We start from the raw sequence: 288,358 nt of genomic DNA on the forward strand, positions 1-288,358 counted from the left end.
AGTATTAAACTGGGTTATTTGGAACATATGCAATAATTCCCATTTTCTTACAATATTTTGTTTAATTATTTATTTCTGTTATTCTTCATACTGTATTACAGGTGTAAGACATTATATTTATAAATGAACATTTGTTCAGTTAACTCATACAAACATTTTATGAAATCAGTCACTATCACTGACTGCAAGGGCCGCATTATCGTAACACTTTTCCCACACATTTCTCATGTGCTTTACACACATAACTTTCAAACATCGAGCACAGTGCAATTTAACTTTTATATCTTTACTCCGAGGACAAACTGTGCAGTGCCTGAGCTTAAGTCTTCTTTGTTCAGAAGGTGGTGCATTGTTGCTGTCTTCAATTCTTGCCATTTTTGCGGCTTTCTGTTTAACTTGTTTAGGCAGGGAGTGAGTGGTTGCTCTCTTGCACACTATGGGATTTACTGATGACCTTCTGACATCACGTAAAAACATTCTTCGGAAAATACTCTCATTGTTGTTATTTGCATATATGATGAAGGCGTTAATGCAAGCAATGTCGATCATTCGGAAAAATAGGGCAAGTGGCCAGCGTCTAGTTTTTCCTTGAGGTTGAATAAGTAGTGCACATTTCATCTATTGCGTCCACACCTGTTTTGGTCTTATTGTACATTGTTATAATTTCTGGTTTATTTTCCTCCACAGTATTAGTGTCAATGGCACAATCATGATACAAAGATGCAAGAAGAATAATGTTTTTGCCCTTCTTTGGCACATATGAAACTATGGTGATATCCTTTCTGAATCCAAAAAGGCTGTTTCCAAGTTCATGACCTCTCGTGCAAACAAAGTCTGGAGGGAGCTCCCTCTTATTCTTTTTAAGAGTTCTTCTACTTTAAGTTTCTTTTTCAGGAGCTCTTCAGACAGTGGTATGGAACAAAACCAGTTATCTAGTGTCACATTGCGTCCTGTACCTTCGATAGGCCGTACAAGTCTATTTACTATCACCTTAGGCGAGTTTGACAGTGCAAAGGGACCCTCTGGCTGTTTCCCAACATAGATTTCCATCCCCAAAGTATACCATGTTCTTGCGTCACATAAGGTGAAAATTTTCAAACCATATTCCACAGGCTTGCTTGGTATATACTGTTAGAAACTGCATTTGTCTCTAAATGTGACCAGTTGTTCATCCACTGTTGTATATTCAGACACCGTATAATTATTGACACAGTTTGACATGAATAATTCAAATACGTCTCTGAATGCAGCTAGGTGATCAAGTTCTCTATGATGTGGTCTGATTCGAATATCCTGAATCTCAAACAATGCAATTAGAAACGAAAGTGCTGTAAACTCATTGTTGCATGAAATATTGAAATTCCAAAACCATTTGTGTCCCATAAGTCTGCCAGGTTTTGGTGTCCTGTCCTGTAATGGCCAGCCAATAACAGAAGAAATTTTGATTTCTTCCTCATTTGTTGGTTTGGCATTACAGTCTCTTGTGAAATTTGATGCAATGTGTTGTATGTAAATATTTGTGCATGATGTAATCATTCTATGTCACTTATAAATATCGAAAAACAGTCCACAGCAGTTTTCACAGATTTTGCGATAGCTTTCACGCCAGGGAGATTAATGAGGTCTACACTTTTAATTCTTATGTTACAACTACGACAACTTTTCATCCATTTTGCAACCTTATCCTTTCCAATAAAAAAATCATGCTTGCTTTCATTATCTGCTGCACTTATTCGCTGTTCCAGTTCCATGTTGTCTTCATCCTCCATTTCTGTGTCACTGTGATGAGAGAGAACTTCGCAACTGTCTGTTTACGCCTCTTCCTCTTCTCCTCCTTCAAAAGTTTTATCTAAGACCTCTTCCAGAAGCTTGCACACTCTTTCTTGTTCTATTTCATAACAACCCATAGCTTTTTTAACTGCAGAGAGTGACAAAATACAAGCAGCTGCTACGGAACACAACTGTGCGCTTTCTTGCAGCACTGCAACATAAAGAGGCCTGCGGGGTACCAACACCACCCCAAGGCACATTGTTGCGTGTTTTCTTGGAACTTGCCCTTCCATTGTGGATTCTATTGGTACTGAAAGCTTTCATATTATGTCCTAGAAAGGTACCAAAGAACATGACGTTATACTCATATCCATTATGTAATAATCCATCGATAAGGATGACTGGGGTGTTCTGAACACCCTGCGCGGCTGCTTAAGGGTTAAGTTGAAGTAATATGACTGTATAAAGTAATGAGTTGTGCAAGCAATGCAGTTATTACATACAGTAAGGTAATAAAACATGTAAATAGTGTAATGTCTGTTTCTATTGTTAGAGGAAAATCTATACCAATTATGAGGTTGGTAGCCCAGTAGCCAGGTGACTAGCACGAGTTTTTGGTGTTCTCATTAAGATAAGACATTTTAGATTATAACAACATTTAATTTAGTACTGATTACATGGTAAATAGGTGTATTAGTGTGCTTTTTAAGCATACCTTTTTAGGTTTCATTTTTCTTTACTTAATGTAGCAGAAAATGTGAAAAGATGATACAGTCGGGTTATAGTCATATTTTCTGTTTACGTCTTGCTGCAGAAAATCTATAGAATTTCATTTAATTGTTATTTGCTATCTCCAGCTATTCAACTGTAGCATACCTCTTCATTATTTAACTCACATTTCCAGAGAGTAGCATAAAGTTTAAGTTGTTGTTACAGAAACTTTGCGCTGTTGTTTCTGTTTACATACAGTTGCGTATAGGCTAAATTTGTGGAATCATCTTTTCGTGTTTAACTGTAATTTAACTGACTTATTTTTAATAAACTATTACGTTTATCATAAGTGAAAAGTGCTTGACTTGCCATAGAATTGTTAGATCGGTGCTTTGGTGTGATGGGTGCTGTAGTTTTTTCCATGTGGGCGACTGTAGTGGCGTGGGAGCAGGGGAAGTAAATGAGACTCGTCAGTGGTTTCATAGGATATGTAATACAGATAGGAAAATACTATACCAGGAGGGGAAAATTGCCGCCCTTCAGGCTGAGTTAGACAAGACCACGGGAGATCTTGACACGTTAAGGAGGGAGAAGGGCGAAAAGAGGCGGGAAGTGGCAACAGGAAGAACAGGCCTAGAACTTTGTCTGACAGCTTCGTGGTGAATGTGGAAAATAGATTTGACCTGTCGCTTCAGTTAGAAGCTGGTGAGCCTTAAGCAGTCGTAGGTGTAGACAGGGCACAACAAACTTTCAGCATCAAATTGAAAATTAGGAATATAGGGAAATCAGTAAAGAGTAAGAAAGTGTTGTTGTTAGGTAGTTCCCATGGAAGAGGTGTTGTCCAAGTTTTGCAGGATGAACTAGGATCAGAATACCAGGTCACCAATTTTTTTAAATATAGTGCTGCTCTGGAGCAGGTGACAGAGGATTTAGGATCACTTTGCAAAGATTTCACTAAGGAAGACACTGTGGTTATAGCGGGTGGGCCAGGTAATAGTATTGACAGAGTTCCTGGGTACTGTACAGAGTGTGACCTGGCAAAATTGCATCAGCATCAAAGCATACTAATGTTGAGTTTGTATCTGTTCTTGGGCACCATGACTGACCTAATTTGAACTCCTCTGTCAGGAGAGTTAATTTTGAGCTGGAACAGCTGCTTATGTCAGGTGCAGGGTCACACATCTCTGTTGTTCCTGTCGGTTCTCTCGATATGTGGGATTATACTAGGCATGGCCTTCACCTCAACAAGAAAGGGAAGGATAAACTGATTGGGTAAATAGCAGGACAGTTAAAGGGGGGAGGCACTGTCATGAGTGATAAAATACCAGTGGTTTAGGGTTCAGAGAAGACCCTTTTTTAGGGTAGGGAGGACAGAAAGAAATCAAGTTTTAAGAGGGGTTAGGATTGAGACAAACCTTCAGTTTGAGAAAGAAACCAAAAAAAAAAAAAAACATAATTCTAGCTTGTTACATCAGCATAAACAGCTGTTGGTTAAGAATTTTCAACAATCAGCAGAAATCTCAACTCTACCAAATTTGAACTCTGCCAATGTGAAATGTCAGCTATTTTTATTGCATCAAAATATTCAAGGACTGAGAAATAACATTAATGAAGTAATTATCTGCATAGATGAATTAGAATCCTCAAACCCAGCTGACATAATCTGCCTCTCTGAAAATCATGTGACCACTGGTATAGTACTTTTAAGTGTTACAGGGTTTAGGTTAGCATCTCACTTTTGTAGAGCAGAAATGGAGAAAGGAGGAGTTGTCACAGTAATCAGGAACTGTCATAAATTTAAGAACATAGACATTCATAAATTTTTCTTAGAACGGCATATGGAAGCATGTGCAACAGAAGCAGAATTTCACAAACAAATCCTTCATAATATTAAATGTATATCGAGCACCTGCAGGTAAACTTTAATCCATTCATAAACCACACCAAATCTGTACTGGCCCAGTTAACAACCAAAAACAAAGAAATAGTGGTTGCTGGTGACTTCAGTGTAGATTTTCTTGAAGACTCTCCCAATAAGAACTTACGTGAGATAGTAAGACTATCATTCAACTTAATTCCCACTGTAAAGTTCCCAACTAGGGTAGCCAATTGCTCAGAAACAGCCATTGATAATATCTTTATAGAAAAGTCCAATGAACAAAATTATATTACAAAACCAATAGTCAATGGCCTCTCAGAGCATGACATGCAGTTCCTTCTGTTAAATGTTAATACTGAACAGGATATAAAATCTGTTAAATCTGAACTCAAGAGGGTAATCAATAAGGAAAAAATTGATTATTTTAGGACACTCCTCAGAGACATTCACTGGAGTGATGTTTGCAGTGCTCATGACATGAATGAAAAATATAACACTTTTGCTAATAAAGTGCTTACCTTATTTGAACACACTGTTCCCCCAAAACTAGCCAAGGTTAGAGCAAAGTCTACAAAGAAGTCATGGATGACTCAAGGAATAGAGGTATCTTGTAAAACAAAAAGAAAACTGTGTCTGTCAATCCAAAACAGTTCTGATGATGATGATGCTATAGCACATTACAAGAGATACTGCAAAATATTAAAGACTGTAATACGGACATCAAAGCAAATATATTACAAGGAAAAGATAGTCATATCAGATAACAAAATAAAGACAACATGGGATATAGTGAAGTGGGAGACTTGTAGAATCAGGTATGAAGCGGGACAAATAGCATTAAGAGTAAATAATACATTGGTGACAGATGTTTCAGAACTTTTTAACAAACATTTTATAACTGTTACTGAAAAGAGGGGGTTGCCAGGTTCTGTAGATGCTGCCATGGGATACCTTAGACCAGACATTTCAAGTAACTTCCATAATATGAATTTGACCCTCACTACCCCAACAGAAGTAATGTTCATTTTGGCCCACCCCATTACCCATGCAGTCTAACGCACTGCTTTCAGGGGGGGGGGGGGGGGGGGGGGGAAGGCATGCCAGTCCCTGGCACAAACCTGCCTGATGAATTAGTGTCAAAGTCCGGTATGCCAGCCAGTCTGTGGATGGTTTTTAAGGCAGTTTTCCATCTGCCTCAGTGAATGCAGGCTGGTTCCTCTTATTCTGCCTCAGTTACACTATGTCAGTGATTACTGTGCATAAACTCTCCCCACGTATGCGTACACCATATTTAGTCTACCACAAAAACATAAAACATTGGGGCTACACTCTGGTGTGAAGCGTTACTAGGGAAGAGGGTCCACTGGGGGACGAACCGCACAATAACTCTGGGTTCAGTGTGGGGCGGTAGTGGGGCGAGTGGACTGCTGTAGCCTGTTGTTGGGTTGTAAACCACTGAGGGCTATGGCAGGGATAAAGCCTCTCCATTGTTTCTAGGTTCCCAGTTCCACACAACACAATATGATACAATGTCCATCATAAAATCTTTAAAATCAAAAACATCTGGTGGGTATGATGAAATATCAACACAGTTAATTAAAGAATGTGATTCTGAGTTAAGTAAGATATTAAGCTACCTGTGTAACCAGTCATTCATCAGTGGAATCTTATCACAAATAACATACTGTCAAAGTCGCAGTTCAGATTTCTAAAGGGTTCTGATATTCAGAAGGCTATCTACACTTACAGTGAAAATGTACTTAATTCATTAGACAAAAAATTGCAAGTAAGTGGTATATTTTGTGATCTCTCAGAGGCATTTGACTGTGTAAATCACAATATCCTTTTAAGTAAATTACAATATTATGGTATAACAGCAAACGCTGCAAAATGGTTCAAATCTAATATCTCTGGCAGGAAACAAAGGGTGTTATTAAGAAAGAGATGTTTATTGAGCTATTAGGCATCAGCCAACTGGGAACTAATTACATGTGGGGTCCCACAAGGTTCCATCTTAGGGTCCTTACTTTTTCTTGTGTATATCAATGACCTCAATGTCTTCTGGGGTATTCTGTATTTGCTAGTATTGTACATCCACTTGTGATGTGATCTACTGTTTCTATTTGTTGTTTGCAAAGTCTGCATTTATCTGTTGTGGTATTGGGATCTTTAATAATATGCTTCCTGTAATATCTGGTGTTTATTGTATGATCCTGTATTGCAATCATGAATCCTTCCGTCTCACTGTATATATTGCCTTTTCTTAGCCATGTGTTGGATGCGTCTTGATCGATGTGTGGCTGTGTTAGATGATACGGGTGCTTGCCATGTAGTGTTTTCTTTTTCCAATTTACTTTCTTCATATCTGTTGATGTTACGTGATCTAAAGGGTTGTAAAGGTGGTTATGAAATTGCAGTGGTGTAGCCGATGTATTTATATGAGTGATTGCTTTGTGTATTTTGCTAGTTTCTGCTCGTTCTAGAAAGAATTTTCTAAAATTGCCTACCTGTCCATAATGTAGGTTTTTTATGTCGATGAATCCCCTTCCTCCTTCCTTTCTGCTTAATGTGAATCTTTCTGTTGCTGAATGTATGTGATGTATTCTATATTTGTGGCATTGTGAACGTGTAAGTGTATTGAGTGCTTCTAGGTCTGTGTTACTCCATTTCACTACTCCAAATGAGTAGGTCAATACTGGTATAGCATAAGTATTTATAGCTTTTGTCTTGTTTCTTGCTGTCAATTCTGTTTTCAATATTTTTGTTAGCCTTTGTCTATATTTTTCTGTTAGTTCTTCTTTAATATTTGTATTATCTATTCCTATTTTTTGTCTGTATGCTAGATATTTATAGGCATCTGTTTTTTCCATCGCTTCTATGGAGTCACTGTGGTTATTCAATATGTAATCTTCTTGTTTAGTGTGTTTTCCCTTGACTATGCTATTTTTCTTACATTTGTCTGTTCCAAAAGCCATATTTATATCACTGCTGAATACTTCTGTTATCTTTAGTAATTGGTTGAGTTGTTGATTTGTTGCTGCCAGTAGTTTTAGATCATCCATGTATAGCAAATGTGTGATTTTCTGTGGGTATGTTCCAGTAATATTATATCCATAATTTGTATTATTTAGTATGTTGGATAGTGGGTTCAGAGCAAGACAGAACCAGAAAGGACTTAATGAGTCTCCTTGGTATATTCCACGCTTAATCTGTATTGGCTGTGATGTGATGTTATCTAAATTTGTTTGAATATTAAGTGAGGTTTTCCAGTTTTTCATTACTATGTTTAGAAACTGTATCAACTTAGGATCTACTTTGTATATTTCCAATATCTGTAGTAACCATGAGTGGGGTACACTATCAAAGGCTTTTTGGTAATCAATGTATGCGTAGTGTAGCGACCTTTGTTTAGTTTTAGCTTGATATGTCACCTCTGTATCTATTATTAGTTGCTCTTTACATCCTCGTGCTCCTTTGCAGCAGCCTTTTTGTTCTTCATTTATAATTTTGTTCTGTGTTGTATGTGTCATTAATTTCTGTGTAATGACTGAAGTTAATATTTTGTATATTGTTGGTAGGCATGTTATGGGTCGATATTTTGCTGGGTTTGCTGTGTCTGCTTGATCTTTAGGTTTCAGATACTTTATTCCACGTGCAAGTGTATCAGGGAATGTGTATGGGTCTGCAATGTAACTGTTAAATAATTTAGTTAGATGTGAATGTGTTGAGGTGAACTTTTTTAGCCAGTAATTTGCTATTTTATCATTTCCGGGGGCTTTACAATTGTGTGTAGAATTAATTGCTCGGGTGACTTCATGTTGCAAAATTATCACTTCAGGCATTTGTGGTATCATCTTGTATGTGTCTGTTTCTGCTTGTATCCACCGTGCATGTCTGTTATGTTGTACTGGGTTTGACCATATGTTGCTCCAGAAGTGTTCCATGTCTGTTATGTTTGGCGGATTGTCTATTTTAATGTGTGTGTTATCTATTGTTTGGTAAAATCTCTTTTGGTTTGTGTTGAATGTTTGGTTTTGTTTCCTTCTATTTTCACTTTTTTTGTATCTTCTAAGTCGTTTGGCCAATGCTTGTAATTTCTGCTTCTTTTCATCTAATTGCTCTATTGCTTCTTGTTGTGAGATTTTACCTAACATTTTTCGTTTTTTGTCTGATATTTCATTTCTTATAAATTGTGTTAGCTGTCCGATGTCTTTTCTCAGTTTTTCTATTCTGATCTGTAGCCTGTGTTGCCATGCTGGTTTTGTGGGTTTCTTCTGTGTGTTGGTTTGTTCTGATCTCTGCCTAGTGTGTATATTTAGTGTAGTGAGTGCTCCTATATAAACCAGTAGTTGTAATTCTTCCATAGTTGTGTTTTCATTTATTTTGTTGTGTATGATTGTGTTGATAGATGTTATTGTTGTTTCGAATTCTGGGTTATTTGGTGGTCTATGCAAGAATGGTCTAATGTCTGTATTTGTGTCTTTGTATTCTAAATTCTGAAATTTTTCTTCTATATCTAACATGTGTGTTACTTCGAGTTCTATTTGTGCTTGTTCTGGTGGCTGTCTTAAGATTTCGTTTTCCTCCGATTGTTTAATTGATGCGTGTTGTTCTTTGTTTGTTTGCTCTGGGATGTTTGAGTCCATTACCGTATTTTCTTCTTCTTCTGATTGCACTATATTTTGTTCCAGTATTTGTTGTACTTGTTGTTTGATGTTTTCTAATTCTGACTGGGGTATCCTGTTAATTTTGATTATTACATGGATCTGATCAGCTATTTGTTGTTCTGTTAAAAATTTTAATTCCGGGTATCTGGTAATAAATGTTGTGTATACTTGTGATCTGTATCCAGTTGTGTTGGTTCGTAGGTTTGTTGCTTGGTAATAGCAGAACATGAGGTGTTGCTTAACTTCATCTGACCATCTCATCCTCTGTCTTTGTTTTCCTTCTAGGGTGTTTGCAGGAAGCATATCCTGCAAAACACCTCTATTTGGATTTAAATCATTTTCCAGTTGGCTAGCAGTGTTGTTAGCATTGTGGGTGGGCATAGGGTTCAAACAACGTCTCTGACCATGACGACGCTTGTCCGAGGCTTCTTTAGTTCTGTCCTGAATCAACAAATCACACTAAAAGGGGGGTTAGCCCTATTGGTGGTTTGTTCTTTTTGTCGCCTTTTACGACTGGCAGAACATACTGGAGTCCTACTCTTTTCCCGGGCCTCCACGGGGTTTATTATTATTATTATTATTATTATTATTATGGAGTATTTAGTGGAGTAATAAGGTGATATTATGAGGATAATAGGTGAAGTTATTATGTTGATACAATGAGGAGATATTTGATGTATTTAATGAAGTGTTGATGTACTACTTATTAAACGAGGAGAATGATGTTAGGTAGGGACTGGTTTGAAGTATCAGATGCAAGAAAATACTCAGTTAAATTTATGCAGAAAGGTTGATTCTATGTTAAGTGTGACATCTTTTGTAATTAGGCGACATGTCAGTAATCTGTGCACTGGAAAGTGATTAACTGTCTTAATGGTAATTAATGTGAAGAATGTGACACTTTAAAATAGGAAGTAAGCTGGAGAATATTTTTAGTGAATTAACAACTATACCTATACACCACTACATACTTTTACACCGTTGAAAGATAATGAGAAGTCAGAAATGTTTCTTTCTGAACTTATGAAATCTTTTTACTTATGCTGAATCATACAAGATAAGCCAGGAAAACACATCTGAACACTTGTGGGTAGATGTATTCAATACTCAAAAGGCTTTATAAATTGAACTACTTATTGTATCAGACTATTTACTTGAGACATATAACTGTTCTGTTACTGTTTCTGAAAATCTGATGAATGATGGGCGTTATATAGTTACTTTTCTGAAAACATGATGAGGTATATATTAAGTTTTTGAAACATTTTACCCCAGATGGGAGATTTATAATGAATTTGTTTTGTGCTTGATGTGCACCAAGTGTTAAAACCCAACAGTGACTTACTGACAAATGTAATGATCAACATTTATCTGCACAGAAATTCTAGTTTTTACGTTTTTTTTAACTGTTTCACCACAACCATATCCCACACAATGACTTTTAAATATCTAAGTGCTGTTACATATTTTCTTTGCTGTTTTGTTATTTATGCAAGCAACTATGAGTATGGGAGTGATTCTTGAATGATACTAACAGGTACAAAGGCTACTTTGCCATTGAATACTATACCCACACCCCATAAAAAATTGCATAACACTATCATTTTTGTAAATACCTTGAAGATACTGTCTGATAACTAGTAATATATGTATACTATTCTTTGTCTTTGAACTACTTGTAAACAGAAAGCACCATGCAATTTTATGTAAATGTCTATGATACAAAACTCTGAAACAAGCAAATCCTATAATCACTGAAATGCGTAAAAGATATCGGGCGAGTTATTGACATCTGTGGGCACTTGCTTCCCAAAATTTGATACATAATATCATCTGTGTACAGTATATAATTTTGTGTATTACCTTTGTGGACATTGTCCAATTCAATCCAGTTTTAAGTGAGAATTCAACCAGAAATGGTATGTAAATTTCAGACAACACCATGATCTGGAGAGGACATTTTCATTTTTGTGCTTTAAGTGTTAGTTACATGACATGTTCTATGGACATTTACCATAGTGTTAATAAATATGTTTTTTCATTGATGTTGTATATTATCCTTACCCACGAGTTGAACCAAATTGGTAGTGAACTGGGCTGTGTGTTTAAACACACTACATGGTACCCTCAACTGGACTTGAACTTAAATTGTCATAAAGAACTTTTAGTTGAGTGATAGATTTTACCATATGGTATCCTAAATTGAAGCTGTGCCATGGTAGCACACTGGACTTATATTTGAACTACTATACACATAATCTAGTATCCTGGAACTGAGTAGTGCTTATGTAGCACACAGAACTTTAACAAATGCCTTGACGTTTTAGTAGTGTCTATGCTGCACACAGTATTTCATGAACTACCGACAATGTGAAATAGTACTGTAGCCATGGTAGTGCCAAAAAGGTACAGAGGACTTGCTTCTAAGATATGGTATTGCATTTTTCTGTAGCAAAATTGGTACAGTAATCTACAATAGTGTAAATGGTATAGTATTTTACAGTTATGATGAAAGTAACAGAAAAGACTGTTTTCAAAATAGTATTAACTTTTCAAAAAATTTAGCAACTTTATGAAGTCAATTGACTAAGAAAACAAATCATTTATCTTAGTATTTTCTGCATCCAGGTTAAAATTTACAGATTGCTGAGTGTTAGTTTCAGGCTTGTTACCCCTAATGCATTAATATTTACTTTACAGTTTTTGTCTTAGTGTAAGTATTTTTCTTTAATATTACTAATCAGTAGTCATACAAAATTTATCAGCATTATTACATCTGAGCTTTTTTTTTTTTTTTTTTTTTTTTTTTTTGCGGGAAGTAACACATTCAAATTTATTTATTTATTTTTCAAGAGGAGTTAGTAGTTGCTTTTGCCTAAGGGTTTGCCAAGCATTCTTTTCACTTAAACTTCAAATCAGTTAAGAAGTCATTTTGATGTTTTTCTGGTTTCTTTTTGAAATGCAGATTCTGAAAGCCTTGTTTATCTTGGAATTTTCTCATGAAATATTTCACATATGTGATTAGGGAACATTGGAGTATGAAGCTGATACACTGAAAAATGTTGTTGGAAATATCCTTGGAGCTGTGTCCACACCTAAAAAATCAAGATCATCAGCAGTATGAAGAACCATCTGTCACCGCCCTCCAAATTCAGTGCACACCAGACACCTCCTTTTACCAGCCTTCAACTATTCAGGCCACAGAAACCTATGATGATATTTCATAAACACATGTGTTACTGCATGTTATACTTTTCAAATTTGTTAACATTGTGCATGCCTGCGAGACTTTCCCTCGCAGTGGAATGTGAGCGAAACTCTCAGGGGGCTGTGTAACGTGCAATAAGCCATTTGGACCTTGTATATTCACAAATTTATGATCTTATCCTTTTTTTATCTTATTTGAAATGTTTTAAAATCTGACAGTATAATATGTTGTGCTAACACAATTAACCACTGTGATTAAAAAAAAATCAAATTTCATAAAAATTACTGTACTACAAAAAGATAAATCTTTGTTTATGTGAATATATATTTTCATAATTGTTCTATTGTGGTGGTGATGATGACGACAATAAAAATTACTGTCAATCTAACACTGGTGGCTCACGCAAAATTTTACCGATGTGCTACAATACTACAAATATAAACAGATTTTGTTTCACTGTATCGTCATGACAGGATTGACTTAATATTGTTGTGATATTAGCTTTACATAATGAACTAAGCTCATGTATGATATTTGTATCTACATCTACATAGATACTCGGCAGTTGACCACATGGTGCATGGCAGAGTGTAGCCTTTACCAGTGGTAGTCATTCCCTTTCCTGCTACACTCAAAATATAGCAAGGGAGAAATGACTGTCCAACTTTGTGTGGACCCTAATTTCTTGTGTCTTATCTTCTTGGTACTTATATGGAAAGTATATTGGTGGCAGTAGAATCATTCTGTAGTCAGAGTCAGATACCATTTCTCTAAATTTTCTCAATAGTTTTCCTCAAAAACATCGTCTTCCCATTAGAGTCACTGAAGAATCTCCATAATACTTGTGTGTTGTTCAAACCAACTTGTAACAAATCTAGCAATACACCTCTGAACTGCTTCAATGTCTTCCTTTAATATGATCTATTGCAGGTCCAAAATACACAAGCAATATTCCAGAATAGATCACTAGTATCCTATATGACATCTGCTTTACAGGTAACCACAAAACTGGTTATCATTCACCTTCACTACCACAATCCTCACATTCACATTCTATTTCATATAGCTTTGCAACATTACATTCACATGTTTAAATGGTTTGACTATGCCAAGTGGCACACTACTAATGCTGTATCAGAATAATATTCTTTCCCTACTCATCCACATTAACTTAAATTTTTGTACATGAAGAGCTAGCTGCCATTCACGACAACAACTAGGAATATTCAAATAAAATTGTAGTTGAAATATGGACAAAAAGCAGCCATATAATGGAAAGACGATAATGAAAATTTGTGCTGGGCTGGGACTTGAACCCAGATTTCCTGCTTATTGCAAGAGGTCATCTTGCCACTACGCTATCCAAGCATGCCTCATGGGCATACTCCCCATTATGATTACAAAAGTTGCCTCCTGCTGCTGCTCATTTGATACAGAATTGTTATGATAACACAGCTATAAAACATTCTCACAAAAATAGGAGTATGCCATGCTGAAACTTTTGCTTCCACTGATAGAAATACGTTGCACAGAAGCTTGTTAAAAAGTGTATAATCAACAGTTTGAAATATTTCTCAATAATAGTTGCAAAGAGGATCCAAGTTTGTACCATTTATCCATCTTATTTGCTAAGTGAATAACAATTTCTGATAATTAGACAAAGTTAATTAGCAACAGTTAGAAAAACTACCCTTTTAAGAAAGTGTCATTTGCGGCCTGTCTAAGTTTTCTGATTTATCATGGTATAGTTCTCTAACTGGATTCTTTCATGTCATGGTATAGTCCTCTAAATACATGTTTACATTAACTATATCCCTCCTAACAAATCTTTCTTACTACTATATTGAAAGTCATCACTGAATTGAATCTTTACAATAGGAAATGTTCCCATACGTCACAGCTATTAACTACAGGCAGTGTAGATAACTGTTATGAGCCTGTAACAAGAGGACTGAGTGGAGAGCAAAAAGTTTCACTTCTTAATCAATACTGGTTCTATGATACTGATATAGGATAATTGCAGATTAGAAACTGAGATTTGTTTTATGTGGGTGACATGAGCTGTGTACAATTTAATAAAGTATTGAGGAAGATTAGCTCAACATCCTTCTGGTAATGACAAATCAACCATGTCCTCCTCAACAGTAATATCTCATCATTCACCACAACTGATTTAGGAAAAATAAAAAGCATGTGTTTGAAACCTAGGAAAAATAGGCAACTTTATCTCCACAAAAAATTAAGACCTGCCATGCAAGTGCATGAGGTCGGGCTTGCTGATCACAGCTTACTGTAATTGTGATAGTGCTGTAGGTTAACATCAACAGTGATCTGATAAACAATTAACCATTATGATAAAATTCTCTTGACCTCACAATAACATTAAATGGTGTAAAATCATCAAGCCCTTGGGCCAAGTACTCCTCTGCCATTGTCAAGTGGTGACTATCTTTTGGTTGCTGCCATCATACTTATACAGCAGTGCTTCCTTCTTTGTTGTCACTGGTGTTTGCTCCACTGCCATATAGTGTAATACTTTCATTGCACACCCACAGCACCCACCTCAATTTTCTGATGGTAGGGTCCGAAGGCTTGCTTAACTATAGGCCATCAACTTCATTGAGAGTGTTGTTACAAATTTTTATCTCTATTGCTTTTTTAATTTTGATATCCTAGAAACAACACATCTGTGTAATAACTGATGTCTTTTTGAATGAAATGTGATGTCTGTTTTCCAGAGCATGCTCTGCTACCACTGATCCCTCAGGGTAACAAAAGTGAAAGTATCTTGTGTTCTACTCAGCACTGTTCATTAGTATGCACAGTCTGTCCAACATAAAAATATCCACACCCACACAGTATTTTATGTACTACTGGCATTCAAACACCTATACCATCTTTCAAAGAACTGATGAGTTGTGAAACTTTTGTTGGAGCCCTGATGACCGAATCTATTTCATGCCTCTTTAGGAAATGGCTGATCTTTCCCATTATTGAGCCATAGAATGGAAAAAACACAACCTTATATTTCTTCTCTGGGCCCTTCTGCTTCTATGTTTCCGGGAAGATGGCTTTTGAAATCTGGCAATTGTTGTAGCCGTTTTCCTTGAATACTTTCTGTAAGTGAGTCAGTTCCTTTGGCAACATTCCAGTGTGTGAGAGAGCTTTCTATTGATGCACCAAGGTCCTCAGAACAAAACATTTCTGTGACAGATCGTGATAGCTGTTAGCTTGCAGATCCTGATGTGTGTGGGTGGATTTCCAGTAAACACTGTGACTGAGAGACACATTGCCTTACAGCAGATGAGGACATCAAGGAACAGCAAGGCACTATAGGTCTCCCCTCAATTGTGAACTTTATATTGTCATGGATATTGTTGATGTGATCCAAGAATTACCCCAGTTTTTTCACATCAATGAGGCCAGATGATGAATGTGTCATTGATGTAATGAAAGCAAACAGACTTTGCAGGAGGCATGTCCAGCATGATGTTCTCCATAAACAAGTTGGGTATAACTAGAGCTAATGGACTTTCCAATGTGAGGCCATCCATCTGATTTTGTATGATGGAGAATATAGAATGTTTTAATCAGACAAATACTTTTCACTGGATGTGACTCCTGCAAGGCCTAGTTGCTTTTATCATTACATTGACAATACATTCAACATGTGGTCTCATGAATGTAAAAAGCTTGGGGAATTCTTGGACCACATCAACAATATCCATGACAACATCAAATTCACAATGGAGGTAGAGACTGGTAGCGCCTTGCACTTCCTTGATGTCCTCATCTGCCATAAAGCAATTTGTGTGTCAGCCAGAGTGTTTACTGGAAACCCACCCACACATACTGCAGATACCTGCACATTAACAGCTATCACTATCTGTCACAAAAATATTCTGAGGATCTTAGTGCATTGTGTGGAAGGTGTCTCAGATGCTGAAAACCTGCTGAAGGAACTGAGCCACATACAGAAAGTATTCAAGGAAAACAGATACACTAGTTACCAGATTTCACAAACCACCTTCCTGAAAACACAGGAGCAGAAGGACCCTGAATAAAACTCAATGAAGCTTATGTTTTTTTTCCGTTCTGTGGCTCATTAATCAGAAATATTAGCCACTTCTTAAAGGGGAATGAAACAGATTCAGTCTACAGGCCTCCAACAAAAATTTGACAACTCACGAGACCTGTAAAAGTGATGTAGGCCTCAGAATGCCAGGAGTATATAAAATACTGTATGAGCATTGACAGTTTTCTGTCAGACAGAACACGAGAGATGCTTTCCCCTGTCATGTCATAAGAAATCAGTGATAGTAGAGCATGCTCTATAATATTCACATTATACTGCATTCAAAGAGACATCATTTATTACATAGACTAGTTGCTTCTGGGATAGCATAATTAAAGAAGTGATAGATAAAAGTTTGTGAAAACACCCTCAGCAAAGATGGTAGCCTAGCAAGGATTGTAACACAGCCATCAGAAAGCTGAAGCAGGTGCAGCAGGGGCGCAATGCAAACATTACCCTATATGGTGCTGGAGTGAGCACCAGTGACATCATGTAAGGCAGTGCAGCAGTAAAGGATGTTAGCGGCAACCAAAAGACAGCCACTTTTCGACAGTTGCCAAGGAGTACTTGACTGAAAGCTTGTGAGTTTTAAACCACTTGCTGCAGCTGGAAGTTCAAGAGAGTTTTAGTCGTACATATCACTGCAAAACCATGCATTAATATAAATCCTCCATAATATTTTAAATGACTCCACATCATACTTAATCAACATGGAATGAGGTTCAGAAATATTATATTTATGTATGGCCAACTTCACTGATTTGTACATCACTAAAACTAACTGTCTTATAGCTAAGATCTTCCCAATTTCATATTCAAAAAAGATAAAAGGAGCACTAACAATTAGCCCATGTTAGCACTTTGCCGTCCTCACATCTCGTACAAATTTATACACTTGGTGCCGGCAGCACTAATTCAGATTACTTGGCTTGTCACTGGCCACTTGTCACCTTTCCATAGATGACAAGCTTCTAAAACATTGACTTTTGTGAGCTTTAATTTTCCAGAAATCCTCTATTTTGCCATGTCATTCCACAAACTCAAATTTTCTTTTCAAGTAACTTCTTTGCAAGTTCTACACTGTTATAATAATCAGCCATGCAGAAGTGGTGCCACTTTCCCTCAGAAGGTGTCAATAGTTCCATCACTGTTTTTGCTAAAGGCTGTCCAGCACCGGAATATATCTCGAATGAAGAAATGTATCCTGTACTCAAATCACACAGCATCCGAATGAGTATGCTGTATTTCTTAATTTTTGATGGATTATAAACTTTAAAATTTAACCGTCCACCCAATGGTGTCATTCCTTCATCAGTTGAGATGTTCTGACTTGGATTAAACATTTCTTCAAACTTTTTGGAAAAATAATCTATTACGAATTGCACTTTGACTAGCCGGTCGGCATTATCTGGTTTACTGTTGCTGTTGGAAAAATGTAAAAATGATAATATTTGTCTGAATCGGTTGCAGGACATCGTTTTGCAAAATATCAGTGTGCCTATCAATAGATTTGTTGACCAATAATCATCAATCCTTGCTGTATTTATAATTCTCATAAGTACAGCAGCCCAAACCAATTTCTATGCTTGGGTCCCATAACATTGACAAATTTGGCATTTTTTAAATCCAGTTTCCTTCTCTTGCAATTTTGACTATAGTACTCATTGGTTTCATTGCTAATATATTCAAATAGATCGTTCCCGATATCTAATTCTATGATATCCTCGATGCTCTGTGTATATTTGGGAAATATGTTTGGACCCGAGGATCCTTAAAATTATTATTGGTCCTTGGTAAATCAAAGTCTGACCCCTGTGCACTGTCTTCTTCATCTGATTCAGCCGAATCAGTTGGAAACTGTAGCCTTCACTGAATTCTTCTTGGACGTATTTTACTATCTTCCTACGATTCTGCTTCACTTTAATTTTTTTGATATCCTAAGTCTTCTTCCTAATCAGCCAAGTCATTCAAAATGTCAGACAAGACACCTGCACCTTCATTGTAAATAATCCTATTGTCTCTTTCATCTGCCATGATGAAAGGGTGCAAGTACTTATAAAAACAAAAAACTTATTGATGTGTGTAACTTATTGTTACCTAAACAAAACACCAACAGAATGCAAAAGATACTGAAGTGCTGGCGCTGGTCACTGCATCATACTATGCTCATGACACCACTGTGGTGTCACCGACCACTGAGCGATACTATGCAGACGACACCACTGTGGCGTCGCCAGCCGTTGACCGCTATTTTGTGCATGACACCACTGTTGTATCACCAGACAACGTAGTGTTAATATTTCTGAATTATGAGAAGGAATTTGTTCTGTCCTGTGTTGTAAATAACTAGCCAGGAAGGTGTACTATAAGCAAAGATGTGTATGGGGAAGAGCACCTTGCAGCCTACGCATCAAAACAGTTAAATGAAGCTGCAAAATTACTTGAGAGGAAATGTTGAGTTTGATGTGTGGTATCATGTACTTCAGGCACTATATTTATGCCAGGAAATTCAAAGTCTTAAATGATCACACAGTGTCAAAATGGCTATTAAGCTTGAAGGAGGCTCCAAGCAGGTGGACTTGGTGGGAATTGAAATTAAACGAATTTGACTGGAGGAGATTTATAAGCCAGGCAGAAAGCACATAAAATGCAGACGGATTAAGCAGAAAGTTTGGTGTCATATGGACACTTTGCTGTAACCATACAGAATGATAGAAGCTGCTAACTGCTGATGCTAACTTCAAGCTGTGGTGTCACCGCCAGACACCACACTTGCTAGGTGGTAGCCTTTAAATCGGCCGTGGTCCGGTAGTATACGTCAGACCCGCGTGTCGCCACTATCAGTGATTGCAGACCGAGTGCCGCCACACGGCAGGTCTAGAGAGACTTCCTAGCACTCACCCCAGTTGTACAGCCGACTTTGCTAGCGATGGTTCACTGACAAATTACGCTCTCATTTGCCGAGACGATAGTTAGCATAGCCTTCAGCTACGTCATTTGCTACGACCTAGCAAGGCGCCACTATCATTTGCTATTTAACTTGTGATGCATGTACCGTCAGACCGATGTTTACCAATTATGGATTAAAGTTAAGTATTCTAGAAGCTACGTACTTTTTTTACTAGACTCAACTCCTTTAACTTTTCCAGACCTCACGCCAGCCTGCGTGAGCTTAAATGCGTGCCTTTCGGCTACCTCACAGTTGACTTGGCTGTCTTGCCAAGTCACAACACAAGCTATTCAAAACATAGCCACAATCTGCCATGCACAATGGAATGCTAGGTAGGGCACTGAAGCTTGAGCCATTCATCATGATGTCTGCTGCATTATGGGAAGAAGTATTGAAAGAAGTTCACAACCACAGGACCACAACCACTGGACACAGAGGTCAAAGAACAATAGATTGTAAGGTTGCTCAACAATATTGGTGAAGAGTGTGAAGACAGGATGTTGATAAGTATGTGAGAAATTGTGTGCTAGGTGCATAGTGTGCTTCATCAGCAAGTACCACTAGTAAAGGGACACCCTCCTCTAACATTATCTTCATTCAACAGAAGTTATCGATAGCAAAAAAAACTTCCTACTTTATAAACAGGTTAATATTATCTCATTGGTTTAACTAAAAGAATTCCATATGACTTTGTGAATGATGAATTATACTTCACTCTAAAATGTATAAAAAGACATTATTTTATTACAATTGATATGTATTAACTGTGTATTTACAGTTAAAATTACTTTTCTTTTGGAAATATTTGAAATCACGAAATAAAATCATGAAATATCTGGCTCACTTAAAATTCCTATTATTAATTGCACAATGTGATAATATTTATTAAATTTATTTCTGGTCTCATTTATAAAATAATTATATAGCTTTGTGAAAACTCTTCTTTTGTCAAGAAAGTTTGTAAACCCTGTTTTGTAAACTCTTTGGACTGTTGTTAGTACCACAGAATGAAGTAATAGTGGGCACAGCTCTGATGGAATTGGACATGTTTTTAATTTTGGCAATAAAAATGAAATTTTTGGTTTTATGGAAGTGTAAATTGTAAAGACAGTGTGATATAGAGAAATGTGATACAATAAAAAAAGTACAAAAACAGAAATTACACAACAGACTTACTTAACAGTTATCATGTCATCTGCAAACCTACAAAGTCAAAAAATTTAAGCCTCAAGAATCAACCCCTAGATGTGACAAACTGGAGCCAGTGATGAGAAAAGAAGGTAAGTAAAAAAGTTTATTTGTCAATCTTACTCCTCTCAAAGCTTATGAAACAAATCAATTATTTAGAAGAGTGAAAATCAACTGTTGATGTGAGGGAGGGTAATTTTACAATTGGTGGCATGATCAATTGACTGATAATGAAGTTTTGTCTGTTAGAGAAGGGACAGTGATTTGTGCCTTTTGCAGTTTATATTGAATTTCCCATCACTCAGAGAAAGAAGACCGAGAGCTGCACAGTCAAGTTATAACAACAGTGATGAGATACTTCCAATAATGATGGACTGGATCAATTGAAAGAGGACTTTACAACTACAATGAGGGACATCAAAAAGGAAAGCTAAGTACAAAGTATTTGTGAAATTAATTTGTTTGTGTACTTGTGTGATTGTTAACAAAATGAAGAGAGATGAGGGCAGGTGTGACGTAGAAGTGAAAGCTGTGGGACCCAGTCAGGACATGTATGAGCCAAGTGAAAATGTAGTCAGCAAAGAAACAATAAAACCTGATTTTTTGCAGTTAATTTTGGCAAAGCTAGAGGAAATGAAGACAGATAATAACAGTAAATTTAGTGCATTAATGAGCAGTCAACTGAAATAAGCACGGACAATGATAGAAAATTTACTTCACTACAAGGACAATTAAATGACCTAAAAGCTGAAAACAATAGTAAAATGGATAAGGTACAATACCAAACAGACCAACTTAGTAATCAGGTTTCAGAGCTAAAAAATGGGTTGTGCAAGAGATTAAGAAGTGTGAACAAAAAAGTTGATGTCTTAGAAAATAAATTTATTGTTTTGGAAAATGAGTTAGTTGCCGAGTCTGCAAGACAGATGAAGAATGCTAATGACTTCAGAGTTGAACTGAAGGTCATAGCAGAAAAAATGGAACAGAACTTTAGTAGTTTAAATCAAAGAATTTTAAATGTTGAAAACAGTATGCAAACTAATGCAAATGTTTTAGATCAAAAAATTTCAGCAGTTCAGGAAAACTGTATTTACAAAAATCTGCATTCAAACATTAGTGTTGCATGGTGCAACATTCCAATCAAAATTTTTTCTGTAAGACAATTCACATACAGTAGATCTTCTGCAGCACTGTAAAGAGAGTTGTGTGTCAGGCATGAGTGACAGTCAAAAAATTAAATTTGTTAAAATATGTCTTGAAGGCGAAGCTCTGTCTTGGATAAATCTAAATTTAAGTTAGTGAGAAACATCTCAAAGTTTCAAAAAAAGTTTTTTAAATAAATTATAGTCAGAAGCTGAACAGGGGAGAATTAAAAGTGAACTTTTGAATGGTCCTCATTATAGGAATTGGGCAGTACCCTGAAAGAGTTTTGTAAGAATCAACTTCAAAAATTTATGCACCTTGATAAATCATTTGATGAAATGGCAATGACTGATGCACTCGAAAGGAGATTACCAAAAAGTTTGCAGTGGGATTTAGTGCACAGAACTGATGATTGCCTTGAACAATTTTTACGGTATGTTGACAGGCTGGATAGGGCAGTAGAAAGAAGCATGTACCATAATAATCGAAATGAGAGAGATTACAATAGTAATAACTACAGAAACAGAGATAATGGTAGCTTCTATCAGGGTCAAAATGTTAATAAAGACAGAAATTTTTAACATCAGCAGGATAGGAATAATGGGGATAACCAAGGGCAATTTAATAGAAGAAACAATTGTAGATGTAACTACTCGGGAAACAGCAATCCGCCTCAATGAAGGTCCATAGTTTTGGGGCATGGAAACACAAAAATCATGGGACCTTCAATTTACACTTTTAATTAGACAATAATAACAGTGTTAATAAAGTGGCACAGATATCTGAAGTTGAACAGAAGGAATATCAGATTTCTCACTTATGTTTTGATAAAAAGTTTTGAGATACTATATTTAATTATAGTGTTGTCAGTACTAATTACAAACCAGAACGTGACACTAATGGGAGTTTTGATGCAGTATGTACTAAGGATTTCTTCTTTGGACAGAAAACAGTGTTACAGTGTTATTGATGTATACCAGTCAGGTGATGGCTCCACTGTATCTGAACTAGATAGTATTTTCATATAGATGCGAATGAGAGCTGTGAAATGACTGAAGTTGGTATGTCTGAGACTGGTAGCTCATTTAGAATGAATGTATGATCATCAATCATAATCATCAATCATAATCATCATCAGGGATTATGATTATGATGATTATCATGTAGTTGTGGAGTTTAAGAATAATGAAGTTTCAGAGTTATTTGTGAATAAAGGTAAGGTGATGAATGTGATGGTGTAAGTGAGAGTCTTGGAATACCAGTCCAGTCAAAGCAGTTTTCCATTAATATCACACAGAGTAATGAGTTATCTGTAAACCAAGAGAAAAAGGTCAAAACATTTTTAAGTTTGTTTTGGACGAGACTGATGGTAACATAGATAAATGTGCATTCTGGAATAAGTTAGCTGTGGTTAGTCAAAATTTATATCCAAATTGATGGAATGAAGTCAAAGAAGATCTGAGCAGGAAGTGTAATTTTGACAGTAATATATTTTTTGTGTTCCTTCTGTAATAAGTGAGGTCAGTTGCACTATGGAATCCATTCCTTGTCTTTAATCTATTCCTGACAAAATGAGTAACCAAAGTGATTCTATGATATCAGTAAAGTTGATTAAACCCTGTAAAAACAGTGTGGATGTAGCATTTGACAAAATTGCAAGTGATATTTTACATGAAGTGTCTATTATCAGAGATGATGATTCAGATTTTGGATGTCCATACATTAACATTAAGATTGATCAGTGGGAAGGGAACTGTTTGTTTGAGACAGGTACCAATTTGTGGTATATCTGAACAGTTTAGAGACAAGATCCAGTATAATAAGAATTTTGTGGAAATGTCCATTGCACGTGTTAAGATAGGAGGAACTAGTGGTAAGTAAAGCAAGTATGTAAAATGTTAAGTACTGTTAACTTTTAGTATAGAGGACAAGACCTATGACTATGGATGCTTAATGATCTAGAAGAAAATACACACTACGTTTGCAGATTCATAAGACTACATAATTGTGGTGTGTTTATCAAGAATGTAGTATGTAAGATAATGTCATTCCTAGAGTTTTGTCTTATCTATAGGCTGTTCAAATTTATGATGTACTATATAATGATGTTTTGTAATAGATTTGTGCTTTAGAATATGATACATATATGCTATGAGACTACATGAGTAGATCCTTTTGCAATTTTGAAATGGGATAATATACATAATTTGTACTGTAAAAAATAGGAATAGTATGTTAGTATATCTGTGTGTATCACCTTGTTAGTTTATTCTTTCCATTGCAGTTAACTCTGTTTATCAAAGTTTCATGTGTGAACCGTTTTTAAATTTCATCTCACATAAGTAACTGCTTTTGGAAACTTAATAGGGAGAGCATACTCCGTGTGATGTAAAGAAGGTATTGAACAGCATATTTAGTACATAAAACAATGTTTCAGAATTTGGTTGAATGCTAGACTGAAAGTTTGAGAACTCTAGGGAGGAAACTGAATGCTGTGGGTAGATTCACTCCCACACTGCTGTATGGCTGGACCTGGCTGGACCAGTCAACTTACAAGAAATTGTAGGTGCTGGGTAATGTACTCAAGCACCTGCCAACTACATCAGTGTTGTGACTGAGATTTGTAAATTGTTAACCAAGACTACCAAAGACAGTGTTATTTCACATAAATGTAAGTTTTTTTTTTTAAGTAGGGGATTAAATTCCCAATACATTATGTAACTTTGAATCAGTATGTACTTTTTTTATCAGTTGTGAATGAGTCTTCTAGGCCTTTATGTATGTAGGTTAGTTTGTATGTCTTCCACACTATTTGCTAGCATAGTCAATATAACAAGATGTATACATGTCTACTTCCATACACTGTTTTTGTCCTCAAGCTACTTTATTAGGTCATCATTTAAAGCTATTTATGACTCTCCCTCTCCCTCCTTTTATGAATCAACATATTCTCAAATACTCTGGTTTATGTTGCTGATTGATTTTGTACTATATTCCTACTCATAATTGAGTATATTCCTCTGGTCTGTACCCATCGTCGTATTTTTAGAATCGGCTCACTCATCGTACACTTAGGCTCTGAATTTTTTCTCGTCTCTTTTTAAGGCTTTGAAGGTATGATTTTATGGATGTATACTTACAATTTGTAATTATAGTCTCTGTACTTATTTCCATAGTGTAGTGTTGTAATGTTATAGTTTTGACTTTGTATTATTTGTCTTGTAACAGTATGCTCCACAGATCATACATCAGTATTCAACTTTTGGCATCATTTTGTACACAGATTGTCAAACTTTAAAGTCTGTCACAAAATATTGTAAACAAACAGTTTCAAAATTTTGTGAAGGGGATACTGTAAAGGGACATCATCCTCTAACATCACCTTTATTCAACAGAAGTTATAGATACCAAAAATACTTTCTACCTTTTGAACAGGTTAATATTGTCTCAGCTATTTAACTAAAAGAATTTCATATGCTTTTGTATATGATGTATTACATTTCAGACTAAAATGCACAAGGAAAAATTATTTTATTACTTTATCACAATCTATATGTATCGACTCTCTATGTACAGTTACAATTACTTTTCTTTTAGAAATATTTTAAATTACAAAATATCTGGCATACTTAAAATTCCTATTGTTAATTGCACAATCTGACAATATTTATTTCTGGTCTCATCTATAAAATGATATAGCTTGGTGGAGATCCCTCTTTTGTCAAGAAAGTTTGTAAACTCTTTTTGTTTTGTAAAATCTCTAGAATATTTTTAGTACTGCAGAATGAAGTAGTAGTGGGTATGGATCTGATGGAATTGAATGAGATTTTAATTTTGGCAATAACAATGCAATTCTTGGTTTTATGGAAGTGGAAAATGTAAAGACAGTGTGATATGAAAAATGTGATACAATAAAAAAAGTACAAAAATAGAGATTACACAGCAGACTTACTTAATAGTTAGCATGTAATTTGAAACCTACAGAGTCAAAAAAATTTAAGCTTCAAGAATCAACCCCTAGATGTGACAAACTAGAGCCAACAATAAGGAAAGAAGATATGTAAAAAAGTTTATTCGTAAATCTTACTTCTCTCAAAGCTTATGAAACCGGTCAATTATTTATAAGAGTGAAAATCAACTGGTGATGCAAGGGAGGGTAAGATTACACAATTCAATGATTACCAGGGTCACCCAGGCCATTTTAGATGGTTGGAATGAACAGTTTTGGGTCCATTGAGCCAAAAATGAAGGGCAACCACTCTTTTTGACTATCATAGACCACTTTTTGTGTTACCTTGCAAAGTTTACAAATCAGCTAGCAATTACAGTAGCACAAGCAATTGTGAATAACTGGTTACTGAAGTTTGGCATCCCCAACATGATAATCACTGAACAGGGCACCATCATTATGCCAGAGATAATGAAACAGCCATTACATCCATCACACATCTGGAAACAAAGAACCAGTCCTTGCACCTGCAGTCTAAAGAGAGGACTGAACACATTCACCAAACCATAAATAAGGTGCTGAGCTACTACTTCAACCGTCACCATAATGACTAGGATGTTTACTTACCCTGTGTAATGGCTGTGTATAATTGAAAGCCGCACATTAGTGTTGGGTTGTAACCATATAAGGTGATGCATGGAAGAAAGATGCCATAACTTTTTGAGGTATTAAACCTAAGATAGGGAAAAAATGGGAAATATATGGAATTATTACAAAGCATTAAAAGATATAAGAAAGCAAATGCAAAAGCAAGCAATAAGGAATTCGATTGGCAAGAGAAATTGGGACAGTATAAAGTTAAACTGCCAGAGTACAGAGCCAAGTGAAGGGTAATGTTAACTGGTCCCTATAACCAAAGAGTAAACTGAATAAATTTATTACGCAAAATTATGGGCCATATCAAGCTGTGGAAATGACATCACTAGTAAACATTCCATTGCAGTTTCTGACACACAAACCATTGCTCAGGTGGAGCACAGTTAATCTTTTAAAGGTGCTTCAGATAGTACTACAATTGCCAGCACCACTACCTGGAAAGAAGATAGATGGCAAGAGTAAAGGGAAGTAAAGAATCAAACTTGCATGCAGGCTGCACACAAGATACTATATGCTCTTAGGTCACGCACATAAGTGGTTTGTATGTATATTTTATGAATATTTTTTGTATGATTTATTGTATGGGAGATATGGAGTACATGATAAACTTCGTGGTGGATTCTGTTGTGTTTGTATAGTTCTCTTATTTTTCTGTTAGTGTTTTCACTTTGATCTGTTTTCTAGTAATAGACTTGGTATGAAGTGCAATACAGGAGTGGAACACATGTATATCAGCAAAACAGAATGAGTTATATCATGGCTGGTGTATAACAATGGACCATGGGCAGTGTTCTCATGAGGGAGACGTAGGGTGATGCAGATTCCATTTCCGCAGGTGGTGTTGCCACCAAAAATGGGCATGAGTGCAGTCTTTGCAAGGAATTTTGGTTACTTGTAATATTATTTTACTTGTGCATGAATTTTTCTTGGGATAGGGTGCTCATTTCTTGTGGTTTCATGTCAAGAAGAGTAAACTTGGATTATGGGAACCATTCCAAACTGTTGTATTTTTTGTGCATTTTTATTGTTATTTGTACTGTTTATGTAGTGAGTTATGGGTTGTGTATTCAGTTTGAGGGTGTATCCAAAATTATGTTTGTTTGTTCTAAATAGTGGAAAGCTCTGGAGAAGTACACACAACTAAGGACACATGAGGTGATGCTGATCTCCAAACAAAGGGGATTCTATGTGTTAATGTTAGTGGATGAGATTTGTCAATGGCAGAGAGGATGGGTTACAATATGCCTAACTCAGATGCTCCAGTCTGACACAAAGGTGTGTGAGAGTTATTTTTAGGTTGGTCGGTTGGTTAGTTGGTTGGTTGGTTGGTTGGTTGGGGTTGAAGGGACTAAACAGCAAGGTCATCAGTCCCTTGTTTCAAATGTGGTCCATTCAGACAGTCTGACATCTCAGAAAAGTCAGAACAATGAAAGAAAAAGGCTAAAAAAATATAAAAGTGCAGTCGTGCCGTCAATGGTAGAAACAAAATGAGGGAAGTCAGCAAGAGAGCAACTCCAAGGCTATGCTAGAAGCAGGAAATATCCCACCTCTGAATGCTTTTAAATAGCAGGTGGTCTTGCCTCTACAGCATCAACCACTAGAATGTAGACGTGTGTGCTGGAAAAGGAGACTAACTAATTCTAAAAAGTGATAAAAACAGAGTAAAAGGGAAAGAAAAGAGGATATTGGCCCTGCCCCAACACCAGAGTGAGGTTAAAAACCTTAAAACTGAGAAAAGAAGGCGGCATTCCACCAAAATGCTGAGACCAAGGGATGGCAGGAAAAACTCTGGTCAATAGGCAGAAGGCCACTCATTAAGTCCGTACATAACAAAACATGGTTGCGTTGGGACTGTTTAATAAAGGTAAGGGCCTGGGAAACTGCCATCAATTCTGCAGTAAACACCCCACATGTAAGTGGGAGGAGATGATTTTCCATGTCAACAGAGGATGTGAAGGCATATCCCACATGATCAGCAGATTTAGAGCCATCAGTGTAAAAAACAACAGCATCCTGAAACTCCCATAAAATTTGGCGGAAAAAACAACGGAACACCATCGCAGGAGTGGAATCTTTCGGACCTCGAAGGAGCAGGTGGGTGATGTCCACGGTCTGAGAACAAGATAGAATAGGAAGGATGAGTGAGAGAGGAATGGACAGCGATTGCATAAGAAACCAAAAGCTGTGACCGCCGAACAGAAAGGGAGATGGGAGGGGGATCCCAACTTCCACCAGGAGTTTATCAACAGGGCTAGTAGGGATGGCACCGGTGGCCAAACTGATACCACAATGGTGGACCGGATCCAGGAGGTACAGTGTGGAAGGAGCAGCCGAACCATAAACTTGACAACCATACTCAAAGCGAGACAGCACTAAAGCCTGATAAAGGCGGAGAAGGATGGAGCAGTCCGCACCCCAAGAGCTGTGGTCAAGGAAGCGAAGGACATTGAGTTCACGGAAACATCCTACCTTCAGGAGTCTGATATGGGGCAGCCAAGTGAGCTTGCTGTCGAAAAGAAGACCCAGGAAATGAAACTGTGGGACCACAGGCAATTGTTGTGCATCATGATAGAGCTCCAGATCGGGGTAGATCGTAGTACGGCGACAGAAGTAAACCACCCATAGTTTTAAAGGAGAGAATTGAAACCCATGCGAGGGAGTCCATTCAGAGGCATGCCGTATAGCTCCCTGGAGCTGCCGCTGTGCAGAGGCCATCGAAGAGGAACTAACCCAAATGCAGAAATCATCCACATACAGAGCAGGGGGTGACCAAAGAACTGACAGAGGCCACAAGGCCATCAATAGCAATGAGGAAAAGTACTACACTCAATACGGAACCCTGTGGGATGCCATTATCCTGGGTCTGTGGAGAACAAAAAACAGTACCAACCCAATCCCTGAACGACTGATGGAACAGAAACTGGCAGATAAAAATCGAGAGTGGGCCTGGAAGACCCCATTGATGACGTGTAAGTAAAATGTGATCGCGCCAAGCCGTGTCATAGGCCTTGCAAAAGTTGAAAAATACTGCAACCAAATGGGGTGCTGGGAAAAAGCCTGCGAAACTGTGGATTCCAAGTGAAGTAAATGATCAATCAGAGACGGCCCCTCTTGGAAACCACACTGGTAAGTGGACAATAGACCCCAAGATTCGAGGATCCAAGTGAGCCGACGGGCTGCCATCCATTCAAGTAACTTGCAAACAACATTTGTCAGGCTAATTGGCCAGTAGCTTTCGACAAAGGGGGGTTCTTACCAGTCTTAAGGACAGGAACCATGATGCTATCCCTCCACTGAGAAGGGAAGTCACCCTGGAGAGAAATACGGTTAAACACCCAGAGAAGATGTTGCCGTTGAGGAGCACTGAGATGTTGAAGCAGTTGGTTATGAATGGAGTCTGGGCCAGAGGCCGTATAATGAGAAGAATAAAGAGTGGAAAGAAGTTCCCATTCAGTAAAAGGTTTGTTGTAAGATTCTGATTGACAAGGGGTAAAACATAATGTGGAAGCTTCGGCCTGCTGTTTCTGATGAAGGAAAGCAGCCAGATAGGAGGCTGCTGCTGATGCTGTTGCAAAATTGGTCACAAGATGTTCCACTAGAATCAACAGGTCTGTGCAAAGGCCATCCAAGAGGTGAAGGCCTGGGAGGGTGGACAGCAACCTTGGAGAGAGCGAAGTGTAACCCATACCCATGACATAGGGACAGTAGAACCGAGGGAAGGAACAAAGCTTTCCCAACACATCCATTTGCTCTGTTTGATTAAGTAAAGGGGCTTTAGCATGAAGGCATTTAAAGGTAATAAGATTGGCAACAGATGGGTGCCTCTTAAGGTGTTGCAAAGCTTGACTGTGATCACGGATGGCAATGGCAATTGCCATACTCCACCACAGGACTTGCTTGACAGTGATCACGAATGTCAATGGCAATGGCCGTACTCCACCATGGGACTTTGCCGGCAGCATGATGGTCCACTTGAGTGCAGTACAGCAAGGCTAGCAGCGTGAACAACTGCGTCAGACACGTCACATAGGACGTCATCAATACAACCTGACAAACATGGAGAAAAAACAAACAGTGCAGTATATAGAGGCCAATCGGCACATTGGAAAGACCAACGAGGTAACCTGTCCATCGGGGAGCAGGAAGGGAGCAAGACAATCAACAGGAAATGGTCACTATCACAAACGTTGTCATGTGGCGGCCAGTGTGAGGGAGGGAGGGAGGGAGGGAGGGAGGGAAGGAAGGAAGGAAGGAAGGAAGGAAGGAAGGAAGAAAGAAAGAAAGAAAGAAACAAAGAAAAAGAAAGAAAGAAAGATAGATAGATAGATAGATAGATAGATAGATAGATAGATAGAAGGATAGATAGAAGGATATATAGATAGATAGATAGATTGTCTGCAAGAAACTGGTCTATGAGAAGACCCTATCTAGATGGAAATGCACTGCCCCACAAGGGATGATGAGCAACCCTGAGAAAGAGGAAGGGAGGAGGAAGTTGCTGAAGAAGGGCAGTTAAGGCAGCAGGTGTAAGAGTCCTGTCAGGAGGGAGCTAAAAATTTCAAACCGTGACCTCAGAGTCCAGGTGAACCCTAACAGCAACCGCTTCCAATGTAGTTTGAAGAGGAATCCACAACGTGCGTACGGACCAACGTACAAACACCACCAGAGGCCCGCAGGGGGCCGACCCGATTTCAACAGAAAACATGGAACCCACAGATGGTCAGTGAGTGATCATCAGTAAATTGAGATTCCTGCAGAAGCACAAAAGCTGTAGAGTAAGACGAAACAAGGGATTTCAATTCTGGAAGGTGATGGTGGTATCCATTACAACTCCACTAGATAACCGCAGAATGATGATTCAAATGGGGGTTGAACAGGCTAAAGCCAGTCATGCCACCGAGTCACCACTTGTCACCGACAAGGAGGGGCAACACCCACGAACAACAGATCAGAATCAGGATGCAAAGTTGGGGATGGGACCTCTGGTGACACCAGAGGCTCCTTGTCCCAGAACTTATGTCTCTTCTTCTTTTCTGTTTTAGATCATGGAGGGCTGTGTGGCATAAAGGAGCCAGCTGCAGCAAGATCGGGAACAGAAAGAGATCAGGTGACCAGGGGGGTCACAGACCATGGTTCTCGTGGTCATCTCGTGGCAGCAGACCTTTGACCTGGAAGGTGCCGGTAAGGGGGATCCCAGGAGGGGCGCCCTTGACCGGCAGACGCCGAAGAAATGGGACACGTATCGGCTGGTGAGGGGGAGCAGCGCCCAGAGGAGAAGGTGTGGGAGCCGCAGGGGAGGGGGGAGGAGAGGTGTTCGGGACTGGGGTAAGGGAGGCAGAGGAAGGGCTGAAGATTTAACTAAAGCATAGCTAGACGTCATGGACACAGGGTGAAGACGTGCATACTTCTTACGAGCCTCGGTGTAGGTTAAATGGTCAAGGGACTTCTACTCTTGTATTTTCTTATGAACTGGGCAATCTGGTGAACATGGAGAATGATTGGCATGACAATTAACACACACAGGAGGGTGAACACAGGAACTCCTCTCAGGGAGTGGACGTCCACAGTCACCACAGAGAGGGGCCTGCGAACAGCGGGAAGACGTGTGCCCAAAACGCAAGCACCTAAAACATCTCATAGGTGGTGGGATGTATGGCTTCACATCACATTGATAAACAATGATCTTTACTTTCTCAGGGAACTTATTCCCTTCGAAGGCCAGGATAAAGACACCAGTATCAACGCAATTGTCCTTCGGACCCTTCTGAACACGCCAAACAAAGTGAACACCCTGCCAGCTGAGATTGTCCCGAAGTTTCTCATCAGTTTGAAGGATGAGGTCCCTGTGAAAAATCACACCTTGAACCATGTTTAGAGACTGTTGGGGGGGTAATGGACACAGGAATTGTGCCAAGATGGGTACAGGCACAAAGGGCCACAGAGTGAGCAGCTGAAGCAGTTTTGATTAACAATGAACATGACTGCATCTTTCTCAGAGAGTCCACTTCGTCAAACTTGTCTTCAATGTGTTCCACAAAAAATAAAGGTTTGGTATTGGTGACAGTATCCCCATCAGTCCTGGTGCAAACTAGTTAGTGGGGGAAAGGTTTCGCTCCTAGCTGATGAGCCTGACCCTCCTCCCAGGGGGTAGCCATGGATTGGAAGGCCGAAGGAACAGGAGAAGCAGCACTAAAAGAATCATTTCCACGCGGAGAGATGGCCGCAGAAGAATGGCCAGAGTTCTGGACCTGTATGCATTTCATTTGCATAGCGTCCGCCCTGATACCACCCACTCCAATCAGGGGCTCTCCCCATGGGTGCCACCCAGCCACAACAAGGGCTGTCTGGCACGGTGCCCATTGCCAGGAGTTCTGATGCTCCAGGACAACAAGCAACCACTCCTAGGCTTACACGAGGAGGTCACAGCTCAGGTATCAGAAGTGTGATCCCTGTGTGTTCAGGGGGCTCAACCAAAAGGGTACATAGCGACCCCACCACACGGGCTGCCTACCGTGCAGGCTATGCATCCTAGCATCAGACAACGATATGAAAGAAAAGGTGGAATGAACTAGGAGGGCACATGTCGGAGACACTAGGTAAGGCACTCTTCCCCAAATTGCTCACACTATGGAACAGAAGTTTAGTAATGGAGGTCAAACCCCAGAAGGGAACCAGGGAACGCCAAAAGGATGAAGTGATTATCCAACAAAACCAAACTGCAAAGCCAACAGAACCAGGAGGATAACAGGGCCAACTTAAAAAAGGACACCAAGAGAGGGAGAGGAGAGGGGGAAGGGGAAGGAGCAAGAAGAGGAAAGGAGGGAAAGGGCAAGGAAATGCAGCCCTGGAAAGAAGGAAGGCTGCAATAGCTCGGGGCCCCATGCTCGCCATGCACGTACTCATGGAAGGACCGTGAGGCCCATGGCGGAGGTTAATTTTAGGGATAAAAGATGCCTTAGGATGCCAAAGGGATATCATGGCACTGTATCCTTACTTTCAAAGGGCTGGAATGTATTATATCTAATCCATATTTACAACCAAAATAGTTGTTATAAACTGCTATGAGCAGGGATGACAGAAAGGGAGGATGAGGCTAAAATTATGAGGTAGTGTGCTACTGGTAAGTGGTACAACTTGTGGCATAGCAGGAACTGTCTTACAGCTAATATCAATGAAACCACTATAATGAATATGATACAGCCATTGTTGTATTAGCTGAAAAAAACTGCTGAAACTACTACCAATCCAGACTTAAACTTACATAAGCAACGCTTAAAACCTGACTTCCTTTCACTGGTTAAGCCTACAGCTACACAGAAATCATGCATTACTGCAGAGCAGGTGCTCCAGCATGTGTGGCAATACCATGATCAGTTATTCATAAAAAACATGACACAATGTCCTGGTGTCTGGTATCACCATGGTTGTGACTACTGTGTGTTATTTGTATCTACTTTAAGTGGAAAACCACCTGATTGCTTTAGCTTTTATTATGACTACCAGTAAACTGTGTTAATATTCGGAAACAGTACTTAAGTTAGTAAACAGCAAATGAACAAAGTGGTTCACACTGAACCTGAGAAGAGAGAAGTGGAGAATATTGGACATATATGAAACATCTATTAAGATTTTCTTTATAAATGTTAACATATCACAACTGGAGAGACTGAATCTCAAAGTGGAAGGTAGTGCTCTACCATGGCTTTGCCTGGTGTAGCAAACAACTGCTGTGTTCATTTAGCAGAATGACGTCATGAGGAGGGAAGCGTACATCAGCTCAATAATTAGCTGATATGGCACTCAAGAACATGTATTCAGTACAATGAAAATGGAGAAGATGCCAGCCATCATCTACAGAAGTCCAGAAGTCGAAGTTATGATGCCTCCCTACTCCAGTAGAGCTTATGGAGGAGCTAGCAAGATAGGAAAACCATGGAAAATGAAGTCAGTTTCCCAATGATTAAGTCTGACAATAGCAACCTGTTGTGACTTACAGGTCAGAACTGCTGCCGTTTGAGAAACACTATCCAGCCCAGCTCATCTACATACATACACCCCACCCCTCCCCCCCCACACACACACAAAACCTAATTTAGTCCATCAGTCTCAGTAGCATTAATCTGCACACAGAAGGCCCAGTTACGCAGTTTATGCTGGCCACTAGCTATGAAAAGAAATTTGCTTGCAATCAAAGATGAAGCAACCAGCCATTGCTGTCAGACTTTGCTGTCAAGAGCTGCAGGCCTCTGCTTGAGCTGAGCCTGTATGCAGTTTACTGGTTGACTACCATCTGCCAACAGCCACCTCCCTGGTGGGCCATGGTTTTGAGGCTGGTGAACTAGCTACCCTTACATCACTGCCCTCTGTGGACACATGTAATTGCTGTTCACTGTCCAGAACAGGCACATGCCATTGTCATCAGTCATCCCAGTGGCTGCAGTTTAACCCCACCTACTCCATTGTATTCTCTGGCGACTCAAAAAAGCAAGTGAGAATGTAGGTGGCTTCCTACTCCCTGTCACCCGTAGCCATTACTGCCTTGCATTAGCACTCTGCTGCTGTGCTGATTTGCTGATTACAGCATGATGGGTTACCATCGTACTGTGTGCCACCCTGGGCCACCCTCCTTGCAGACAACTGCTGATGCCAGCACACTTTAGCAGCTATTGTCACCTACATTATGGATGCAAATGACACTTCCCTGATGCCATCACTGTAATTGTTATGAATAAAAGACTTTCTCAATCAGGAACATTTATCTGATGGGTCACCATACAACAACTGCTACCACCAACACTGCAGACATCCTAGAACAGGGAAACTGCACTACAGTCTGAAATATCAGCAGCCCAATTCACTTGCCAGCTCAGGGGTTATGCTCTACTGCTCATCATGGGTACAGCACTGACCTGTGCAAGTGACGTCACAAATGTAAACAATGTGTGCCAATGCCATCATAGCCAATCTACTTACTGCTTCCCTTTTATATCCTTTGACAGATAACTACTGTCTGGTTTCTGTGAAAGTTGTAGACAGCCTGCAGTTCCATGTGTTTTATCCACACTACCTTCACAAATGTAGTTTTGTCTTCCAAGGTAAGCCCTAAGCCACAGACTCAGTATCGCCTCATGTGTTCTTATATTCTTCCAGGAAGATGTATAAATATGATAGTACAGGACCTTTGGCTGACAGTCTCATCTTGCATAAATATGTTGTTATTGTTATTGATGATACTTTTAATTATTAATGATTAAGAAACAATTATTTATATTCAATTATTACTGGTATTAATGAATGATTAGTAATTGTTAAGATCAAAAAAATGGCTCTGAGCACTATGGGACTTAACATCTATGGTCATCAGTCCCCTAGAACTTAGAACTACTTAAACCTAACTAACCTAAGGACAGCACACAACACCCAGCCATCACGAGGAAGAGAAAATCCCAGACCCCGCCAGGAATCGAACCCGGGAACCCGGGCTTGGGAAGCGAGAACGCTACCGCACGACCACGAGATGCGGGCTGTGTTAAGATCAATAATAATAATAATGATAATAATAATAATAACAGAACTAAAGAAGCCTCAGACAAGCGCCGTCATGGTCAGGGACGACGCTTGAACCCTATGCCCGCCCACAATGGTAACGACACTGCTAGCCAACTGGAAAATGATTTAAATCCAAATAGAGGTGTTTTGCAGGATATGCTTCCTGCAACCACCCTAGAAGGAAAACAAAGACAGAGGATGAGATTGTCAGATGAAATTAATCAACACCTCATGTTCTGTTATCACCAAGCAACAAACCTAGGAACCAACACAACTGGATACATATCACAAGTATACACAACATTTATTACCAGATACCCAGAATTAAAATTTTTAACAGAACAACGACTAGCTGATCAGATCCGTGTAATAATAAAAAATAACAGGATACCCCAGTCAGAATTAGAAAACATCAAACAACAAGTACAACAAATACTGGAACAAAATAATGTGCAATCAGAAGAAGAAGAAAATACAGTAATGGACTCAAACATCCCAGAGCAAACAAACAAAGAACAACACGCACCAATTAAACAATCAGAGGAAAGCGAAATCTTAAGACAGCCACCAGAACAAGCACAAATAGAACACGAAGTGACACAGATGTTAGATATAGAAAAAAATTTCAGCTAACATATATAGAATACAAAGACACAAATACAGACATTAGACCATTCTTGCATAGACCACCAAATAACCCACAAGTCGAAACAACAATAAAAACTATCAACACAATCATACACAACAAAATAAATGAAAACACAACTATGGAAGAGTTACAACTACTGGTTTATATAGGAGCACTCACTGCACTAAATATACACACTAGGCAGAAATCAGAACAAACCAACACACAGAAGAAACCCACAAAACCAGCATGGCAACACAGGCTACAGATCAAAATAGAAAAACTGAGAAAAGACATCGGACAGCTAACACAATTTATAAGAAATGAGGTCTCGGAAAAAAAACAAGAAAGGTTAGGTAAAATCTCACAACAAGAAGCGACAGAGCAATTAGACGAAAAGAAGCAGAAATTACAAGCATTAGCCAAACGACTCAGAAGATACAAACAAAGTGAAAATAGAAGGAAACAAAACCAAACATTCAACACAAACCAAAAGAAATTTTACCAGACAATAGATAACACACACATTAAAATAAACAATCCACCAAACATAACAGACATGGAACACCTCTGGAGCAACATATGGTCAAACCCGGTACAACATAACAGGCATGCACGGTGGATACAAGCAGAAACAGACACATACAAGATGATACCACAAATGCCTGAAATGGTAATTTTGCAACATGAAGTCACCCGAGCAATTAATTCTATGCACAATTGGAAAGCCCCTGGAAAAGATAAAATAGCAAATTTCTGGCTAAAGAAGTTCACCTCAACACATTCACATCTAACTAAATTATTTAACAGTTACATTGCAGACCCATACACATTCCCTGATACACTTACACATGGAATAACCTATCTGAAACCTAAAGATCAAGCAGACACAGCAAACCCAGCTAAATATCGCCCCATAACATGCCTACCAACAATATACAAAATATTAACTTCAGTCATTACACAGAAATTAATGACACATGAAACACAGAACAAAATTATAAATGAGGAACAAAAAGGCTGCTGCAAAGGAGCACGAGGATGTAAAGAGCAACTGATAATAGATGCAGAGGTGACATATCAAGCTAAAACTAAACAAAGGTCGCTACACTACGCATACATTGATTACCAAAAAGCTTTTGATGGTGTACCCCACTCATGGTTACTACAAATATTGGAAATATACAAAGTAGATCCTAAATTGATACAGTTCCTAAACATAGTAATGAAAAATTGGAAAATCACACTTAATATCCAAGCAAATTCAAATAATATCACGTCACAGACAAAACAGATTAAGTGTGGAATATACCAAGGAGATTCATTAAGTCCTTTCTGTTTCTGCCTTGCTCTGAACCCACTATCCAACATGCTAAATAATACAAATTACGGATATAATATTACTGGTACATACCAACACAAAATCACACATTTGCTATACATGGATGATCTAAAACTACTGGCAGCAACAAATCAACAACTCAACCAATTACTAAAGATAACAGAAGTATTCAGCAATGATATAAATATGGCTTTGGGAACAGACAAATGTAAGAATAATAGCATAGTCAAGGGAAAACACACAAAGTATGCAGTCATGTGAAACCAGGAGCACCAATGTGGGAAATTATTAGGGACATTTTACGTGACCAACAAGACAACAAAAATCATCATGTTGTATTAATTGGAGGAGCAAATGACGTGTATTGTAACGAGTTAGCTAACGCTATTATCAGTCTCAAAAGTGGCTTCAGTTCGATAGAAAACCAAAAAGTAACTTATTGGTATACCACATAGGCATGACCTGATATCTGCTTAATGTGTGAAAGCCGAAATTAAGGAAGCAAATAAACAGATACAAACAATGTGTCAAGTGTACCCAAACATAAGATTTCTACCAGTCGATTTCCTGGATAGATGCAGCTTTACAAAACATGGCATGCACATGAATAGAAGAGGCAAGTCATCTCTGTGCAAAGCAATTTACAAAACATTAGAAACATATGAAAAACTGAGTATCTATGAGTCAGTACCAATTATTGCAATGAACTACCGATACATTACTGAAAGCAACCATGCAGGAAGTGAATATGTCCTGGAGACAACAACTAAAGCAGCTGAGGAACCACAAATTGTTACAGCATCATGATCAAATTCAGTAACAACGGCAGCACCATCAAAACCAGCAACATCTGAACCAGCTCGAGCAACAAGACCAATAACAGCAGCAGCACAAGCAACAGAATCAGAAATGGTGTCAACAACAACTGTAGCAGTTCCACTGCAGCCACTGGTAGAAAAGAGGAAGGAAACCACAGTGAGTATTGTATCACCACCTCCATCCTATGCCAAAGTGTTATCAAGTGCCTCCACTCAGCCTGCCCACATAAACTATGTAACATGTGAGACAAACAAGAACCTTGAGAAACAGACAACAAAAATATCACTTTGATTAGCGGATAAGAAGACAGAAACCTAAGTAAGTATTTTATCATCTCCATCCCATAGTGAAGTGTTATCTAGTGCATCAAATCAGCCATCCCACACAAATGTGCTATCAAGTAGGCCTATATCAAATCCCCCATGCCAGATAAATTATGCAGGAAGTGAAATAAACAAGTCTGCCACCCAAGCATCAAACAGAACCAAAAAAATACCACTGAGAAGTAATGATTTTTTATGGCCTGCCACAAGGAAGTCCAGCCACTACCAAAACATAACACCATCACCACACCAAACATGAGGACCAGTGAAAGGCAAACCACCATGTGTGCATCCCATTGGGCCCAAGACATCATGCATCTTCCCTCTTGCTGTGAAAAATCAATATTATTCATTCACATAAATATTAGATCCCTGAAATATAAAGCTGATGAACTTGGTGTTGTATTGAATGGAAACAATAGAATAGTATCATGTATTAATGAACACTGGTTAAGAGAAGAAGAGATAAAACTGTATGTACCACCTCGTTTTAATTTAATTTCAAGTTACTGCAGACCCAATGAAGGTTATGGGGGTTCCTCAATATATATAAGTGACAACCTAGGGTTAAGATATACTGTGGTTGATGTTAAGGACATATGTGTTAAAGGCATTCTTGAAGCGGCTGTCATGCTACTACCAACATTAAAACTCACAGTTATTTCAATATACCATTCTCCTGATAATGATGCCGATCAATTTGTAGAGTGTTTAGATAAACCTATTCACCATACAGAAAAATATACCAAACACAAGACAGTAATTTTAGGAGATTTAAATTTTGATGTAAGGAAAAAAAAGAAAAAACACACAAAAATACTAATTTGCTTAACATGCTAAGATCCCATAATCTCCTCTGTGCAAATTATAGTCCCACAAGGAAACTTTCTTGTCTCAACAGTTTTATCACAAATATACATAAAGATGATTTTGAATTTGGACTCCTTAATGTTGACTATCTGACAGATCACAATGGTATATGGGCAAAACTAACAATTAATGAAACAATGGGGGATTGTGAACCAACCCAGTTTGTCAGGTTATTAAATGATAAAGGCATAAATAGCTTCACAGATAAGCTGAAGGTACTAAACTGGAATAATATAATATATGCTTCCAACAATGTTGAGGAGGCTTGTAGCAGGTTTGTTAGTACTTTATCTGAAATTTTCAATACCTCCTGTCCAATGGTTACCAAACAAAACAAAACTATGGCAAGAAAGCATGGCAGAACTACTCCACATAGGTGGTTCACACCATATTTACAGAAGCTGAGATTAATGGTCTTGATATGCTATGATAAGGTAAAAAATGGTAGTGTTAACAATGAAACGTATGTTAGCCTCAAGAGACACTATAGATCACAAATCAGAGTAGCAAAATGTAGAGCAAATGATATCTTCATTAAAAACTCCAATAATAAGTGTAAGGCTGCGTGGAGGGTCATTAAAGCAGAATTAGGTACAGGTAGTCATAGTGTAAAAGTTACAACTGGTGTTAATGTCACCCCAGATGAATTTAGCCCCTTTTTTATCAATGCAGCAAACCCTAATCCCTCATCTCCTCGTAAGAAGAGTTCAAAATCAAATTCACAATCTACTTATATAAACCAGTTTTTGCAAAACTTTGCTGATACTGTGCCAACCTGTAATTGGGGACATGTGGAAATATGTGATGTAATTAATTCAGTGGCAAAGTTAAGTGACTCCAGATCAGAAGATATTTATGGCCTCTCAAATTTTGTGATTAAAAAAAATAATCGGTTTGATATCATTCCCCCTCTTCACACTCATAAACTGGATATTTGTCTGTGGTATTTCTCCAGAATGTCTAAAGAAGACAGTAGTAATTCCATTACACAAAAAGGGTGATAAAAACTGCACTAATAATTATCGTCCAATTTCTCTGATACCTATTCGTTCAAAATTAATCGAATATTGTATACAAAAGCAAATTAACATGCGTTTGTCAAAAAACCGTGTACTGACTAAGTCTCAATGTGGTTTTAGGGCCCAGTTATCAACAATTAAAGCTGTTGAAAATGTTGTTTCTATTGTGCAATCTTCTTTTGAATCTAAATTATCTGCTGAAGCCACACTGGTGGACTTAAGCAAAGCATTTGATTCTAAAAACCAAACAATACTGCTGGAGAAACTATGGTGTTATGGCATTAGGGATTTGGAACTCTCCCTCATTAAATCATATCTCAGTAACAGAAAGCAAACTGTAAGCTATAACGGTCAAAAGTTACAGTTACTGAACGTCACTAGAGGTGTACCCCAAGGATCAGTGCTTGGGCCATTACTGTTTATAATATTTATAAATGACCTGACCAGCAATATGCCATGCAAATCTGTGCTTTACGCGGATGATACAACTTTCATCAATTCAGGGAAGGACATAAATAAACTGAAGGAGCAAAGTAAAGATTTTCTCAGATTATCCAATATGTGGTTCGAAGCCAATGAGTTAGCTATTAACTATGAAAAGACTGTAAATATATCCTTCAGCCTATCCAATGCTGATACTGAGTACACTTCTACCATACTTCTTGGCATATACTTAGATACGAAATTAACCTGGCAGAGTCACATAGACAACATATCTCGAAAGCTTTCGCGAGTTATCTATCTACTGAAAAAATTATGCACATGTGTTTCTGAAAGCCTGCTGATTAATTCCTATTATGCATTCTTTCATTGCCATATTAGCTATGGTATTCTTCTATGGGGTAATTCTCCATGGTCCAGGAAAATTTTTATTTGGCAGAAGAAAGCCATCAGGAGCATCTCTGGGATTACCAAAAATAACATATCATGTAGGTCGTACTTCAAAGAATTACAGATAATGACAGTCCCTTCTCTTTTTATATACAGCTGCCTTTTGTACATAAAAGAAAACTTTAACAGTTAAAACCTTAGGCAGTCCGTTGATAATCATAACACTCGTCAAACATTTAAGATACACATACCAACAACTCGACTCAAGAAAACACAAGACAGTTATGAATACATGGGAATAAGGCTTTTCAACACATTACCTGTGCAGGCACGTTGTGTCTCTCTTAATATGTTCCAAAGTAAGACTAAAAAATGGCTGATAGACAAAGCTTTTTACAGTGTTTAAGAATTTGAAAACTCTTCAAAAATAGACCTGACCTATGAAACAACTTGCAACTCTGTTTGTACCTCTAAGCTTTTTTTGTCTCTGTAGTTCCACATTTAACTGTTAAACATGTGGAGAAATCCTTATGTATGAAATGTATTCTTTTATTATGCACATTCTTTAAAATGAACACTTTAGTTATGTGGGCTATCTTTATGTATCAAATGTATTCCTTTATTATGTATGTTGTTTTAAAATGTATACTTTAGCTTTGTGTGATACCTCACAATACTTATATTTCTTAATATGTAAATTGTACATTACTCATGACAATATCGATTGCATGTAAATGCTTAAAGATGGATAAATAAATAAATAAATAAATGCACCACAAAATGTACTGGAGAATGATTAATACAAATTATACTGGAACAGAACCATTATAACAGATAAAACACCACCACGTAACAAACCTGGCATCATACTCACCAATAAAAAGAAGAAATTGACACAACTAATCGAAATATCCACACCCAATACAACAAATATACAGAAAAAAACAGGAGAACAATTGTAAATACATCCAACTGGCTGAGGAAGTCAAGGACATGTGGCACCAGGATAAAGCTGACATTATACCAATTGTACTATCAACTACAGGAGTCATACCACACAATATCCACCAGTACATCAACGCAATACAGCTACATCCAAACATATATATACAACTACAGATGTTGGCTCTGAGCACTATGGGACTTAACATCTATGGTCATCAGTCCCCTAGAACTTAGAACTACTTAAACCTAACTAACCTAAGGACATCACACAACACCCAGTCATCACGAGGCAGAGAAAATCCCTGACCCCGCCGGGAATCGAACCTGGGAACCCGGGAGTGGGAAGCGAGAACGCTGCCGCACGACCACTAGCTGCGGACTACAACTACAGAAATCTGTGATTATTGATACATGTTCAATTACCCGAAAGTTCCTAAATGCAATGTAATATATACCGTACAGTTAAAAGGAAGTCAAGCTTGATCAAGGTCTGAGTCACTTTCCATTTTTAGCCAGACATAACGTCTGAGAAAGGGAAGATAATAATAATGCAGACCAGCCAGTAAAACTGGAGAATTGGAAAAGGTGAAGATCTTTTAAAAAGGATAGGTGGTAGGCAAAAATGCCAGTTATAATACAGCAATATGTCTAATAGGAAAACTACAAAGATCCAGACAGATTTTCAGAAAAAGTATGTGCACAGTTCAAAGAGAAATGATTGTAGTATTAATATGTGTAGACAACCATTTAATGATTATTAAGTTTATGAGGAGCCAAATTCACCATTTCTTGTGTCCATATTTTAACATTCTAGAAAATTATTTCCTTGTAAAACATATACATGTGTTAATAAATCTGACATTTGTGCTTGGAATAGAGAAGACTAAACCTCATTATATATGATTATGAAGATTCAGTCACAAAAACATACAGCTCTTCCTCACTGAAGCTAAGCCACTTATGGGACAACATGCAAAATATACTGGCAGTACCTCAGTTACGTAACATTTCTGCTGGAAGTGTAAACTGGTGTGTCCAATACAAAATAAATGACAAATGCACCATTGTTCAGTTTTGATTGTAGCAGTATACACACTGGGCACAGTGCAGAAAATTGTCCAACAACATCATGTGCGAGCAAATGTATCTTCCAGTATCATCCAGTTTTTATCATGTACTGAAGTCACTGCCCTGAAGTAACTCTGCTAAATGCATGTAATAGGGTGGAAGGAGAGCTCTGAGCATAAACACCAGCCACTGCATATCTGAAGCATGAAAGATTCCTCTTTGACTGGTGAGTCACATTACACATTGCTACACAACAGTGGCAAGGTAGAAGCACATAAAAACCACAATAAATGATGGATCACTCTTAGCAACAAGATTCAGTTCAGGCTAGTGGTAGTACTTACACATTTAAACACGAAAATGTGAACTAATCATGTGTTATGGCACTACATTTCCAAATCAATGTCTGCAACCTGCACCCAGATGTACCACCAGGTACCTTACCAAATTATGGTGCCTGTACTGGACACACACTGAGCTGACATGAAGGAAACCTCTGCTCCAGCACTGAAGTGTGTACATTTGCCACATACCAGGCCCTGCCAGCTGCTGCTGGGGCTGGAACACTGTTCACACAGCATGGTGTGAGATCCAGGCTATTGCAGTGACTACCTGGATTACATCCTGCTAGGGCATGGCACTCTGCTGCTTCTGTGGTCTAAGTGGCCAAAAGTGACATACTGTCATAACAGAGCCAGATCGAGCAGCTCCAAATATCGCATGCCTCATCCAACTGTTGTCAACTGCACCATACACTGAAAAGTACTCCATGGTGATCGTCAACCCAAAGTGGGTCATCTCAATTACAACTTGGTGCTACCTCCTCTACCTATGCATCTATGACCCACATTTAACCTCAATGCTGTCAGCAGCCAAACTGTTGCCTGCCAGCTAGAGGCCTACTATTGGCTGTCATCTACTGACTCTGGGGCACCTTCTGGTGTCCTTGGTTCATTGCCCATCCTTGCATATTTTCTGCACCATGTCCAATACGAGCTCCTGGCCTGCTGCATTGGCACCTGATAGCATAGCCAGCCTACACCAGAGTTTGCTGTCGTTGTGTGTCTGATGTTGGCAGGTATGACGCAACTCCACACCAGACAATGTGCTGACTTCAGTACTTCTGTGGCCACTTGCCCAGCCTGACATCTTTGCACTAGTGGAATCTCCCACTGCCATGTGTCAAGCAAAGGAAATACCACAGCCCAGGGTCAACACGCGTCACTGGGACACCGACTACTTGACTTGCGTGACTTTGGCTACATAAATAATTACGTTACCTTCACTGTCTTTACAATTCTATGACAGCTGAGAAACTGGTTCTTCTAACCTACTTTTCAGTCTATCATTCTCGTCCATTGTGAGATTAATAGCACTAAGACCATCCTGACCCCATTATACATGCTTTGTTTCTTTAATTTACAAAGGGCTGAAATGGTGCTGCTCATACATCTTTTCTTCTACAATGTATGTGAGTTACACAAAAAACTGCAGGCAGAGTTTGAAAATTCATTGAGAAAGTATCACATCCCCACCCAAAAATTTGGTCAGTGGTTTGATCAACAAGCCATGGAAATTCAGTTACCTACCTGGTCCTCAAGATCATCTGAACACAATTTTATTTAGTGTGGCCACCTGGAATTCAGTTGAGAGAAACTGGCCCATCTTGGGTCATACTTAGGCTGAAAGATACAGTTGTTGATAGACCCAAGGGTTGTGTGACACTGTTACTTTTGGAGATCATGTGAACTATTGCTGCTACGACTATTGCAAGGCTGGTGCAGTATGTTTCTAGGGACAGTTTTATATGTCACTTATTCATTAAGGTAGAGAAATCACCTTCACCTAACCCCTTTCTACATAAATACTGTCAATATCTTCTCTTGCAAGAACATGGTCCCTGCAACATTACAGTACTTTCAAAATGCCTCTCATTTAGCTCCAAATCCAGTTTAAGAATGATGGAATAGCAAAGGCCCTGCTTTCCTTTACTTGTTCCCTTCAGTCAACTCATTTGTTTGTCATCTGCACAACTGAGCTCAGCCAGCAAAAAATCACACAGCAGCTTGTCTCAAACACTTCCAAGCTACTACTAATTGTGGTCCTCAATCCATCCTAAGCAGCCATTCCTGATAACTTTCCAGGAACTCCTCACATCCAACTTAACATTACCTTCCTGCCTCAGGTCTCTTTCCAGTAAGGTGAACTGCACACTTACAAAACAACCTCAGCCTTAAAATGAACTTCAGCCCCCTTCAGAAAAGGGCTCCAGAAGCATGGTCATGGATCAAAGTAACCACGAGGCAGAGGGAACTCTCCTCATGTTTTCAACACCAATGCTTACATACTTTACCACAGGATGATATCCCTATACAACCTTCAGCCTACACAACCGCCAGCAGCTCTTTCCAAAGCTCTTACCTTAATCCACGTGCTCACACATTGTCAACCACTTGAACCCTTATCTTCACTTTCATCCCAAATTTCACAAAGCTAATACCACTAATCCCCTTACAGTTCACCTCACTGTGGCTCGATATAACACACTCGTAGAAAGATCCTCCAGCCTTTGTTGAGTATCATCTCCAATCAATTGTCCACAGTCTGCCTTCTTACATCAATGATTAAATCACTTCCTCCTGTGCTTTGCACTGTGGATGCTATTTCCTGACACATCATCCCCTATGCTCATAGCTTTATTGCCATGAACACTTTTCCCAGTAACCTGCCAATATGAATCCACCACTTAAATCCTAATCCTTTCAGTCAATGACATTCTGCCCTATAATTCTCTCTTTTGAAGCCTAAATCTACAAAAGCTCCATGGAATTGTGATGAGTATCAGTTTTGCATTAAATGCTTAACCTGTTTGTGGGCAACCTAAACAAATAATCCATACCTGTTTGACCCCTAACAGCCCTTGTTTGGTTTAAATTAATTGACATCATCTTCATGATCTTGGGGCTTTTTTTTTTCAAGTTACTTCATCATCATCATCATCATCATCTCCAAAAGCTGCTTCATCTGACCATCAATGAGCTACCTTCCCAGATGTTGATTTCTCTGTTTGAGATGGCTCAATAAAACCACCTGTTGATGTCAAACACAAAAACCACAAACTGTAACCCTATTTCAGTAGCAATATGTTCCCACTCCACAAAAAGTTTCTTTCCACTAACCTTAAAACATTTGGATGTTGTTTCTGAAATCTGAAACAAGAGTTGACAATGGAGTTGACCACACAGATGATGCATTTTAATATCGATTTACTATATAAGCTGTATGTATGTTTTGTGAGAAAGTTTGTACTGTCCTAATGTATCATTCAAATTGTAGGTTACAAAATTCATCTATGTGTTGTTAGCTAGTGTTAATGTACAGAACTGGTCAGGCAAGGAAGTTTGAAGAAACATAAAAAAATTAATGCAAGCAACTTATGTCAATACACATAAAAAAAACCATCATATAGATCAAAGCAGCACAGCACCCATGATTCAAAATGGTTCTTTTATTGCATTTCAAGTCATCATCTAATAATCATCTAATACTCTTCTTCATCTTCTTCTTTTCCTTCAGCATTTGTCCCATGTGCCTGCGGGGTCCTCTATATGGGTCCGTTGTCTCCATTTTGCTCTATCAAGGGCTGCATCTGGGTGGATGTTCACACATTTAAGGTCTTTGTGAATTGTATCAGCCCATTATTGCTTAGGTCATCCTTAGGGTCTGCTGCTGACAACTTCAAGCGTGTAACCCACCTTGGCAATAGAGTCATCACCAGCCCGTAAAACATGCCCAAACCATCGAAGATGACACACACACATCTTGTTCTTACAAGAAACAGACACAGAAAAAATAATCCCCTAATCAATATTATTTTTGATATCAAATTCTAATATACTATCAAATAGATTATTTAAATAGTAGTACACAGAATTGAAAGTTTAATCATCACTTCAAGTCATACTCTAAAACCAACACGTGTAAATGCTGTATCACCACATGGACTATCTTTTTCTTTCTCCACCTCTTCCATTTGTTTCTGCAACTTGATTGTTTCTTTTTCCAGTTCTTTTACCTTCTGGTGGAGCCTGAGAACACCTTCAGTCTGAAAACAAAGATAGCACTGAAAAGCATGACTAAAGCACATGAATCAATAATAAAGCTTCCTTACTGGTAGAGTTTTACTTCCATATCCTGTATTTTTGAGGTGAAAAGCCTGGTTTTCATTAATATTAGCAAACACAATTTGAATGTCTTCTTACGTAGCAAAGTATCTACCAATGAGTCAAATTTCTTTTCATCTTAAAGTACATACCATGGCCTTTATACTGGTGTCCCAAGATGAAGTTTCCAGAAGAATGTGAAAATGGAATTGATCAGACTAATTATAACTCACCTCTCTGGAGACCTGAAGAAAGATGTTTCTGGCCACAGATTTGCTTTGGATGAAGAAGTGCATGTCTGGCTAAAATCATGGTTTGGTAGGCAACCACAAACATGTTTCCATGATGGTATTGACTGTGTATCACATAGTGGGTTAAGTTTATCAACAGTTATGGTGATTACTTTCAAAATAATGAACAGTTTACTTACTTTTTCCATCTGAAGCTTCAAAATGGCTGACAGTTCTTGCAGTAACTCACAGAATGGTATTCTGTGTGCACTCTACTGGGACAACATTCAGGAATATGACAGGAATGATCATTTGGGGGAAAAATAATAATCTAGTGAACTTGGGCTCTGAAATGCATACCTTAAGATCTGTGAGCACTTATTCAATAGAAGAGATACATTTCCCAGTAGCAAAGATGTACATTTCCTCTTAGAGCTTAAGGAATGCATTTTAGAGCCCATGCTTACTAGACTTTTTTCCTTGGAATGGTCCTTCTCATCATATCCATGAATATTGACAAATCCTCTTGGGACACCAGTATAAAGGCCAAAAGGCCATGGTATGTACTTTAACACTGAAAAAAATTGAGTCATAGGTAGATCCTTTGCTACAGAAGAAGATATTCAAATTATAACCATGTTTATGGTTCATTTTACAAGTGCTGGAATAACCAAAGTGATCATACATTCATCATCAGGTGGATATATTTAAATTAACAGAGCATAATATTGATACTGTTCCATCTACTTCAGCAAGCTGTGGAACCTGAATAACAATTTTTTTCTTTTGCTGGAATTCCCTTCCTCCTTTTAACATTCACATGAGACAAGCCTGAAGTTTTAATTATTATTTTGAATTTGAAAAATATGTGAAGACAAAACTGTTTAATCTGTGTAAGTTATCTGATTCCGCATTACCCCAAAATGCATTTCACCTACAAGTAAATCCCATAGTATACAGACATTGCAAACACAAGATAAACACAGTGGGGATAATAAAGGAATAAAAACTTACATCTTCCCCATGGTCAGATACACCACTTATAGTTTTATCTTGTGCACTAACAGTGATTGGACTATAAAAAGAACACTGATGAGTACTTTTAGAATGCCCATGCCATTGCAGGTGACCCATTTCATTCTTCAAGCTTTCATTTTGTTTTTCCAATAGGTTGTGCTCTTCCAGGAGTTTCTGATATCCATCTCTATCTTTGCTCAGCATCAGCCTTTTTAGCTCAACACAGGCCTGTAGATTCTCTACTAAAATTAAAGAAAATTATTGTGTAACATGACTAAAATATACACCATTTAGGGTAGCATGTTGAGTGGAAACAATTAACTACAGTATATCCTTAAAAGGGTGTCTTCATTTTAGCATACATAATTTACTAGTCTCAATAAATGTTGATAGCATCAAAAGAAGCATTATTGGAAATACAAATCTGAGTGACTACAAAGTAAGTGTATACATTTTTTTAGAGCCATGGAATAATAATACAAACATGAATCATTCTGATAAATTTAAGCTCAACTATAATCAGATAGTAAATGATTAACCGAAAACAAGCATAAGTCACCAACTGAAAAAGCTGTTGCTCTTCTGCATAGTTTTACACTCCTGATACATAGTACAAGGTGCTGCTTTTGTATTCAAAGGAATTTTTAACACGGAATACTGACAGTTAAAAATTACGCACAAAGTCTTATCAATTTAGAATATTACAGGCTCAATAATGAAAAATAATGGGCCAGAGTGAAGTCCTCAAATGAGTTTAAATGCAATGTCATTTTTCCAAGAATGTTGTTTCAAGATTCAACAATGTGTGAGAATAGAAGAGATGAAAGTATTTATTAGTGTCACTTTCCACACAGTAGCTGCTTGATGTCAGCTAGGTAGTTCAATCACAAGCTTTCCTGTGGAGTTTTTAAAATGTGAGTGGCAGAATAAATTGTTATAAGAATGATTATATTTGGCATCTGCAGGCATTTCTTCTCCCATGAATATGGTCCTGAAATATTACAATGAATTAACAATTACAATTAAGAACTAACAATTGCATGAAATAAATACACCCTGATATCAAAGTTGGTCCAAACATACAGAGGCATTCACTACCAAAGAGAACTTTATACACATACAGCTGAGGAAAAGATACCAATGTGTTTAGCATACTCTAAAGATATGAGCATATATCATGCTATGCTCTCCTAAATAACATCTCAGTGAAAGTGCCTTACAAATGCCCCTGTTTGGCCTGTTACCAACTATTATGTGTGCATCTACATTCTGTGATTCTGTGGATGACTGATAAGCAATGGTGTCACATTGTGGTGTTGTAGACAAGTATGGAACAAATGGGAGGGAGAGGTATGGTTGATGGTCTCCTAAACCTAGCATAAGGTGGGAGACACCTCAACCACAGCCACCCACCCCCACCACAAAAGTAGTTGAAAACATTATGTTATTGTTGTTGTTATTGTTGTTGTTGTTGTTGTTGTGGTCTTCAGTCCAAAGACTGGTTTGATGCAGTTCTCTGTGCTACTCTATCCTGTGCAAGCCTCTTCATCTCTGTGTAACTACTGTAACCTACATCCTTCTGAATTTGCTTACTGCATCCATCTCCACATGGTTGAAGGCGCAGGCGGCCGAATTTTACGACGAAGGAATTTCCAAGCTAGTCCATCGCTATGATAAGTGCCTTAATTTAAATGGCAACTATGTAGAAAAGTAGTATTTAAGTGCGGCTTTCATCTGTATATAATTAAAAGAATTTCCAATATTTATTTATTTTTTATTCCAAAACGTAATGTACTTTGTGGATAGCCCTCGTATAAGGTCATTGGTCTCATTGGATTAAGGAAGGATGGAGAAGGAAGTGAACCATACCAGCATTTGCCTGAACTGATTTAGGAACATCACAGGATGGCCAGACAGGGTATTGAACTATCGTCATCCTGAAAGTGGGGCCAGTGTGCTAACCACTGCGAGACTTCTCTCGGTCAAAAATGTGTGATCAGTTGGATGATTAGGGAATTGTCTGATGGTAACAGCATAAGTGAGCAACAGTTGGTACTGTCAGAGATAAAGAGGGAAGATTCTTGCTTCAGCAAGAAGTTTGTCTAGGGGACTAGTCAGGAAGGTGCCAGTGGCCAGTCTTACCCCATGATGACTGACTGGATCTAACAGTTTCAAAATGTAAAAGGGTGCCAAAACACAAACCTGGCAACCATAGTCCAACTGTGGCAATAGCAGGGCCTGATAAATACAGAGAAGAGTAGTGTAATCAGCACCTGGAGAGGTGTGGGCAAGAAAGCAAAGACTGTTAGTCTTTAGTTGACAAATATCGTGCAGCCAAGTCAGTGTTGAGGCTAACTGACATATCTGTCAATGGACAAAGGGGTTTTTGCTTAGCTTAAGAACTAGTATGATGATAATACCTAACCACTGTGATGAGAAATATGGTTAAAGATCCTCAGTACATGGAGCAACTGAATAATATTCATTTGATGTTGGATCATCTCATAATGAATTTAATCAAGGCCTGGGACCATACTGTGAGATGAGGAAAGTGCCTGAAGTAGCTCCAATGCAGTGAAATGTTCATAGTGCTCCTTACATTCATTTTTACTGCATTTAATTAGATAGTGAACCTCAGAATTTAGTTGCCTGAAAGGGAGGATGGTTAATTTCCTGGAAAGAGGCAATACAGTAAACTCTCAAAGGTATTGCCAAACTGAATAGGCATTGCAGTTTCTTTGGTCCACCATGGCACATACAATGGTGGAGGCAACCTTCAGAAAGAGGAATAGCAGTTCCAGCAGCATGGGAGATTGTGTCAAAGACATCTCCCACAACCTTGTTGAAGCAATCTGACAGACAGGCAACAAAGATGATAGCAAAAGCATACAACTGTCATTGGTTCTCTGAAGTGCCAAACATGGTTATTGGTCCATAGGGCTGTGACAAGTGATAGGACACTGAAAAATGGTCACTGTACAAAGCTCACTGGGTACAGGCCATTCTAGCAAAGCCATGAGCTTAGGGGAAAGAGATCATAAGGTCAGCAGCTGAATAGGTGCTATGGGAAGCAACAAAGTGGCTAGGAGTATTGTCATTGAGGGGAGACAGACCAAGATTGGAAAGAAGTTACCTAATCAGAAGGCCTACCAGAAGAAATGGAACTTCCCCAGGGCATGATGGTGTGCACTGTAATTGTAAAGTAACAGGAAAGGGCGGGACTGATTGATTAACTGAGAGAGTATGGGACCAAACGGCGAAGTCATCAGTCCCGCGATCCCCCCTTTGGAATCGCGGTACTGATGACTTCACCATTTGGTCCCATACTCTCTCAGTTAATCAATCAGTCCCGCCCTTTCCTCTTACTTTACAATTACAGTGCACATTAGAAAGAGAGTCCGGTAGAAATGAAAAGATTCAATCAGAGGAGTAAAATTATAAAAGAATGAACATTAAACACACACAGTATAAGCATAAAAGGTGAGACCAAACCTAAAAACTGGAAAAAGGGAAAGAGGGGGAGGGGGGGGGGGGGGGTGGAGGCAGTCATGGGATCACAAACCGTGAAGACTGCAAAAGGAGTCCCAAGCACAACCAACCTGCCCCTGCTCCAAGACAAAAGGAGAACCTCATATCTGGAAATAAAAACCACTTTCATAAAATAATGTGAGGACCAGGTCAATCATCTGTGAATCATCCGCTAACATTAAATTTAAGGAAGCAAGGAGACTATACTTAGCATGAAGGGTCGAAAGAAGGGACATGCCACCAATATGCGAGATTTCGCCAGTCTGGCATCACAACCACATTGTGGGGGGGTGGGTCGTTATGTAGGAGGAAACAATGGGTGAGCCGGGAATGGCCAGTAAGTAAACAACATAAAACAGTGGACTCCTGAGAGGGGGCAGAAAGAAGTGCCCCAAACTGCAGTAGACTCCTTGATTGTGTGGAGTTTATTACTATGAGCAGTAGCGCTCCAGATGGCATTCCACTGTTGGGCAAAGAGAGATTTGACATATATCCACACATACGCAGTTGGAATCGTGAAAGGAAAAGGGGGTAAGTATCTGCTTCTCTAGCCAAACAGTCAGCCACTTCATTCCCTGGGATTCCCCCATGACTTGGGATCCAGACAAAGATGACTTAACAGGCAGCATGCTCTAGGGCAGAGAGAAAGTCATGGATGGCGGAGACCAAGGGGTGATGAGAGTAGCATCGATCAATAGCCTGAAGGCTTCTCATGGAGTCTGAACAAATTAAAATACTATGGAGGGAGGCCTGAGAAACAAAAAAGGAGGGCCCTGTAAATGGCTAGAAGCTCTGCTGTAAATACACTACATGATCCTGGCAACAAATAGTGCTCAAAGCTGGTAAGAGACGTGAAAGCATATCCCACCTTATCAGTAGTCTTAGAACCATCAGAGTAAAAGATGGTGGCACCCTGGAACTCTGCAAGGATGGCACATACAAGATGCCAGTAAACCATAGGATCAATATAGATCTTAGGACCCTGGAAGAGAGTGCAGATGGAGATCCTGACAGAGGGTAGTGAGATGCATGCCAACTGGCAATCCCACCCTTGGGCAGGTGTTATGAGGGAGACATTCCTCATTGGTGAAGACTGCAGTGTATAGAGGATGGTCAAGGAAGTGGTGAATGGCAACTGCGTAAGAAACAAGGAGTTGGCTCTGTTGGATGTGTATGGGGGGAGGGGAAATCCACGCTTATGTGAGGAGACTATCAACAGGACTAGTGCACAGGGCACCAATAGCCAGATGCACCCCACAATGATGGACAGGGTCAAGGAGTTTCAAAGTGGAAGGAGCTGCTGAACCATAAACCTGACTACCATAATAGATAATAGAGTCTGGACAAAACCAGAGCATGGTGGAGAAGAAGGAGGAGGAGGAGGAGGAGGAGGAGGAGGAGGAGAAGAAGAAGAAGAAGGAGGAGGAGAGTGGAATGGTCTGCACCCCAAGATGTGTGGGCCAGAAGGTGGAGAGCAGTAAGCTTCCGTATGCATGTAGTTTTTAGGTAGTGAATGTGGGGCAGCCATGTCAGCTTGTTATCAAAAATAAGGCCCAAGAAACGGGACTGTGTTACAAAATCAAGGAGCTGGTTGCCTAAGTAAAGTTCTGGATCAGGGTGTACTGTGGGTTGACAACAAAAATGCATAACCTGCGTTCTGGAGGAGGAAAACTGGAAGCCGTGGGTGGTGGCCCACACAGAGGCCCATCGGATGGTGCCTTGGATCTGGCACTCAGCAGACATCATCGAGTGGGAGCTGTACCAGGTGCAAAAATTGTCAACGCACAACGCCAGGGTAACTAGAGGCCCAACAGAGGTCACAAGCCCATTAATGGCAGTGAGGAAGAGAGTAACATTTAGCACAGAACCCTGTGGTGAAGTGCCAACTTGAACTCGGAAGAACCAGTAAGATAAAAACTCGCGGATAAAAATCTGAAGAGGACCATGGAAGCCCCAGTCATGGAGGGTAACTAAAATGTAATGGCACCAAGCCATATCATACACCTTATGTAGGTAAAATAACAGTGGGACAAGGTGCCAGCAGTGAGTAAAAGCCTGTCAGATGGATGATTCCAATCACAGTGAATCGTCATGTGAGAGAGTGGGGTGGGGCTGGGGTAAGGACGAGGGGGGAAGGGGGGGCATGGTAAGAGGAGGAGGAGGAGGAGGAGGAGGAGGAGGAAAGGAAGTAACAGAGGCAAAAGTTGAAGATAGTCACCCCGGATGCAGTCTCTCATACTTTTGGCGAGCCTCAATGTAAGACAGGCGATCCAGGGGCTTATATTCTTGTATCTTCTTTTCTCTCTTGTAAGCTGAGCAGTCTCGTGAGTGAGGGGAGTGGTAGTCAGCACAATTACCACACACATGCAGTGGAACAAGGGCTTCCCTCATGGACGGTGTGGTCACAGTCACCACACAAGTGGTCCGCCGTACAGCGGAAAGACATATGCCCAAAACACAACCCCCAAAAGCACCACATAGGTGGAGGGATGTACAGCTTCATGTCACATCTGTAACACATAACCTTGACCTTCTCTGGGAGGGTATCCAACTTGAAAGCCAGGATGAAGGCGCCAGTATTGGTGCAGTTGTCTTTCAACCCTTCTGCACACGTCGGACAAAATGAACACCACGCCACTCCAGATTAGCCTGGAGTTCCTCATCAGTTTGCAGGGCAAGATCCCTATAAAAAAATGACTCCCTGGGTCATATTCAGAGATTGGTGAGGAGTGATAGACACTGGGACATTGCCAAGACAATCACAGGCACAAAGAGCTGCAGATTGGGTGGCAGAAGTAGTTTTGATCAACACAGAATCCAATCACATCTTACTAATCGACTCCACTTCACCAAACTTGTCCTCTATATTTTCCACAAAAAACAATGGCTTTGTGGTGGTGAATTTGTCCCTAATATCTGTCCCAGTACAGATGAGGTAACGGGGAAAAGGTTTCAGCTCCATGGAAGCCTGGCCCTCCTCCCATGGTGTAGCCAGGGAGGGGAAAGTTGCCAGGTCATGTGAGACAGCATTTAAGAATCCTTCACTATTTGAAGAGATGTCTGTGTGAGAACAGCCAGATTTTTGAAGCTTGCACCAAGCATCCGCCCTGATATCACCCACTGCAACCAGGGGCTCTCCCCATGGGCGTCACCCAGTCACAGCAAGGGCCATCTGGCACAGTGGCCGTTGCCAAGAGTTCCAATGCTCCAAGAAGACAAGCAACTACTCCTTGGCATACACAGGGAGGGAATAACTGAGGTTTCAGCAGTGTGATCCCTGTGTTGTCAGGGGGCTCAGCCATATGGGTACATAACAGCCCCACCACAAGGACTGGCTACACGTGCTGGTGACCTAGCAGTGTGGAAGGGGGCTAGACTGGGAAAGGGAGAGGGGAACTGAGAAGGGAGAGGAATCCACACCATAAATGCTAGGGAGGGAGTTCTTCCCCATATGGCTCACAATAAAAACAGGAAATTTTGAAGTGGAGGTAAAACCTCAAGTGGGGACTAAAACGTCAAAAGGGTGAAAGAACGGGCAAAAGGAACAAAATTGCAACCAATACAGGAAACCAGGAGAATAGCCAGGTCAACATAAAGCAGAACACCAAGAGAGGGGAAGGAGGTGGCAACAGGGAAGGAGCAGGGATAGGGAGGGAGGGGGCAGGGAGAAGGAAAAGCAGCGAGGGAATGAAAAATGAGCTGCAATATCTCGGGGCCTCATGTGCACCACACACGAACTCACGAAAGAACCATGAGCCCCCTGGAGAGGAAAGATGGGAGGGGGAGGGGAGTTGTTGGATTAAGTTGGTCATCTCAAGGTAAATAATAGCCTGCCTTGGAGGTGGTGGTGATTGCTGAGGTCATTCTCACATGCACTGCAATTGCTTCCACTGTAGTACAAACAGAAATTCACACATTGATTTCATGATAACAATGCAGCATTGGGAAATAGTCATCAGTGAAGCATGTTTGTTATAGAGCAACACGAATTGTAGAAGATGAGTAAATGAGATAATGTAGTTCTGGCAGGTGACAGTAATATCCATTACAGTTTGATTAGATCATCATGTGCTGGGTGTCCTGATTAGGCTAGAAGGGCCAGAAAGATCAGTTATGCCCCAGAATCACTACCTGTCATCAGTGGGGATGGAATCATATTGATTAACATTTGTTCCATATCCAAATGAGTGGAGAGATCTGATGCCTCTGGAGTCACTGGAATGGCCTTCTCCTGGTATTTCCCTTCTGCTTCACAACCTTTGGTCACTGACATTCTTGTGAGGACTTATCAAAAATGGTTCAAATGGCTCTGAGCACTATGGGACTTAACTTCTGTGGTCATCAGTCCCATAGAACTTAGAACTACTTAAACCTAACTAACCTAAGGACATCCCACACACCCATGCCCGAGGCAGGATTCGAACCTGCGACCATAGCTGTCGCGCGGTTCCAGACTGTAGTGCCTAGAACCGCTCGGCCACACCGGCCGACGAGGACTTATCCACAGCAGTTGTGGATAAGGATGAAGGGCAGACAACTCTGGCACCCCCAGGATGTGGCAACTCCAGGCAATAGTTGGTGTCAAACCTCTGACCTTGGGGTTTCTGGGGAAAGGGGTCCCAAGAGGGAGACCTGCTAGAGGAGGGAGCTGCTTCTCTGGATGGGAGCAGGATGTGGTTCCCAAAGATGGGGCCATGGAAACCATGAGAGAAGGGCAGAGGCAGGATCTAACTATTCATTTTTTCTAAGCATCAATATATGACATATATGACAGGTGCTCAATTTTTTATATTTTTGTACTTTTTTTTTTCTTTTTTAAATCTGGGCAAGTCAGTAAATGCGGAGGATAGTTTTTTTTTTTTTTTTTTTTTTTTTTTTTTTTTTTTTTTTTTTTTTTTTTTTTTTGCAAGTGAGACACAAAGAATAAACCACCATTTGACTGTAAATTACTATATTTTTCTTCTGTACTACCTATATTTCACATTTTACATAGTTATTGAGTACAATGCTAAAAGCTCTTACACCATTAAGACATCATATCTAGTTATATCTGGTTTTTCACCATATATAATGTATTAATTGTCGAAGAACTTTTAGCATTGTACTTGATAATGGCATAAAATCTCAAATATAGATAGTACAGAAGAAAAATACAGTAATACACAGTCAAATGGCGGTTTATTCTTTCAAAAAATACTGCATGACTGTGACTCAGCACAAGCAAAAACCTTTTACAAAGGTGGTTGTTTATAAGGCTCTTCATGGAATGGCCATCTACAGTTGCCACATTTTATGGCATGTGGCAGGATGACATATGACCAAAGCATACGCATTGGAAGGACCTCGTGGGTGATAGGACATAATGTTTCATTTCACACCTGTACACCATGATTAACTTCCTCTGGGAGGAGATTTGCTTCAAATACTAAGATGAAAGCAGCTGTATCTGTTCGGTTATTCTTTGGACCTTTTTGTACATGCAAAAAAAATGGAAACCGTGCCAATTGAGATTAACCTATAGCTTCATGACTATCTACAGTGTAAGGTTTCCTTGGACCGGATTAGAGATTTACATGGGGCAATAGAGAGTAGTCAGGAGTACTGATTGCCATGCAGTGGACCTGGGTTAAATTCCCAGTACTTCTGGGATTTTTCCTTGGTGGGAACACTGGAACAGGGTTCACTCAGCCTCATGATGCCAACTGAGGAGCTACTTGACCTAGAAGTAGTGGTTCCAGGTTATGAAAACTGACAGTTGGGTCAGCCATGTGCTGATATGACACCCTCCATTGCACATCCAATAGTCCCATTGACTGAGGATGACACAGCAGTAAGTCAGTACTGACGAGCCTGCCAGGCCTCAAGGACAGAGTTCAGCTTAGTGAACAGTCATTGGTAAGCTACCCAGTCGTCCACATGTTTAAAGAGCTTGAGATTGTGCAGCAGAGGTGGCCTTAAAAGTGATCCATTGTGCATTTCTCACAGGGAGTCAACTACAAGTTTATCTTCAATTTGTTCTACACAAAAATAATGGTGTTTTCACTGTAGAAGTATTCCCATTTACTCTAGTACATACCAGGTACCGAATAAATTTTTTTGCTCCCAGCTGTCTGGCCCATTAGGTAGACAATGTGGGGAATTGTTTTTGTGTTTTATTCATCTCATGATGTACATTTGCAATCCATTTGGTTTGCATATAGGAGACATGTCAAAAATCTATAAAACAGTTACAATGATTTTTACATTAATAAATAATAGCACTATAATAAATAATAACACTATAAGGATATTTCTTAGAACGTGTAACACATTGTCCAGCTCAAAAATTTCCAGTTTGTCATGCATGAATTCATCCCCTGAGTACTAACACTTCCATGTCAGTACCTCATATAGCTTTCTTTTAAGTGAGTCTAAATTCATCTGCATTAACTTGTTCCCTTTTAATTTATTACAAATTTTCATTCCCATGTATTGAGGTCCCTGGACATACAGTCTGATGTGGTGGGTGGGGAGCATAAAATTTTCTGTTCCTAGTATCACGTGAATGGACAAAATGGTTTCTCTCAAATAATTCATGTCTGGTGTACAGAAATATAATAATCTCATAAATGTATAAGGATGGCAGAGTTAATATTTTAAGTTTTCTAAATACTGGTCAGCATGGTTCTTTGTGATTTGCACTGCACATATCTTGTATGATTTTTTCTGTCCTTTTAGTATCTGCACTATCTGTCGAGTTACACCAAAAAACAATACTATATCTAATAATGGATTCAAAGTAGCTTGTATATGCTACTTTTTGTGTGTCCACGTCAGTTGCAGTTGATAATATTTGCATTGCAAATGCAAAGCTGCTCAGTTTGTTTGCCAGGTATTCAATGTGTGCCAGCCAGCTCAAATATTTATCTACATTTAAACCCAAGAATTTGACTGAGTCAACTTTTTCTATAGGTTTGTTGTTGTGTACAATCTTAGTCTGCTCATAGTTGGACTGTTTGGTTTTGAACTGCATCATGCAAGTCTTAGATACGTTTAGATTCCACCCATTTAGCTGAAACCAAGTTTCTAAGGCACTGAGGGTACTGATCACAGATTTGGGAATTTTTTTCTGAATCCTGATGTTCAACTAAGACAGAAGTATCAACTGCAAACAAAACTGATGGGGGGCTGATATTTAATGGTGAGTGATTAACATAAAAGAGAAATAGGACTGAGCATAATATGGAGCCTTGTGGAACAACCTGAAATTTTTTTTTTCTTATCCTTGCTTTTTTTTCCAGTCAGAAAAATAAAATATGCCATTTGAAGAAATGATAACTCTTTACTTTCAGTTGGATGAGTAGGATTTAGGATTTAAGCCATTGTAGGGCACTGCCACTAATGCCATATTTTTCAAGTTTGTAAACAAGCAATGTATTGTTTACAGAATCAAACACCTTTGTGAGGTCGCAGAAAATTCTTGCCATCTTATTTCTCTTGTCTAATGATGTACTTATTTTCTCAATGAAACTGTTTACTCCGCCTATAGCGTTTTCCCCCTGCTGAAAACCAAACTGATTGTTTAGAATAACAGAATATTTTGCAATGAAGTTTTGGATTTGTGCAACAGAAAGTTTTTCAAATAAAATATTTTAGATAGGACTGGGAGAATTGAGATAGGATGATAATTTCCCATGATCTCTCTTGATCCCTTCTTGAAGAGTGGTTTGACTTCAGCATATTTTAGTTCCTCTGGGAAACAGCCCTCTTCAAAACATTGATTCATTATTTGAGCTAGTGGGTTTGCAATTTTATTGTGTACCACTTTAATAACTTTGGTGGGTATTCCATCCCAACCTGCAGATTTTTTGTTTCTCAATGTTAGAATAGCATTTTCTACATCCTCCACAGAAACTTTTAAGAATTTTGTAAAGTTTTCAGAGTTTTCACCTAGGACAAAGGGATTTACTTTGTTGTGGCAATCTATTACATCTACATCAGACTTTGCTACATTTATAAAGAATTTATTACAGTACTCTGCTATTTGAGTTGCATTTACAATAGTATTTCCTTCAATGTCAGTTTTTGAAATTGCTTGGTTACAGGCTTTAACACCTAACTCAGATTTAATGACTGATCACACAGCCTTTGTCTTACTTTTATGGTTTAAAATTAGCCTGTTATCTGCCAGTTGTTTTGCTGCCCCAACAACTCTTTTAAATATGGTTTTATAGAGTCTAACATATTTAATGAGATCTTCTCCGTGCAGTTGCCTTTTCTTTACACTGAAAATTTTTATGCCCTGGGTAATCCACTTTATTTTTTTTATTTTATTGCTGCACAGTCTAGGTGGAAATGTTTCATTAGATACACCAAGATGACTATTTAGGAATTTCTCAAGGTTTTCATCACTTGAGTTACAATGATCAAAAGGCCTTGTTTTCTCTTTTAGCTTCTCACTAAATGTTAGCAAGTTTTCTTTGCTAAAGTTCCTGCTCGTATGGGTTCTCACACATGAAAAGTTCCTGTGTCTGTCTTTGGCAGCTCAATGAACAATGCACAACGATCTGAAATACCTGGATCTGGACAAAATTTATACACATCTTCATATACATAATTAGTTAGAACATTGTCAATACATGTTGCTGATTTCCCATTGTCTCTGGTAGATTCAAGGAAATTTAACTTGAAACTGTATTTTTTTTACTAAGTCATTGAATCGAAGTGTGGCTACCATCACACATGATATCAATATTAAAATCAGCAGCTATTACAATTTTTTTCTTTTTTTCCTCTACAAAAGTCTTCTAGCATAATTTGAAGCTTAGATAAGAATAGTTCTGTTGTTGATGCCCCTGGAATTCTGTATATTGAGATTATTACGACATTTGTCAGTGAGTCCACTAATTCTACGAAACAGCTCTCAAACACACATTCTTCATTTAAATAATTAAAACAGTTTCTCATCTCATAAAGTTTATATCACTATGTAGAAGTATACATGAGCCTCCACGTGACTTGTTTCTTCTGCAAAAGTTACTTGCTTATCTGAAGTTTCCTATATTGTTTAGAATTTTGATTGTGTCCTCTGTAAACCTGTGCTCATTTAAACAAGCAACTCTTAGATTTGCACATTCTGACAGAATGATTTCCAATTCATCTATTTTGGAGCTTTTGTTGTTAGAAGCATCAGTGTTTAAACCATTTATATTCCAGTGGATACCATACCTACTTTCACTATTATTTATAGGCTTTAGCACATTTCTCACCAGCAGAACTGGAACTGTCTGCACTGAAATTCCTAGACTTCTCTGATGAGACAACCAGATCAGAACAGCCATTATGAAAATTTAATTTTCTATGTCTGATGTGCAAAATGTCTGCCTGATGCCATCTACTCCAGTCTAGGGCTCTCCCTATGGACAAAACTCATCCACAGCAGAGACCAACTGGCACAATGACTACTGCTGGGAGTTCTGATGCCCCATGAAGTTGGGAATCTACTCCTTGGCATGCATCGAAAGTTAGTATCGGAAGTGTGATCCCTGTGTTGTCAGAGGGCTCCACTGAAATGGTATGTAATTACCCCACCATGTCAGATTGGCTACCACATTGGCTTTTAAGCACATGTATGAGTCTAAGCAGTTATTGTCCACAGATTATCTTTAACACTGTATGTAGTGGATGCTACTGACAGTGTTGTTCTCCAGTTATTCCACATTACAGAAAAAAATTAAAAATGAAGATAAAACCTAGAAGGGAACTAAAATTGGTGTAATATAATTAAATGAAGATTTCAAGGAAATAAAGCAGAACCTAGGCAACAGCCAGGTCAACATCAAAGGTTGCCTCCATGAGGAAGTAAGATGAGTATAGTTGGAGATGGGAGACTGCAGCACGAGAAAGCAAGGAGATACTACAATAGATTGGGGGGCCGTGCTCACCATGCATGTACTAATGAAAGAGTTATGAGCCTCCTGGGGGTTGGGGTGGGTGGGGAGTTGGGGGAAGGGGACAGCAAGTGGCATGGACAGAGTGGCAGCATAAAAAGTAAAAGAGAGGAAGGAAACAAAGGGGTGCAAATGAAGGAGATAAACCATAGAAAAGAGGTATTAAGTGCTGATGATCCCAAGTAAGTAATCTCATCTGCAAGCTGTATGTCAATATTACAGATCTACAAAATTTAACTGATCAAATAACTTTCAAATTTAAATAAATAAATCAAAGTAGAAACAAAGTAAAATAAAGTTGGTGAAACTTTGGTATTTATGAATGACATATGTTTAATGTGCTACTAGTTTACCTGCTGCTCCAAACTGATTAGATTTTATTCTCTCATTTAATTTGTCAAGCTCAGCTTTTAATCTAAGATTTTCTTTATTAATTCTTTCTACTTCTTCTGCTTTTTCTTTTTCAAAATGTTCCTTTTCATTAATTATAGTCATTTTTTCTTTCCTTTCATTTTCAAGCAAGCTTTTCAGAGTTTTTAAGTCTTCAACCTTTCTCTGCAACAAGGCAACCATCACTTTTTTCGCTGTCTCCACAACTCTCAAGGCATCAAACTTTCGTTTCACTTTGAGTAATTCTATCTGTGCCATCCTTAAAGCATTGTTCTCTCTAACCTGCAAACAAATTGTAAACAAGCAATTTTCAATAACAAATTGGTATCATCTGCATTACTGGCCAGCAATATGACCTCACATTCAGGAACATGCATAATATCATGAATGTGAAAAGAAATCCTACCTTCAGATGCCATTTTAACTGAGTTATAAATAAATTAAATTCAAGCTATAATACAGAAACAGTCATAACATATTGCAAAACCAGGTAAAGAACCACAACAAAGAGCAGCTAGTTGTTGATACAGGATTTCACTGAGAGAAGCTCTGTGACAATGCTGTATCCTGCTACCAGTGCATGTGACATATATAATAGAGGGAAACATTCCACGTGGGAAAATGTTATATAAAAAACAGAGATGCTGTGATTTACCAAATGAGAAAGCGCTGGTAGATAGACACAATAAAAAACACACGAACACTCACACAAATTTCAAGCTTTCGCAACCCAAGGTTGCTTCATCAGGAAAGACGGAAGGAGAGGGAAAAACGAAAGGATGTAGGTTCTAAGGGAGAGGGTAAGGAGTCATTCCAATCCCAGGAATAAAAAAACTTACCTTAGGGGGAAAAAAAGGACAGGTATACACTCACCTTAAAACCCACATCCTTTCGTCTTTCCCACTCCTTCCGTCTTTCCTGATGAAGCAACCTTGGGTTGCAAAAGCTTGAAATTTGTGTGTGTGTGTTTTTTATTGTGTCTATCTACCACCGACTGGTGACTGCCCCTGGGAGGCGTTATGCATGGAGCAGAGCTGACGCTCTCTGTTTATCCAGTTGTACATTTTACACTCATTGTTCTGTGTCTCGTATTGTGTGGATTCGTGAGAGGCCTATTTCTCATACTGTTCAGAGGTTTATGAATAAAACATTTATTTGTGTTACTTTGATAAGTTTCGTGTATTATTAGGTAAAGTCAGGCATCGAATCATTCCCTAAACTACATGCCTACAAATGACATCTATCAGAAATCAAAATAAAAGCTTTTTCAAAAGAACTAGAAAAACAAAGATGAGATGAAGTCTATAAGGAAACCAATGTGGATATGAAATTCTCTAAATTCTCCACATTGTTTAAATTTAACTTTGAAAAGGAATTTCCAAAAGTATGCATGTCTGTATCAACATCTCACAAAAACAGATGGATAACAGCAAGTATTAAGAAGGAAGTGCTCCCAAACACTTAAACACCTCGGTTCCATGGAAAAGATTCGCAATGATCCAGAATTCTTAAATTTCTATCATAGATACAAAAAGATCTATAAGAATAGGCTGATTGCTGCAGAAAAGTCATTTAATGATAAAATAATATATAACGCAGAGAATAAAAGCAAAGCAGTCTGGGATGTTATAAAAATAGGAATACAGAATAACATACTGCTAAGGGGGGGGGGGGGGGGATAAAGTAATAAATGATTGACAGCACTTAGCAAACTATGTAAACTAGCATATTTGAAGTATTGCAGAGACAAAAATTCCCCCAAATAAACATAACACCTGTAAATAATGTTGCACTAAACATGGCGATGTTACTTCCAACAACAGAGAATGAAGTCAGTAAAACAATTCAGAAACTAAAAAATAAAAAGTCAGTAGGTTTAGATGAAGTACCAATGTGTGTACTGAAACAATGGATAGGGATTATACAAGGCCCCTTAACAAATATAATATATGAATCCTTCACATCAGGGGCATTTCCAGAGCAGTTAAAACAGGCAAGAGTTGTACCTTTGCTTAAGAAAGGTAATGCAGAAGACATAGAAAATCAGCAGCCCATTTCCCTGCTGTCGGCATTCTCAAAAATAATAGAAGCAATTATGAAAGACAGATTAATGAATAACCTGAATAAATACAATCTTTTCAGTTTGGTTTCCGAAGTGGCAAAAATATGGAGTCAGCCACATTAGAATTCACAAAAGTTGTACTTGATGCCCTTGATAAAGATGAGTGCGCCACAGGCATATTTTTGGATCTTTCTAAGGTGTCTGATACTGTCGACCACAAGATTCTATTAAATAAATTAGAAGCATCAGGAATAAGAGGAGTAGCTAATGACTGGTTTCAATCATACCCAACAGGTACGGTAAAAAGAGTAGAGATAACACATACTTCAAATAGATCAAAACATTTAGTAAAACACTTATCAGAACCAAAATACATTAATATAGGGGTTCTGCAAGGTAGCATATTAGGACCAATATTGTTCCTGATATACATCAATGACTTTTCCAGTAGTGTTACTCATGGTGAAGAAATCCTCTTCCCTGATTATTTTTTCTAATTTTTTGTAGGGTTTTAGGGCGCTCAACTACTGAGGTCATTAGTGCCGAGTCAAAAATGTAAGTGCACACATAATTCGGTACAACTCAAGGGGGGGGGGACACAAGAAAGTTCTTACAATGACACAGATAAAATAATTAAAAGAGTTAGATGTCTTTGGATAAGTCCATCAAAGTAATAAAACAAAGAACACGAGCAGCTGCTCGAGCGTCAACAGCTAAAATTTTCTGTAGGGTAGAGGGCAGAGACAGGACAACACCAGATTGAGTAAAATGGGGACACAACAATAAAACATGGCGCACTGTCAATGCATTACCACAAGGGCACTGCAGGGCGGGGTCACCAGATAGCAGGCAGCGGTGGCTAAACCGGCAATGCCCAATCTGCAACCTGGCCAAAATGACTTCCTCTCGCCGAGATGGTCGGGAGGAGGTTGTCCAAGCTGTTGGGAACGGTTTTATGGCCCAGAGCTTATTTTTTTGAAGTGACTACCAAGTATCCCACTATAATGACACAAACCTCTTACTAACAACCCCACTAATGTCAGATGATTGGACACAAAGGGAGGATGGCCGAGGCAGGAGGACTGCAGCCTTGGCCACAGCATCAGCAGCCTCATTCCCAGGCACCCCTACATGGCTTGGAGCCGACATAAAGCTAACTGGAGAGCCATCATCAGCAAAAGAATGGAGGGATTTCTGGATCCATTGCACCAAGGGATGGACCGGATATGGAGCTCCATGGCTCTGAAGAGCACTGAGTGAATCAGAGCAGAGTACATATGGAGAATGGCGGTGGCGGCGGACATACTGAACGGCCTGAGAGAGAGCAAAAAGCTTAGCCGTGAAGCTGGAACACTGGTCGAAGAGCCGGTGTGTAAAGGTGATGTCCCCAACGACAAAGGCACAGCCGACACCATCATCAGTTTTGGAGCCATCAGTGTAAATAAAAGTGTTACTGGTGAGTTACGCACGAAGTTCGACAAACCGCGAGCAATACACGGCATCCGGAGTATCCTCCTTCGGGAGTGAGCTTAGGTCAAAATGAATGTGAACCAGAGCCTGGAGCCAAGGTGGTGTCAGGCTCTCACCCTCTCTGAAGGTGGTAGGGAGGGCAAAATCCAATTGTCGAAGCAGGCGACGAAAGCGGACTCCAGGGGGCAGCAGGGCAGACACATGCAACCCACACTGATGGTCGAGAGAATCATCGAAGAAGGACTGATAAGAGGGGTGGTCGGGCATTGACAACAGCTGGCAGGCATACCGACAAAGCAGTATGTTGTGCTGGTAGGTCAATGGTAATTCGGCAGCTTCAGCATAAAGACTCTCGACGGGACTGGTGTAGAGAGCTCCGGTTGCAAGACGTAACCCCCAATGACGGATGGAGTTGAGATGGCGTAAGAGGTATGGCCGAGCAGACGAGTAGATGAGGCTCCCATAATCCAGCTTTGATCGGACGATGGACCGATATAAGCGAAGCAGGACAGTGTGAACCACTCCCCAAGATGAACCACTAAGAACACGTAGGACATTCAGAGAACGTGTACAACGGGCAGCCAAATAAGAGACATGTGGAGACCAACAAAGTTTCCTGTCTAGTGTGAGCCCTAAAACCTTTGTTGACTCCATGAAGGGGAGAACAACAGGACTGAGATGTAAGGATGGTGGAAGGAATGCTTTATATCACCAAAAGTTGATGCAAACCGTCTTCTCTTCAGAGAAACGGAAGCCATTAGCCGCACTCCATGAATATAGGCTGTCAAGACAACGCTGAAGGCAGCGCTCCAGGAGGCATGTTCTCTGGGCCCTGCAGTAGATCGCGTAGTCATCGATGAATAGAGAGCCGGAGACGTTAGGTGGAATGCAATCCATAACGAGATTGATCGCTATGGCAAAAAGGGCTACACTCAAAACGGAGCCCTGAGGCACTCCGTTCTCCTGGAGGAAGACGGACAATACGGAACCCACACGTAGCCTAAACATTAGATCTGTTAAAAATGAATCAATAAAAAGGGGCAGGTGACCACGTAGGCCCCACCTGTACATAGTGCGGAGGATACCTCCTCTCCAACATGTTTCGTAAGCCTTCTCCAAATCGAAGAACACAGCTACCGTTTGGCGCTTTCGCAAAAAGTTGTTCATGATGTACGTCGACAAGGTGACAAGGTGGTCAACAGCGGAGCGGCGTTGGCGAAAGCTGCATTGAACATTAGTAAGTAGTTGTCGAGATTCAAGAATCCAAACCAACCGAGCGTTAACCATGCGCTCCATCACCTTACTGACACAGCTTGTAAGAGAAATGGGGCAGTAACTAGAAGGAAGGTGTCTATCCTTCCCGGGTTTGGGTATGGGAACGACGGCCTCATGCCAATGTGTGGGGACCTGACCTTTGGTCCAGATGCGGTTATAGGTACGAAGAAGAAAGCATTTGCCTACCTGAGAAAGGTGTGTCGGCATCTGAACGTGAATGGCATCTAGCCCTGGAGCAGAGGACCGGGACAGTGCAAGAGCACGTTCGAGTTACCACATTGTAAAGGGGGTACTATAATCTTCCAGATGCAGCGAGTGGAAGGAAGGTCGCCGAGCCTCTTCTGCCTCTTTTCTGGGAAGGAAGGCAGGGTGGTAATGGGCGGAGCTTGAAACCTCCGCAAAAAAACTGCCGAAGGCGTTGGAGACATCCACAGGGTCTACAAGTACCTCATTACCTGAAGTCAGGCCAGGTATCGAGGAGTGGGCCTTAATGCCCCACAGCCGGCGCAAGCCACTCCAGACGACAGAAGAGGGAGTGAAACTGTTAAAGGAGCTTGTGAAAGAGGCCCAACAAGCTTTTTTGCCGTCTTTGATGACTCGACGACATTGCACTCAGAGTCGTTTGTAATTAATACAATTCGCCAGTGTAGGATGGCGGCAAAAAGTATGTAAAGCAGGTCGTCGAGCACAGATAGCATCTCTGCAAGCCTCATTCCACCAGGGGACTGAAACGTGATGTGAAGAAGAGGTAGTACGAGGAATGGAACGTTTGGCAGCATTGATGATAACAGCCGTGAGGTATTCGACCTGACTGGCACAGCTGAGAAAATCTTGGTCTGGAAAGGTCGCCAGGAAGGAGTAAAGCTTTTGGTATGTTCCAGCTCGAGGGAAGTGGGGATGGGGTGTGGTGCAGGAGACGAACAACACAGGGGAAATGGTCGCTCGAATAGTTGTCAGAAAGACATACCACTCGAACCAATGGGCAAGATTGGTAGAACAGATCGAGAGGTCCAAGTGGGAGTAGGTCTGAGTAGAGTCTGAGAGGAAAGTCGGGGCGCCAGTATTGAGGCAGACAAGATTGAGATGGTTGAAAACATCCACCAAGAGGGAGCCTCTCTGACCGAATGCAGGAGAACCCCAAAGGGGATGATGGGCATTGAAGTCACCAAACGATAAAAACGGCGGAGGAAGCTGAGCAAACAGGTGCATCATGTCAGCCCGACTAACTGCGGATGCCGATGGAGTGTAGATAGTACAAACAGAATAAGTAAAGGCACAAAGAGTAATACGGACAGCTATTGCTTGGAGTGGGGTGGTCAATGGGATGGGATGGTAATAGACATCGTCCCAAACGAGCAACATGACCCCACCATGAGCTGGAATACCGTCCACAGGGGATGGGTCAGATCGCTCGGAGGTATAGTGGGTAAAAGCAATACGGTCAGTTGGGCGTAACTTCATTTCCTGGAGACCAATGACGAGTGGACAGTGCAGGCGGAGGAGCAGTTTTAATTCCTCCCAATCAGATCGAATACCTCTTATGTTCCAATGTAACAGAGCCACCGTGAGTCAGAGAAAGGGGGAACGAAACGGGGCAGAGCCGGTCACCTCGATGGCCGTGGAGGGCCAGGTTTCGAGGGAACATCGCTACAACCGTCGGGAGGCGGATCCTGTTCCATCGAGTCGTTTCCAGCTGCGGCCACATTATTGGGTTGCACAGGACGGGCAGCACTGTCTGCCGGCAACAGGCCTGCTAAGCGCCTGGCAGCCGAGCGTCCCGGCGAAACTGAAGACGGCTGGGAGCAGCGACTGTCAGATGGAGCATCAGACGAAATGTGCCGGGGTGGAGAGGGGGATAAAGACTTCTTCTTGGAGGCCTTCTTGGAGGACTGATGAGTCACAGGGATGGTGAGCTGTGGGGGCTGGACCCGAAGAAAGTCCTCACGCTCGGGGTCCTTTTTTGAATGCCAGACCTCGGAAGCTGGGGTCCGTAATGTTTCCCCGATGGACGCCTGAGAAGAGGATCGCTTCTCAGGACGACGGCGACGACGACGACGAGGATGAGGAGGAGGATGAGGATGAGGATGAGGATGAGGATGAGGAGGAAGAGTGGCCCCTGGGGCAGAGGGGGCAGGGGCCACGAGGAAGGAGGATTTGGAAGGGAGGGATGTGGGAGGCGGAGGGATAGACCCCGGATGGGGTGAGGAGGTGGAGGGGGAACAGGATAGGGGTGAGGATACTGCAGAAGGAGTGGACACGACTGAAGCAAACGACGTTGTCAACATCACGGGATGGAGGCGGTCATATTTCTTCCTGGCCTCAGAGTAAGACAGACGGTCCAAGGTTTTCAATTCTTGTATGTTCTTCTCCTTCTGATAGGCGGGGCAGTTGAAAGATTTAGGCGAGCGGAGGCCAGGACAATTGACGCACTGAGGTGGTGGGGTTCATTTATGTCCCTCACGAAGACGACGTCCACAATCACCACAAAGGGGCTCAGCTTCACACCGGGACAACATGTGCCTGAAGCGCAAACATCGAAAGCATCACATAGGAGGTGGGACGTAATGTCGAACATCGCTCTGGTAGCACATCACCTTTACCTTCTCCGGGACAACATCCCCCTCGAAGGTGAGAATAAAGGCCCCAGTGTCGACGCAATGATCTTTGGGGCCGAGCTGGACTCGCCAGATGAAATGCATGCCACGGCGCTCCAGGTTGGCCCTGAGCTCCTCATCAGATTGCAGCAGGAGGTCCCGATGGAAAATAATCCCCTGTGTCCTATTGAGCTCCAGATGTGGGACAATGGATACTGGGATGTCCCCTAGTTGGTCGCATGCCTGGAGCGCCACCGACTGTGTAGCGGAGGTGGTCTATATGAGAATGGACCCCGAACGCATTTTACTAAGAGCATCAATTTCTCCGAAGATATGCTTGATATGCTGTACAGAGAACATGGGGTTGGAGGTGGTAAATATATCCCATTGGTCCGAGAACAGACTAAATAGTGGGGGAAGTATTTAGCCCCAAGCCGGCGGGCCTGTCCTTCCTCCCAGGGAGTGGCCAAGGGGGGGAAAGGCAAAAGGACCAGAACCAGAGACTGAACCTTTCCTCTTAGAAGACGCGGCCGCAGAGTGCCCCGATTCATGTTGACGTTTCATCTGCGAAACGTCCGCCCCAATACCATCCACTCCGACCAGGGGCTCTCCCCACAGGCACCACCCAGCCTCAGCAAGGGCCACCTGGCAGGATGACCATTGCCAGGAGCCCTGATGCCCCAGGTAGACGGGCATCTACTCCTTGTCTTACGTGGGGAGGGTGCAGCTCAGGTACCGGCAGTACGATCCCTGTGTTGTCAGGGGGCTACAACCTAGAGGGTACATGACGACCCCACCACAATGGGCTAGCTACTGTGCTGGATTTCGGGTGCCATGGAAAGTCCATCACGATTGAAGGTGCAGATGGGGACACACTACGGGCGTAACCTGTGCAACCCATCAGGTTTTTAGGCCCAAATTGATGAACAGTGGGTGCAGTTACGACGCCGTTATGATGATGAGTGTCAAGGTCTTACTGCACTGAGGACCGGTGATACACCACGTAAGGTGTCCTTCCCCAAAAGGCTCGTACTTCTGTAGAATTTTGAAAAATGGAGGTCAAACCCCAATGGGGACCATCACGTTGAAGGCCGAAATGGTTGAGACTCCTTTTGGTCGCCTCTTACGACAGGTAGGAATACCTCGGGCCTATTCTTACCCTGGACCCGCAGGGGGGTTCTTCCCTGATGACAGCAATATTATAGTCACTGAGAAAGCAAGAGAACTCCTTGCTGAGAAAGCAAATGAAACTCTCAAGGAAGTTTATGATTGGTCAATAAGAAATAAGGTGACATTGAACATGAAGAAAACTAATGTCATGAATTTCAGTTTGGAGTGGAAAAAAGACCATGCTAAATTAAATGTAGATTTTACCTCTATAGGCTGTGTAACAAGTGCAAAATTTTTAGGAATGGTTATTTATTCTCAGTTGTAGTGGTGTGAACACACAAAGGTACTTGCAAACAAAATGTCATCAGCATGTTATGCCCTTAGAATCCTATCATCACTGTGTAACATGCAGTGTCTTTTAGTTACATATTATTCATATGTACACTCAATTCTTAGCTATGACATTCTTTATTGGGGAACAAATGCACAAAATATGAACACAATTTTCAAACCCCAGAAAAGAACCATAAGAATAATAACCAAAAGTAGTAGTCAAGCACATTGTGAAGATCTGTTCAGAACATTGGGTATTTTAACTGCTCCATGTGAATACATTTAGCAGTCAGTTGTACACATCAAAAATAACATTGGTAATTACTGCACAAACAGCTCTCTCCATGACCATCCAACAAGAGATAGACTCAACTTACATTTACCAAGAAAAAATAAACATAAAACTCAAAACAGCACTTTCTACCCAAGAATAAAACTGTACAATAAATTACCAAAAGAGATTAAAGAATTTGCAAAAATACAACTGAAAAGTACCTGTTATGCAATAAATTTTATACATTCAAGGATTACTTAGCTAAAACAGGGTATGGGTTTGATAAAAAATGTTATACAAATAAATAATAATAATAATAAAGAACAAAATCTCTGTTGCAAAGGAGCACGAGGATGTAAAGAGCAACTGACAATAGATGCAGAGGTGACATATCAAGCTGAAACTAAACAAAGGTCACTACACTACACATACATTGATTACCAAAAAGCTTTTGATAGTGCACCCCACTCATGGTTACTACAAATATTGGAAATATACGAAGTAGATCCTAAATTGATACAGTTCCTAAACATAGAAATGAAAAATTGGAAAACCACACTTAATATCCAAACAAATTCAAATAATGTCACATCACAGCCAATACAGATTAAGTGTGGAATATACCAAGGAGATTCATTAAGTCCTTTCTGGTTCTGCCTTGCTCTGGACCCACTATGCAACATGCTAAATAATACGAGTTATGGATACAATATTACTGGAACATACCAACACAAAATCACACATTTGCTGTACATGGATGATGTAAAACTACTGGCAGCAACAAATCAACAACTCAACCAATTACTAAAGATAACAGAAGTATTCAGCAATGATATAAATATGGCTTTTTGGAACAGACAAATGTAAGAAAAAAATAGCATAGTCAAGGGAAAACACACTGTACAAGAAGATTACATATTGGATAACCACAGCGACTGCATAGAAGTAATGGAAAAAACAGATGCCTATAAATATCTAGGATACAGACAAAAAATAGGAATAGATAATACAAATATTAAAGAAGAACTAAAAGAACAATATAGACAAAGACTAACAACAATACTGAAAACAGAATTGACAGCAAGAAACAAGACAAAAGCTATAAATACTTATGCTATACCAATATTGACCTACTCATTTGGAATAGCGAAATGGAGTAACACAGACCTAGAAGCACTCAATACACTTACACGATCACAATGCCACAAATATAGAATACATCACATACATTCAGCAACTGAAAGATTGACATTGAGCAGAAAGGAAGGAGGAAGCGGATTTATCGACATAAAAAACTTACATTATGGACAGGTAGATAATTTAAGAAAATTCTTTATAGAACGAGCAGAAACTAGCAAAATACACAAAGCAGTCAGTCATATGAATACATCGGCTACACAACTGCAATTTCATAACCACTTCTACAACCCTTTAGATCACATATTAACAGATAAAAAGAAAGTAAATTGGAAAAAGAAAACACTACATGGCAAGCACCCGTATCATCTAACACAGCCACACATTGATCAAGACGCATCCAACACATGGCTAAGAAAAGGCAATATATACAGTGAGACGGAACGATTCATGATTGCAATACAGGATCAAACAATAAACACCAGATATTACAGCAAGCATATTATTAAAGATTTCAATACCACAACAGATAAATTCAGACTTCACAAACAACAAATAGAAACAGTAGATCACATCACAAGTGGATGTACAATCCTAGAAAATACAGAATACCCTAGAAGACACGACAATGTAGCAAAAATAATACATCAACAACTTGCCATACAACTTAAACTAATAAAACAACACATTCCCACATAGAAGTATGCACCACAAAATGTACTGGAGTTCCATTAAATTTTTGGTGTTTGATGATGCTCGTGTTGAGAACTTGTTCAGGATGGACACATTTCAAGCATTTAAATTTTCTATCACTGGCACAGTTCACCTTATATCCAATCAGCTACAGTGTTCTCTATTGGAAAAACTGTGTGAGGAGTTTTTAGGCTTGTTTCTGGAAGGTGTAGCATGTGCTGAGAATTTTTCTGCTCATATCTTGTTAAAATTCACGTATCTGCCTCATTTTTGTCATGCGCGTCCTATTCCTGTTGCCCTGAAAGATCAAGCGAAAGCAGAATTGGATAGAATTCAATCTCTTGGGTTGGTGCAATGTGTTATAGATAGTGAATGATCATCTCTGCTGACTGTAGTTCAGAAGCTGTCAGGGAAACTTCACCTCTGTGGCGACTTCAGTACTACTGTCAATGCACTGTCGATTGTGGATACATATGCTCTCCCATGCAAGGAGGAACCGTTGTCAAAAATATTGGGTGACCAGTACTTTTCCAAAATTGATTTGTCTAAAGCATATCTGCTGGTTACTGTGGACAAAGTTTCTTGGTGAGTTCTGGTTCTGAATACTCCTTTTGGTTTATATCAATATTTGCACCCTCCTATTGGTGTGGCTAGCATTCCTGCTATTTTCCAAAAATTTTTAGAGGAATTGACTAAGCCTGTCCCAGTTTGCATTAATTATCTGGATGATGATGTCATGAGCTGCTATGCAGCGCTGCCGGGTTTGGCCGAGTGGTTCTAGGCACTTCAGTCTGGAACCGTGCGACCACTACGGTCGCAGGTTCGAATCCTTCCTTGGGCATGGATGTGTGTGATGTCCTTAGGTTGGTTAGGTTTAAGTAGTTCTAAGTTCTAGGGTACTGATGACCTCAGATGTTAAGTCCCATAGTGCTCAGAGCCATTTGAAGCATTTTTTTGTTCTGCCGCAGATCACTTGAAAAATTTGCACATTTAGTTTTACCTCTTATGGTGTAACCTCACGAAATCTGAATTTCTTTCAAATTTCTGTTTATTTGTGGTTTGAGATCTCCCTGTTTGGTGTTCACCCTCTGCTGGACCCCATCTCCACTGTTACATCTATCATCTATGCCTCACTCCACATCTATCACAGCTGAAATCATGGTGGATTAGAAACAGGTTGATACCTAACACCTGACTTGCCGCATTTTTGTGGAGGTCGTGTCCATTTATCTGGGAGGATGGTTAGTTGGTTGATTGGGGTTGAAGGGACCAAACAGCAAGGTCATCGGTCCCTTGTTTCAAATGTAGTCCATTCCGATAGTGTGACACCTCAGAAAAGTCACAACGATAAAAGGGAAAAGCTAAAAAATGTAAAAGTGCAGTCACGTTGTCAATGGTAAAAACAGCAAGTCAGCAAGAGAGCAAACCCAAAGCTATGCTAGAGACTGGAAATATCCCACCTCTGAAGCAGTAGAGGCAAGACCACCTGCGACTTAAAAGTGTGCAACTGCTAGAATGTAGAAGTGCGTATGGGAAAAGGAGACTAACCAATCCTATACAGTGATAAAAACAGAGTAAAAGGGGAAGAAAAGAGGATCTCGATCAGGGAGGGGAGTTGGGAATCTCCAAACACGACTTACAGTGGGAGATGCCCCAACTCACCGCCCTGCCCCAACACCAGAGAGAGATTAAAAACCTTAAAACTGAGAATAAAAACCACTTTCCCAGAGGAAACCGAGAACCAGTTCGACCATCCAGGAATTGTCAGCCAACATCAAAGGTAAAGTGCAGAGGAGTCTGTACTTAGCACGCATAGCCAGAAGAAAGGGGCATTCAACCAAAATGTGGGCTACTGACTGGAAGGCTCCACAACCACAAAGTGGGGGTGGCTCATCACACAAAAGAAAACCGTGGGTCAGCCTTGTATGGCCAATGTGGAGATGACACAGTGTGGTCGAGTCCTTTCGGGAGAGGCGAAAGGAAGAATGCCAAGGGCCTGGTGTCACCTTAATTGCATGAAGTTTATTAGACAGGGATGTAGCCTCCAAGAATTGCCCCTTATTGTGCGAAGTGGGATTTGATTTGAAGGCGTAAATCCGCTACAGGAGGGTTTACAGAAAAGGGGGGGTAAGTGATTGCTCCCCCAGCCAAACGATCTGCAAGCTCATTACCTGGGATACCCACATGGCCAGGGACCCAAAGGAAGTCAACGGAACAAGCAGCACGGTGAATATCAGCGAGATGGTCATGGATGGCAGAGACCAAGGGATGGCTCGAAAATCACGGGTCAATAGCCAGAAGGGCACTCATTGAGTCCATACATAACAAAATGCGGTTGTGTTGCGACTGTTTGTTGGCACTGTTTAATAAAGGTAAGGGCCTGGGAAATTGCTATCAATTCCGCAGTAAACACCCCACATGTAGGTGGCAGCAGATGATTTTCCATTCCAACAGAGGACGTGAAGGCACATCCCACATGATCAGCAGATTTAGAGCCATCGGTGTAAAAAACAGCAGCATCCCGAAACTCCCATAAAATGGAATCTTTCAGACCTTGGCGGAGATCCATCTGAATTCGGGGCTGAGGAACTAACCAAGCAGGGCTGGAGGTGGGTGGAGGGAGCATGGAAGACAGGACAAAGAAGGAAGCTGAAAACCACGGTGAAGAGACGCAAAGCAGAGCCCAACCGGTAAACCTGTCCAAGGGCAGGAATCAGGTGGGTGGCGTCCATGGTTTTGGAACAGGACAGAATAGGAAGTATGGGAGAGGAACGGACAGCGATTGCATAAGACACCAGAAGCTGGGACCGCCGAACAGAAAGGGTGGGTATCCCTGCTTCAACCAGGAGTCTATCAACAGGACTACTAGGGAAGGCACCGGTTGCCAAATGGATACCATGATGGTGGACTGGATCCAGCACGTGCAGTGTGGAAGGAGCAGCCGAGCCATAAACTTGACAACCATAGTCCAAGCGAGACAGAACTGAAGCACGATAAAGCCAAAGAAGGAGGGAGCGGTCCACACCCCAAGAGGTGTGGTCAAGGAATCGAAGAACATTGAGTTTACGGAAACATCCTACTTTCAGAAGTCTGATATGGGGCAGCCAAGTGAGCTTGTTGTCGAAAAGAAGACCCAGGAAACGAAACTGGGACCACAGGCAATCGTTGTGCATCAAGATAGAGCTCTGGATCAGGTTGGATCGTAGTACGGTGACAGAAGTGGACCACCCAGGATTTTAAAGGAGAGAATTGAAACCCGTGTGAGAGGGACCATGCAGAGGCACACCGTATAGCTCCCTGGAGCTGCTGCTCTGCAGAGGCCATCAAAAAGGAACTAACCCAGATGCAGAAATCATCCACATACAGAGCAGGGGTGACCAAAGAACCGACAAAGGCCACAAGTCCATCAATAGCAATGAGGAAAAGAAGTGCACTCAATACAGAACCTTGTGGGATGCCCGTCTCCTGGGTCCATGGAAAACTAAAAACAGTACCAACCCGAACCCTGAATGACCGATGGAACAGGAACTGGCAGATAAAAATTGGGAGTGGGCCCCGAAGACCCCACTGATGAAGTGTAAGTAAGATGTGATGGCGCCAAGCTGTGTCATAGGCCTAGCGATGGTCAAAAACTACTGCAACTAAATAGGGCGCTGGGAATAAGCCTGCCGAACTGTGGATTCCAAGCGAAGTAAATGATCGGAGATCGTCCCTCTTGGAAGCCACACTGGTAGGGGGACAATAGATCCTGAGATTCGAGGACCCAATTGAGCCGACAGGCTAGCATCCGTTCAAGTAACTTGCAAACAACATTTTTCAGACTAATTGGACGACAGCTTTCAACAAATAGGGGGTTCTTACCAGGCTTAAGGCCAGGAACCACGATGTTATCCCTCCACTGAGAAGGGAAGTCACCCTGGAGCCAAATACAGTTAAACACCCGGAGAAGATGTTGCCGTTGTGGAGCACTGAGATGTTGAAGCAGTTGGTCATGAATTGAGTCAGGGCCAGGGGCCGTATAATGAGAAGAAGAAAGTGTGGAAAGAAATTCCCATTCAGTAAAAGGTTTGTTTTAAGATTCTGACTGACAAGGGGTAAAACATAAGGCAGAAGATTCGGCCAGCTGTTTCCGGTGAAGGAAAGAAGCTGGATAGGAGGCTGATGCTGATGCAAAATGGGTTGCAAGATGTTCTGCAAGAATTAACAGGTCCATACAAAGGTGAAGGCCTGGGAGGGTGGACTGCCGATGGCAACCTTGGAGAGAGTGAAGTGTAGCCCATACCCGTGACATATGGACAGTAGAACTGAGGGAAGAAACAAAGCGCTCCCAACATATCCATTTGCTCTGTTTGATTAAATAATGGGCTTTACTGCAAAGGCATGTAAAGGTAATATGGTTGGCAACGGATGGGTGTCTCTTAAGGTGTTGCAAAGCTCGACAGCGATCACCGATGGCAATGGCAATGGCCGTACTCCACCATGGGACTTGCCGGCGACGAAATGGTCCAGATAAGCGCAGTACAGCAACACTAGCAGACGTCATCAATACAACCCGACAAAGAGGGAGAAAACATGACCTGTGCAGTATATAGAGGCCAATCGGTGCATTGGAAAGACCAACGAGGTAATCTGTCCATTGGGGAGCGGGAAGTGAGTGAGAAAATAAACGGGAAATGGTCACTATCACAAAGATCGTTGTGTGGCGACCAGTGTAATGAAGGGAGGAGGGAGGGAGAAGAAAGAGAAAGATCAATGGCAGAAAAGTTACCATGACCAGCAAGAAATGAGTAGGGGAGGCATCATTAAGAAGGCAGAAGTCGAGGTCTGTAATAAACTGGTCTATGAGAAGACCTCGTCTAGATGGAAAAGCACTGCCCCACAAGGAATGATGAGCATTAAAATCCCTGGGAAGGAGGAAGGGAGGAGGAAGCTGCTGAAGAAGGGTAGTTACGGCAGAAGGTGTAAGAGTCCTGTCAGGAGGGAGATAAAGATTTTGAACCGTGACCTCAGAGTCCATGTGGAACCTAACAGCAACCGCATCCAATGTAGTTTGAAGAGGAAGTCACGTGCAAGCAACATCTGTACGGACCAACGTACAAACGCCACCAGAAGCCTGCAGGTGTCAGACCCGATTTCGACAGAAAACACTGAACCCACAGAGGCTCGGTGAATGATTATCAGTAAAATGAGATTCCTGTAGAACTACACAAGCTGCACAGTAAGACGAAATAACTGATTTCAACTCTGTAAGGTGACGGTAATAACCATTAGAATTCCACTGGATAACCACAGAACGATGACTCAAATGGGGGTTGAACAGGCTAAAGCCAGTCATACTGCCGGGTCACCACCCATCACCGACAAGAAGGGGGCGACATCCATGAACAGCAGGTCAGAATCTGGTTGTGAAGCTGGGGATGGGACCTCTGGTGACACAAGAGGCTCCTTGTCCCAGGACTTGTGTTTCTTCTTCTTTTCTGTTTGAGATCGAGGAGGGCTGTGCGGCATAATGGAGCCAGCTGCAACAAGATTGGGAACATAAAGAGATCGGGTGACCTGGGGCCCAACAGACCACGGTTCTCGCGGTCGACGCATGGCAGTAGACCTTTGGCTTGGAAGGTGCCGTTAAGGGGCACCCTGGGAGGGGCGCCGTTGACTGGCAGACGCTGAAGAAGTGGCTTGGGAGGGGGAGCAGCGCCTGGAGGAGAAGGTGTGGGAGCAGCAGGGGAGGGGGGAGAAGAGCCGTCCGGGACTGGGGTAAGGAAGGGGGAGGAAGGGGTGAAAATGTAACTAAAGCATAACTAGATGTCATGGACACAGGGGAAGACATGCATACCTCTTACGAGCCTCAGTGTAGGTTAAACGATCAAAGGACTTATACTCCTGTGTCTTCTTTTCCTTCTTATAACCTGGACAATCTGGTGAACGTGGAGAGGGATTGGCATGACAATTAACACACACAGGAGGGGGAACACAGGAACTCCTCTCATGAAGTGGACGTGCACAGTCACCACAGAGAGGGGCCCGTGAACAGCGGGAAGACTTAAAACACCTCACAGGAGGTGGGATATACGGCATCACATCACGTCGATAAAACATAATCTTTACTTTCTCAGGGAGGGAATCCCCCTTCAAAAGCCAGGATAAAGACATCAGGATCAATGCGATTGTACTTCAGAGCCTTCTGAACACGCCGAACAAAGTGAACACCCCACCATCCGAGATTGTCTCGATGCTCCTCATCAGTTTGAAGGATGAGGCCCCTGTGAAAAATCACACCTTGAACCATATTTAGAGACTGGTGGGGGGGGGGGGGGGGGTAATAGACACAGGAATCAGGAATTGTGCCAAGATGGTTACAAGCACGAAGGGCCACAGACCGGGCAGCTGAAGCAGTTTTGATCAACAACGAACCCAACCGCATCTTTCTCAGGGAGTCCACTTCACCAAACTTGTCTTCAATGTGTTCTGCAAAGAATAAAGGTTTGGTATTGGTGAAAGTATCCCCATCAGTCATGGTGCAAACCAGCATTACCGATGGAGGGCGCTGCAAACTTGTAAGTGATTTTCAGCCAGCTGTCCAAATACTTTTGATCACATAGTGTACATGGATGCTAAATCAGCAATGCTCACACCACATTTGCGTTTTTCAATGATTTTACGTTTCATTTCTAAGGCCACTTTCTCTCTCTTATTGTCGTCTCCTAATCTCTTTATCTAAGGGACATTTTTATGAAAGTTATTAACGTTTGCACACTGGAAAACACTATGTGAACACAAATTTAGAAAAATGTATGATCATAATCTGCACTAAGATGGTAGCTACAGACAATGAAAGGTGTTTATGTTGTTGAACGTTTCTCCTGCTATGCACAAAAGGCTGGTGACATCACACTAGCCATCGTCACTCATTATGTATAACATTGCTTGTTAATCGAGTCATTTTTTACCATTTGTTTTGCTCGTTATGCGAATTGCACGTTATGAGCAGTGCTCGTTAAGTGAGGTTCCACGGTATAGCATTTGTATCCACCTGATTCCGACGAAAAAGAGATGTCCCCTGGCAAGTCCCACATCCCAGTTCATTCTCTCGAAATCCCATTACGTCCTGACAGCACCATTCTATTAGTTAGAAGACTGTCTATTCCTCCACCCATCACTGATTGGGCAGAGAGATATCGCAACGAGAAAAATAGAACACTAACATGCAGAAGGAAATTCTCAACTATGCAGGGTATACATGGACGGTACAAAGAAATTTGGAAGCACTACACCTACAATTCATCGATATCGAATGACTGTCTATAAATATCCCCCTGTACATGTCCTAATCTTTATCATATTCCTATGATTACTACACTAGATATACAGCAGCGAAATAGTGTCAGATCATCAGATCCTTTGTTAATGGCAAAGTCTCTCTCCTTCTCCCGCGTCCGGCCATCCTGATTTAGGTTTTCCGTTATTTCCATAAATCACTCCAGGCAAATGCCGGGATGGTTCCTCTGAAAGGGCGCGGCGGACTTCCTTCCCCATCCTTCCCTAATCCGATAAGACCGATGACCACGCTGCCTGGTCTCCTTCCCCAAACAACCAACCAACCACTCTCTCTTCTTCTTCTTTTTCTTATTCCTCTCTCTCTCTCTCTCTCTCTCTCTCTCTCTCTCTCTCTCTCTCTCTCTCACACACACACACACACACACACACACACACACACACACACACACACACACACACAAAAGATTTGCTTTTATAATATCCAATGAACTATTAAAACTTCACCTAGTAGAGAACGGTGGTAAGGTTTTAACATGCCTCTCATTTCCAATATGTCGAAAACAAATACTTTCTGCATGCTGACATATCTGGCGATCCTATTAAATATGTAGGTATTGGCACACTGAAGCAGGTGGCCAGTGGTTAAAGTTGCTTGCACAGAGCAGTGCAAAGTTTTTTCGTCTGTGCTGGAGGAAGGACCATATCCTACAGACCATCAGTCACAATAGAGGGTTCCTGTGTTGATGTTTCATAAGCAGTTTGATACATTGATTTTTTTTTAATGTATCGAAACATGGTGTGGCTACAGCTTTGTACGCCACCATACATTTTGGTTTTCTACCTTGACTTTGAGGTCTGTGTCAGGTGCTAAACTGACATTAACACTTTTCAATCCTTGAGCTCTCACAGAAACTGGGACATCCCATGGCGTAAACTAAGCTGCTCCCAAAACACACAGGATGGTTGAAATAAAAGACAGAGGTGGTGTTTCTTATTGACGAAAATGTGGATGAGACTGCAACATATGGAAACTGGTAAATTTTGCAGTAATGTAGAGCATTTCCAAACAGATATCTAAAGGTGATGACGTCTGCATTTAAACTCATGTTCCACAGTGATTTGGTAGCAGATGTCTCAGTGTTCAATTTTTTAAGAGTCCAAAAGCATTGATTCCTCATACTGGTGGTGCTTATTGCACTCACATGTGTGGTTACTGTTTTGGTGGCCTAGGTAGTCGTCATCATGATCTCTGAATCTTTGGACACTGCGTCTTTCATTTTTATGGCTTACAATGCATAACCACATGTGGAACATGGGGGTATTCTGTAGGACTTAAACCCATAGAGCATGGATAGTATGCAGAATCAGTTGTCAATTACACTGGTGGAGGAATGGAATGATTTTTGTACACCCAGGCGATCATGTAAGTACCCTTATTCCTCCACATTTCTGTCGCATTTACCACAGTTTTACGTATTTTCCATTAATTTTCGTAATTTTGCCAGGTTTCCCATAAGGCAATTTTCCCAATTACTCGACTTCCAGACCACCACTCTCGACGACCTGTCAATACAACAAAGAGTTTCATTGTGTCAATCTTGTTATGCTATCAGCCAATGACACTGCAGCATGAGCCTCATTTTCTGTATCACTGCTAAACCATACCCTCCATTACTTTGCGAGTGCTATATACATGTGGACATATCACAAACCCTGTTACACTTCCTACGTGACATGAGACAAATACTGTTCTTTAATGTGGGAAATAGTCATTAGCAGAGAGAATGTGCAAAAGCTACTTTCCTTAGCCAAAACACTGCATACATTCTGTAAGATTTTATTGCAATTGCCTATGTCCCTTGCATTTATAGAATAAAGTCTGACATTGAAAGATCACCTTTGATAACTACCATCCCAACAAAAGAATCATATTCATAGCAGCACTCTGCCCTCTATATCAAAATGAGCTGCCCCTTGATTGAACCTGTCGACTAATGATCCTGAGAAAAAACTCTAGATGCTCTCTCTATGCATCTTGTAACTGTCCCTTGGCCTTTAACCAACCTTCCCTGCGCACATTGTTGCCGACTTAATTTGGAACTGACCTGAAGTATGAGCGCACTATACCCACTACATTCAATACCTTGTTAAAGAACGGGATGAACTGAGTTCCATGTAATCAATATATATCGATATTGTGCTTTCAGAAAGAGCATAACACGACTTCCAAACTTGCACAACCGACTGATACTAGCGATACAGACCAGTATGAACATTCCACTACTGTAGTTGCTGTTCTGTGAAGACTGTTTGATACCAATCTTACATCACTCATCCAATTACACACGATCTCTCTAGATGCATACATGCTGAGGAGGTTAGCACCCTTTACTGGTGTGTAGCGAATATGAGCCTGATACATTTGAGACTGTTGCGGTGATATAACAGATGATTAAGAAGAAGAAACGTATGGTTTATGCATGATGGAACTCCAGGAGGAAGGAGTTTAATAAATTGTACATAAATCACTTGTGCTAGCAATTCTGTAGTATTGGAAAAAGATAAATTGTCGCAGAACATGAACATACACTCGTAAGACTACACGATTCAACACTTAAACATGCTATAATGTAAAAGCAGTGTGGTTTCCAATATGTTAGTCACATGGAATGCGATGCTATTAATACTCCAATGGAGTAAATATATGCCCAACACCTGACATATACTTACCCTCTAAGATTTCTATCCTACTTACTATGGTGAGAAGCTTTATGATGATAAAACTACTACCTTCTACACCAAGAGGAAAAAATAGATTCTTTGTGAAACATGCACTATATAGCTTTCTGGAGGTGTACAGCACACACTGTTCATGTCCAAACATGGTTCAAAAATTATTCTACGCTCCATTAGTCACATAAAATGCCTGTCAGCAATGGAAGATTCATGAAACTACCACATCTTATGAGGAAAAAGACAAACGCATAGCAGTGGTGTTTGACATGTCAGACTACACCAATGCTGCACTATCTATGAGAACAGAACACAATCTCTTCCAAACACAATTGCTGTGAAGCAAATGTATACGCAGGGATTACAGTACCTCACAAACCCCTGCCTCAATTTATGTTCAAGATGTGGCAGGGGAATGGAGTACTTTGCATACATCTTCATTTGTTTAGAGGAGGATGCTGAAATAGGTTTTCCATCGGTTTGGTAGACATGGTTCATCGCACATGCGTTGGAAGTGCTCCGCTGGGTGTGGTATGGAGGGGTTTCCTGTTAATGATCGCAGGTACATAGCTCTCTAAATCACACGTAGAACATACAATTATATATGAGTTGAATGAAAATTATACCACACAACTGATACACTATGAGAAAACATCAGAAAAAAATGGTTGAAAGTGCAATACATGACCTGCCACAACTTCTCGCTGCCTCTAGAATGCATCATCAGTCTACCATTAAATCATAACTCATTACAGCCCCTCTCAGCTGATTAATACACCTACTTTTTATCATCTTTTAGCACAGATCAATGTCAATTTAGATGCAGAGGGTTTTCTTTTCTAGTAGTGCAGTGAACTTGCATATATCTCTATTATATCAGTAGACATACTGCAGAATGTCGTTAAAAAGTTCTTACTTGTCACTTCTTTTTCCGTGTGTTTTTGCTTTTAGGAAACTTTAATTTTCGAGCACTAGTAATTGTGTTCCATAGATTTTGTGTTTGTTTCGAATACAGTCCAGAGACAGTTAGTGCTTAGTCTCATTGTTTCCAGCAAGAAGTGTCTAGTAACCACAGTTTAGTCAGCTATTAGCCGCCTTTACTGAATTAGCAGTCTAGTTCATTCCTTGGGATGGACAGGATGTGTGACTGCTGTGTACGGATGCAGGAGGAGCTGGCCACTGTTTGTGAACAGCTGAACATGCTGATGGCCACAGTCAGCCGTCTTCAGGCTGCTGCCTCGGAGTGTAGGGGCAGTGGGGAGTCTGATGCATCGCATGGTACACCCCAGGTGTTACATGCTTCACCCACAGTCCCTGCTGTCGAGACATCTTCGTGGGTACCGGGCACAGTTGGGCCACCCTCTTCCCAAGGGGAGTGGCGGGTTCAACGATGTTCGCATCGCATGAGGCGGAGGGTCAATGTGGAGGCTGTCCGTGTGGCATCGCCCGCTCAACCTGTGAGTGGACATGTGGCCGCTCCTTCAGCAAGGTCCGAGCAGGCACATGGGGGGAGGGGTTTATTAGTGATTGGGAGCTCCAATGTTAGGCAGGTGATGGATCCCCTTAGGGAAATAGCGGAAAGGTCAGGGAAGAAGGCCAGTGTTCACTCTGCTTGCCATGGGGTCTCATCCAAGATGTGGAGGAGGCTCTGCTGGCGGCGATAGGGAGCACTGGGTGCACCCGACTGCAAATTGTTGCTCATGTTGGCACCAATGACTCCTGCCGTCTGGGTTCAGAGGTCATCCTCAGTTCATACAGACGGTTGGCAGAGTTGGTGAAGGTGGCTGCCTAGATCGCAGGGTGGAAACGGAGCTAACTATTTTGAATGTCATTCCCAGAACCGATCACGGGCCTCTGGTTTGGAGCCGAGTGGGAGGCTTAAATCAGAGGCTCAGACGATTCTGCAGAGATCTGGGGTGCAAATTTCTCGAGCTCTGCTATCGGGTGGAGATTTGTAGTGTCCCCATGAATAGGTCATGCATGCACTACACCCAGGAAGCGGCTACAAGTTAGCGGAGTACGTGTGGAGTGTGCATGTGGGTTTTTTTGGGTTAGAGAATTCCCTCCCTTGGCCCAACAAGACGCCTCCTAGGACGCGACAAGGTAGCAGTAAGCAAAACGCAACAGCGAATGACAATATTAGTGTGGTAATAGTAAACTGCAGGAGCATCTATAGAAAGGTCCCACAACTGCTCTCATTACTAAACAGTCACAATGCCCACATGGTACAAGGAACGGAAAGTTGGCTGAAACCAGATGTAAACAGTAATGAAATTCTAAACTCAGATTGAAATGTATACTGCAGAGACAGACTGGACAGTGAAGGGGGAGGCGTGTTTATAGCGATAAATAGTGCAATAGTATTGAAAGAAATTGACGGAGATCTGGAATGTAAAATAATTTGGGTGATGGTCACGGTTAAAGCAAGCTCAAACATGGTAATTGGATGTCTCTATAGGTCCACTGGCTCAGCAGCTGTTGTGGCAGAACACCTGAAGGAAAATCTGGAAAATATCTCTAGTAGATTTCCCGACCATGTTATTGTTTTGGGTGGAGATTTTAATTTACCAGATATAGACTGGGAGACTCAAACGTTTATAACGGGTGGCAGGGGCATAGAATCCAGTGAAATTTTTTTAAGTGCATTATCTGAAAACTACCTTGAGCAGTTAAACGGAGAACCGACTTGTGGCGATAACATATTAGACCGTCTGGTGACAAACAGACCCGAACTATTTGAAACAGTTAACGCAGAACAGGGAATCAGCGATCATGCGATCATAAAGCTGTTACAGCATAGGTGATTTCAGCCGTAAATAGAAATATTAAAAAAGGTAGGTAGATTTTTTTGTTTAGCAAAAGTGACAAAAAGCAGATTACAGAGTACTGGACGGCTCAACACAAAAGTTTTATCTCAAGTACAGATAGTGCTGAGGATTAGTGGACAACGTTCAAAACCATCGTACAATATGCTTTAGATGAGTATGTGCCAAGCAAGATCATAAGAGATGGAAAAGAGCCACCGTGGTACAACAACCGAGTTAGAAAACTGCTACGGAAGCAAAGGGAACTTCACAGCAAACATAAACTTAGCCAAAGCCTTGCAGACAAACAAAAGTTACACGAAGCGAAATGTGTGTGAGGAGGGCTATGCGTGTGGCATTCAACGAATTCGAAAGTAAAGTTCTATGTACTGACTTGGCAGAAAATCCTAAGAAATTTTGGTCTTATGTCAAAGCGGTAGGTGGATCAAAACAAAATGTTCAGACACTCTGTGACCAAAATGGCACTGAAACAGAGGATGACAGACTAAAGGTTGAAATACTAAATGTCATTTTCCAAAGCTGTTTCACAGAGGAAGACTGCACTGTAGTTCCTTCTCTAGATTGTTGCACAGATGACAAAATGGTAGATATCGAAATAGATGACAGAGGGATAGAAAAGCAATTAAAATTGCTCAAAAGAGGAAAGGCCGCTGGACCTGATAGAATACCAGTTCGATTTTACACAGAGTACACGAAGGAACTTGCCCCCCTTCTTGCAGCGGTGTACCGTAGGTCTCTAGAAGAGCGTAGCATTCCAAAAGATTGGAAAGGGGGAGAAGTCATCCCCATTTTCAAGAAGGAACGTCGAAGAGATGTGCAGAACTATAGACATATATCTCTAATGTCGATCAGTTGTAGAATTCTGGAACACGTATTATGTTTGAGTATAATGGCTTTTCTGGAGACTAGAAATCTACTCTGTAGGAATCAGCATGGGTTTCGAAAAACACGATCATGTGAAACCCAGCTCGCGCTATTTGTCCACGAGACTCAGAGGGCCATAGACACGGGTTACCAGGCAGATGCCGTGTTTCTTGACTTCCGCAAAGCATTTGATACAGTTCCCTATGAGCGTTTGATGAACAAAGTAAGAGAATATAGACTATCAGAGCAATTGTGTGCATTAAGAGTGATTTAAAATGGAATGACCAAATAAAATTAATTGTTGGTAAATCAGATGCCAGACTGAGATTCATTGGAAGAATCCTAAGGAAACGCAGCCCGAAAACAAAGGTAGTAGGTTGCAGTACACTTGTTCGCCCACTGTTTGTATACTGTTCACTGGTGTGGGATCCATACCAGATACAGTTGATAGAAGAGATAGAGAAGATCCAACAGAGAGCATCGCACTTCGTTGCAGGATCATTTAGTAATTGTGAAAGCGTTACGGAGATGATAGATAAACTCTCTGCAAGAGAGACGCTCAGTAGCTCAGTACGGGCTTTTGTTGAAGTTTTGAGAACATACCTTCACCGAGAAGTCAAGCAGTATATTGCTCCCTCCTACGTATATATCACAAAGAGACCATGAGGATAAAATCAGAGAGATTAGAGCCCACACAGAGGCACACCAACAATCTTTCTTTCCACGTACAGTACGAGACTGGAATAGAAGGGAAACCAATAGAGGTACTCAATGTACCCTCTGCCACACAGCGTCAGGTGGCTTGCAGAGTATGGATGTAGATGTAGATGTAGATGGTAGAGAGGACAGAGGAGCATATTGTAAATTATGTTTGTTAGAGTTTAAAACACTTAAACAGTCATACACAGCGTCAAACACATGATCCATTCTGTAGTTGTATATTGCAGTCCACAAGCTGGTAACGAAATGCTCTTCAGCTAAGGAGGATATAAAGTTTATTATGGTCACATGTCACATGTCTACTGTGACCTTACAAAGGCATTCGATTCTGTGAAGCACTCCATGCTGCTTCATAAACTAGACAGATATGGCATCAGGCAAAATGCTCTGCAGTGGCTCAGGCATTTTCTGACAAACAGGTAGCAAATGCTAATCATAACAACTAACGCCATGGGGGTACATTATCACAATGTGTCCATCAAGGCTCAATCTTGTTTCTCTTTTACATAAATGATTTACCTCTTAATATCACTGCTGAGCCAGTCATGTTTGCTGATGATACTTCAGTACTCCTTGAAAAACAAAATGTGGGAGAAATTCCAGATGGTGTTATAAACACACTAAACAACCTAGATACATGATTTCAAGAAAACGGACTTAAACTTAACTTTTCAAAGACCTTCTTTACACAATTTAGAACCAAACAATAAAAAATCAGTGACTTCAGTATTGTACACAAAAATCAAGTTATGGTCGAAGCTCTGTCCATTAAATTATTGGAAATAAACTTGAACAAAAATCTAAGCTGGCAAGCACATATAGATTATTTAACTCCAAAATTAAACAGCCTTGCCTTTGCAGTGGTATACCTGACATAAGCTGCAGAAAAGCGGTGAACCACAGTTACTTTGAACCTGTAATTAGATGTGGTTTAATTTGGGGGAAGGGGGATTCAAGCTACATGTCATGAATCCTGCTACTTCAAAAAATAATTATTAGAAAAATCTGTGCTGCACCTCCAAGAACATCCTGCCACCAATTATTCAAGAACCGAAAAATATTACCTATCCCTGCATTGTACAGATTTTAAATTATCATCTTTTTAAATAGTAAACCTGAGCTGACAGAAGAAAACCATTTTAAACATACGTACAACACTAGACACAAAGAAAATTTCATGCTTCCACATCACTTAAAACTCTACCAACGGACACCTCAGTCCATGGGAATGAAAATTTACAATAAACTCAAGGGTAGAGATGTACTGAGCATGGAGATAGGTTCATTGAAGAGAAAACTATATAATATCCTCTTGGAAAAATGCTACTATTCAATTGAGGAATTTATCAACAATGAAATTGTCATTTGAATAGTGTGACTGTTTAATATTATAGCATTGGGTATAATATTGGATACATATATAATGATAATGTACTCTTACATCATAAGAAAAACAATTTTATATAATTACTATGGCCATCATTTTTACAGTGTGACTGTTTAATATTATAGAATTGTGTATAATATTGTACACATATATAAAAGTAATGTACCGTCACATCATAAGAAAAACAATTTAATAATAGTGCTGTGTCCAGTATCAACCAGTAATGGTAAAAATACTGTTATGTAATTATGTATATCATAAGGCTAAATTTGACGTGTATTCTGTACAGCATGATCAGATAATCTGTAAATGTATGTTATGAGATGAATACAAAGTATCACATAGCCTTTAAAAAAACCCTTGAGCACTCCACGAATACCCCTGCTACATGAGTAGCTCCTTCCTTTGTGTATTACACCCGTGACCTGTCAACAGGGGTCCTACGACTTTCCACTCAATAATGTAGCCCTAGAAATCTGCATCCAAGATCATCACAGAGCCAAAGATAATGGTTGAGGAAACAATGCTGCAATTTTCCATCTCTGGTTGCATCCCACAGGCGAGGCCAGCAGGCTACTCCACTTCCCCAAGCCACTGGCATGAATTGAGGGTAGGCTTGTGGCGGCCACACCATTCAAAACCGCAAAGGGCTCAACTATTGCACAGACGACACAAGCGACGCTCGGCATTCACAAGTGCAGCTATACCGTTATACCAAGTTTTGGCATTGGTGCATCCCACTCCAGATCATACAGGACAAAGCAGACAGACAGTGCGAGCTGATCAATGCGACGCAACACATGTCTCTGACTTCTCATGCCGCGGACCACATGCATCGAGTGAAAGCGACTCCACCGCAAATGCATGTGCACAGGTCTAAATGGAGTCGCCCGTTTAGTGGTGTACACTCTTCCATTGGCAGTGCCTTTCGCCCCTTCACAGACATCATGGCGCCTCCGGTCGTGCCAGGAGCTAAACTTTTGGTGACACGGCTTTTGTCTCAGTCAGTCCACACACCAAGGCTCATCACTGGAGTGTACACCCTCCAGGATTGGTGATCAAGCTGTACAGCTAGCTCAACACGCCTGTATGGATGGACATTACTGATGAATGGTATTTGTTACTTATGGTAAAACTAGTGAAAAATAAATGTGTCACGACCAAAAACTGCCCTAGTTGTTTCTGTCACCAAGCCTCTCCCTTGAACACAGTGCATTGGCACGGCAATAAAGCTGGTTCACTGCACATCATGACAGTGATACCACATGTCCCCACTTCACTGGTGACCCCGACGTGATCCAAGGCTAAAAACACATGGTGACGAACGTTTGTCAGTATGAGTAATGTGGAACCACGAGTAGGCTGAACAGTGCTCCTTAGTGATAAACTTTTTTTGTGTATGAACTCTTTTTTTGAATTGTTTTTGTGCGCATATGTTTCGTTCGTGAGCTGTCTAGTGTTATTCTTTTTTGTGTGATTTCCTTTGTCGTGTTATTTTGTGTGCTTTACTCTTTAGTGAGGATTCGACTCTGAGCTAAGATAGCGACATTGGAAGAGTTGCAAAAGGCTGTTGAAGACCCATTCGCATGCAACAAGGGGCTGGAGAGTGAGCTACAAGCATGGACTACACGTGCAGATGCTGCACAGCCACAGACAGCCCAGGACAATTTTGGCGCGCAAATCCCTGCCACAGTGATGCCTCCTATGATCACTGGAACGCCAAAAAGCACTGGTCGGATGTTGATCAGGCTGCCTCCCTTTTGGCGGTGCGATCCTGTAATGTGGTTCAGCCAAGTGGAGGCAGTCTTTATGAGCAACCACATAACCTGCAACCTGGCAAAATTTGGACACGTAGTGAGCCAGCTCGACCAGAATTACGCGGCCGAAGTGCAAGATGCCCCGCTGATGCAGTCATCCTACAGACGGCTCAAGGAAGAGCTGATCCGGCGGATCTCTTCATCTGAAGAACAACGAGTGCACCAACTGCTGCGGCAAGAGGAATGCGGCAACTAGAGGACCTTGCAGTTCCTGCATCACTTACGGGGTCTCACACAGTCCAACGTGGTGCCAGATTCGCTGTTATGCACTATCTGGGTGCGCAGCCGCCCAGCTGAGGTGAAGGCAGTGATAACAGCGCAGATGGAGATGCAGCTGGACACTGTCGCTAACTTGGACGACCACGTGCACGATGCGCTGACAACAGTGTGGAAGCTTACGACACCGCCCCCGCCACCTCAGTGGTGGCATGCGCCTCCCACACCCACGTTGGATGCTGACCTCCACAAGCTAGTGCAAAACTTGGCCGCACAAGTGGCAACTCTCTCCAAACAAGTCGACTGGTTGGCGCGCTCGCGGCAAGAGGGCAGCACGCATCGCAGCAGCAGCAGACCGGGCTACAGGCGGCGCAGCTGGCAATGCAGCAACAGCCGCTCCAACTGTACCCTGTAGATGTCAGATCACGCACAAATCGGCTTCTGCTGGTACCATGCTCGTTTCGGCAATGAAGCAACCACGTGCCAGGCTCCTTGCTCGAACCCAAATGCCAGCTACGATCGGACCTAGGCACACCCGGCTGCAGTGTGATATCGAAGCGTCTATTTGTCGTGGAACAGGGTGTAGGCGTGAGGTGCCTTGTCGACACCAGTTCGGACCTTTCGATATTCCCCTGTTCTATGATACGAGACTGCAGGCGGGTCGAGGCACTCTCCCTCACAGCGGCAAACAATTCAGCAATTAAAAGTTACAGCACACACAGCCGCAATTTAGATCTAGGTCTATGCCACACATTATCATGGACTTTTACTGTGGCCGGTGTCAATGAGCCGATTCTGGGTGAGGACTTTCTCGGCCACTACAGGCTGCTAGCCGATATCACAAATGGCCAGCTCATCGACGTGACAACAAATTTAAAGACAGTGGGACAGCTCCGGCAGGCCACATTCTACAGTGTTAAACCTGTGAAGTGCCCCAGTCCTTACGGTGACATCCCTGAAACATTCCCCGACCTCACCCGCCCAGCCAACGCACCGAGAGACATTAAACATTCGATGGTGCACCACATAATAACCACGCCCGGACCACCCACATTGTGGCACCCACGTCGACTCGCGCCTGATAGACTTGCAGCAGCAAAGGCAGAGTTCGAGCCATGCTGCAGCAAGGCCTCATTCGACCATCGAGCAGCCCATGGCCATTGGTGTTACATTTGGTACCCAAAAAAGACAATTCGTGGCGTGCATGTGGGTACTACCGCGCCCTTAATTTGTGAACGGTGTCGGACTGATACCCAGTCCCACACCTTCAAGACTTCAGTTATGCTTTGGCGGGCTGTGTGGTGTTTAGCAAGATAGAGTGCGCAAAGGCATACACCCAAATTCCGATGGCGCCCGAAGACATTGAAAAAACAGCTATTGTAACGCCCTTTGGGCTTTCCGAAGGCCTATTTGTGACTTTTTGTCTTCGGAATACTGCCCAGACTTGGCAGCGGTTCCTGGATGGCGTCTTGTGAGGCTTGCCATTTTGTTTCGCGTACCTCGACGACATCTTGGTGTATTCCAAGACGACCGAGCTCCACTGCCGCCACCTAATGCCTGTCATTCAGTGCCTGAGTGAAGCCGAAATCGTTATTAATGCAGCATAATGCGAATTCGGTGTGACGGAAATCGAGTTCCTTGGCCATTTAATTACCCCCACTGGATCGACGCCACTACTGGAGAAAGTGCAAGCGATACTGATCATGCCGCGACCGCAGACACACAAAAAACTACGTCGTTACCTTGGCAAGTTGAACTTTTATCGCTGACACCTGCCCAACGCTGCCGCCGAGCAAGAGCCGTTGACTAAGGCGTTACACGGTCCTACCTCAAAGGGAAAGACCCCTGTGAATTGGACAGACCTAATGGAGCAGAGCTACACGGACTCAAAACAGAATCTCATAGAAGCGACACTGATTGCTCACCCAGTAGATGATGCGTACTTAGCTGTAGTCTTGGACTCCAGCCAGGCCGCCACTGGTGCGATGTTAGAGCAGTGCGTCGGCGGGAGCTGACAGCCTCTCGGTTTTTTCTCTAAGAAGCTATATAAATCGCAACTCGCTTGGAGCGCTTATGACCGAGAGTTGCTTGCGGTGTATGTGGCGGTGAAATACTTCCAACTGTCCTTAGGAGCACGACAATTTGTCATTTTCACCGGCAATAAACTGATTATGCACGCGTTCCATAACAACCACACTAAGTGTTCACCGCGCCAACTCAAGCAATTAGAGTTCGTGTCGCAATTTACAACATACATTCGACACATTTAGGGGATAGAAAATATTGTCGCCGATTATTTGTCTCGAGCGTGTGCCGCTATCTCACCCTCTTTGAATTTTGAGGACATCGCCCAAGTACAGGAGAGTGATGAAGAACTGCACTGCTTCCGGCACGACACTTCCAGCAGCCTGCAACTGTAGCTGGTGCCTGTCCCCGGCTCTGCACGGAAGATTCGGTGTGACATCTCAACTGGCATGCACCGACCGTTCCTTTCGGAGCAGTGCCTTCGACTGTGCCCACAGACGTTCACACCCCAGCACCAACACCACTGCGATGTTTGTGGCCACGCGTTTCATCTGGCCCGGGCTTTGGAAGGACTGCCGTCAATGGGAGCGCATCTGCACGGCATGTCAGTGCGACAAAGTCGGGAGGCACACCCACGCACCCGTAAGCACCTTCCCTGATGCGACACGCCGAATTGCGCATGTTCACGTGGACCTCATCGGCCCGCTTCCTGTCTCTCGAGGCAAGCGGTATCTCTTAAACGTGGTGGACCGCTTCACTCGCTGGCCGGAAGCAATGCCTGTCGCGGACATCACCACCGAGACCATCGCCACCAAATTCGTGGACAGCTGGGTGGCACGCTTTAGATGTCCCAGTCATGTGATAACTGTCCGCGGCCGCTGTTTGAGTGCGCATTGTTCACGCACGTCACCAGACTGTGTGGCATCCGGCTACACAGGACAACAAGCTACCACCCGGAGTTGAATGGCATGGTCGAATGGTTCCACAGGACTTTGTAAGCCACCCTAACTTGCCACGACACCTCATGGCCAGAGGCACTCCCACTGGTGCTGCTCGGCCTGCGAGTAACGCCGAAGGAGGAGATCGGTGCGTCACCTGCCGACCTCGTTTATGGTCAACGTCTGACGATCCTGGGCGATTTCATTGAAGAAGTACCACTCCCACACGACACCGTGGCACCCACTCTGGCAGAACGTCTGTGCACTCACATGGCCAGCCTCCGAGCAGACGCACTGATGCATCAAGGCATCAGGAGCTATTCGTGCACACTGACCTACAGTGCTGCACGCATGTCATGTTGCGTATCAATGCAGTACAATCATCTCTCTGGCCGCCCTACTGCAGACTGCACCAAGTGATCGCCGAGGTGACTAAATGCTCGTCATCAAGTGCAACGGGAAGCCATCTACAGTGTCAATTGACCACGTCAAGCCAGCCTACGTCTTGCCCACTCCAGCAGCCACGCTTTTCTTTGACCCATCAGAAGACCTGATCACAGACGACACTCCCTCTGCCAGTAGCCAGACGGAGCCCACACCCATAGCCGCCGGTGATGCACAGTGGCAGCCTTCTGTCATCACGCCACCACGTGTGCCTAACACCACCCCGCCCATGCAGCTGGCACGGCCACTCGGACCGCGCCCACCACTGGTGCACCTGTTGCTCCCACCACAGCCGCCAGTGGACTACGTCCCGCGCGCCAGCCACCGTCTCTGATTCAAACAGCAGTGGTGCATCACCAATGCGCCACACCACCCACAGCAGAAAAAAAGTGCCCGAGCTGCCAAACCCGTCAGAATCTGGCGTGCACCTGCCGCCATCTGCTGTAGAGACCTAGTCTCCAGCTTACCACGCTTTCAGCTGGTAACCCCAGACAATGCCTCCTGTGTCTGTCGCAGCTCCTGGATGCGCGTTTGTGTCCCTGTGCCTCTGCCACATTGGGCATTGAGGCCGGATTGACATCCGTGCCAGTTTACCGATTCACATCACCGTCGAGCTGCAGATATCGCGCTCCGCACCTCCCGGCTTGTCCGTATCAGCTCCCGGACCCGCTTTCGAGTCATGATAGTACCATACTCAAGCATGTTCTCCAGACCTCCGTTGTCTCAAACGTTGAGGTCGGTTCGAGTGCTCTGCTGCTTCCACGACTGAGTCACTCGGCGAACTTGTGCAATGTGTGAACACTTGAACCTGTCACTCTCAATACCACTCTGAACAATGTAAATAGCGAACTTTTTCTGTAGCTCTTGTGAATACCCGACATTGTTATTAAGAAGTCAGTGCCTTAGAGATGTCACACCAAATTACCTGCGTAGTGAGACATAGTGCGTTGAGTGGTTTGGCAATTATTTCATTTAATGCAAAAAAAGTTTCTTCTTCTTCTGTAGCTGCAAATTTTGTAGTATAAACAACTGTCTTATATATTTTTACTTCAGTCATCACCATACATTTTAATAACTCTAGCAAATAATTGTGACTACTTGTGACAGTTTTACCTTGTACCTTAACTACAATAAAGTCACCTTTCTTCACTGTTTCAATATTTTCAACACTTGTGTACAAGTTAGCATCAGATGAATCAGTGTATTGGACGTGATCAGAATCTTCAGAGCTACTGCTCCTTTCTGCCAGTATTTGGCATACTTAATTTAATTTATGCTTATTTGGCAATAGCTTTGCTCTTCTGTCTTTTGCTGCTGCCTCTGTCCATTGTTTAACTGTTGTACTGTTAAGGACAGTTTATTTTCCTTTCCTTCTGTGTCTCATTTTTTTACTTGTACCAGCTTTAGTACATGGCCAAACTTATAATGTATGTGTAATTTCTGTTTGCTTATCTTCTGGCAGGTGTCCAAGATTCTGAACATTGTCATCTGCAGATATGCTTGCATGTTCTCCCAGTGAATCATTTGTTATTTGTTGTCAGACTGGGAAAGGTCTGCCCAATATGTAAGACGATAAAAAATTGTAGGCATAAAATACGAGAGAACTGATACGTTTGATACTACTAACATGAAAGCCTTTCCAAATGTCAGGAAATGCAACACCAACAAGGGCTGTGTTATATATGGTATTTTTCTTGGGCACTAGAATGTGTTTCTTTGAAATTACTCATGATATCAGAGCCTTTAGAGGTCAACATAAAGTTGAATTTCCAGGCAATTTCTGACAGCAAGCAAATGAAACTGCATGAAAAATGGTTTTTACTTGAACGTGCAAACCTTACATTTATGTAATTTATTAGATGTTTTGCAACTGTCTGGGGTTAACTGCACCAATCCACTTAATGACAAATTTTACTGGTACACTTAACCCCACCTTCACTTTATCAACAATCTTCAGCATGAAGGGAAAAATACTCCATGCACAGTTCATATTTCATGCAGTATCATAAAGTAATAAACAATTAATCTAACTCAAAAAAGTAAAACTGTAGGAGATATTGTTAAATGCAAAAATAAATCACTCTTACCCGTGGATTTCAGTTTTTTAAATCTATATCTGCAAATGTAGCTAACAGACAACATCCATATTAGCTCACACAGTACAGCCCACCTAAGGGAACATATTTGTGGTATGAAAAAACAATTTTCCCTCTTGAACTGTTTATAAATGTGATGGTTGAATTAGCTTTGAGAATCAGTTAACCCAACTTTTCCTAAGTATATGAAATTCAGAAAGTCATTGCCCCAAAGTAAAATTTAATTAAGTTCAGTTGTCTGTATGAAAGTTCATCTTTTCAGTGCATGTGTGCCATATTATAAGTCTTTCAGGCCAAAATAAAGAATATTGCAGTAATAATAACTGTTGCATACACAAAATTTTAGTGAGAACAAAGTGTGTCATAGACTTGCTCTTCAAACATGAGGAAAATAAAGTGATTTTTTGAATACATTTTTCTCTGCTATGTGATAGAGAGTAATGTCTTGTCATTAATATGGGTGGTTGCTGTTGAGAATTATGCAGTAGAGTCATTTTTTGTGTATAAAGCCAAACAGAATGAAGTATATGAAGTAGCAATGTATTATGTAACTGAGAAGTATATTATAATGAATTGATGAAATAGAAAGTGAATATGAAGTGGCAAACTGAATTAAGTGCTTTGAAGTATATATGAAACAGTAATGATTAGGGACCCTGCCTTTGTAACAGCTTCTTTTGCAAAAGTACCTCTTCAGTCAACATGTCTGAAACAGAATAAATAAGTGGTATAATAAGCATTGATAAACTGGAAAGTGAAATGATACACAAGAGAATAATATTCTTTTGTTGTGATGGCATGCCTAAGTAATATGACATAACTTGTTGAGAACCTGCTGGACATTACAGCGCTGTATTCAGAAACAGAGTGATGCTTTCATGAAAAAAAATGATAATAATACTGAAAATTATTTAATGAAGCTAAGTGAAGTACTAATTTATTTAATGACTTGTTGAATATAAATTGCTACAAAGTTCATTTCTATGATACTGTACTGTTCACCACCTATTTGATACCATTTTCTAACAGGAATTAAAAATGCAATGAATTTCACTAACTCAATCTTCATTTCAAGAAAGTTAAGTCATAGTCAGAGGAGATCTTTGTTGTAAATTCTCTGTGTGACATTATACTGATAGCTGTGTTATTTTATAACACGTAAATGTCCAATTAATGAGTAATCATTCTTATTGGAGATATACAGATAGGAATTATTAGTGCACCAATTTAGAAAATTTGTTTGTCTTTTCATGTTTGTAAATGCCGAACACCACTTTGGATCAATACAATACAATACTATACAATACAATACAATACATCGGATGTGAGTGAAAATTTGAAGGAGAAATCCCAGGTGCCAATGATGAGTAATGAACTGTGTTAACATGGTGAAAAATTTGGGAAATATCAAGAATAAGATATGACCCATGAAGTTCTCTGACATAAATGTGTTTTGAAATATTGTAGTTACACACTTGTACGTTTCGAAATTTTTTAAAATTTTATGTCATTAGATGGCCAGGGAAGGCTGTTAGGTAACATTTAGTTAGGATACCTGATTTGAAAATTAGTTTAAAGTATTATGATAACATTGTTTCTTTTTTATGTATTTTGATACATGTAAGACTCTTATAGACCACTGAATTATCCAGTAAGCTAATTGTCATAAGTGTCTGTTTAATTCAGTTGGAGGGTGAACAGATATAGGAAGTTGTAAAATACTGCAACTGTTGTGTTTTCTGCTCATATGAATAACTAAAATTCTTTCACTTTTTCATCCTGTTTCTAATGCTATCACACACATAATATGTAAGATATACAGGAATGTGTAAATTTGTTATTTATGTGAAATTTTATTTAAATTTGTGGTTCAATTGTCTGTATTTATCTTCCTGATTAAAATGATGTAGTTTTACTAGAATACTCAGAAATTAAAAGTTGTGGTTAATTAAATTTCCTGCAACAACACTTAATGGGAAAACATATTGAGCTAATGGGCAGGATAGGAAGTATTATTACCACTCATTCAAAAACAGACATTCCCAATTTTTCATGACCATATTTTAAATTATCTGAAATTAATTAACATATGGGATAAGTGACATTAAAAGTTTGGACACTCATAATTTCAATAATATATTTTGCTTTAATGTCAGTGGGATTTTGGCCTGTGATGGTATAATTATTTTTTTGCTATATTTTTTTCTGAATCACATAACAACTCTCACTAATTAATTCAGTCATTAATTAAGATTTTGGATAACTGAGGATCACAGAATATGGATTTCAGGAGAGATGCCCTACTTGTAGATATGGGATTTCAGACTACGAAAACATAATGATGTTCCACATGATTTTATGGTTTATTAACCTGAAACATTTTTCATAAGCTAGATAATAGTAAAGTCCTTGAGTCCCCACAAAATAGTAAAATCTATCCTAGCCAAATTTTAAAAAATTAAGTAATTTCATAAATCACATAAAGTTCTTGTGCCTTTCTTTAAATAGCCACCCCTCCCCCAAAATCACTGGGTTGTGTCCAACTAGTGTCGATTAAAGTGAAAGTCTGTGAATGGTCAGCAACCAGGTAACATCTCTATGTCGAGTTGAGTTAGACTCATGGGTGCACTACCAAACGAACAACGTCAATGCATCAGAAAGTTCTGTGACACGCTAGCACTCAGAAACATGCTATATCATTCTGCGTGAAAGTCCCAGACTAAGTATCAAAGGCCTAATATCTCATGTGAAAATTTGTGATTTGACATCATCTGCATGACACATATGTCACATATGTAAACTCAAAGTGTTAATGTTCAATCACTATTATTTACTGGACAGTATAATTCATGTTGGTGATTGTGTAGCAAGTTATATAATGTGCACTGTTAACTACATATTTCTGTCACTGCATGTTATACCACCATGAAATTCAATAAACATTGTGACTCTGATTAGTGGTTGAATTAATTCTCATCTGGATACATTTACGAAGGAGGAGGTGTATGTCTCCTCACCTGTTTAAACTGTAATATGTAAAACTTAAACTGACAATCAGCAATGCTATAGTGCAAATAAAGTAGGAGAATTCACTTTGAAATTTAACTATTGTGTGGTCTACATAATTTTGCACTATGCTTTATAGAATTGGTATTCAGCATATTATTTCAAAACCCTGAAATTTGAGACTTTGAGATACATGGAGCCAAGTGCATCAACAGGTTATGGATATGCACAAATCATCGTCACAGCAGATATGCTGTCCACGAGTGGCCATTCTAAATGGAAACAATTTTTTGATGTCTAAAGGGTGACAGTGCTCAAAAAGTAGGTATTGTTGGTGATTAGTGAGTTTGACATGGACAGAGATCTACATCTACATTTATACTGCGCAAGCCACCCAACAGTGTGTGGCGGAGGGCACTTTACGTGCCACTGTCATTACCTCCCTTTCCTGTTCCAGTCGCGTATGGCTCGCGGGAAGAACGAATGCCAGAAAGCCTCCGTGCACGCTCAGATATCGGCAATTTTACATTTGTGATCTCCTCGGGAGGTATAAGTAGGGGGACGCAATATATTCAATACCTCATTCAAAAACACACCCTCTCAAAACCTGGACAGCAAGCTACATCACGATACAATGTGCCTCTCTTGCAGTGTCTGCCACTTGAGTTTGCTAAACATCTCCGTAACACTATCATGCTTACCAAATAACACTGTGACAAAACACGCTGCTCTTCTTTGGATCTTCTCTATCTCCTCTGTCAACCCGACCTGGTATGGATCCCACACTGATGAGCAATACTCAAGTATAGGTCGAACAAGTGTTTTGTAAGCCACCTTCTTTGTTGATGGACTACATTTTCTAAGGACTCTCCCAATGAATCTCAACTTGGCACCCGCCTTATCAACAATTAATTTTATATGATCATTCCACTTCAAATTGTTCCGTACGCCTACTCCCAGTTATTTTACAGAAGTAACTGCTACCAGCATTTGTTCTGCTATCACATAATCATACAATAAAGGATCCTTCTTTCTATGTATTCGCAATACATTGCATTTGTCTATGCTAAGTGTCAGTTGCCACTCCCTGCACCAAGTGCCTATCCACTGCAGATCTTCCTGCATTTCACTGCATTTTTCTAATGCTGCAACTTCTCTGTATACTACAGCATCACCCGCAAAAAGCCACAAGGAACTTCCGACACTATCTACTATGTCATTTATATATATTGTGAAAAGCAATGGTCCCATAACACTCCTCTGTGGCACGCCAGAGGTTACTTTAATGTCTGTAGATGTCTCTCCATTGAGATCAACATCCTGTGTTCTGTTTGCTAACAACTCTTCAATCCAGCCACACAGCTGGATATGGATGAAGCCATCAATGAGATGGAGGACAATGCCAAGAAGATGACACATAGGGCTGAGAAGGACCAGATGAAGAAGATGGGAGAGAAGGTGTTAAGGTTGTGGATGAATGAAGATAGGATATCTTGACCCTAGGTCCAGATCATGAAAATATCGATAACAAATCAGAACCAGACAAGGTGTTTCGAGTTTTGGGGTTCTAGGAAGGATTCCTCTAGAAGGTCTGTAAACAGATTGGCATAGAAGGGTGCCAGGCAGGTGCCCATGGCTGTGCTGTGGATTTGCTTAAATACACTAACTAAAAAATATTGCAGTACCAAGAGGGAGTTGTGCAAAACAAACGAAAGTTGGTTTGTGTGTTTCTGATGTCTATTAAAATTTCATGCTAGTCGCATAAGAGTCCTGGTAGTAGCGCCACTATGAGGATGCAAATGAGGCTTGCTTTAAATACATGCTGTAACGACTATAGTGTTGTTTGAATTTGGGACTAAACATAACGACTTGATATTAGTCAAGAACCACTTTAAGGCAACAAAAATGCCATTATCAGCACCTCACTGAGTTTGAGCGAAGTCATGTAATAGAGCTATGAGAAACTGTATGTTCCTTCTGTGATATTGCAGTAAGACTTGGCAGAATTGTAACCACTATAGATGGTCATTGGCAGGGGTGGTCACGAGAAAGTACAGTCACAAGAAGATGGGGGGTCTGGACAGTCACATGACACTACTGAGAGGGAAGACCATCATGTCTGGCGTGAGGCTCTGGCGAATTGTGCTGCATCTGCAGTAGCAATTAGCACACAGTGACACAATGAATTTTTACCAATTGGTTGCTTCAAGGGCAGCTCTGAAACAGATGCCCTGTAGTGTGCCTTCCACTGACCCCAAACCACTGTCATTTGTGACTTCAGTGGTGTCAAGTGGCTCATTGGAGGCCAGGGTCAATGACTGTTGTGTTTTTAAATGAAAGCTGGTTCTACCTCAGTGCCAGTGATGGCTGTGTGTTGGTTATAAGGAGGCCAGTTGAGGGCCTGCAACCAACCAGTTCATGTGCTAGACACACAGGACCTACATCTGGAGTTATGGTCTGGAATATGATTTTGTATGACACCAGGAGCAATCACGGGATTAGTCCACGCATCCTGACTGTAAATTTGTATGTCAATCTAGTGATTCAACCTGTTGTGCTGCCATTCTGGAAAAGCATTACAGGGAGTATTTTTGAACAGGATCAAGCTCGCCCACGTACTGCTGTTGTAATCCCACAAGCTCTACAGAGTGATGAAATGTTGCATTGGCCTACTCAATCATGAGATCCATATTCAATCGAGCACTATGGGACACCATCAGATGACATCTCCAGTGTCATCCACAAAGAGCATTAACCGTCCTTGTATTGACTGATCAGTTGCAAGAGGCTCCATCCCACAAAGAGACATTCAGCAGTTGTACAACACAATGCATGCATGTCTGCATGCTCGCATTCAGTATTCTGGCATGTAAACTGATTATTAATGTACCAGCATTTCACATTTGCATTAGTTTATCTTGTGCTTACATTGACCTGTGATCCTGCAATGTCAATCATTTAAATATGTTACCTAGACCAATGTATTCCTGAAATTTCAATACTCTACATTAATTATTTTTTGGCGTTGTGATCTTTTTTCCTGGCAATGTATCTTCCTCTCAAAGGAGGATGTAATCAGTAAGGTTTAGAAGGAGTGAGGTAGTGGGTTGATGTCAGAAGGACATTGAGAGTGGTAGTGTTGGATGGCAGGCCATTGGCCTGAGGAATGTTGGTGTGTAGGGAGGTGTCATCAACTGTGGCAAATAAGGATCCAGGTGGCTATGGAGTGGGGATGGCTGAGAGTTGCTAAGTGGAGTGGCTTGTATGTTTGATATGAGAGGCTAAGCTACAGGCAACTGGTTGGAGGTGCTGGTCAACAAGAGTGGCGATCTTCCAATGGGAGCATAGTAACCACCTACAATTGGACATCCAGCATTGTTGGGTTTATAGATTTTAGAAGGCTTGTAAAATATGTGTGTGCGGGGAGGGCGGTTGTTGGAGGGAGGAGGGAGATGGATTCAGGGAACAGATTCTGGGATAGGCGTATAGATTTGAGTAGGAATTGAAGGTTATGTTGTGCTTCTGGGAGGGGATCACTATGGTACAGATTGTGGGTGGAGGAGTTAGAAAATAGGTGGAACCTTACTTCTGGCAGTCACAGTGCTGCCACAATTTCTGCAGAGCATTTTATTTTGACATGATCGCCTACAAGCAGCCCAGAGGAATGAATGGTCATTACCTGATTATTAATGTACTAGCGTTTCCTAACCATTGTCATCTGGATCCTTCCCCTCGAACACCAGATTTCCTGAAATACAGATAGGAGTTATCATTGCAACACATACTTCAATCATGTAATCCTGCAAACCCAGTCATCGCTAAACCACTGGCACAAAGACAACTAAGGTGCCCATGTCATAACCTTAGAATATCAAGAAGTAAAAGAACTTAAAAGAAATTATACATTAAGTCCAATCAACTGATGGAAAGCGAGCTAAGAACAAAGACTTCCTCATGTAGAAAGGCCCACAAAATATGCTGTGGAGACAGTGGAAGTCCTGAACCAAAGATTAAATGTCATTTGCCACATTGCTATGAAGGATAAGAAGTAAAACGCAGTCGACAACCCCTGCATCCTTCACTATAACACCCTACAAATCAGATGGCAAACATATATGACAACATAAGTAGTTAAAACAAGGACATTCGGTCATGAAATGGTGAACCATCAAAGGTTGACGACAATGAGTTCAAAGTGGTGGGGGATCACCACTTAACAAATGGCGATGGCTAAATGACAATACCCAATATGCAACCTAGCTAAAATGATCTCCTCACAGCAAAGGTGCCGAGATGACGTTGGCCAAGCTGCTAGGGGAGGTTTAATTCCCTGGAGCTTGTTGCCATGAAGAGTGCACCAGTGGTGATGCCAAAGTGACACCACCTGCCAACAGACGGCAACATAGAGATCATCTAAAGGGATGGAAGAGCTAGCAGACTGAGGTAGGAGGATTCCAACCTTGTGAGCAGCATCAGCAGCCTGATTTCCCATCAGAGCAATGTGAACAGGAGACTGCATGACCATCGCAGTGTCTCCCTCAACAGACAGCAAATGGTAGCTTTCTTGGACCCATTGCACTAAGGGATGGACTGTGTACAGCACACAGAGGTTCTGAAGGGCACTGAGAGAATCAAAATATGACTCAATTAAAAAGACTCTCCAGCTGCATGTATTAGGTAGCCTGATAGAGGGCGAAGAGCTCTGCTGTAAATATTGGGTGGTGTTCTGGAAGCCAGTACCGGAAATGGTCCATGTCAATGATGAAGGCACACTAGACACCACAGTCAGTTTTAGAACCATTACTGTGCACAAAGGTGCTGTCACTGCGTTGTGTGCGGAGGTCGAGAAACTTACTGCAATAGATCAAATTGGGAGTAGTTTACTTAGGGAGTAAATAAAGTCCAAGATAAACACAGGCCACCGCGCAATGCCAAGGTAGTGAAGGGTTCACACCCACTGGAAAACTGGCAAGGAGTGTGAAGTTAAGCTGCTGGAATGGGAGCTGAAAGCAAACTCTGGGAGGTAACAGAGAAGAGGGACGCACCCCATACTGGCAGTCAAGGGAGTCATCGAAAAAGGAGGTGTAGGATGGGTGGCTAGGCATAGCAGATAAATGGCAAGCGTATATGTTGAGGAGAACATCACACCGGTATAACAGCAGTTGCCCGGCAGCTTCTGCATAGAGACTCTCAACTGGGCTAGTGTAAAAGGCACCAGTGGCCAAGCGGATCCCAAGACGGTGGATTCTATTAAGATGGCATAAAATTGATGGATGTGCAGATGAATAAATAAAACACCAAGAGTCTAGTTTCGAACAGACGAGGGATTTGTACAAATGGAGGAGGGTGGTATGATCTGCTCCCCCGGAAGTACCACTTAGAACACGTAAGACATTAGGAGGCTGGGTACAGCGTTCAGCCAGATGAGACACATAGGAGGACCAAGAAAGTTTTCTATCAAGCATGAGTTCAAGGAATTTCATAATTTCAGCAAATGGAGAAGCAACAAGCCCAAGATGTAAAGATGGTGGAAGAAACAGATTGCACTACCAGAAATTCATACAAACTCTTTTGTCAGTGGAAAAGCGAAAGCCATTGTCGATACTCCACGAGTAAAGATGCTCAAGACATGGCTGAAGATGCTGCTCAAGGATACAAGTATGTGGAGAACTGCAGTACATCACAAAGTCATCGACAAAAAGTGAGCCTGTGATGTCTGGTGGGAGACAGGCCATCATAGGGTTAATGGCTACAGCAAAGAGTACGATGCACAGGACGGAGCCTTGAGGCACCCCAGTCTCCTGGATGAAGATGTCTGACTAGGTTGTATCCATACATATCTTGAATACTTGGTCTTTTTAAAAATTTCTGAAGGAAACAGGGCTGGCAGCATTGAAAGCCCCATGTGTATAGAGTACAGAGGATACCAGCCCTTCAGCAGGTGTCATGGGCTTTCTCCAAATCAAAAAACAAAGTCACCATTGGGTATTTTGGCTGAAAATGGTTAATGACATGAGTTGATAAAGTGACGAGCTGGTCAACAGCAAAATGATGCGCTTGAAATCCACATTGTGCAAGGGTTAGTAGATTGCGAGGTTAGAGCCACCATATCAACCAGCCATTAATCATACATTCTATCATCTTGCAAACACAGCTAATGAGAGAAATGGAGTGGTAGCTAAAAGGAATGTGTTTGTCCTTATTGGGCTTAGATATGGGTATTATAATGACTTCACGTCAGAATTTGGGAAATGTGCCATCTGCCCAAATGTGATTGTGTGTATGAAGGAGGAAGTGCTTGCCCTCAAGAGAAAGGTGCTGCAACATCTGAATGTGAACATTATCTGGCCCTGGGGTGAAAGATAAGGATGAAGTGAGAACATGATCTATTTCCCCCATGGTAAAGACAGAATTGTAGCATTCACTCTTCTGAGAGGAGGAGGGTATCATCTAAGCCTCCTCCACTCGTTTCCGAGGGAGGAAGGTGGGGTGATATTGGGTGGAGCTCAAAATCTCCACAGAATAGCAGCCCAAGGTGTTGGAGATAGCTACCACATCCACAATGACATCACCTGCTACAGTCATACTGGAAATCAGGTAATAGACCTCAGTCCCAAACAGACGATGGAGGTTGCCCCCCACATGACGGAAGAGGAAGTGGAACTGTTAAAAGAACTAGTAAATGAAATCCAGCTAACTGTTTTGATATAGCGAAGAATGCAATGATACTGCACTTGCAACTGTTTACAGCAAATACAGTTTGCCATCAAAGGATGATGGTTATAAATGCAGAGAACAGGTCTTCGCATGTGACTCACATAACAGTACGCCTCAGTTCTCCTGGGGACCAGTACACAGCATGGTAGAGATGAAGTGCGAGGTATGGAATGTTCTATGATGGTAAGGATAATGTTTGTGAGGAACTATGCCTGGTCATCACAACTGGGGAAATGTTTTTTGAAGGTCTCCAGGGAGGGCTAAAGGCTCCAGTCAGCCTCAGAAAGCTTCCAATTGGCTTTACACATAGGTGAGATAGGAGTCAGCAAACAGAGAGCGCATGGCAGATTGTCACTCTAGTACATATCAGAGAGAATGGACCATTCAGGATGACAGGAAAAGTGGGCACTGGAGAACAAGAGGTCCAAATGGGAATAGGTGTGTGTGGAGTCTGAAAGGAATGTCGGTGCTCCATTATTAAGATAGAGAGGTTGAGTTGATTGAGGTCAGCCAAGAGAGCACCTCTCTGACAGGTTCTGGAAGAGCCCCAAATGCGATGGTGTGCATTAAAGTCACTGAGCAGAGGTGAGGCAGTTGATCAATAAGCTGGAGGAAGCCTGCCCTGGCGACACCAAATGATGGAGGGACGTATACACTGCAAAGAGCAAAAGTTAAGCAAGGAAGGATAATGTCAACTGCAACAGCTGGCAGCCAAGTGTTCAGTAAGATGGTCTGGCTATGAATGTAATCCCAGATCAGCAATATGACTCCCCCATGAGATGGAATGCTGTCTTCTGCAGGAAGGTCAAAGCAGACCAGAAGGAAATATGAGAGGTCATAGCGATCTCAAGGATGCAGTTTTGTTTCTTGGAGGCAGAGAAAGAGTGGATGCTATAATTCAAAGAGCAGCCATAATTCCTCCTATTTGGATCTAATGCTGTGGAGCTTCCGCTGGAGGCTGCATGGTTGCTGTTGCAATTGATACAGCATGGAGGAGGAGGTGGCAATTGTCCTTGCGAGCAACCCTACCACAAATAACTCATTTGGTTTTGTTTCAGCAGGACATGTGAATTTGGTTGTAATGTTGCCACTAGTGGCAACACATCCAGTTTGGAATGTACAGTTGGATCATGATCACTTCATAATCTACTTTGATCTTCGGTGGAAGCACTGATGGACTGCAGTGATGTCCTGATCAGAGAGGTAGGTTTGGATTTCTCCCTCGGTCAGACCTCCAAGCAGTCTAGTGTAAATAACACCATGCAAAAAATTCAGTATTCAGTGGGTCTCAACATGATTGGCCCTGAAAATCACAATTATACTCCAAATACAAAGTTCCATTACATAAATGGTAGCAATATTTCACAGGACCTGCAATTGCAGCAAAACCTTTTTGAATAATAAACACATTAACAGTAGCAAAGGACTGACCTTCTTCAGTATTTGATACCCTGAGGGACTGAGGTGCCACTGGGAGATTCTTTGAATCTTTAACCTCATTCTGTTTACATTTAGTAGATATAGACAGAAATGATGATTGGCTCATTGTGAGAAAATCCCCCATGAGTGACAGTGCCTTCGATGGTGCTTTCCTTCCAACTGGGGTCCTACCAAGGGGGCCTCACCTGCCTTATGTGATTGTTCACACCTCACGTCACACCTCCCAAACTCCTGATAGAGTGACATATTGGCAATTGGGGAAGGTAACAGCTCAGGCAGTCATCCCTCCCTGTGCCTGGCCTGTAGCAGGGGTTAAGTGAAAACACTACCTGTTGACCTGGGGCTAGGAATAACACATTACCAGTCAGCTGTTACATGTCAAACATATAGGCCAGCCTTCAGGAGCAAACAGGAAGGAAGAAGAAACAAAGAGGAATCTCAAATGTTGAAGCAGAGGAAGGGCAGGAGATGGTGAATGAAGAAAGAAAGAAGAACAGTTGAGGGACTGTTCTGATGTCAGGATACTAAAGCTTCAGAACGAATTCTCAAAACTACCCAGACATATTTCCCAAGGGAGGGCAAAAAGAACAGCTGGAAGATAGACATTCGGCACAGGTGCTGCAAAGGCTTGGGCTGTACCTGACCTCTCAAGATGTTGACAGACAGTTAGGAAAGTTTGAAGAAAATAATATAGCCTATTCACCTTCACACATGTGCTCCATGAAGCTGACTGGAAGGGTGTACATTGTGATAGTGATGTTGACTGTAAGGTACAAGAATTTGAGTATTCTGTACAACCATGAAGATGTAGCATTTCCAACCAAACTTAGATCTAAGCAAACTATATGGAAAATGTCTAGTAATAAATTGCTGGTGTCAGGAACACAAACCTCTTGTACAAACAAAAGACTGCTCTATACTTACAGTAAAACTACATACAACAAGTTATTCAATAACTATTTCAAAGTCAACAAGTTTGTTGTGAAGCCAAGACAATGTACAACTAGCAGTTTACACTCAATTCAAGTAATAAATCAAAAGCTATATGGAAAAGCATCAGTGAGACGGGTGGTGAAAAGGAAAGACGTCAATCAATAACATGCATTAAGAATGAAGATGGTGTTTCCTCTGATCAAAAAATTTATGTGAAATATTCAACAATCACTTTATAAACATTGATGACAAACTTTCTTCTTTTATCAATCCTTTTGTACCTAGTCACTGTACAAGCTTTGTGCTGCTCCCAAGATAACTTTTTCCTTGCCCGCTCACACCTACTGAAATTTGCAGTATTATAACACAAAGCCTAATGAATAATCCTGTGGTTAGGATAATATTGCTTATTATCTTCAAAAACCAGTCTGACATCTTGTCCATTTATTACCAGCTCTGTGTTGTTAACCAGCCATAGCTGGACAGACTGCGTCAAGATTACAGTAGTATTACAACAATAAAATGAATGAAAGACTGCAGTTTAAACTATGATGCTATAAAATATATAATGAAGAGAACAACTCGATTATAATCTAATGTACAATGACAATACAACTATGAAATCAGTTCTAGAACATAGTGCACAGTTCAGACAAAATTTTAGTCCTAAATTGCTCCATTGGTAATGACAGGATACCCTTAGGTAGTGCATTCAACAGTTCAAGAGCCGCCCTGTGGACGCCCTTTGTGTTTTTGTTAATCAACATCCAGGGCTTTCTATACTGTCTATTGCCAGTGCTGTGGTGATGACATTTATTTCTCTTTCTGTAGCGTGCATGGTTTACCTCCATATGAGCAAGGCAGTTGAATAAAGATTGGCTAAAACAAAGTATATTCTTGCAGCCTGCAGAGTGCCTCCACAGCAGCAGCCCATGTCTCATGCAGCTTTGGAAAATTACATGGTACTCTGTTGGTAGCTACTTGTCCGATATTACACCTTGTAATTTCCCCAGGAGATACAGGACCCAGGAAAGTTTGGAATATACCATTTTGTGGGCTGTTGCCATGTTAACATAGAATCAATGAAAAAGCCCATGGCTGCTGTGTCACACAGGGCTCCAGTTTCATTCAATAAGGCTCCATGTCATTCTGTGTTTTGTATTCACTAATTTTCATCTTGTTCATAATAAACTAGGCCTTGGCTTTGCTTAATAGGACTTCTGCTGGTTGAAAAGCCTGAGCGACATTCTCCCTTTTTGAGAACAAATGTTATTATCTGCAAACTGCAAGGTGTGCCCATTGATGCTTATGTCACTAACAAAAATCAGGAACAACAGAGACCCTATTACATGTTCCTATGGTGCACTCCATTTCAACTTCTTTTCAATTGAGTCTACTCCTTGCAATGATACAATCTGCTGTCTGTTATTTAGGTAGGAATTTGCTCCACAGCTTCCCCAGCACCACATGATTTTACATTGCTGAGGAGGGCCTTACACGAGGTACAACTGAACACCTTACTAAGCTCACAAGGTACCAGTGCTCTAGACTCTTTTGTCTTCAAAACCCTGACTTATATTTCTAACTAAGTCAAGTACTGCTACTGTCATTGACCTACCCTTGTAAAGGCAATATTGTGATCACAATAGAAGTTACTTCCTCCAAATAACTTATCCATATTAGAAGATTACTAAATACTTCAGTGAATAATGCATTTATTGTTTACTAAGCCACTGAAAAGGGAAAGGTGGACGATCATAAAAATTTCATGCTGACTTTTGTAATAGAACTATTGGAAACTCACAGGGAGAGACTGTGGTGTATGTGTTTTGTTTCAATAGTTGTTTTAAAATATAGCACACTGGAAGTTCATTTCAAGTTATCATCTGTGTTTAATGCATACTAAAGGACTATTGTTAACAATTCTCAAAATTTTCATTAATTGTTAAAAAATCATTCCTATGCTAGAGTAATTTAGATGAAATTCCATGTTTCAGTACCAGCTGGCCACATAAACTAGTGCCGGTAGGTTAGCTGCAAGTGCAACAACTATTGGCCTGAAGAGCTTCCTTAGAAGTTATTGCTTATTGGTTCTCCAAAAGTTTGTCTTTTTAGAAAGGGTAATGATAAATGGAGCTTTATATTCATTTTGATTAATTCTATAGTGCATTAAAAAAAAAAAAACACACAACAGGCTATTCCTTGAGCTCACAAACTTTGACAACCATACATTACATTTGAGAAATTATGGTAGTATCGAATTAGGGGAAAATGCAGTTATCTGTTCAGATCATATCTTTTGAATAGAGTCCAAAAAGTTGTAATCACCAAACAAGTAGTGAAAGTGTTGGTTAAAGCAGTAAGTAGTAAGACAAGGAATTCCTCAATTTTCACACTTTGAGCAATTCTGTTTATCATACTTTGCAATGATCTGTCCCTAAACATTCAGGATGGTCTATTGGTAATGTCTTCTGGTGATTCTAATATACTGTTCTCATCAACTCAAAGCTCTGACTGCTGATACAAACATAAAAATGCAACTACAAAATTCCTCAGAGTATGTTGACAGACAGTACTCGACAGTAGGAATACTTAAAGAGAAGTCATTAAACAGACTGAGTAAAGTCATCAACACAGAAACAGTCAAATGTGCCTGCTTTGCAGTTGTACATTTCGTAATGCCACGCTGCATTACATTTTGGGACATATCTCTCAAAAATATATTTATTACACAAAAGAGGAAATAATGAAATAAGTGCCTTTCTCTTCCATCACGTGACACCTTTGAAAGAACTCAATGTTTTGCCACTGTCATGTATCTATATGAAACTGTGAGCTCAATTTTTAACAGAATTTATGTTCTTCACTTCAAATATTCTGATAAATTGTTGAAAGAGTGGCTAATGAGGTATTATTTTGTTTTGTTTTTAAATATTTGCAAATGTTCAGTTTTCTGCTTGCAGCTCACTTTTATAGATTCTTGTACGCAAAAATAAAACTCCATTATGAACCCTAGAAAGGGATACATAGCTGACATGGGAATTATTACTTCATCTAGTTATGTGATTGTGAATTGCTGAGTTCATCCTAAATTCACTCTTGCTGTTAACCAAAAATACCACCAGGGAGTGTGTACATGTAACAATCCCTAGGTCCATAAAGAGGCTTCTATAAGATGTTCAGTTGCAAAGTCTACCAAATGTACACATTTATTAATTTTATTATGTACATTTCAGTATAGGTCTACAGTATGAATTACTGTACAATGTGGGACCATGTAGGGCCACCATCTACTACATATCAAATACATACAGGAAAAAACAGTGTATTAGCGAACAAACAAGAACAGGAAGCAACAAAGAATATGAGTAATTAAAGACACACTGCACTTGTCACACATTTATTAGTTGATTATGTCACTCCCACACAGCATTTGCTCCCTCCTCCCCCCCCCCCCCCCTCCTAAAAGATGAGAGGGAGTTCAAATTTGAACTCACAGCCAGCTTGTGTGTGGGTGGCTGGACATGATGGACATGTAACTGCAGTCAGTGACACAGCCAGAACCGTAGAATGATGGTTGGTAGGAGTGCCATTGGTAGCAGACAGAAAGGGAGGGGAGTGAGGTTTTCCTTCCCCTGGTAACATAGTGTAGCCACTGGAAATCGGTGGTAGTCATTTTCTAGCAATCCAATGGACTTGTGACGATATTGTAGACCAGGTCTGGTAGAGATATGGTGAACCGTAGTATGTTTGCCCATGCCCTGTGATTTTACGGGCCACAGTTACTCCGTGGACGCAGTTGTGTGCAAAGCACAGATGCAATGCTTAGGTGTCCTATGTTGTTCTTATGTTTTGTGGGCCACTTGGAGTTTGCCTTCTGTTTCCAATAGGGTATCATTAAACACCACATTGTCCTCATGCAACATGATTATTTCACACCCGATTGTTACATAATATTGTTTCATGGTATGGAGATGTAATTTCAAGTTGCAGCAGTACGACTCCCAGTAATGTTGATGGTCATTTGAGGTGTTAGCACTTAAATTATACACATTGCATATTGTGTACTTTGATGAATGAGCCTTTCCTGCAAGAATAGTATGACTGTTGACAGAGTGTATCAGTCATTCATTTAGTAAATTGGTGGTCAGTGCAGCCTGAGTGAGGAAATCAGCACCTGAAATAGGTTGAGCAATGTTGGTTAATTTGTAAGTCCACTTGCAGTTCTCAAACAGGCAATTGTCAGCCTCAAACGTATTGTGACCATATGCACATATGATGGACTTGTTAACTGCCATTAAATTGGCCTTAGTGTGGCAGTGTGCTGATCTCTGATCCCATTTGATTAATAACACTAGCCCTGAATAGTGGTTGGTAAGGAACAGCCTTTGTGATGTAGTGCTGTGTAGTCATTTGGTAGTCAGCAGCTTTGGAGGCATGCCGATAGAAGCGTTAGGCTGAGCAGACCTATACTGTCTTTTTGACATACGGTGCTAACTGTTCTAAAACAGTAGGTGCTGTAAATGGGTGTCAAACTGTTGCACCTGAGCTAAATCATCTCTCGGCATTGAGGTGCAAACATAATTTCTTGCACTTCATTGCCAGTTGACCAAAATGTCTGTGGAACAGTAAACATTTGTCTGAGTGGTCTCATGGCTATGAAACCACTGTGGGCATGTGCAAGGGGCTCGTTTGTGCTCAGCTGTCACGATCAATAGTTGCAACATTTACGACTGCTTAGTTAGCCACTTGACAGTGGCATGGGGAGTTCACAGGTCCTCGAGAACACTCTGTGACTTTCAGGCAGATGTGGCATGGTAGCGAGGCAGCAGCATGTTGGGCTGGTCACTCTTCCTTCAGAGTGAATGGAAATTATCATGGTGGCCACTGTGGCATATGTTTTGGGCAAGGTGCGTGCTTTATTGGTAAATAATATAATGGTTACCCTTCCTGAGCAATTAAAATTAACCTCATTTTGGTAGCAATTGTTGTTGACAAATGTGTAACAGTAAAGCATCCAAACTGATAATCATTCCATGCAGATGTCTCCAGAATTCAGACAGAATCATGTCATCATGCCTCTCATGGTACAGGACTTGTGTGAGCCTTTGACCCATTGATTTTGTGCAATGTGAAATAAGCACCATCATGAGGGCATTGTAGGCTTGGTGCAGGGAGCATCATAATATAATGTCCAACACTACTGAAGTAACACGTTGATCAAGATTACTGTCACCAAAGTGAACTATTTAAAAGAGTCACTAATTTGCTGTTACTTGAAAATGCTCTCCATTTACTGCAACTAAGTTTTCAATTGACTGGTTGCAAACAGTTGGGCCTGAATTTGCAGATACAGTGTGGGAGGACTGGGAAAGCTGATGAGTGGATATTTCTGTTGATCTCACATGCGGTACCAGTGAACGCGAAATGACTGGAAATATGTTCACTCTGAATTTGATGCCTTACGACAGTGCTGTAATTATGGGTGAAGCAATGTTATGTGATTATATCACTGTGTCCAATGTCATGACCAGTGTGTTTGAAACCGTGATGTTCCAAAGTGGATCGGTGTGTAGCACGGAGTCTAGTGGTTGAAAAACAGGAGGCGGGCAATGTAGAATCTGTATCTCATTTTTAATGACCTGGACGGTACCACTGATGGAATGTAGAAGGTTATGTGTGGTATGCCTGACGGAACCTATCTATGCCAACTGCAGCAGATAACCTATCCACGAGAGCAGAATTGCTTCTTTGGGTTCACAAATTATGGAAGAACACTATCTCCTACAAATAAAATACATTCACGGACTAACAGTGTAATACACTGAGGTGTCAAAAGTTATAGGTTGCCTCCTGATATCATGTTGGACATGCTTTTACCCAGAGTAGTGTAGCAACATGACGTGGCATGGACTCAATACATTGTTGGAAGACCCCTGCAGAAATATCGTCCCATGCTATCTCTATAAGTGTGAATGTTCCTGGTACACAAGTTTGTGCACGAACTAACATCTCAATTATGTCCCATAAATGTATGAAAGGATTCACATTGGGTGATCCTGGTGCCTAAATCATACACTTGAATTGTTCAGAAAGTTATTCAAACCGAGTGCAAACAATTGTGGCCCAGTGACCAGGTACACTGTCATCTATAAAAATTCCACCATTGTTTCAAACATGAATAGCTGCAAATGGTCTCCAAGTAGCTGAACATAAATATTTCCATTCAATGATTGGTCCAGTTGGACCAGAGGAGCAAGTCCATTCTATGTAAACACAGCCCACACAATTATGGAGCCACCAATAGCTTGCACTGTGCTTGAAATTTGCTACTGTCGAAACACTCTTGACACTGCGGATCTCAGAATACTGAATTCCCTAATGATTTTTGAAGTGGAAAGTCCCGCACATCTAGCAGCAACTACCATTCCGTGTTCAAAGTCTGTTAATTCCCCTCATATGGCTGCAATCAGGTTGGAAACATTTCACATGAATCACTCAAAAACAAATGACTGGTCTGCTAATGCATTGTCCTTTTATACACTGTATACATGATATTACCACCATGTGCACATTGCTATTCTATGACTGTTTTTCACCTCAGTGTAAACCACACTTTATTGTGCACAGATACAAAAGACACATGTGTACACATTAGCAAACAAACCAGAACAGGAAGCATCAAAGAACATGAGAAATTAGAGAGACACTGCACTTGTCACATATCAATTAGTTGATTACATCACTCCCACAACCGCATTTTGTCAATTCCCAATGTAAAAGTAGCTATCAAAATTATTCACGGAACCATTGACTGCATGTGAATGATTTGGTATAGATAAAAATAAATGAATACCTTATCCCCATTCAGTATTTCAATTTTGTGGGCAAATAATGCAGAATAAGTGATCAAGTCTGCTCTGATATATGACACTTGCGGCGAAATTACTACGTGGAATAGAGAATGTTTACAAGACTTGGCAATGTCAACACAGCACTAGGACTATTACATACAAAGTTCTGTGACTATAATGAAATGGGATTAGATTACATTAGATTTAGTTTTTGTGCCAGAGACCCAAAAATGAGGTGATTCTCACGGGTGTGAAACAAGTCAGAAAGTATAACATAAAAAAACATAAAACATCTGAATATAATAATCACTACCCTGATCAATTATCAGCAGACTGTCAAAATAGGTAAATGCATTTCTGTAAACTAGAATACCTAATATTTCCAGAATTAATACTCTGTCAGGATGAAACACAGCTATGCACTTTTAATAAATCTATCATTCATAAAATACCTAATCTTGTCAGTTGTGATCTATTGGTGCAAACTAAAATTTTTCCTTAAGATGGTCTAACAGTCACTGTTTGGATATTTATTTGTAGCGTAGAAGGAGTTGCCTACCAGAAAGTCTTTCAAACTCTGTTTAAACTGTGCTTTATCTGAAACCAAGTTTTTAATGGTTGCTGGTGATTTATTGAAAATGTGTGTTCCTGGATATTGGACCCCTTTCTGATCCAAGGTAAGTGATTTTAGGTTTTTATGTAGATTGTTCTTATTCCTAGTACTAATACTATGTATTGAGCAATTGGTTGGAAATGGAGATATATTACTTGCAACAAATTACATTAAGAATAAATATACTGAGAAGCAATGCTTAGGATACAAAGTTCCTTGAACAGGTTTCTACATGATTTTCTTGAATTTACACAACAAATGAGTCTTGTTATATGCTTTTGCTTGCTAAAAACTTTTGCTCGGCTTCGTCAGTTACTCCCGAATATGATCCCATATGACATTACAGAAAGAAAATAAGAAAAGTATGCAAGTTCTTATTATATTTACAACACCTGACATCATTCTGACTGCAAATCCCATCCCAACTGAATTTATTATCGAGTTATAATCCCAGAAATTTAACACTGTCAACCTCTTTGATCTGCATGTCTTCATGTGCTATACACATGCTAGAAGGAAATCTCTTACAGGTTCTGGTGTGTCTTTACAAAGTTTAATGTCAGTGAATTAGTTTTAAATCATTTATTAATGTCAGTGAAAACTTGATTAGCAGCCATTTCTAAATCTGTACTTGACTTCCTACTTATTGTAATGTCTGTACCATCTGCAACAAAACAAACTTAGCATCTGGCAATGTAATGGGCAAGAAGTCATTAATGCACACAAGAAAAAGCAACAGACCCAAGATGGAACCTCCAGGAACACTACACATAATTAATTCCCAGTCAGATGAAGACTGACTGCTTAATGCTTGGGTATTTCACAATGACACCCTTTGTTTCCTGTTAGTTAAATAAGACTCAAACCATTTCGCAGCACTACTGTTGACACCATAATATTCTAATTTACTTAAGAGAATGCTGTGATTCACACAGTAAAAGGCTTTTGAGAGGCCACAGAAAAAGCCACTAACCTCTAATTTGTTATCTAGTTCATTAAGTACATTCTCACTATACATGTAAATAGCTTTCTCTCTATCAGAAAGTTTTTAGAAACCCAAACTATGACTAGGACAATATATTATTTGCAGTCATATACTTAAGGAGACACTTGAATACAACCTTTTCAAATATTTTGGAAAAGTTGGCGAAAGTGAAATTAGGTGATAGTTTGATGGAATCTCTTTATCCCCCTTCTTGTAAAGAGGCTTAACTTCGGCATATTTTAGCCAGTCTGCAAATGTTCTGCTGATAAGAGATTGATTACACAAATAGCTTCAGCCAGAATTCACCTTGCATGAGCACTCTTTGATTAACTTTGTTTATATAATTTACCATAACCACTAGAATACTTAGATGTTAAGGATTTTATAATGAATGCTACTTCTTTGGGAGATGTGTCATTCCATTTTACTGCAGTTATTTGTAAAGACTGGTCTCAGATACTCCACTGCACTGTTTACTGAACCTGAAAAGCCCAAGCAGTCAGTAATAGAAACAAAGTACTTGTTTAAGAGGTTTGCAACATTACATGCATTTGTCACCAAAGTCTCATATATTTTTAGAGCTATCTGTTCCTCTTCCTTTTTGGCCCTACCTGTCCCTGTCTGCACAAACAAGGCAAAAAACACAAGATTATTGTTTCGCATGTATAACTTGCTCTACTCTGTATCTGCTCCACAGGATGATTTGCCCTGCAAAAAGTTTTAAGTTTGTTTATTTACCTGGCAGCTGCAGTTAAATGTTTTGCAGTACCATAGTGAATTCACAAGTAAGATATCTTCTTTGATACAACAAATATGTACACAACTAAACATATCTTTAACTGTAGGCCCACTTCCCACTCTCTTCACTTGCATGTATCAGCCTGAATGCCTTACACCTCGTATATATGGCGTGTGACGAGGGCCTCCCGTCGGGGGACCGCTCGCCTGGTGCAAGTATTTTGATTTGACCGCCACTTTGGAGACTTGCGCGTCGATGGGGATGAAATGATGATGACTAGGACTACACAACACCCAATCCCTGACCGGAGAAAATCTTCGACCCAGCCGAGAATTGAACCCGGGCCCTTAGGATTGACAGTCCGTCGCGCTGACCATTCAGCTATTGGTGGCCAACACATGCATGTAATCAACCTTAATGCATCGACATCTACACATAAACAAGTCATTCCAAGCAAGTGGCACACAGAATTGTCATTATCCTGAACAAGTGACTCAAAACATGTTGTACAATTATTTATCATTTCTTTCAGGTCACATGAAGACTTGAATTCAGACACTCAGATTGAACACCTATGGTTTAATATACAGCACTTTTAAACTGCGCGTATGCTAGACATTGTCTACAATCTAAACCCATAGGATGTACTCCCCCAGATGATAAGAGAGAGAGAGAGAGAGAGAGAGAATTTTAATTTTCTACTAGTAAAGTTAATAACAATGTTACCCTCGGGGTAATCAGTGCATGTTTCAGCAAGTGGAAGGCAAGGTTGGTCATAACATTAGCAGATCAACAGTAAGCTCAATTATAAATTAGAAATTCAACTTTTCTTCAGATGAGGGCAGTCTAAGGGATCACTGTAATTTTTGCCAGATTTACTACTAGTCATACTTTGAATTCTTTCTCTATCATGTCAGAAAATGTAGCTGAGACAACTAAACATTACAGAGAGGTTATAAATCATATTCTAAATACATACTCGTACTGGACTATGTGGTAATCTACACTCCTGGAAATGGAAAAAAGAACACATTGACACCGGTGTGTCAGACCCACCATACTTGCTCCGGACACTGCGAGAGGGCTGTACAAGCAATGATCACACGCACGGCACAGTGGACACACCAGGAACCGCGGTGTTGGCCGTCAAATGGCGCTAGCTGCGCAGCATTTGTGCACCGCCGCCGTCAGTGTCAGCCAGTTTGCCGTAGCATACGGAGCTCCATCGCAGTCTTTAACACTGGTAGCATGCCGCGACAGCGTGGACGTGAACCGTATGTGCAGTTGACGGACTTTGAGCGAGGGCATATAGTGGGCATGTGGGAGGCTGGGTGGACGTACCGCCGAATTGCTCAACACGTGGGGCGTGAGGTCTCCACAGTACATCGATGTTGTCGCCAGTGGTCGGCGGAAGGTGCACGTGCCCGTCGACCTGGGACCGGACCGCAGCGACGCACGGATGCACGCCAAGACCGTAGGATCCTAAGCAGTGCCGTAGGGGACCGCACCGCCACTTCCCAGCAAATTAGGGACAGTGTTGCTCCTGGGGTATCGGCGAGGACCATTCGCAACCGTCTCCATGAAGCTAGGCTACGGTACCGCACACCGTTACGCCGTCTTCCGCTCACGCCCCAACATCGTGCAGCCCGCCTCCAGTGGTGTCGCGACAGGCATGAATGGAGGGACGAATGGAGACGTGTCGTCTTCAGCGATGAGAGTCACTTCTGCCTTGGTGCCAATGATGGTCGTATGCGTGTTTGGCGCCGTGCAGGTGAGCACCACAATCAGGACTGCATACGACTAGGGCACACAGGGCCAACACCCGGCATCATGGTGTGGGGAGCGATCTCCTACACTGGCCGTACACCACTGGTGATCGTCGAGGGGACACTGAATAGTGCACGGTACATCCAAACCGTCATCGAACCCATCGTTCTACCATTCCTAGACCGGCAAGGGAACTTGCTGTTCCAACAGGACAATGCACGTCCGCATGTATCCCGTGCCACCCAACGTGCTCTAGAAGGTGTAAGTCAACTACCCTGGCCAGCAAGATCTCCGGATCTGTCCCCCATTGAGCATGTTTGGGACTGGATGAAGCGTCGTCTCACGCGGTCTGCACGTCCAGCACGAACGCTGGTCCAACTGAGGCGCCAGGTGGAAATGGCATCTCAAGCCGTTCCACAGGACTACATCCAGCATCTCTACAATCGGCTCCATGGGAGAATAGCTGCCTGCATTGCTGCGAAAGGTGGATATACGCTGTACTCTTGCCGACATTGTGCATGCTCTGTTCCCTGTGTCTATGTGCCTCTGGTTCTGTCAGTGTGATCATGTGATGTATCTGACCCCAGGAATGTGTCAATAAAGTTTCCCCTTCCTGGGACAATGAATTCACGGTGTTCTTATTTCAATTTCCAGGAGTGTATATGACTGTGAACTTTACCCAAAAATATTGTTATTCCATTACTAGAAATTTAAAGCCCCATAATGAAATTTAATTCACAATTTCTATTGACTGTTTTGATGAGATAAAATTTTCTTTCTAGATTAGATTAAGTTTTTGTTCCACAGACCCAAAAATGACATGACTCTCATGGACATGGAACATGTCAGAAAGTATAACATAAAAAATGTAGAACACATGAATACAACACTCACTTCCCCAATCATTTGGCAGGAGATTGTCACAATATGTGAACATATTACAATAAATTGGAACTGCTAATATTTACAGAATTAATACACTATCAGAATGAAACCTAGTTATAAGTATTTGATAAATTTATCATCATACCTAATCTTAACTGTTGTGACCAAGTGCTGTCAAAACAGAAACTTTAACATAAGCTGGTCTAACTGTCCCTGTTAGGATATTCGTCTGAAGAGTAGGTGAGTTTCCTACCAAAAAGTCTTTCAGACTCTGTTTAAGCTGTAATTTATCTGAAGCCAAGTTTTGAATGGTTGCTGGCAGTTAACTGAATCTGTGTGTTCCTGAATATTGGGCGCCTTTTTGGACCAAGGTACGTGATGTTAGGTTTTTATATAGATTGTTCTTATCACTAGTATCGATACTATATATTGAGCTATTGGTTGTAAATAGGCACATTGTTTTCAACAAATTTCATTAAGGAATAAATATACTGACAAGCAGTGGTTAGTATATCCTATTCCTTGTGTCCACTACTACAATAACTTTGTCTAGACTTCGAAGCTGAACACGCTATCCTTTCGTAATGACAAGCCCTTTGGCGATGTTACACTGACAGATAATAGCAGGAATTGGCACAAGCGCAGAGGGTGTGCAAGTTATCCATTCATAAACTGTTATATTTTGCTGTTATAAGAATAGCGATAACCAAGAAAAATTGTATTCAATAGAAATGGTTAAGCCCAGAAGTATTTGCATTTCGGTTGAAGAGATTGGGCAAGCTCCAACATTCCTGCTTGTTACGCTCGTTGAAATTGTGTGGGTTAATCAATATTATTATTATCGTCTTCGTCATTACGACTAAGGTATTAAGCTCTACAGGATCTCTCCAACTATTTTATGTCGATTCTTTTACGGCTTCTGCGCTTCGCCAACCCTCCTCCTTTCTCTGGGCTTGGGACCGGCAACAGCAACTGCAGAGCTACTTAATTCACTCCAACAGTAACTGCAGGTGGAGTTAATGTGGTTTCCCACACCAACATTTCAATTTCTACGTTCACACTACAAACAAATTTACGATAAGTGCTACTGCTTTTGACTCTGCTGTACTTCAATTTTCTCTCTCAATTGCAGCGCCGAAGACTCGCTATTTATAGGCTACAAGATTGCCACTCACAACTATCGATAGTTAACGAGTGTCGAACCATTGCAAAGGAATTTATTACACTTGTATTTCCATGGACCTAGCTTTCGTTGAATTAGTCAATTTACTTTGTTTTGCAATACTTGTAAATATGTAATAAAGCGATACAAGTACAGTGTTTGGCGGTGAATCGCACAAGACTTTAATAACAGCGAAACAAGGGGAAGTGATATAGTTCTCAGAAGTTACCACATCCCATTTGAAGGCGTTGTGAGTATTAACTTTGAAGACGAAATTTTTGGCGAGCGGGAAGATCTGTGTTTGTTATTGTTTTGGTGAAGATAGTAGGTGCTTCGTGGAACTGTAGTGGTAACTCAGCCATAGGCTTCATGCTGTTCCGATTTATAAGAAACGAAAAGCAGAACGCAAAATGGGTTGCAAAATTGTTGGAGAGAGAATAGGAAACGTAATATACATTGACATTCTGGAAAGCAAGTGAGTTGATCAGTTAAAATGATTGTGGTTAGCATATCGTATTTTCCCGTAGAATATAAATGTAGAGGATTTATCTAATACTGTGTCATATGTGCCCAAGCTGCAAGTACAGCGTTGTACTGAGAACGTTATAAACTGCAGATTTAGTTTGATAGTTGTAAGTATATATTAAAGAGTACGAAGGTATGTTGTATGCAACTTAGTACTGTTTATATGGTTGATGGAAGGCTTCTTGAAAGTTAACTCTCATTTAAACATTTTGAGTTGTTAAGTAGTGAAGTTCTTGAACTTCATTTTCAGACACTGAAGTGTTTAACGATGAAACTTGATAAAAGCAGAAGGTGACATGCAGCTAAACAGTAGATACTGTCAGAAATTTTCTCATTTGCAAAACAGGATACTGAAGTAGCAGGTAAGGGTTTATGCGGCTTACATTCAGAAAATCAGCGTCTTCAAAATTCGCTGTTTAATTAATCTTAAGTACCAGTGGGGAGTAAATGGTTTAGGGTGTAAGTATATGAATTTCAGTGTTAGAATAGACAATTTTTAAATCTTTGCTGCACTGATTAAAAGAATATGCTGTAGTACAGATTGAATAAAATTGTGCTGTCAGTCTTGTTTGTGGGCCAGTACAGTGAGAAAGATTTCTAAGTGCAAAGCAGGCAGTGCTGACGTTTTTTGGGTTGTACCAAAAAGATGCACACACTGAACAAATGTTCCAACAGTAATTAAGCTTCTTTCTAGATAATTTAGTTCTGTTTCCTTTGCCAATTGCCAGTCATTGCCTTATCAATATTTGTGAGGCGGAAAGCGAAAAGGGACCTCTTGTCGAAAATTTAGGAATTTGAGTTTTTGTAGTTTTTACATTCAGCATTGAATTCTGAACAACCTGTAAAAAAAATTTATTTCTATCTCTAAATTTGAGGAAGTTATGGCAGGTTGAATATTTATGACATAAAAGAGGTGTTTTGAGATATGGGCTTTTAAAGGTTTTTACTTTATTATCATTGCTTGACTATACATATTTAAGAAACAAATTCTGCATATATATTACACTTAAAATGTCCTTTGTCAAGTGGTTTGGAGTTTTTTAAATTAACACCTCACAATAAGTGGATTACTCCCTGAGACCTATATCACATCAGAGTGTAAATACATTTGAAACCAAATAAATTGGCCCCTTGTTGAGAAATATATAGCAAGCCCCCTGCTCATTTTTTTGGCATAATATTTATATTTTTACATTATGTTATGGCATCTTTTGGATCAAATTTTGATCCTGCAGCAATTAATTGTAGTTGCCAAACGACTTGATTTTCTGTTCATAAAAAAAAGTCTGAATGGGGTTAAAGGCACTTTAACAAGAGCGTTTTCACCTCTTCTTTTTTTTACTGGAATATTTGTTTGTTCAGGTTCTTCATCAGGATCCTTACTGTCGCTGACTTGAGTTTCTGGTTCACATTCTGAGCCTACTTCAAGACACATAATGTCTTTGTAGTTCTCTTTGGAATAGGTCCTGATGTTTTTAAAAGGATACTGTTTTCGTTGTCTTGTCATGCCTGGAGGAATTACTGCAGCAGGAAACCCAGTGGGTTCATTGTCATGGGGGAAGATGCAATACACAAATTCATTTCCATCAATGTCCAATTTGCAATGTACTCTACCATTGTAGCTAACATTGAACTCAAAGTAGTTGTATTTAGTTATGTGAGGTACTTTGTTAGCATTACTATCCTTCAAGAAATTTAGCCAGTCATATGTATTCAAAGCAACTTCACCTATTTCATTTCCAACAGCAGCAGTTGAGTTAACATGTGTTGTAGATGTAGATTTCTCAATGCAGTCGGCGAACTCTTGTACGGAAGAGATATAGGTGACCCTAAATCTTTTCTTTAAAAGTCCAGATGCCCAGTCACACGCAAGTTGTGTGTGACCTACTGGCATGAATGACAAAACAGTTCTCTTATTTTTGTTATTACTGATTCTCCGAGCAAGATATCGTAATAAGATGTTGTTCTTGTTCTGACCTACACAATTGTCAGCATGAATGAACATTGTCTTCTCCATGACTGTAGTTTTTCGAGTAGTTGTGGAAAAGACTGGCAACAACATTGGATCCCTTTGTTGTTCCTACACTTTCTGGGAGTAGATAGTTTACTTGTTTGTTCACAGTCTCACACATAACCCCAAATATTCCTATTCTGAATGGAACCAAGAACTAAATAGGTCCAGGCTGCAACGGGTTACTGGGTATGTAAACCTGCTGGGCCATGTCAAAACCGTAGTGTACACAACTTCTATCACCATCTTCAAAATTTTCCTTAGTCTTTTTGATAGTTCCCTTATAAAACTCTCTTTATTTTGCAACAAGTTGTAGATGGGACCTCATTTTTTCAATAGTTTCCATTTTAGTTTCTTCAGGCACTGATGCCATTGCAGTTCCTGGAGTGAAATGCCATTGGCAAAATGCACAAAGATCTGATTTGGGCTTCATGACAACTATTTTTGGGCATATCTCTTTCCAAATATTACAGAACACTTTATTTGATACTGGTTTTACGGGCATATCATTTGTAAAGGAAGCCATGTAAGTTTCAAAAATTTTGGCTTTATTAGCACTTGAAGGTAGAAGTTTGAAATTTGCATTAAATTGAGTGCTACTTCTGCCTGGTAAAATTATGGCATGTTGTTCTGCGTAGTTGTGTAAAAACTTTACAACAAACTCTGAATCAGAAAAAGAAGTCACATTCTTAGGAATTTTTCTTGCATTACCATGAGCTTTGACAGTCAATCCTGTATCATTTTACATTTTTGTTAGAGCACTTTAGTCTTTTAATTTTAATATTGTTGGAAAACATGTAAGTGTTTTTACAAACATGCCGACCTTTTACTTAGTATTTACTTCTGGTTGTTTCCTCTCAGCTTGTACTTTATGTTTACGAGCTGTCAAAGAAGAATCTGAAGTTACACACCGCAATTGGCCTAAAATTACTTGATCTAATGTGTTGACATTGTTCTCATACTGATCAATCTCAGCACATTCATGACGTATTTCCAAATAGTCATCAACTGAACAGTAATTGCAACATTCTTCTTTGCACCCGCAACCTGCTTTTAAAAACTCTGAAACGAGAGCATGATCTCTGTCAGCATCAAAAGAGTCAATTAAATTTATGCAGCCATCAGGTCAAAGTCTTCAGCACCATCGTTCTCATCTACAACTTGATCACTATTAACTTTTCGTTCTATTTCAATAATAACATTATCAGTAACATTATCGTTGTTACCTAAGGCTTCATTAAACTTCGGAATGTCTTGTAATAAAGAAATACCAGATAGGTTAACTGATTCATCACCTTGAGGTTCCAGTTCCTCATCGCTTGACTCGTCTCTACTTGGCATTCTTCCAGAAAAATAATCTCGAAATATTTCATAAACTTTATCATATAAATCACCACCAACACCAATATCGTTTAGTGCTTTCATAATTCTATTTTCACACATTGCATACTTTAAACTGAGCAAGCTGTAAACACGAATTTGTAACGTCAGCTGTCAGCTGTTCTTTAAGGGCTACCAACTATACATTGGCAACATCTGTAGTCATTCCCAAAAATAGGACCACGTGTGTTGTTTGGCATTATTGAAATCACAAAATGGTTTTATTTTATACGAAATTACTCTGAGCTCCTTAAAATGCTTCTAAAATTCAAGAGATGCTATTTTGGGAAGTACTGCATGTATAGCTGTGATAATTAGGAAAGGGACCTCTTGTCGAACCAATGTTATTTCCCCATAACAACAAGAGGTTCCTTTTCCGCAGACTAACATAGATTGTTTTTAATGATATAATTGACTCTTGTTGCATTCAAACAAGTTTCAAATCAATACGAATGTGTACAGAATGAAATTAACTATTATTATATATATATATAAAAACGAAAATTGATATTTTACACATTATTGAATGTTTTTGCTTCTATTGAAAATTTTACTCTTCCGACAAGAGGTCCCTTTTTGCTTTCCGCTTCACATTTACTATCTGAGGCTACTGTCATGTTATTTGCTCAAGGTCAGGTGCTGATGCTACACCCATCTGCTTAGACCTGTGACGTACCTATGATGTGGTGTTAATGTCATGGTGAGGTTTGATGTTTCTGTGTGTTTGTAGATGGTGTGTTGTAGTATTTGGAGCCGCTCTCTTGTGCTAGATGTATGTTAGTGAGTTGTTTGACATGAATTGAATGTTTCAGGTTACTGTTGGAAGAATTTCTGCTGGTTTTCTGCTGAGATAGTTTGAATTTTCACATTGTGCCTGATGGATTCATTTTTATGTTTGGAAACATTAGTGGCATGTGTTTCTTATGGTCAGAGATTTAATATTAATTTTTTCTTTTTTCTTCAGTTGTGAATAAGATACAGATATTTATGAGTAGGTCATTACTTGTTGCAGTGGGAGATATTTTTGTTTTTATTATATGTTTTATGATGGCAATGAATGAGTCGTCGCCAGTGTTGGCTGGTGACCAGTGCTAAATAGAAACATATAAATCACAGCAGGTTCGTCAGTAATGTCAATAAGGTGCTGGCTGCATGGTCTGGATCTGCAACAACTTAAATAATTAGAAGTCGTTGGAAAAAATTATATATATTGTACTTAACTGGTTGTTCAGGATTCTTCTTGGCTTCATACGTATAATTATAAACAGATAGCTATTGAGGCCTCACTTAGACCATACATTATTAAGTGCCTTGTTAGAGGTTGCATCCTATCAGCTGAAGGTTATGCTTCTTTACTACTTGATGTTCCGAGCAAGAGTGGACGAGAGCTCGCTAGAAACTTGATACAAGCTGCAGAGCAGCGCTAGCGGCGCTGGTTATGACTCATGGGTACAATGATACTAATACGGACAGCAATTGATAACTTCAACCCCTGACAATTGTTATCATACGTTGATCCCACATTACCCCCTCGCAAATCTGCGAACGGCCGTTGAATGTGGCTTATGGCCGCCACGTGGGGGATGCCATGCTGATGTAGTTGAGGAGGTGTGGAGCCTGACTGCAGGCGAGGCGTGCCCACCTACACCTTGCCATTCCGACCAACGGGATACAGGAAACGCCTGGAAATCTACTCCAGGGTGCACATCAACATGAGGCATCTGCACTTTTCCAACTATGGGAGCAACCGAAGGGTCAACCTCCATCGGGTCGGGGCACCTGACCGGCATCAAAGACTGGAAATCAGGAAGTTCAGACTGTTCTGCGGCGTTGGATGGCGTTGTAACCTGAATTTCACTGTGGCCTATCACAGTTGAAGGCACCTGGTCCATATGGTCATCTGCTCCCCGCAGCGTTGCTGGCACTGCGGGCGACTCCCCTGTGAGACATGGTATGCACGCTGGCATGTCATCATGCGGCAAAGGCGAAGCTACGGGTGCTGGCACCCAAGGGTGAGAAGAGCAAGAAAGAGGGCCCTTCGGGGGCACCCCCGATGGCGCCGACACTGGAAACATAGGGCAAGTGGCAGAGACACCACGGCTAGAGACGCATCTGCTTCTAATACCTGGACACCTCACCGGATGGACCTGATATGACAAACATAGCACTTCCAAGATGGCAAAGGGTGCACCCTTTCAACTATCGGCGATTGCCGTGGGAATGATGAAAATAGACAATATCATCTGGCAAGAATTTGTGGGTCTGTCATGGCAGAGAAACGCGGTGTGGGGGATGCAACAAATGCAGAGTTTTGTGAGGATGACCTTGCAGCGATTCACCTGCAAAGCACCGTCGCATGGCTGTGATCGGTACAAAGACAAAAACAACAAAAGAGCATCCTCACGAGAATGAGTCAATCATTTGTGACTTAAATGTCTGAATGAATCTTTAAACGGCTCCGTTCGATTGAGGGGAGAGTGGTGCTGAAGTTAAATGCTGAATACCATTAGCTTCATAAAAGGTTTTGAACCCTGCAGACACAAATTGAGGTCCACTGTCGGTGACAATGACTTGTGGCAATCCTTCTATGCTAAATATAGAAGACAAGTATTTGATGGTAGCAGATGATGTTGATGACATGTGAACAACAGATGGAAAACTGCTAAAAGAATTAACCATCGTGCATCCCAGACAGGACAAGCGAAATCTAAATGTAAACTATTCTGTGGCAAAGTTGCCTTAGGCCAAGAGAAAATTTTCTGCGGTGGTGCGGATTGGTTTTCTGCACACACAGAACAAGAAGAACAAATCTTGGGTATGTCAGCAACAATACCAAACCAGGTACGGTGACGGCGAGCCAACTGTTTTGTCTGTACGATTCTCTAATGACCTTGGTGAAGAAGTCGTAGCACAGGTGACTGCAAAGAACGAGGAACAATAATACGAGACTGATCGATCTCTGTGCAGAGCAAAATAACACCACGTTGAACAAAAAGTCGTCTGCACAAAAAAAAGATGAACCAATGGATCTTCGATCCAGATTTTAGACAAAGGCCGCTGCTTGGTAACATAAAGCAAAACAACACTTAATACTAGGTTGTTAGCTGTTGCTGTGGGGTTATACAACAAAAGTCAGCAGAAAAACTTTCTACTGCATCATCATTTTGCACACCAGTGAACATACAAGCATGTTCGGAAGAGTCGAACAGCAAGTCTTCAGCTATTGGCAATCTGGATAACGTGTTGGCGTGGGTTTTCGTAACTCCAAAAATCAAAGCAAGAGCTTCCTTCTCGATCTGCGAGTAGTTACGCTGCGCAGAGGAGAGTAGCTTTGATGCAAATGCAATCAGGCAATCGTGCAAACCAATTTTGTGTGCAAGAACAGCTCCGATCCCAAAATCGGAAGCGTCAACCATGAGGCCAAGAGGTTATGTACTAAATAACAACGCAGATTTAAGCTGCTGAAAGGCACATTCGCATTCAGGCGGCCAATTGAACGAAACGTTCTTTCAACATAGTCGATGTAACGCTGCTGCAAGAGATGATACGTGAGGCAAAAACTTGTGATAATAATTGAGCTTTCCAAGGATGGATTGTAATTATTTAACTGTCTTGCATGCTGGTAGCTCTGATATTGCTCTTATATGATCTGGACTTGGGTGGATGCCTTGAGAGTTTATTACGTGTCCTAAGTAGGATAACTGTTCCTTATTGAGTTTAAGTCCATTCTCATGTAACACTTCAAATAACTGTCTCAAATTATGCAAATGTTCATGCTGTGTAGAAGCAGAAGCTACAATGTCATCTAGGTGATTACACACTGAAGAAATCGATGCACAGAGTCTGTAAGTACTGCTGAAATAGTGCAGGTGCAGAGGCTCATCCAAACAGAAGCCTCTTAAATTTGTAGAGACCTAAATGCGTTTTCATGACGAGGATCTTGTGGGATTCGCCATCCGCAGGAATTTGAAGATATGCATCTTGCAAATCTAACTTGGAAAAATATTTACCTTGACACAATATGTCAAACAAGTCTTCTGGACGTGGCATAGGAAATCTTGCAACAACAAGTTGAGGATTGATGGCTGCTTTAAAATCCATGCACAGTTGCAATTTGCCTGATCGTTTTGTTAAGATAACCGACAGTGAAGCCCATAGTGATGCTGTCACTGGTTCAATCACTCCTTGTTCCTTAAGTGCATGCAGTGTTTTAGCAACTTAATCAAGAAAACGCGTGAGGTTGTGCATTGTCCTTCAATTAAGTATGCGTCTGAGAATTTGTCTCGCGCCCTAAACCTGGCGAAAAAATATCAGCAAGCTCTTGACATAGTTCGGAAACACTGTTGGTGGGAACACGTTTAGTGACGGCTAGTTTGTCATCGTGCATAATTAAGGAGAATACATCAAATAAACCAAGATCAGGAATGTTTACAGATGAGGGTGAACACAGTACATGAAAAGAAATCACTTGAGTTTGCGCACGGTATGTCACTGGCAAACTGCCCAGTCCTAAAACCTGATTCTTTGACCACTGTAGGTAGCTAACGTAACATTTGTGTTACTCAATGGAGGTGAACCAAGCAATTCCTAAGTTTTATGATTCATGAGTGTAACAGAAGCGCCAGTGTCCAACTGAAAAGGGATCATATGATTCTGAATGTACAGGTCTACAAAAAGTTTGTTCTGCCATCAGCGAAAAATGGCATTGAGAAGCAGTGTGCACTGGCTTATGTTGACAGGCAGATCGTGTGTGACAGGTCTCCTTATGTGGGCTTGCACTGCCATCACAAAGAAAATTCACACACTCGGGCAATGTCACAGGTACTGGAGGCGAATGTACAACATTTATTTCCATTGCTTACGGCTCATTTTGGAAACCGTTCCGGTGGAAGCTACTTTGTCTGGAACCGTAATATGGAGCATTAGCTTTTTGTCTTTTGAGGCACACAGCCTGGACATGTCCCTTCTTGTTGCAAAAATGGCACACGGCCTTGTGCGATGGGCAGTTCTGGTGTGAGTGCTTTGAAGTACATTGCAGACATGAGCGCAAAGCAGGCGGCTTCTGCCGGCGCATAACAGGTGCCTGTCTCCTGGAAGTGAATTGGGCAGGCGCGCACCGAGCCGGTACAGCATCATGTATGTGTGATGCGCGTGCAGCCAGCTTGCTAACCTGACAGACAGCGGGAGGCGATTCAAAAGAATTTGCAGTAAAATCCAAAGTGTCCTGCCTGTCCAAAATGTCCAACACCTGTTCTAAAGTGGGGTTGGATAATTTAAGAATTTGCTTTCTAATGCGTGTGTCTGACATGTTTTCCACAATAGTGTCCTGTACCATGATGTCAGAATATGATATGCCACAAGAACATGAAAAGCCACAGTTGCGAGTGAGGCCTTGCAAAGTGGCTACCCACTCACGGTAATTCTGCTGAGGTGCACGTATTCTGCGGAAAAATTTGTACTGCTGAGTGACAACATTCACACTTTCCTTGTAATAATCAGTTAATTCCTGAACAAGTTCTTCGAAACTGTGCTGATCTGGAGAACTTCTCGGGAAGAGTTTGAGGAGAATGCGGTACGATGCCCCACCAACACAAGATAAAAGCACATGCAGCCGTGTTTTACATTGGATGTCATATGCAGCAAGGTGGTGTGAAAACTGTACGTGTCACTCCTGCCAGCTTTCCATGCAGAAGTCAAATACGCGAAACGGCGGGGCTGTGACCTGCTGTACGGCCGGCTCCTGTGCCGCCGGTACTTGTGGCACAGCTTGTTGTTGTCCCTGGACGAGCAGTCCCAATGTGTGTAGTAGTGCGTTGGGCTGCTGATTCTGTAATCGTAACAGTCCTGCCTCTGGATTTGCCATCACAACAAAAGCAAATAATTACAAACGGGAGTAGGAAAAAATGTCATGCACTCACAATCACACCATGTGGAGAGGATGGGTGGCACAGCCGGGTATATAGTCTGTAAACATGTATAAATCAGCTGCTTTCACTGTTCCACTTTCCAAAAAATCTGTACCTTTAACCTTGTCGCCAATTGTTATGACGACGACGAACGAGTCGTCACCAGTGTTGACTGGTGGCCAATGCTAAATAGAAACATATAAATCACAGCAGGTTTGTCAGTTATGTCGATAACGTGCTGGATGAATGGTCTGGATCTGCAACGACTAAAATAATTAAGTCATTGGTAAAAAAATAATATATGTTGTACTTAACTGTTTGTACAGGATTCTTCTTGACTGCATACATATAATTATAAACAGATAGCTACTGAGGCCTCGTTTGGGCCATATGTTACTAAGTGCCTTGTTAGAGGTTGCTTCCTTTCAGCTGAAGGCTTTACTACTTGACGTCCCGAGCAAGAGCGGATGAGAACTCGCTAGAAACTTGATACAAGCCACGGAGCGGTGCTGGTCGCAACTCGCGGGTCCAACGATACTAATATGGACTGTGGTTGATAACTTCAACCCCTAACAAGTGTGGTATCAAACATTGATACCACACTATGTATGGTATGAGTTTGTTGACTATAGTTTCTTTGTGTATATTGAAATTGGTGATGACCAACTTTTCATAAATTTTGGGATTTTTCTTGTCAGTGTGTGGTAATTGTGTTGGTCTGTGATTGGTTGATATTCTGGTTATTGATGTACCATTAGAATATGTTTCTGATATTAGTCATGTGGGCATGGTTTGGTTTGTTGTACTGTGGTCTTTGCATTAGGTAGAGTAAGTGAAAGTGTGGAAAACAGATTTTAGCATTTGAGTGTGTTTCTTTTTGTACAGTGGGCTTTGTTTTTTGGTGCTATATAGGTCATTTTGTGTCATCGGGTTTTGGAGTTGGGTGCAAGTTCACGATATCAAGACCTTTGCTTGAGGATTATGGGTGAAGTGAAATTTGCAACACCATGTTTTAGAGTTGTATGTTGGTTCCTGGTGTCGAGGGCTTTGTTGGAGCTATGTAGGTGAAAATTGTGGTGTTGAGTTTTATAGTCGTGTATGGGTCCTCATTTGAGATATCGAAATTTACAACACCAATAGATTTTGTTTTTGTAATTAATTTGTGTTAAATTTTGAGTATTTCATGTGCTTGATTTTCGGGCAAATATTTGTTTTGCTGTAATGTCTTTATTCTTACTGTCGTATATTTGTCCGCGCCCGAACCCACCTCCGTCATAGAGTTCTCCTGTCAGTTTCATTCTGATGTTGGAGTTAAAGACTTCACATGTTATTTATGTTTGTTTGCAGTTGTAATAAGTAATGTCAAGGTCACCGTATTGTATGTGCTTGAAATAGTTCAAACCATGTTGATGACATTACTGTTCAAAACAGGTGGGTGGAGTCATTATTTTTGTTTTGCCAATCTACCTTTTATAATAGAGCAGTAGATCCCTTTATATACACTGATTTTGTTCTTCAGATATAGTTTGTGTGTCTAACTAGAAATAATGCTATGTTCCAAGGATCATTGGTCTGTTTGTACGAAAATGGTGTAGGTTACATTGGTTTTACACTCTGTGTCTTCTGTGTCTACATTCTAGCTACTTACAGATTAGCAGCTAGCTCACTGGCTGAAAAGTAATAATAATGAACATATTGGTCTCTGTCACTGCTCATGTTACTGTGAAGGAATATTGACATTTAGTTCTAAATAGCCCAAGCAATCATAGTCTTATGCCACAAGGTTTTTGTTAAATACCTCTCTTCAGGCAGATGTTGCCAGAAGAAGCAATTTCAGTTCAGGTTTAAAATTGTGTAAAGGTTTCCAGCAACCAGGCACCTTTGATTTTATTCTTCAGTTTCTATTTACCATCACTGGTTTTGAATTCACAAGAGATTTATTATCAGATGGGACATATTTATTGCATATTTCCAGCATTGTTGTGGCTCATGTAGCTATGGCCAGAGAACAAAACATGTACACACTGAATGTAGTGAGAAGTATGTACAGTTCACGCCTGGCCACAGCAGCACCACTCCAGCAGTGCTGCAAACATGCACCATCTGATGATAAGGCAACAGTTGGCTCTCCCCATCCTGTGCATCATACTGTACCTGAGAATGCTGTCTGGTGGGTAAAAATAAAAATCTGTCATTATACTGGGCATATAGGTGTCATGAAAGAACTGTAGTGTGGCTGTGAAAAATCAGTTCAAGCTGAACTGTGATCTGCACCATCAATACAAGACAGAAATCTAACTTAGGAATTATATCCTATGGTGTGATGATATTTGAGAAGCTCCCATCTGACATACAGCAAGTAATTGGTTATCTCAGCCAATTAAAAACATTCCTGGTGATGTCTCCTTCCACTGCTTATCTTAGTGCAAGGGTTTGATTCCTCCTTTGGATGGATGGCAAGTAGTATGTTGTAAACTATCCTGTGTAATAACAGATTTAGGTTACTGTTTTCTTTGAAAAATACTTAATTAACTAAGTAGATATTAAGTTCCTGTTAAGACAGTCTGCAGCTACCTAACGTAACTGAAGTCACAGCAGCTTTCTTTCTAATTCATTAGAACACTTTTAACTGGCAGAGACAGAACTATTATTAAGCAGTATTGTGATAGTTTCTTGTTAATATAATGTAGGGCTTAAGCAATGTTTGGTTGTTTACTTGTTCCATAGCCCTGTAAGTTCACCTTCTTGGTGGGATGTACTGAACATGGTGAATGAGTAGAAGGAATCACTATTCTTTCGAAATTGTGATGGTTTATTTATGTCAAGCCAAATTAGTAAATGTATATCTTGTGAAGGAGCTGTTAGAATGTGTGACGTTTGCCTGCTTTATTTCTTCCTTGATAGTCCTCTGTGTCGGCGTGCTGCATTGTTATACTAGCTGAAAAATAGTGGGTGGAAGCTCAACACTGACTACTGTAAATGATGTAGCCAACAGTTGCACAATTGCGATTCACAGTTCTTTACTTTCACTGTTCACAACCTGCCCAATATTACACAATTATATGGCGGATTAACTATGGGTTAATGTTGAAAAGCCTCATTAATAAGGTTGCAGGCAACATCAGCATATTGCTACAATAGTTTGCCATTGAATATCTATGAGCAGTAAAAACCTAACTAGGCAGTTCTTGCAGAATAATACGATGACACTATTTCTCAAATAAATTGAACAGACATTGTCATTAATTGTTCTAACACATGGCTTATTTGTGTTACACTTATTCCACTGTTAAGTTGATGGATTGTTGTTAATTTAACGAATACATAATTCCTGTCTGAAAATCGGCTGTGGACTGACTGTCTCAGCACCAAAAATCAGTTTTTTGTATATCCTCACAATAATAGGCACTGAAGCTTTACATTTTCACTGTATAAGTTACAGAAATTACAATTAAAATTTAACTCATAACTCATTCTTTTTAGTAGTTCCTTCTACCACAAAGATTAGGCCGAATCATTTGTTTAAATAATGAAATTAATATAGTTACACATACAATACTTTTGACAAACCTGGTAATTATTTTGGAATTAATTAAGGGCTGACTTTGCTAATATGTTTTTGAATAGAGCCAAATAGATACTTTAAGAATCTGAGTAGTCTTTCTTCCAAATGTTTATATTTACTACAGAATTTATATTTGTTTATAAGTCAACAATAGAATCTGTCACAAAACAATTACTGATTTCACCCTATAACAAAAATTTAACTAGGCATGGTCAAAATAAATTAGGAAATCAATTACATATACAAAAGTAGGCACAAAATTAGACCTCGTGCTATATTCCTTAAGACGGAGGGCCAGCATTTCTCTTTTATGGAAATGCAGATTATATTCATACATGTAAAGGTAACTAGGCAAAAATTAAAATGAAAATAATTTAAGGAGGCAGGTGGAAAAATAAGAGACGAAGTAAAGAGATCCCAGCTTGCTTCATCACAAATGCTTAAGGCCTTGAAGATGCACCTATAAAATGACTCTTGGTAAACACTAGCATCACTGTCCGCAGCTGCCCATTTACATTGTGAATGCAACATGTTACCAGATTAGCTGATTATATGCTTCACCATTTGACAGCTTAATATTTGCTCAAATGCAGCAGTTTTCACTCCTAGGTGCTTCATTGGCAATGGAGTGGTGTACTCTACACACAAAATTCATGTTACTAATCAGTACATATTTAATTCTTTTCTAATTTGACATACAGTGATGTTATTCTACTTATGTTTGTTCTTTTCACTCATTCAGTATATCTTTGATTTATTTTTAGAAAGATATCGCAACTTCAGTAGTACCACAACAGAACAACTACAGGAGCGAAATGTACACCTCGCCACTCTAAATTGGGGCCCAGCTCATCGCCAGACTGCAGAAGGACGTCTCTGTGAAATAGGATACCCTGGACTGTATTTAAGCTCTTATGGGGTGTGATGGTTACAGAAACATCCGCCAGCTTGTCACAAGCTAGTAATGTTGGTGACTGGGCTGAGGATGCTGTTTTGATCAAGACTGACCCACATCTCATTTTGGACAATCCCTCCACCACTCCAAATGCTCCACAAAAAACTGAGGCTTCATTGTCATGAAAGACTGCCCATCAGCTCTCGAACATACAAGGTACTGTGGCGAATAAGTTCTGCTGCCATCCTTAGCCTGATGTTCCTTCCATGGTGTGGCCAAGAAGGGAACGATTTGGCGTCACACTTCTGTGTGTTGAATTGAACTTGTGATCGCTTAGAGACTGCTAGTGTTTCACCACCACCAGCAAGAGATGATGGACTACGCTTCATCGCATGTCATTCGCCCTGATGCCACCCACTCAGACCAAGGGCACTACCCACAGGTGCCACCTAGCCACAGCAAAGGCCACCTGGCAGGACGGCCATTGCCGGGGGTCCCGATGCCCCAGGGGGATGGGTATCTACCCCTTGGCATACGTGGGGATTTAATGGCGCAGGCATGAGCAGAGCGATCCCTGTGTGGTCAGGGGGCTACAACCAACACCGTACATGGCGGCCCCACCACATCAGACTGGCTACCGTGCTGGATATCAGGTGCAAAGAAATCCATGGTCATCGTTGACACAGAAAGCGACACTGCACAATGCATGGTGGAAAACACATCCAGGAAGGTGTCCTCGCCCAATAGATGGGGAATGAGTGGGACTGAGATGCGACAATGAGGAAATGGGCTAAAGATTTCAATGCACAATGGACATTATGCACCATGTAAGGCTCCCTTCCCCAATTAGCTTGATCTTTGGGAAAATTTTGAAGAATGGAGTTCAAAACCCTACAGGGGACAGTCACATAAAGGCCGAAACGTGGGAAACTCCTTTTAATCGCCTCTTATGACAGGCAGGAATACCTAGGGCCTATTCTTACCCCCAGACGTGCAGGGGGAGAACCATCAGTGATTTCACCATACAGGCAAAGCAAAGATAACTGATGTGAATCTTCTACTTACTATCTAAACATTTGGGGGATGACTGGAAGAGCATAGGAGATTTAGATTTCTGTGCAAACTTCATTGGTGCAGTTCCTATTGTAACTGGCAGTGAGGAAGGGGTTTGTACATCAGCTTGTAGTTGCTTGAAAGGAGCATGAGGACCTTACCAAATATTAAAAGAAACCAAAAGAATGGCCATTCTCAAGATTCTGTAAATCAAAATATTTACCAGAATGACATGCTGAGTTTGATATGAAATGATTGTGACCATATTTATTGTGTAATAAAAATGTTTTCAAAGACAAATGTCGCCAAAAAGGACATCATTAACACTATTATTCTACAATAGTAACAAAAATAAATACTTAGTTATGTATTTGCCTCATTATTTTTATATTTGTATTTAGTCATGGCGTATTAAGACTGACACATTTTCCTTAAATATGAAGAACAGAATTGCAAAATTGATTTCACTTTTTCATGTTTCTAGAACAACATTTCAAACATAACAACTTCACATTTTAAAATTTGTGAAAAATTTCCCAGGTTACAGGTAATGAGTTTTTTTGTCATTATGCAATTTGAAATGATGCTCCCCAGTTACACATAGTGGACAATTTCATAAGACAATGAATTCACGGGCAATGAACATAAGTACATTCTCTCAAAGAATGCATTTTGGACCTTCGGCATTAGTATCTAACTGCATAGATAGTAAATTGAGCCAGATATAGCTTACTGTTGATGCTATTTTTAATGTTGCTGGAAAATATTACAGTGTTACTGACAGATAATTACAGGTAAGTTCTTAAATATCCATGGCAGTGTTGTTCCAATTTGATGGGCATTTGGATGCCAATTTGAATTTCATTCATCTTCTGCATCATCAACCTCAATGACATGCAGAGAATGTCTCTACATCATAATTATCTAATAAGATGTTTCATGAGACTCTTAGGGGTGCCACTGAATGGGATGAGGGCTTGTGGGAAGTAATCATCACGAATAGTTAAGTAAAATTTCCACAGGCATGATGAATTAACCCCATGCTAATATACAAATGGAGTAACCAATTTCGAATGAGATGTTTACCCTGTTTTTATTTTTCAAGGTAACTGCCACAAGACGTACATTCTTCCCAGACTACTCACCGTGCCATTTCTTCCTGTGTGGACCTCAAGGGCAAAGACCATATTCCTTGATTTCTAACAACCGACTTGAGAAAGTGCACCACCACAGTTAATGAAAATGTTAGCCTATATCTGCTAGAAAGAACTCGATTCTCGTTACAGAGATAATGTTAGGATAACGTATTTCTTTGTTTATTTTAGATGAAAATATGGCCTTCCTGAACTTCCAGTTTCTGTTCACCTTATACACTGAAGTGACAGAAGTCGTGGGCTACCCCCTAATATATTGTCAGACCACCTTCTGCCCGATGTAGTGCAGCAACTTTATGTGGCATGGATTCAGAAAGTCATTAGAAGTTCCCTGCAGAAATATTGAGCCATGCTGCCTCTACAGCCACCCATGATTCTGAAAGTGTTGCTGGTGCAAGATTTTGTGCACAAACTGACATCTTAATTTTGTACCATAAGTGCTTGATGCGATTCATGTCAAGTGATCCAGGTGGCCAAATCATGTAGAATATTCTTCAAACTAATCACGAACAGTTGTGGTGTGGTGATATGGTCAATTGTCATCCACAGAAATGAAGTCCATAAATGGTTGCAAATGGCCTGCAAGTAGCTGAACATAACCATTTCGTCAACCATTGGTTCAGCTGGACCAGAGGATCCAGTCCAGTCTGTGTAAACTCAGTCCACACCATTATGGAGTCACAAACTGCTTGCACAGTGCCTTGTTGATAACTTGGGTCCATGGCTTCATGGGGTCTGCACCACACTAGAATCCTACCTTCAGCTCTTACCAACTGAAACAGGGACTCATCTGACCTGGCTACAGTTCTCCAGTCATCTAGGGTGAATCAATCAATGTGGTCATGAGCCTAGGAGAGGCACAGCAGTCTATATCTTGCTATTAGCAAAGGTACTCCTGTCGGTTGTCTCCTGCCATAGCCCATTAACACCAAATTTCACCATGCTGTCCTAACGGATACATTCATCATGTCCCACAACAGTTTCTGCAGATATTTCATGCAGTGCTGTTTGTCTGTAAGCACTGACAACTCTATGCTGCATTTGTCAAGAATGTATACAGAGTTCCTTTAATACTTTGTTCTTATCTTCCTCCCTCATTCTTTCTTCCTCTTGTCTACTAACAGCTTATCTTATTAAGAAAGAAAATGTATGCACTGAGACACTGGAATCTCCATTAATATGATGACTGCCATGAGGTCATAGCAGAACCTCACCCCTAACACTGTGTGCCTGGTTTGGCCTGGTGGTGAAACATCTGTCACTATGCATGTGCCAGTCAACATGTTAAAGTCAAACACACTATTAAGACTTTTTTTCATTTCTTCCCCTCCTCTCCCCTCTCCACCTCTAAGGAACTATACAGCTCTTAGCAGAAGTTCCTTAACATTTTTCCTCATACTTGCCACTTATCCTAATTTTCTTACTAACATGTATGGCAGTGAAATTGATGATCTTGAAACCTCCACCACCAATAAAAATTTATTCACAGTGCTAGAAAAGAAATAAAATAAGTTTACAATGCTTGCACTTCAAGATGACAATCACTTGAAATGATGTCATGTAGCTGACGACACATTTCATGTCTTAAAGAAGTTAGACTTCACATCTTGCAAGACTGGCACTGAACTTCAATTAATTTCCTCCTGAATTTGATCCTTCATTTCCTGGGTTGTGTTTGGTGGGTCCACTGGAAGATCTGAGATTTCAAATGACCCCAAAGGATCAAATCACGTACTGGAAGGTCAGGGGATCTTGGAGGCCAGGAAATGTCCCCACTGTTGGAGATCAGATGACCAGGAAAGATGTTCTGTAGCATGTTAATGCAATGCTGCAAGGTATGGTCTTGTTGAAAGAATGTCTCTAAAGTTACAGGAAGATCAGGAAGTTGTCACATTAGGGTGTGTTTGACTATGTGTACATAATGTTTTGTATTCATGGTACTGGCATTAGCACAGTTGTCTTAAAAAAAATTGCACCCATCAGTTCCAAACATTAATATACTGCACCACACCATCACTTTATGACTGAAGTTGTGTTTCATGAAGAATTTCAGGATTTTCACATGATCAGTCGCTAAAGTTTTGGTTGTCAGCAAAGCCTGACACCTCATCATTCATGGTCAGATTGTTGCACAGACATGGGTGGTGGTTCTTGAACCCCAAAAATTTCTGGTGAAAGAAAAGTATTTTCAGGAGCTCGTTTGCATCAGTTTTTTGCACTATCTGAATTTTGTATAGGTAGTTTTGCAGTTCTTTGTGCTATATTCACCACACACTGCAATCTGTTGCATCAAGTTTCAGCACATGCTTTTGTGCAGAATGCCTAGAATCTTGGGTGAAGGCTTCTTCCATTCTTGCAACATTCTCTAGTGTACACACCCATTTTGCACTTCCATCCCTCTTTTGCACCTCATCACCCATTTCCTCAAAGTTCTGTACCTGTACTTTGATAGCATGTGCTGATGGGACATGGGCATGACTTGCGAGATTGTAATGAGTACAAAAAACACACTGCATAGCTGCTTAGTTGTCATTTTTGGAAATCACCTTCGTGGCAACAACACATTGTTCACTGGCCCATGATGGCATCTCCACTGAACATAAATATCAGGGTCAGTGGCATCACTCCCGTTTTGTGATTCCTACTTCCAGTGTTGCCAAATCTCTCATTTCACTGCCGCACCTGTTGTTTGTTATTTTACCTTTCCTATCCAAAGCTAAATAACCAGTGCATGTGCATATGACATTGATAAGTGCATCAAGTAATCTTCAGTGGTTTCAGTTGTAGTTTTCATGTTCATGTTTCATTAATATTCCTGATGCACACTTAATTGTGATATCATAATGCCATGGACAATATGGAGATACTACTATACCTGAAAAATAAACTTACTTCCTTACTACTTTGTTTTCCAAGAGGCTAAATTACTGCCTCAGATTAATTTTACAAGTAGTTAGCAAAGTTTGTGTCAAATGTTATCAAACAGTGTTTTTTCCAAAGATTGTAGCCAATGGATTATACTCTCAGCCAATATTGCAACTTATTTTTACTCTCTGCATAGGACATTACATTACTATGAAATAAACACAAGTGACCTCAACTTACAACATTAGTCTTCCTTCTTCTCTGACTTTTGAACTATGAAAATGAAATGTGCATATGGCATATTTTGCCAGGGGTACACTTTCAGGGAGTTTGTCAGCTGCAAGTCATTTTAGTTGATTTCATTTTGATGACTTACATGCCGGTATTGATGAGGACAAAACAATACCCAGTCCCCAAGCAGAGGAAACTGCTGACTCTGCTGGTAATCAAATCCAGGCCCCTTAAATGTCATTCAGCCACACTGACCACTAAACTATGAAGGTGGGAGTGAACTATGAAATACAGTTAAAAGAAGTTCATAATTGAAGTATCAAAAATTTCAGTTATATGCTTAAAATAATTAGACATCACTTTTGATTATAGATCTTCACAGTTATTAATTTACAAGATATGTCCACAAAGCAAGTTCCATTTGGTTATATAAAACAAAAATGCACAGACAGAAAAAATATTTATTGTAAAATATCTACAACTGTTAAACTACTTTTTTACATAGCTTCTAAAATTCTGTAGGCCTTCTTCATAGAAGGTTGCCACCTGTGTATTCAACCATGTGGTAACATGTTCTTTTAGCTCGTTATTATCATTGAAGTGTTGACCACCAAGGACAGATTTTAGGTGTAAGAAGAGAGCTAGGAGCAAGGTCTGGGCTGTACAGAGCATGATCAAAAGCATCCCAGTGAAATTCCCATAAGAGCTGTGAGGTGGGGGAAAAAACACCACCTTTTGACAGTAATCCTTGGCACAATTTTGTGATGGTCTCTCCGTAACCATGTGCATTGATTTCTTACCATGAGGCCAATCAATCAATCAGCAAAATGCCTTTTCTGTCCCAAAAAACGGTGCACATGACTTTCAGAGGTGTCAAGATTTGCTTAGGCTTAACCTTTTTGGGGATGAAGTGTGCCTCCATTCCATTGATTGCTGTTTTGTTTCAGGGGTGACTTACATTACCCAAGTTTCGTCCCCCATGACTAAAAAAGAAAACCATCGATTTCTTCACTCTAGTGTGTCAAAAACTGAAGTACACTGCCCATCCGTTGTTTTTTGTGTTCAGTAAGAAATTTGGGTACCCAACATGAGCAAAGTTTCCGAAATTTCAGGTTTTCAGTAACAATTTCATGAATTAGTGATAGTGAGATTTGCAGAACTTTCATAGCAAGGGCACTAAGTGTAAACTTATGGTTGTGCTTATTCTTCTCTTCAATTGTGTGAACCAGTTCATCAGTAACCACAGATGAGCGTTCACTCCATTCTTCATCGTGAACTTGATCACGTCTTTCATTGAACAGTCTGACCCATCTTCTAACCATTGAATCACTCATAGCATTTTGTCCATAAACCTCACAGATTTTCCAATGAATTTCCTTTGGTTTAACTTTCTTTGCATTTAGAAAATGAATCGCAGATCTGATTTCACACGCGACAGCATTTTCAATTATGGCTGACATTATAAAGAAGCACTACAAAGCACATGTCGGCAGAAGCAATTTGAAAATGGCTTACATGTCTTCTCATTGAGGCAGAGTAACTGCCGTGCATGCTCGGAACTGCGATCGTAGCGTTGCCGCAGATAGAAATAGAAACGGAACTTACTTTGTGGACTACCCTCGTATTATTCAGTGTGGTCATTTAAAGATACAGAAGGGATGAAATTATCATGACTAGACTTTTGAAAATATATTTCTCATTTATCTGAAACAACTCTGTATCTTCAGAGTAATTCTACTTTTTTAATAAAAATAAGGAAATGTGATTCTTGGATTATCTTAGAAGAGAATAATTTACAATAAGCACTGTAACTACACACACCTCAAGTGGAGGGTCATTACCACAGTAGCACCAGCAATGCCTGAATGATAAATTCTGATTTAGACACTGTAGTTAGGTCACTATTCCCATTTAATTCTGTTCTTTGATGTGGCCAGTATTCATGAAGAACATATTTCTGTCAGTCTAATGTGATATTTTATAGTTTTAAACAAATGAAATGGTAGTTTCATCCCAAAAACAACATTGTGGTGTACATACAGAAGGGAAAAAGCAGGGTTAATAGCACTGGGGGGAGTTTAAAATATTGCTTCTTTGGAAACAGCTCATACAAAATAATACCAGTTTTTAAATTTTTCATAAAACAGTTTTTAAACTAAATATAGCATCACCTGGTTCCTTTAGAGGCTGTGAGGAAGTACATGAACAATGAGTATTATACAACTTTCTTAACAATGGTACAGTTTTAAGAAAATCTCCACATGAAAGAAATATTTTATGTACATCATGTTCCTAGCCAAGCATGTTACTCATATTCACTATCCATCAGAACTGCTAAAAACAGTTAAAGTTCAGCACACAGATTATTCCTCGCTGATAAGCTTGGCAATATTTACAGTTAACAGTGACTAAAATAGCTTTTTATGGATTTAAAATTTTTATTCAGTCATAGTCAGAGGAACAATACAATTCATTTCTACATCTTATGTTCTCAAAGTCTCACACTATTTACTGACAAAAGAAGTAAAATTATGCATCTTTCCACAATATAGTTAACACCATAATCTTGAATTACAATGGAAATAATTTTTTTTCAAGTCTCTGTTCCTTTTTACCTACATTTTAGCCCAAGAAATATTTTATACTTAAGCTAAAGCCAATGACTGACTGTAGAAATATCTAGTAGGTGTTACACAAAATATATAACAGGAAAAACAAAGAGTCGTTAAGATGAAAAGTTCTCCTCATGCAGATCTTGTCAGAGTAGGTCTGCCTATCACATTTATGATGGATTTACTAATAACCTCATTTGTTTTACTTTTAGCCATCTGAGGGCCTATTAGTATTAAATTTTTAAAAATGAAAAAGTGATTTTTGATGAACAATCAATATTAGTCTGCAGAGAAAGTAATATTTCAATAATTTACTTGAATTTGCAAGAAGAGCGCCAAACTTCTGCCAGATACATAATACCCACAGTTAACAAATGTCACAGTACAGATTATAAACCAATACATAATAATAATCTTTCACACAAATAGGATATAAGTAATGTCATTATGTTGAGTCATAATTAGAAAAATATGGCGTAAGAGCAAAAATAAAAGAATTAGAAACTATCTAAAACAAGTTCATATCCCCCCCCCCCCCTTCACTTTTCAATAGGCAATTACATTTTAAAATCAAAGGTTTACTGTCAGTCATGAATCACAGCAGTTTGACAGCCTCCAGATTATCATGGCTTTCCAAAGTTGCTAAGGCTGCATATGATATGATGTGTTATTTCTTCATTAGTTTTCATTTTATTGACAATGAATCATTCTTTGATGTCAAATGTGATTGTCTATATGACACACACACACACACACACACACACACACACACACATAATAGGGAGCATGTCCACTGTTTTCACATGGATAACAGCAGTGAGGTGACACATAATGGCATGAAAGCAGTGAGGTCTTGGTAGGTCACTGTAGGGTGCTGGCAATACACCTGCACACCCAAGGCACTCTATTTACATAAATTCGAGGGGGGGGGGGGGGGGCGATGAGCTCTGATGTCACGTTCAATCGCATCGCAACTGTGTTCAATCAGGTTCAGATCTGGCTAATTGAGGTGGCCAGCACATCAATTGGAACTCACCACTGTGTTCCTTGAACCATTCTGTCACACTCATGGCCCTGTGATATCACATTATCTTGATGAAAAATGCATCTGCTGTCGGTAAACATGATTGTCATGAAGGGGTACATGTGGTCTGCAACCAATGTACGATACTCCTTATCCATCATGGCCTAGCGTAAGCTCCACTGGACCCGTAAGTGTCTACTTGAATGTTGCCCAAAGCATAAGGGAGCCACTGCCAGCTTGTCTCCATTCCAAGTGAAGGTGTGAAGGAGATCTTCCACTGGAAGATGACGGATTTGCACCCACACATTGGCATGATGATGATGGCATCGAGATTCAATGCTCTGCCACTGCACCAATGTACAGTGCCAATGGTCACTTGCTCTTTTCAATTGTAGTTGTTGATGTTGTGGTGTTAACATTGGCATATGCGTGGGTCATTGGGTGCAGAGGCCCATCACTACAAGTGTTCAGTGCACTGTGTGTTCAGACATACTTGTACTCTGCCTAGTATTGAAGACTGAGGATTGTTTTGCTGCAGTTTACTGCCTGTTCTATTTTACCAGTCTGCTCAGCCTACAACGTCCAACATCTGTTATGAGTGGCGGTCCCTCAACCCCATGATGTTTGGATGTGGTATCACCATGTGTTGAAGGCAATCACCACAGCACTTCTCAAATACCCGACAAGTTGTGGAGTTTCCGATATGCTCATGCTGAGCCTCGGGCCATTACCATCTGCCCTCAGTCAAACTCAGACTGCACACCTTCCCCATTCTATACATACACACACACACACACACACACACACACACATGTGTGTAGCAGTCATTCCTCACAAGGTGACACTGCTATTGGACAGGTTTTGGACAGGTTTATATTGATAGTAGGTTGGTGACCATAATGTTCTGTGCATGTCAACCAATAACTTGCAATATCTCTGTAACACATGGTCAAATTACATTATCATGGCAAGTCCCAACTATTTAAAAAAATTGTATTATTTCTGACAAAAATCACTTACACAGAACAGACAGAAAGAAAGAAGTTAACCTGATTTCTTTATCATCACAGTAATTTCTTTTGTATGGTTGATATGGATATTGTGAAAAAGCTAAAATGTTTAAAAAATGAGACCATACTAACTGATACCCATATGAAATGAAACAGAAAATCCATTTTTAAATATCCTTATCAGGGTACAACTCCTTATTTACCTTTTAACATGAAATGCCTTAGTCTGAATGGAAATCTCTAAATAATAACAAAGACTTGCTGGAGGCCCATTATGCACACAGTAACTAGTAAAAAATTGATACTAAAAACCATTCATATCTGTAAATCACTTACACATAGCAGATCTGATATTCATTTACATGGCAGTACTGGCCAGAAACCAAATTCTTATAACAGCCTCCAGACACCTACTTATATTTGTACTGTTCATTTACAGACAAACCACATTATGATTACAACAAAGTAATTTGGCACTCATAAGTGGCTGAAAGTAACTTGTCACTAAAAAAAGGAAAATAAAAAAAGCAGTCCTGCCTGAGTACAGGAGATACAACTTTACATTTAAGAGCCCTGGAGTAAATTATAATAGATACCCAGTTGGCAGACACTGAGGAATGACTGCAAATGGAAAAACAAAATCATCCTGAAATTAATCATACAAGTTTTACCTAAGTGTTAATGAGGAACAGATGATGAAGAATCAGTATAAGAGGAAGAAGGTGGCGAGATAAACAGAATACCAAAGATATGGTTGAAATTTTTCTTTCATATTAGAGCAAAAGTGAGAATACAGAGAAACAATAAATGTCCTTGAAAGAAAAATGACTTATGTAGTTTAGTTTCTTCATGGTTACTGATCTGTCAGATGACAACATTTTATTTCTCTGTCTCCTGAACCCTATTTTTCTGGAAATAATTTTAACAAAAAGGAATAATAGTCTAGTAGTGCCATGACATTTAAATAAACCATCATTGTGGAGAATTAAGAGAGATTAAAACACTGCTCCACATAGTATATACACATTCTTTGACTTTTAGAACAAAGTTTTGATTTCACAGATAGAGGAGGAAAAATGACAGTTGTGTTACAAGTAAACAAAGTTGTCATGACAACATCTGTTTTTACATCTGCAAATATTTGTTGTTGACAATGAATTAGGACATTATACAGATCCAAACACACACAAAACACGACTTCCTTCCCTCTCCATCCCCCCCCCCCCTCTCACACATGAAAGCCAAACATTAATCACATATTTCAACAAAAGCCATATGCACACAAATTGCAAATATTTTAAATAATTATAAAAGATATTTTAAATAATTATAAAAGATAATTTATATATAATTTTGATGAACAAAAAAACTGTAAGCAGATAGCTTAACATTATAACGAAATATTAAGAATGAAATGAATATTAGAGTGAAGGAATAAAGAAGTTTACATTTATAGGATGCTGATGACTGTTTAACAATAAATACATATCTCATTACAATTTTTACGTTTATTACTTCAGAACCCAGATCTCCAGAAGGAAATCTATGTAACCTTGTAGTAGGGCACATTTCTGTTTTCCTGATGAACTAGTGTCTCACAAGTTTAAACTTTTTTTAGCATTGGTAGGTTCAACACCTCTGGTACTTCTATATCTTCAAGCTTGATTTTTGATGGATTAAAAGGAAATCTTACTGGGAACATGAATTTTGTGTCCATCAGCAATGTGGCCTGCAAGAGCAACAAGGTTATGCAAATAGTGATGAATAAAATACACAACATGAACCAGTGTACTTCCATAGCAAAACACAGATGATGTGACTTACCGAACGAAAGTGCTGGCAGGTCGATAGACACACAAACAAACACAAACATACACATGAAATTCAAGCTTTTGCAGTAAACACACACAATGTGTACGTGCAGATGGATATATATATATGTGTGTGTGTGTGTGTGTGTGTGTGTGTGTGTGTGTGTGTGTGTGTGTGTGTGTGTGTGTGTGGGCGCGCGCGCGCGAGTGTATACCCCTTCTTTCTCCCTAAGGTAAGTCTTTCCGCTCCCGGGATTGGAATGACTCCTTACCCTCTCCCTTAAAACCCACATCCTTTTGTCTTTCCCTCTCCTTCCCTCTTTCCTAATGAGGCAACAGTTTGTTGCGAAAGCTTGAATTTCATGTGTATGTTTGTGTGTCTGTCGACGTGCCAGCACTTTCGTTCGGTAAGTCACATCATCTGTGTTTTTAGATATATTTTTCCAACGTGGAATGTTTCCCTCTATTATATATATAAACTTCTGGAGGGGAGATGGTGTATTCCTTTACCACAATGAGCAGTTATGGGTACCAGGAAATGCCCACAGCATGCAGCACCATATTGCACAACATCAGTTCACAGCTAACATGTGGGTGGGTTTGGTCAGTGAGTGCTTCATTGAGCAGTACCTTTTACCATCCCACTTGTTATCAGACTTTTCTGGAACAGGTTCTTCCCCGTTTGCTTGAAAATGCTACAGTAAATGTGACGCAGAGCATGTGGTTCCAGCATAATGGGGTGCATGCTCATTTTGGATTGGCTATTCATAGGTGTTTGAATAAGTCATTATTGCATTAAGTGATTGGGCATGGTGGACCAGGTCACTCGATTTATTGAGTCTTGGTTTCTTTCTGTGAGAGCCATGAAATCTCTCATGTATCGTAAGCTTGTGTAGTCTGAAATGGATCTCGTCACAAGAATTTTCTTTGCAGGTGTTGCAATCAAAGAAACTCCTGGTGTGTTTGACCATGTCTGGCAATCAATGCATACTTTGATTTCATCATTGTTGAACGCTAAAATTATACTTTTATACTTGATGCTTGCCAATCAAATGAAATAATGTGGAAACGAACTCATCAGTCGGCATGTTAATGATTTCATGAATGTATTCAGAAAGAGTATTGCCCTGGGGGTCCTGAATAAACACAAAACATCTATGGCTTTTTGTAATACAAATATGTTATAATCACTAAATAGCACTTAACAGGAAAAACTGTACATTAACTCCTCACATTGGTGAAGAGCCTTCACACTTTTTTTTAACGTATTTGTTAAATCTTCTCAAAACATACCCAGCTGAAGTTCAACTGCTTGAGTTTTAGTACTCCTATAGCTACATGTCAACTTTTGCAGCCCGTCCTTAACATATGATAATCACAATTTGTTTGCCCTGTATTTTTTACTCATTTGTTAAAATACTATGATAGTACAAATTCACTGTTAAATTATCATATCTGTGCTTGTTTGTAATGTACCACTCCACACATCACTTCTGTAGCTTGGTAAGACAGTTTATATTTCTTATGAACTACTAGTGAATGCAACTCCCACAAACATTTGTATTTATTAGGGCCATGTGGAAGGTCCAGGCAAAGCTTTGGCCTAGTTGTACACCATGGAGGTGTACGTGAATAGTCCTCAAGTATAGGTGGTAAAGGCAAGGACTCCACTTCAGACAGAAGAGATCGGATGCAAACTGCACTTGTAAGCCCTGACCTGGGCTTCCAATGTGGGAATGAACCCCTGTGCATGCCTAACCTTCAATGGAGGGACTCCGGCCTCCACAAGGAAGCTGGTCACTGGACTCATGCTAAAAGCTCCTGTTGCTAGTTGAATTCCACGATGGTGTACTGGGTCGGGTAAATGCAATGCTGAGGGCACCGGTGTACCATAAATGAGACTCCCATATTCAAGGCAGGATTGAGCAAGGTCTCTGTAGAGCTGCAGCAGCATAGATCGATCTGCATCCCAGTTGGTGTTCCTCAGGCAGCAGAAGGCATTTAGGTGCTGCCAGCACTTCCATTTCAGCTGATGAAGATGAGGAAGCCGCGTCAGTCGGGCATCAAAAACCAGTCTTCAGAATATATACGTATCCTCTACAGTGAGTGGATCATCATTAAGTTAAAAGATCTGGATGAATGGTACGACACTGACAGAAGTGCAAGACGCACGACTTCACGGCTGGAAACTGGAAACACTGGGCTACAGCCCATGACTGGACCTTGTGGATGGCTCCCTGTAGGTGCCGCTTGTAACACCAGTACTGGAGGAGGTCATCTGCATACAGAGAAGGTGAGACCAACACCCGGCAGCTGCTGCTAAGACAGTTAATAGCCACTAAAAATAGAGATACACTCAATACAGAGCCCTGCGAGATCCCATTCTCCTGGATATGGGGGAACTATGGGAGGTGCCAACTTGGACACGGAAAGTACTGAACAATAGGAAATTTAGGATAAAAATCTGGAGCGGGCCCTGGAGACCTCACTCATATAATGCGGCAAGGATATGATGTCACCAGGTCGTGTTGTAAGCTTTTCATTAATCAAAAAATTCGGCAACCAGATGTTGGTATCTGGAAAAGGCTGTTCAGATTACAGACTTGAGGGAAACAGGTTATCAGTGGAAGAGTGACCCTGGTGGAAATCGCCCTGGCATGGAGCCAGTAGGCCACGTCACTCCAGAACGTAACACAAACGCTGACTTACCATACATTCTAACAGCTTACAAAGAACGTTGGTGAGGCTGATGGGCTGATACCTATCCATATCAAGCTGGATTTTACTGGATTTGAGCACTGGAATGATGGTGCTCTCCCATCATTGCGATGGAAAGATGCTATCGCACCAGATCTGGTTGAAGATGACAAGGAGATGTGGCTTGTAGTCAGACAAGAGATGTTTGATCATGTGACTGCAGATCTGATCTCGCCCAGGAACTGTGTCAGGGCAACGTGCAAGGACGCAGAGGAGCTCCGACTTTGTAAATGGAGCATTATAAGGTTCATGGTGACATTGAGTGAATGAGAGGGCTTTCCTTTCCATCTGCTGTTTGAGGGTGCAAAATGCTGGGGGATAGTTCTCCGACATGGAGGTTGGGGGATAATTCTCCGACATGGAGGTTGGGGTATAATGCTCAGCAAAGTGCTCGGAAATTGCATTTGTGTCAGTAGATAACATGCCATTGATGTTAATGCCAGTAACACCTGTCATGGTCTGATACCCACAAACACATCTGATCTTCATTCAGATTTGGGAAGGTGATATATGGCACCGAACGGTCGAGACACACCTCTCCCAACACGCCTGTTTCCATCTTTTTATAAGGTGGCAAACGTGGGCATGGAGCTGTTTTAAAAGCTATTAGGTGCTCTAGGGAAGGGTGCTGCTTATGTCGCTGTACAGCACCCCGACACTCTTTAATGGCCTCAGCAATTTCTGATGACCACCAAGGTATTGACTTTCACTGGGGGGAACCCTAAAGAACAAGGGATTGTTTTTTCCGCCACAGGAATGATCATTATAGTGACCTGCTCAACTACCATTGATGGCACCTGTGGGGGAGATTCAGTGGTGACAGCAGAAGTGAAAGCTTCCCAGTCTGCCTTGTTTAAAGCCCATCTTGTTGGACGTCCAGGAAGATCGGAAAGTGGTCACTACCACACAAGTTGTCGTGGGCTCTCCAGTGGACAGGTAGGACAAGTCCTGGGCTGCAGAAGGATAAATCAATGGCCGAATAAGTGCCATGAGCCACACTGAAATGTGTGGTGGCCCCAGTATTTAAGAGGCAGAGGTCGAGTTGAAACAGGAAAGTTTTGACATCTCTACCTCGGCCAGTAAGCACAGTGCCACCCCACTAGGGGATATGGCCATTAAAATCTCCCAAAAGTAGGAAAGGTTTAGGAAGTTGATGAATCAGTGCAGCCAATGTGTTCAGGGGTATTGCACCATCTGGAAGAAGATATATGTTGCAGACAGTTATTTCCTGTGTAGTTCTTTTCCTGACAGCCACGGCTTCAAGAAGGGTTTGAAGGGGCTCAGGTTCACTGCATATTGAGTTCAGGACATAGACACAAACTCTACCTGACACACTATAATAGGCACTACTGTTCTTGTAATATCCTGTATAGCCATGGAGAGAAGGGTTCACATTGCCGGGAACCAAGGTTCCTGGAGGGCAGTGCAGAAAGCAGGTGTAAAGCTTAACAGTTGCTGTAGCTCAGCCAGGTGGTGGAAAAAACCACAGCAATTCCACTGGAGGATGACGATATCGTGAGGTTGGAAAGGCATGAAGCATGCAATGAGGCAGGTTACGCCTCCGGGTCACCTGCTGCCACCGATTGAGTATTTGTATCCATTCCTATTGTGGATGACGTGTCAGTGAGATCCAGGTCCTTAAGGGATAGCGAGATATCCACCTCAACTGCAGGTGCATAATTGGTCTCCGGAGGGTCCTTTTTCTTAGCAAACTTCTTTGTTTGCTTGCCCTCTTGCTTCTCTTTATGGGCTGGCTGGGAGTACTTCTCTGAAGTAGTTTCAGGCACAGAGGAAGACCGAGAAGCTCTTCGTCAAGCAGCTTTTGGCTCCTTTAGCCACTGGTGTGTGTGTCCCCCTGTGTCATTAGTAGAGACCTTGAGAGAGAGGGTACCAAAGGACCCCTTCTGCATGAGAGGAGCTGGAGGAGGCTGTTGCTTCTCTGGCTGGAGAGAGGGGACTGATGTCCCCTGCATTTGGGGCGCCTTGCTCCCGAAGTAGGTACTATGGGAGAAATGAAAGGAGATTTTCCCCCTACCACAAAGGGGCCGGATGTATTCTGGTGGCCTGGTGGGCACCTGTTCGTGGCGCACAGAGTGTGGTATGGCTGGTACTTGTGATGGCAATTGTAATGCAGCAGCAGCACATGTGGAGATCAATCAAATGGGGTGTTATCGATCAAATTTACATTTAGCCTCTTAGTAAGTCAACCAGTCCAAGGTCTTGTATTTCATGATTTTTAGCTCCTTTTGGAGTACTGTGCAGTCTGGTGAGCAGGGGGAGTGCTGCTCTCCACAGTTGATACACGTGGTAGGGAGTGTCAGGATGCAGTGGATATCTGCAGTCTTGTCATGTGGCGGTGGAAATGCAGTGCCTGAATTTCCAGCATTAAAGCACTGCATAGGGGGAGGGACGTATGGTTTATCATCACAGTGGTAAACCATCACCTTGACCTTTTCAGGTAATGATTCACCCTCAAAGGCCAAGATGAAGGCACCAGTAGCAACCCTGTTGTCTTTGGGTCCCCTGTAAACGCACTAGATGAAATGAACACCCTGCCAATCTAGATTGCCATGTAGCTCATCATCAGACTGCAAGAGTAGATCGGAATGGAAAATAATCTGCTGGACCATGTTGAGGCTTTCACGGTGAGTGATGGAAACAGGAATATCATGCAGCTGGTCACAAGCGAGTAACGCCCAGGATTGGGCTGGGGTGCTGTCTGAATCAAGGCTGCTACACTGCTCATCTTGCACAGTGCTGTCACTTCCCCAGGCTTATCCTCAAGATGTTCAACAAAAAATTGAAGCTTCATAAGTAGAAAGGAGTCCCCGTCTATTCTGCTACAGACTAAATACCGAGGTGAATATGGCTCTCTTCTTTCTGTAGCCCACTGTTCCTCGCATTGTGTAGTGAGGGGGGGGAAACAATTTAGTGTCATATCTGTCAGCATTGTACTCGATCTTGCCCTTCGCAGAGATTGCTGGTGGCATATGGTCACCAGCGAGAGATGACTTAGTCAACTTCATTGCAGGTCATCTGCCCTGATGCCACCCTCTCCGATCAGGGGCTCTCCCCACAGGTGACACCCAGCCACAGCAAAGGCCACCTGGCATGATGACCATTGCTAGGAGTCCTGATGCTGCAGGAAGACAGGCATCTACTTCTTGGCATACTTGGGGAGTTTACAGTTCAGGCATCAGCAGTGCAATCCCTGTGTTGTCAGGGGGCTACTACCAAATGGGTACATGACAGCCCCACTACAATGGAGTGGCTACCATGCTGGATAGTGGGTGCAGAGAAATACAATACTGTCATGGGGTCGAATGAGGACAGGACACAACAGAAGCAAGTGACATACCCTGTAAAGTGTCCTCGCGCAAATAGTTGAGTTGCAGGTGGATATGCAAAGCCATGACAAGAGGTTCAGGAGATCGAATCTAAGGGCACTATGGACAACTCTTGCACCATGTAAGGTGTCCTTCCCCATATGGCCTGCACTTCTGTAGAATTTGGAAAGTGGCAGGTCAAATCATAAAATGGGACCTGAACTTAAAGCGCCAAAAAGTGCGAGATTCCTTTTAGTCACCTATTACAACAGGCAGGGATACCTCAGTCCTATTCTAACCCCCGGACCCACAGGGGGATCTCTGAACAGTCAAAGGAACTGTGTCTGTGATACAATATCCACAGTCAACATCTATCTTTAGGAGTTCTGGGAACCGGGGTGATGCAAAATGTTTTTTGATGTTTGTATAATCAGAACCAGCCAAGACCAAACCTTGTTAAGACAAGTCTGTGCATTTCATCTGTGGGGTGGAGCAACTCATTGTGAGCTACATATAGTATTGTCAGGAACCAGATTGAAGCATTGTTATGCTACTAAATGTCTAGGTTCAAATCAGGTGAATCTGGTGGTAAAGACATCAACGTGAGGTAACTGTATTGCCTCCTAGATCACTACAGGATGTTTCCAGGCATGAGACATGGAAAGTTATATTGGAAGATGCCATCACTGGCAGAAAGAAATCAAGCATGAAGGAATGTAAATGGTCTACAACAGTGTCCATATACTCCATAGCTTTAACGTGTCTTTGATTATTAATATACTTCCCACGAAAAACAAGGTGAATGTCCAAAAGAGAATAAAACTACTCCAATTGGCCTGCATCCTGGCCTGTATATCCAGACACAATTACTGATCTTGTGTAACAAGAAATGTGAGCCATCTAACTAAGCAAGACATTTACATTGATTCATGGTTTAATCTCTCTGATTCTGTGGCCACTGCAATCACAACTGGCAGTGTCATTGGGTCAACATGTGAACACACAAGGGTTGTCTGTTGTGGGGGCTTATTTTCAATAATGTGCACAAAACTATGCATCCCTTAACACTTCTGCCTGTTCAGCACTGTGTCATCAGATCTACCACTGAGCACTCCCTGTCTGCCTTTACAGAGCTGGCAAGTCTCTGACCTCCACATTCTATGATCAGCCATGGAGATTCAGCATCTTGTCACCTACCAGTGCTTTCGCCATCCTTCAACCACCAGTTTCTGTAGGTGCTCATAACGTTGCATGTTATAAGTGACCTTGGGGTGAGCAGTTGGCTATGATGTCAGTATGGGAGACAGTGGGGAGTTCATGGCTGGTGAAGGACGAGGGAGAAGAGACTGTCAAAATTAATGTTTTATTCTGCACTGTTACATTATCACTGTGTCTATACTGGGAGATGGCCTTGCCCCATTCTATGGGTGTCAGAAATGCATGAAAGTGAAGAGTAATCTTGCAGAGGTAGCCAATCCTGCAAATGAGTTACTGCACCCAGGCAGCCTCTGCATGTGGCGAAGAGGCATGTCCACTGCGGTGGTGAGAAACAGCTGCTGTGCATAGGTTGCAATTTGTTGCCTCGTTGCCATCATGACAGAAGTTGGGCTGCTGCTGGAGTGAGCCAAGAAGGTCTGCTGCACTGTGGTACTAAATCTGAAGCACAGACTTCATGTCATCTCCTTGTCTGCTATAGCCCTGTGCCCTTGTGGAACTGCTGCTTGAGAAAAACTGCTACAAAATTGATGACACTAATGGGGGAAAATAATTGCAACACCAAAAAATAATTGTATACTCTATAACTATTCATTTTCACTTTGTTACCTATCATGTTTGGTTGATTACTTTGTTTGAAGGCAGGAGAAGGGACCAAACTATGAGGTCATCAGTCCCTTGTTCCTAACAACATAATGCCACAAGTGTGAGAATAAAACGGATGAAACATATAACACAAAACGGAAAGAAAGGAAAAGCCACAAGAATGAAGGGAAGGCAATGAACACTAAAAGGAAGAAAAGAGGACAAGGAAACAACAGGGACGCTAGAAACAGAAGAGAGTAAAACATGAAAGCAGATTACAGTGGCTAGCCAACCACGAGAAAAAAAGGGAAAGCCAGTCACTCTTGAACACATTAAAACCTCCACCCTAAAAGCACTAGGGTGGAGGACACAAAGGGTCAAAGGACATGTACTAAAACCTAGATAGAAGTATAAAACCCACTCTCACGGATAAAACGTAAAACTAAAGCTGCTGTGGAGGCATTGTTGACCAACACCAAAGTCAGGGTGCTGGGAAAGTTAAAAGTCTGCTGCAGAGTGGCTAAAAGTGGGCAGTCCAGCAAGAGGTGGACAACTGTCATTTAGGGGGCCACAGTGACACTGAGGTGGGTCCTCGCAATGGAGTAAACATGCGTTAGCCACATATGGCCAATGCGGAGCCGGCAGAGGACAACTGATTCCCTGCGAGAGGCCTGCATGGAAGACTTCCACACATTCATAGTGTCCTTAATGACATGCAGTTTGTTGTGCATGCTGTTATGCATTCCATCTCCCAAAACCGGAAAAACCTGTGGTGTAAGACAGAACGCAGGTCAGCTTCGGAGATGCCTACCTCCAGAAGCAGTTTCTGCATTGCCTGTTTGGCCAGCCTGACAGCAAGTTCGTTGCCGGGGATTCTGACGTATCCTGGCGTCCACACTAAGACCACGGAACGGCGGGACTGTTCCAGAGGATAGATAGACTCCTGAATGGACGCTACCAGAGGGTGGCAAGGGTAGCACTGGTCGATAGCTTGTAGGCTGCTCAATGTGTCAGTTCACAGGAGAAATGACTCGCCACGGCATGAGTGGATGTACTCAAGAGCACGAGATATGGCCATCAGCTCTGAAGTGAAAACACTGCAGTCAACTGGCAAGGAGTGCTGCTCAGCATGTCCTCCATGAACATATGCGAAGCCTACATGACCATCAGCCATTGAGCCATCGGTGTAAACCGCTTCAGAACCCCGGGACACGTCAAGAATCGAGAGGAAAGTGACAGTGGAGAGCGGCAAGGTTAACGGAGTCCTTAGGGCCTTGCAAAAGGTCCAGACGAAGCTGCAGCCAAGGTGTACACCATGGAGGCGTACGTGAATGGGCGGTAAGTAGAGCTGGTAAAGGGAAGGACTCCAGTTTGGAGAGAAGGGACTGCACGCAAACCACAATCATTAGCCCTGATCTGGGCCGCCGATGCGGGAGATGGACTGCCGTGGGCAGGAAAAGGAGATGGTAATTCAGATGCTCAGGGTAACTATGAGCAGTTGCGCACGTCCAATCTACAGTGGAGGGCACCAGCCTCCACCAGGACACTGGTCCCTGGACTCGTACTAAAAGCTCGTGTCGCTAATAAAATCCCACAGTGGTGCACAGGGTGAGTAAATGCAATGTTGAAGGCACTGCTTAACCACAAACCACACTCCCATAGTCAATTCAGGTTTGGACAAGGGCTCTGTAGAGCTGCAGCAGTGTAGAGCGATCTGCACCCAAATTGATGTTGCTCAGGCAACGGAGGACATTGAGATGCTGCCAGCACTTCTGCTTAAAGCTGACAAAGATGAGGGAGCCAAGTCAATCAAGCGTTGAAAAAAGTCCTAGGAATTGGTATGTGTCTACTACAGTGAGTGAATCATCATTAAGGTAAAGTGCGGGTTCAGGATGAACAGTACGACGCCGACAGAAGTGCATGACACACGACTTTGTTGCTGAAAACTGGAAGCCATGGGCTAGAGCCCATGACTGTGCCTTGTGGATGGCTCCCTGTATGCGCCGCTCGGCAACAACAGTACTTTTGCAGCAGTACGAAATGCAGTAGTCGTCTGCAAACAGTGAAGGTGAGACAGAGGGCTCAACAGCTGCTGCTACACCGTAAATCGCCACTAAAAATAGAGAGACACTCAATACAGGGCCCTGAGGGACTCCATCCTCCTGGATATGGATGGAACTATTGAGAGGCACCAACTTGGACATGGAAAGTACGGAGCGACAGGAAGTTTTGGATAAAAATCAGGAGTGGTCCATGGAGACCCCACTCATACAATGTGGCAAGGATATGATATCGCCAAGTCGTGTCTTATGCTTTATGTAAGTCAAAAAAGACGGCAATCAGGTGTTGCTGTCTAGAAAAGGCCGTTAAAATGGCAGAATCTATGGACACAAGATTATCAGTGGTAGAGCCACCCTGGCGAAAGCCGCCCTGACATGGAGCCAGCAAGCCATGTGACTCGAGGACCCAGCCCAAACGCCGACATACCAGACATGCCAGCAGCTTACAAACAACGTTGGTGAGGCTGATGGGCCGATAGCTATCCACATCAAGCGGGTTTTTACCGGTTTTGAGTACCGGAATGATGGTGCTCTTCCGCCATTGCAATGGAAAGATGCCATAGCACCAGAGGTGGTTGAAGATAACGAGAAGATGTCACTTTTAGTCAGGTCAGAGATGTTTAATTATCTGGCTGTGGATGTGATCAGGCCCAGGAGCTGTGTCAGGGCAATGCAAAAGGGCACTGAGGCGCTCCCACTCTGTAAATGGGGCATTATAGGATTCACTGCAGCATGTAGTGAATGAGAGGACATTCTCTTCCAGCCGCTGTTTAAGTGTGCGAAAGGCTGCAGGGTAATTCTCCGATGCAAAGCGCAGGGCAAAGTGCAGGGCAAAGCGCTCAGCAACTGCCTTTGCGTCGGTACATAACTCACCATTTATGATAACACCAGGGACAGCTGTTGGGGCCTGGTACCTGAAAAGACGTTTGATCTTTGCCGAGACTTGCGAAGGTGCCATGTGGCACCCAGTGGTGGAGACTTATCTCTCCCAACACTCCTTCTTCCGTTGTTTGATAAGGTAGTGAACACGGGCACGGAGCCGTTTAAAAGGTATGAGGTGCTCCAGGGAAGGGTGCTGCTTATGCTGCTGTAGAACTCGCTGACGCTCCTAAATTGCTTCAGCGACTTCCGGTGACCACCAAGCGACTGCCTTATGCCTCAGGCTGCCTGAAGAGCGAGGGATCGTGTTTTCTGCCGCAGAAACAATTGTGCTAGTCACCTGCTCAACCATCACATCGATGTTACCATGTGGGGGAGCTTCAGTGGTGACGGCAGAGCTGAAAGTTCCCCAGTCCACCTTTTTCAAAGCCCATCTGGGCAGGCGTCCTTGTGCCTGACGCTGGGGCAGTGACAGGAAGATGGGGAAGTGGTCACTATCACACAGGTAGTCATGTGCTATTCAGTGGATAGATAGGAGAAGTCCTGTGGTGCAAATTGATAAATCAATGGCTGAGTAACTACCATGAGCTACACTGAAATGTGTGGCGGCCCCATTATTTAAGAGGCAGATGTCGAATTGTGACAGTAAAGTTTCGACATCTCTGCCTCAGCCAGTAAGCATGGTACCACCCCGCAAGGGGTTATGGACATTAAAATCTCCCAGAAGTAGGAAAGGTTTAGGGAGTTGATCAATTAGTGCAGCTAATACATTCAGGGGCACTGCACCATCCAGAGGAAGATATACATTGCAGACAGTTATTTCCTGCGTCGTCGTCACTCTGACAACCACAGCTTCAAGAGGGGTTTGAAGGGGCACATGTTCACTACAGACTGAGTTTAGGACATAAACACAAACTCCACCTGACACACTATTATCATAGTTATGGTTCCTGTAATATCCCTTATAGCCGCAGAGGGCTGGGGTTCGCATTGCTGGGAACCAGGTTTCGTGGAGGGTAATGCAGATAGCAGGTGTAAAGCTTAACAGTTGCCGTAGCTCAGCCAGGCAGTGGAAAAACAAGCCGTAGTTCGACTTGAGGATGACATCATGGGACTGGGAAGACATGGAACATTCAATTAGGCAGTTCAAGCCTCAGAGTCACCTGCTGCCTCCGATTTATTGCCTGAGCAGTCTATATCCATTGAGTCTGAGGGTCTGGTGAGATCTAGGTCCTCAGTAGACGCCAGAATCTCCACCTCATCGTCAGACGCAGAGCTTGTAGGTAGCAGTGGTGTGGGTGCCACTGCAATTTCCTTCGTCTTAGGGGTTTTCTTTTTGGATTTCTCTCGCTGCTCCTTGTGTTTCCTGGCTGGGAGGACATCACTGGCTCAGTCTCCGGGACTGATGATGAGCGTGAAGCCCTACGACCAGCTGCTTTTGGGCTCTTCAGCCACTGGCGGGCATCATCTTTCCCACTAGAAGAAACCTGGGAAGGGAGTGATCCAAGGGACCCCTTCCTAGCCAGAGAAGCTGAAGAAGACTTATGCTTCTCTGGCTTAGAAGTGGGGACGGACGTTCCCGATGGTTGGTGGAGTGTTGCTCCCAAAGTAGGTGGTGCAGGAGCAACAGGGAGGGAAATGCCCTCACCACCAAGGGGACAGGTGTAGTCTTCTGGCTCTGAGAGGTGACTGGGGTTGGAGGAGCTGATGGTGCCAGAACTGTTGTAGCAGTGGTGTAAGATGATTTCATACACGCAGCATGCAAGCGTTCAAATTTTCTCTTAGCCTCAGTGTAGGTCAGTATGTCCAGGGTCTTGTACTCCATGATTTTCCTTTTTTTCTGGAGAATCCTGCAGTCAGGCGAGCAAGGCGAATGGTGCTCTCCACAGTTGACACAGGTGGGAGATGGGGCACATGGAGTATTGGGATGTAATGGGCGTCTGCAATCTCAGCACATGACGCTGGAAATACAGCGGGACGACATATGGCCGAACTTCCAGCACTTAAAGCACCAAATCAGCGGAGTGATATAGGGCTTTACATCACACCATTAGACCATCACCTTGACCTTCTTGGGCATGGTATCACCGTCAAAGGCCAAGATGAAGGCACCGGTGGCAACCTGATTATCCTTCGGACCCCAGTGGACACGCCGGACGAAATGTACACCTCGCCACTCTAAATTGGCGCGCAGCTCATCGTCGGACTGCACAAGAAGGTCTCTGTGATATGATACCCTAGACCATATGTAAGCTCTTGTGGGGCATGATGGTTGCAGAAACTTCCCCCAGCTTGTCACAAGCAAGTAACTCCCGTGACTGGGCAGAGGATGCGGTTTTGATCAAGGCTGATCCAGATCTCATTTTGGACAAGCCCTCCACCTCCACGAACTTGTCCTCTAAATGCTCAACAAAAAACTGAGGATTCATCGTCATGAAAGATTCCCCATCAGCTCTCGAACATACAAGGTACTGGGGTGAATAAGATCCGTCGCCATCCTTAGCCTGACGTTCCTCCCATGGTGTGGCCAGGGAGGATAATGATTTTTATTCATAATTCTGTGCGTTGAATTGAGCTTGTGATCGTTTAGAGACTGCTGGTGTTTCACCACCAGCAAGAGATGATGGACTACGCTTCATCGCCTGTCATTCACCCTGATGCCACCAACTCCGATCAGGAGCCCTCCCCACGGGTGCCACCCAGCTGCAGTAAAGGCCACCTGGCAGGATGGCCATTGCTGGGAGACCCGATGCCCCAGGAGGATGGGCATCTACCACTTGGCATACATGGGGAGTGAATGGCACAGGCATCAACAGAGCGGTCCCTGTGTGGTCAGGGGCTACAACCAACAGGGTACATGGCAGCCCCACAATAACGGACTGGCTACCGTGCTGGATTTCAGGTGCCAAGAAGTCAATGCAGACATTGACACTGCATAGTGCATGGTGGAACACGCACCCAGGAAGGTGTCCTCACCCAAGAGATGGAGAATGGGCAGGACTGCAATGCGACGACAAGAAAGTGGGCTAAAGATCTCAATGCATGATGGACACGATGTACCTTGTAAGACACCCTTCACCAATTGGCTCGCTCTTTGGGAAAATTTTTGAGAATGGAGGTCAAACCGTACAGGGGACCATCAAATATAGGCCGAAATGTGTGAAACTCTTTTTAGTCACTTCGTATGCCAGGCAGGAATACCTCAGACCTATTCTAACCACCATACCTGCAGGGGGGGGGGGGTTTACATGTTTGTTATCTTGATATGGGTCTTATATTTTGGGAAATACCATTTTGACCATCTGCATAATTTGAAAATGTATCCGAAGCCAAAACTTGTCAATGAGTAAATGAAAGTGAAATTTTTAACCTTGTCTGTTTTTCCATTGTATTGAATATTTGCTTCATTGTTCTGTCCCAGCTCATATTTATGTACATATTGACCTTGCATATTCTGTTGGCATAATCCGCTGTGGCTTGTCAATGCCTCCTTGCAACAGTACTCAATCATTCCTAAAAGAACATTGCACAGCTCTGCTTCTTGTACCTCTTGAGAAGCCCCTAGTTTATCTGCTCAAACATTTATGATTTCTTAGTGCCTCTGTATATCCCACAGTAGTTTTCAGTTCTTCCACTTGATGTAATTTTGACACCAACAACAACAGAACATTGGACTAATCACCAGTACCTGCTGACATCATTGGGTCCTCAACAAATACCACCACGTCCTCAGATGACCTTCCAGGAAAAGGGGGGGGGGGGTGGGGGACATGCAGCAGCTGAACTATTACTTGGTCTGGTGCCTGGAGCAATGCCATTTCCTCATCCCTAACTGCAGTTTGCCCCAATTACTGTTTTATCTGCTGACAACTGTACTAACTTTTCTCTCAAAAAATGAACTGCCTTAAGCTCCAAACTGCACCATGCGTGACTGCCATTGCAACACCTTTACTCCTCACCCACACACAATACACAAAGGCAAAGTATAAATATGCAACAGTTCACAACCTGAAAAAATAAATAAATTACAAACTACACCTTATCATTAACACTACACTCCATATACAGCCTTGCAACATGGCCATATTGTAGGACATAAAGCAAGTTACATATACTCACTCAGCCCACACTGCAGAATTCCCGAGCAGATTACTTTGTGAATATCTAACATCCTCCATACACTGAGCCTTACCATTGTCCTGAAACTCAGACACATTATCCAGTTGCTCTGACCTAAAACAAATAACTTCAAGTTATGGTGATAGTTACTGCTAGATCCCATGTCTGTCACACACAACAAAGATAACCAATAGTTCTCTCATTCCCCTTACTGTGCTGACACTGTAGGCAGTGGTCCAGACATCATGCTGCTTGGACAATGCACCATCTGGTGCCTATTGGAGACGCCACCAATTCTGGTGCCAAATATAGCCAAGCTTGAGATGGGGGGCTACTACAATGTAAGGATGGCAGACAGCAAATGGTTGAGGCAAGGTAGCAGGCTGGTGAAGGTTCAGAAAGAGGTGGCTGCCAAAATTAATATTGTATTTTGCACTATTACGTTAGCACTGCATCAGTGCAAGGAGGCGACCATGCCCTCACTTCATGGGAAGAGGGCAGGTGGTCAGCAGGATGACAGCAAGCAATTGGCCAGCTGGCTGCAACCCACTCACACACAGCTATGCTGACACCTGCAGTTGGTTCTTGGCATATGACTGTCACAAGAGCCACAAACAACAGGTGTCAGTGGTGAATGAAGGTGAACAGGAGTCTTGCAGACGTAGCCAATGAGTGACCATGCCCAATGGCTGCTGCTTGCAGGAACCAATTGCTCCCGGGACAAGAGTCCAGCTGCTGCCCATTGTACAACAATATGTGCAACTACAGTGACCTTATTTTTCTGCCATGGAATATGCCTCTCCAGTGTGAAAGAGCAATAGATACAGGGCACAATGAAACCTTTAGGCTGACTCAATGCAATAAATTTTATTACCCAGCTGGAATAGTGCCATCCTTTCTACACAAAAAGGGGTAAAGGGGTGTGGTAGATGGGGGTAGGGCAAGAGAAAGGGGAAGGGGGAGGGTGAGGGCGAGGGCGTGAGAAAGTGGGAGGGGGAGGGGGAGGGTGAGGGCGAGAGAAAGAGGGAGGCGGAGGGCAAGAGAAAGGGGGGGGGGGAGAGGGAGGGGGAGAGTTGGGCAGATCATGTAACCATTGTGGGGGCATACCCCTCCTACTCAATAGCTGAAGTACAGGACTAGTTTCTTATGATCTTCCAAGATTCCTGCTGCAACACCTGTGAAGGCAACTTTTTAACTATAGAAGGAGAAACCACTCCGGACCACAGGAGGGCTGCCACTGAAGAGGAGACAGACTTCAAGAATACAGTCTTCAGTGTTACCCAGCAGCAGTTTTTGGTTACACGGATATGCATTTTCAGACTGCTTTTATTTTGCTGATTGCTTTCTTTCATGGTAAATATTTTTTCTTCCGGAAGGCTTATTCTTCCCCTCCCTGCTCCTGTGGAATTCTTACCCATACATATCTATAGGTACTAAGGTGCTGCAAAACTTTTTTTTGTCTTTTGGTAATGATAAACTAGCACTGCAATTTAACAGCTATGGTACTGCAGACACTGTTAGACACCATATCATTCTTTCTAAATTTTGAATATCTGCAAAGGGTAAACAGTTAGATGGGATTGAATATGGATATATGGCATTCACAACTAAGAATATTATAAACAAAAAATAGTCTAAACCCACGTAGCTAACAAAATTTCAGCTGTCATCCTTAGGGAATTGATTGGATGTCGTATCATTCAACCATCTTGCTGATCAGTGATATCATGCACAAAATACTGGATAGTGAGGAATAGTATAGGTCAGGGAGAAACTGTGGGAAATGTCACTGTCAAAGCTATCGAGGTGGTCAGTCAGGAAATGGAACACTACTCTCAAAGAGCTCTCCAGGACTAATTAATTTTTCCATTGGACTACAAAAACATCATGCTGCTGAGAGGAATTAAAATGAAGAAGGCTAATTGTGGTACCTTTGTCAGTGTAGAAAATTCAACACATTACATGGTTTATAGACGTCTAACAATTTCTCTAAAAGGTTCAGTAGCTATGAAACATTGCAAGAGCAGCAATTTGCTCTCATTTCTCCATACCTGTTTCTGAGGTTCACTTCTTTCCAGGAGCTTGGCCTGTATTCTACGAATAAAGCTGACAGGAACACATTCTTCAGATTCATCAATGGTTGTATACAGATTGAGTATTTTGATTATCTGAAAAACATGTGTAGCAGTTCGAACCATAGAAAATAAAATGCAGTAATAACTACAGCAGAAATATTCATCCAATTAATAGCTATACTACTACTACTACTACTGCTGCTGCTGCTGCTGCTGCTGCTGCTGTTGCAACATTACATTTGTAAGGATGTCAAATTTCTCCTAACTTCAGTATCTGATAAAATGGAGACAGACAAAGCTGTTTCTCAAAGAAGAATTTCAGAAGGAAGAACTAATTGTACATACAAATAGTACATAATTCAGAGACAACAGCTGATACTCATTAAGACTTCAAGCACATAAAATTCTGATGATATTCTGTCTGGAAGTATCATGTCACCATATCTGACATAACAAATGCCAACAGATTTGTGTTCTGACACTGACAATGGCAGATATCATTAGCCATGAAAGCCCCATGCCTTTGTCGCAGGAGGAGACAATTCCATTTACTAGTATAGATGGATGCCTGCAGTGTTGTGTATGCCACGAAGTATTTAATTTTGCCAATATGTATACCATACAACATGACTGTACGAAGACATCCTGAAAAGCAATGCCTCTGAATTTTCTACATGAAAACCCTAAGATTCTTAAATAAAACAAATATTCTTAGCAGTCTGTATCTCTATTCTCAGTATAGTCATCCTGGTAACACATTTCTCCCCGAGACGACAATTTCTTGGTACAGGCATTGCAGAATATTTGACCTGGTTAATGGACTCAGAACCTCACCTCGGCTTGTACCTCTTTTTCATTGTCAAAGTAACATATTTGAAGGTGTTCTTTAAGTTTTGGAAAAATGAAAACTTGATTGTGCCAAGTTGGAATTGTATGGAGGATGATAATGACAGTGAACCAAAGGTGGACGATTGTTGCAGATGTCACAATGCTAATTTGTGATGTACCTTTGTCATACTAAAGGAGCAGCATGTGTGGACAAACTCTTCTAATCCAGAATCTGATTTTAGCATGCTGTTTCTAATCCACTGACATAATTACATTACTCACCACCATGTTACATGCTATAATTCAGAGACCTCTCATGGCAGAGGGCTGCAAATGTATAGAAATGAAGAATAAATATGTAGAATGTTAATAACATGTGCTTTATTTAAAATGCATTACGAATTTATGTATAAAAAACTTGGAGGCATAACTTTTCAGCACACCCTTGTACATGCTCCCACGCAGGGCATTAGGAGCAGATAGAGGGCAAAATACTCAGAGATCTAACAGACTTAAAAGCAAAATATCAAGAGTGTTACATCTGAAAAAAAAGTTTATTGTAGCAATAAGTCTGGTAGCAGATGCATAATATTTGTCTCCAAAGGAGTTGCAGAGAATTTTAGGAGTTTCCCTTCCCAACAAATTGCAACTCGCTGGAACTTGGACATGGCAACCATGGCAGGAGAAAGATATGGATGCAAAGTATGAGGACATACCTAACCACACCACAGTTAGCTTGATTGGTAACTTCTTGTTAATTACTTTCACATTTGTGACCAAGCTTTTCCTTTTGCCAAAGTGATAGGGAAAGAAGTGTAATATCTGAAAGATTTAAAATGTTTATCAGAGCTAGCATTCCTGGCAGACATGAAAATACATCTGAACAATTTAAAATGTTACTGCAGTGGATGGAAAATTAAATGGTTGATGTGCAAAACAAAATCTGAGTGTTCTTGGAAAACCTATGTTTGAGACACAAATGAGAAACTGCAATTTAACATTTTTGGGTCACCTGGGTTCTTTAAGATTACTAGTTTTACTGATTACCAAGTCAAGATAAATCAGTTAAGCATGTCTTTAAAAAGGGACTGCAGTAGCTCAATATTTTGGAAATGGAAATTAAATTATTCAACAATCCTTTCCTGGTTTCATTCCATGGTCTGTCACCATTACCAAAGTTAAAATATGTGAATCTAGTATTTCTAACTTCAATGAAAGAAAGATACCACAGCACACTGACTTTGTCCTAGTGGGATTTTTCATTACAGCAAAAATGTTTCACAACCTATACAAAAATATGGTCATGATCATGTGCATGTTTGGGTATATATAAACTAATGTGATCACTTTTTTTGTCCATAGCAAGAGTAAAAAGCAAAGAAGGGAGTTTTCTTTATGATGTTACAATGAATCTTCCACAGTAACACTGCAAACACTTTGACTCTCAATATTTCCTCTGAATATGGAAAAGCCTCAAACTTCAGAAGCCTAATGAACATATTACATACTATTAATAGAGTTCCTTATTATTTATTTCCTTTGCTTCCTGCATTTTTTAGTTAATGTAACATTCCAAATTTGTTGTTGGCAATAACATAATGTGCACCATTTATAGTTGTCAGATTACAATATGCTGCCGTGCAGGCTAATTCAATTCCTCACTGACACCAACACTGGTTGGAGCAATCCGCAAATTATTACAAGCACATAAGTTGGAACAACCTGTTCTAGCTGCAGAGAATTACATCATCAGTTGCTGTATAATATACATATGAAGCACCAAGAAATGCTAATTACTTTAATGAAAAAACAACTGTAGCTCACAAGTCTTTATAAATATGTTTCTTCCTAACCCATATGGTATACAAACCAGTCTTTAACATGAGTGGATGCATTACTATGTAAGAACCATCACAATGGGCAATCTAATCATGTGCAAAATTTAATAAATCAGTTATAACTGACACCAATTTGAAACAATGATACAGTTAATTTTGAATACATACCTGCAACATTGAAAGTTTATCACACATATTGCATACATGCTGAACATCTTCATCCAGCTTACGAGCCTGTAGCAAGTGGGCAGCCTGAATTATGGGCTGTAATGTGGTTGGCACATCAGTACACTGGAACAAATGTGATAATTAACCATTTAAAACACTGAATTTTGCTGCATTTAAAATTATTAAGAGAACAACAAGTACTATGTTTTGGTCTGTATTGAACAGCAGAATTGAATAGACAGCCACAAAAGAAATCTGAATTCTTCAGTTTACCAAATGTGGGCACTGATATAATCAAGTTATGTGTCATAAGTGGACTTCTGCTGGTGATCATTTGAGTGATAATGTGAAAGGGTCAAAAATGAAATCAGTGGTGAGGAGTAGAAAATTTAGGACAGGTCCTGTATGAAATTCCATGATCAAACACAGATGAATGATTTTAGTGTCACATGGACATCTTTGATTATTATTCACAAAAAAGGGGAGCACTCTACAACACAAATGTAGAGTGGGGTTCCTACAAATGATAGCTTTTCTCCTATAAAACTCTATTCCATGCAGGAGCACACACATCCACTTCACTGCATTATTAAATCACTTAACTCAGTCACAAATGGGAAACTGGGATGGCTGGTGCAGTTATTCCTACTCACTGAAATGAATGGCTACAGATGACAGTGATAGACCACCAATATGTTAGAAATATCAATAAACTGCCAAAACAACACTGATATTCATACATTGCTACTGTACCACTGATATTTTTCTAAAAAAAAATGTCTCTGAGCACTATGGGACTCAACTGCTGTGGTCATCAGTCCCCTAGAACTTAGAACTACTTAAACCTAACTAACCTAAGGACATCACACACATCCATGCCCGAGGCAGGATTCGAACCTGCGACCGTAGCAGTCGCACGGTTCCTGACTGTGCGCCTAGAACCGCGAGACCACCGCGGCCGGCTATTTTTCTCACCATACTGGCCTTTCATAATTATATTTGATACACATTTTTACTGGATACTGAATTAAATAATCACTGTTTTTCAGGTATCCCTGTTAGAGGGACTCGGTAAAATGAAGACTCATTAAGTACTGTTAATACCAGATTGATATGACACGTAATAATGATGATTAGAGATTGTTACATTCATAAAATGACCAGTAAATCTCAATGTGCAAAGCATGGTGTGCTCTGAAACATTTGTGCTTGCATCAGTGTTGTACTCTGTTGTTGGATCTTTCTTAATCTGTGTTACAGAACAGACAAACTTTCAATCTCCATGTCCTTTGGTGGGGTGCAGACTTCCAACAATGTCACCTACTCATACTTTCACTGCCCTTCAACCACTTTCCATGGATACTGAGAACAGTAGCACACAAAGAGCTAACCAACTTAGATTTCAAGTCATGATAACTGCCATTTGAAGTAGTAGTATTAGTAGTAGTAGTAGTAGTAGCGGCAGCAGCAGCAGATTTATACATCCGTAGATCTCTTATTACAAGGATATTGGACATGTAAAAGTATTTACAAGTTTAGAACAATTTAAAATAAGCTAATTAGTAGACACACACATTTCCAGACTTCTAGTTAGAGACAACCATTAGATTTACTCCTGGTATAGATTACTTTTTTTTACAATTAATTTGTTAAATAATGTAATGCTACACTGTTCAGTCACATCTCACTATCAGTCACTGCACATGGGCCATTTTCTGTACCGCAACTTCCCATTTGCTATCCTGAAAAACTGAATCAGCATTCCTCCATAAAGAGCGAGATATTGAGCTCAGAAAGAGGAAGAGACGTTACTACTGTGCCATGCATAGCTTGGGGATAAGTATTTCTAGAAAGGAAAAGAGAAGGAAAAAAACTAAGTGAAGGTGTTATGTGGAATGTGGAATGTTGTATGGTGTATGTTTTATCACCATCATCATCATCATCATCATCATCATCATCTATTTATTTATTTGTATAACTATTTTTTATCAAACCCCTACTCTATTTTAGCTAAGTAATCCTTCAATGTATAAAATATATTGTATAACAGGCACTTTTTAGATGTCTTTTTAAAGAAGTGTATTTCTGCAATTTCTTTAATCTCTTTTGGTAATTTATTGTACAGTTTTATTCCTCGGTAGAAAGTGCTGTTTTGAGTTTTATGTTTCTTTTCTTGGTAAATGTAAGTTGAGTCTATCTCTTGTTGCATGGCCATGGACAGAGCTGTTTGTGCAGTAATTACCAATGTTATTTTTGATGTGTACAATTGACTGGTAAATGAATTCACAAGGAGCAGTTAAAATCCCCAGTATTCTGAACAGAACTTTACAAGTTTGAAAATTGTGTTCATATTTTTTGCCTTTGTTCCCCAAAAAAGAATGCCATAGCTAAGAATTGAGTGTACATATGAATAATATGTAACTAAATGACACTGTATGTTACACACTGATGATAGGATTCTAAGGGCTGATGACATTCTGTTTGCAAGTACCTTTGTGTGTTCACACCACTTCAACTGAGAATCAATAGTCATTCCTAAAAATTTTACATTTATGACACAGTCTATAGAGGTAAAATCTACATTTAACATGGTCATTTTTCCTCTTCAAACTGAAATTCATGGCATTAGTTTTCTTCACGTTAAATGTCACTTTATTGCTTATTGACCAATCATAAACTTCCTTGAGAGTTTCATTTGATTTCTTGGCAAGGAGTTCTCTTGTTTTCTCCACGACTATAATATTACTGTCATCAGCGAAGACAATTTTTTCACCACGAGTAACACAAGTGGGAAAGTCATTGATGTGCTACCTTGTGTGAGACGACACTTCATCCAGTCCCAAACATGCTCAATGGGGGACAGATCCGGAGATCTTGCTGGCCAGGGTAGTTGACTTACACCTTCTAGAGCACGTTGGGTGGCACGGGATACATGCGGACGTGCATTGTCCTGTTGGAACAGCAAGTTCCCTTACCGGTCTAGCAATGGTAGAATGATGGGTTCGATGACGGTTTGGATGTACCGTGCACTATTCAGTGTCCCCTCGACGATCACCAGCAGTGTACGGCCAGTGTAGGAGATCGCTCCCCACACCATGATGCCAGGTGTTGGGCCTGTGTGCCTCGGTCGTATGCAGTCCTGATTGTGGCGCTCACCTGCACGGCGCCAAACACGCATACGACCATCATTGGCACCAAGGCAGAAGTGACTCTCATCGCTGAAGACGACACGTCTCCATTCGTCCCTCCATTCACGCCTGTCGCGACACCACTGGAGGCGGGCTGCACGATGTTGGGGCGTGAGCGGAAGACGGCCTAACGATGTGCAGGACCGTAGCCCAGCTTCATGGAGACGGTTGCGAATGGTCCTCGCCGATACCCCAGGAGCAACAGTGTCCCTAATTTGCTGGGAAGTGGCGATGCGGTCCCCTACAGCACTGCGTAGGATCCTACGGTCTTGGCGTGCATCCGTGCGTCGCTGCGGTCCGGTCCCAGGTCGACGGGTACGTGCACCTTCCACCGACCACTGGCGACAACATCGATGTACTGTGGAGACCTCACGCCCCACGTGTTGAGCAATTCGGCGGTACGTCCACCCGGCCTCCCGCATGCCCACTATACGCCCTCACTCAAAGTCCGTCAACTGCACATACGGTTCACGTCCACGCTGTCGCGGCATGCTACCAGTGTTAAAGACTGCGATGGAGCTCCGTATGCCACAGCAAACTGGCTGACACTGACGGCGGCGGTGCACAAATGCTGTGCAGCTAGCGCCATTCGACGGCCAACACCGCGGTTCCTGGTGTGTCCGCTGTGCTGTGCGTGTGATCATTGCTTGTACAGCCCTCTTGCAGTGTCCGGAGCAAGTATGGTGGGTCTGACACACCGGTGTCAATGTGTTCTTTTTTCCATTTCCAGGAGTGTAGTTTGCTAAGTGTTGTGGATCATTTATTACCTTATCGCACTCCCTTCGCAGTATGTTATTCTGCATTTGTTTGCCTCCCTCCATTTACTTTTTTAATAACATCCAAGTCTGTTTTGCTTTTATTCTCTGCATTATATATTATTTTATCATTAAATGACTTTTCTGCAGAAATCAGCACATTCTTGTAGGACCATTTTGTATCTGTGATAGAAATTTAAGAATTCTGGATCATTGCAAATCTTTTTGTTGGAACTGAGTTGTTTAAGAGTTTGGGAAGACTTCTTAATACCTGCTGTTATCCATCTGTTTTTGTGAGATGTTCATACAGACATGCATACTTTTGGAAATGCCTTTTCAAAGTTAAATTCAAACAATGTGGAGAATTTAGAGAATTTCATATTCACATTGGTTTCCTTCTGATAGATGTCATTTGTAGGCTTGGAGTTTAGGGAATGATTCGATGCCTGATTTTATTACTGTTATTTGACAGATATTGTCTGATAGTTTGAGATCTTTTACAGCTAAATCACATTTTTCCCTGTCCATATTTGTGGCCACATGGTCAATTACTGATGCAGTCATTGTAGTAACCCTTGTTGCACTATTGGCCAATAGGGACATGCCAAAACTCTGAAGGATGTTTATGAAGGTGCTGCTGGATTCATCTATGATATTAGTGTTGATGTTAATGTCCCCACACAGAATTACGTTGACCTTTGCACTTCAGGCTACTTCTAGAACTTCTGTTAATTTATTGAAAAAAATGTCCACACTACTACTGGGAGATCTATACTCACACAAAAGGATTAATTTCTTGGTGATATCAAGCCCTATTAATTCAGTAGATGATATTTCAAAGTGTTTGTCTTCACTTACTGGACTGAGGTCATGTCTTCATTTGAACTGTATTCCTTTTCTAATATAAATGCATGATCCTCCACCCCTTGAAGTAGTTGCCATTTCATACAATGATAATACTACATATTCGATTTCTGTGTCTCTACACCAGTGCTCAGTAATACAAACTACTGTGCAGTTCAAAGATTGGAGCTCAACTTCTAATAGTTGTATTTTAATTTTTATTGATTGCATGTTTTGATGGAGGATTCTTAAGTCTGTGAAATGCCCCATGTTACTCTTTCCAATGGTTTATTTTTCTTTGCGACATCTGGTACGTGTGAAATTTGAAGTGTTAAAATACGTCTTGTGAGTGATTGTTTCAGTATTTTTTAAACTGCTCGAGATAATCTCTATGAGGGGAACCTGGTGTCTGGATTTATCCTAAAAAAGACCTACTTTTCCTACCTATGACATCAGTTATTTGACCATGTTTGGCCCAAGATCAACTCCCTATACTTTCATGAATCAGCTGTATCAGTCTTCCCTTCCCAGTCCTGTTTAGGTGCAGGCCATGCCTAGTGAAACCCCATCTCTTGATAATCCCGATGGGCAGCAGAGAAACATGAGCAAAGTTGGTTGTCCTCAGAGCCATCCTTAACCCCACATTGATTCACCTCACAGCTCCATCAAGGTGTGGTTGATCATGAAGCAGGAACAGCTCAACAAAGTGTGCGTTGGTGCCATGAGTCAGGGAAGCTATCTTGTCCATGTCACCACCTATGTCATATGCCCCATCCCTGTCCAAACTGTTTCCCATCCCACCCACTATCACTACATGGTCCTCTTCTGTGAAGTCCCTACATAAAGACCCTAGGTCCTCTATCAAATGACATAGCCCTGCATTTGGATTAAAGATACTGGTGGCCTGGTACGCTGCCCCGAAACTTTCCTTTAGCTGAGGACCTACACCTCAACCATGGCTACTACCTAGCAGCAGCACTTTCTTCTTCCTAACACTTTGTACATTCCTAGGCTTCTTGGCCATGGTTGAAGTGTGCTGCATATTTCCTGCTCCTCATTCTACCTGAGGCTCTTCTCCATGTAACTCTGGTAGTGGTAGATGCCTGTTTTTGCTGTTGACGATAAAACTGTCAGATCATGTTCTCTTTCTTCCTATCCTCCTACCAGCTGCCACTTCCCATCCACCCTCATCCCCCTATCTCCCTTGATCCTTATGAATTCCCTCCTTGCTCCCTCCGACTGTGTCTGAAGGGCATAGATTTTCCTTTCCTGTTCCCCAATCAAAATGTTCCTACTGCATACTCTGCAGTTCCAGGAGAGAGCCTCTTCTGTTCTCCCAAAATTCTCCCCATTTCTATGTTTGCTGTTTACTTGTACATGAATAAACAAACATTGTCCTTTGGGCCACACTATTGTTTATGTCTAACATTATGACACAATTGGTGTTGAGTGTGATGTTCACTTCATCATGCTCAGTGTATTTGGTTTTTCTGTCAGTTCTCATGTCCATGCAAGCAGTGCTGAAATCTCTCCTTTAGGAAAAGGAGGCCCTTTCAGTTGCTACCACAAATTTGTCAGCCACACTGACTGTGTAGGTAGGCTTCTATGTTGTCAGCATAACCACTACCCTTTCCAATTATTGTGTTGGGTCTGAAGACAATTGGCTTATGAGAAGTGGCTTAGGTAACACCACTTTGTTTTTGGTGTCACCAGTGCAATCATGCTTAAGGCTTTGTTCACTTCTTGGATTTCCCCTCAAATTTACCATTTGTTGTTCCATCTTGTCCCACTCCAGGAACCATCATCACTTTCATTTGATGAAACGTGTAAGTGTGTAATTTCTCCAGTTATCACCAAAAGTGCATGCATGTAATTGCAGCACATGCTGAGTTCTATTGTTGACATAAATAACCCCATCAGTCCTACGGCCTCAGTTGCAAATATCAGTTTGTTACTGATGCTTGTCAGGATTCACATGCTGAGTCTACGGTCTGTGTTGCCACCATTCGATTGGCTCCAGAAAGGAGGGGCATCAACACAGACTACAGTCTGATAATCTATTTTTGGCTGAAGTGTTGAATATTAGTCAATCTTTTGAGGCATCTCATGCTGTTGGTGATTAGACTGAGGCTTGGTATGATGTCACCACAGCAACTTCTGTTCCTGGTTGTTTGACATCAGTTAGTTCTTGGGGGAAGAAGGAGGGGAGGGTGGAGTATACCAATCAGATTCCTTTCAGAGTATGCAGGCACAATAGCGCTTTTCTTAGCAATTGTATACAACCACTCACTTGACGAAAGGTCTGTTCCTAAAGACTGGAAATAAGCACAGGTCACACCAATATTCAAGAAAGGAAATAGGAGTAACCCACTGAACTACAGACCCATATCATTGACCTCAATTTGTAGTAGGATTTTGGAGCATATACTGTACTCTAACATTATGAATCACCTTTAAGAAAATGACTTATTGATACATAACCAACACGGATTCAGAAAATATTTTTTTTGTGCAATGCAGCTAGCTCTTTTTTCCCATGAAGTAATGAGGGCTGTTGACAAGGGATCTCAGATCGATTCCATATTCCTAGATTTCCACAAGGCTTTTGATACTGTTCCTCACAAGTGACTATTAATCAAATTGCATGTATATGGAGTATTGTCTCAGTGGTGTGACTGGATTCACGATTTACTCTCAAAGAGGTCACAGTTCGTAGTTATAGACAGTAAATCATCAAGTAGAACAGAAGTTATATCTGGTGTTCCACAAGGCAGTGTCATAGGCCCTCTGCTGTCCCTGATGTACATAAATTATCTAGGTGATAATCTGAGCAGCCCCTTAGACTGTTTGCAGATGATGCTGTAATTTACTATCTATTAAAATCATCAGACGATCAATTCCAATTACAAAATGATCTAGAGAGAATTTCTGTATGGTGGAAAAAGTGGCAATTGGCACTAAACAAAGAAAAGTGTGAGGTCATCCACATGGGTACTAAAAGAAATCTGATAAACTTTGGGTATATGATAAATCGCACAAATCTAAAGGCTGTCAATTCAACTAAATACCTAGGAATTACAAGTATGAGTAACTTAAATTGGAAAGACCACATAGATAATATTTTTGGGGAAGGCGAAACAAAGACTGCACTTTGTTGGCAGAATACTTAGAAGATGCGACAAACCAACTAAAGAGACAGCCTACATTACACTTGTTCATCCTCTGCTGGAATATTGCTGTGCAGTGTGGGATCCTTACCACGTGGCATTGACGGAGGACGTCGAAAAAGTGCAGAAAAGGGCAGCTTGTTTCGTGTTATTGCATAATAGGGGTGAAAGTGTCACCTGACATGATACATGAGTTGGGGTGGCAGTCACAGAAACAAAGGCAGTTTTCTTTATGGCAAGATCTATTTATGAAAGTTCAATCACCAACTTTCTCTTCTGAATGCGAAAATATTTTGTTGACAACCACATATGTAGAGAGGAATGATCATCATAATAAAATAAGAGAAATCAGAGCTCGAACAGAAAGATTTAGGTGTTCCTGTTTCCGATGCACCATTTGAGAGTGGAATGGTAGAAAAGTAGTATGAAAATGGTTCGATGAACCCTCTGCCAGGCACTTAAGTGTGAATTGCATAGTAACCATGTAGATGTAGATGGCAAGTTGCCCAGTGCCTAGGGCACATAGCCTTGACATGCTACATGAAACAGTGTGGGAAAGATGGGTGAGGTGGTTGGTTGTCATTTGTCACTGTCGATGAGGGTGCAGAAGCTGCGTGCAGTATATATAATATTTTGCATGCATCATTCCAAGCCCTCTTCTGCAGGTGTTAATTGTGCATCTCCAATGCTTATGACTTTTAACAAACTGTTTATTGAAGTGTGAGTAATAGACAAAGAGTTCAGGCAACAAGTGGACACACATATGCAGCTCTGACATTGCTGAACTTGTGTACCTATGTCAATTTGGTATGTTTGGCATTGTGTCTGTGTACTTAACATCTGGCGAGTTACAATTGAAAAACGTATTCTAGCTTTGAGGCACTTTACAGCTTGCACTGTGTATAAATCTGTGGTTCATTCCTTAACTCTTCTGGTAGTGGATGATGCTGGTGCCAACAATTTATTTGGTCTGGATGCTTTCCATGTTTCTGGTTTTTTATTGTAGGTGCAGTGCACCTTGCTTCTGATGAGGTCCCTTTAGCAGCAGTCAGATTCGCAGATTCTGAGTTCACATTTTTTTATGTTTTAGGTTGTGCCACTAATTTTGCAGCCCACATTACCTTGAAACCTACTGTGCAGCCACATTTTTACATGCGTGCCCTATTCCTGTAGCTTCGAACAAACAAATGAAATCAGAATTGTATAGGCTGATGATTTTGGGGTCTTACAGCCTATTACAACAAATATGTGGCCTACCCTAACTGTCTGCTAAAAATTCAAATGGTGAGTAGCGCCTCTGCAGTGACTATAAAGTTTCCGATAACACTCACACTATTATTGACACTCACCCTTTGCCCCATCAGGATGAGTTGTTGGCCAGACTTATAGGAGGCTAGTTAATTGCTAAAACTGAATTATCTGAAACCTATTTACAGGTTGCATTGGATGAGGATCCAAAAAGGCTCCTTGTGACTGGGGTGCCCTTTGGGATATACCAAAATCAGTGCCTCCCATTTGGTGTGGCTGGCACACCTGTGATTTTTTCAGCATTTTTGGAACAATTGATGATGTCTGTTCTGGCATGCATCAACTATCCTGATGATATTGTCATGACGGGTGCATCCAAGGAAGAGCATTTATGCAACTTATGCTACTTGGTCATGGCCTTACATACTGCAGCCATCAATTGTGTATTTGGGGTTTGAGTTCTCTCAGGATAACATAAAGCAGGGTTGATCAAGATTTCAGCTCCCAGGCCATGCCCAGACACAAGGGCCAAAGTGCTCAGCCTCCCTTCATGTTTCCCCTATTGCCATGATACACTGTCTCAGTGCAAGGTGGGAGAAGAGGGGAAAACGGAACACACCTCATTTAAATGGCAGTGCAAGCACACTGCATACTACATGGTTTTATATTTCACATTTACCAACAACATAGCTAACAAAAAAACAAATTTTCGGTATTATTTAATTATTTTTGGCTCATTGAAGACATAATTTTTATCTGGTAGCAACTGTTGGTATATGGACAGATGCAGACAATTTCACAGTTTTGCACTCAAGTTGCCACATAATTGTGACTTATTTAGTTTCATAGTCAAAAAAATGTTTTTCACACAAATATGATGATTGAAGCATTGTAGCACTTTTGTAATCTCATTATGATGACTTTGAAACTCTACCTGGTGAAATATAGACATTCTGGACAGTTTTAATGCAGAAAGATTTGTAATGAAAACTAGAATTACAAGGCAGTTCGATCAATCGCATCTGTATAAGATTAGGGGCACTTTCAACTGAAACAAAGGGTCTAAGAAATAGATGTACAATTGACAGTGTCCTCAAAATCTTTATAAAACTATCCTTGTAATTCTTGCAAGGCCACAATGGATTCCTCAAACCTTGTAATTTCTTCAATGCTAGTCAGCTTATGGAACTGGACCGTCTTTGCCAGAATGTATCCCTTCTACAACATGATTTTCTTTTCAAATGCATCCACATAAAATCAGAAAGAAGTGTGGATAGTGTGCAGTCGAGTCTACTTCAAATGCAAAGTCTGTACTCCATTGTGGATGTTCAAATTTTCATTCCTGATCTCCTTTTTCCTTCATAAATTCAATAATAGTGACTTTTATGTCAAGAAATCATTCCAGGCATGCCCCTTGACTTAATGAATGTACTTTCAGTAATATATGAAATCTCTGCACCCTTTGTTGAGGCCGGCTGTGGTGGCCGTGTGGTTCTAGGCGCTGCAGTTCAGAACCGCGGGACTGCTACGGTCGCAGGTTCAAATCCTACCTCAGGCATTGATGTGTGTGATGTCCTTAGGTTAGTTAGGTTTAAGTAGTTCTAAGTTCTAGGGGACTGATGACCTAAGATGTTAAGTCCCATAGTGCTCAGAGCCATTTGCACCCTTTGTTCAGTTCTATTGATTTCTATTGCAACTGACAATGGAATAATGTGTGTGACTTCAGAAATTTTGCTGGTCATACCAGCAATTTCTTTAGGCACTCCCGGCCTGCAAATGCTATTTGACTTACAGAGCAATGAATCCCATCTGTATCATCACAGTTTTTTGCTCTTTCATCGTCAACTAAACCTTCAAATTCTTGTTGCATAGTATTGTAATTTCGATTCATAGCAAATATACAGTACCTGTCACTTATGCGAACTGAGAATTCTCATCCCTCTATTCTGTCATTCCTATTCACTTTAAAAGATTGCAGTGATAGATTGCTAGACTGCCTCTTTTTGTAAAACAACCAGTAGACCTTTGAACATCCTTCCATACCATCAACAAACAGCAAAGGTTAAACAGCACTGACAGTGCAATTCTGCCAAACTCAGAAAGTTGTGCCAACTGAAAAATGCTGCACCACACTAGTAAATGAAATGTCACAACTTTCCCTGTATGTCCAAGGAGGACTGAGCAAAGCCAAGTGACAGGCTGGGCCTTGTCCTGCCCGCAGTCCACAACCGTTGCATGCGTGAAGTTTGGCACAATGTGGCTGGCCCTGTCGTAAAGCCTTCATGTCAGCATGTTGCTGTCACAGCTATTTGCCTCACCCTTCCAATGTCAAAGAACACCCAACTGCTTTTAGGGAAAATTGCTTACTACCATAAATTCATTCTGGCTGTGCCCACAGCGGACCATCCCCTCCACAAATTTCACCACAAGGACATTTCTTTTCAATGAACATCAGCCTGGCAGCATGCATTAATGCTTCTGAAATGTACGCTGCATTCTTCTCCTGGCATCCTGGCCACCAAATGGTCTTGGCTACAGGCTCCTCTAAGTATGGCCTGATGGTTGTGAGGATGGTTCTTAATGTCTGATAGTTGACATGTCAAAAACGCTCAATTCCACTCAGCAGCACTACTGCCTAGTTGAGGAGGAGGCATTGCTATCATCTATACCCTCAAAAAGTTTGATGTATTCTTGTATGGATCTAAGTTCCACCTCATTACTTTCCACAAGCCAATGGTTCTGTGGTTTAGTCCTTCTGCTTTGTACTTTGACAAAGCAGCAGATTGTCTCCAGTGTGGGGCCTTGTTTCTGTCTCACTACAACTATGAAATACATTTTTGGCCTACTGCACAGTATGTCAATGTCAATGCACTGTCCCTGATTCTGACAGGGCCATACCCTACTTTTGATCAGGAAGAGTGCCTTTGTTTTCATTTAGATGTTGAGGCATAATGTATAGTGGAAGGGTTTCCTATTGCAGGCTTCTGGATTGCAGCTGCTGTTGCTGTCAACCTGACTTTGCACCAAGTTGTTCAACTTGGTTGGCCAGACAGGTCTTTGGGCAGGACTTCTGATTTTCTATGTAGCTATTCTGTCCTTTGTCACCACCTTCCAGTGTGTAATGGTGGTTTTCTCTTAGCAAATGATGGGCTGTCATCCAGGGTTGTGATTTCAATGGCTGTAGAGTATGGTGTGCTTCAGTTCCTACAGCTGGGAAAGTGGAGGGCTCTATTATACCAAGTCACTGATCCATCGACACATCTTCTGGCCTGGCATTGACGAAGACATCGTGTGTCTTGTCACGGCCTGCTGTCAGTGTGCAACCCATCAGGTGGTAAAGCTCTCTTCCTGGCCTAGGTGGTTAGTGACTTCAGCATTGGTGCAGTTCTGCCACTCTGAGGACCCAGATGTCTAGATGCTACCAACACCATTCTCACCGGCCATCACTTATGGCACTTTGCAAGAGGTGGCCACTGCACATGTCAGGGGCCATGTCACTTCCACCTTTACTCATCAGTTCCAGGCCAGAATCTCCTCCCACATCCACCAGCATCTCCGATGATCACCACATAGGTCATGGTTGTATCATCATTTGCCCCAATTCCGTCATCAGACGAGTGCCCTTTTGGTAAGGGGGAGGGGTGCTATAATCCTGTACATATGGATATGATCCATGTTACCAGGTTACCAGTGCACTACACTCATACTCTACCAATGGCATCTGTGCGAGATGGCCATCAGAGGCTGCCCGTAATTTGGGCATATGGTATGGCACATACTGCATCTGCTGGAGATCTCCTCCATATAAGGACAGCACAGCAGGTGCTCATCCTCAGATTATGTTCTACTGTTTATTGTACCATTTGTGTGTTTGCTGTTTACTTGTATGTGGATAAACTAACTTCGTTCTTTGTGGCAGCACAACAGACATGTAACAGCCAATCATCACAACTGTAGATAGAATGATATGGCATCTACACAATATTATTGAAACACATATGAAGATATATAAAATGATGAGACAGAGTGTCATTGTATGGTAACTGTTATATTTGACAAAAAATAATGATGAAATTGATTTTAATGTTCTAATCTAACATCTGCATAAATGAACCTTAATTTGAAATGAGAATGAAAACTGTTTTGTCATTCAAAACTAAGGTGGTATTCTATATCATACGTTTATTGATTTAAACTATCCATTTTCCTTTTTTCTTAAAGTTATGTAAAATGTTGCAGCACACATCTTAATGCATTATTTTCTTTTAAGAGATGTTGTGCAAGGTTGAACCCATCTTCCATAGTGTCCATCTTCTCTGGTGTTCTGACAACCTAACTGCCACAGATCTGCTTGACTGACCACTTATACTTTTCCAATATGTTTGCAGTTGATTTTGTGCACACTGATCTGCTCTTAATATTTCATTGTGTCTTTAATTTAAAATAATGATTAAGTTATGGATATTGTTTGGAAATCAGATTTGGATAATGGAACCAGTGAGAGGTGACACACCAAAGGAACTGAAAGCTGCTTACTTGTGACTGGATGGTACCATCCTGCACAGGTCACAGTAGAAGTAGCTGTTTTTCTGTAAGTGATAAATAGACCTTTAATTGTGTTAATGGGAGATCCTTCTATGAAACATTTGCCAGAACCCAATTAAAAAGTGCTGCTGCCAATAGTGACGCTATTTTGTGTGGTAAAATTAATACAATTATCAAGTTCAAGAGGAAACTTGTGTCCAGCGATGTTATCACTAACAAAGTCAAAAAATAAAAATGCCTAAATAATTCTAAATTTCACAATCTGTATGAAGATCCAACTGCAGCTTCTAACAACCAAGAGGAACAAAACACTATAAAATCATGTGAAAATTTCAGTTCAGAAACCAGCAGCTGGACACTTGTAAATATGACTCCAATGGCTCCTAGATGTTTTGGTTTACCTATGTTACATACGTATGACAGCCAGTAGTGTCCAGTTTCTCTGCTTCTTGTTGATTACTATGGAAGAAACTAGATTACATCACAACAAGAAAACAAAACTTAATCTAATATTTGGCATCAGAAATTCCTCAGCTCTTGTAGCTAAAATTCAAACAATATTGGCTTTAACTACACTGCCTGACAAAAAGTCACTTAATAGCCATGGTCAGATATCAATTTACTTTCATATACATATGCACAATTGTTGAGTAAGTAATGATTAGAGTTGCAGGTAGTCCATTACTGTTGTTTGAATTAATTGTTGTTACCAAGCCTGGTAGGATATATAAGGAGCATGGACAGTGTAAGATGTTGAATGATCACTGTGAAGAACGTGGAGGTGCCACATACTCTTTTTAGACAGTGTTATCAGCACCTGACAGAGTTTGAAAGGGGCCTCATTGTGGGTCTTCAATTGGCTGCCTCATCAGATTGTGCAATATCCAGATCTGATGGCATTTGTATGTGACAGTGACTATGTTTGACTGTATGGGAGTGTTAGGGCTCATATACTTATTGTTAATGTTTCGGTGAAATGCACCTAACCACCGCATAGAGGGACTGTCATAGTTTGCACTAACAACACTGTAACCCCTTCTGACTTACATCTGCCTTCCGAGAACAAATAATGAACTCTTGCTACATTCTGTGTCATTCCATACCATTGGTCAGAAACCATCAGCAGTTTCACCAGAGAATTACCATCCCATGAGGTGGTCATGGTACGGCCAGGAAGAATACATTGCTAATTAATTATGTCACATTGTCTTTGTTGATGAAGTGAAGTTTGTACTACCCTGGATAACCATCATTGGTGAGTACAATGCCAGTCTGGGAGAGTTCCCATTCTTTCATGGTTTTGTAGTGGCACAAGGTGTTACTCCTGGCATTATGGAGTGTAAAGCCATTGGGTGTAACTCCAGGTAACAGGTTATACTGACACAGAAAACTCTGAAAGACAATGGTACATCACAGGAATTCTGTGTGTTACCTCTCATGCAAGAAGATTATGGTACCATTTTTCAACAGGATAATGGTCATTCACACATGATGTGTATCTATGAACTGTCTGCATGATGTTGAGGTTTGCCGGTGGCTAACAAAATCCCCAGAACTGCCCCTGATGGAATATGTGTGGAATCAGCTTTGATCTCAACTAACATCCCATGCTGGCATGCAGTATATTAAGGACTAGTTACAACAGTTGTGGGCCAACTTGTCTCAGGAGAGGTCACAAACTCCTTATGACACCTTTTCCAACCAAAGAAGTGCATACGTCCATCTCAGAGGGGTGCAACATCATACTGATAAGTGGACTCCTACTATTAAGCTCTTTGTAAATTTGATTCAGTTTTGTAACCACTGCTGTAACATCACGCAACTTCTCAAACTGTGAAGTTTATTTTTTTCCCCTTCTTGCAGGTTCACTTTCTTTGTCAGGTAGGGTAGTTTCATTTAACATCACTAGCTTGTATACAAATACTCCCACTGATGAGTGTAAAAACAAATCGAGATACCTTTTGCATATACCTAAGCTGAATTCCATAGTGCTACACATCAATAATTACCACTGAAACATATGCAAAACAGAATTATTTTCTGTTTGAGAACACTTACTACAGACCATCTAATGACATAGCTATGGATTTCTTTTATTAGTCCTAACTACATGGTGTTTTACAAACAAATTGAACAAGCGCTCTTCCTGTGAAAGCAACAATGAGCTGAAAAATTAAATACTGGATCAGGTATGTTGGCGATGTGAAGTGTTTATGGAATGGTATCACTAGATAAATGCATTCCTACAACATTTAAAGTCACAATACAAGGTGTACAACTTTGCTTCCAATGTTTGACAATAGGTAGCGACAATAGTAACTAGCAGTCGAAACAGACAGATCGCAGACAACACGCAGTTAGCTTGGACCTCAGTCAACATAAACTCAGTCAAACATTAGTCAATTTTTGTCTGCATCATGAAGTTGTACTTGATTGAAAATGTCATTTTGTGAGCCTAATTCTCATGATTTGTGGGAGGTGTTACTGTTTTGTTTCAATATGAAGAAAACAGTGGTTGAGTCTCATTGAATGCTCTCAAGTAAGAATGGTAAGGATGCTATTAGTGAAAGAATGTGTCTTGAGTGGTTTCAGTGCATCAAGAAAAGTGATTTTAATGCCATTGACTGGCATAGTGGTGGAAGAGAGAATGTTTTTGAAGATGCAGAATTGGAAACATTGCTGAGTAAAGACTCGTGTCAAACTCAAGAAGAATTGGCACAATTAGTGGGAGTGACACATCTAGCAATTTAAAAACTTCTCAAGGCTATGGGCATGATTCAGAAAGAAGGAAGTTGGGTCCCATGTGAGCTGAAACCAAGAGACGTTTAATGGTGTTTGTGGGTTTGTGAACAGTTTCTTTAAAGGCAAAAACAGAATGGATTTCTGCATCATATTGTGACCAGGGACGAAAAATGGGTTCATTACGATAACCCTAAATGCAAAAAATCATGGGGATATCCTGGCCATGCTTCCACATTGATGGCCAAACTGAATATTCATGGCTCCAAAATAATGCTTTGCATTTGGTGGGACCAGCTTGGCATCGTGTACTATGAGGTGTTAAAACCAAGTGAAACAATCACAGATGCTTGCTATCAAATGCAATTAGGTGCATTTGGGCAGAACATTAGAAGACAAACGGCCGCAATACAGTGAGATGCACAATAAAATGATTTTGCAGCACGACAATGCTCAACCCCACGTTGCAAGAGAGGTCAAAACATTCGTGGAAACATTAAAATGGAAAGTCCTATCCCACCTGCTGTACTCTCCAGACATTGCTCCCTCTGACTATCACCTGTTTAGATCAATGGCACGTGGTCTGTCTGACCAATACTTACGATCTCATGAAGAAGCCACAAACTGGATCGATTCATGGATTGCTTCAAAAGATGAACAATTTTTTTGATGCAGGATTCATACACTGCCTGAAAGATGGGAGAAAGTAGACGCCAGCAATGGAAAATACTTTGAATGAAACAAGTGTAACCATTTGTTTCATTAAAGCCTCAAATGTTGTGGAAAAATGGCGGAAGCAAAGTTGTACACCTTGTACAATAAAATCCAGTTCACTATGGAGATGGGAGGTTCTTCTGTAAATTATTTCAATACAGATCTACTGCTCCATACAATGAAACATCAGTCATGAAGTTAGTTTAATGTAAGTGTATCTGTCATGTTTTTAGAGTAGAAGGTATCCTATGCACCTGTGCTGAGATACCTCACAATATTATCCCATATGACATCAAGGAATTATATACAATTCAAAGTAAAGTAGTTAAAGCATACCACAGGTGCTGACTGTAGATATTGGTATTATTATTATTGTAAAGCATGTTATCTACATTCACCATTTGCAGATGAAATGTACATGCCTTCCACAAGAGTTGCCACACTTGTCTTCAGTCCTAGAAGTCTGACGTACCACACTACACGATTAGGACATTATTGATGGCTGTAATAACACCAATCCAAAAGGAATTATTCAATAGAAATTACTTATAGTACATTTTTATTGTAACAGAGTTACACTCTTATATGTGACACATCAACAGATTTCCCTCTGATATGTTATTTTTGGGGCTACATTATGCGGTTCCAGATGACAGTCTATTCCTTATGTTATCTGCAAGTTACTTTGGAGTCATCTGCTACACTTGATGACAAGTCATTGTTGAGTAACAGGAAAAGAGGGTGTCCCAAGGCAAAACACTGTATAATACCCCAAGTAAGTGACCTAATCAGACCAAATTTAATTTTTAGTTACATAATAGTCTAAAACAACATTATTTTTCCCACAACATAATGAGATTAAAGGGACTGCATTGCTTTCCCTAAATCCTTATTGTTGTCAATTTGACAATACAAAAGTGATTCCATAAGCCAAAGCCTATGAATACTCCACGTTTCATTAATGTTGTTCTTTGCAGGGAGGAAGAAAAAAATTGACTACTGATAACACTACATGTACCTGTAGTCTCATGTCACGACACCACTGTTCAAGATGTGATAGATTATATCTTATCTGCATTCCTTTACTCCAATGACACAAATCCTTTCGGAGCAGTAGGTTATTCATTGAAATGGCACAGATGAAGTAGAATACATGCAAAATTAAAACACACAACTTCACTTAAAATGGTAACATTGTCATGGGTATTTTCTTTTATTTCTGGTTTGCAATCTACTAGAGACTTCAGAATTTACAAAATACAGCAGTTCCCTTATAGTCTAGGATCATGTAACTTACTGTTAGAAAATTGGTCATCTCACCTGCCGAAATATCTGGACAGTAAGTTCTGGGTCAACACCATGGTTCCCCATAATTTTATAGATATAATTTAGTTCCTGCAAGAGTGCATCCAATGACTTCTGTACACCCAAAAATGGCTCAGAATCCCATGATGACAACACAGCTCTTCCTCTCTTTCCACTAGGTATCTGGCTTGTCAAGCCACTTATTTCTTCATGTTCAAGAATAGCTGGCACCACCAGTGGCTCTATCTTTTCTTGTATATGCCAAGCAAGACTCTGAATAATGGCATGTGAATGATAGACATTATTTTGGGGACAGTTATTGTATACCTTGTAGATGAATTCATAAAACTGCTAATTTCATAGATGAAATGAGACCAAAACAATCTGTTAAGGAAAACTCAAAATAGGACTAAAACATGTTCTTACTTCAATCTTTTAATGCAGATATTCAATCCTCTATATAGCCAACAGAAAAAAATCCCTACTTTATGTCCTCCATGCAATGATTTAAGAATTAATTAATTAATTAACAAAGGAAGCATATAATTGAGTCTGTAATGTTTCTCAGCACTTACATAAGAAAACCAAAGAGAATACAAAGACTATAAACCATGTCTTCAAAACTGAAGAAATTTACAAAATCCACAAAACTTTAAACAGACCTGATCAACATTGTTTCTTCACCTCTGTGCACCTCTGTTGCATCTCATACTATGGTGTGCAAATCATCTCGGGGTATTACATGCAACACCATTTGGACAGTAATCCCAGAATCAGTCTGCACTTTCTTATCATGTAGCCGTGTAGTAGTTACACACTATAAGGGTACAATATTCAGGAGGTGTGATCTAATTTGAGCTAGAACTTGGGTATTATTTTGAATATTTCATAAATACAATAAGAAAATCAGTGCCTATCACCCTCATGAAAATTTTCAAGTTTTGCCAAATGAACCTAGCTCCAACTACTCAAAAATTTGACACTGAACTGTGCAGTCTGTGCATGGTTCTTAGTAGAGTCACATTTCCATGATAACACTGTATAAAATTAGCTTGTTTCTTCATTCTTTGAGTACAGTATCTACGTCTTATTCAGTATTTAATCTGCATCAATAAGTTGTATTAGAATTCAAAAGCTATCCTATGCAATGACACACTAAGAAGCTGAGGTTAAGGAGTAGACTAAATTTCAGTTCAGACTAATTCTCATGAGTCTTGCAAGGAGCATATGAAGGTTACACTTGAAATGTAATGAAATCACTTTCTAGGCATAGCCTCATGAGGTAATCAGTTAGGTGGGAATTGTTAGATAATACTCTCAGGTTACCTGATGAAGAATTATTGCACTATTAAACACAATGGGAGAACATTAGGTGGTATTTAAGAAAGATTCTCAGAAAGTTAAGATAGATCTGGATTTTGCACATGAAAAATTTAGACAGACACAAAATATTTAAGAGAAATCTATTCTATGGCTTGGGCATGCATAAAATACAGAGCATAAATTATAATAAGTCACATATAGAGTGAGTAGGGAGAAATTTCAACACATAAATTGCCATGTTTACATTCCGAGTTACAAATATTGCTCAATGTTATGACCTCCGGCATCCATGATAGCCTGGATACCATCTCAATTGTTTGCAGCACTTTTTGAACAAAGGACAATGGAATGTTCAGCAGTTGTGGCACAGCTTGAAGATCGTTACTGTGTCCAGCTTTCTCAGCCATGGCAACAGTACATTCTTCAACAACATGTGACACAACTGGCCACCGGCCTTTTTCAGGAGTAATTCCCAAATTGTCAGTTAGTTCTGACTTCTGAATCATATTTTTCAACACTGGTGTAGAAAGAGGACCTCTTCATATTCCTTTAATGCATGAGACTTGTGAAGAGCAGCAACACTAGTGCTGCTGTTTTGATAAAAAAAAGTTCTATGAGTAAAGCTCTGCTCACATGCCCAGACCCTTATTGACTGTCTGCAGCTCTAATGCACATTGATACTTACGTTTCAGCACTTTGTCTCTGTACTAGTATTCCTACTAATGGCAAGTCATGATACTACCACTATTGACAATGCAAATTCTGCAGCACACAGTTTGAACACTATGAAGTTGGGTACCCATATGGTAAATGGTTTTCCACCTACACCTGCTCAAATAGCGAAGTTCAATAACAATGCTGTCCCTCCCCCTCCCTCGCCCTCTCCCTCTCCCATTTCCTGCTTCCTCCCTGGATTGAATTCAGGTGTTCTAGAAAGTCATTCAAGTTCTCACTGCCATGAAGCCAAATAACAGAACTATCATCTACGTATCTGAAAAAAACGTGCTAGTTTCAGTTGCAGACTCCAAGGTGTGTTCCTCGAAATCTTCCATATACAAATTGGTAATGATGGGTGACAATGGGCTTCCCATTACAACTCCATCTGTCTGCTCACAGTACTGGTCATTGAATAAAAAGTAAGTGGGTGTCAACACAGTGCTTACTTTCTGCAGTTTTGCATTGAAAATGGCAAGGTATGTTCCTGTAGAAGTATCTGCAGTTGTTAACGATGCCACCCAGCTGCATTCTCTTAAGCTATTTGAACACTGTATACGCCAGAAGAAACTAAATCTCACATTGTTAATTTCCTCCCAATAGAACTAATCACTGCTTGTGGAGGTTGGATAAATTCTGCAGCAGTACAGTAAGATTGCAATGTGCAGTGTCATTTTTTCTGCAGTGTTGTGATCAAAATATTGTTCCAACATTTGCCAAAGTAGTGCATCATATTAATTCTCCTGCCACTAGTCTTATCAAGCAATGCACTAGCCTAGATATTGTTTATGAGAGGATCCATTACACTCACTGACAGCTGGATTTTGTTTCCAAGGAATTTTTTCAGCTTCATTTAACGCCTGCTTCAAAATTTCAACTTTTTCTTGGGATTGGTGGATGATGCTTCATGGCACTGGGAATTTCATTCTGTAACTGCCTGGCATTGGGCAAAGTTTGAATGTTTCTGTGACTTGGAATCTATACTGTATCTCAACATTCTGTGATATGTCTCATGGAGAAAGCTTTTTGATGAAGCAGCTTTATCGGTGCTCCAAAGCATTTGCCAGTGGTTGATTCTATAAGTTCTTTTGTAGACACTGTTTTTAAACTACCTCCTGATGTTGCAGAATATACGAGGAGGAAGGCATATTGTGTGTTGACTGGGGGACGTACACCCAAGAGTAATATCACAGCAGCTGAGAGGACTGCTTTATGTTCACTTAGAGTTGACCCTTCAAAGGATGCAGTATTTACTGTCTGATTCCACATATTGCAGGATCGGTTCTGACCCAACAAAAAGTGTTGAGAGAAAGACTAACAACCTCCTGGAGAAATTTCCTTATGGCAGGAGAATATCAAGAGCCTCAATTCTTATTGTGCTATTCTCTCTAGGGTACTTGGCCTCCCTAAGGTCCACAGGGAAGAGGCTCCTGTTCATAAGATTGTGATTAAGACTGTTGCTCTGACATTGTGTAGAAAAACACTGTTAATCTGTTGAGTCATATACTAGGTCAATGTAAGCACCACGTTAAGAACTCAGCCGATTTTGTAGATCAGTTAGAGTGAATGTATTTGAATGACATATTCTTGTAAGTTTTGATGTGGTCTCTCTCTCTCTCTTCACTCATGTACCTCCATCCGATTCATTACAGTTGATTGAAGTTAGGATTGGTGCTGAATTAATGAACCCATTTCAACATGTGTTAACTCACTTCCTTTTTATTCAATGAGCAGTACTATGAGCAGACAGATGGAGTTGTCACTTATCATTGCCAGCTTGTTTATGGAAGATTTTGAAGAACTTACCTTTGAGTCTACGGCTTTGAAAACTCCATGTTTTTTTTTTTTTCAGATATGTAGAAGATTCTTTTGTTGTTTGGCCTAATGGCAGCGAGAATTTGAATGACTTTCTAGAACACCTGAATTCAACCCACCTCAATATTCACTTCACAACATTGGTGGAAAAGGATGGCTGTCTTCCATTCTTTGATGTGGTGGTTAGGAGGAAGGTGGATTGTACGTTGGGACATGCCAATTATAGGAAGCCTACTTACACTAACTTGTATCTGCAGGCTAATAGTTTTCACCATACAGCTTAACATAAAAGGGTACTTCAAACCTTGGTTCACAGGGCCCATGTCATCCTTGGCCCTGAGAGTTTGTCAGCAGAGTTAGTCCATCATGAAGTCACCTTTTGTCAGAATGGTTATAGTGAAAGACAGATAAGACATATGTTGCACTCTTGACCAACTATGCACTGTGTGAGCCATGATAATACTGAGGTGGTACCAAATTCTACGGCTTTTTGGCCTTACACAGGAAGCATTTTAAACAGGATTGGTCATATTCTGTGGGAATACAATGTGATGTGTGTGTTTTAATAACCATTTAAAATTGGGGTCCTTTTAGGTAACATAAAGGATGATCTTGGTTCATGTAAGGTGGTTGTCTACTGTATTCCTTGCAGCTGTTTCATGTCATATATTGGTCAGACTATCAAGACTGTGAAAGGCCAATGTTCTGAGCATAAATGACATGCACACTTACAACAGCCAAGTTAATCTGCCACTGCAGGACATCGTCTTGCCACCAATCATTCTTTGGAATATAACAGAGATTCCTATATGCACTTCAAGCTATTGGGATAGTGTTCCTACGAAAGGTATTGAAATTGAGATATATATATATATATATATATATATATATATATATATATATATATATATATATATATATATATATATATATAGAGAGAGAGAGAGAGAGAGAGAGAGAGAGAGAGAGAGAGAGAGAGAGTGTTGAGTTGGGTTGTTTGGGGGAAGAGACCAAGCAGCGAGGTCATCGGTCTCATCAGATTAGGAAAGGATGGGGAAGGAAGTCGGCCGTGCCATTTCAAAGGAACCATCCCGGCATTTGCCTGGAGTGATTTTAGGGAAATCACGGAAAGCCTAAATCAGGATGGCCGGACGTGGGATTGAACCGTCGTCCTCCCGAATGTGAGTCCAGTGTCCCAATGTTATTCAATCTGTATATTGAGCAAGCAGCAAAGGAAACAAAAGAAAAATTCAGAGTAGGTGTTAAAATCCATGGAGAAGAAATAAAAACTTTGAGGTTCACCGATGAAATTGTAATTCTGTCAGAGACAGCAAAGGACTTGGAAGAGCAGTTGAACGGAATGGACAGTGTCTTGAAACAAGGATATAAGATGAACATCAACAAAAGCAAAACGAGGATAATGGAATGTAGTCAAATTAAAGCAGGTGATGTTGAGGGAATTAGATTAGGAAATGAGACACTTAAAGTAGTAAAGGAGTTTTGCCATTTGGGGAGCAAAATAACTGATGATGGTCGAAGTAGAGAGGATATAAAATGTAGACTGGCAATGGCAAGGAAAGAGTTTCTGAAGAAGAGAAATTTGTTGACATCGAGTATAGATTTAAGTGTCAGGAAGTCGTTTCTGAAAGTATTTGTATGGAGTGTAGCCAAGTATGGAAGTGAAACATGGACGATAAATAGTTTGGACAAGAAGAGAATAGAAGCTTTCGAAATGTGGTGCTACAGAAGAATGCTGAAGATTATATGGGTAGATCACATAACTAATGAGGAGGTATTGAATAGAATTGGGGAGAAGAGGAGTTTGTGGCACAACTTGACAAGAAGAAGGGACCGATTGGTAGGACATGTTCTGAGGCATCAAAGGATCACAAATTTAGCATTGGCGGGCACTGTGGAGGGTAAATATCGTAGAGGGAGACCAAGAGATGAATACACTAAGCAGATTCAAAAGGATGTAGGTTGCAGTAAGTACTGGGAGATGAAGAAGCTTGCACAGGATAGGGTAGCATTGAGAGCTGCATCAAACCAGTCTCAGGACTGAAGACCACAACAACAACAACAAAAACAACATGTCTTTTTCCACATTCAGATTAAAAAAAGAAAGAAATGTATTAGAGACAATATGGATGTCATGTCAAACCTTATTCTTTTTTAAATTTACAACTTTTTAAGCAAATATCCAGCAAAGTTTAACTTCTTGAAGTGATGAAATACCAGGACCACAGAAATAAAAGGCCTCAAATGGCACATCTGATATCTGAAGGCCATGACTTGTTATCGGACCCACTTCAAACAAAATTCCCAATTGAACTACATGACAGAAGCTGTCAATTTCATACAGAGCAACACAGCAAAATCATGTCCACTGCTCATAATAGTTATTCACTACTGAAATTTGCAATGATACATCAAATGAGATGTTATTAGTACTAGCTTCTTTCAAAAGTGGAGAAGTTTTCAGTATGACAGTTCTTATCTAATATACAAGTGAACCCTCCAAATTTCAATCTAAAATACTGTTACACCAAACTTCTTGTTTGCCTATAGTAACTGTTCAGAATGGGAATTGCAATTAAAAATCATGGCAGATGTGGAAAGCCATTAAGTAACATTGCTTTTAGTGGCATAAATACCTCAGTGTCACTGACATTCATTAAAAATAATTATTGTATGGGAACTGAATGTGATGAATGAAGGTGGTGCACATTGTAATGTGCAATAAGCCATTTGGACCATGTATATTCTCAAATTTACAATCTCATCCATTTTTCAATCTTATTTGAAATGTTTTAAACTCCGACAGTACAATATGTCGTGCTAACACAATTAACCCCTGTGATTAAAAAAATTGAATTTCATAAAAGTTACTGTACCACAAAAAAAAAAAAAAAAATTTTGTTCATGTGAATACATATATTATCACAATTGTTCTATTGTGCTGCTGAGTGAATTTCATTTTCTGTAAATTATTCTTGATTTAATGTTCTATGTTTTGTTCTTAGCATGCCTAAATCTTTACTGATGTACTATGGAATGATGTGAAGTGGGTGCCAGTTGGTTGTATGTTGTCTGTCAGGAAGGAAGGGAGGAAGGAAGGAAGGAAGGGAGGGAGGAAGGAAGGAAAAATGTAAAGTTGTCTGGAGTTTCAGACAAATGGAATGTATTTCGCTGAGTGAACATTGTAGTTGACGTCAGCAAGGCATATAGGACTATTAAAATTGAAAACTACATATGAATCAGTTTGTAGTCTATGTGATTTCAAGGAGAACCTGGCTTCCGCACAGAAGAAATTCAAGCAACGGGCTGAAGGAGATCCTTTTTTTTTTAAAAAAAAAAAAAAAGAGGAAACAGAAGAGTATTTTTTCTTTAAGACTACCCCTAGATCTGCCCAACAGTATTTCTACTCAATGAACAATTATTACAATTAACAGTCATCCAATGTGCATAACAAAGGAGGTTGTTAAAGTGGTGCCCTTGTGGCCAGGATACTTATACTTTTGGATTTTTGACAGTGTTTATGTTTCAGGTGATGAAAAAGCATATAATTGTGTTGCAAAGTGTAATGATTTTAAACCAAATATTGTTTGACATAGTACATGTTGAGAAGTTTTGGAATGACACAACACTATGGACATACATGGTTTTAAAAGGTTGAAACATTATTATGAAAGTTGACACCACCTACCCAATCCAGGACAATAATAAGCTAAGTACCAATTAAAAAATTTATTTTTGTACTTTCTCAGTGCAATGTTGTGTGGACATTCTAACTGGCATTTTTTCTAGCACTGATAATTTATGAACAAATTTACAACAAATGGATCATGATCAGAACAATGAAATAAATATGCTGAAGCTACCAGCTTCAACTAATGACTTTAAAAAGGACATAGCCAATAAAGGCATGTTTCAGGATGCATTAGGCAATAGTTGACCAAAACAGTTTAATGAAATCCATGCAGAATCGAAATTTTTAGACAGTAGTGTGTTATATTTGAGTCCAGACCATGAGAAACAAGTACAGTTGCACATAAGTGAAACAATGCCGAGTGAAAAACCGAAACAGTTAAATTTACAAGACATGTTTACTGCATTAATGTTATCAATTAAACAAAGAGTGAAAAACTGTCATTGATAGAGAAAAATAGTGAAAAAACTGTCATTGGTAGAGAAAAATAGTGAAAAAACTGTCATTGGTAGAGAAAAATAATGAAAAACTGTCATTGGTAGAGAAAAATAGTGAAAAAACTGTCATTGACAGAGAAAAATAGTGAAAAACTTGAAAGTCAATAGTCTCAGAATGTAATGTCATTAGAGCAGAGCTTAATGCACAAATTTCAGATATTAAAAAAGACTTAGTTGGTGTTTTTTCGCAAGTGAAAGCTACAGATGAACATGTGAAAAAAGTAGAGGGGAAGTTAGAGGCTTCAGAATCCAAAATTCAATCATTAGAGACAAAACCATAGGAAGTAGACAAGGGTCTCAGATCTGAGATAGGTGCTTTTGAAGTTAGATGTAAAGATGCTGTTGGAGACACTAGTAAACAAGCTGTAAACTTTATAAATAGTCAAAATGAAAAAATAGACAGTGTTGCCTCAGAAATAGATAAAAAAAGTTCAGAAAATATCTGAGATAACAGACTCAAATGTGTTAGACTTACATAGTGATGTCACTATTATCAAAAAACAAGATGGGCTTATCTAAAAAAATTCTGCAATGTAGGACACCCAAGCTTTCCTACTATGCCACTAAAATGTTTCCTCGGTGACAAGCATTTCCATCCATTTGATTTTATATGACATTGCCATGATAGTTTTCTCCCTGGTATGAGTGATGAATTAAAAATTAAGTTCATTAAAAGATCATTAGAAGGGGAAGGGCTGTCATAGGCCACCCAACTTGACTGTAACGATTTATCCATAGATGAATTCAAAAAGTGTTTCTTGAAAAAGTTTTGGTCTGACACTGAACAGGCACAGATAAAGAGTGAGTTTTTAAATGGTCCAATGTACAGGGAGCAGAATGGGGATATGAAAGAGTTTTGCGAAGACCAGATCATGAAACATTCTCACTTAGACCAACCTTCTCATGAATTAACTCACATAGGTGCACTTAAGAGAAGGCTACCAGAAATAATTGAAATGGGGTTACTCTATGGGCCAGATGATTCTGTAGACCAGTCCTGAAATATGTAGAAACGTTGGACAGGGTGTGTAACAGGTTTGGCCACCACAGTACAGATTCCAGGAGGCTTAACTGGAGTAATCACAATAATAACAGAAATTCAAATAATAATGTCAGTTTTAACCAAGGACATAACAACAACACCCTGGCAAGGAATGACAGGAATCCAAATAATTTTAGAAATTATCAGGATGTAGCATCAAACCATGGGGACCAACAGTTTTATGAGAATAGAAATTCTGGGAACAGAAATGGTGATGGGAATTTTGAAAATAGTGGTGGAAAATGGACAAATAGTAACTAGTCCCCCACACATGTGAGAGATAATGATAGTAGAGGTGATAGATTAAACTGGAACTCTCTCGGTTGGTGGAAACATTGGTGAACAGTCATTTTTGACAGTAAACAGTAACATAAAACCTATACAACACTGATTATGTAAAATTCAGAGAGTTAACAACTATTTGATTATTTTATGAGTACAAAAGTAATCAGAAGGATGTTTTTCTGTTTATAGTGAAAAAAGTTTTTTGATTATAGCAAAAAGGTAAGGTAATGGAATTTTACAAAATGTACAAGTGTATCAAATTATTTTGAGTACCCTGAGTAACCAGTAAACATGAAAGTGTAAAAGGTTGTATAATGGCAGGAGTAATGAGGTAAGTACACTGCATGTACACAATTTTTTGGGAATATTGAGGAAGTATAGGGTATATATAGGTATTAGTAGAAGAATACACCTGAGCTATTTAGCGTCACGTACTAGCTTGTAAAGGGTTTGTATAATGTAATAAGTGAAAGTACAGTTGCCTAGTGAAGTGTATTTGAAAGTAATGAAGTGATTGTAGGGAGTGTTACCTTTCTGACCCTTAACCCTTATGTGGTCACGTGGCTTTTCGTAACATTAATAGTCGCGTAGGGTGTTGCTAACACCCAAAATAATTGTGGCTATAATGACACAGTTGTGCAGCATATCACTGATATGAATATGTTTACTTCACAAATGGCTATTTAGAATGTTATCTCCCAGTATATTAGCGTTTTATTTAATATTACTTTAGTATTAAACTGAGTTATTTGAAACATATGCAGTAATTCCCATTTTCTTACAATATTTTGTTTAATTATTTATTTCTGTTATTCTTCATACTGTATAACAGGTGTAAGACATTATACTTATAATTAAAAATTTGTTCAGTCAATTCATACAAACATTTTACGAAATCAGTCACTATCACTGGCTGCAAGGGGTGCGTTATCATAGCACTTTTCCCACACATTTCTCATGTGCTTTACACACATAACTTTCAAAAAACGAGCACAGTGCAATTTAACTTCTATATCTTTACCCCGAGGACAAACTGCGCAGCACCTGGGCTTAAGTATCCTTTGTTCAGAAGTTGGTGCATTGTTGCTGTCTTCAATTCCTGCCATTTTTGTGGCTTTCTGTCTAACTTGTTTAGGCAGGGAGTGAGTGGCTGCTCTCTTGCACACTATGGGATTTACTAATGACCTTCTGTCATCACGTAAAAACATTCTTCGGGAAATCCTCTCATTGTTATTATTTGCATATATGATGAAGGCGTTATTGTAAGCAATGTCAATCATTCAAAAAAATAGGGCAAGTGACCAGCGTCTAGTTTTTCTTGAGGTTGAATAAGTAGCGCACATTTCATCTATTGTGTCCACACCTGATTTGGTATTATTGTACATCGTTATAATTTCTTGTTTCTTTTCCTCTGCAGTATTAGTGTCAATGGCACAGTCATGATGCAAAGATGAGAGAAGAATAATGTTTTTGCTCTTCTTTGGCACATATGAAACTATGGTGATATCCTTTCTGAATCCAAAAAGGCTGCTTCTAAGTTCATGACCCCTCGAGCAAACAAAGTCTGGAGGGATTTCCCTCTTATTCATTCTATAAGTTCCTACTATTGTATGTTTCTTTTTCAGGAGCTCTTCAGTCAGTGGTATGGAACAAAACCAGTTATCTAGTGTCACATTGCGTCCTGTATCTCCGATAGGCTGTACAAGTCTACTTACTATCTCCTTAGGCGAGTTTGACAGTGCATAGGGACCCTCTGGCTGTTTACCCAACATAGATTTCCATCCCCGAAGTATACCATGTTCTAGCGTCACATAAGGTGAAAATTTTCAAACTACATTTTGCGGGCTTGCTTGGTATATATGGTCGGAAACTGCATTTGCCTCTAAATGCAACCAGTTGTTCATCCACTGTTGTATATTCAGACAGTATAATTACTGACACAGATTGACATGAGTAATTAAAATACTTCTCTGAATGCAGCTAGGTGATAGAATTTCATTCAATTGTTATTTGCTCTCTCGAGCCATTTAACTGTAGCATACCTCTTCATTATTTAACTCACATTTCCAGAAAGTAGTGTAAAGTTTAAGTTGTTGTTTCAGAAAACTCGCGCTGTTGTTTCTCTTTACATACAGTTGCGTATAGGCCAAATTTGTGGAATCATATTTTCGTGTTTACCTGTAATTTAATTGACTTATTCTTAATCAACTATTACGTTTATCATGAGTGAAAAGTGCTTGACTTGCCATAGAATCTTAGATCGGTGCTTTGGTGTGACAGGTGCTGTAGTTTTTTCCATGTGGGCGACTGTAGTGGTGTGGGAGTGGGGGAAGTAAATGATACTCATCAGTGGTTTCATAGGATATGTAGTAGAGGTAGGAAGATACTAGAACAGTAGGGGAAAATTGGCACCCTTCAGGCTGAGTTAGATGAGGCCAGGGGAGATCTTGACACGTTAAGGAGGGAGAAGGGCAAAAAGAGGCGAGAAGTGGCAACAGGAGGAACAGGCCTAGAACTTTGTCTGACAGCTTCGTGGTGAATGTGGAAAATAGATTTGACCTGTTGCTTTGGTTAGAAGCTGGTGAGCCTCAAGCAGTTGCAGGTGTAGACAGGGCACAACAAACTTTCAGCAGCAAATTGAAAAGTAGGAATGTAGGGAAATCAGTAAAGAGAAAGAAAGTGTTGGTGTTAGGTAGTTCCCATGGAAGAGGTGTTGGCCAAGTTTTGCAGGATGAACTAGGATGAGAATACCAGGTCACCAATTTTTTTTAAATCTAGTGCTGGTCTGGAGCAGGTGACAGAGGATTTAGGATCACTTTGCAAAGATTTCACTACGGAAGACACCGTGGTTACAGTGTGTGGGCCAGGTAAGATATTGAAAGAGTTCCTGGGTACAGTACATAGTGTGACCTGGCAAAGATTGCATCAGCATCAAACCATGCAAGTGTTGAGTTTGTATATGCTCTTGGGCACCATGACCAACCCAATTTGAACTCTTCTGTCAGTAGAGTTAATTTGGAGTTGGAATGGCTGCTTATGTCAGGTACAGGGTCACACATTGCTGTGGTTCCTGTTGGTTCTCTCAATATGTGGGATTATACTAAGCATGACCTTCAACTCAAGAGAAAAGGGAAGGATAAACTGGCTGAGTAAATAGCAGGACAGTTAAAGGGGGGAGGGACTGTCATGAGTGATAAAATACCAGTGGTTATAGTGTTCAGGGAAGACTCTTTTTAGGGTAGGGAGGACAGAAAGAAACCAAGTTTTAAGAGCGGTTAGGATTGAGACAAACCTTCAGTTTGAGAAAGAAACCAAAAAACATAATTCTAGCTTGTTACATCAGCATAAACAGCTGCTGGTTAAGAATTTTAACAATCAGCAGAATTATATTACAAAACCAATAGTCAATGGCCTCTCAGAGCATGGCATGCAGTTCCTTCTGTTAAATGTTAATACTCAACAGGATATAAAATATGTTAAATCTGAACTCCAGAGGGTAATCAATAAGGAAAAAATTGATTATTTTAGGACACTCCTCAGAGACATTCACTGGAGTGATGTTTACAGTGCTCATGACATGAATGAAAAATATAACACTTTTGCTAATAAAGTGCTTACCTTATTTGAACACACTTTTTCCCTAAAACTAGCCAAGGTTAGAGCACAGTCTACAAAGAAGTCATGGATTACTCAAGGAATAGAGGTGTCTTGTAAAACAAAAAGAAAACTGTATCTGTCAATCCAAAACAGTTCTGATGATGATGCTATAGCACATTACAAGAGATACTGCAAAATATTAAAGACTGTAATACGGACATCAAAGCAAATATATTACATGGAAAAGATAGTCATATCAGATAACAAAATAAAGACAACATGGGATATAGTGAAGTGGGAGACTGGTAGAACCAGATATGAAGCAGGGCAAATAGCATTAAGAGTAAATAATACATTGGTGACAGATGTGTATAATTTTGCAGAACTTCTTAACAAACGTTTTATAACTGTTACTGAAAAGATGGGGATGCCAGGTTCTGTAGATGCTAACATGAGATACCTTAGACCAGACATATCAAGTAACTTCCATAATATGAATCTGACCCTCACTACCCCAACAGAAGTAATGTCCATTTTGGCCCACCCCATTAGCTGTGCGGTCTAACGCACTGCTAGTCACTGCCAGTCCCTGGCACGAATCTGCCCGATGGATTAGTGTCTAAGTCCAGTATGCCGGCCAGTCTATGGATGGTTTTTAAGGCAGTTTTCCATCTGCCTCAGCGAATGCGGGCTGGTTCCCCTTATTCTGCCTCAGTTATGCTATGTCAGCGTTTGCTGTGCAAAAATTTTCTCCACGTATGTTTACACCATATTTAGTCTACCACAAAAACATAAAACATTGGGGCTACACTCTGGTGTGAAGCGTTACTGGGGAAGAGGGTCCACTGGGGGCCGAACCGTACAATAACTCTGGGTTTGGTGTGGGGCGGTAGTGGGGTGAGTGGACTGCTGTAGCCTGTTGTCAGGTTGTAAACCACTGAGGGCTATGGCATGGATAAAGCCTCTCCATCATTTCTAGGTTCCCAGTTCCACACAATACAATACGATACAACGTCCATCATAAAATCCTTAAAATCAAAAACATCTGGTAAGTATGATGAAATATCAACACAATTAAAGGATGTGATTCTGAGTTAAGTAACATATTAAGCTATCTGTGTAACCAGTCATTTGTCAGTGGAATCTTATCACAAATTACATACTGTCATAGTTGCAGTTCAGATTTCTAAAGGGTTCTGATATTGAGAAGGCTATCTACACTTACAGTGAAAATGTACTTAATTCGTTAGACAAAAAAATTGCAAGTAACTGGTATATTTTGTGATCTGTCAGAGGCATTTGACTGTGTAAATCACAATATCCTTTTAAGTAAATTACAGTATTATGGTGTAACAGGAAATGCTGCAAAATGGATCAAATCTAATATCTCTGGCAGGAAACAAGGGGTGTTATTAAGAAAGAAACATGTATTGAGCTATTAGGCATCAGCCAACTGGGAACTAATTACATGTGGGGTCCCACAAGGTTCCATCTTAGGGTCCTTACTTTTTCTTGTGTATATCAATGGCCTTTCATCAGTAACATTACCAGATGCCAAGTTCATTTTGTTTGCCGATGATACAAACATTGAAATAAATAGCAAATCAAGTGTAGTCTTAGAAAGACTAGCTAATAAAATATTTGTGGACATTAATCACTGGTTCCTAGCCAATTCTTTGTCACTAAACTTTGAAAAAACACACTAAATGCAGTTCAGAACTTGTAAGGAGTGTCCCACGAGTATACGCCTAACAGATGACGACAAGCAGATAGAAGAAGTGGACAGTGTTAAATTCTTAGGATTACAACTTGATAATAAATTCAACTGGGAGGAGCACACCTCAGAACTGCAGGAGTGTCTAACCAAATCTCTATTTTCAATGCGAATTCTGTGAGACATAGGAGACATAAAAATGAAATACTTGGCATACTATGACTACTTTCACTCCATCATGTCATATGGGATTATTTTTTGGGGTAATTCATCAAGCCAAGCTAAAGCAATGTGCAATAAGAGTTATGTGTGGTATGAACTCAAGAACATCCTGTAGAGGCCTGTTAAGGGAACTAGGGATACTAACTACTGCTTCCCAATATATTTATTCACTAATGAAATTTGTCATTAAAAATATATCACTTTTTCAAAAAAAAAACAGCACAGTTAATGGAATCAATACTATAAATAAGAATAAACTTCACAAGGATTTGATGTCACTTACTCTTGTAAAAAAAGGTGTGCCTTATTCAGGAACACACATTTCCAATAACTTGCCAACAGCCATAAAAAACATAACAACCAATGAAATTCAGTTTAAGAGAAGCCTAAAGGATTTATTGGTGGCCAACACCTCCTACTCCATTGATGAATTTCTCAGTAGAACCAACAGATTTTTGTGTGTGTTACAATCAAACTTCTGCACCATTTCAGTGCAGTAATGTGTTCATTGTAAATAAGTACTGTAGTAGTTATATGTTTATTACCTTATAAATAAAATAAACATTTTTTAAAAATTTTAAATTCTGTGTATTAATGTGACCTTAGTAGATGAGTGCTGTAAAATGATCCTTTTATATGGTGTTCATTAAAAAAATGACAATCATTCCACTTGGGACCTTTGGAAGGTACATTAGCTTATGGGTTTTAGTTGTAAATACTGTATTTGTCATGTATTATTGTTTGTCTGACATTTTCTACATCCTGGAGGACCTCCTCATTACGAATCAAAAGGAATGACAGTAAATGTAATCTAATGTCTTCTACTACATGACGTTATTTTGTGAAGTTTATCTATTGTGCAGGATGAAGCAGGTGATTTTTGTAGGTGATTATTAGCATCATTATTATTATTATTATTCTTTCTTTTCTCAGACGTTATGTCTGGTCAAAAATGGAAAGTGACGCAGACCTTGGTCAAGCGTCACTTCCTTTTAACTGTACAGTATATGTTACATTGCATTTAGGAACTTTCGGGTAATTGAACATGTATCAATAATTACAGATTTCTGTAGTTGTATATATAAGTTTGGATGTAGCTGTATTGCGTTGATGTACTGGTGGATATTGTGTGGTATGAGTCCTGTAGTTGACAGTATAATTGGTATAATGTCACCTTTATCCTGATGCCACATGTCCTTGACTTCCCCAGCCAGTTGGATGTATTTTTCAATTTTTTCTCCTGTTTTCTTCTGTATATTTGTTGAATTGGGTATGGATATTTCGATTAGTTGTGTTGATTTCTTCTTTTTATTGGTGAGTATGATGTCAGGTTTGTTATGTGGTGTTGTTTTATCTGTTATAATGGTTCTGTTCCAGTATAATTTGTATTCATCATTCTCCAGTACATTTTGTGGAGCATACTTGTAAGTGGGAACATATTCTTTTATTAGTTTATGTTTTATGGCAAGTTGTTGATGTATTATTTTTGCTACATTGTCATGTGTTCTGGTGTATTCTGTATTTGCTAGAATTGTACATCCGCTTGTGATGTGATCTACTGTCTCTATTTGTTGTTTCCAAAGTCTGCATTTATCTGTTGTGGTGTTGGGATCTTTAATAATATGCTTGCTGTAATATCTGGTGTTTATTGTTTGATCCTGCATTGCAATCATGAATCCTTCCGTCTCACTGTATATATTGCCTTTTGTTAGCCATGTGTTGGATGCGTCTTGATCGATGTGTGGCTGCGTTAGATGATACAGATCACAAAGTACCAGATACCCAGAATTAAAATTTTTAACAGAACAATGACTAGCTGATCAGATCCGTGTAATAATCAAAAGTAACAGGATACCCCAGTCAGAATTAGAAAACATCAAACAACAAGTACAACAAATACTGGATCAAAATAATATGCAATCAGAAGAAGAATAAAATACAGTAATGGACTCAAACAGCCCAGAGCAAACAAACAAAGAACACCACGCATCAATTAAACAATCAGAGGAAAACGAAATCTTAAGACAGCCACCAGAACAAGTACAAATACAACACGAAGTGACACACATGTTAGATATAGAAGAAAAATTTCAGCTGACATATACAGAATACAAAGACACAAACACAGACATTAGACCATTGTTGCATAGACCACCAAATAACCCACAATTCGAAACAACAATAACAACTATCAACACAATCATACACAACAAAATAATTGAAAATACAACTATGGAAGAGTTACAACTAATGGTTTACATAGGAGCACTCACTACACTAAATATACACACTAGGCAGAGATCAGAACCAACCAACACACAGAAGAAACCCATAAAACCAGCATGGCAACACAGGCTACAAATCAGAATAGAAAAACTGAGAAAAGACATCGGACACTAACACAATTTATAAGAAATGAAATATCAGACAAAAATCAAAAATGGTTAGGTAAAATCACACAACAAGAAGTGATAGAGCAATTAGCTGAAAAGAAGCAGAAATTACAAGCATTGGCCAAACATCTTAGAAGATACAAAAAAAGTAAAAATAGAAGGAAACAAAACCAAACATTCAACACAAACCAAAAAAAATTTTACACTACAATAGATAACACACACATTAAAATAGACAATCCACCAAACATAACAGACATGGAACACTTCTGGAGCAACATATGGTCAAACCCGGTACAACATAACAGGCATGCACGGTGGATACAAGCAGAAACAGATACGTACAAGATGATACCACAAATGCCTGAAGTGCTAATTTTGCAACATGAAGTCACCCAAGCAATTAATTCTACTCACAATTGGAAAGCCCCTGGAAAAGATAAAATAGCAAATTTCTGGCTAAAGAAATTCACCTCAACACATTCACATCTAACTAAATTATTTAACAGTTACATTGCAGACCCATACACATTCCCTGATACACTTACACATTGAATAACTTATCTGAAACCTAAAGATCAAGCAGACACAGCAAACCCAGCTAAATATCACCCCATAACATGCCTACCAACAATATACAAAATATTAACTTCAGTCATTACACAGAAATTAATGACACATACAACACAGAACAAAATTATAAATGAAGAACAAAAAGGCTGTTGCAAAGGAGCACGAGGATGTAAAGAGCAATTGATAATAGATGCAGAGGTGACATATCAAGCTAAAACTAAACAAAGGTCGCTACACTATGCATACATTGATTACCAAAAAGCTTTTGATAGTGTACCCCATTCATGGTTACTACAAATATTGGAAATATACAAAGTAGATCTTAAATTGATACGGTTCCTAAACATAGTAATGAAAAATTGGAAAACCACACTTAATATCCAAACAAATTCAAATAATATCACATCACAGCCAATGCAGATTAAGCGTGGAACACACCAAGGAGACTCATTAAGTCCTTTCTGGTTCTGCCTTGCTCTGAACCCACTATCCAACATGCTAAATAATACAAATTATGGATACAATATTACTGGAATATACCCACACAAAATCACACATCTGCTGTACATGGATGATCTAAAACTACTGGTAGCAGCAAATCAACAACTCAACCAATTACTAAAGGTAACAGAAGTATTCAGCAATGATATAAATATGGCTTTTGGAACGGACAAATGTAAGAAAAGTAGCATAGTCAAGGGAAAACACACTTAACAAGAAGATTACATATTGGATAACCACAGCAACTGCATAGAAGCGATGGAAAAAACAGATGCCTATAAATATCTAGGATACAGACAAAAAATAGGAATAGATAATACAAATATTAAAGAAGAACTAAAAGAAAAATGTAGACAAAGACTAACAAAAATACTGAAAACAGAATTGACAGCAAGAAACAAGAAAAAAGCTATAAATACTTATGCTATACCAATATTGACCTACTCATTTGGAGTAGTGAAATTGAGTAACACAGACCTAGAAGCACTCAATACACTTACATGATCACAATGCCACAAATATAGAATACATCACATACATTCAGCAACTGAAAGATTCACATTAAGCAGAAAGGAAGGAGGAAGGGGATTTATCGACATAAAAAACCTCTCTTAAGGACAGGTAGACAATTTAAGAAAATTCTTTCTAGAACAAGCAGAAACTAGCAAAATACACAAAGCAATCACTCATATAAATACATCAGCTACACCACTGCAATTTCATAACCACTTCTACAACCGTTTAGATCACATAACATCAACAGATACGAAGAAAGTAAATTGGAAAAAGAAAACACTACATGGCAAGCACCCGTATCATATAACACAGCCACACATCGATCAAGATGCATCCAACACATGGCTAACAAAGGGCAATATATACAGTGAGATGGAAAGATTCATGATTGCAATGCAGGATCAAACAATAAACACCAGATATTACAGCAAGCATATTATTAAAGATCCCAACACCACAACAGATAAATGCAGACTTTGCAAACAACAAATAGAAACAGTAGATCACATCACAAGTGGATGTACAATACTAGCAAATACAGAATACCCCAGAAGACATGACAATGTAGCAAAAATAATACATCAACAGCTTGCCTTACAACATAAACTTATAAAACATGTTCCCACATACAAGTATGCACCACAAAATGTACTGGAGAACTTTGAATACAAATTATACTGGAACAGAACCATTATAACAGATAAAACAACACCACATAACAAACCTGACATCATACTCACCAATAAAAAGAAGAAATCAACACAACTAATCGAAATATCCATACCCAATACAACAAATATACATAAGAAAACAGGAGAAAAAATTGAAAAATACATCCAACTGGCTTAGGAAGTCAAGAACATGTGGCATCAGGATAAAGGTGACATTATACCAATTATACTGTCAACTACAGGAGTCAGACCACACAATATCCACCAGTACATCAATGCAATACAGCTACATCCAAACTTTTATATACAACTACAGAAATCTGTAATTATTGACACTTGTTCATGTATCCGAAAGTTCCTAAATGCAATGTAACATATACTGTACAGTTAAAAGGAAGTCGCACTTGATCAAGGTCTGCGTCACTTCCATTTTTAACCAGACATAACATCTGAGACAAGAAAGAAATAATAATAATAATAATCCCCGTGGAGGCCCGGGAAAAGAATAGGCCTCTGGTATGTTCTGCCAGTTGTAAAAGGCGATGAAAAGAACAAACCACTAATAGGGCTAACCCCCCTTTTAGTGTGATTAGTTGGTTCAGGTCAGAACTAATGAAGCCTCGGACAAGCGCTGTCATGGTCGGGGATGACACTTGAACCCTATGCCCATCCATAATGGTAATGACACTGCTAGCCACACGAAAAATGAGTTAAATCCCAATAGAGGTGTTTTGCAGGACATGCTTCGTGCAACCACCCTAGAAGGAAAACAAAGACAGAGGACGAGATGGTCTGATGAAGTTAACCGACACCTCATGTTCTGTTATTACCAAGCAACAAACTTAGGAACCAACACAACTGGATACAGATCACAATATTTTAATGTGTGTGTTATCTATTATTATTATTAATATTATTATTAAGTATTTCATTAAGTATTTAGTGGAGTAATAAGGTGATATTATGAGGATAATAGGTAAAGTTATTATGTTGATACAATGAGGAGATATTAGATGTATTTAATGAAGTATTTATGTATTACTTATGTGATGAGGAGAATGATGTTAGGTAGGGACTGGATAGGGAACATGTCTTTTTCTTACCGTGGAGAAAGTTTATGAAAGACACATATAGTCAGCAAGGTTTGTAGTGCAAGTTGTTTTTGGTCTGAAGTAACAGATGCAAGTCAATACTCAGTTAAATTTATGCAGAAAGGTTGGGTCTATGTGAAGTGTGACACCTTTTGTAATTAGGCAACATGTCAGTAATCTGTGCACTGGAAAGTGATTAAGTGTCTTGTTGGAAATTAATGTGAAGAATGTGACACTTTCAAATAGGAAGTAAGCTGGAGAATGTTTTTAGGGAATTAACAACTATACCTATACACCACTACATACTTGTACACTGTTGAAAGATAATGAGAAGTCAGAAATGTTTATTTCTGAACTTATGAAATCTTTTTACTTACACTGAATCATACAAGGTAAGTCAAGAAAACACATCTGAACACTTGTGGGTAGATGTATTCAATATTCAAAAGGCTCTATAAATTGAACTACTTATTGTATCAGACTATATACTTGAGACATATAACTGTTCTGTTACTATTTCTGAAAATCTGATGAATGATGGGAGTTATATAGTTACTTTTCTGAAAACATGATGAGGTATATACTAAGTTTTTGAAACATTTTACCCCAGATGGCAGACTTATAATGAATTTGTTTTGTGCTTGATGTGCACCAAGTGTTACAACCCAATAGTGACTTACTGAAACATGTAATGATCAACATTTAATTGTACAGAAATTCTAGTTTTTAACTTTTTAAAGTGTTTCACCACAACCATATCCCACACAATGACTTTTAAATATCTAAGTGGTGTTACATATTTTCTTTGCCGTTTTGTTATTTATGTAAGCAACTATGAGTATGGGAGTGATTCTTGAATGATACTAACAGGTACAAAGACTACTTTGCCACTGAATACTATACCCACACCGCATAAAAAAAAACTGCATAACACTATCATTTTTGTAAATACCTTGAAGATATTGTCTCATAACTAGTAATATATGTATACTATTCTTTGTCTTTTAACTACATGTAAACAGAAGGCACCATGCAATTTTATGTAGATGTCTATGACACAAAACAAGCAAATCCTATTTTCACCGAAAATCCGGTTTTAAGTGAATATTCAACCAGAAATGGTATGTAAATTTCAGACAACACCATGATCTGGAGAGGATATTTTCATTTTTATGCTTTCAGTGTTAGTTATATGAGATGTTCTATGGACATTTACCATAGTGTTAATAAATATGTTATTTCATTGATGTTGTATATTATCCTCACCCACGAGTTGAACCAAACTGATAGTGAACTGGGCTGTGTGGCTACATGGTACCCTCAACTGGACTTGGACTTAAATTGTCATAAAGAACTTTTAGTTAAGTGCTAGATTTTACCATGTGGTATCCCGAATTGAAGCTGTGCCATGTTAGCACACTGGACTTATATTTGAACTACTATACACATAATCTAGTATCCTGGAACTGAGTAGTGCTTATGTAGCACACAGAACTTTAACAAATGCCTTGACGTTTTAGTAGTGTCTATGCTGCACACAGTATTTCATGAACTACTGACAATGTAAAATAGTACTGTAGCCATGGTAGTGCCAAAAAGGTACAGAGGACTTGTTTCTAAGATACGGTATCACATTTTTCGGTAGCAAAATTGGTAAAGTAATCTACAATAGTGCACATGATATAGTATTTTACAGTTATGATGAAAGTAACAGAAAAGACTGTTTTCAAAATAGTATTAACTTTTCAAAAAATTTAGTAACTTTAGGAAGTCAATTGAATAAGAAAACAAATCATTTATCTTAGTATTTTCTGCATCCAAGTTAAAATTTCCAGATTGCTGAGTGTTAGTTTTAGTCTAGTTACCCCTAATGCATTAATATTTGCTTTACAGTTTTTGTCTTAGTGTAAGTATTTTTCTTTAATATTGCCAATTAGTAGTTATACAAAATTCACCAGCATTATGACATCGGACCTTTTTTTTTTTTTTTTTTTTTTTTTTTTTTGCGAGAAGTAACCCATTCAAATTTATTTATTTACTTTTTTCCAGATGAGTTAGTATTTGCTTTTGCCTAAGGGTTTGCCTGATATTCTTTTCAATCAAACTTCATATCAGTTAAGAAGTCATTTTTATGTTTCTCTGGTTTCTTGTTGAAATGCAGATTCTGAAAGCCTTGTTTATCTTGGAATTTTCTCATGAAATATTTCACATATGTGGTTAGGGAACATTGGATTCTGAATTTTATACACTGAAAAATGTTGTTGGAAATATCCTTGGAGCTGTGTCCACTCCTAAAAATCAAGACCATCAACAGTATGAAGAAATCTTTGTTTATGTGAATATATATTTTCATAATTGTTCTATTGTGATGATGATGATGATGATGATGATGATGATGACAAAAATTGCTGTCCATCTAACACTGGTGGCTCATGCAAAATTTTACCGATGTGCTACAATACTACAAATATAAACAGATTTTTTTTTGACTGTATCGTCATGACAGGATTGACTTAATACTGTTGTGATATTAGCTTTACATAACGAACTACGCTCATGTATGATATTTTTATCTAAATCTATGTAGATCCTCGGCAGTTGACCACATGATGCATGGCAGAGTGTAGCCTTTACCAGTGGTAGTCATTCCCTTTCCTGCTACACTCAAAATATAGCAAGGGAGAAATGACTGTCCACCTTTGTGTGGGCCCTAATTTCTCATGTCTTATCTTCTTGGTACTTATATGGAAAATATATTTGGTGGCAGTAGAATCATTCTGTTGTCAGAGTCAAATACCATTTCTCTAAATTTTCTCAATAGTTTTCTTCAAAAACATCGTCTTCCCATTTGAGTCGCTGAAGTATCTCCATAATTCTTGTGTGTTGTTCAAACCAACTGCTAACAAGTCTAGCAATACACCTCTGAACTGCTTCAATGTCTTCCTTTAATATGATCTGCTGCAGATCCAAAATACTCAAGCAATATTTGAGAATAGATCACTAGTATCCTATATGACATCTGCTTTACAGGTAACCACAAAACTGGTTATCATCCACCTTCACTACCACAATCCTCACATGCACATTCCATTTCATATTGCTTTGCAACATTACATTCACATGTTTAAATGATTTGACTATGCCAAGTGGCACACTACTATTGCTGTTACAGAACAATTTTCTTTCCCTACTCATCCACATTAACTTACATTTTTGTACATGAAGAGCTAGCTGCCATTCATGACAACTAGGAATCTTCAAATAAATTTGTAGTTGAAATATGGACAACAAGCAACCCTATAATGGAATGACGATAATGAAAATTTGTGCTGGGCTGGGATTTGAACCCTGATTTTCTGCTTATTGCAAGATGTCATCTTACTATTAAGCTATCCAAGCATGCCTCATGGGCAGACTCGATCTTCTATATGTTGTTAACCATGTGTCTATAACCTACACTAGTACATCCATTATGTCTATTCCCATACAGGGGAGACATTTTAATTGAAAGTCACTTGTCCAGTGTTGGTAGTTAAATAAGATATTGCAGTGCCTGTGTTGTTCAGAAGTACAATGTAGTGGTCTGTCTGACATGTATGTATGTCCAGAGGACCACTGCATCACACCTCTTACAAAAACAAGCAGTGCAATATTGTATCTTAAGTAGAAATCTTGTCTAAGGCATCTTGTATCCCATTACAGTCACACAACAGTGAAAAGTTTCTGTACATCACAGCATTATCAGTAAATAAAGAGATTGCTGCCCACCCTATATGTTTATGATTTCCATTGTTTCTTTTTTGTTAGTGCATTGATGTCCTAGATCTTTCACCCCTTCTACCCCACGCATTACTGTTCATGAATAACAAACATGGAAAGCAAATAACACACTGTACACATCACAAACACAAATCCAATGCTCTTCATACACTTTCATACTAAATTTTCTCATTTACTCACTTTTTTACCACCACCTACAACCTTTTGACTTACAAATGTAGTAATCTTAACTAAATTGAATATATTAATTTTACCAATATAAATTTAACTGTTTAAATGTATTTAAAATTTTATAATTGAAACTTTATCATTATGATGGGGGAAAAGAAGCACAGAGCAGCAAGAATCAAATGTGAGCTGACAAACTGCCAGCTGGTATGCTTGACCAGTGCACCATGGCACTGATATGTCAAGTATTGCTCACAAATCCCTCATACTTTACTCACAAATTATTAGAGAGAACTTTACATTTTTTATGGCCCATGCAGGTGACATATGATAGTAAGTTCAAAGGGGCATCAACCCATTTCTACTAACACAGTTTGATCCAAATTTGTTAGGATTTAAATTTGGAATAGGTGTACCTAACTTTAATTCTTCCTTTCTTCTCCAAAAATCTACAGGAAAAGGGCCTCTTCAGTAGAACATATACTGAATTTACCATATTGCTTTCACAGCACCTTACAAACATCTTCAAAGAAAAATACTGACTTGTGAATGACATCATGCCCTTAGTGCCACCAGGGATAATGTCACACCAGAGCATGTGTAATCAAAACAGACAGTTTTATTGCTTTTTTGAGTTGAGCATAGTGTGGATGACCATTTCAGCACTTGACACTTATTTCTGGTTATCATATGGAGAGCACTACAAAACATTTTTTCGTCCATTTTATTTGCATACCAGCACACATTTTATGAGAAATGGTATAATTTTAGTGCAATGTGTACAGTGAGCTGTAGCATGTTAAAACATGATCACCAGCCACACTGCCATCAGTAGTCAGCAACAAACTGGTGCAGGAAAATCACTAAAGAAATTCATGAAAACTATCAGTTTTGTCATATCTCCACTACCATAACTTTTTACAGACTTCTTCGAGCATTTTGTATGGGATCACGTCCAAATGATTAGGCTACCACGAGTTCTGTGCTCGTTGTGATCCAAAACGACTTTCTCAGAATCACAGAACTCAGCTGATGACTGCTTCTCTTGGCAGTCTTCTCTCAATGTGTAGAAATTAGGGATTAAGGTGGGTAAGAGGATTGGTGAATTAGTGGGGAGTTACTCTTTGTATAACAGTGCAGATGGAGATGACACAGTGATTAACATGTTGAGAATTGATGGAAGAAGTAATTAGTACCTCTGGTGTAGTGTCTTAGGCTGGAAGCAGTAGACTATAGGTGTTGACAGGCAAGAGTGAAATTTCTTCAGTGGGTTCATAGCAGCAAGCCATAATGAGATGTATTGAATGGTTGGACTTACGAGTTTCAGAAGAAAGTAGAAATTGGTGCGCAGGTGGTCTTAGGACTGAGAAATGAGAAATTCCACAGAGTATTTTTTAGAAGCAATTGGAGGCCATGCTACACTTCTTGACTGCAGTCGATGCAGCAAGTCTTGTCTATTGATTACATTACCACCACCAATTATCATCATCATCTGGAATCTGTTGTTTGTACAACAGCTACAAAATTGCACTAATATAAGGCATACCTGGTAGATTTCTACAGCTGTATCTGAAAGAACTTCTCTGTATTCAGTGAGATCAAAATTCTGTAGACACTGTTCATTCTGTAGTGATGTGTTTTCAGTTTGGAATGTTTTGTCTCCACTATACTGTTTCAGATTATGCAGAAGTCTCACAGTATTTGAAAGCCACAAAACCATTATATCAATATCATCATGGTCTTTCTTAGTAACTTTTTCAATGGTGTAGATAGTTGCTGTCAGGAGTAACTGTACTTTCTCATAATCATTTTGACAGTCGGCATGCCTAATGTACATGAACAAAATGTATGCAGGCAATCCTGGCAGTAATGTTACAGCAATATGTGGCTTTAATTCTGCAATTAAAAGAACGTAAAATTCATAAACAATGGAAGTACTTCAATAAAGAGAACACATGAGTGAACATAATGAGAAATTATTCAGGCATATATATTGACCAAATATCACATGCCTAACAATATGTCTAATATCCTCTTTGTGAAACTCAAAAATTCCTTGGTAATGTCTTTCCTTCTTTCTTATCCCTCTTCTGTTATTCCTTTGATCTTGCCTCTTCACTAGCACTTCCTCTATTGAGTTTTCAGCTGTTTCAGCATTGTTATCTAATTTGCTGGAAAACTCTAGGGGAAAAAAGTAATATTGTTTCTGGAGCAGTTACACAATCATTATAACAGCACCTCTCAAAATATGGAATAATTTTAACATCCTGTTTATTGGTCTTCAAAATATACTTACACCCTGCATCCTTCAGCACTTCAGTTTGCAATTTTATGCTGTTCTGGCATTTTGAAAGTTCCTCTTTAGCTAAATCTAGTTTTTCTTGAAGAACCTGGAATTTGTACACAACACATTTAGAAATAATTAATATATCCAAAATGTATTTTGCCATTTGCACTGATTGTGGTAAAAGTATAAGGAAACAAAACTGTATTTGCAGGCAATGGACTGGGAAAAAATAACAAAAAATAATAAATGTGGGATTAATTATAAAACTGCTGAGGAAATGATTGCACTACAAATTGCATCTATTTGCAAACCATTACAAGAAAAATTCCAGTGATGATGTTAGATGAAAAAGATCTTGCATTTCTCCTTGGACCATACTGATTTTTTCAATAATGATGGATGTGCAGGATTTATGTAAAGTTCCTTATTATCAAGTGAGAAGGTATCATGAAAGGTTATCCTCAGGAGTCACATTCTCTGGCCTCATAAGTTGGAACAATATAGTCATAAGATATATTCATTGTATCTCTGTCTATTAAACCTTATACTTATTTCCTCACTAATCATTTGTAATTATTGGTCCATGTACATTGGGTGAAGTTTAACAAAACACAAGAAACTAAATACAGTTCATCAACATTCTTAAAATAGGGACTTCATAGTTCAAGGATATATTAAACAGGTTGGGAAGCGACAGAAGATGATCACAGCATTTACAATCATACAGTCATATCAGGAGGGTGAAATCTGTAACTCTGGGCATACCAAGAGTATCCTGAGAGGAAGCATTCAGTAAGTAATGTAAAGAAAGAGTACAATGCTTTAACATTTCTGGCTCGGTTCTTTACTGCATTATGAACATGAAATCTGCAGCTAAATGACAGATGCAAAGCTGCCAGGATTTTTCTATGCTGAAACCAGTAGATTGTATACCATAATCAAAGAAATGAAGCAGATGATGCAATACTGGGAGAAACTATACTGCTTTCAGAATAAGATTTTCACTCTGCAGCGGAGTGTGTGCCTGTCAGGAAGTTTCACTATACTGCTTGCATATAGTGGCAATGAACTGCTAACTCATTAAAAAATCAGCAATAAATTGGATAATAATATTTTAAAATATAACAACTGGAATTTACATAATTATTCGTGGTATTAGCAAAGTTTTCTCAGATGAGCTGCAGCTTGGCACAGGGTAGATGACAGCCAGTTGAGTCTTTAATTAGTACCCAACACAGTCAACATGTCTGCAACACATATCATTGTAAATATAATACTTTCAATCAAAATTTCCATAATCAATCTAATGTTCATGACAATTTTCGTAACACATGTATATCTTCCAACATGCCTGTGTGAGAAGTGAAACCATTACAGATATGTTGACATTACAACATTTTATTTCTGTGTAAAGAATATTTCACATCAAGTTGCTGTTAACCTAATAAAAATGTACTGGTAATCTAATAACTTACATATTCACACACACCTTATTGCCACATTCTGCAAAGTAGACGTGAAAGTTAATTTAGCGTCAGTTCCAGTCAACTCTACTCTTCATGAAAGAATGCCACTGACATAGGAATGAAGGTGAGTGACCATTATGTGGAATCGTGATGAGGTTGGGTGAATGTGCATTGCTGTTGTTCAACTTTTAACATATTGTTTCTCAGCCACTCATGTGCACTAGTCCTGTCCATTATCTTAGTTGCCTCAGCCAGTTTCCAGCTGCAGAGCTTCATGATAAACCAAGTTACTTCTCATACTACAGGAAACAGACTCAGAAGGAGTATGGATTTCAGTTTGAACTTTTCAGTGCTCCAGGCAAGTGTGTTTGTAAGTGCAAGTACATTTCTTAGGTAAGCACAGCCCTTCCATCAGATTGGAGTGACATTAGTTAGCTGGAAATTAGTGTTTGAGACAGTGAGATCAATGTGGGAATGTTTAGCTTCAATAGAAATTTTTAGAGTAATGTCTTTGTGTGAGTCTTTCTCCATTTATTATGACTTTGAAATTCCTTTTTAGTTATTATTGACAACAGCTGCCAGTAGCCAGCTGGAGGTGATGTATTCAACTGACAGCATTTATCATTTTCCAGTCGAGAGCTCATATCTCTGAATCTGTCCTGAAAGTAGTTTGGTAAGTACAGGGTTTTCAATTATTGACTCTGGAGTAGTGAGAAGTTCAACCCTCTCTCACAGGTCAAGTCAAGGCTGGCAACCCTTATTTCTACTGACTGGGTAGTGTGGCAGTGCCGAGAAGTTATCCAGTTCTACTAATAATGCTTCAGAGTAAATCTACAGAGCAGTAAATCACATTATTTGTGTAGCACACTGGCCATTGTTAAGAGTAGTGCATTCCAGCTGCTGCCATGGATGGAATTGCATGCAATGCCACAGAAGCTCTGACATATGGACAAAAGGAATGTTTCAAACCCAACATTGCATAGTAATGAATGCAGCCATAAGGGTGATTGTTGTTTTAGTAATATAGTGGAGTTTAATAGCTGTTATTAAAATTGAATAAAAAGTTATGAAAGTAGTGATAAAATTATAATATGGTTTATAGGAAATTAGGAGTAGCATGGTATACAAATACTAGTTTGACAAAGAGAGAATGAAGTTTTTCACAGAAAAAAAAACATGAAGAAATTAAGACTGAAGATGAGTTGTGTAACAACTGCAGGTGTAAATTGATTCCAATAGAAAATAAACGGTTTTTTTACTAACAAGAATATGAATTTTATTGGCTGGAAAGACAATTTCTGTCAGAGTTTTGCTTAATTGAATAATAAAGGTAATTATCTCATGTTAGTGCATAGGTGCTCACCCAGAGGATACCAGGTTTAATGGTGATGATGGAAGAAAGTTTCATCACAGGAATCTGGACAAGGGGATGAGGCAGGGAAAAGGTGGAAGCAGAGAAGAGAAGTGGGGTAACATCCCTAAAGTGTGTCACTCAGTCATTATGAGAGGGTATTTGGCACTGTTGGTTATTCCTCAATCAAATGTGAATGTAAAGTTTTACAAACACCCTCCAAGGATTTGATTTGAAGAATGAAGTATGTGAAGTGAGGGTTTACTTTCATTCCATGCTAATCTGCAATGACAGAAAAAAACTGCACTGCAAAAGCACTCAGAACAGTCAACTACACAAGGAAAAAAAAAAAAAAAAAAAAAAAGAAGAAGAGAAAAAATGAAAAAAAGAAAGAAGAAAAATGAAATGGACACTTCACTGCTGGGTCACAAGATGAAAGCAACAAACATTTTCCACTAGTACCTGACAGAGAAAGCAGCATGGTATTTGTGCCCAGCCATGAAGTTCAGCATTAAGTAAGGGACTAACTGGAAACATCTAAAAAATTGGCATAATTATGAACTCTTAAAAAGACCACAGAAAACTACAAATATTATTGCTGATTTGGCCTCAGTCCTCTATGCATTCTCCTATTGTTAAGTTTTGTTACTGAGAAGAAAGCATAGAATTATACATTGTTTCCCCATTACAGCAGTCTGTATTATCACCTCTTCATGCATGTGTGTTTCCTCCTAAGACATCCTGTACATGCTATAAGCTGTTTTAATGAAGTTTTTAAACATTAATATGATCTGAATTAATATTCACCAGCTTTTCTGAAGTCACTCTTATAATTTCATGTTGCATAAAAGCCTCAGTTTGAGTTTGTGGGCTTTTAGTTAAGCTTGGAGACAAAAGCTTGTGCTGATTATCATTCTCCTCTCTGAGTTGCTCATTTTCTTGTTGGAGTTGTTCTCTTTCTGCTTGCCACTTATTTTTCTCTTGGTGCAATTCATCTTCCAGCTGCCTACATGAATTTACAGTTTAAAGAGTTAATGATTCCCAGACTTAATTAACAAAAATAAGATATGGTACTGCATTTTTGCAAATACCTGTTTACCTTCTGTGCTTCAAATGCCAGTACTAGCTCCACAACCTCATTTTTTAAGTGTACATGACTTTCATAGTTGATACTAGCAACATTCTTCAAACCTTCAGTTTGCTTTGCTAGAATACTGTGTAACTGAATGCATTCCTCTCGCCATCTGACAACTTCAAGTTGCAGCTGATTGTAGTGCTCTGAATGAGAACAAATTTATAACACTGTCATAAATAAATGAAATTAATACTGTTTCAAGTATAACAAATTAACACCAGTCGTGTAGAAAATCAGATGTTATGCTGTTGAACAGTCACCTGTGAATGTCAAGTTACCATCCCTAGAGTATTTGGAAACACAGACTTAAAATGCACATCAGGAACACATTCTCAAACATTATTTCTATTATGTTTGTTTTAATGTTATAGCAATTTTATACCTTTAGCATGTAGTATGATAGAATGATTATTTCTGTCTAGAACTGGCAGTATTTGTAAAAACCTGCACTTACAGAAGTCCTCAATTATTAGAAAGAGCGTCTGTGGAGGGAAAAAAAACTGTTTTTCAGAATGAAAACCATGAACTTGGGCGTTTGGGAACAACAGCAACAAGAAAGATCCTTACTATGATGAAGGAACAATTTGAACTTACTTAGCAATTCTTCTCGTCCTGGTCCATCATCTAATGTTTGATTAGAACAGCAATCATTGAATGATAGCTGAAGTTTAGTCATATTTGCATGTAATCTTCGATTTTCCACTTCCAGTTGCTGCAACTGAAATTGAAATATAAAAGGTGTCTCAAGAATGATGCCTCAGAGATAACAGATACTTAAAACAGAATTAAACTGACTCAACACTGCTCAGTTTATGTTCCTGGCTCAAAAAAGTTTTTTATGTAATGATGTCACTTATCATTTTTTATGTACAATTTGAGGTACCTTAATATGCAGTGGTCTTTGTAGTATTGCATACTTGAGATTACCTCAGAGTCTGTCACACATCTATAAGTATGAAGAACATTGTCTCATAACTGTGTCCACATTGGAGTCAATTTCTCAACAGAGTATTTGTTAAACAAACATGCTGTAAAAATGTCAATTTTCTCTGGTCCTCTTCCGTAACAGTTAGTTGAAAATGGAGCTATTTATCCTTTTTAACACTACTGGTGAATGGGGTTGTTCATATTAGTAGTTGGGTCTTTTGCAGCTCTGTTTATTTTATAATCAGTTTCATCATACCAATAATAAACACCCACAGCCACTGCACATACCAAATGTTTAACAGTGTCATGTGTAGCCTGCAACATCAAATGTTGCCTAAAGAAATAGTTGTTTTATGTTATGGACTAAAATCTACATCCTAGTTTTATTTCAGTTTCAACACCATGTCTAAATGCCATAATAAACATTTTTAAAATACTCTAATGCTAACTATGAATGAACACTTTAAAAAAAAAAAAAAATTATGACATTGTAGCCTCGTTGCCTGGGAGGTCCCATCCAGGAAAGTTCAGCCCCGGGTTGCAAGTCTTATTTCAGGTGACGCAACGTTGGGTGGCTTGCATGTCAGTGGTGGTGGTGGTAGTGGTGGTGGTGGTGGTGGTGGTGGTGGTGGTGGTGACACAACACGGCCGGAAATCGAACCTGGGCCCACTGCATGGCAGGCAAACACATTGCCACTCAGCTAAGCAGGTTGACTACTAATAACAAATCAACATACATGCGCTGCAGACCACCATATAGTGCACAGCAGAGGATACTTTGTGCCACTATTAATCACTTCCTCTCCTATTTGACTTGCAAATGGAGCAATGAAGAAATGAATATCTTAAAGCCTCCATACAGGCCCTAATTTCTTACATCTTATCTTCATGATCCTTATGTGAAATGCATGTTGGTAGCAGTAGATTCATTACGTAGTCAGCCTCAAATGTTGGTTCTCTAAATTTCAGGAATAATGCCTTGCAGAAAGAGCATTATCTTTCCACAAGGGATTCTCATTTCATAAAGCATCTTCATAACACTTGTGTGCTGATGGTGCCATGTACCCCTCATTCACCTAAAGGGATCAGCAACCCCTCAGACACTGATCCATCATGGGCTTGCATATGTACAAGGTATTGCCTCACTGCATTGAACTGATGACATAAAGGATGACAGACAGCAGGACGAGCACCACCAGAGGTCCTCCACGTCAGGGACCTATTTCCTCAACTGGGTTGTGTGCAGAACTGGATTGGCATGAATTCCTCCATGTCCCATCTATACAGAACAGTGCAAGCCAACACGATTTGACGGTTCACCACACCAGGGTTCTGGGCCAATTCACACACAACCTCTAAGCAGCTAATCAGTCAGGGCCTGATCAGAAGCCACCACAGCAGCACTTATAACTTTCCAGTGATATCCTGAGACATACCTGTCAACCAGCTATGTTGAGCACTCAACCTCTGTCATTAGGGACTATCTGTGGCATGGTCTTCATGCCCCACAATGTTTATTCACTGAGTGTTCCAGGTGTGTGCCTGTTAGTGTCAGAGAAGTTGTATTATATTTTATTGAGAAGAGTTTTCCATTGTTATTAAATCTCTCTGTTGTGGTTGTAATAGACCCTTGTTCTTGTTTAGCTGTAACTTACTATTTCTTATCAAGCATCTACCCATGGGACAAATTGCAGATTGAATCTACTGGTAACAAATCCTGCTGCCCACTTTGAACTGCTTCATGTCTTCCTTTAATCCAACCTGATGGGGATGCCAAATACTTGAATGAATGAATAGCACTAGCATTCTATACACCATCTCCTTTATGGATGACACTTTGCCAAAATTCTTCAACTAAAATGAAGTCTACCATTCACCTTCCCTACTGCCATTCTGAGGTATTCAATCCACTTCATATCTACATCTACATCCAATCATTTGACTTATGTCGTACTGCACAACCACAGAAAAAAAAAAACCTATACAAAGGGTAGAAACTGGCACATCTCCATTATGATTACAAAAGTGGCCTCCTGCTGCTGCTCATTTGATACAGAATTCTTAGGATAACACAGCTATAAAACATTCTCATAAAAATAGGAGTATGCCATGCTGAAACTTTTGCTTCCACTGATAGAAATACGTTGCACAGAAGTTCACTAAAAAGTGTATAATCAACTGTTTGAAATATTTCTCAATAATAGTTGCAAAGAGGATCCAAGTTTGTACCATTTATCCATCTTATTTGCTAAGTGAATAACAATTTCTGATAATTAGACAAAGTTAATTAGCAACAGTTAGAAAAAGTACATTTTTAAGAAAGTGTCATTTGCAGCCTGTCTAAGTTTTCTGATTTATCATGGTATAGTTCTCTAACTGGATTCTTTCATGTCATGGTATAGTCCTCTAAATACATGTTTACATTAAGTATACCCCTCCTAACAAATCTTTCTTACTACTATATTGAAAGTCATTACTGAATTGAATCTTTACAATAGGAAATGTTCCCATACATCACAGCTATTAACTACAGGCAGTGTAGATAACTGTTATGAGCCTGTAAGAAGAGGACTGAATGGAGAGCAAAAAGTTTCACTTCTTAATCAATACTGGTTCTATGATGCTGGTATAGGATAAGTGCGGATTAGAAACTGACATTTGTTTTATGTGGGTGACATGAGCTGCGTACAATTTAATAAAGTATTGAGGAAGATTAGCTCAACATCCTTCTGGTAATGACAAATCAACCATGTCCTTCTCAACAGTAATATCTCATCATTCACCATTACTGATTTAGAAAAAATAAAAAACATGTGTTTGAAACCTGGGAAAATTGGTAACTTTATCTCCACAAAAAATTAAGACCTGCCATGCAAGTGCATGAGGTTGGGCTTGCTGATCACAGCTTACTGCAATTGTGATAGTGCTATAGGTTAACATCAACAGTGATCCGATAAACAATTAACCATTATGATAAAATTCTCTTGGCCTCACAATAACATCAAATGGTGTAAAATCATCAAGCCCTTGGGCCAAGTACTCCTCTGCCATTGTCAAGTGGTGACTATCTTTTGGTTGCTGCCATCATACTTATACAGCAGTGCTTCCTTCTTTGTTGTCACTGGTGTTTGCTCCATTGCCATATAGTGTAATACTTTCATTGCACACCCACAGGACCCACTTCAATTTTCTGATGGTAGGCCATCAACTTCATTGAGAGTGTTGTTACAAATTTTTATCTCTACTGCTTTTTTAATTATGATATCCTAGAAACAACACATCTGTGTAATAACTGATGTCTTTTTGAATGAAATGTGATGTCTGTTTTCCAGAGCATGCTCTGCTACCACTGATCCCTCAGGGTAAGAAAAGTGAAAGTATCTTGTGTTCTACTCAGCACTGTTCATTAGTATGCACAGACTGTCCAACATAAAAATATCCACACCCACACAGTATTTTATGTACTACTGGCATTCAAATACCTATACCATCTTTCAAAGGACTGATGAGTTGTGAAACTTTTGTTGGAGCCCTGATGACCGAATCTATTTCATGCCACTTTAGGAAATGGCTGATCTTTCCCATTATTGAGCCATAGAATGGAAAAAACACAAGCTTATATTTCTTCTCGTGGCCCTTCTGCTTCTATGTTTCCAGGAAGATGGCTTTTGAAATCTGGCGATTGTTGTAGCCGTTTTCCTTGAATACTTTCTGTAAGTGACTCAGTTCCTTTGGCAACCTTCCAGTGTATGAGAGAGCTTTCTATTGATGCACGAAGGTCCTCAGAACAAAACATTTCTGTGACAGATCGTGATAGCTGTTAGCTTGCAGATCCCAATGTGTGTGGGTGGATTTCCAGTAAACACTGTGACTGAGACACACATTGCCTTACAGCAGATGAGGACATCAAGGAACAGCAAGGCACTATAGGTCTCCACCTCAATTGTGAACTTTATATTGTCATGGATATTGTTGATGTGATCCAAGAATTACCCCAGTTTTTTCACATCAATGAGACCAGATGATGAATGTGTCATTGATGTAATGATAAAAGCAAACAGACTTTGCAGGAGGCATGTCCAGCATGATGTTCTCCATAAACAAGTTGGGTATAACTAGAGCTAATGGACTTTCCAATGTGAGGCCGTCCATCTGATTTTGTATGATGGAGAATATAGAATGTTTTAATCAGACAAATGCTTTTCACTGGCTGTGGCTCCTGCAAATCCTAGTTGCTTTTATCATTACATTGACAATACATTCATCATGTGGTCTCATGAATGTAAAAAGCTTGGGGAATTCTTGGACCACATCAACAATATCCATGACAACATCAAATTCACAATGAAGGTAGAGACTGGTAGCGCCTTGCACTTCCTTGATGTCCTCATCTGCCATAAAGCAATTTGTGTGTCAGCCACAGTGTTTACTGGAAACCCACCCACACATACTGCAGATACCTGCACATTAACAGCTATCACTATCTGTCACAAAAATATTCTGTTCTGAGGATCTTAGTGCATTGTGTGGAAGGTGTCTCAGATGCTGAAAACCTGCTGAAGGAACTGAGCCACATACAGAAAGTATTCAAGGAAAACAGATACACTAGTTACCAGATTTCACAAACCACCTTCCTGAAAACACAGGAGCAGAAGAACCCTGAATAAAACTCAATGAAGCTTATGTTTTTTTCTGTTCTGTGGCTCATTAATCAGAAATATTAGCCACTTCTTAAAGGGGTATGAAACAGATTCAGTCTACAGGCCTCCAACAAAAATTTGACAACTCACAAGACCTGTAAAAGTGATGTAGGCCTCAGAATGCCAAGAGTATATAAAATACTGTGTGAGCATTGACAGTTTTCTGTCAGACAGAACATGAGAGATGCTTTCCCCTGTCATGTCATAAGAAATCAGTGATAGTGGAGCATGCTCTAGAGTATTCACATCATACTGCATTCAAAGTGACATCATTTATTACATGGACTAGTTGTTTCTGGGATAGCATAATTAAAGAAGTGATAGATAAAAGTTTGTGAAAACACCCTCAGCAAAGGTGGTAGCCTACCGTTGAGCAAGGATTGTAACACAGCCATCAGAAAGCTGAAGCAGGTGCAGCAGGGGCGCAATGCAAACATTACCCCATATGGTGCTGGAGTGAGCACCAGTGACATCATGTAAGGCAGTGCAGCAGTAAAGGATGTTAGCAGCAACCAAAAGACAGTCACTACTTGACAGTTGCCAAGGAGTACTTGACTGAAAGCTTGTGAGTTTTAAACCACTTGCTGCAACTGGAAGTTCAAGAGAGATTTAGTGGTACATATCACTGCAAAACCATGCATTAATATAAATCCTCCATAATATTTTAAATGACTCCACATCATACTTAATCAACATGAAATGAGGTTCAGAAATGTTATATTTATGTATGGCCAACTTCACTGATTTGTACATCACTAAAACTAACCGACTTACAGCTAAGATCTTCCCAATTTCATATTCAAAAAAGATAAAAGGAGCACTAACAACTAGCCCCATGTTAGCACTTTGCCATCCTCACATCTTGTACAAATGTCACTGGCCACTTGTCACCTTTCCATAGATGACAAGCTTCTAAAACATTGACTTTTGTGAGCTTTAATTTTCCAGAAATCCTCTATTTTGCCATGTCATTCCACAAACTCAAATTTTCTTTTCAAGTAACTTCTTTGCAAGTTCTAAACTGTTATAATAATCAGCCATGAAGAAGTGGTGCCACTTTCCCTCAGAAGGTGTCAATAGTTCCATCACTGTTTTTGCTAAAGGCTGTCCAGCACCAGAATATATCTCGAATGAAGAAATGTATCCTGTACTCGAATCACACAGCATCTGAACGAGTATGCTGTATTTCATAATTTTTGATGGATTATAAACTTTAGAATTTAACTGTCCACCCAATGGTGTCATTCCTTCATCAGTTGAAATGTTCTGACTTGGATTAAACATTTCTTCAAACCTTTTGGAAACATAATCTATTACGAACTGCACTTTGACTAGCCGGTCGGCATTATCCAGTTTACTGTTGCTGTTGGAAAAATGTAAAAATGATAATATTTGTCTGAATCGGTTGCAGGACATCGTATTGCAAAATATCAGTGTGTCTATCAATGGATTTGTTGACCAATAATCATCAATCCTTGCTGTATTTATAATTCTCATAAGTATAGCAGCCCAAACCAATTTCTATGCTTGGGTCCCATAACGTTGACAAATTTGGCATTTTTTAAATCCAGTTTCCTTCTCTTGCAATGTTGACTATAGTATTCATTGGTTTCATTGCTAATATATTCAAATAGATCATTCCCGATATCTAATTCTACGATATCCTCGATGCTCTGTGTATTTTTGGGAAATATGTTTGGACCCGAGGATCCTTAAAATTTATTATTGGTCTTTGGTAAATCAAAGTCTGACCCCTGTGCACTGTCTTCTTCATCTGATTCAGCTGAATCAGTTGGAAACCGTAGCCTTCACTGAATTCTTCTTGGACGTATTTTACTGTCTTCCTACGATTCTGCTTCACTTTAATTTTTTTGATATCCTATGTCTTCTTCCTAATCAGCCAAGTCATTCAAAATGTCAGACAAGACACCTGCACCTTCATTGAAATTAATCCTATTGTCTCTTTCATCTGCCATGATGAAAGTGTGCAAGTACTTATAAAAACAAAAAACTTATTGATGTGTGTAACTTATCGTTACCTAAACAAAACACCAACAGAATGCAAAAGATACTGAAGTGCTGGCGCTGGTCACTGCATCATACTATGCTCATGACACCACTGTAGTGTCACCGACCACTGAGCGATACTATGCAGATGACACCACTGTGGCGTCGCCGGCCATTGACTGCTATTTTGTGCACGACACCACTGTTGTATCACCAGACAACGTAGTGTTAACATTTCTGAATTATGAGAAGGAATTTGTTCTGTCCTGTGATGCAAATAACTAGCCAGGAGGGTGTACTATAAGCAAAGATGTGAATGGGAAAGAGCACCTTGCAGCCTATGCATCAAAACAGTTAAATGAAGCTGCAAAATTGCTTGAGTGTGGAAAAGGAAATGTTGAGTTTGATGTGTGGTATCATGTACTTCAGGCGCTATATTTATGCCAGGAAATTCAAAGTCTTAAATGATCACACAGTGTGAAAATGACTATTAAGCTTGAAGGAGGCTCCAAGCAGGTGGACTTGGTGGGAATTGAAATTAAACGAATTTGACTGGAGGAGATTTATAAGCCAGGCAGAAAGCACATAAAACGCAGACGGATTAAGCAGAAAGTTTGGTGTCATATGGACACTTGCCTGTAACCACACAGAATGATAGAAGCTGCTAACTGCTGATGCTGACTTCAAGCTGTGGTGTCACCACCAGACACCACACTTGCTAGGTGGTAGCCTTTAAATCGGCCACGGTCCGGTAGTATACGTCGGACCCACGTGTCGCCGCTATCAGTGATTGCAGACCAAGCGCCGCCACACGGCAGGTCTAGAGAGACTTCCTAGCACTTTCCCCAGTTGTACAGCCAACTTTGCTATCGATGGTTCACTGACAAATTACGCTCTCATTTGCCGAGACGATAGTTAGCATAGCCTTCAGCTACATCATTTGCTACGACCTAGCAAGGCACCATTATCATTTGCTATTTATCTTGTGATGCATGTACCGTCAGACTGATGTTTACCAATTATGGATTAAAGTTAAGTATTCCAGAAGATATGTACTTTTTTTACTAGACTCAGCTCCTTTAACTGTTCCAGACCTCACGCCAGCCTGCGTGAGCTTAAATGCGTGCATTTCGGCTACCTCATAGTTGGCTTGGCTGTCTTGCCAAGTCACAACACAAGCTATTCAAAACATAGCCACAATCTGCCATGCAAAATGGAATGCTAGGTAGGCCACTGAAGCTTGAGCCATGCATCATGATGTCTGCTGCATTATGGGAAGAAGTATTGAAAGAAGTTCACAACCACATTCTAACTGGGCACAGAGGTCAAAGAACAATAGATTGTAAGGTTGCTCAACAATATTGGTGAAGAGAGTGAGGACAGGATGTTGACAAGCATGTGAGAAATTGTGTGCTAGGTGCACAGTGTGCTTCATCAGCAAGTACCACTGGTAAAGGGACACCCTCCTCTAACATTACCTTCATTCAACAGAAGTTATCAATAGCAAAAAAAACTTTCTACCTTATAAACAGGTTAATATTGTCTCATCGGTTTAACTAAAAGAATTCCATATGATTTTGTGAATGATGTATTATACTTCACTCTAAAATGTATAAAAAGACATTATTTTATTGCAATTGATATGTATTAACTGTGTATTTACAGTTAAAATTACTTTTCTTTTGGAAATATTTGAAATCACGAAATAAAATCATGAAATATCTGGCTCACTTAAAATTCCTATTATTAATTGCACAATGTGATAATATTTATTAAATTTATTTCTGGTCTCATTTATAAAATAATTATATAGCTTTGTGAAAATTCTTCTTTTGTCAAGAAAGTTTGTAAACCCTGTTTTGTAAACTCTTTGGACTGTTGTTAGTACCACAGAATGAAGTAATAGTGGGCACAACTCTGATGGAATTGGACATGTTTTTAATTTTGGCAATAAAAATGAAATTTTTGGTTTTATGGAAGTGTAAATTGTAAAGACAGTGTGATATAGAGAAATGTGATACAATAAAAAAAGTACAAAAACAGAAATTACACAACAGACTTACTTAACAGTCATCATGTCATCTGAAAACCTACAAAGTCAAAAAATTTAAGCCTCAAGAATCAACCCCTAGATGTGACAAACTGGAGCCAATGATGAGAAAAGAAGGTAAGTAAAAAAGTTCATTTGTCAATCTTACTCCTCTCAAAGCTTATGAAACAAGTCAATTATTTAGAAGAGTGAAAATCAACTGTTGATGTGAGGGAGGGTAATTTTACAATTGGTGGCATGATCAATTGACTGATAATGAAGTTTTGTCTGTTAGATAAGGGACAGTGATTTGTGCCTTTTGCAGTTTATATTGAATTTCCCATCACTCAGAGAAAGAAGACCGAGAGCTGCACAGTCAAGTTATAACAACAGTGATGAGATACTTCCAATAATGATGGACTGGATCAATTGAAAGAGGACTTTACAACTACAATGAGGGACATGAAAAAGGAAAGCTAAGTGCAAAGTATTTGTGAAATTAATTTGTTTGTGTACTTGTGTGATTGTTAACAAAATGAAGAGAGATGAGGGCAGGTGTGACGTAGAAGTGAAAGCTGTGGGACCCAGTCAGGACATGTATGAGCCAAGTGAAAATGTAGTCAGCAAAGAAACAATAAAAACTGTTATTTTGCAGTTAATTTTGGCAAAGCTAGTGGAAATGAAGACAGATAATAACAGTAAATTTAGTGCATTAATGAGCAGTCAACTGAAATAAGCACGGACAATGATAGAAAATTTACTTCACTACAAGGACAATTAAATGACCTAAAAGCTGAAAACAATAGTAAAATGGATAAGGTACAATACCAAACAGACCAACTTAGTAATCACGTTTCAGAGCTAAAAAATGGGTTGTCCGAGGGATTAAGAAGTGTGAACAAAAAAGTTGATGTCTTAGAAAATAAATTTATTGTTTTGGAAAATGAGTTAGTTGCCGAGTCTGCAAGACAGATGAAGAATGTTAATGACATCAGAGTTGAACAGAAGGTCATAGCAGAAAAAATGGAACAGAACTTTAGTAGTTTAAATCAAAGAATTTTAAATGTTGAAAACAATATGCAAACTAATGTAAATGTTTTAGATCAAAAAATTTCAGCAGTTCAGGAAAACTGTATATACAAAAATCTGCATTCAAACAATAGTGTTGCATGGTGCAACATTCCAATCAAAATTTTTTCTGTAAGACAATTCACATCCAGTAGATCTTCTGCACCACTGTAAAGAGAGTTGTGTGTCAGGCATGAGTGACAGTCAAAAAATTAAATTTGTTAAAAGATGTCTTGAAGGCGAAGCTCTGTCTTGGGTAAATCTAAATTTAAGTCAGTGGGAAACATCTCAAAGTTTCAAAAAAAGTTTTTTAAATAAATTATAGTCAGAAGCTGAACAGGGGAGAATTAAAAGTGAACTTTTGAATAGTCCTAATTATAGGATTTGGGCAATACCCTGAAAGAGTTTTGTAAGAATCAACTTCAGAAATTTATGCACCTTGATAAACCATTTGATGAAATGGCAATGACTGATGCACTCGAAAGGAGATTACCAAATAGGTTGCAGTGTAATTTAGTGCACAGACCTGATGATTGCCTTGAACAATTTTTACAATATGTTGACAGGCTGGATAGGGCAGTAGAAAGAAGCATGTACCATAATAATCGAAATGAGAGAGATTACAACGGTAATAACTACAGAAACAGAGATAATGGTAGCTTCTATCAGGATCAAAATTTTAATAGAGACAGAAATTTTTAACATCAGCAGGATAGGAATAATGGGGATAACCTAGGGCAATTTAACAGAAGAAACAATTGTAGATGTAACTACTCGGGAAACAGCAATCCGCATCAATGAAGGTCCATAGTTTTGGGGCATGGAAACACAAAAAGCATGGGACCTTCAATTTATACTTTTAATTAGACAATAATGACAGTGTTAATTAAGTGGCACAGATATCTGAAGTTGAACGGAAGGAATATCAGATTTCTCACTTATGTTTTGATAAAAATTTTTGAGATACTATATTTAATTATAGTGTTGTCAATACTAATTACAAACCAGAATGTGACACTAATGGGAGTTTTGATGCAGTATGTACTAAGGATTTCTTCTTTTGCTCAGAAAACAGTGTTACTGATGTATACCAGTCAGGTGATGACTCCACTGGATCTGAACTAGATAGTATTTTTTATATAGATGCGAATGAGAGCTGTGAAATGACTGAAGTTGGTATGTCTGAGACTGGTAGCTTATTGAGAATGAATGTATGATCATCAATCATAATCATCAATCATAATCATCAATCATAATCATCATCAGAGATTATGATTATGATGATTGTCATGTAGTTGTGGAGTTGAAGAATAATGAAGTTTCAGAGTTATTTGTGAATAAAGGTAAGGTGATGAATGTGATGGTGTAAGTGAGAGTCTTGGAATACCAGTCCAGTCAAAGCAGATTTTCATTAATATCACGCAGAGTAAGCCAAGAGAAAAAGGTCAAAACATTTTTAAGTTTGTTTTTTACGAGACTGATGGTAACATAGATAAATGTGCATTCTGGAATAAGTTAGCTGTGGTTAGTCAAAATTTATATCCAAATTGGTGGAATGAAGTCAAAGAAGATCTGAGCAGGAAGTGTAATTTTGACAGTAATATATTTTTTGTGTTCCTTCTGTAATAAGTGAGGTCAGTTGCACTATGGAATCCATTCCTTGTCTTTAATCTATACCTGACAAAATGAGTAACCAAAGTGATTCTATGATATCAGCAAAGTTGATTAAACCCTGTAAAAACAGTGTAGATGTAGCATTTAACAAAATTGAAAGTGATATTTTACATGAAGTGTCTATTATCAGAGATGATGATTCAGATTTTGGATGTCCATACTTTAACATTAAGATTTATCAGTGGGAAGGGAACTGTTTGTTTGAGACAGGTACCAATTTGTGGTACATCTGAACAGTTTAGAGACAAGATCCAGTATAATAAGAATTTTGTGGAAATGTCCTTTGCACGTGTAAAGATAGGAGGGACTAGTGGTAAGTAAAGCAAGTATGTAAAATGTTAAGTACTGTTAACTTTTAGTATAGATGACAAGACCTATGACCATTGATGCTTAATGATCTAGAAGAAAATACACACTATGTTTGCAGATTCATAAGACTACATAATTGTGGTGTGTTTATCAAGAATGTAGTACGTAAGATAATGTCATTCCTAGAGTTTTGTCTTATCTATAGGCTGTTCAAATTTATGATGCACTATATAATGATTTTTTGTAATAGATTTGTACTTTAGAATATGATACATATATGCTATAAGACTACATGAGTAGATCCTTTTCCAATTTTGAAATGGGATAATATACATAATTTGTACTGTAAAAAATAGGAATAGTATGTTAGTATATCTGTGTGTATCACCTTGTTAGTTTATTCTTTCCATTGCAGTTAACTCTGTTTATCAAAGTTTCATGTGTGAACCGTTTTTAAATTTCATCTCACATAAGTAACTGCTTTTGGAAACTTATTAGGGAGAGCATACTCCGTGTGATGTAAAGAAGGTATTGAACAGCATATTTAGTACATAAAACAATGTTTCAGGATTTGGTTGAATGCTAGACTGAAAGTTTGAGAACTCTAGGGAGGAAACTGAAAGCTGTGGGTAGATTCACTCCCACACTACTGGCTGGACCAGTCAACTTACAAGAAATCGTAGGTGCTGGGTAATGTACTCAATCACCTGCCAACTACATCAGTGTTGTGACTGAGATTTGTAAATTGTTAACCAAGACTACCAAAGACAGTGTTATTTCACATAAATGTAAGTTTTTTTGAAGTAGGGGGATTAAATTCCCAATACATTATGTAACTTTGAATCAGTATGTACTTTTTTTATCAGTTGTTAATGAGTCTTCTAGGCCTTTATGTATGTAGGTTAGTTTGTATGTCTTCCACACTATTTGCTAGCATAGTCAATATAACAAGATGTATACATGTCTACTTCCATACACTGTTTTTGTCCTCAAGCTACTTTATTAGGTCATCATTTAAAGCTATTTATGACTCTCCCTCTCCCTCCTTTTATGAATCAACATATCCTCAAATACTCTGGTTTATGTGGCTGATTGATTTTGTACTATATTCCTACTCATAATTGAGTATATTCCTCTGGTCTGTACCCATCGTCGTATTTTTAGAATCGGCTCACTCATCGTACACTTAGGCTCTGAATTTTTTCTCGTCTCTTTTTAAGGATTTGAAGGTGTTATTTTATGGATGTATACTTACAATTTGTAATTATAGTCTCTGTACTTATTTCCAGAGTGTAGTGTTGTAATGTTATAGTTTTGACTTTGTATTATTTGTCTTGTAAAAGTATGCTCCACAGATCTCAAAAGCTGAATGCCAAGCCCTGACATATGTATAGATTATGACTTGTATAGCAGATATTTTTCTGTTTTCTGTAATATGTTATGTACCAGATACTTCTATACATCAGTATTCAACCTTTTGGCATCATTTTGTACACCGATTGTCAAACTTTATAGTCTGTCACAAAATATTGTAAACAAACAGTTTCAAAATTTTGTGAAGGGGATACTGTAAAGGGACATCATCCTCTAACATCACCTTTATTCAACAGAAGTTATAGATACCAAAAATACTTTCTACCTTTTGAACAGGTTAATATTGTCTCAGCTATTTAACTAAAAGAATTTCATATGCTTTTGTATATGATGTATTACATTTCAGACTAAAATGCACAAGGAAAAATTATTTCATTACTTTATCACAATCCATATGTATTGACTCTCTATGTACAGTTACAATTGCTTTTCTTTTAGAAATATTTTAAATTACAAAATATCTGGCATACTTAAAATTCCTATTGTTAATTGCACAATCTGACAATATTTATTTCTGGTGTCATCTATAAAATGATATAGCTTGGTGAAGATCCCTCTTTTGTCAAGAAAGTTTGTAAACTCTTTTTGTTTTGTAAAATCTCTTGAATATTTTTAGTACTGCAGAATGAAGTAGTAGTGGGTATGGATCTGATGGAACTGAATGAGATTTTAATTTTGGCAATAACAATGCAATTCTTGGTTTTATGGAAATGGAAATTGTAAAGACAGTGTGATATCAAAAAATGTGATACAATAAAAAAAGTACAAAAATAGAAGTTACACAGCAGACTTAGTTAATAGTTAGCATGTAATTTAAAACCTACAGAGTCAAAAAAATTTAAGCTTCAAGAATCAACCCCTAGATGTGACAAACTAGAGCCAACAATAAGGAAAGAAGATATGTAAAAAAGTTTATTCGTAAATCTTACTTCTCTCAAAGCTTATGAAACCGGTCAATTATTTATAAGAGCGAAAATCAACTGGTGATGCAAGGGAGGGTAAGATTACACAATTCAATGATTACCAGGGTCACCCAGGCCATTATAGATGGTTGGAATGAACAGTTTTTGGTCCATTGAGCCAAAAATGATGGGCAACCACTCTTTTTTGACTATCATAGACCACTTTTTGTGTTACCTTGCAAAGATTACAAATCAGCTAGCAATTACAGTAGCACAAGCAATTGTGAATAACTGGTTACTGAAGTTTGGTATCCCCAACATGATAATCACTGAACAGGGCACCATCATTATGTCAGAGATAATGAAACGGCCATTACATCCATCACACATCTGGAAACAAAGAACCAGTCCTTGCACCTGCAGTCTAAAGAGAGGACTGAACACATTCACCAAACCATAAATAAGGTGCTGAGCTACTACTTCAACAGTCACCATAATGACTACGATGTTTACTTACCCTGTGTAATGGCTGTGTATAATTGAAAGGCGCACATCAGTGCTGGGTTGTAACCATATAAGGTGACGCATGGAAGAAAGATGCCATAACTTTTTGAGGTATTAAACCTAAGATAGGGAAAAAATGGGAAACACATGGAATTATTACAAAGCATTAAAAGATATAAGAAAGCAAATGCAAAAGGCAAGCAATAAGGCATTCGATTGGCAAGAGAAAATGGGACAGTATAAAGTTAAACTGCCAGAGTACAGAGCCAAGTGAAGGGTAATGTTAACTGGCCCCTATAACCAAAGAGTAAACTGAAGAAATTTATTACACAATATTATGTGCCATATCAAGCTGTGGAAATGACATCACTAGTAAACATTCCATTGCAGTTTCTGACACACAAACCATTGCTCAGGTGGAGCACAGTTAATCTTTTAAAGGTGCTTCAGATACTACTACAATTGCCAGCACCACTACCTGCAAAGAAGATAGATGGCAAGAGTAAAGGGAAGTAAAGAATCAAACTTGCATGCAGGCTGCACACAAGATACTATATGCTCTTAGGTCACGCACATAAGTGGTTTGTATGTATATTTTATGAATATTTTTTGTATGATTTATTGTATGGGAGATATGGAGTACATGATAAACTTCGTGGTAGATTCTGTTGTGTTTGTATAGTTCTCTTATTTTTCTGTTAGTGTTTTCACTTTGATCTGTTTTCTAGTAATAGGCTTGGTATGAAGTGCAATACAGGAGTGGAACACATGTATATCAGCAATACAGAATGAGTTATATCATGTCTGGTTTATAACAATGGACCATGGGCAGTGTTCTCATGAGTGGGACATAGGGTGATGCAGATTCCATTTCCCCAGGAGGTGTTGCCACCAAAAATGGGCATGAGTGCAGTCTTTGCAAGGAATTTTGGTTACTTGCAATATTTTATTTGTGCCTGAATTTTTCTTGGGATAAGGTGTTCATTTCTTGTGGTTTCATGTCAAGAAGAGTATGCTTGGATTATGGGAACCATTCCAAACTGTTGTATTTTTTGTGCATTTTTATTGTTATTTGTACTGTTTATGTAGTGAGTTATGGGTTGTGTATTCAGTTTGAGGGTGTATCCAAAATTATGTTTGTTTGTTCTAAATAGTGGAAAGCTCTGGAGAAGTACACACAACTAAGGACACATGAGGTGATGCTGATCTCCAAACAGAGGCGATGCTATGTGTTAATGTTAGTGGATGAGATTTGTCAATGGTAGAGAGGATGGGTTACAATATGCCTAACTCAGATGCTCCAGACTGACACAAAGGTGTGTGAGAGTTATTTTTAGGTTGGTTAGTTGGTTGGTTGGTTGGTTGGTTAGTTGGTTGGTTGGTTGGGGTTGAAGGGACTAAACAGCAAAGTCATCAGTCCCTTGTTTCAAATGTGGTCCATTCAGACAGTCTGACATCTCAGAAAAGTCAGAATGATGAAAGAAAAAGGCTAAAAAAACGTAAAAGTGCAGTCGTGCCGTCAATGGGAAAAACAAAATGAGGGAAGTCAGCAAGAGAGCAACTCCAAGGCTATGCTAGAAGCAGGAAATATCCCGCCTCTGAATGCTTTTAAATAGCAGGTGGTCTTGCCTCTACTGCATCAACCACTAGAATGTAGATGTGTGTACTGGAAAAGGAGACTAACTAATTCTAAAAAGTGATAAAAACAGAGTAAAAGGGAAAGAAAAGAGGATATTGGCCCTGTCCCAACACCAGAGTGAGGTTAAAAACCTTAAAACTGAGAATAAAAACCACTTTCATGGAGGAAACTGAGAACCAGTTCGATCATCTGGGACCTGTCAGCCAACATTAAAGGTAAAGTGTGGGGAAGTCTGTACTTAGTACGCAGAGCCAAAAGAAGGCGGCATTCCACCAAAATGCTGAGACCAAAGGATGGCAGGAAAAACACTGGTCAATAGCCAGAAGGCCACTCATTAAGTCCGTACATAACAAAACATGGTTGCGTTGGGACTGTTTAATAAAGGTAAGGGCCTGGGAAATTGCCATCAATTCTGCAGTATACACCCCACATGTAAGTGGGAGGAGATGATATTCCATGCCAACAGAGGATATGAGGGCATATCCCACATGATCAGTAGATTTAGAGCCATCAGTGTAAAAAACAACAGCATCCTGAAACTCCCATAAAATTTGGCGGAAAAAACAACAGAACACCATCGCGGGAGTGGAAACTTTCGGACCTCGAAGGAGCAGGTGGGTGATGCCCATGGTCTGAGAACAAGATAGAATAGGAAGGATGAGTGAGAGAGGAATAGACAGCGATTGCATAGGAAACCAAAAGCTGGGACCGCCGAACAGAAAGGGGTGATGGGGGGGGGGGGGGGGGGGATCCCATTTTCCACCAGGAGTTTATCAACAGGGCTAGTAGGGACGGCACCGGTGGCCAAACTGATACCACAATGGTGGACCGGATCCAGGAGGTACAGTGTGGAAGGAGCAGCTGAACCATAATCTTGACAACCATAGTCAAAGCGAGACAGCACTAAAGCCTGATAAAGGTGGAGAAGGATGGAGCAGTCCGCACCCCAAGAGCTGTGGTCAAGGAAGCGAAGGACATTGAGTTCACGGAAACATCCTACCTTCAGGAGTCAGATATGGGGCAGCCAAGTGAGCTTGCTGTCGAAAAGAAGACCCAGGAAATGAAACTGTGGGACCACAGGCAATTGTTGTGCATCATGATAGAGCTCCAGATCGGGGTAGATCGTAGTACGGCGACAGAAGTGGACCACCCATAGTTTTAAAGGAGAGAATTGAAACCCGTGCGAGGGAGTCCATGCAGAGGCACGCCGTATAGCTCCCTGGAGCTGCCGCTCTGCAGAAGCCATCGAAGAGGAACTAACCCAAATGCAGAAATCATCCACATACAGAGCAGGGGGTGACCAAAGAACTGACAGAGGCCACAAGGCCATCAACAGCAATGAGGAAAAGTACTACACTCAATACGGAACCCTGTGGGATGCCATTCTCCTGGGTCTGTGGAGAACAAAAAACAGTACCAACCCAAACCCTGAATGACCGATGGAACAGAAACTGGCAGATAAAAATGGAGAGTGGGCCTGGAAGACCCCACTGATGACGTGTAAGTAAAATGTGATTGCGCCAAGCCGTGTCATAGGCCTTGCGAAAGTTGAAAAATACTGCAACCAAATGGGGTGCTGGGAAAAAGCCTGCGAAACTGTGGATTCCAAGTGAAGTAAATGATCAATCAGAGACGGCCCCTCTTGGAAACCACACTGGTAAGTGGACAATAGACCCCGAGATTCGAGGATCCAAGTGAGCCGACGGGCTACCATCCATTCAAGTAAATTGCAAACAACATTTGTCAGGCTAATTGGCCAGTAGCTTTCAACAAAGAGGGGTTCTTACCAGTCTTATGGACAGGAACCATGATGCTATCCCTCCACTGAGAAGGGAAGTCACCCTGGAGCCAAATACGGTTAAACACCCAGAGAAGATGTTGCCGTTGAGGAGCACTGAGATGTTGAAGCAGTTGGTTATGAATGGAGTCTGGGCCAGAGGCCGTATAATGAGAAGAATAAAGAGTGGAAGGAAGTTCCCATTCAGTAAAAGGTTTGTTGTAAGATTCTGATTGACAAGGGGTAAAACATAATGTGGAAGCTTCGGCCCGCTGTTTCTGGTGAAGGAAAGCAGCCGGGTAGGAGGCTGCTGCTGATGCTGTTGCAAAATTGGTCACAGGATGTTCCGCGAGAATCAACGGGTCTATGCAAAGGCCATCCAGGACGTGAAGGCCTGGGAGGGTGGACAGCAACCTTGGAGAGAGTGAAGTGTAGCCCATACCCATGACATAGGGACAGTAGAACCGAGGGAAGGAACAAAGCTTTCCCAACACATCCATTTGCTCTATTTGATTAAGTAAAGGGGCTTTAGCACGAAGGCATTTAAAGGTAACAAGATTGGCAACAGATGGGTGCCTCTTAAGGTGTTGCAAAGCTTGACTGCGATCACGGATGGCAATGGCAATTGCCATACTCCACCACAGGACTTGCTTGACAGTGATCACGAATGTCAATGGCAATGGCCGTACTCCACCATGGGACTTGCCGGCGGCATGATGGTCCACTTGAGTGCAGTACAGCAAGGCTAGCAGCGCGAACAATTGCGTCAGACACGTCACATAGGACGTCATCAATACAACCTGACAAACATGGAGGAAAAACGAACTGTGCAGTATATAGAGGCCAATCGGCACATTCGAAAGACCAACCTAGATAGATAGATAGATAGATAGAAAGATAGATAGAAAGATAGATGGTCTGCAAGAAACTGGTCTATGAGAAGACCCTATCTAGATGGAAATGCTCTGCCCCACAAGGGATGATGAGCAACCCCGAGAAAGAGGAAGGGAGGAGGAAGTTGCTGAAGAAGGGCAGTTAAGGGAGCAGGTGTAAGAGTCCTGTCAGGAGGGAGCTAAAGATTGCAAACCGTGACCTCAGAGTCCAGGTGAACCCTAACAGCAACCGCTTCCAATGTAGTTTGAAGAGGAATCCACAACGTCCGTACCGACCAACGTACAAACACCACCAGAGGCCCGCAGGGGGCCGACCCGATTTCAACAGAAAACATGGAACCCACAGATGGTCAGTGAGTGATCATCAGTAAATTGAGATTCCTGTAGAAGCACAAAAGCTGTAGAGTAAGAAGAAACAAGGGATTTCAATTCTGGAAGGTGATGGTGGTATCCATTACAATTCCACTGGCTAACCGCAGAATGATGATTCAAATGGGGGTTGAACAGGCTAAAGCCAGTCATGCCACCGGGTCACCACTTGTCACCGACAAGGAGGGGCGACACCCACGAACAACAGATCAGAATCAGGATGCAAAGGTGGGGATGGGACCTCTGGTGACACCAGAGGCTCCTTGTCCCAGAACTTATGTCTCTTCTTCTTTTCTGTTTTAGATCATGGAGGGCTGTGTGGCATAAAGGAGCCAGCTGCAGCAAGATCGGGAACAGAAAGAGATCAGGTGACCTGGGGGCCCACAGACCATGGTTCTCGTGGTCATCTCGTGGCAGCAGACCTTTGACCTGGAAGGTGCCGGTAAGGGGCATCCCAGGAGGGGCGCCCTTGACCGGCAGACGTCGAAGAAATGGGACACGTATCGGCTGGTGAGGGGGAGCAGCGCCCAGAGGAGAAGGTGTGGGAGCCGCAGGGGAGGGGGAGGAGAGGGGTTCGGGACTGGGGTAAGGGAGGCGGAGGAAGGGCTGAAGATTTAACTAAAGCATAGCTAGACGTCATGGACACAGGGTGAAGACGTGCATACTTCTTACGAGCCTCGGTGTAGGTTAAATGGTCAAGGGACTTCTACTCTTGTATCTTCTTATGAACTGGGCAATCTGGTGAACATGGAGAATGATTGGCATGGCAATTAACACACACAGGAGGGGGAACACAGGAACTCCTCTCAGGGAGTGGACGTCCACAGTCATCACAGAGAGGGGCCTGCGAACAGCGGGAAGACTAGTGCCCAAAATGCAAGTACCTAAAACATCTCATAGGTGGTGGGATGTATGGCTTCACATCACATTGATAAATAATTATCTTTACTTTTTCAGGGAGCTTATCCCCTTCGAAGGCCAGGGTAAAGACACCAGTATCAATGCAATTGTCCTTCGGACCCTTCTGAACACGCCAAACAAAGTGAACACCCTGCCAGCTGAGATTGTCCCGTAGTTTCTCATCAGTTTGAAGGATGAGGTCCCTGTGAAAAATCACGCCTTGAACCATGTTTAGAGTCTGTTGGGGGGTAATGGACACAGGAATTGTGCCAAGATGGGTACAGGCACGAAGGGCCACAGACTGGGCAGCTGAAGCAGTTTTGATCAACAACGAACATGACTGCATCTTTCTCAGAGAGTCCACTTCGTCAAACTTGTCTTCAATGTGTTCCACAAAATATAAAGGTTAGGTATCGGTGACAGTATCCCCATCAGTCCTGGTGCAAACTAGATAGTGGGGGAAAGGTTTCGCTCCTAGCTGATGAGCCTGACCCTCCTCCCAGGGGGTAGCCATGGATAGGAAGGCCGAAGGAGCAGGAGAAGCAGCACTAAAAGAATCAGTTCCACACAGAGAGATGGCCGCAGAAGAACGGCCAGAGTTCTGGACCTGTATGCGTTTCATTTGCATGGAGTCCGCCCTGATACCACCCACTCCAATCAGGGGCACTCCCCATGGGCGCCACCCAGCCACAACAAGGGCTGTCTGGCACGGTGGCCATTGCCAGGAGTTCTGATGCTCCAGGGCAACAAGCAACCACTCCTAGGCTTACACGAGGAGGTCACAGCTCAGGTATCAGAAGTGTGATCCCTGTGTGTTCAGGGGGCTCAACCAAAAGGGTACATAGCGACCCCACCACACGGGCTGCCTACCGTGCACGCTATGCATCCTAGCATCAGACAAGGATGTGAAAGAAAAGGTGGAATGAACTAGGAGGGCACATGTCGGAGACACTAGGTAAGGCACTCTTCCCCAAATTGCTCACACTAAGGAACAGAAGTTTAGTAATGGAGGTCAAACCCCACAGGGGAGCCAGGGAACGCCAAAAGGATGAGGTGATTATGCAACAAAACCAAATTGCAAAGCCAACAGAACCAGGAGGATAACAGGGCCAACTTAAAAAAGGACACCAAGAGGGAGAGGAGAGGGGGAAGGGGAAGGAGCAAGGAGAGGAAAGGAAGGGAAGGGCAAGGAAATGCAGCCCTGGAAAGAAGGAAGGATGCAATAGCTTGGGGCCCCATGCTCGCCATGCACGTACTCAAGGAAGGACCGTGAGGCCCATTGGGGGGGGGGGGGGGGGGGGGTTATTTTTAGGGATAAAAGATGCCTTAGAATGCTAAAGGGATGTCATGGCACTGTATCCTTACTTTCAAAGGGCTGGAATGTATTATATTTAATCCATATTTACAACCAAAATAGTTGTTATAAACTGCTATGAGCAAGGATGACAGAAAGGGAGGATGAGGCTAAAATTATGAGGTAGTGTGCTACTGGTAAATGGTATAACTTGTGGCATAGCAGGAACTGCCTTACAGCTAATATCAATGGAACCACTATAATGAATATGATACAGCCATTATTGTATTAGCTGAAAAAAAAACTACTGAAACTACTACCAATCCAGACTTAAACTTACATAAGCAACGCTTAAAACCTGACTTCCTTTCACTGGTTAAGCTTACAGCTACACAGAAATCATACATTACTGCAGAGCAGGTGCTCCAGCATGTGTGGCAACACCATGATCAGTTATTCATAAAAAACATGACACAATGTCCTGGTGTCTGGTATCACCATGGTTGTGACTACTGTGTGTTTCTTGTATCTACTTTAAGTGGGAAACCGCCTGATTGCTTTAGCTTTTATTATGACTACCAGTAAACTGTGTTAATATTCGGAAACAGTACTTAAGTTAGTAAACAGCAAATGAACAAAGTGGTTCACACTGAACCTGAGAAGAGAGAAGTGGAGAATATCGGACATATATGAAACATCTATTAAGATTTTCTTTATAAATGTTAACATATCACAACTGGAGAGACTGAATCTCAAAGTGGAAGGTAGTGCTCTACCATGGCTTTGCCTGGTGTAGCAAACAACTGCTGTGTTCATTCAGCAGAATGATGTCATGAGGAGGGAAGCGTACATCAGCTCAATAATTAGGTGATATGTCACAAGAGTGCATATTCAGCACTCAAGAACATGTATTCAGTACACTGAAAATGGAGAAGATGCCAGCCATCATCTGCAGAAGTCAGAAGTTGAAGTTATGATGCCTCCCTACTCCAGTAGAGCTTCTGGAGGAGCTAGCAAGATAGGAAAACCATGGCAAATGAAGTCAGTTTCCCAATGATTAAGTCTGACAATAGCAACCTGTTGTGACTTACAGGTCAGAACTGCTGCCGTTTGAGAAACACTATCCAGCCCAGCTCATCTACATACATACACCCCCCCCTCCCCCCACACACACACACAAAACCTAATTTAGTCCATCAGTCTCAGTAGCATTAATCTGCACACAGAAGGCCCAGTTACGCAGTTTATGCTGGCCACTAGCTATGAAAAGAAATTTGCTTGCAATCAAAGATGAAGCAACCAGCCATTGCTGTCAGACTTTGCTGTCAAGAGCTGCAGGCCTCTGCTTGAGCTGAGCCTGTATGCAGTTTACTGGTTGACTACCATCTGCCAACAGCCACCTCCCTGGTGGGCCATGGTTTTGAGGCTGGTGATCTAGCTACCCTTGCATCACTGCCCTCTGTGGACACATGTAATTGCTGTTCACTGTTCAGAACAGGCACATGCCATTGTCATCAGTCATCCCAGTGGCTGCACTTTAACCCCACCTACTCCATTGTATTCTCTGGTGGGTCAAAAAAGCAAGTGAGAACTAAGGTGGCTTCCTACTCCCTGTCACCTGTAGCCATTACTGCCTTGCATCAGCACTCTGCTGCTGTGCTGATTTGCTGATTACAGCATGATGGGTTACCATCGTACTGTGTGCCACCCTGGGCACAGACAACTGCTAATGCCAGCACACTTTAGCAGCTATTGTCACCTACATCATGGATGCAAATGACACTTCCCTGATGCCATCACTGTAACTGTTATGAATAAAAGACTTTCTCAATCAGGAACATTTATCTGATGGGTCACCATACAACAACTGCTACCACCAGCACTGCAGACATGCTAGAACAGTGAAAATGCACTACAGTCTGAAATATCAGCAGCCCAATTCACTTGCCAGCTCAGGGGTTATGCCCTACTGCTCATCATGGGTACAGCACTGACCTGTGCAAGTGATGTCACAAATGTAAACAATGTGTGCCAATGCCATCATAGCCAATCTACTTACTGCTTCCCTTTTATATCTTTTGACAGATAACTACTGTCTGGTTTCTGTGAAAGTTGTAGACAGCCTGCAGTTCCACGTGTTTTATCCACACTACCTTCACAAATGTAGTTTTGTCTTCCAAGGTAAGCCCTAAGCCGCAGACTCAGTATCACCTCATGTGTTCTTATATTCTTCCAGGAAGATGTATAAATATGATAGTACAGGACCTTTGGCTGACAGTCTCATCTTGCATAAATATGTTGTTATTGTTATTGATGTTACTTTTAATTATTAATAATTAAGAAACAATTATTTATATTCAACTATTACTAGTATTAATGAATGATTAGTAATTGTTAAGATCAATAATAATAATAATATTAATAATAATAATAATAATACACCAGTCCTAAAAGGCAATGAAAAGAACAAACCACTAACAGGGCTAACCCCCCCTTTTAGTGTGATTAGTTGCTTCAGGACAGAGCTAATGAAGCCTCGGACAAGTGCTGTCATGGTCGGGGACGACGCTTGAACCCTATGCCCATCCACAATGGTAACGACACTGCTAGCCACACGGAAAATGATTTAAATCCAAATAGAGGTGTTTTGCAGGATATGCTTCCTGCAACCACCCTAGAAGGAAAACAAAGACAGAGGATGAGATGGTCTGATGAAGTTAACCGACACCTCATGTTCTGTTATTACCAAGCAACAAACTTAGGAACCAACACAACTGGATACAGATCACAAGTATACACAACATTTATTACCAGATACCCAGAATTAAAATTTTTAACAGAAGGACTAGCTGATCAGATCCATGTAATAGTAAAAAATAACAGGATACCCCAGTCAGAATTAGAAAACATCAAACAACAAGTACAACAAATACTGGAACAAAATAATGTGCAATCAGAAGAAGAAGAAAATACAGTAATGGACTCAAACATCCCAGAGCAAACAAACAAAGAACAACACGCATCAATTAAACAATCAGAGGAAAGCGAAATCTTAAGACAGCCACCAGAACAAGCACAAATAGAACACTAAGTGACGCACATGTTAGATATAGATGAAAAATTTCAGCTGACATATACAGAATACAAAGACACAAACACAGACATTAGACCATTCTTGCATAGACCACCAAATAACCCACAAGTCGAAACAACAATAACAACTATCGACACAATCATACACAACAAAATAAATGAAAATACAACTATGGAAGAGTTACAACTACTGGTTTATATAGGAGCACTCACTACACTAAATATACACACTAGGCAGAGATCAGAACCAACCAACACAAAGAAGAAACCCACAAAACCAGCTTGGCAACACAGGCTACAGATTAGAATAGAAAAACTGAGAAGAGACATCGGACAGCTAACACAATTTATAAGAAATGAAATATAAGACAAAAAATGAAAAAGGTTAGGTAAAATCTCACAACAAGGGCTGATAGGGCAATTAAATGAAAAGAAGCAGAAATTACAAGCATTGGCGAAATGACTTAGAAGATACAAAAAAAGGTAAAAATAGAAGGAAACAAAACCAAACATTCATCACAAACCAAAAGAAATTTTATCAGACAATAGATAACACACACATTACAATAGACAACCAACCAAACATAACAGACATATAACATTTCTGGATCAACATATGGTCAAACCCAGAACAACATAACAGACATGCACGGTGGATACAAGAAGAAACAGACACATACAAGATGATACCACAAATACCTGAAGTGATAATTTTGCAACATGAAGTCACCCGAGCAATTAATTCTATGCACAATTAGAAAGCCCCTGGAAAGGATAAAATAGCAAATTTCTGGCTAAAGAAGTTCACCTCAACACATTCACATCTAACTAAATTATTTAACAGTTACATTGCAGACCCATACACATTCCCTGATACACTTACACATGGAATAACCTATCTGAAAACTAAAGATCAAGCAGACACAGCAAAGCCAGCAAAATATCGCCCCATAACACGCCTACCAACAATATACAAAATATTAACTTCAGTCATTACACAGAAATTAATGACACATACAACACAGAACAAAATTATAAATGAAGAACAAAAAGGCTGCTGCAAAGGAGCACGAGGATGTAAAGAGCAATTGATAATAGATGCAGAGGTGACATATCAAGCTAAAACTAAACAAAGGTCACTACATTACGCATACATTGATTACCAAAAAGCTTTTGATAGTGTACCCCACTCATGGTTACTACAAATATTGGAAATATACAAAGTAGATCCTAAATTGATACAGTTCCTAAACACAGTAATGAAAAATTGGAAAACCACACTTAATATCCAAGCAAATTCAAATAATATCACGTCACAGACAAAACAGATTAAGTGTGGAATATACTAAGGAGATTCATTAAGTCCTTTCTGTTTCTGCCTTGCTCTGAACCCACTATCCAACATGCTAAATAATACACATTATGGATATAATATTACTGGTACATACCAACACAAAATCACACATCTGCTATACATGGATGATCTAAAACTACTGGCAGCAACAAATCAACAACTCAACCAATTACTAATGATAACAGAAGTATTCAGCAGTGATATAAATATGGCTTTCGGAACAGACAAATGTACGAAAAATGGCATAGTCAAGGGAAAACACACTGAAAGTATGCAGTCATGTGAAACCAGGAGCACCGATGTGGGAAATTATTAGGGACATTTTACGGGACCAACAAGACAACAAAAATCATCATGTTGTATTAATTGGAGGAGCAAATGACGTGTATTGTAACAAGTTAGCTAATGCTATTATCAGTCTCAAAAGTGGCTTCAGCTCATTAGAAAACTAAAAAGTAACTGTTATTGGTATACCTCATAGGCATGACCTCATATCTGTTTCATGTGTGAAAGCCGAAATTAAGGAAGCAAATAAACAGATACAAACAGTGTGTCAAGTGTACTCAAACATAAGATTTCTATCAGTCGATTTCCTGGATAGATGCAGCTTTACAAAACATGGCATGCACCTAAATAGAAGAGGCAAGTCATCTCTGTGCAAAGCAATTTACGAAACATTAGAAACATATGAAAAACAGAGTATCTATGAGTCAGTACCAACTACTGCAATGAACTACCGATACATGACTGAAAGCAACCATGCAGGAAGTGAATATGTCCTGGAGATAACAACTAAAGCAGCTACAGAACCACAAATTGTTACAGCATCACGATCAAATTCAGTAACAATGGCAGCACCATCAAAACCAGCAACATCTGAACCAGCTCGAGCAACAAGACCAATAACAGCAGCAGCACAAGCAACAGAAGCAGAAATGGTGTCAACAACAACTGTAGCAGTTCCACTGCAGTCACTGGTAGAAAAGAGGAAGGAAACCACAGTCAGTATTGTATCACAACCTCCATCCTACGCCAAAGTGTTATCAAGTGCCTCCGCTCAGCCTGCCCACATAAACTATGTAACATGTGAGACAAACAAGAACCTTGAGAAACAGACAACAAAAATGTCACCTTGATTAGCGGATAAGAAGACAGAAACCTAAGTAAGTATTTTATCATCTCCATCCCATAGTGAAGTGTTATCTAGTGCATCAAATCAGCCATCCCACACAAATGTGTTATCAAGTAGCCCTATATCAAATCCCCCATGTCAGATAAATTATGCAGGAAGTGAAATAAACAAGTCTGCCACCCGAGCCTCAAACAGAACCAAAAAAATATCACAGAGAAGTAATGATTTTTTATGGCCTGCCACAAGGAAGTCCAGCTGCTACCAAAACATAACACCACCACCACACCAAACATGAGGACCAGTGAAAGGCAAACCACCATGTGTGCATCCCGTTGGGCCCAGGACAGCATGCATCTTCCCTCTTGCTGTGAAAAATCAATATTATTCATGCACATAAATATTAGATCTCTGAAATATAAAGCTGATAAACTTGGTGTTGTATTGAATGGAAACAATAGAATTGTATTATGTATTAATGAACACTGGTTAAGAGAAGAAGAGATAAAACTGTATGTACCACCATGTTTTAATTTAATTACAAGTTACTGCAGGCCCAATGAAGGTTATGGGGGTTCCTCAATATATATAAGTGACAACCTAAGGTTAAGATATACTGTGGTTGATGTTAAGGACATATGTGTTAAAGGCATTCTTGAAGCGGCTGTCATGCTACTACCAACATTAAAACTCACAGTTATTTCAATATACCATTCTCCTGATAGTGATGCTGATCAGTTTGTAGAGTGTTTAGATAAACTTATTCACCATACAGAAAAATATACCAAACACAAGACAGTAATTTTAGGAGATTTAAATTTTGATATAAGGAAAAAAAACACACACACACAAAAATACTAATTTGCTTAACATGCTAAGATCCCATAATCTCTTCTGTGCAAATTATAGTCCCACAAGGCAACTTTCTTGTCTCGACAGTTTTATCACAAATATACATAAAGATGATTTTGAATTGGGACTCCTTAATGTTGACCATCTGACAGATCACAAAGGTATATGGGCAAAACTAACAATTAATGAAACAGTGGGGGATTGTGAACCAACCCGGTTTGTCAGGTTATTAAATGATAAAGGCATAAATAGCTTCAGGGATAAGCTGAAGGTACTAAACTGGAATAATATAATATATGCTTCCAACAATGTTGAGGAGGCTTGTAGCAGGTTTGTTAGTACTTTATCTGAAATTATCAATACCTCCTGTCCAATGGTTACCAAACAAAACAAAACTATGGCAAGAAAGCATGGTAGAACTACTCCACACAGATGGTTCACACCATATTTACAGAAGCTAAGATTAATGGTCTTGATATGCTATGATAACGTGAAAAATGGTAATGTTGACAATGAAATGTATGTTAGCCTCAAGAGACACTACAGATCACAAATCAGAGTAGCAAAATGTAGAGAAAATGATATCTTCATTAAAAACTCCAATAATAAGTGTAAGGCTGCATGGAGGTTTGTTAAAGCAGAATTAGGTACAGATAGTCATAGTGTAAAAGTTACAACTGGTGTTAATGTCACCCCAGATGAATTTAGCCCCTTTTTTATCAGTGCAGCAAATCCTAATCCCTCATCTCCTCATAAGAACAGTTCAAAACCAAATTCACAATCTACTTATATAAACCAGTTTTTACAAAACTTTGCTCATACTGTGCCAACCTGTAATTAGGGACATGTGGAAATATGTGATGTAATTAAATCAGTGGCAAAGTTAAGTGACTCCAGATCAGAAGATATTTATGGCCTCTCAAATTTTGTGATTAAAAAAAATAATCGATTTGATGTCATTCCCCCTCTTCACTGGATCTTTGACTGTGGTATTTAACCAGAATGTCTAAAGAAGACAGTAGTAATTCCATTACACAAAAAGGGTGATAAAAACTGCACTAATAATTATTGTCCAATTTCTCCGATACCTATTCTTTCAAAATTAATCGAATATTGTATACAAAAGCAAATTAACATGCATTTGTCAAAAAACCGTGTACTGACTAAGTCTCAATGTGGTCTTAGGGCCCAGTTATCAACAATTAATGCTGTTGAAAATGTTGTTTCTATTGTGCAATCTTCTTTTGAATCTAAATTATCTGCTGAAGCCACACTAGTGGACTTAAGCAAAGCATTTGATTCTGTAAACCAAACAATACTGCCGGAGAAACTATGGTGTTATGGCATTAGGGATCTGGAACTCTCCCTCATTAAATCATATCTCAGTAACAGAAAGCAAACTGTAAGCTACAACAGTCAAAAGTCACAGTTACTGAACGTCACAAGAGGTGTACACCAAGGATCAGTGCTTGGGCCATTACTGTTTATAATATTTATAAATGACCTGACCAGCAATATGCCATGCAAATCTGTGCTTTATGCAGACGATACAACTTTCATCAATTCAGGGAAGGACATAAATAAACTGAAGGAGCAAAGTAAAGATTTTCTCAGATTATCCAATATGTGGTTCGAAGCCAATGAGTTAGCTATTAACTATGAAAAGACTGTAAATATATCCTTCAGCTTATCCAATGCTGATACTGAGTACACTTCTACCAAACTTCTTGGCATATACTTAGATATGAAATTAACCTGGCAGAGTCACATAGACAACATATCTCGAAAGCTTTCGCGAGTTATCTATCTACTGAAAAAATTACGCACATGTGTTTCTGAAAGCCTGCTGATTAATTCCTATTATGCATTCTTTCATTGCCATATTAGCTATGGTATTCTTCTATGGGGTAATTCTCCATGGTCCAGGAAAATTTTTATTTGGCAGAAGAAAGCCATCAGGAGCATTTCTGGGATTATCAAAAATAACATATCATTTAGGTCATACTTCAAACAATTACAGATAATGACAGTCCCTTCTCTTTTTATATACAGCTGCCTTTTGTACATAAAAGAAAACTTTAACAGTTAAAACCTTAGGCAGTCCGTTCATAATCGTAACACTCGTCAAACATTTAAGATAGACATACCAACAACTCGACTCAAGAAAACACCAGACAGTTATGAATACATGGGAATAAGGCTTTTCAACACATTACCTGTGCAGGCACGTTGTGTCTCTCTTAATATGTTTAAAAGTAAGACTAAAAAATGGCTGATAGACAAAGCTTTTTACAGTGTTAAAGAATTTGAAAACTCTTCAAAAATAGACCTGACTTACGAAACAACTTGCAACTCTGTTTGTACCTCTAAGCTTTTTTTGTCTCTGTAGTTCCAAATTTAACTGTTAAACATGTGGAGAAATCCTTATGTATGAAATGTATTCTTTTATTATGCACATTCTTTAAAATGAACACTTTAGTTATGTGGGCTATCTTTATGTATCAAATGTATTCCTTTATTATGTATGTTCTTTTAAAATGTATACTTTAGCTTGGTGTGATACCTCACAATAGTTATATTTCTTAATATGTAAATTGTACATTACTCATGACGATATCAATTGCATGTAAATGCTTAAAGATGGATAAATAAATAAATAAATAAATGCACCACAAAATGTACTGGAGAATGATTAATACAAATTATACTGGAACAGAACCATTATAACAGATAAAACACCACCACGTAACAAACCTGGCATCATACTCACCAATAAAAAGAAGAAATTGACACAACTAATCGAAATATCCACACCCAATACAACAAATATACAGAAAAAAACAGGAGAACAATTGTAAATACATCCAACTGGCTGAGGAAGTCAAGGACATGTGGCATCAGGATAAAGCTGACATTATACCAATTGTACTATCAACTACACGAGTCATACCACACAATATCCACCAGTACATCAACGCAATACAGCTACATCCAAACATATATATACAACTACAGATGTTGGCTCTGAGCACTACGGGACTTAACATCTATGGTCATCAGTCCCCTAGAACTTAGAACTACTTAAACCTAACTAACCTAAGGACATCACACAACACCCAGTCATCACGAGGCAGAGAAAATCCCTGACCCCGCCAGGAATCGAACGTGGGAACCCGGGAGTGGGAAGCAAGAACGCTGCCGCACGACCACGAGCTGCGGACTACAACTACAGAAATCTGTAATTATTGATACATGTTCAACTACCCGAAAGTTCCTAAATGCAATGTAACATATACCATACAGTTAAAAGGAAGTCACGTTTGATCAAGATCCATGTCACTTTCCATTTTTAGCCAGACATAACGTCTGAGAAAGGGAAGATAATAATAATAATACAGACCAGCCACTAAAACTGGATAATTGGAAAATGTGAAGATCTTTTAAAAAGGATAGGTGGTAGGCAAAAATGCCAGTTATAATACAGCAATATGTCTAATAGGAAAAATACAAAGATCCAGACAGATTTTCAGAAAAAGTATGTGCACAGTTCAAAGAGAAATGATTGTAGTATTAATATGTGTAGACAGCCCTTTAATGATTATTAAGTTTATGAGGAGCCAAATTCACCATTTCTTGTGTCCATATTTTAACATTCTAGAAAATTATTTCCTTGTAAAACATATACATGTGTTAATAAATCTGACATTTGTGGTTGGAATAGAGAAGACTAAACCTCGGTATATATGATAATGGAAGATTCAGTCACAAAAACATACAGCTCTTCCTCACTGAAGCTAAGCCACTTATGGGACAACATGCGAAATATACTGGCAGTACCTCAGTTACGTAACATTTCTGCTGGAAGTGTAAACTGGTGTGTCCAATACAAAATAAATGACAAATGCACCATTGTTCAGTTTTGATTGTAACAGTATACACTCTGGGCACAGTGCAGAAAATTGTCCAACAACATCATGTGCGAGCAATTATCCAGTTTTATCATGTACTGAAGTCACTGCCCTGAAGTAACTCTGCTAAATGCATGTAATAGGGTGGAAGGAGAGCTCTGAGCATAAACACCAGCCACTGCATATCTGAAGCATGAAAGATTCCTCTTTGACTGGTGAGTCACATTACACATTGCTACACAGCAGTGGCAAGGTAGAAGCACATAAAAACCACAATAAATGATGGATCACTCCTAGCAGCAAGATTCAGTTCAGGCTAGTGGTAGTACTTACACATTTAAACACGAAAATGTGAACTAATCATGTGTTATGGCACTACATTTCCAAATCAATGTCTGCAACCTGCACCCAGATGAACCACCAGGTACCTTACCAAATTATGGTGCCTGTACTGGACACACACTGAGCTGACATGAAGGAAACCTCTGCTCCAGCACTGAAGTGTGTACATTTGCCACATTCCAGGCCCTGCCAGCTGCTGCTGGGGCTGGAACACTGTTCACACAGCATGGTGTAAGATCCAGGCTATTGCAGTGACTACCTGGATTACATCCTGCCAGGGCATGGCACTCTGCTGCTTCTGTGGTCTAAGTGGCCAAAAGTGACATACTGTCATAACTGAGCCAGATCGAGCGGCCCCAAATATCGCATGCCTCATCCAACTGTTGTCAACTGCACCATACACTGAAAAGTACTCCATGGTGATCGTCGATCCAAAGTGGGTCATCTCAACTACAACTAGGTGCTACCTCCTCTACCTATGCCTCTATGACCCACATGTAATCTCAATGCTGCCAGTAGCCAAACTGTTGCCTGCCAGCTACAGGCCTACTGTTGGCTGTCATCAACTGACTCTGGGGCACCTTCTGGTGTCCTCGGTTCATTGCCCATCCTTGCATATTTTCTGCACCATGTCCAATGTGAGCTCCTGGCCTGCTGCATTGGCACCTAATAGCATAGCCAGCCTACACCAGAGTTTTCTGTCGTTGTGTGTCTGATGTTGGCAGGTATGACACAGCTCCACACCAGACAATGTGCTGACTTCAGTACTCCTGTGGCCACTTGCCCAGCCTGACATCTTTGCACTAGTGGAATCTCCCACTGCCATGTGTCAAGCAAAGGAAATACCACAGCCCAGGGTCAACACGCGTCACTGGGACACTGACTACTTGACTTGCATGACTTTGGCTATATAAATAATAATGTTACCTTCACTGTCTTTACAATTCTATGACAGCTGAGAAACTGGTTCTTCTAACCTACTTTTCAGTCTATCATTCTGATCCATTGTGAGATTAATAGCACTAAGACCATCCTGACTCCATTACACGTGCTTTGTTTCTTTAATTTACAAAGGGCTGAAATGGTGCTGCTCATACATCTTTTCTTCTACAATGTATGTGAGTTACTCAAAAAGCTGCAGGCAGAGTTTGAAAATTCATTGAGAAAGTATCACATCCCCACCCAAAAATTTGGTCAGTGGTTTGATCAACAAGCCATGGAAATTCAGTTACCTACCAGGTCCTCAAGATCATCTGAACACAATTTTATTTAGTGTTGCCACCTGGAATTCTGTTGAGAGAAACTGGCCCATCTTGGATCCTACTTAGGCTGAAAGATAGAGTTGTTGATAGACCTAAGGGTAGTGTGACACTGTTACTTTTGGAGATCATGTGAACTATTGCTGCTACGACTATTGCAAGGCTGGTGCAGTATGTTTCTAGAGATAGTTTTATATGTCACTAATTCATTAAGGCAGAGAAATCATCTTCACCTAACCCCTTTCTACATAAATACTGTCAATATCTTGTCTTGCAAGAACATGGCCCCTGCAACATTACAGTACTTTCAAAATGCCTCTCATTTAGCTCCAAATCCAGTTTAAGAATGATGGAATAGCAAAGGCCCTGCTTTCCTTTATTTGTTCCCTTCAGTCAACTCATTTGTTTGTCATCTGCACAACTGAGCTCAGCCAGCAAAAAATCACACAGCAGCTTGTCTCAAACTCTTCCAAGCTACTACTAATTGTGGTCCTCAATCCATCCTAAGCAGCCATTCCTGATAACTTTCCAGGAACTCCTCACATCCAACTTAACATTACCTTCCTGCCTTAGATCTCTTTCCAGTAAGGTGAACTGCACCCTTACAAAACAACCTCAGCCTTAAAATGAACTTCAGCCACCTTCAGAAAAGGGCTCCAGAAGCATGGTCATGGATCAAAGTAACCACGAGGCAGAGGGAACTCTCCTCATGTTTTCAACACCAATGCTTACATACTTTACCACAGGATGCTATCCCTATACAACCTTCAGCCTACACAACCGCCAGCAGCTCTTTCCAAAGCCCTTACCTTAATCCACGTGCTCACACATTGTCAACCACTTGAACCCTTATCTTCACTTTCACCCCAAATTTCACAAAGCTAATACCACTAATCCCCTTACAGTTCGCCTCACTGTGGCTGGATATAACACACTCATAGAAAGATCTTCCAGCCTTTGTTGAGCATCATCTCCAATCAATTGTCCACAGTCTGCCTTCTTACATCAAAGACTAAATCACTTCCTCCTGTGCTTTGCACTGTGGATGCTATTTCCTGACACATCATCCCCTATGCTCATAGCTTTATTGCCATGAACACATATCCCAGTAACCTGCCAATATGAATCCACCACTTAAATCCTAATCCTTTCAGTCAATGACATTCTGCCCTATAATTCCCTCTTTTGAAGCCTAAATCTACAAAAGCTCCATGGAATTGTGATGAGTATCAGTTTTGCATTAAATGCTAACCTGTTTGTGGGCAACCTAAACCAATAATCCATACCTGTTTGACCCCTAACAGCCCTTGTTTGGTTTAAATTAATTGACATCATCTTCATGATCTTGGGGCTTTTTTTTCAAGTTGCTTCATCATCATCATCATCATCATCATCATCTCCAAAACCTGCTTCATCTGACCATCATTGAGCTACCTTCCCAGATGTTGATTTCTCTGTTTGAGATGGCTCAATAAAACCACCTGTTGATGTCAAACACAAAAACCACCATCTGTAACCCTATTTCAGTAGCAATATGTTCCCACTCCACAAAAAGTTTCTTTCCACTAACCTTACAACATTTGGATGTTGTTTCTGAAATCTGAAACAAGAGTTGACAATGGAGTTGACCACACAGATGATGCATTTTAATATCGATTTACTATGTAAGCTGTATGTATGTTTTGTGAGAAAGTTTGTACTGTCCTAATGTATCATTCAAATTGTAGGTTACAAAATTCATCTATGTGTTGTTAGCTAGTGTTAATGTACAGAACTGGTCAGGCAAGGAAGTTTGAAGAAACATAAAAAAATTAATGCAAGCAACTTATGTCAATACACATAAAAAAAACCATCATATAGATCAAAGCAGCACAGCACCCATGATTCAAAATGGTTCTTTTATTGCATTTCAAGTCATCATCTAATAATCATCTAATACTCTTCTTCATCTTCTTCTTTTCCTTCAGCATTTGTCCCATGTGCCTGCGGGGTCCCCTATATGGGACCGTTGTCTCCATTTTGCTCTATCAAGGGCTGCATCTGGGTGGATGTTCACACATTTAAGGTCTTTGTGAATTGTATCAGCCCATTATTGCTTAGGTCATCCTTAGGGTCTGCTGCTGACAACTTCAAGTGTGTAACCCACCTTGGCAATAGAGTCATCACCAGCCCGTAAAACATGCCCAAACCATCGAAGATGACACACACACATCTTGTTCTTACAAAAAACAGACACAAAAAAAAATAATCCCCTAATCAATATTATTTTTGATATCAAATTCTAATATACTATCAAATAGATTATTTAAATAGTAGTACACAGAATTGAAAGTTTAATCATCACTTCAAGTCATACTCTAAAACCAACATGTGTAAATGCTGTATCACCACATGGACTATCTTTTTCTTTCTCTACCTCTTCCATTTGTTTCTGCAACTTGATTGTTTCTTTTTCCAGTTCTTTTACCTTCTGGTGGAGCCTGAGAACCAATTGAACACCTTCAGTCTGAAAACAAAGATAGCACAGAAAAGCATGACTAAAGCACATGAATCAATAATAAAGCTTCCTTACTGGTAGAGTTTTACTTCCATATCCTGTATTTTTGAGGTGAAAAGCCTGGTTTTCAATAATATTGGCAAACACAATTTGAATGTCTTCTTATGTAGCAAAGTATCTACCAATGAGCCAAATTTCTTTTCATATTAAAGTACATACCATGGTCTTTATACTGGTGTCCCAAGATGAAGTTTCCAGAAGAATGTGGAAATAGAATTGATCAGACTAATTATAACTCACCTCTCTGGAGACCTGAAGAAAGATGTTTGTGGCCACAGATTTGCTTTGGATAAAGAGGTGCATGTCTGGGTACAATCATGGCTTGGTAGGCAACCACAAACATGTTTCTATGATGGTATTGATTGTGTATCACATAGTGGGTTAAGTTTATCAACAGTTATGGTGATTACTTTCAAAATAATGAACAGTTTACTTACTTTTTTTCCATCTGATTTCCAGGTAAATTCATTACATTTTATATTTTCTACAAAGTGGTAACAGTGAATAAAATTATATACATGTTTGCACATACTTTTTTGACCATATACGCTATAACGAAATTTATTTTGGAAGCTTCAAAATGGCTGACAGTTCTTGCAGTAACTCACAGAATGGTATTCTGTGTGCACTCTACTGGGACAACATTCAGGAATATGACAGGAATGATCATTTGGGGGAAAAAATAATAATCTAGTGAACTTGCGCTCTGAAATGCATACCTTAAGATCTGTGAGCACTTATTCAATAGAAGAGATACATTTCACAGTAGCAAAGATGTACATATTCTCATAGAGCTTAAGGAATGCATTTTAGAGCCCATGCTTACTAGACTTTTTTCCTTGGAATGGTCCTTCTCATCATATCAATGAATATTGACAAATCCTCTTGGGACACCAGTATAAAGGCCAAAAGGCCATGGTATGTACTTTAACACTGAAAAAAATTGAGTCATAGGTAGATCCTTTGCTACAGAAGAAGATATTCAAATTATAACCGTGTTTATGGTTCATTTTACAAGTGCTGGAATAACCAAAGTGATCATACATTCATCATCAGGTGGATATATTTAAATTAACAGAGCAGCAAGCTGTGGAACCTGAATAATGATTTTTTTCTTTTGCTGGAATTCCCTTCCTCCTTTTAACATTCACATGAGACAAGACTGAAGTTTTAATTATTATTTTGAATTTGAAAAATATGTGAAGACAAAATTGTTTAATCTGTGTAAGTTATCTGATTCTGCATTACCCCAAAATGCATTTCACCTAAAAGTACATCCCATAGTATACAGACATTGCAAACACAAGATAAACACAGTGGGGGATAATAAAGGAATAAAAACTTACATCTTCCCCATGTTCAGATACACCACTTATAGTTTTATCTTGTGCACTAACAGTGATTGGACTATAAAAAGAACACTGATAAGTACTTTTAGAATGCCCATGCCATTGCAGGTGACCCATTTCATTCTTCAAGCTTTCATTTTGTTTTTTCAATAGGTTGTGCTCTTCCAGGAGTTTCTGATATCCATCTCTATCTTTGCTCGGCATCAGCCTTTTTAGCTCAACACAGGCCTGTAGATTCTCTACTAAAATTAAAGAAAACTATTGCGTAACATCACTAAAATATATACCATTTAGGGTAGCATGTCCAGTGGAAACAATTAACTACAGTATATCCTTAAAAGGGTGTCTTCATTTTAGCATACATAATATACTAGTCTCAATAAATGTTGATAGCATCAAAAGAAGCATTACTGGAAATACAAATCTGAGTGACTACAAAGTAAGTGTATACATTTTTTTAGTGCCATGGAATAATAATACAAACATGAATCATTCTGATAAATGTAAGCTCAACTATAATCAGATAGTAAATGATCAACCGAAAACAAGCATAAGTCACCAACAGAAAAAGCTGTTGCTCTTCTGCATAGTTTTACACTCCTGTATACATAGTACAAGGTGCTGCTTTTGTATTCAAAGGAATTTTGAACACAGAATACTGACAGTTAAAAATTACACACAAAGTCTTATCAATTTTGAATATTACAGGCTCAATAATGAAAAATAATGGGCCAGAATGAAGTCCTCAAATGAGTTTAAATGCAATGTCATTTTTCCAGGAATGTTGTTTCAAGATTCAACAATGTGTGAGAATAGAAGAGATGAAAGTATTTATTAGTGTCACTTTCCACACAGTAGCTGCTTGATGTCAGCTAGGTAGTTCAATCACAAGCTTTCCTGTGGATTTTTTAAAATGTGAGTGGCAGAATAAATTGTTATAAGAATGATTATATTTGGCATCTGCAGGCTTTTCTTCTCCCATCAATATGGTCCTGAAATATTACAATGAATTAACAATTACAATTAAGAATTAACAATTGCATGAAATAAATACACCCTGATATCAAAGTTGGTCCAAACATACAGAGGCATTCACTACCAAAGAGAACTTTATACACATACAGCTGAGGAAAAGATACCAATGTGTTTAGCATAATCTAAAGATATGAGCCTATATCAGGCTAGGGGTATCATAAATCCCATATGCGCTCCTAAATAACATCTCAGTGAAAGTGCCTTACAAATGCCCCTGTTTGGCCTGTTACCAACTATTAAGTGTGCATCTACATTCTGTGATTCTGTGGATAACTGATAAGCAATGGTGTCACATTGTGGTGTTGGAGACAAGTATGGAACAAATGGGAGGTTGAGGTATGGTTGATGGTCTCCCAAACCTAGCATAAGGTGGGAGACACCTCAACCACAGCCACCCACCCCCACCACAAAAGTAGTTGAAAACAATATGTTATTGTTATTGTTGTTGTTGTTGTTGTTGTTGTGGTCTTCAGTCCAAAGACTGGTTTGATGCAGTTCTCTGTGCTACTCTATCCTGTGCAAGCCTCTTCATCTCTGTGTAATTACTGTAACCTACATCCTTCTGAATTTGCTTACTGCATCCATCTCTTAGTCTCCCTCTATGATTGTTGCCCCACACACTCCCCTCCAGTACTAAATTGGTGATCCCTTGATGTGTCCTTCCAACAAATCCCTTCTTTAATTCAGTTGTACCACAAAATTCTCATCTCCAATTCCATTCACTCTATACTCAATGTTAACAAATTTCTCTCCTTCAGAAATGTTTTTCTTGCCATTACCAGTCTACATTTTATATCCTCTCTACTTTGACCATCATCAGTTATTTTGCTTCCCAAACAGCAAAACTCATTTCCCAATCTAATTCTTTGAGTATCACCTAATTTAATTCTATTACATTCCATTATCCTCATTTTGCATCTTATATCCTCCTTTCAAGACACTATCCATTAAGTTCAACTGTTCTTCCAAGTCCTTTGCTGCCTCTGCCAGAATTACAATGTCATTGGTAAACATCAAAGTTTGTATTTCTTCTCCCTGGGCTTCTAATTCCTACTCCAAATTTTTCGTTTGTTTCTCTTACAGCTTCCTCAATACACAGAATGAATAACATCAGGGATAGGCTACAAGCCCATCTTACACCCTTCTCAACAACTGCTTCCCTTTGGGCACCTTAACTCTTACAACTGCTATCTGGTTTCTGCACAAATTATAAATAGCCCTTTGCTCTCTGTATCTTACCCCTACCACCTTTAGAATTTGAAAGAGTGTATTCCAGTCAACATTGTCAAAAGCTTTCTCTACATCTACAAATGCTATAAATGTAGGCTTATATTTTCTTAACCTATCTCTATGAGAAGTCGTCATATTGCCTCATGTGTTGCTACATTTCTATGAAAACCAAACTGATCCTCCCCAAGTTGGCCTCCACCAACTTTTCCATTATTCTGTAAAGGATTCATGTTAATATTCTGCAACCGTGACTTATTAAGCTGATAGTTCAGTAATTTTCACACCTCTCAGCTCCTGACCTCTTTGGAATTGGAATTACTACATTCCTCTTAATGTCTGCAGTTATTTCACCTGTCTCATCCATCTTGCTCACCAGATGGAAGAGTTCTGTCATGGCTGGCTCTCCCAAGGCTATCAGTAGCACTAACAGAATGTTGTCTACTCCTAGGGCCTTATTTTGACTTAAGTCTTATAGTGCTTTGTCAAATTCTCCATGCAGTATCATATATCCTTTCTCATCTTCATCTATGTCCTCATCCATTTCCATAATGTTGCCCTGAAGTACATCTCCCATGTATAGACCCTCTACATGCTCTTTCCACCTTTCTGCTTTCCCTTCTTTGCTTAGGACTGGTTTTCCACCTGAGCTCTTGATATTCATACAGGTGGTTCTCTTTTCTCCAAAGGTCTCTCTAATTTTCCTGTATGCAACATCAATCTTACCATTAGTAATATATGCTTCTACATCTTTACATTTGTCCTCTAGCCATTCTTGCTTAGCCATTTTGCACTTTCTGTCGATCTCATTTTTTAAACATTTGTATTCCCTTTCACCTACCTCATTTATTGCATGTTTACATTTTCTCATTCCACTGATTAAATTCAATATCTTTTATGTTACCCAATGATTTCTACTACATCTTTTTACCTGCTTGGAACTCTTCTGCCTTCACTATTTCATCTCTCAAAGCTACTCATTGTTCTTCTACTGCATTTCTTTCTCCTGTTCTTGTCAGTCATTCTCTAATGCTCCTTCTGAAACGCTCTACAACCTCTGGTTCTTTCAGTTTATCCAGATCCCATCTCTTTAAATTCCTGCCTTTTTGCAGTTTCTTCAGTATTAATCTACAGTTCATAAACAATAAATTGTGGTCAGAGTCCACATCTGCCCCTGTAAATGTCTTACAGTTTAAAACTGGTTCAGAAATCTCTGTCTTGCCTTTGTATAACAATCTGAAACCTTCTGGTGTCTCCAGATCTCTTTCACGTATACAATCTTCATTCACAATTCTTAAACCAAGTGTTAGTTATGATTAAATTATGCCCTGTGCAAAGTTCTACCAGGCAGCTTCCTCTTTCATTCTTTTCCCTCCAGTCTCCATTCACCTATTACTTTTCTTTCTCTTCCTTTTCCTGCAGTCGAATTCCAGTCCCCCATCACTATTAAATTTTCATCTCCCTTAACTATCTGACAAATTTCTTTTTCCTCACCATACATTTCCTTAATCTCCTCTTCATCTGCAGAGCTAGTTGGCATATAAACTTGTACTACCATGGTGGGTGTGGGCTTTGTATCTAACTTTGCTACAATAAGGCATTCACTATGCTGTTCATAGTAGCTTACTTGTGTTCGTATTTTGTCATTTATTATTAAACCAACTCCTGCAAAGCCCCTATTTGATTCTGAATTTATAACCCTTTATTCACCTGACTAGAAGTCCTTCTGTTCCTCTTGCCACCGAACTTCACTAATTCCCAGTATATCAGCTTTAACCTATCTACTTCCTTTTCGAATTTTCTAACCTACAAGCCTGATTAAGGAGTCTAATATTCCACACACTGAAATGCAGAATGCCAGTTTTGTTTCTCCTGATAATGACATCCTCCTGAGTATTCTCCACCCAGCGATCTGAACGGGGGACTATTTTACTCAAGAGGATGTCATCATCATGTAACATGCAGTAGAGCTGCATGCTCTTGTAAAAAAAAAATTACAGTTTTAGTTTTCTCTTGCTTTCAGCCGTTCACAGTACCAGCACAGTGAGGCCATTCTGGTTGATTTCACAAAGCCAGATCAGTCAATCATCCAGACTGTTGCCCCTGCAACTACAGAAAAAGCTGCTGCCCCTCTTCAGGAACAACATGTTTGCCTGGCCTCTTGACAGATACCCCTCCATTGTGGTTGTGCCTCCATTACAGCTATCCACACGAGGCATGTAAGCCTTCCCACCCATGGTAAGGTCCATGGTTCATGGGGGAGAAAACATATCTGACAAAAAACCAATTTCATGGAGAACAACAGGAAACCAGTCCAACTGCCCATGAGTCGATTGTCAATATTAGAGGCAAAGAATTAAAGCCAGGAGGGGGCACTCTACCAGGTTGTGTGTACTACTGTCTGTAAGGTCCCATAACCGCAATGTGGAGGTAGCTTGTTACATGAAGTAAAGCTGTGAGTTAGTCTGGTATGAGTGATAAGGAAGCGACATAGAACAGTAGATCCCTTCTGGGAGGGATGGAAGGAGGAGTGGCATGTAGTCTCCCTTATAGTGTGGAGTTTATTAGAAGGGGCAGTAGCCCACCAGATGTTCCAACTCAGTCTGAGCAGAGACTATTTGCACTGGAAAATGTCCATCTGGGGTGATCAAAGTATATGTGGGCATTTAACTGCTTTTCTAGTCAAATGGTCAGCCAGTTCATTCCATTGGATAGCCACATGACTTAGAGGTCAGAGAAAGACAACTATGCAGGCAGTGTGACTAAGGTAAGAGAGGTTATAAGTAGCCAATATTACAGGATGACAAGAATAGCATTAGATAAATGTCCAGAAAATTGCTCCTTGAGCCACAAATTAAAGACCTATTAACGGAGGCCAGTTTAAGAAAACTTAATGCTCTGCTAATGGCTATCAGCTCCACTGTGTGAACACTACACGTTCCTGGGGCTGAATGTAAAAGCACATGTCATCCTGTCTATGGTTTCAGAGCATAAATGAGAGGTAACACCCTGATACTAAAACTCAAAGTAACAGATGCTGAAAAGTCATGGTGGCAATGTAAACTCTACAACCATGAAACAGATTGGTCTTAATTCATAGCTTGGGTATTGACCAAAGGGGAGGATGCAGGGAGTATGTTCTCAAGAAGTTAAGTGGAGATCCCGGCACAGGGCTGTGAGACATACGCCAACTGGTAATCCTATCAGGGGGTTGGTGTCAGGAGATCAAAGCCAAAAAATATGCTGGGTTGGGTTGATTTGGGGGGGGAGACCAAACTACGAGGGCTATCCACAAAGTACATTACATTTTGGAATTAAAAATAAATAAAGTATTGGAATATTTTTTTACTATATACATATGAAAGCCACACTTAAATACTACTTTTCTACATAGTTGCCATTTAAATTAAGGCACTTATCGTAGCGATGGACGAGCTTGGAAATTCCTTCGTCATAAAATTCGGCCACCTGCACCTTCAACCATGTGGTTACCTCTTCTTTTGGGACAGAAAAGGTGTGATTTTTGTGGATTACCTGGAAAGAGGCACTACAATCAACTGTCAAAGGTATTGCCAAACTCTGCACAACCTCAGAAGAGCAATGCAAAACAAGCGCAGGGGAAAGTTGGGCTCAAAGGTCTTGCTGATTCACGATAATGCCCGGGCCCACACGGCAAATGCCACTCGTGAAGTTCTCGAATCTTTTAAGTGGGAGTTGTTTCCTCATCTGCCGTACAGTCCTGACCTGGCACCGAGCGACTTCCACTTATTCCCAGTGATGAAGAAGTGGTTGGCTATGCAGCGTTTTGATGACGACGGACAGCTTCAAGAAGAGGTAACCACATGGTTGAAGGCGCAGGTGGCCGAATTTTACGACGAAGGAATTTCCAAGCTCATCCATTGCTATGATAAGTGCCTTAATTTAAATGGCAACTATGTAGAAAAGTAGTATTTAAGTGCGGCTTTCATCTGTATATAATTAAAAGAATTTCCAATACTTTATTTATTTTTAATTCCAAAACGTAATGTACTTTGTGGATAGCCCTCGTATAAGGTCACTGGTCTCATTGGATTAAGGAAGGAGGGAGAAGGAAGTGAACCATACCAGCATTTGCCTGAACTGATTTAGGAACATCACAGAAAGTCTAAATCAGGATGGCCAGACAGGGTATTGAACTGTCGTCATCCTGAAAGTGGGGCCAGTGTGCTAACCACTGCGAGACTTCTCTCGGTCAAAAATGTGTGACCAGTTGGATGATTAGGGAATTGTCTGATGGTAACAGCATAAGTGAGCAACAGTTGGTACTGTCAGAAATAAAGAGGGAAGATTCTCGCTTCAGCAAGAAGTCTGTCTAGGGGACTAATCAGCAAGGTGCCAGTGGCCAGTCTTACCCCATGATGACTGACTGGATCTAACAGTTTCAAAATGTAATAGGGTGCCAAAACACAAACCTGGCAACCATAGTCCAACTGTGGCAATAGCAGGGCCTGATAAATACAGAGAAGTGTAGTGCAATCAGCACCTGAAGAGGTGTGGGCAAGAAAGCAAAGACTGTTAGTCTTTAGTTGACAAATATCGTGCAGCCAAGTCAGTGTTGAGGCTAACTGACATATCTGTCAATGGACAAAGGGGTTTTTGCCTAGCTTAAGAACTAGTATGATGACACTACCTAACCACTGTGAAGAGAAATATGGTTAAAGATCCTCAGTACATGGAGCAACTGAATAATATTCATTCAGATGTTGGATCATCTCATAATGAATTTAATCAAGGCCTGGGACCATACTGTGAGATGAGGAAAGTGCCTGAAGTACCTCCAATGCAGTGAAATGTTCATAGTGCTCCCTACATTCATTTTTACTGCATTTAATTAGATAGTGAACCTCAGAATTTAGTTGCCTGAAAGGGAGGATGGTGGATTTCCTGGAAAGAGGCAATACAATAAACTCTCAAAGGTATTGCCAAACTGAATAGGCATTGCAGTTTCTTTGGTCCACCATGGCACATACAATGGTGGAGGCAACCTTCAGAAAGAGGAATAGCAGTTCCAGCAGCATGGGAGATTGTATCAAAGACATCTCCCACAACCTTGTTGAAGCAATCTGACAGACAGGCAACAAAGATGATAGCAAAAGCATACAACTGTCATTGGTTCTCTGAAGTGCAAAACATGGTTATTGGTCCATAGGGCTGTGACAAGTGATAGGACACTGAAAAATGGTCACTGTACAAAGCCCACTGGGTACAGGCCATTCTAGCGAAGCCATGAGCTTAGGGGAAAGAGATCATAAGGTCAGCAGCTGAATAGGTGCTATGGGAAGCAACAAAGTGGCTAGGAGTATTGTCATTGAGGGGAGACAGACCAAGATTGGAAAGAAGTTAGCTAATCAGAAGGCCTACCAGAAGAAATGGAACTTCCCCAGGGCATGATGGTGTGCACTGTAATTGTAAAGTAAGAGGAAAGGGCAGGACTGATTGATTAACTGAGAGAGTATGGGACCAAACGGTGAAGTCATCAGTCCCGCGATCCCCCTTTGGAATCGCGGGACTGATGACTTCACCGTTTGGTCCCATACTCTCTCAGTTAATCAATCAGTCCTGCCCTTTCCTCTTACTTTACAATTACAGTGCACATTAGAAAGAGAGTCCGCTAGAAATGAAAAGATTCAGTCAGAGGAGTAAAATTATAAAAGAATGAACATTAAACACACACAGTGTAAGCATAAAAGGTGAGACCAAACCTAAAAACTGGAAAAAGGGAAAGAGGGGGGGGGGGGGGGGGGGGGGGCTGGAGGCAGTCATGGGATCACAAACCGTGAAGACTGCAGAAGGAGTCCCAAGCACAACCAACCTGCCCCTGCTCCAAGGCAAAAGGAGAACCTCACATCTGGAAATAAAAACCACTTTCATAGAATAATGTGAGGACCAGGTCAATCATCTGTGAATCATCCGCTAACATTAAATTTAAGGAAGCAAGGAGACTATACTTAGCATGAAGGGTCGAAAGAAGGGACATGCCACCAATATGCGAGATTTTGCCAGTCTAGCGTCACAACCACATTGTGCGGTGTGGGTCGTTATGTAGGAGGAAACAATGGGTGAGCCGGGTATGGCCAATAAGTAAACAACATAAAACAGTGGACTCCTGAGAGGGGGCAGAAAGAAGTGTCCCAAACTGCAGTAGACTCCTTGATTGTGCGGAGTTTATTACTATGAGCAGTAGCGCTCCAGATGGCATTCCACTGTTGGGCAAAGAGAGATTTGACATAGATCCACATATCCGTAGTTGGAATCGTGAAAGGAAAAGCGGGTAAGTATCTGCTTCTCTAGCCAAACAGTCAGCCACTTCATTCCCTGGGATTCCTCCATGACTTGGGACCCAGACAAAGATGACTTAACAGGCAGCATGCTCAAGGGCAAAGAGAAAGTCATGGATGGCGGAGACCAAGGGGTGATGAGAGTAGCATCGATCAGTAGCCTGAAGGCTGCTCATGGAGTCTGAACAAATTAAAACACTATGGAGGGAGGCCTGAGAAACAAAAAAGGAGGGCCCTGTAAATGGCTAGAAGCTCTGCTGTAAATACACTACATGATCGTGGCAACAAATAGTGCTCAATGCTGGTAAGAGATGTGAAAGCATATCCCACCTTATCAGTAGTCTTAGAACCATCAGAGTAAAAGATGGTGGCACCCTGGAACTCTGCAAGGATGGCACATACAAGATGCCAGTAAACCATAGGATCAATATAGATCTTAGGACCCTGGAAGAGAGTGCAGATGGAGATCCTGAAAGAGGGTAGTGAGATGCATGCCAACTGGCAATCCCACCCTTGGGCAGGTGTTATGAGGGAGACATTCCTCATTGGTGAAGACTGCAGTGTATAGAGGATGGTCAAGGAAGAGGTGAATGGCAACTGCGTAAGAAACAAGGAGTTGGCTCTGTTGGATGTGTATGGGGGGAGGGGATATCCACGCTTATGTGAGGAGACTATCAACAGGACTAGTGCACAGGGCACCAATAGCCAGATGCACCCCACAATGATGGACAGGGTCAAGGAGTTTCAAAGTGGAAGGAGCTGCTGAACCATAAACCTGACTACCATAATAGATAATAGAGTCTGGACAAAACCAGAGCATGGTGGAGAAGGAGGAGGAGGAGGAGGAGGAGGAGGAGGAGGAGGAGAAGAAGAAGAAGAAGGAGGAGGAGAGTGGAATGGTCTGCACCCCAAGATATGTGGGCCAGGAGGTGGAGAGCAGTAAGCTTCAATATGCATGTAGTTTTTAGGTAGTGAATGTGGGGCAGCCATGTCAGCTTGTTATCAAAAATAAGGCCCAAGAAACGGGACTGTGTTACAAAATCAAGGAGCTGGTTGCCTAAGTAAAGTTCTGGATCAGGGTGTACTGTGGCTTGACAACAAAAATGCATAACCTGCGTTCTGGAGGAGGAAAACTGGAAGCCGTGGGTGGTGGCCCACACGGAGGCCCATCGGATGGCGCCTTGGATCTGGCACTCAGCAGACGTCATCGAGTGGGAGCTGCACCAGGTGCAAAAATTGTCAACGCACAACGCCAGGGTAACTAGAGGCCCAACAGAGGTCACAAGCCAATTAATAGCAGTGAGGAAGAGAGTAACATTTAGCACAGAACCCTTGGTGAAGTGCCAACTTGAACTCGGAAGAACCAGTAAGATAAAAACTCGCGGATAAAAATCTGAAGAGGACCATGGAAGCCCCAGTCATGGAGGGTAACTAAAATGTAATGGCACGAAGCCATGTCATACACTTCATGTAGGTAAAAGAACAGTGGGACAAGGTGCCAGCAGTGAGTAAAAGCCTGTCAGATGGCTGATTCCAATCAGAGTAAATCGTCAGGTGAGAGAGTGGGGTGGGGCTGGGGTAAGGACTAGGGGGGAAGGGGGGGCATGGTAAGAGGAGGAGGAGGAGGAGGAAAGGAAGTAACAGAGGCAAAAGTTGAAGATAGTCACCCCGGATGCAGTCTCTCATACTTTTGGCGAGCCTCAGTGTAAGACAGGCGATCCAGGGGCTTATATTCTTGTGTCTTCTTTTCTCTCTTGTAAGCCGAGCAATCTGGTGAGTGAGGGGAGTGGTAGTCAGCACAATTACCACACACATGCAGTGGAACAAGGGCTTCCCTCATGGACGGGGTGGTCACAGTCACCACACAAGGGGTCCGCCGTACAGCGGAAAGACATATGCCCAAAACGCAACCCCCAAAAGCACCACGGAGGTGGAGGGATGTACAGCTTCATGTCACATCTGTAACACATAACCTTGACCTTCTCTGGGAGGGTATCCAACTTGAAAGCCAGGATGAAGGCGCCAGTATTGGTGCAGTTGTCTTTGCAACCCTTCTGCACACGTCGGACAAAATGAACACCATGCCACTCCAGATTAGCCTGGAGTTAATCATCAGTTTGCAGGGCAAGATCCCTATAAAATAATGACTCCCTGGGTCATATTCAGAGATTGGTGAGGAGTGAGAGACACTGGGACATTGCCAAGACGATCACAGGCACAAAGAGCTGCAGATTGGGTGGCAGAAGTAGTTTTGATCAACACGGAACCCAATCACATCTTACTAATCGACTCCACTTCAGCAAACTTGTCCTCTATATTTTCCACAAAAAACAATGGCTTTGTGGTGGTGAATTTGTCCCTACTATCTGTCCCAGTACAGATGAGGTAACGGGGAAAAGGTTTCAGCTCCATGGGAGCCTGGCCCTCGTCCCATGGTGTAGCCAGGGAGGGGAAAGTTGCCAGGTCATGTGAGACAGCATTTAAGAATCCTTCACCATTTGAAGAGATGGCTGTGTGAGAACAGCCAGATTTTTGCAGCTTGCACCAAGCATCCTCCCTGATATCACCCCCTGCAACCAGGGGCTCTCCCCATGGGCGTCACCCAGTCACAGCAAGGGCCATCTGGCACAGTGGCCATTGCCAAGAGTTCCAATTCTCCAAGAAGACAAGCAACTACTCCTTGGCATACACGGGGAGGGAACAACTGAGGTTTCAGCAGTGTGATCCCTTTGTTGTCAGGGGGCTCAACCATATGAGTACATAACAGCCCCACCACAAGGACTGGCTACACGTGCTGGTGACCTAGCAGTGTGGAAGGGGGCTAGACTGGGAAAGGGAGAGGGGAACTGAGAAGGGAGAGGAATCCACACCGTAAATGCTAGGGTGGGAGTTCTTCCCCATATGGCTCACAATAAAAACAGGAAATTTTGAAGTGGAGGTAAAACCTCAAGTGGGGACTACAACGTCAAAAGGGTGAAAGAACGGGCAAAAGGAACAAAATTGCAACCAATACAGGAAACCAGGAGAATAGCCAGGTCAACATAAAGCAGAACACCAAGAGAGGGGAAGGAGGTGGCAACAGGGAAGGAGCAGGGATAGGGAGGGAGGGGGCAGGGAGAAGGAAAAGCAGCGAGGGAATGAAACATGAGCTGCAATAACTCGGGGCCTCATGTGCACCACACACGAACTCACGAAAGAACCATGAGCCCCCTGGAGAGGAAAGATGGGAGGGAGAGGGGAGTTGTTGGATTAAGTTGGTCATCTCAGGGTAAATAACAGCTTGCCTTGGAGGTGGTGGTGATTGCTGAGGTCATTCTCACATGCACTGCAATTGCTTCCACTGTAGTACAAACAGAAATTCACACATTGATGGCATGATAACAATGCAGCATTGGGAAATAGTCATCAGTGAAGCATGTTTGTTATAGAGCAACACGAATTGTAGAAGATGAGTAAATGAGATAATGTAGTTCTGGCAGGTGACAGTAATATCCATTACAGTTTGATTAGATCATCATGTGCTGGGTGTCCTGATTAGGCTAGAAGGCCCAGAAAGATCAGTTATGCCCCAGAATCACTACCTGTCATCAGTGGGGATGGAATCATATTGATTAACATTTGTTCCATATCCAAATGAGTGGAGAGATCTGATGCCTCTGAAGTCACAGGAATGGCCTTCTCCTGGTATTTCCCTTCTGCTTCACAACCTTTGGTCACTGACATTCTTGTGAGGACTTATCAAAAATGGTTCAAATGGCTCTGAGCACTATGGGACTTAACTTCTGTGGTCATCAGTCCCCTAGAACTTAGAACTACTTAAACCTAACTAACCTAAGGACATCCCACACACCCATGCCCGAGGCAGGATTCGAACCTGCGACCATAGCCGTCGCGCGGTTCCAGACAGTAGTGCCTAGAACTGCTCGGCCACACCGGCCTACGAGGACTTATCCACAGCAGTTGTGGATAAGGATGAAGGGCAGACAACTCTGGCACCCCCAGGATGTGGCAACTCCAGGCAATAGTTGGTGTCAAACCTCTGACCTTGGGGTTTCTGGGAAAAGGGGTCCCAAGAGGGAGCCCTGCTAGAGGAGGGAGCTGCTTCTCTGGATGGGAGCAGGATGTGGTTCCCAAAGATGGTTCCATGGAAACCATGAGAGAAGGGCAGAGGCAGGATGTAAGTATTCATTTTTTTTAAGCATCAATATATGACAGGTGTTCAATTTTTTATATTTTTGTACTTTTTTTTTCTTTTTTAAATCTGGGCAAGTCAGTAAATGCGGAGGATAGTGTTTTTTTTATTATTTTTTTTTATTTTTTTGTTAGTGAGACACAAAGAATAAACCACCATTTGACTGTAAATTACTATATTTTTCTTCTGTACTACCTATATTTCACATTTTACATAGTTATTGAGTACATTGCTAAAAGCTCTCACACCATTAAGACATCATATCTAGTTATATCTGGTTTTTCACCATATATAATGTGTTAATCATCGAAGAACTTTTAGCATTGTACTTGATAATGGCATAAAATCTGAAATATAGATAGTACAGAAGAAAAATACAGTAATACACAGTCAAATGGCGGTTTATTCTTTTAAAAAATACTGCATGACTGTGACTCAGCACAATCAAAGACCTTTTACAAAGGTGATTGTTTAAAAGGCTCTTCATGGAATGGCCATCTACAGTTGCCACATTTTATGGCATGTGGCAGGATGACATATGATCAAAGCATACGCATTGGAAGGACCTCGTGGGTGATAGGACATAATGTTTCATTTCACACCTGTACACCATGATTAACTTCCTCTGGGAGGACATTTGCTTCAAATACTAAGGTGAAAGCAGCTGTATCTGTTCGGTTATTCTTTGGACCTTTTTGTACATGCAAAAAAACGGAAACCATGCCATTTGAGATTAACCTATAGCTTCTTGACTATCTACAGTGTAAGGTTTCCTTGGACCGGATTAGAGATTTACATGGGGCAATAGAGAGTAGTCAGGAGTACTGATTGCCATGCAGTGGACCTGGGTTAAATTCCCAGTACTTCTGGGATTTTTCCTTGGTGGGAACACTGGAACAGGGTTCACTCAGCCTCATGATGCCAACTGAGGAGCTACTTGACCTAGAAGTAGTGGTTCCAGGTTATGAAACCTGACAGTTGGGTCAGCCATGTGCTGATCTGACACCCCTCCATTGCACATCCAATAGTCCCATTGACTGAGGATGACACAGCGGTAAGTCAGTACTGATGAGCCTGCCAGGGCTCAAGGACAGAGTTCAGCTTAGTGAACAGTCATTGGTAAGCTACCCAGTCATCCATATGTTTAAAGAGCTTGAGATTGTGCAGCAGAGGTGGCCTTAAAAGTGATCCATTGTGCATTTCTCACAGGGAGTCAACTACAAATTTATCTTCAATTTGTTCTACACAAAAACAATGGCGTTTTCACTGTAGAAGTATTCCCATTTACTCTAGTACATACCAGGTACCGAATAAATTTTTTTGCTCCCAGCTGTCTGGCCCATTAGGTAGACAATGTGGGCAATTGTTTTTGTGTTTTATTCATCTCATGATGTACATTTGCAATCCATTTGGTTTGCATATAGGAGACATGTCAAAAATCTATAAAACAGTTACAATGATTTTTACATTAATAATTAATAGCACTATAATAAATAATAACACTATAAGGATATTTCTTAGAACGTGTAACACATTGTCCAGCTCAAAAATTTCCAATGTGTCATGCATGAATTCATCCACTGAGTACTAACACTTCCGTGTCAGTTCCTCATATAGCTTTCTTTTAAGTGAGTCTAAATTCATCTGCATTAACTTGTTCCCTTTTAATTTATTACAAATTTTCATTATCATGTATTGAGGTCCCTGGACATACAGTCTGATGTGGTGGGTGGGGAGCATAAAATTTTCTGTTTCTAGTATCACGTGAATGGACAAAATGGTTTCTCTCAAATAATTCATGTCTGGTGTACAGAAATATAAAATCTCATAAATGTATAAGGATGGAAGAGTTAATATTTTAAGTTTTCTAAATACTGGTCAGCATGGTTCTTTGTGATTTGCACTGCACATATTTTGTATGATTTTTTCTGTCCTTTTAGTATCTGCATTATTTGTCGAGTTACAGCAATAATCAATACTATACCTAATAATGGATTCAAAGTAGCTTGTATATGCTACTTTTTGTGTGTCCACGTCAGTTGCAGTTGATAATATTTGCATTGCAAATGCAAAGCTGCTCAGTTTGTTTGCCAGGTATTCAACGTGTGCCAGCCAGCTCAAATTTTTATCGACATTTAAACCCAAGAATTTGACTGAGTCAACTTCTTCTATAGGTTTGTTGTTGTGTACAATCTTAGTCTGCTCATATTTGGACTGTTTCGTTTTGAACTGCATCATGCGAGTCTTAGATACGTTTAGATTCCACCCATTTAGCTGAAACCAAGTTTCTAAAGCACTGGTGGTACTGATCACAGATTTCGGAATTTTTTTCTGAATCCTGATCTTCAACTAAGACAGAAGTATCAACTGCAAACAGAACTGATGGGGAGCTGACATTTAAGGGTAAGTGATTAACATAAAAGAGAAATAGGACTGAGCATAATATGGAGCCTTGTGGAACAACCTGAAATATTTAATTTTTTTTTCTTTCCCAGTCAGAAAAATAATATATGCCATTTGAAGAAATGATAACTCTTTACTTTTTGTTGGATGAGTAGCATTTAGGATTTAAGCCATTGTAGGGCACTGCCACTAATGCCATATTTTTCAAGTTTCTAAACAAGCAATGTATTATTTACTGAATCAAACATCTTTGTGAGGTCGCAGAAAATTCTTGCCATCTTATTTCTCTTGTCTAATGATGTACTTATTTTCTCAGTGAAACTGTTTACTCCGTCTATAGCATTTTCCCCCTGCTGAAAACCAAACTGATTGTTTAGAATAACAGAATATTTTGCAATGAAGTTTCGGATTTGTGCAACAGAAAGTTTTTCAAATAAAATATTTTAGATAGGACTGGGAGAATTGAGATAGGATAATAATTTCCCATGATCTCTCTTGATCCCTTCTTGAAGTGTGGTTTGACTTCAGCATATTTTAGTTCCTCTGGGAAACAGCCCTCTTCAAAACATTGATTCATTATTTGAGCTAGTGGGTTTGCAATTTTATTGTGTACCACTTTAATAACTTTGGTGGGTATTCCATCCCAACCCGCAGATTTTTTGTTTCTCAATGTTAGAATAGCATTTTCTACATCCTCCACAGAAACTTTTAAGAATTTTGTAAAGTTTTCAGAGTTTTCACCTAGGACAAAGGGATTTATTTTGTTGTGGCAATCTATTACATCTACATCAGACTTTGCTACATTTATAAAGAATTTATTACAGTACTCTGCTATTTGAATTGCATTTACAATAGTATTTCCTTCAATGTCAGTTTTTGAAATTGCTTCGTTACAGGCTTTAACACCTAACTCAGATTTAATGACTGATCACACAGCCTTTGTCTTATTTATATGGTTTAAAATTAGCCTGTTATCTGCCAGTTGTTTTGCTGCCCCGACAACTCTTTTAAATATGGTTTTATAGAGTCTAACATATTTAATGAAATCTTCTCTGTGCAGTTGCCTTTTCTTTACACTGAAAATTTTTATGCCCTGGGTAATCCACTTTATTTTTTTTATTTTATTGCTGCACAGCCTAGGTGGAAATGTTTCATTAGATACAGCAAGATGACTATTTAGGAATTTCTCAAGGTTTTCATCACTTGAGTTACAATGATCAAAAGGCCATGTTTTCTCTTTTAGCTTCTCACTAAATGTTAGCAAGTTTTCTTTGCTAAAGTTCCTGCTCGTATGGGTTCTCACACATGAAAAGTTCCTGTGTCTGTGTTTGGCAGCTCAATGAACAATGCACAACGATCTGAAATACCTGGATCTGGACAAAATTTATACACATCTTCATATACATAATTAGTTAGAGCGTTGTCAATACATGTTGCTGATTTCCCATTGTCTCTGGTAGATTCAAGGAAATTTAACTTGAAACTGTATTTTTTTTACTAAGTCATTGAATTGAAGTGTGGCTACCATCACACATGATATCAATATTAAAATCAGCAGCTATTACAATTTTTTTCTTTTTTTCCTCTACAAAAGTCTTCTAGCATAATTTTAAGCTTAGACAAGAATAGTTCTGTTGTTGATGCCCCTGGAATTCTGTATATTGAGATTATTATGACATTTGTCAGTGAGTCCACTAATTCTAAAAAACAGCTCTCAAACACACATTCTTCATTTAAATAATTAAAACAGTTTCTCATCTCATAAAGTTAATATCACAATGTAGAAGTATACATGAGCCTCCACATGACTTGTTTCTTCTGCAAAAGTTACTTGCTTATCTGAAGTTTCCTATATTGTTTAGAATTTTGATTGTGTCCTCTGTAAACCTGTGCTCATTTAAACAAGCAACTCTTAGATTTGCACATTCTGACAGAATGATTTCCAATTCATCTATTTTGGAGCTTTTGTTGTTAGAAGCATCAGTGTTTAAACCATTTATATTCCAGTGGATACCATACCTACTTTCACTATTATTTATAGGCTTTAGCACATTTCTCACCAGCAGAACTGGAACTGTCTGCACTGAAATTCCTAGACTTCTCTGATGAGACAACCAGATCAGAACAGCCATTATGAAAATTTAATTTTCTATGTCTGATGTGCAAAATGTCTGCCTGATGCCATCTACTCCAGTCTAGGGCTCTCCCTATGGACAAAACTCATCCACAGCAGAGACCAACTGGCACAATGACTACTGCCGGGAGTTCTGATGCCCCATGAAGTTGGGAATCTACTCCTTGGCATGCATCGAAAGTTAGTATCAGAAGTGTGATCCCTGTGTTGTCAGAGGGCTCCACTGAAATGGTATGTAATGACCCCACCATGTCAGATTGGCTACCACATTGGCTTTTAAGCACATGTATGAGTCTAAGCAGTTATTGTCCACAGATTATCTTTAACACTGTATGTAGGGGATGCTACTGACAGTGTTGTTCTCCAGTTATTCCACATTACAGAAAAAAATTAAAAATGAAGATAAAACCTAGAAGGGAACTAAAATTGGTGTAATATAATTAAATGAAGATTTCAAGGAAATAAAGCAGAACCTAGGCAACAGCCAGGTCAACATCAAAGGTTGCCTCCATGAGGAAGTAAGATGAGTATAGTTGGAGATGGGAGACTGCAGCACGAGAAAGCAAGGAGATACTACAATAGATTGGGGGGCCGTGCTCACCATGCATGTACTAATGAAAGAGCTATGAGCCTCCTGGGGGTTGGGGTGGGTGGGGAGGTGGGGGAAGGGGACAGCAAGTGGCATGGACAGAGTGGCAGCATAAAAAGTAAAAGAGAGGAAGGAAACAAAGGGGTGCAAATGAAGGAGATAAACCATAGAAAAGAGGTATTAAGTGCTCATGATCCCAAGTAAGTAATCTCATCTGCAAGCTGTATGTCAATATTACAGATCTACAAAATTTAACTGATCAAATAACTTTCAAATTTAAATAAATAAATCAAAGTAGAAACAAAGTAAAATAAAGTTGGTGAAACTTTGGTATTTATGAATGACATATGTTTAATGTGCTACTGGTTTACCTGCTGCTCCAAACTGATTAGATTTTATTCTCTCATTTAATTTGTCAAGCTCAGCTTTTAATCTAAGATTTTCTTTATTAATTCTTTCTACTTCTTCTGCTTTTTCTTTTTCAAAATATTCCTTTTGATTAATTATAGTCGTTTTTTCTTTCCTTTCATTTTCAAGCAAGATTTTCAGAGTTTTTAAGTCTTCATCCTTTCTCTGCAACAAGGCAACCATCATTTTTTTCTCTGTCTCCACAACTCTCAAGGCATAAAACTTTCGTTTCATTTTGAGTAATTCTATCTGTGCCATCCTTAAAGCATTGTTCTCTCAAACCCGCAAACAAATTGTAAACAAGCAATTTTCAATAACAAATTGGTATCATCTGCATTACTGGCCAGCAATATGACCTCACATTCAGGAACATGCATAATATCATGAATGTGAAAAGAAATCCTACCTTCAGATGTCATTTTAACTGAGTTACAAATAAATTAAATTCAAGCTATAATACAAAAACAGTCATAACATATTGCAAAACCAGGTAAAGAACTACAACAAAGAGCAGCTAGTTGTTGATACAGGATTTCACTGAGAGAAGCTCTGTGACAATGCTGTATCCTGCTACCAGTGCATGTAACATATATAATAGAGGGAAACATTCCACGTGGGAAAATTTTATATAAGAAACAAAGATGCTGTGATTTACCAAATGAGAAAGTGCTGGTAGATAGACACAATAAAAAATACACGAACACTCACACAAATTTCAACCTTTCGCAACCCAATGTTGCTTCATCAGGAAAGGTGGAGGGAGAGGGAAAAACGAAAGGATGTAGGTTCTAAGGGAGAGGGTAAGGAGTCATTTCAATCCCGGGAATAAAAAAACTTACCTTAGGGGGAAAAAAAGGACAGGTATACACTCACCTTAAAACCCACATCCTTTCGTCTTTCGCACTCCTTCCGTCTTTCCTGATGAAGCAACCTTGGGTTGCAAAAGCTTGAAATTTGTGTGTGTGTGTGTGTGTCTGTGTGTGTGTTTTTTATTGTGTCTATCTACCACCGACTGGTGACTGCCCCTGGGAGGCGTTATGCATGGAGCAGAGCTGACTCTCTCTGTTTATCCAGTTGTACTTTTTACATTCATTGTTCTGTGTCTCGTATTGTGTGGATTCGTAAGAGGCCTATTTCTGTTACTGTTCAGAGGTTTATGAATAAAACATTTATTTGTGTTACTTTGATGTGTTTCATGTATTACTAGGTAATGTCAGGCATCGAATTATTCCCTAAACTACATGCCTACAAATGACATCTATCAGAAATAAAAATAAAAGATTTTTCAAAAGAACTAGAAAAACAAAGATGGGATGAAGTGTATACGGAAACCAATGTGAATATGAAATTCTCTAAATTCTCCACATTGTTTAAATTTAACTTTGAAAAGGAATTTCCAAAAGTATGCATGTCTGTATCAACATCTCACAAAAACAGATGGATAACAGCAAGTATTAAGAAGGAAGTGCTCCCAAACACTTAAACACCTCAGTTCCATGAAAAAGATTCGCAATGATCCAGTATTCTTAAATTTCTATCATAGATACAAAAAGATCTATAAGAATGGGCTGATTGCTGCAGAAAAGTCATTTAATGATAAAATAATATATAATGCAGAGAATAAAAGCAAAGCAGTCTGGGATGTTATAAAAATAGGAATGCAGAATAACATACTGCTAAGGGAGGGGGATAAAGTAATAAATGATTGACAGCACTTAGCAAACTATGTAAACTAGCATATTTGAAGTATTGCAGAGACAAAAATTCCCCCAAATAAACATAACACCTGTAAATAATGTTGCACTAAACATGGCAATGTTACTTCCAACCACAGAGAATGAAGTCAGTAAAACAATTCAGAAACTAAAAAATAAAAAGTCAGTAGGTTTAGATGAAGTACCAATGTGTGTACTGAAACAATGGATAGGGATTATACAAGGCCCCTTAACAAATATAATGAATGAATCCTTCACATCAGGGGCATTTCCAGAGCATTTAAAACAAGCAAGAGTTGTACCTTTGCTTAAGAAAGGTAATGCAGAAGACATAGAAAATCACCAGCCCATTTCCCTGCTGTCGGCATTCTCAAAAATAATAGAAGCAATTATGAAAGACAGATTAATGAATTACCTGAATAAATACAATCTTTTCAGTTTGGTTTCCGAAGTGGCAAAAATACGGAGTCAGCCACATTAGAATTCACAAAAGTTGTACTTGATGCCCTTGATAAAGATGAGTGTGCCACAGGCATATTTTTGGATCTTTCTAAGATGTCTGATACTGTCGACCACAAGATTCTATTAAATAAATTAGAAGCATCAGGAATAAGAGGAGTAGCTAATGATTGGCTTCGATCATACCCAACAGATACGGTAAAAAGAGTAGAGATAACACATACTTCAAATAGATCGAAACATTTAGTAAAACACTTATCAGAACCAAAATACATTAATATAGGGGTTCCGCAAGGTAGAATATTAGGACCAATATTGTTCCTGATATACATCAATGACTTTTCCAGTAGTGTCACTCATGGTGAAGAAATCCTCTTCCCTGATTCTTTTTTTTAATTTTTTGTAGGGTTTTAGGGCGCTCAACTACTGAGGTCATTAGTGCCGAGTCAAAAATGTAAGTGCACACATAATTCGGTACAACTCAAGGGGGGGGGGGGGGGGGGGGAGCACAAGAAAGTTCTTACAAAGACACAGATAAAATAATTAAAAGAGTTAGATGTCTTTGGATAAGTCCATCAAAGTAATAAAACAAAGAACACGAGCAGCTGCTCGAGCGTCATCAGCTAAAATTTTCTGTAGGGTAGAGGGCAGAGACAGGACAACACCAGATTGAGTAAAATGGGGACACAACAATAAAACATGGCGCACTGTCAATGCATTACCACAAGGGCACTGCAGGGCGGGGTCACCAGATAGCAGGCAGCGGTGGCTAAACCGGCAATGCCCAATCTGCAACCTGGCCAAAATGACTTCCTCTCGCCGAGATGGTCAGGAGGAGGTTGTCCAAGCTGTTGGGAATGGTTTTATGGCCCAGAGCTTATTTTCTTGAAGTGACTACCAAGTATCCCACCATAATGACACAACCTCTTACTAACAACCCCACTAATGTCAGATGATTGGACACAAAGGGAGGATGGCCGAGGCAGGAGGACTGCAGCCTTGGCCACAGCATCAGCAGCCTCATTCCCAGGCACTCCTACATGGCTTGGAACCCACATAAAGCTAACTGGAGAGCCATCATCAGCAAAAGAATGGAGGGATTGCTGGATCCATTGCACCAAGGGATGGACCGGATATGGAGCTCCATGGCTCTGAAGAGCACTGAGTGAATCAGAGCAGAGTACATACGGAGAATGGCGGTGGTGGCGGACATACTGAACGGCCTGAGAGAGAGCAAAAAGCTTAGCCGTGAAGCTGGAACACTGGTCGAAGAGCCGGTATGTAAAGGTGATGTCCCCGACGACAAAGGCACAGCCGACACCATCATCAGTTTTGGAGCCATCAGTGTAAATAAAAGTGTTACTGGTGAGTCACGCACGAAGTTCGACAAACCGCGAGCAATACACTGCATCCGGAGTACCCTCCTTCAGGAGTAAGCTGAGGTCAAAATGAATGTGAACCGGAGCCTGGAGCCAAAGTGGTGTGGGGGCTCTCACCCTCTCTGAAGGTGGTAGGGAGGGCAAAATCCAATTGTCAAAGCAGGACTCCAGAGGGCAGCAGGACAGACACATGCAACCCACACTGACAGTCGAGAGAATCGTCGAAGAAGGACTGATAAGAGGGGTGGTCGGGCATTGACAACAGCTGGCAGGCATACCGACAAAGCAGTATGTTGTGCACGTAGGTCAATGGTAATTCGGCAGCTTCAGCATAAAGATTCTCGACGGGACTGGTATAGAGAGCTCCGGTTGCAAGACGTAACCCCCAATGACGGATGGAGTTGAGATGGCGTAAGAGGTATGGCCAAGCAGACGAGTAGATGAGGCTCCCATAATCCAGCTTTGATCGGACTATGGACCGATATAAGCGAAGCAGGACAGTGTGAACCACTCCCCAAGATGAACCACTAAGAACACGTAGGACATTCAGAGAACGTGTACAACGGGCAGCCAAATAAGAGACATGTGGAGACCAACAAAGTTTCCTGTCTAGTGTGAGCCCTAAAACCTTTGTTGACTCCATGAAGGGGAGAACAACAGGACTGAGATGTAAGGATGGTGGAAGGAATGCTTTATATCACCAAAAGTTGATGCAAACCATCTTCTCTTCAGAGAACTGGAAGCCATTAGCCGCACTCCATGAATATAGGCTGTCAAGACAACGCTGAAGGCAGTGCTCCAGGAGGCATGTTCTCTGGGCACTGGAGTAGACCGCAAAGTCATCGATGAATAGAGAGCCGGAGACGTTAGGTGGAATGCAATCCATAACGGGATTAATCGCTATGGCAAAAAGGGCTACGCTCAAAACGGAGCCCTGAGGCACTCCGTTCTCCTGGAGGAAGATGGACAATACGGAACCCACACGTAGCCTAAACATTCGATCTGTTAAAAATGAATCAATAAAAAGGGGCAGGTGACCACGTAGGCCCCACCTGTGCATAGTGCGGAGGATACCTCCTCTCCAACAGGTATCGTAAGCCTTCTCCAAATCGAAGAACACAGCTACCGTTTGGCGCTTTCGCAAAAAGTTGTTCATGATGAACGTCAACAAGGTGACAAGGTGGTCAACAGCGGAGCGGCGTTGACGAAAGCTGCATTGAACATTAGTAAGTAGTTGTCGAGATTCAAGAATCCAAACCAACCGAGCATTAACCATGCGCTCCATCACCTTACAGACACAGCTTGTAAGAGAAATGGGGCAGTAACTAGAAGGAAGGTGTCTATCGTTCCCGGGTTTGGGTATGGGAACGACGGCCTCATGCCAATGCGTGGGGACCTGACCTTTGGTCCAGATGCGTTTATAGGTACGAAGAAGAAAACATTTGCCTACCTGAGAAAGGTGTGTCGGCATCTGAACGTGAATGGCATCTAGCCCTGGAGCAGAGGACCGGGACAGTGCAAGTGCATGTTCGAGTTACCGCATGGTAAAGGGGGTACTATAATCTTCCAGATTCAGCGAGTGGAAGGAAGGTCGCCAAGCCTCTTCTGCCTCTTTTCTGGGAAGGAAGGCAGGGTGGTAACGGGCGGAGCTTGAAACCTCCGCAAAAAAACGGCCGAAGGCGTTGGAGACATCCACAGGGTCTACAAGTACCTCATTACCTGAAGTCAGGCCAGGTATCGAGGAGTGGGCCTTAATGCCCCACAGCCGGCGCAGGCCACTCCAGACGACAGAAGAGGGAGTGAAACTGTTAAAGGAGCTTGTGAAAGAGGCCCAACAAGTTTTTGCCGTCTTTGATGACTCGACGACATTGCACTCAGAGTCGTTGGTAATTAATACAATTCGCCAGTGTAGGATGGCGGCAAAAAGTGTGTAAAGAAGGTCGTCGAGCACAGATAGCATCTCTGCAAGCCTCATTCCACCAGGGGACTGAAACGTGATGTGAAGAAGAGGTAGTACGAGGAATGGAACGTTTGGCAGCATTGATGATAACAGCCGTGAGGTATTCGACCTGACTGGCACAGCTGAGAAAATCTTGGTCTGGAAAGGTCGCCAGGAAGGAGTAAAGTCCCTAGTCAGCTTTTGGTATGTTCCAGCTCGAGGGAAGTGGGGATGGGGTGTGGTGCAGGAGACGAACAACACAGGGGAAATGGTCGCTCGAATAATTGTCAGAAAGGACATACCACTCGAACCAATGGGCAAGATTGGTAGAACAGATCGAGAGGTCCAAGTGAGAGTAGGTATGAGTAGAGTCCGAGAGGAAAGTCGGGGCGCCAGTATTGAGGCAGACAAGATTGAGATGGTTGAAAACATCCACCAAGAGGGAGCCTCTCTGACAGAATGCAGGAGAACCCCAAAGGGGATGATGGGCATTCAAGTCACCAAACGATAAGAACGGCGGAGGAAGCTGAGCAAACAGGTGCATCATGTCAGCCCGACTAACTGCGGATGCCGATGGAGTGTAGACAGTACAAACAGAAAAAGTAAAGGCACAAAGAGTAATACGGACAGCTATTGCTTGGAGTGGGGTGGTCAATGGGATGGGATGGTAATAGACATCGTCCCAAACGAGCAACATGACCCCACCATGAGCTGGAGTACCGTCCACAAGGGTTAGGTCAGATCGCTCGGAGGTATAGTGGGTAAAAGCAATACGGTCAGTTGGGCGTAACTTCATTTCCTGGAGACCAATGACGAGTGAACAGTGCAGGCGGAGGAGCAGTTTTAATTCCTCCCAATTAGATTGAATACCTCTTATGTTCCAATGTAACAGAGCCACCGCGAGTCCGAGAAAGGGGGAACGAAACGGGGGAGAGCCGGTCACCTCGATGGCCGCAGAGGGCCAGTTTTCGAGGGAACATCACTACAACCGTCGGGAGGCAGATCCTGTTCCATCGAGTCGTCGCCAGCTGCAGCCACATTATTGGGTTGCACAGGACGGGCAGCATTGTCTGCTGGCAACAGGCCTGCTAAGCGCCTGGCAGCCAAGTGTCCCAGCGAAACTGAAGACGGCCGGGAGCAGCGACTGTCAGATGGAGCATGAGACGAAATGTGCCGGGGTGGAGAGGAGGATAAAGACTTCTTCTTGGAGGCCTTCTTGGAAGACTGATGAGTCACAGGGATGGTGAGCTGTGGGGGCTGGACCCGAAGAAAGTCCTCATGCTCGGGGTCCTTTTTTGAATGCCGGACCACGGAAGCTGGGGTCCGTAATGTTTCCCCGATGGACACCTGAGAAGAGGATCGCTTCTCAGGACGACGACGACGACGACGTCGACGAGGATGAGGAGGAGGATGAGGATGAGGAGGAAGAGTGGCCCCTGAGGCAGAGGGGGCAGGGGCCGCGAGGGAGGAGGATTTGGAAGGGAGGGATGTGGGAGGCGGAGGCATAGACCCTGGTTGGTGTGAGGAGGTGGAGTGGGGACAGGATAGGGGTGAGGATACAGCAGAAGGAGTGGACACGACTGAAGCAAACGACGTTGTCAACATCACGGGATGGAGGTGGTCATATTTCTTCCTGGCCTCAGAGTAAGACAGACGGTCCAAGGTTTTCAATTCTTGTATGTTCTTCTCCTTCTGATAGGCGGGGCAGTTGAAAGATCTAGGCGAGTGGAGGCCAGGACAATTGACGCACTGAGGTGGTGGGGTGCATGTATGTCCCTCGCGAAGACGACGTCCACAATCACCACAAAGGGGCTCAGCTTCACACCGGGACAACATGTGCCTGAAGCGCAAACATCGAAAGCATCGCATAGGAGGTGGGATATAAGGTCGAACATCGCACTGGTAGCACATCACCTTTACCTTCTCTGGGACAACATCCCCCTCGAAGGTGAGAATAAAGGCCCCAGTGTCGACGCAATGATCTTTGGGGCCGAGCTGGACTCGCCAGATGAAATGCATGCCACGGCGCTCCAGGTTGGCCCTGAGCTCCTCATCAGATTGCAGCAGGAGGTCCCAATGGAAAATAATCCCCTGCGTCCTATTGAGCTCCAGATGTGGGACAATGGACACTGGGATGTCCCCTAGTTGGTTGCATGCCTGGAGCGCCACCGACTGTGTAGCGGAGGTGGTCTTTATGAGAATGGACCCCGAACGCATTTTACTAAGAGCATCAATTTCTCCGAAGATATCCTTGATATGCTGTACAAAGAACATGGGGCTGGAGGTGGCGAACATCCCCCATTGGTCCGAGAACAGACTAAATAGCGGGGGAAGTATTTAGCCCCAAGCCGGTGGTCAAGTCCTTCCCACCAGGGAGTGGCCAAGGGGGGAAAGGCAAAAGGACCAGAACCAGAGACAGAACCTTTCCTCTTAGAAGACGCGGCCGCAGAGCGCCCCGATTCATGTTGACGTTTCATCTGCGAAACGTCCGCCCCAATACCATCCACTCCGACCAGGGGCTCTCCCCACAGGCACCACCCAGCCTCAGCAAGGGCCACCTGGCAGGATGACCATTGCCAGGACTCCTGATGCCCCAGGTAGACGGGCATCTGCTCCTTGTCTTACGTGGGGAGGGTGCAGCTCAGGTATCGGCAGTACGATCCCTGTGTTGTCAGGGGGCTACAACCTAGAGGGTACATGACGACCCCACCAGAATGGGCTAGCTACTGTGCTGGATTTCGGGTGCCATGGAAAGTCCATCATGATTGAAGGTGCAGATTGGGACACACTACGGGCGTAACCTGTGCAACCCATCAGGTGTTTAGGCCCAAATTGATGAACAGTGGGTGCAGTTACGATGCCGTTATGATGATGAGTGTCAAGGTCTTACTGCACTGAGGACCGGTGATACGCCACGTAAGGTGTCCTTCCCCAAAAGGCTCGTACTTCTGTAGAATTTTGAAAAATGGAGGTCAAACCCCAATGGGGACCATCACGTTGAAGGCCGAAATGGTTGAGACTCCTTTTGGTCGCCTCTTACGACTGGTAGGAATGCCTCGGGCCTATTCTTACCCCGGACCCGCAGGGGGGCTCTTCCCTGATGACAGCAATATTATAGTCACTGAGAAAGCAAGAGAACTCCTTGCTGAGAAAGCAAATGAAACTCTCAAGGAAGTTTATGATTGGTCAATAAGCAATAAGGTGACATTGAACATGAAGAAAACTAATGTCATGAATTTCAGTTTGGAGAGGAAAAAAGACCATGTTAAATTAAATGTAGATTTTACGTCTATAGGCTGTGTAAAAAGTGCAAAATTTTTAGGAATGGTTATTTATTCTCAATTGTAGTGGTGTCAACACACAAAGGTACTTGCAAACGAAATGTCATCAGCATGTTATGCCCTTAGAATCCTAGCATCACTGTGTAACAGGCAGTGTCTTTTAGTTACATATTATTCATATGTACACTCAATTCTTAGCTATGACATTCTTTATTGGGGAACAAATGCACAAAATATGAACACAATTTTCAAACCCCAGAAAAGAACCATAAGAATAATAACCAAAAATAGTAGTCAAGCACATTGTGAAGATCTGTTCAGAACATTGGAGATTTTAACTGCTCCATGTGAATACATTTAGCAGTCAGTTGTACACATCAAAAATAACATTGGTAATTACTGCACAAACAGCTCTGTCCATGACCATCCAACAAGAGATAGACTCAACTTACATTTACCAAGAAAAAATAAACATAAAACTCAAAACAGCACTTTCTACCCAAGAATAAAACTGTACAATAAATTACCAAAAGAGATTAAAGAATTAGGCAAAAATACAGCTGAAAAGTACCTGTTATGCAATACATTTTATACATTCAATGATTACTTAGCTAAAACAGGGTATGGGTTTGATAAAAAATGTTATACAAATAAATAATAATAATAATAAAGAACAAAAACGCTGTTACAAAGGAGCACGAGGATGTAAAGAGCAACTGATAATAGATGCAGAGGTGACATATCAAGCTGAAACTAAACAAAGGTCACTACACTACGCATACATTGATTACCAAAAAGCTTTTGATAGTGCACCCCACTCATGGTTACTACAAATATTGGAAATATACAAAGTAGATCCTAAATTGATACAGTTCCTAAACATAGAAATGAAAAATTGGAAAACCACACTTAATATCCAAACAAATTCAAATAATGTCACATCACAGCCAATACAGATTAAGTGTGGAATATACCAAGGAGATTCATTAAGTCCTTTCTGGTTCTGCCTTGCTCTGGACCCACTATCCAACATGCTAAATAATACGAGTTATGGATACAATATTACTGGACACATACCAACACAAAATCACACATTTGCTGTACATGGATGATCTAAAACTACTGGCAGCAACAAATCAACAACTCAACCAATTACCAAAGATAACAGACGTATTCAGCAATGATATAAACATGGCTTTTGGAACAGACAAATGTAAGAAAAAATAGCATAGTCAAGGGAAAACACACTAAACAAGAAGATTACATATTGGATAACCACAGCGACTGCATAGAAGTAATGGAAAAAACAGATGCCTATAAATATCTAGGATACAGACAAAAAATAGGAATAGATAATACAAAGATTAAAGAAGAACTAAAAGAAAAATATAGACAAAGACTAACAAAAATACTGAAAACAGAATTGACAGCAAGAAACAAGACAAAAGCTATAAATACTTATGCTATACCAATATTGACCTACTTATTTGGAATAGTGAAATGGAGTAACACAGACCCAGAAGCACTCAATACACTTACACGATCACAATGCCGCAAATATAGAATACATCACATACATTCTGCAACAAAAGGATTGACATTAAGCAGAAAGGAAGGAGGAAGCGGATTTATTGACATAAAAAACTTACACTATGGACAGGTAGATAATTTAAGAAAATTCTTTATAGAATGAGCAGAAACTAGCAAAATACACAAAGCAGTCAGTCATATGAATACATCGGCTACACCACTGCAATTTTATAACCACTTCTACAACCCTTTAGATCACATATTAACAGATAAAAAGAAAGTAAATTGGAAAAAGAAAACACTACATGGCAAGCACCCGTATCATCTAACACAGCCACACATTGATCAAGACGCATCCAACACATGGCTAAGAAAAGGCAATATACACAGTGAGACGGAACGATTCATGATTGCAATACAGGATCAAACAATAAACACCAGATATTACAGCAGGCATATTATTAAAGATCCCAATACCACAACGGATAAATTCAGACTTCACAAACAACAAATAGAAACAGTAGATCACATCACAAGTGGATGTACAATACTAGCAAATACAGAATACCCCAGAAGACATGACAATGTAGCAAAAATAATACATCAACAACTTGCCATACAACTTAATCTAATAAAACAACACATTCCCACATACAAGTATGCACCACAAAATGTACTGGAGTTCCATTAAATTTTTGGTGTTTGATGATGCTGGTGTTGAGAACTTGTTCAGGATGGACACATTTCAAGCATTTAAATTTTCTATCACTGGCACAGTTCACCTTATATCCAATCAGCTACAGTGTTCTCTATTGGAAAAACTGTGTGAGGAGTTTTTAGGCTTGTTTTTGGAAGGTGTAGCATGTGCTGAGAATTTTTCTGCTCATATTTTGTTAAAATTCATGTATCTGGCTCATTTTTGTCATGCGCGTCCTATTCCTGTTGCCCTGAAAGATCAAGCGAAAGCAGAATTGGATAGAATTCAATCTCTTGGGTTGGTGCAATGTGTTATAGATAGTGAATGATCATCTCTGCTGACTGTAGTTCAGAAGCTGTCAGGGAAACTTCACCTCTGTGGCGACTTCAGTACTACTGTCAATGCACAGTCGATTGTGGATACATATGCTCCCCCATGCAAGGAGGAACCGTTGTCAAAAATATTGGGTGACCAATACTTTTCTAAAATTGATTTGTCTAAAGCATATCTGCTGGTTACTGTGGACAAAGTGTCTTGGTGAGTTCTGGTTTTGAATACTCCTTTTGGTTTATATCAATATTTGCACCCTCCTATTGGTGTGGCTAGCATTCCTGCTATTTTCCAAGAATTTTTAGAGGAATTGACTATGCCTGTCCCAGTTTGCATTAATTATCTGGATGATGATGTCATGAGCTGCTCTGCAGCGCTGCCTGGTTTGGCCGAGTGGTTCTAGGCTTTTCAGTCTGGAACCGCACGACCGCTAATGTCGCAGGTCTGAATCCTTCCTTGGGCATGGATGTGTGTGATGTCCTTAGGTTGATTAGGTTTAAGTAGTTCTAAGTTCTAGGGTACTGATGACCTCAGATGTTAAGTCCCATAGTGCTCAGAGCCATTTGAAGCATTTTTTTGTTCTGCAGCAGATCACTGGAAAAATTTGCACATTTAGTTTTACCTTTTATGGTGTAACATCACAAAATCTGAGTTTCTTTCAACTTTCTGTTCATCTGTGGTTCGAGATCTCCCTGTTTGGTGTTCACCCTCTGCTGGACCCTATCTCCACTGTTAAATCTATCATCTACGCCTCACTCCACATCTATCACAGCTGAAATCATGGTGGATTAGAAACAGGTTGATACCTAACACCTGACTTGCTGCATTTTTGTGGAGGTTGTGTCCATTTATCTGGGAGGATGGTTGGTTGGTTGATTGGGGTTGAAGGGACCAAACAGCAAGGTCATCGGTCCCTTGTTTCAAATGTAGTCCATTCCGATAGTGTGACATCTCAGAAAAGTCAGAACGATAAAAGGGAAAAGCTAAAAAATGTAAAAGTGCCATCACGTCGTCAATGGTAAAAACAGCAAGTCAGCAAGAGAGCAAACCCAAAGCTATGCTAGAGGCAGGAAATATCCCACCTCTGAAGCAGTAGAGGCAAGAGCACCTGCGACTTAAAAGTGTGCAACTGCTAGAATGTAGAAGTGCGTGTGGGAAAAGGAGACTAACCAATCCTAAACAGTGATAGAAACAGAGTAAAAGGGGAAGAAAAGAGGATCTCGACCAGGGAGGGGAGTCGGGAATCTCCAAACACGGCTTACAGTGGGAGATACCCCAACTCACCGCCCTGCCCCAACACCAGAGAGAGATTAAAAACCTTAAAACTGAGAATAAAAACCACTTTCCCAGAGGAAACCGAGAACCAGTTCGACCATCCATAAATTGTCAGCCAACATCAAAGGTAAAGTGCAGAGGAGTCTGTACTTAGCACACATAGCCAGAAGAAGGGGGCATTCAACCAAAATGTGGGCTACTGACTGGAAGGCTCCACAACCACAAAGTGGCGGTGGCTCATCACGCAAAAGAAAACCGTGGGTCAGCCTTGTATGGCCAATGCGGAGATGACACAGTGTGGTCGAGTCCTTTCGGGAGAGGTGAAAGGAAGAATGCCATGGGCCTGGTGTCACCTTAATCGCATGAAGTTTATTAGACAGGGATGTAGCCTCCCAAGAATTGCCCCTTATTGTGCGAAGTGGGATTTGATTTGAAGCCGTAAATCCGCTACAGGAGGGGTTACAGAAAAGGGGGGGTAAGTGATTGCTCCCCCAGCCAAACGATCAGCAAGCTCATTACCTGGGATACCCACATGGCCAGGGACCCAAAGGAAGTCAACGGAACAAGCAGCACGGTGAATATCAGCGAGATGGTCATGGATGGCAGAGACCAATGGATGGCTCGAAAATCACGGGTCAATAGCCAGAAGGGCACTCATTGAATCCATACATAACAAAATGCGGTTGTGTTGGGACTGTTTGTTGGCACTGTTTAATAAAGGTAAGGGCCTGGGAAATTGCCATCAATTCCGCAGTAAACACCCCACATGTAGGTGGCAGCAGATGATTTTCCATTCCAACAGAGGACGTGAAGGCATATCCGACATGATCAGCAGATTTAGAGACATCGGTGTAAAAAACAGCAGCATCCCAAGACTCCCATAAAATGGAATCTTTCGGACCTTGGCGGAGATCCATCTGAATTCAGGGCTGAGGAACTAACCAAGCAGGGGTGGAGGTGGGTGGAGGGAGCGTGGAAGACAGGACAAAGAAGGAAGCTGAAAATCACGGTGAAGCGACGCAAAGCAAAGCCCAACCGGTAAACCTGCCCAAGGGCAGGAATCAGGTGGGTGGCGTCCATGGTTTTGGAACAGGACAGAATAGGAAGTATGGGAGAGGAACGGACAGCGATTTCATAAGACACCAGAAGCTGGGACCGCCGAACAGAAAGGGTGGGTATCCCTGCCTCAACCAGGAGACTATCAACAGGACTACTAGGGAAGGCACCGGTTGCCAAATGGATACCATGATGGTGGACTGGATCCAGCACATGCAGTGTGGAAGGAGCAGCCGAGCCATAAACTTGACAACCATAGTCCAAGCGAGACAGAACTGAAGCACGATAAAGGCAAAGAAGGAGGGAGCGGTCCACACCCCAAGAGGTGTGGGTAAGGAAGCGAAGAACATTGAGTTTACGGAAACATCCTACCTTCAGAAGTCTGATATGGGGCAGCCAAGTGAGCTTGTTGTCGAAAAGAAGACGCAGGAAACGAAACTGTGGGACCACAGGCAATCGTTGTGCATCAAGATAGAGCTCTGGATCAGGTTGGATCGTAGTACGGTGACAGAAGTGGACCACCCACGATTTTAAAGGAGAGAATTGAAACCCGTGTGAGAGGGACCATGCAGAGGCACACCGTATAGCTCCCTGGAGCTGCCGCTCTGCAGAGGCCATCAAAAAGGAACTAACTCAGATGCAGAAATCATCCACGTACAGTGCAGGAGTGACCAAAGGACCGACAAAGGCCACAAGT

General features: G+C 40.4%; 1 protein-coding gene across 1 annotated transcript; it reads right to left on the reverse strand.

Moving 5' to 3' along the window:
* Positions 1-47,549: 47,549 nt before the first annotated feature.
* Positions 47,550-218,162, reverse strand: LOC126471264 (unconventional myosin-Va-like). The gene is made up of 10 exons (XM_050099382.1): positions 218,081-218,162; positions 217,443-217,629; positions 217,159-217,357; positions 213,544-213,637; positions 212,794-213,023; positions 186,652-186,909; positions 168,133-168,255; positions 62,812-63,130; positions 48,999-49,243; positions 47,550-47,696 (listed from the first exon to the last, which is right to left on the reverse strand). Exons 1-10 carry the CDS (start codon positions 218,160-218,162, stop codon positions 47,550-47,552), a joined length of 1,884 nt encoding a protein of 627 aa, XP_049955339.1.
* Between the last annotated feature and the right edge of the window lie 70,196 nt (positions 218,163-288,358).

The sequence above is a fragment of the Schistocerca serialis genome, chromosome 3 (assembly GCF_023864345.2).
Source record: "Schistocerca serialis cubense isolate TAMUIC-IGC-003099 chromosome 3, iqSchSeri2.2, whole genome shotgun sequence".
Taxonomy (NCBI): Eukaryota; Metazoa; Arthropoda; class Insecta; order Orthoptera; family Acrididae; genus Schistocerca; species Schistocerca serialis.

Coding starts and splice junctions, on each gene's coding strand:
- LOC126471264 (XM_050099382.1), bottom strand. CDS start 218,162: ATGACTAAACTTCAGCTATCATTCAATGATTGCTGTTCTAATCAAACA. Junction 217,358..217,442: donor GAAGCACAGAAGGTAAACAG/GTATTTGCAAAA, acceptor AAATTCATGTAG/GCAGCTGGAAGATGAATTGC. Junction 47,697..48,998: donor TATCTGACCATGGGGAAGAT/GTAAGTTTTTAT, acceptor CTTTGTTTTCAG/ACTGAAGGTGTTCTCAGGCT.